The 243,793-nt window shown below is 46.3% G+C and overlaps 1 protein-coding gene across 8 annotated transcripts; it reads right to left on the bottom strand.

The window, feature by feature from the left end:
* Window positions 1-294: 294 nt before the first annotated feature.
* Window positions 295-197,035, bottom strand: LOC147459719 (uncharacterized). Of its 8 annotated transcripts, XM_086510944.1 has the most exons (16): window positions 196,896-196,931; window positions 196,736-196,809; window positions 162,544-163,463; window positions 162,299-162,374; window positions 162,093-162,210; window positions 161,352-161,445; window positions 161,128-161,190; window positions 160,790-161,001; window positions 129,549-129,684; window positions 127,431-127,510; window positions 127,043-127,283; window positions 93,108-93,170; window positions 92,248-92,295; window positions 50,968-51,021; window positions 50,813-50,870; window positions 295-628 (listed from the first exon to the last, which is right to left on the bottom strand). In XM_086510944.1, the coding sequence occupies exons 3-16, from the start codon at window positions 162,565-162,567 to the stop codon at window positions 600-602; spliced, it is 1,296 nt and encodes a 431-aa protein (XP_086367070.1). In that variant the 5' UTR covers window positions 162,568-163,463; window positions 196,736-196,809; window positions 196,896-196,931; the 3' UTR covers window positions 295-599. The 8 variants fall into 8 exon arrangements, 7 of the variants coding, with proteins under 7 accessions (XP_086367070.1, XP_086367065.1, XP_086367067.1 ...); XM_086510939.1 differs by lacking the exon at window positions 162,544-163,463 and having other exon boundaries at window positions 196,896-197,030; XM_086510941.1 differs by lacking the exons at window positions 50,813-50,870; window positions 162,544-163,463 and having other exon boundaries at window positions 196,896-197,030.
* Window positions 197,036-243,793: the final 46,758 nt, after the last annotated feature.

The raw sequence follows: 243,793 nt of genomic DNA, 5'->3' as shown, positions 1-243,793 counted from the left end.
CACTGAAAGACTCATTCAAGCTTCAAAACATGCAACACCCAAGTCCATCATGTGCACTTCAATGCTATCATTTGGATTGACGCCTTTAAATAGGTAGCGAGTAGCCTTATGTTTGACCAAACATAAAAATTGGTCTCAATGTGACTTGCAAAAAACCAACGGTCTCCATTTCATATCCATTCAAAAAAACACATAAATCTCATTGAACTTCACAAAATTAAAGTGATTTAACTAGCTTGTAATTGGGACAATCACAATTTATGCACAAATCTTTTCAAAACTTTGGCCAAGTAGTTGAATCCGCTTTGACACAAATACCTTGCTTAACCGAAAACGTTTTTATACATTTTGCAAAAGTCCAAAGGCCATATGGCAAAGAACAATTGACTTGGGGCTCAAGTAGCCACCAAAAGCATCCAAACAATTGCAAACCTTTAAGTTGACGATCGTTACTAGAGCATGGATGATTGGTTGTATTCTCTCTCTCTCTCTCTCTCTCTCTCTCTCTCTCTCTCTCTCTGTGCATCAAGGTTGTTGCTGCAAAACTTTTAGGACAAGTGGATAACAACAAGTGTTCCTCACTTCATGAAAATTTGCAATCAAGTGTTGATACAGCGATTGAAAAGGCCTGTCATGCATGCAAAAAACACACTCTCTCTCTCTCTCTCTCTCTCTCTCTCTCACGTACCACTTACACACAAACATTATTAAAACAAGAAATCATTTATATCATTTGATGATGTAGGCCACTAGTGCAACCTATGTGATATTCTCATTTACATAGAAATATAGCCCTTTTTTGTGTCTTATGAGAGAGAGAGAGAGAGAGAGAGAGAGAGAGAGAGAGAGAGAGAGAGAGAGAGACCAAAAGTAGCATGACACATGAAGGTTATCAATGTAATAAGTAGATGTGTGTGTGTGTGTGTGTGAGAGAGAGAGAGAGAGAGAGAGAGAGAGAGAGAGAGAGAGAGAGAGAGAGAGAGAGAGAGAGAGAGAGAAGAAGAAGAAGAAGAAGAAGAAAAGAAGCAAAAGATAAGTTTTAACAATGTAGAAACAATCCCAAGAGTGTAGAGCAAAGGAAAGGGAGCATGCACTTGATGCTCCTCCTCCACCCTTCAAACCTCAATCCTAGAAGTAGGGATAGCCTTATTTCTCGACTTGTCGATCCATATATAATATGCCTTCTTGCAGCTACCCTATGGCTCCTAGCCTCCTAGGCATATGACCTTTTTCCTTAATACCCTTGTCCAATTACTCCCTCTTAATAAAGAGTTTTCTTCTTTGAAAACAAAATTAGGGTACTTTTTTGTAAAAACACTAATGTTTTCACAAGTGCACCCCCTCTCTCTCTCCCTCTGCAATCAGCAAAACGATGTTCAAGAGATTATGAACGCTTTGGAATTGTTTGCGATTGCAGTTGGTCTTAAAGTCAATTTCTGTAAATCAAAGCTTCTGCCGCTTCGTTCTTGTGATTGGCATGCTCTGTTGTGGCTAGGAGAGATTGTTCTTCCAAATGTAATCACTAGGCATTTGGGTTATGAATCACTTGAATGTTAAATTGCATTACTGGAATCTTTCTACATGGCCGCTACATGTTCGCCTACAAATTGTTCAGAGTATCCTCATGGCATATGTTCAGTTCTTTTTGCCATTGTTGCATTGGCCCCGTCATTGTCTTGACTCTCTCACGTTGGCCATTTTGTCTCATTTGTGGCGAACGCGTGCTCACAAAAAAGGTTTGCGCTTGATATCCATGGCAAAACTTTGTACACCAAAGCGCTTGGGTGGTTTGAATATTTTGGACCTGCGTAGGCATGTCATTGCTAGGAAGGCTATGCTTTTGCCTGCACTTGTGCAACAATCTCAGCCTTGGACTCTTATGTTTGCACACTTGAGTCAGCATGTGGTTACATCCTCATTTGGTCATTGGCAATTATCCATGTGGGAGGCAGTATTTGGTAAGATGGATGGTTATATTCCTGGATGCCCACTTTCTTCCACCTTGCTTTCTGCATGGAAACAGGTTACGATTCATCTCTCATGGAATGCTCAGAGGGAAGGAAACTCACTTCATGCGGAGAGCCTTCATTGGAGTCGGGCTTTTTCTCTTACTTTGGTCGACTGCTCGCCTCGCCAAGCGTATTTCCTCTCTTGCCGTGGCATTCGAGTGGTTGAGGATGTGGCGGATGTAGCTGGTTTCACTTTCGAGTTTCCATTTTCCGCTCACCGATTTGGAATGGGCATGCACTATCGCCAGTTTTGGAGAGAATTACAGCAAATGTTGACAGGTTTCTTGCCCGTTTCACCTTTGGCTGATGGTGATCGCATGTCTAACTGGAAGCTTGGGGAAATGCCATTTCAAGATATTTCTGCCGACCGGGCATATGCTCTTCTTTTGCCTCGTCCATGGATTGCTGATCATTGCAACGCTATTTGGCACATGCATAAATCAGATATTTGGTGGCGCAGGATTATATCTGCAATATGGGAAAGTCATTTGCCGTTGAAAGAGCGTTTGTTTCTTTGGCGGTGTCAGTGGGTACCTTTCTTAGGATGCGACGTATCCGTCCTTCATCATGTGTCCGTTGCTTATCTGCCGAGGAGGATGTTTGTCACCTCTTGTGGGATTGCTGTGTCAATCGAGACTTTCTTCGTCGGGTATCTGCGTGTATGCGGCTACGTTTTCCCACGACGGTCTTTCATAAGCGGTTTTGGGTTTTTGGTATCTTCTCGCCGGCGTTGCAGTGCTTTGCAGCCTTCTTCATGTGGGTCAGGTTTTGGGCGTACTGGAGCCTGTGGCGACAACGTAATGGCTATATGTTCCATCGCATTCATACAGGTCCCCTACCTTTCTTCAAGATTTCCCTTCGGCAGTCTTTGCGGTTCGCTTTGGAAGTTGGTGATATCACGGCAGAGATACATCAGCTTTCTTACGAATGCTTTTAGATATTTTGTACAAGCCGAACACTGTTGTGTTCCTTTCCTTGTAAATCTTTTTGGTGGGTTTTCCTCTCTTTGAGGCTTCCCACAGATAGATAAATCAAATTGATTTACAAAAAAAAGTTGTAGCCGGGCTACAGTGTCACTTCACAGGACATACAGTTGGACAGTGGGTTACACTGGGACTGGTTCACACTGGACGGACCTTGGTCTGGGAGTGACACGTGGTAGGGTACCTACCTACGACCGATGGTGGTCTAGTGGACCTCGTGGCCAGGTCACCACATGGCTGACATTTATGAGCCGTTGGTGGCTCTTTACGGTGGTACATATGAGTAGTAGCGGTTGGTGATCATCATCTTCTTCTTCACCTTTGGTCCAGCATCGTGGGGGAGGTAGCGAGTCTTACACAGAGCACTGCTTTACCATCCCTGCACATCTGAGCCTCGACACCCCCATTTGTACCTGTGAGTCCTGGGCTGGAGCTGAGTGTGCTACCACGCCAGAGTCTGTACATGGTTCTTTGAGCTAGTCGAGTCCACATGTTCTGGTCCATTGTTGTGTCTCTGTTGTTATCCATTGTTTCTGTGTTTCATTCTGTTTGAGAGAGTTTTCATTTGTTTGAGTGAGATTGTCACACACATTGCACTGAGGGGCACCCACACTATAGAGAGCACGACACATTATCCGCGCTACAGGTGCTCTCATTTTGGCGATCACGGTGGGACCTCAACTGAAGTCTCACTCTGTGGAGTAGCTGGGTTCTTCGCTTCGCCTATGCAACCTGTTGGTCTGGGCCAGTTTCACCCTTGACAACTTAATCTAGCTGGTCTAGTCTCTCGCCTTGTTGGTCTGGTCCTCTCTTGCCCTGGGCCACCCAGTGCTCGTCCTGGTCTAGTCCTTCCTCGTCCTGGTCTAGGCTAGGTGGTCTAGTCACTCGCCCTAGAGTCTAGACCAATGTTCAGCCAAGTGAAGGTTGTCTTGCCCAAGTGAAGGTATTCTTGCCCAAAGCTTGGTGGGGTTGGCAGTTACTGCATGACACATACAAGGAGGTCTTTGGAGTGTCAAAGTGCACTACTGAGTCCTCTGAAGTACTACCACAGACAGCGTCAACCCTTGGTGCCCAGTAGAAGCATATTAACCCCATCACCCATACCTACTCATACGGCTACCTCCATTCCTTCGACCGGTTCTACATCCTCCAGGTCACCTTCTCTTGTAAGGCTCTCCCCCATTTTGTTACAGCAAGCTAGTGAGCAACAGACTCAGGAGCAAGAGGCCATGGAGGAGCTCACAAGTGTTCTGGCAAAGGTGAACATCAAGTTCCCTACCTTTAAAGGTCTCTCCGCAGAAGATGCAGACGACCATGCTCGGAGGTTTGTCTCTCTCTGCAGAGGTCGTGGCCTCAACAGAGAAGACGCATACCTCGTGCTCTTCCCGTCCACCTTGGATGGTCTTGCAGATAAATGGTACAGTCAGTTTGCTGAAAACCACTTTACTACTTGGACCATGTTAAGACAGCAGTTCTGTGAAGCTTTCCGACCAGGGGATTATCAAGAGAAGATTCTAGATGAGTTGGCCAACCTGTTGCTCCAGCCCAAGGAGACATTTGCAGAGCTCATGACCAGAACAAAGTCCCTGGTCGCCAAGCTGCCTCAGCAACCAGGGAAATTCATGGTGAAGAAATGGGTAGAGAAGGCTTTGCCTAAAACGTCTCAACAAAAGCTCAGAGAAAGTCTCCGTCTTGAAGCCAGTCCGGAGGACTTTGTTGCTACTGCTACTAGAATAGAGGGAGCAAGAAGGCAGTTCACTAACTCTCCTCAGTTAGATACTGCCCCTGTACTCGTGGACAGTCCATCAGATCCTTTAACTTCTTTACGCAGGGAGCTCTTCAAGAGGAGAGGTCCTTCTCTCTTAAACACGAGAAGCCTCCACATCACGAGGCATTGGAACAGATTAAGCGCGAGCTAGAAGAGCTCAAGTGTTAGCAAGAGACTAAGGCTACGGTTTGGTGTAGCTCTTGCCGCTCTCTAGGGCACCCTCCGCAGGAATGCCCCCTTCGGGTTTACTGCCACTTCTGTGAAAAATCTGGACATGAGGACAAGGATTGTTACTACCTAAAGGGATTGCACAAAATACAGCAAAGTCTTGGTCCTCTCCAACAAGGGTTAGCACCATCATCCAACATGGTTTCCCACTACGGCCATCCCAATTACATGCCACCTTTACTCAATAACCCTGCTATCCAAGGTATGTCAAGTACTTTCCCGACTCAAAGTTTTTATAATGCTAATGCCACCTCAACCCCTCAAAGCTTCTACACTTCAGCCTCCAACTCCATGCAACAACCAACTCGTCCCCCGTTACGTCCTCCCAATCGGCCCATACTCTGCTACAGATGCGGAGAATATGGGCATTATCAAAGCAAATGCCCTCTGCCAGAAGGCTCTTCTCCGTGCCAACTTTGCCCTGAGGCTCAGGATCACTACACTAAGGATTGTCCACAACAACGCGCCTCTACCTCTGCGAGCCCAAGTCAGAGCCAACCTGAATTCACCTTTCCCAAGATCAATTTGATAGCAGTTAGTACCAACCCCAAGCCACCACTTTCTGCCCATATGATTGCCTCTCAAGACAAGTTGCAGCTGGTAGAGGAGCCAGCTGGTGTCCTCACACGAGCTCAGAGGGCAACCCTCGGCCTCAATCTTCCAGCAGGTACAGCCCTTTCCTCCCCAATGCCTACACCTCCTCCAACAGCTGACATGCCATCCCCTAGTGCTAAGAAAGGATCTTTTACTATGCTCTCCGATATTGATGGGGCTTTCTTAGAAGCAGTTGCTGGCTTACAAAAGATCAAGGAAACTGAGAAGACACTGATCCCAAGAGAAAAACCTACAGCAGAGACTATATTGAAGAATACCTTTTACCAAGTGTCATTGTATGACATGCTTCGACTGGATGCGAGTTTCAGAAGTGACACCCTTGCAGTTATTCAGTCACTTTACCCTGGAGCAGGTCCTAGTGGTGGGCACCTCCCAGTGCGACAGTCAGAGTCCTATATGATATCCAATCCTGCTGCCCCACTCACTGATTATAGAAGCCCTCGCCTGACAGTGTCCGTTTTGGGTCGACAATTCTCAGGAGTGATAGTGGATGGTGGATCTAGCATCAACCTGATGCCCGAGTTCACTATGTTAGCTCTAGGTCTACAACCTACTCGCCCTGCCCCCTTCACAGTTACATTGGCCGACCAGCGGACAGTCTACCCAGTGGGTATAGTGGACAATGTGCCTCTGCAGGTACAGGACTTTACTTTTAACTTGGATTTTGTTGTGGTTCGTCTTCCACAGGTGGAGGGTGGATTTCCCTTGCTCATCGGAAGGCCATGGCTGCGACACACTAAAGCACTTCATGATTGGGGCAACGATGCCATGTGGATACATACTCCTGGCTCCCCGATGCAACCAATTCGCCTAGAAGGAGGAATGGATCCCGTCGTGCAACATAGTTCCTTGTCTTTAGCAACCAGCCTTGAGTTGGAACAGCCTACTCCACCTGATGGGTCAGATGAGGATCTGTTGGAATGGTTGGATGCTACCAAATCTATGCCCTGTTTTGGAGTTTCAATTCACTCTTTGCTTGAAGGTACAACCTCTTCCAATGTTTCCAAGGTAACTAAACCTTATGAGCCACATGAGCCAGCTCAAGAGTTGAAGGTCACAGAAGATACTCCTGATGCGCTCTCGGTGAAAGCCCTCTTGATAAAAGCCGTTGAATTTGGAAAGCCGAGGAAAAAGTATATAAGCAAAAAGAAATCTCCCCTACAGGAGTTCAACCCCCTTCAAACATCAGCCCCATTGGTGTCTGCTTCTCCAACCAGAACGAAGCTAACCTTTGTGTCTAGCCAACTCCCTTCACAGAGCAGGTCCTACTTGATGTGCTGGATGAATTCCCTACTCCTGCTCGTTGTCTTGCTGAGAATAGTTGGTTCTGTCCTCAACTTGCACTTTCATAATGCTCTGACCTTCCTCGCCCTTACCAACACACCCTCGCCCCTACCCACCCCCTCACACACTCTTGCCCCTACCCTCCCCTACTCGCCCCTACCCTATCCCTACTCGCCCCTACCCACCCTCCCCCTCTCGCCCCTACCCACCCCCTCACCCCCTCTCACCCCTATCTAGCCCTTATCCTCGCCCCTACCCACCCCCTTCACCCTCGCCCCTACCCACCCCCTCCTTCACCCTCGCCTCTACCCTCCACACCCTAGCCCCTACCCACCCTTCCCCCTCGCCCCTACCCCCTCCCCACCCCCTCCCCCTCTCGCCCCTACCCTCTCCTATACTCGCCCCTATCTAGCCCTTCCCACCCTCGCCCCTATCTAGCCCTCAACACCCTTGCCCCTACCCACCCTTCCCACCCACTCCCCCTCCCTCTCGCCCCTATCTAGCCCTCCGCACCCCTCTCAAGTTCAGCAAGTGAAGGCCCTTTCATTCTGCATTCATCATGGAGCTTAACACTATTTGCGGTGTTACTAGAGTTTATGGTTATCCCTCTTTTCGAGAAGAGTGTTGTTGCAAAAAGAGTGGCAAGGGTCATCTGCAACTACAAGCATGGCCCAGGCTATGCAATCATACATACTGGGGTTCTTGCCTAGTTAGAGGCTTAAGGCGATTGCAAGCAGTGCAGTGTTTTTAACTCCACTTTTGAGGTATGTAAGGTCATGGGCCTAACACCTGCTTCAGAAAGATGTATGGATGCAGTACCTAGTGGTTTTTCTTCACAGTTTTTTCAGTATTCCTCACCGAGACGGTGAGCGGTCTTGTGGCGGGCAACCTGTAGCCGGGCTACAGTGTCACTTCACAGGACATACAGTTGGACAGTGGGTTACACTGGGACTGGTTCACACTGGACGGACCTTGTTCTGGGAGTGACACGTGGTAGGGTACCTACCTACGACCGACGGTGGTCTAGTGGACCTCGTGGCTAGGTCACCACATGGCTGACATTTATGAGCCGTGCGTGGCTCTTTACGGTGGTACATATGAGTAGTAGTGGTTGGTGATCATCATCTTCTTCTTCACCTTTGGTCCAGCAACGTGGGGGAGGTAGCGAGTCTTACACAGAGCACTGCTTTACCATCCCTGCACATCTGAGCCTCGACACCCCCATTTGTACCTGTGAGTCCTGGGCTGGAGGTGAGTGTGCTGCCACGCCAGAGTCTGTACATGGTTCTTTGAGCTAGTCGAGTCCACATGTTCTGGTCCACTGTTGTGTCTCTGTTGTTATCCATTGTTTCTGTGTTTCATTCTGTTTGAGAGAGTTTTCATTTGTTTGAGTGAGATTGTCACGCACATTGCACTGAGGGGCACCCACATTGTAGAGAGCACGACACATTATCCGCGCTACAAAAGTGTGTGTGTGTGTGTGTGTGTGTGTGTTTAAACATTCAAGACTTGGAAGTTGTTTTCACTGAATCGGAATTGTATGCCAGCTTGCTTGATTTAGGTCGATGGAGAGCTCCTGGTTGGGATGGTCTCTCTGTGGAATTCTTCTTGTCTTTCTGGGATTATTTGAAGTTGCCTCTATTATTCATGATGAATACACCTTGGGAACAACAGGAATTACCCTCCTCTTGGAAAGAAGGTTTGCTCAAGCTGATCCCTAAGCATGCATTGTGTGAAGAATTTTCACATTGGCGGCCTATCACACTTATGCCTGTGGTATATAAATTAATGGCAAAAATGCTTGCTAACCGACTCAAATGCTTTCAGCGTGAAGGCTTTCATCAATCTCAATACGGCTTCATTCCGCGACGTCAAATTACTGATAACCTCGCAAATGTCATTATTGGTATGGAATATGCAAAATATACTAGACAGGATGTATTAGTCATGCAGGTTGACATTGAAAAGGCATTTGACACTGTTCTTTGGGATTACATTGCGGATACCATGCAACATTTGGGCTTTGGGCCTAGGCTATCCCGTGTCGTGCTTTTCTTGTATGCAAATAGTACTTCTGCATGCTTGCTGGATGGTTCTCTCACAGAATCTTGGCCTTTGGGACGGTCGGTACAACAGGGCTGCCCTCTGAGTGCTTTGCTTTATGCGATCGCTACTCATCCCTTGTTTATGTATTTGGATTCCTTGACCTCCACTGGTAGGCTACATGGCCTTACTTTACCTTCTGGTCGACAGTCTGCTGGTCAAGCTTATGCGGATGACTCTTTGTTCATGCCTCGTAATAACTATGATGATGTACAACAGATTATGCATACTCTTCACTTGTTTGGATTGGCAGCAGGTCTCAAAGTTAACTTTTGCAAATCCAAGCTATTGCCTCTGAAAGAGTGTGACTGGCATAAGATATTGTGGCCTGGAGAGATTGTTCCTCCCCATGTTCTGGTTCGCCATTTAGGTTATCCGTTGGGTTGGATGTATCGGCTATCAAGAAAATGGATTGGGTGCTCCAACGTCTACATTCCAAGTTGAATTATTGGAAATTGTCCACGTGGCCACTTCATGTGCGTCTCAGGATTGTCCAATGCATCCTTGTGGCTTATGTGCAGTTTTACTTGCCTTTGTTATCCTGGCCTCGGTTGCGCAGTCTCTCATGTCCAATATTTTAGAACATTTTTGGCGGACCTCGTCTACCAAGAGGGGCATTCGGCTTCTATCTATGGACAAGCTGTGTTCTCCCAAGCGGCTTGGAGGGTTGAATATTTTGGACTTGAGACGTCATATTCTGGCTCGGAAAGCTATGTTGTTGCCAGTTTTGGTGGAGCAGCAGCAACCTTGGGCTCTCATGGTCACACATTTATGTGCGCACATTGTCACCCCTTCTTTTGGTCATTGGCAACTGACTTATTGGGATGTTGTTTTTGGGAAGCTTGAAGGACACATTCCTGGATGTCCCTTTACTTCTTCTCTCATTGTTGATTGGAAGGTTGTCACTTCGCATTTGGCTTGGGATGGTCGACAATCCTCTGGGGGTAACTCTCTTCGCTTGGAGAGTTTGCATTGGAGCAAGGTTTTTGCTTCGACTTTGGTTCAACGGTCTCCTCGCCAAACGTATTTTCTTTCCCAAAAAGGAATCTGTCAGGTGCATCAGGTGGTTGATGACTCGGGTTATGTTCTTTCTTTCGCTGATGCCGTCTCCCGTTTTCAGTTGGGTCTTCACTATTCTCCTCTCTGGCGGGAGATTGAAAATATGCTTGCTGCTCATTCGCCCGTTCCTCCTCTGAATGAAGACTCTCGCTTCTCTGATTGGAATTTGGCTACTACTAGATTGGACTGCATCTCAGCTGCCAGTGTCTATGCCATTCTTAAGTCTGATGTATGGATTGTGCATCGGGGTAATCAGCTGTGGTCGCTTTCTGAGTCATCCTTGTGGTGGCAACACGCATTGTCTCGCATTTGGCAGAGTCATCTACCTTTGAAGGAACGTGTTTCCTTGTGGCGGTGCTTGGTGGGAGCCCTACTTGTTGGCAATGTGTTGTATGCTCGGCATATTGCGCCTTCCCGCTGCCCCAAATGCCTTGAAGCTGAGGAGACCGTGCCACACTTGCTGTGGTGTTGTCGTCACTCCAGAGCCTTCATTCGGCAAGTGTCGACTGCTCTTCGACTACGTTTTCCTTCCGGCTCTTTTCACAGACGATTTTGGCTTTTTGGGGTGCTTCGGTCGCCACAATCTCAATTTGCGGTCTTCTTCACCTGGGTCAGATTTTGGACTATGTGGGCCATTTGGCATCATAGGAACTCCTTAATGTTCCAAGGCACTTTTGTTGACCCCTTTCCCTATTTCAAATTATCTCTTGGTCAAGCGCTGCATTTTGCCTATGAAGCTGGAGACATCACTCTTGATGCCTACAGGATTTACTTTGACTGTTTTTAGCCTTCGGAGCCTCGTAGTGCTCCGTATTTTGTATCCCTTTCTTTTTGTGGGTTTTCCTCGCTTTGAGGTTTCCCACTTGTAAATTAATCAAAGCAGATTTACAAAAAAAGTGTGTGTTTAAACATAGCCAATGGGTGCACTTTCCTCTTCTATTTGAGTTTAGACCGAGCAGGAATGGACATGTGGTCTCTACCAATGTGTGTGAGTGGAGGTTCCTTGGCTGAAAATGTCCATTCCTAGGATAAAAAGCCCACCCCCCAAAAGGAGGATAGATCATTCCCCAGTATAAGAACACTTTGGAACTAATAGTATGCATCAAGCTTCAAGGTCTAACGGTTAGATTGTTTGAAATAAAGCCATTCCATTCGTCAGAGTGAGGGTTGGAGCCTTGTTGGCAGCACAATCCTTCTTTTGGCCCAAGTGCATCTTCCTTCTCCCCCCATTTTTGTTACGCGTGATTGCATTAATGCTGCCACAGTTTTCGATCACCAATTACAATGCAAATAAATTCAATTCTTTTTGCAAACTCTTGATAAGGCGCTTCAAATGAGCTATTGATCAATAAAAAATGACCTTTGAGGCAAAAGATCCAAGTTCATTTCCTTAGGTGGCACACTATTGGGTGTTTTATCCTACTTGTAGATGAGTCGCCCAGTTAAAGTGTGGTTGCCTGTATACTTGCCATGCATGTCTGTGGCCACCTCCCATACATGAACTGGCCAAGTGTCCACCTGCCTTGCATGAGCCACCAGTTGCCATGCATGAACTCTAGTTAACTTGCATGGACGGCTACCTACCACGCATGAATTCCAGTTGTCTTGCGTGGAGCACCATTTTCCATGCATGAACTGTAGTTGCATTGCATGGGCTACCACGTGTCATGCATGAGCTCCAATTGCATTGCATGAACCACCAAATATCCTGCTTTCCTATATACATTTCCAGATTGATAGTTGACATGCATGCTTTGCTCGATGGGGTTCATTTTCTCAAGCCCTTCTCTCTCTTACAGACACCTTGTAAAATTCAACAACCATGATTAAAAGTTTAACAATCCTCACAATCATGTATGCAAAGCAGCCATCCATGCAATATAACCTACACATGCAATAGAGCATTCAATAACAGAGAACCATAAAAAATGGCATGCCAATCCAACATTTCACATTGGACTTTGCATGGTGACCCAAACTTTCACATGAACTTCACTTCATAGTTCAAGATAGAGATCCAATAATTGAGGATAATCTACCAAATCACCTTTTCCAAACACTTGGCATTTGAAGCAGGATAATCCTGTTGTCCTGGAACTTGGTCAAGTATTTTGATGGATATTACCTTTTATGTTCTTTTCTTTTTGTGCAAGAACTTGTTTTGGTTGAAGGAGGATTTCTTCAACTTCTTGTTGTTGATCATCAATCATATCCACTAGTACCTTCCCTTGAAAAGGGTGCAAGAGGCTCACATGAGAAGTGTTATGGATTCTCCAATGAGGAGGCAACTGTAAATGGTGATGGAAACCATAATGCTAGCCTCTCTTAAGCTCTTTACCCTCTTCTACAACTTCTACTAGGAGCCTATGTACAATGTATAGCATAGTTACAAAGAATGGCCATTTTCAGGCCTCCGTTCCCCGTTCCCATCCCAATTTCCCGTTCCGTGTTTCAGACGTGAGTATCTGAAATAGGGAATGACATTTCATGCATGTTGCTGTTCCCCGTTCCCCGTTCCCCGTTCCCCGTTCCGATTTCCCGTCCGGGTAACTATGATGTATAGGCCTTGAGTGTGGAATCTTAAGGGTAGTTTCTTGTATGAACGGCAAGTGTGCTTTATGCTTTTTATGGAGGATGGTGATTGCATATTTTACTCGAAGAAGATTTATAACTTCCAAGGTTTATCTGGTGCCTAGTGGGAGTTTCAACTCTTAAAAGGTTCGAGTTTTATGCTCGATCCCGGTGGTCACCTTTGTGGAGAGGGGCAAAGGATTCTAAGTAAAAGAATTTATCAAGATGAGGCTTCAATCCTGTTTTAAAAGACATAAGTGAACACTTCAAAGGTTCTTATCAAAGGCTTTGTTATTATCAAAAGGAATCAAGGTGTGGGTAATTGAAAGGCTCATAAAAGGAAAAAGTCAAAAGGATGAGGTGGCCATCTCTAGACTCTCACCCATGTTAACCATGAGGCATGAGGTGGCAAGTTGCAACCATAGGCCGCTGGGTATTTCCCGGAGCTATCGGCAATGAATGCAGAGCCCTTCTCGAGTGTACCCTATGTGGGCAACAAGTAGAGCCTCCCATGAACACGAACAAAGCCATCAGGGTATCTGCGCCCCCTCCTCTCCTCGACAAGGAGCGCAGTGCGTGGGCATTGCCCCATGTCACTAATTGACACCTCCTTTTGGGAGGTGGGATCAACGGCTCATGATCGCCGGTTGCTCTTGACCGTTGGATTGCCTAGGGAATGCAAAAGATTCCCATGTTTTTAGGTCCGGGGCTTGAACCCGTTCCCCCTCTCTACCTTGAGATTGACTCTAACCGCTAATCTATCGCGTGCTCGTTGAAAGGTGTGTATGTGTGTTAAGTTTATAGATCATGTCTTCGGGGATAAGTTCATACCTAGTTAACATTAAGTTCACATTGAGTTCACACCAAATTTGCTGTGGTGTACGTACCCTCCCAAGTTCACACCAAGCTCACACATAGTTCACATCAAGTTCACACCAAATTTTGTGTGGCGCACATACCTCCCGAGTTCACACTTAGTTCACACCTACTTCAAAAACTGATCAGAAGGCTCGGATTGCACCCGCCTCGTGACGCCTAACGTGGGCCATTGATCCCACCTCCGTAGGGAGGTGGGAATTAGTGACGAGGGGCATTGCCCTCTCCTTGTAAGATTAAGACGCAGCTCGTGGGCTTTGATCGGCTAGCGCTCCGTCAATGCATCGCCATCAAGCAAATTTGAAAGCATTAAATTATTAGCAAACCCTTTGGGCTCAGAAAAGCAGCTCTTAGCTCCCAGCTCCCGTCCAAAAGGTCGTTTAGTATTAGAAGAGACACACTTAGTTCACATCGAGTTCACACCAAATTTTGCGTGGCGCACATACCTTTCGAGTTCACACTTAGTTCACACCTAGTTCAAAAACTGATCGGACGGCTCGGATTGCACCCACCTCGCGACGCCTAACGTGGGCCATTGATCCCACCTCCCTAGGGAGGTGTCAATTAGTGAGGAGGGGCATTGCCCTCTCCTTGTGAGAGCAAAACGCAGCTAGTGGGCTTTGATCGGCTAGCGCTCCAAGTCAACGCATCGCCATCAAGCAAATTTAAAAGCACTTAAATGATTAGCAAACCCTTTAGGCTCAGAAAAGCAGCTCTCAGCTCCCAACTCCCGGCCAAAAGGTCGTTTAGTATTAGAAGAGACACACTTAGTTCACATCGAGTTCACACCAAATTTTGTGTGGTGCAGATACCTTTCGAGTTCACACTTAGTTCACACCTAGTTCAAAAACTGATCGGATGGCTCGGATTGCACCCACCTCGTGACACCTAACGTGGGCCGTTGATCCCACCTCCCTAGGGAGGTGTCAATTAGTGAGGAGGGGCATTGCCCTCTCCTTGTGAGAGCAAAACGCAGCTCGTGGGCTTTGATCGGCTAGCGCTCCAAGTCAATGCATCGCCATCAGGCAAATTTGAAAGCATTTAAATTATTAGCAAACCCTTTAGGCTCAGAAAAGCAGCTCTCAGCTCCCAGCTCCCCGTCCAAAAGGATGTTTAGTATTAGAAGAGACACACAGTTTCGTTTATGTAGATAAGCTCTCTTTTTTGGGTATAATTAAGGAGTCTTAAGCTTCTTATGGAGAGTTATATAACCAAAAGAGTAGTGTGTGTTTTATGTTAATGAGTTTTATTGAGCTTTTAAAAGTTTATTGAGAGAGAGAAATGAAATGAAATGTTATATTAACGTCTTCAAAAGGCCAAAGTGACCTATGAGACCAGAAAGTTACAATGCGGTGTATCTGATACCAAGTCAGATTAACAAAATAAATTGAACTAGGATAACAGAATATAAATACTGCAGAATCCTAAACTAAGCTGATCGGTGTGAAAGGTGAAAGGAGTGAAATGTGTGAACTAAGCAGTACAATGTGTAGACAATATGGGAGGGAAGTAGAGATCCATCTTCAGAGAGAGAGAGTAATTTTGTAACCTATTGTTGTTCAAGATTAAGCAAGGTTTCTCGATAATTAGGCGATTACAGGATTGGAAATAAGCTTTTCATAGAATATTTTGAGGTGAAGGTAGGCGATTAAATAGAGGGCAATAGCATTTTATCATAGCACATTATATCCCATAGACTAAATGAGTATCCATATAGGTCGGTCTGATCGCATATCCATCCTCTGTTAGTTGAAGAAGATGCTCTCTATAGCAAGCCATCTTCGTGCAACTCCTATGTCGGCTGTATCCATGTGCTCCTGGTATCAAGCTGAATCAAATCCTGACGTATGAGTCTAGTGATCTCTGTCCATAGCATGTATAAAATGCTTTGCTACTAGGCCATCGTGATCATATGCTCTCCTAGTCCTCATCCTGTCAATAGCCTTCTTTACCATCTTGACAGTAAGGAAAGCACGTGTGTGGGCATGGCTCTGGCGGAGATGGAAGAGGTGGCTGCGCCGAGACTGTGTAGAGAGATGATGCATACTGACCTGACCCTATACCTCCATAGGAGTGATGACTGATGGGGGAGAATTCCCATGGAAGAATTGCCATGCCTCGCCTGAATCCTGGCTCAAAAACAGTTGGTATAAATCCTGTTCTAATCGAGCTAGGAACGCCTTTTCTTCGGTTGCACCAAACACCGAGAAGCAATCTGTGACTGCCTATGACTCCTAGAAGTACCTCCCTCTGAAGTCAGCCTCTAGTCTCTCTACACTTCTCATCATACCAGCTATTCTAGGGTATGCGCCCAAAACGTCGTCACTACCCAGGCTCAGTGTGTGTGTATGCCTCTGCTACTGCATCCTGCAATGTCTCTGTCAATATATAAGTGAGCTCCTCTAGAGGTCTCCCCGAATACTTTGTGCATAAGCGTCTGTAAATACCATCTATGTAGACACAATCAGTCTCCGAAGTAAAAGTGTATCGGGTATGCGTAGATGTCTGTATGAAACTGGGTTGAGTCAAACCATAATCCACTATGCTAGCCCCATGTCTATGAGGAAAACAAGTGAACTCACTCGACACTGGAAATATGTGGAGGCCATTCAAGATAGCCAGTCCATGTGCAGTCCCCATAGCTGTCAAATATCCCCCATATCCAATGTGCTCATCCTATGAACTCATTGACATCCAATTCTCTCAACATTTCCTTTGATGTATCGTAGAAAGATGTTTGAGACTAGCCGTCCTGGCATTAAAGTCTCCCAAAAGAATGAGATCTCCATCCCTAGAGAACTCCCATATGTCCTCATCCAATATCATGTAGGGTGACTGCCCCTTGGGCGATGCATAATGAGGTGTGCTGGGAGAAAAATAGCATATTGCAATGTACAGTGGCCTCCCCATCTCCGCTCTCTCTAACCCACATATTTCTGGCTTGCTCATCTCTCTCAACAATACGGATGAGGGGCTGGAGCTCCTCCCTAAATAGGACCGCCACACCTCTTGACCCATGTCCTCTATGCGTTGATCTCACATCCTGCCTACAAGTAGTCTCCCAATGATACCCTGTCACTCTAGGTAATGTGCCGCCAGGAATCTAATGCGTCTTCGAGTTAAAAATAATGTCTCTTCCCTTAAAGCTATCCTCAAATGCACCTACATCTAGCCTCATCGATCCATTACAATTTCATGTTGCCATTTTAAGGCCAATCCCATTGGTCTCGCACAATCATGCGGTGCGTTTTTCCAACACCACTACTCTCCCTCCCTTGCAAAAAGCAATTTTCCCTTTCTCCCTTGTAGCTAGGCTACAATGTCACTCTACACGAGAAGACAAGACAATTACAGTTGGTCGTGGGTTCACACTTGGTGGACTTGACATGTGGTAGGAGTGGTGGTTTAGAGGACACCGTGGCCAATTCTTCTCCGCCATAGTTTGGGGATAGGTGCAACTGGTCAGTCAGATATATTTGAGTTATTCGTTGGTTGCCCCTTTTGGGTTGTGAATATGCTCACATTTGCTTTAATTTGGGGACACTATCTAGATGGTTTTATGAGTCTGGAGTCTAGTGTTGTGTTGAGTCTACACCACACACCTGCACATATTGAGCCTCGACACCCCCATTGTACCTGTGAGTTTTGGGCTTGGAGCAGAGTGTGCTGCCATGCCAGAGTTTGTACTCGTTCATCTGAGTTAGTCGAGTCCCATGCTCTTCAGGTTCTACTGTTGAGTCGCTTGCTGCTCTGTTGTTCATTGTCTACAGTGTTTTCATTCTGTTAGAGTAAGATTTCACGCACATTGCACTAACGAGCACCCATAGTAAAGAGCACGACACATTATTCCGGCTACAGGTGCTCTCATTTTCTAGCATGCAAAGTGGGACCTCAATTGAAGTTTCACTCCGTTGCGCCTATAGGTCGAGGAGCTAGCTCGTTTAAGCTCTCGCCTGTGTTGTACTCCAGCATGGTTTGTCCAGCTTAGTCGTAGACCAGCTAATTCTACTAATGTTGATGTTGTGGCACTCTAAGCAAATGCTTCGAAAGATCATTCGGTGGATTCCCAGGGGGCTGAACAGCCGGGGTCGGCTTCCTCACAGTTTGGAAGACCCTCCGTGGGCTCACTCTCCAAGCCTCTTGCATCCCATCATGCTCCCTCTTACAACGGATTTCCTAGCTTTCTAATATCAACTGCTCCACCTTCTCACCCTACCCAGTCTGTTGCTCATGGGATTGGTGCTCCCTATCTAGTGTACCCTTCTCAAGCATATGGCCATTACCCTCTTCCATACACCTGGCCTCCATCTCCTTACCCACCATTCTACCCGCCTCCACCTCCATCGGTCCGACCACCAATAGCTAGCAGCGCCGCCTGGGTGTCTTCACCTCCAGTGTACATACCATAGTTGCAGATCTTTCAGTATAACACTGTCCGGGACGGTGAGTGATCTTGTGGCGGGCAATCTATAATTGGGCTACAGTGTCACTCTACAAGGAAAGACAAGATAGTTACAATTGGTCGTGGGTTCACACTTGGTGGACTTGACACGTGGTAGGAGTGGTGGTTTAGAGGACACCGTGACCAATTCTTCATGCTCTCTATTGTGGGTGCTCCTCAGTGCAATATGCGTGAAATCTCACTTCAATATAATGAAAACACTGTAGACAATAAACAACAAAGCAACAAGCGACTTAACAGTAAATCTGAACAGCATGGGACTCGACTAACTCAGATGAACCAGTACAGACTCTGGTATGGCAGCACACTCTGCTCGAAGCCCAGAACTCACGGGTACAATGGGGGTGTCGAGGCTCAAGATGTGCAGAGAGGGTGCATGTGTGTGGTGTAGACTCGACACGACGCTAGACTGCAGACTCATAAAACCATCTAGAACAGTGTCCCCAGACTAAAGCAAATATGAGCATATATACAACCCAAAAGGAGCAACCAACGAATAACTCAAATATATATGACTGACCTGTTGTACCTATCCCCACTCTTGCTACATCACTCGTTGCCTTGATCTCTACCTTCAGCTCTTGCATGTGTGCTACTTGTGTTAGAGTGAGGTCATCACCCAAAAATATCCCAATTTGCTTGAGTGTTGGTCTCTTCTTCAGGAATTCCTTCCTAGCTTCCAGCATAGGGAAACATATAATGAGTGCTCTTTCCTTGGGACTTTCTTTCTCATCACTTACCTTCTTGCCTACTCTCCAAGCACATGTGTGTGTGGGTTCAGAAATAGCCATGCGCTTCAAGAGCTCTTGCACTTCTTCGTCTACTTTTCTAGTGTCTTTAAGACCTGTAACACGCACATGAAAGGCTCTAGTCTTCCTCTATTGCTCCTCCTCAATTGTCATATTGATGATAGTGGATGTCAGCATGGCTTCATGCATCTTATCTATTTCTTTCTTTGCGTTTCGATACACTTTTCAGCTTTATCAACCTTCTCTTGTGTTTTGAATAGGGGCTCCGCCCATGAAGATGTTGTTCGTGCCTTCTGCTCTTCCTCTTCCCGTAGAGTTTTCGCATGCTCCTTAATGCTTTCGAGCTCCTATATCATTGTGGGTTGATTTTCTCCCTCCTTTGCGGGGTATTTTTGCAAGATGGGAGTTCTCCCTTTAATGCTTCGATCAATGCATCATTTTCATTCATGGTTTCTTCCATTTTTGATTTCCAGGATTCTAAAGCAACGAGTGCATCTTCTAATCTTTTTTGCAGCACGCATTCCATTACATTCACTTCTGCCCTCACTATAGCCTACATTTCCCCCTTTGATGATGTGTACATCTCATCATGCTTACCAAGCATCTCTTTGTTCAATTCTTTCCTCATATCTGCATACATAGCTTTTTTGTAAGTCTCCACATTTGCATAAATCTCTTTTTCAATGTCACCCCTCAAAAGGCTGAGCTCTGCCTTAATCATCACGTGTACCTTCTCATACACTAAGTCATCTTTGACTCTAGAAATTTTCTCTGCTCTCACAGAACCTGGCGACGGTGTGCTCTCTTGAATCCTCTGCCTAAATGTCACTTTCGGCACTTCGCTTTGTGCGCGCACGCGCGTGCGCGCGCGCGCGCGCGAGAGAGAGAGAGAGAGAGAGAGAGAGAGAGAGAGAGAGAGAGAGAGAGAGAGAGAGAGAGAGAGAGAGAGAGAGAGAGACCTCCTTTGGTGATGGATACTTGTTGTTCACACACCCTCGGGCTGAAACTGTACAGTGGCTATATGTGTTGACTGTGAGTTGGTCTACATACAGCCCAAGCCAGATCACTCACTGTTTGTAGAGGAGACAGTAAGGGGGATTGGTCGCAGCCAAAAACTGCCGAGGAGACCTCTGTTGCACTGATTAGACCCTAGACCTCCTGTCGCCTTTCACGCTACCTACTGGGTGCTTTGCACATGCTGCTACTGTTTGTTGTACTTGTAGCATGTGCGTACCTGCTGCATTTGCTTGCGTGCACCTGCTACATATATGAACTGCTTGTGTGCACCTGCTGCAAAGGTGGTGCGTCACCTACAAGCTGCCTCAAGGCAAGGGGTGCGCGAAGGCAGCTTCATCATGCGTTCATCACGGAGAGAGAAATCCCCCCCCCCCCCCCCATCAACCGTTGCCCAAAATCTGATCGTAGATTTTCCCTACCCTGCTATGCCCGCCACCTCAACCTCCACGTTTCTCCATCTTTTGATCCAATTACGGGATTTTTTGGACATTCCACTCAATTTGTCTTAAAAAAAAAAAAAATTGAAACACCCCCACCTGTCAACCGCCGCCCGGAATCTCATCGCAGATTTTCCCTGCCCCTTCTATGCCCGCCACCTCAACCTCACGTTTTTCCATCTTTTGACCCAAGCACGAAATCTTATGGACATTCCACTCAATTTGTCTTTATATTCAAAATTGACCCACATACTTGGCCTACTTTTTAAAAAATAGTATGCATTACTTACCTGCACACACCCCCCCCCCCCTCCCCCCCACCCCCCCTCTTGCGCCCATCCTGTTCGGCATCCCCGGCCGCTGCCCTACCTACCCGTAGGCGTAGTCTTTGTATGGAAGACATCTCTGATCCTGGTATCTCATGACTCTAGAAAGTGGTCCAAAACCCTCTTTGAATAGACAGTGAAAGCGGCCTTGTATCTCATAGTATACTGGGCAGTGAAATATGTAATGTAGCTCTGTCTCGGGCTCTATCTGGCACACTTGACAAATCCTGGACTCAGCGGGTACTCTAAATCTGCATGTCTCGATGTCTAGCCGATGTGAGGATGTGGGTATCTGACCAATAGCACATCGTATCCCATTGATCACAAAACCATCCTCCGTCAGCTGGAGAAGATGCTCTCTATAGAAAGCCATCTTCGTACCCAACTCATAGGCCGTATCCATGTTCTTTTCGTATCCAGCTGAATCAAGTCTTGTCTGATGAGCCTGGTAATCTTTGCCCTAGTGAGGGAGATGGAGGGTACATCCAGAGAGTACTAAAATGGGGGTAGCCGATCTATACTGAAGCCATGTAGCTGAAACCAAGATGCCATCTCTGCATACCAGCATGATTTGTCTCCCTGCAATGCCAGTTGTCGCGAAGACTCTAGTGCTAATCGAGCTCTAGGGAGAGCCCAGGTGCTAGGCATAAATGAAACTGATCGAGTGACTGCCTCCACTACCAATGGAGGAGCAGCAAGCTCCGCCCTAACAATGTCATGTGGTACTGAGGCCTTGGCCCTAATCATCCAAGAAATCATAGACACCAAGGGTCTCTCCATACATCTCCATCCATCACTACTGCAAGCTTTGCTATGATGATCAACTGAGGGGCCCCATATCTCTACTCCGTACAGCATGGCCGAAGTGACCAAAGTGTTAGAGAGACAAATCTTTGTCCGAGGTTCCTGGAGTTGAACCTGCGCACATATCCTCTCAAGTCTCCCCAATGCTGCATAGGCTCTCGTCAATCGCGTGTCTGCTGCACGCCTCAAGGAAAATACTAGACCACTGAAAACCGCCCCAAGATAAGTGTATGTATCTGCAGACTCCACAGTCTCTCGACCATATGTAAAAGTGAGGGCGGACCTCCTTACCCACTGCGCCGTAGTGTTAAACACGATTACCTTGGTCTTACCAAGGTTCACAGACAATCCACTGCCCTGTACAAACACATGCAATGCATCCAAATGACGTTGCATCCCCTCTGGAGAATATAAGATCAGCACAATATCATCAGCACATAATTACGGAATCCATGTCCCTGCAAGCTGAGCACCTCTATCACGCTCTGTCTGTACATAATCTGAAAACTCATCTACATATATCCCAAAGAGAGTTGCATATAGGGGACAACCCTACTTCACCCCAATGGTGGTGAACCATGTCGGACATGCCCTGAGTAGTGCGTACCCGTCCTACCGCTGTCCTGTATAAAGCTAAGATCCCCCAAATCAGCTCTGTGGGCACCCCCATGTCCTGCAATCTGCGTATAAGTCTCGCTCGTGACACTGTATCAAAGGCTTTGCGGAAATCCACAAAGCTACAATGGATCCTCCTACCATGGTGTCTACCCTCCTCGATAATGGCTCTGAGTGTCAAAATCTAGTAAAGAGTGGAGAAACCTCTCCTGAACCCTGCCTGTCCTGCTGCCCGTATGCCCTCTCTCTCTGCCCATCCACTCAACTCATGCTCAAGAATTGATGCATATAGCCTAGCCACAGTGTGACCAACCATGATGGTGCGGTAATTCCTGGGAAGCATAGGATCTCCCGACTTGAAGATAGGCACAATCGTGGACATACTCCAAGTCTCAGGAAAACCCTCATACATGGCTCTATTAAACATCATAGCAAGAGGCTCTGCAAGCATATCTCTGGCATAGATGAAGTGCTCTGCTACCAGACCATCATGATCCTGTGCTCTTCTAGTCTTCATCCTCTCAATGGCTTTCCTTACCCTCTCAAGAATAAAGAAAGTACATGTTTCTCAGTATGCCTCTGGAGGGTCAGACAACGGTGGCTGCCCCGATGCTGTATAGAGAGATGTAGCATATTCCCCCCCATGTCTCTGTGGAAGTGATGGTTGGCTGTAGAGAGAGAGAGAGAGAGAGAGAGAGAGAGAGAGAGAGAGAGAGAGAGAGAGAGAGAGAGAGAGAGACCACCCTTTCCCTTGCTGCTCTTCCAAAGGCAAACAGATTCGCCTGTGCGCATCGTCTCTCCTTTGAAAGTTGCCCATGCACTCGGTAGGTGGTGGACAAGTCGCTTTTTGTCTCTCTCTCTCTCTCTCTCTCTCTCTCTCTCTCTCTCTCTCTCTCTCTCTCTCTCTCTCTCTCTCTCTCTTTGTGTGTGTGTGTGTGCGCGCACGCGCGCTCACGCAGAGCCTCAGGCTGGCATGGCTGCAGCTTGCGAGTCGGAGAAGCGCGGCGAGAGAATAGAGGGCGGTAGAGGTTGCACTATGTTGTTGAGGGTGATGGAGTCCTCAGCCGAGCAAGACTCTCTCTCTCTCTCTCTCTCTCTTTGTGGCATCGTTTTGGTTCGTAGAGGGAAGAGTGGAGTCTTGAGTGCAGGGTTGGAGGCATGCGAGGTAGGTCAGACGAGGGCGAAAAGGATGGGGAGCAAGGGAAGTAGAGCCGCCACAGAGAAGCCGGGGAAGGGCGAGAAAGGCGTGCAGGAGGAGACACGTGGGGGGAGGGGGTAAAGAAAAAGAGTATTTTAACGTCGTAGGAAACTATTCCAAGAGAATATCCAAGAGAATCCTTCTAGATAATAGTATTTATATTTAGTAGAGTCAGTATGTAGAATGAGGAGTAAGTAGCGCGGTGTATAAGAAAAAGAGTTTTTAGAAGAAAAGAGACAGAGTTTCTCTTATGTAGATAAGTTCTCTTTTGTGTAAACCTTGGGAGTTTTTGGGTAGTTAAGGCTTCTTATGGAGAGATATATAACATTTGTACTCAAAAGAGATCTGCGGATAGTGAAATCATGTTAATGAGGTTTACTGAGCTTTGTAAAGGTTATTAAGGGTAAGAGAGAGAGAGAGAGAGAGAGAGAGAGAGAGAGAGAGAGAGAGTAAGTATAATTTTGTAACCTTGTCCACCTTTTGGTGTTCGAGATTAAGCAAGGTTTCTCGCTATTAGGTGATAAGAGGGTTGGGAGGATTGGAACTTTTCCTTGAGTATTTTTGAGACGAAGATAGGCGATTAATAGAGGGCAAGAGCATTTTATCATAGGGTTTCATCAACAACAAGAGACTTCATTAATCTTTTTGGAATTCTGAAAAGGTCCATAATACCTTATGCTAAGCTTTGGTTAAGCTTTTCTTTGCGGCGAATCTTACGCAATCTAGCCTTCTCAAAATGGAGCCCAATCACCCTTTCTAAACACCAATGTCCTCCGATGTTTATTTGTGTCGTCTTGTGCTTCTTCTAAGAGCGTTGAAGAGCGATTTTGACTTTAGTATAGGAAGCTAAATCATCCACAAATGATCAGCCTACAATATTTTATCCTTTATGCAGAGAATAGGTGGAATTTTCTTCCCTCCTTGACAATTTCAAAGGGAGTTTGCCTGTGTCGTAAGTGAATTCCACCAATGGAAGTTGCTTTTCTCACTTGCTTTTATGAACAGATACATAGCATCATAGCAAATCCAAAACTATGGATTTGGTGATTTTCGAGTGACTATCTCCTTGTAGATGAAAAGAAGAAGAGAACTTTAGAGTTGTTCCCATATATACAAATAAAGCTCTCTAGAATAAACTAGTTATCATGGGATCCTTGTCAGAAACAATGGATGTAGGCAGCCCATGATACTTGAAGATATAAATCAAGAAAAGCTTCACCATATGATAAGCTTTGATAGAATTCTTGAGTGGTACAAATTGAGCTAGTTTGCTAAAGCGGTCCACAATGGTTTAAATACCATCATTACCACTCTTTGTCCTTAATAGATCAAAAATCTAATCCATGGTGATGCAATTGTCGAAAGTCTGAGGGGTTTTGACGCTTTTTTATCATATACTCAACCCTCTCCACGCCCATAACCTCAATTGGAAGAGATTCCAACTCAAGAAGTAGGAGCATATATGGTGTTTGCGTCTTAACTTGAAGAAAGTTTGTAACAAAGCGCTTTCGAACATTCTCATACTCTTTCCAAGTAGACTTTGAGATGCTCCTACCTCACACTTCGAGTCCATAAAGAAGAACCGGTGTGTCAAAAGGGAACTTCTTGAGAGCCCAACATTTGACATCGTCCGTGCTCTTAAATGCACACTATGCTCTCTTCCTAGCCTCCAAACGACACATAGAAAATTCATATCAATGCATGGATTCTTGTTATGGTTGGTTTTCACAAGCATAACCTTTGTTTTGGATCATTCACAATCACAATCATAGCTTTTGTGCATCCTCTAAACTATATGCTAGAAGCACTACATCATCCATATGCAACAAAAGCATGATAACCGCATTGTAAATAGTAGCCTTTACAATGTCTTCTTGTTGCATAAACTCAATTAACATTTGTTCCAATTGATCAATGCATAGCCCAAAGAGAGTTGGGAACAATGGGCATCCTAATTTAACCCCAATAAAAACTATGAAATTGCTCTTTTCATGCGCAATTGACATATCACCTTCTCATAGATGCGAGAAACTGCATGCATAAAATCACTTGGTACTTGTATTTCTTCCATTCTTCTCCACAGATTGATACATGAAATTATATTAAAAGCCTTTCTTGAAGTCCACAAAGAAACAATACAATCGCTTACCTCTGAAGCGGATTTCCTTCATAAGAGCACGATTAGTGATAAGATAATCAATTATGCTATGATGTTGAATGAATGTTGCTTGTCTTTTTACACGCTTGCCATTCTTTTCAGCCCATTCACTCAATTTTATCTCTATTATGCACTTAAATAACTTTGTCATAAGAGACCCAATCACTATAGTTCGATAAAGGTTAAACATAGCACATATCCAACAATGTGATACCTCTTCTATATATTTTTTGATTTCCGGCTTGATACCTTGAAGATCTCCCACTTTGCAAATGGCCAACTTTTTAAGACCACAATATATTGCTCGTTGCTGCTGCCGCTCGCTTCCCCTTTCTCCTGCACTTGTCACAAACCCCCCCCCCCCCCCCCCCCCCCCCGGGCTCATTTCGTTCTCTACCATGCTCTCCCCGAAGGTTTCTTTCGTTCAGGCTCTGGCAGTGCTGGTTTCTAGACAGTGCTTGTCGGGGTCTTTCTACAAAGAAATTTCTTTATCCACTCCTCCGCCACAGCAGCAGCAAACATAGATGGAGGCTCAAGCTTTGCCATAGAGGGACTCTGATGAAGTCCCCTCGCCCGACCCCGCTGAGCCCACCATTCGACTTGCTCTCACTCCGACAGAGCAAGCGAGCCTAGCGGCAGAGGTGGAACGCCTACAGGTGACTTCCGTCATCTGCAAGATTCTCGGCACCAGACCCAGCAGAGGAGAGCTGCGTGACCTTCTCCAAGCCCGCCTTCTTGCAGAGGTGGGCAAGATCTTGGACGTTTAGTTCCTCAGACGCGGCTACTATCAGATAGAGTTTGAGACCTCCGAGATGGCGTCCAAGGTCATCGCAATGAGCCCCCTGACCATCCGGACAGTTCGACCTCACTTTCGACAGTGGAGACACGGTTTTGACCCAGCTTCGGATGTTTTGGTAGAGGAGGCAGACCTTCCCATCTCTGTCTACTTCCCTGGTTTGAGGAGGGAATACCTACCACTTTTGTCCAGGATAGGCTGAGAGATTGGGACTGTCCTGGAGACACCTCGCACGGCAGCCTCAGTAGTTGCCAAGGCGGCCGGCATTCCCTCAGTTCGAGTTTTGGTTAGGGACACCCACACTCTCTCGAAGGTCATACTACTTCCTCGGGTGAGTGGGTGTTGGTAAGACACAGAGCGTGGAGTATTCGGGCCTCCCAAATCAATGTTTCATTTATCGACGGATGGGCCATCTTGCGAAGGCCTGTCCACCGAGGAGACCCCGACTTACTCCACAAGCCCAAGCCCAAGCCCCAACCCTCAAGGGCTTGCCAGCAGTAGCAGGCAGAGCACGCACACAGAGCCACCCTCCGAGCCTAGGGCTCAAGCGGAGGACTGACAGCAGGTTCGTGGTCAACGTCTGCAGAAGCCACCGCGCCACCCTGGCGGTTAGAGTGGTCCTCAGGCTCCTGCACAACATCAGTGGGTTCCCATTGGGAACACATTCGACCCTTTACAGCAGGATGAGGTCCCTGCTCTAGCCTCCAATCAGCCTCACCTTCGATAGGCCCCCCTCCCCTCCCCGAGTTCCCCCCCTCTTCCGCCTTGCCCCCTCCTCCTCCTCCCTCTGCCTCTCCATCTCGCCCTTCCACCTTTGCCGATCCCCCTCGCCCCCCCTCCCCCCTTTCTCCCCCTGCTCCCGCACCTCTCCCGCAGCCCTTCTTGGCTGCTAGGAGATCTCTTGGCAGCGCCTTTGCCACGAGTCGCTTGGCGAGAGAGGGACAACCTTTCTTGCGACCCCTCTTCAGGTACAGACATCTGCCTTTGCAGCAGTTCCTCGTGGTCTGATGAGCCTCGACATTCATCTTCGTTGGGATTTCTTTGCCTATGACTTTACACGGTTTCTCGGCGACCCTCCACCAGACCTTGAGGCAGCCTGCTTCAGAGTTCATGTGCTATTCCTTGCAGCTAGGGAGAAAGAGGCCTTTTAACTTTAAAATCAGGTTAGGCTTCTTTTACTTGAAAATCAAAGCAAATTAAAACTCTTCAATGCTTTCTTTAATCTTAAAATTAGACCAGCCTTCTCTAACTTGAAAATCACAGCAGGTCATCCTCAACAAATTAGCCAAAACAGTATCTAGAATTTGCATTGATTCTATCATAGTTGTCTTCAACTTTTTAAAAAAAAAAACTACACAACAACATATCCATTTAATTGAACAATCCGACATGACATTGAAAGATCAAATTTGTGTGTTTGTGTGTGTGTGTGTGTGTGTGTGTGTGTGTGTGTGTGAGAGAGAGAGAGAGAGAGAGAGAGAGAGAGAGAGAGAGAGAGAGTTATGGTGTAGGAAAGGACGCCTACTGTCCTTTCCTAGTAACCGATGTAACTGATGGAGACGAGAGCACTAATTTTCTTGCATGTCAAGCTTCAGGGGGGAGAGGAGCCATGCAAGGCAAAGATTTGTCAAAGATATATCTACAAATCATTAGAGTAAAAAGTTTGTCACAACTGTGACACCAATCTTTGCTACACAAAGTACATGCTTGTAGAGATTTTGTGTGCATGAGCCATATCTTCACCTTGCATTCTGCATGTTGGTGTGTCTGCTTCTAGTGAGAGTAGCTTTTTTGCTATGCAGATGCATCAAATTCTCTATGACTCGAGATAGGCGTGACTGCATAGAGTGTCTAGCCCAAGCCCAAGTAGACTGAGCCATGCGTAAAGCAACCTCTTCTGTCCAAGATTCCTCATGTATGTGTACATAGGATGGGGGGCTCTGCGTGTCAGCAAAAAAGTAAACCACAATGTGTCTACATCATGCTACGTTTGGAGGTGTCACAAAAAACTTGGCCAATGGCCACCAAAGAGTCTGTACCAAGTTTGTAACCCCTAGGTCTCCCATGTGATGAGAGAACTCTAGACCTGTGTCTGGAGCCACTCCAACACTGAGTCTATAGTCCACTCAGCCTAGTCCCTGCCGCATAGGGGAAAAGAGAAGCCAATTGTTGAGTCGCTTGGATGCGGATTACTCACCATCCAAGTCTGCCTTGAAGATAGCACGGTTAGTTGTTGCAGTATCATCAGTTCTCTCTCGCTCCCCATGAGGATAGTATCATGAAATGTACAGGAACTAGGTGTGCCCCAGTTTCAGCGTCAGAGGGGCCGGCTTTGTTAGGATCTTCAGCAATGTCTTGTGGGAGGAGAGATTGACCTTCTTATGCTACAAGAGCATCATCTGTGTGAGAGCCACATTAGACGTTGTGGTTAGCTTTTGCGTGGACGATATGAGACTTTTTGTCAGCTGCATTTGGACCTGGAGGCATCCAGAGCAGGGTATGTATGACTATTGCGGATTCTTTGCAGCAGGCCATTGTGGGCAGAGGGATTATTGTGCCAGGCAGGGCTCAGTGAATCACTATGCAGGTTCAAGTTTGTCTTGTGGGCTTCTTGAACATCTATGCGCCCAATGTGGCGTGAGTGCACGTGCAGAGTTTTGGTCTCAGATTGTTGAGTCTTTGCCGCAGGCAGAGCAATGGTGCATAGGGGGTGACTTCAACATGTTGAAGGAACCCTCTGACAGGATTGGTGGCAGCCATACTACTGTGCAGGAGTTGAGTTGGCAACTTGGGAGAGGTTTTGTATGATTGCGGGTTTCAGATGTGTGGTAGGATTCTAGCTTTGTGAGGTCCCCAGACAGCCTGGCCTTCTCTCGTTCGGACCATAGAATGGGAGGCGTGAATCTATCTCGGATAGATCGCTTCTACACTAGTGACCACTTCAGTGACTTGGGTGGGACTATTGGCAGAGGAGGGGGAGCACGATGCACGCATCCTTGAGAGGGTCTTGATGGACTCAGTGCTCAGAGAGCGAGTGGAGGCTCTTTGGACAGAGAGCTTAGACATGCAGGATTCTCCTGCTGACAGAGTGGCCTCAACACTTGCTCAGCTTAGTCGTTTCTTTCTTCAGGAGTCTTCGGCCCACCTGGCTGCAGCGAGAGAGGAGGAGCAGCGTCTCCGACGGGGCATTGCTTCCTTGCAGAGTATGCAGGAGCAACATCTAGACAGTCCTTGGTTGGAGGAGCATTTACAGCAGGCTCGCCAGGAGCTCGTCAACACAGAGGAGAGGCGCTATGATTTTGCTTTTCATCGACAGGCATCTCAGTGGACCCAGGTGGCTGACAGAGTCACAGGCGCTTTCTTTGAGGTAGTGGGACCTCGGCATACGCATGCCAAGGTCAGTTAGTTGAGGAGGCCCGACGGATCATGGCTTCAGAGCCAAAGGACATGCGTGCAGTTGCTATTGACTTTTACCATGAGCTACTGTCTGCAGAGCCCTAGTCAGAGCGTCAGGATGCATGCAGAGAGCAGGTGTGGGCACAGATGCCTTGTCTAGTGACTGAGGAGATGTGTCAGAGGCTTGAGCTGCCTCTACAGCTAGAGGAGCTGCACACGGCTCTTAGTGCACTCCCCCATGGTAGCTGTCCAGGTGAGGATGGCTTGACTCCCAGCTTTTCCTTGGAGTACTGGACTTAATTAGCTCAGATCTCTGTAGAGCTTTTCAATACATCCTGCACATAGGTGAGATGCCTGACAGCATGAGTGAGGGCCTGTTCTACCTCATTCCCAAGGAGGGTGGCTCCTTGGATGAGATTTGACAGCGGTGCCCCATCACCATCCCCAACTCAGCCTGCAAAATTCTTGCCAAGGCTCTGAGTTTGAGGATTCAGCCACTTCTAGAGAGCCTTATACATGGGACTCAGACAGGTTTTGTCAAGGAGCGAAGTATCCTTGACAACATCTTTACTTTTTGGGAGGCTTCTGCCCTCGCGCGGCTCCGTGGTGAGGATTTGGTGATTCTTCTTCTCGATTTTGAGAAGGCCTACGACAGAGTTGACTGGGATTTTTTGCAGGGCACTCCACGCAGGATGGGCTTCTCAGATGCTTGGATCAGAGGGGTGTCAGCTTTGTACAGACGGGCACACAGTCAGGTGCTTTGGTCAGGAGGTAGAGGTGATTGTTTCATGCTCACACATTCGGTCAGACAGGGCTGCCCTCTTGCCCCCTTCCTCTTTTGGTTCTATGCTGATGTGATGAGCAGGTTTTTGGTTTCACAGAAGGTGTTTTTGGTTTCACAGCAAGTTGGTTTACGTGGCTTAGCGCTTCCTATTTGGGGAGATGAGCTACTGGATGCTGAGTTTGCAGATGACTCAGCCTTGTACTTGCATGGCCAGGAGGCCAACCTACACAGGTTTAAGCAGGTTCTTGAGACTTTCTGTTGTGCATCTGGTGCACTGATCAACTGGAAAAAAAGTGTGGCTTTCTCGGTTGGTAGTGCTCCTACGCTCGATTGGATGCCAGGTGAGGGTTTCAGGTCGATTCCCCCAGGGACTGCAATTCGGTACTGGGCTGTCAGATTGGTTTGGACGAGCAGCAGATTGCTCCCCTCCTCCTGTCTATCAGAAGGAAGTTGTTACATTGGAGCTCGAATGACTTTCTTTGGCAGACAGAGTTGTAGTGGCCAACCAGGTGTTGTTGGCTACTATGTGGTACATCACTTCTTGTTGGATCTTCTCGAGTACTTGTATCAACCAGGTAGAGAGGCTGATCAAGGAGGGTTGGGAATCATAGACCCAGCACAACAAAGCAGAGCCCATCTTGGGAAGTTCATCGTCAGAGGACTTCTTCCAGGTGAGGAGCCTTGGAGGGAGTTCTTGCTTCAGCGGCTTAGTGCTAGGGTGCCTCACGCTGGAGGCCCCTGGCGACCATCGACTCGATGGATTTTCACAAAGATGCGCAAAGTTGGCCTGAGCAAGAGACTGGAGGATCGCTTCGCTGTGAGCCTGCTCCGATCTTGGGAGCAGCTGCGGTGAGGCCTGGATCAACGTCAGCCTACTTGCACAGAGGAGCGCCTGAGACAGCCCCTGGTTTGGAACCACATGGTTAGCACTCAGAGAGGCCACTTGGTTGGTAGTCGGCCTCATGTTTCCTGGGGTCCCATGGCAGAGGGTCCAGCACGCTCTCTAGGTGACTGGTTACAGTTTTCAGGCTTGTCAGAGGAGCTTCAGAGCATTCAGCTACAGGGCATGAGACATGTGTCAGGACATCTTAGAGACAGTACCAGCTGAGTGGCTCATACCTCTCAAGTCAGCAGCGCCCAGATGCATGGGAGCCTTCACGCGACTGGAGGTTCTCATCTCAGTTCAGGCTTTGCTCAGAGACTATACCCTCCCTGTTTTTTGAGCTACAGGGTGAGGGACGCTTACACCGAGTTGCAGTAGAGGCCCCGCAGGTGGCAGAGTGCTGTTTTCAGAGGATCTGCGTGGTGGGCATCTGTGGGAGGACTTGTGTGATAGATCCCGACCCAGCAGCTCTTGAGATTGGCCACTGGAGACTGTGGGCTTGGGAGAGCTGTCCATTGGCACGAGTACAGTGGGATCCTGGAGAGTGGCTTTGGAGGGACCCTTTCTCCTCTACAGACCATCCAGGTGTCCCTTTCTTTCAGTACATTGTTCGACTGGAAGTTCACATATTGGCAGCGCAGAGAGAGGCTCGTCCTGCTGCAACACCTCATTGGCAGGAAGAGGGTCTCACAGCTGAGTTCTTGGCATCTTTTTGGGAGAGGTTGTGAAACTAGCCCTTGGTGGGGCGGTAGGCATTGGCTTTCACCCAAAATTCTTTACTTCAGACACACACACAGAGCACTTTGCAAAGTTAACCTGCGACGGGAATTAACACTTAAGCACACACACGGCTCAGAAGCTAGAATGCTCCGAGCAGACGTCGACAACCTGTAGGCCCCAAAATTGGCGCCCCTTTCAGTATTTCTTTATTCTTTAGGAGGGTAAATTACAAACAAGAGTCCTGGGAATCCTTATCTATATCGAGCTAGATACCGCCAGTTTTGGCCAAATTTCAGCAGCATAACAACCCCAAAACTTGCGCGAAACCAATTCCCCTTATGGAACTCTCTTTCACCCTCTGATTCTTGCCCAAAAACAGTAAATTCAGCACGCTGTATTTACTGGTTTTTGCCCTGTTTTCAGCCCCAAACAGTCCCCTAACTGTCCTCTGCCAGTGGGGCACTATTCCCAATGGTTCTAGTGTCCGTATGGCTGAAAAACAGTCAATTTACAGCACATACACAGCGCTGAAAACACACCTGTACAGTGAGGTTATGACCCTCACCGGTGCCTCCTTTGGAGTAGCAGTTAGCTACCCCTGTTCCTCCTCAAGGAGGCTCTTGCCTCAGCACAAAAGCATGAAACCACACAATTGTACATCAGTCAAATGAAGAGCCCTCTTGTGGGGCATCACATAATTGCATGTAGGGGAGTGAAACGAACGAGGAGATAGGATCTCCTGGCTACACAGACCGCCTACAGATACGCGTTGGACGAACCACCCGACCATAGCTCCCCCGTGCTGGGGCCAGCATCGGAGGACGTAGGCGTGCACCTGTAAAACCGAGCGTCCCATACCACCTGGCCTCACCTCCTCGAGGTGACCTCGCGCACTCCTAGCCTCGTGGGCTAACCACTGGCACTCTGCCAGTGGGGTCGATAACTGTAAATGAGGCCTTGGCCTCCCTTTTATAATAATGGCCGGCCACACTAGCCGTGTTCACACTACGTCCGCCCGAACACTGGACGCCCATCCCGACGGCATCTGGGCTAGATCCCCTGTCCTGAGCGGGACATAACATACTTCCCCCCTTAAGAACCATTGATGTCCTCATCAATGAAGTGGGGATACTGAGCCTTCAAAGCTCTAACATGTTCCCAAGTAGCAAACCTTTCAGATTGACCCTTCCACTTAATTAAGTACTCGTCATAAGCCTTTTGGCGAGAATGACGGGTACGATGATCCAAAATTGCTTCTGGTTCTCGAGGAATATACTCAGTTTGCATATCTTGCCATACATTTTCCTCGATAGGCACGACAACATCAGCTTCGCCCAATTTCACTTTAAGGCGGCTGGCATGAAACACTGGATGTACACTAACATCCGAAGGAAGAGCCAGTTTGTAGGCAACTTGGCCAATTTTCTTTGTGATCAAGAACGAACCACAATATCTAGCTGAAAGCTTATAATGCTTTCCTGTTCGCATAGTCTTGGAATCCTTGGGTATCTTCAGATAGACCCATTGTCCCACATCCAGAGTCCTTGGAGATCTCTTTTGATTAGCATAAGTAGTGACTCGATCACGAGCCGTCCTTATACTATCCTTAGCCAATTCGAGCATTTCCTGCATGTCATACAGGAAATCACGAGCTTGGCGTTCCTTGACTTTCTCTAAGCCAATAGCAATCGGAGATTTAGGCTCAAATCCATACACCAGCATGAACGGGCTAAATCCAGTAGCAGAATGCTTGCTACTATTATAGGCAAATTCTAACTGTGGAAGATACCTTTCCCAATCAGATTGCCTGTGAGAGACATAAGCTCTCAACATGTCCTCTAACGTCTGATTCATCCTCTCAGTTTGTCCGTCGGACTCAGGATGGTCAGAAGACGACATACTCAACTTCCTCTGAAGGTGAGCAAATCGCCAAAATCGGCCAGTGAACTTAGTATCTCGATCACTGACAATATCTTCTAGGAGACCATACAGCTTATAAAGCTGATCGATAAATAAAACCGCCAACTCATGGCTTTTTACTGTCAACTTCGTTGGTATAAACTTCGCCATTTTTGTGAGTCTATCGACCACAACCCAAATAGCGTCATTGCCCCGACTAGTATTTGGCAAACCAACGATCAAGTCCATGGAAATACTCTACCACTAGGCATCTGGGATTTCCAATGGATGTAACAGGCCAGCTTTCCTAAGACGCTCTGCCTTATTGACCTGACACTGAGCGCATCTCTTCACATAGCTCTCTATGTAAGAGCGCATTCTTGGCCAATAGAAATATCGTTCGACCAAAGCCAAAGTTCTCTGGATGCCTAGGTGCCCAGCGCTAGGAACATCGTGGCATTCGCACAAAATCTTTTGTCAAATCTCATCGATTTCCGGCACGCAGACTTTACCATTTCTAAACAATAGTCCACCTCTAATGGAATATTGCCACTGTCTCGTCTCTCCAGCACGACTCACTTGGGTCTCCGGACCACCCAAGCCTGTATGCCAGTGCCCTGCTTTGACCTCGTTCCATATCTTGCCAAAATGGCCATCGGAATGACAAAGCCCTCCGAGAGAGAGATAGAAATCCGTCGAGATTTCAGCCATAGACAAGGCATTGACCTCAGGAATCCTGCTGAGCGCATTGGCAACTCGATTGCTGGATCCCTTTCTATAACGGATCTCAAAGTCAAACTCTTGCATAAGCTCAACCCATCTAGCCTTCCGGCCTCTAAGATCACCCTGATCACAGATATAGCGCAAGGAATGATGATCTGTCCATGCAACAAACGTAGAGCCATACAAGTAGTGCCGCCATTTCCTTAGGACGTGGACTACGGCGTAAAGCTTCTTCTTGTACGTTGGATAACGCATCTCAGCGTCAGAAAGCTTCTTACTTTCAAATGCAACAGGACGTCCATCCTGGTATAACGCCGCACCAATAGCATAATCGCTAGCATCCGTTTCAACCACAAACGGATGCTAGGATCCACAATGTGCAATATTGGCGCAGTAGTCACCAAGTGCTTTAATGTCCGAAAGCTCTCGTCGACACGCTCATTCCAGACAACAGGGGGATTACCTTTACGATGAGGACCCGAGGTCTTCGGCCCTTTCATCCCTCCTTTTAAAAGTTGCGTAAGCGGAGCAGCAACTTTAGAGTAATCCTTGATGAACTTGCGAAAGAATCCGGTAAAGCCTAGAAAGGACTTTACTTGGCGCACATTCTTCAGAATGGGCCAATTTCGCACTTCATCATATTTTTCAGGGTCGACGCGAATTCCATCGCGAGTAATGATGTGACCCAAGTACAGAAGCTCTTTCTTAAAGAATTCACACTTAGAAGCCTTAGCATAAAGCTTCTCAGTTCTCAGTACTTCGAGAATAGTGCGTATATGCACTAGGTGCTCAGACAAACTTCGGCTGTAGATCAAGATATCATCGAGAAATACAACAATGAAGTTGCCTAAAAATGGTCTTAGCAGATCATTCATCATCTGCTGAAACGTAGTTGGAGCATTGGTCAAACCAAAAGGCAAGACCAAAAGCTCGTAGTGACCATAACGTGTATGGAAGCCTGTTTTAGGAATATCTTCCAGTTTGATCCGTATCTGATGATAGCCTGATCGCAGGTCTATCTTCGTAAAATACAACGCTCCATGGAGCCGATCTATTAGATCGTCCATGCGTGGGAGCGGATACTTGTTCTTGACAGTGAGCTTATTCAACCCCTTGTAATCCACACAGAAGCGCATAGTATCCTTCTTTCGAGAAAGTAGCACTGGCGCTCCCCACGGGGATTTGCTAGGCCGAACAAAACCCCTGTCGAGATAATCTTTCAGCTGTCGCTGAATCTCGTCCTCCTCGGTTTTACTAAACCGATAGGGTTGCTTTGAGAAGGGCTGACTACCAGTCACCAACTCAATGCCATGATCTACTCCTCTCGAAGGCGGCAAGCTAGGAGGTAGATCATCAGGAAAAACATCCTTGAAATCAGTCATGATTTCTCGAATAAGATTGGATTCATCGGAATCCCCAAGTTCAATCGAAGAACATGAAACATTTTTACGAAATTCAGTGACAGAAGTACCAAGCACTAATGAATCAAACCAAGCAGATGGTACACATTGATAAAAGTCAACATCAGAAAACTTTATTTCTTTATACATTTCCAAAGCAGTAACAACTGATATTGCAAAACCATTATTTACAGACTTCTGATTACAAAGCGACACAGATACATGAGGCATGTTCTGCTTAACAAAAACAAGAGAGTGATGTACATAGTCTATATACAATGAGTCTTGTTTATCATAAAACCATGGAATTCCTAAAATAACTCTGCTCTGTCCAGGCGCATGATGTGGAAGTCCAGGTTCTCTTGTAATCAGCCAGCTCGAGCGACAAGTCTGGAACCATCCGATTCCATATATCCGTATCCACGCCACGAGCCATCTTCCCGCGATACTCATGGTCACTGTCCTGCGTCCGCAGGTTCAGTTTCTGCACCAATTTTGCATCCACAAAATTGTGTGAGCTTCCATTATCAAGGAGTACGGTCATGTCGTGACCATTGATCTTCCCGGGGAAACGGAGAAGATCCTGCTTACCAAACACTTTGGTGCTAAAAGTACAATTAGTGCATGAACTATGCGCTAAATGATGGATTTCAACTTGAACAACATCAGAGTTACCTAAGATCTCGTGAATCTGAACCGAAGGACAACCTTACGGTTCCGGTGTCTTTTTCTTCTTAGGGCAATCCTTGATTTGGTGACCCGTCTGGCCACATCCGAAGCAAGCCCCTTTCTTCACTGCATCAACGACTGGCTTTCTTCTTTTCCTGAGAAGATCTTGGCGGTGATTTGGACTTATGCTGGAATCGGGGTCACTTCCTCGAAGCACCCTCACCGGATTGATGGTCTCCAGTTCTTTTCTTCTTATAATTCGCTTCATTTATCAAATGGAACGTCCTGGCCTTCGCCACTACATCCTCGACGTCAGTCGGGGCTTTGTCCTTGATTAAGACCCAACCGTAATCTTCATGTAACCCCAGCAAGTACATGTGCACGGCGTGTGTGGAATCCACCTTGCAGAAGGTGAACACCTCTTTGAAAGCTGTAGTATATTTATCAAAAGACAGAGTTTTCATCGAAAGACTTTGCAGTTTGGCATACGCTTTCAAAGGGTCTCTGTAAGTGAGTTTTAATACAGTACAGGTTTCACATTGACCTTTAAAAAAAAAAAAAAAGTGTCCCCACTTAAGAAATGGCCTGGCCTTTTAATAAGTGAATTAAATCACTTGGAAGTTGGTAGGGTTAAAAAAAAACGCCCAGCGTTGGAAGAAAGAAATCGAACGCGCTGTCACAGCAGGCTGCCGCGTGGAGAAAAAAAAAAGCATCACATGCGTGTGCCTGGAAGGGGGCACCCTTGCGCACACCCGTGCCACACACATGCCCATGTTCCAGGTCAGTGCCCACGCTGGCAAAGAAAACGAGCACTGAGGGTGGCATGGCTCCTGTGCAAGGTTCTCTAACATGCTACAGCCCACCAGTAAAGCGCTCATAGATAGAGGTAATTTTCTCTCTCTCTCTCTCTCTCTCTCTCTCTCTCTCTCTCTCTATGCTTCGCACAGAGAGGAGGTTACAAAGAAGGTTTTTTATTAAAAAAGAACATATTGTATGCTGAATTTACTCCAAAATCAGAAAATTAATAAATAACATACTAATTTCCATCGAAAACCAGTAAATTCATCGGAAATCTTTCAATTTCCAGCATCCCCATTAGTTAATTTGCTGATTTTTTGTAAAAAATCAGCAGTCGAACTTTATTGTTTACCTACAAACATGCTTTCGAGAAGAAAAGTAAGTAGTTTCAGCAATTTAATCACTAAAAAAAATTACGCGAACTCGAGGTTCCCCGACTCGAACCGACCCTTAGGTGTGCACACGGTCTCTCATGCAGCCAAGCCGGCTCTGATACCATGAAATGATCGAGGAGATAGGATCTCCCGGCTACACAGACCGCCTACAGATCGCGTCGGACAAACCACCCGACCATAGCCACCATCCAGCAGCTCCCCCATGCTAAGGCCAGCATCCGAGGACGTAGGCGTGCACCTGTAAGACCGAGCGTCCCATACCACCCGGCCTCACCTCCTCGAGGTGACCTCGCGCACTCCTAGCCTTGCGGGCTAACCACTGGCACTCTGCCAGTGGGGTCGATAACTGTAAATGAGGCCTTGGCCTCCCTTTTATAATAATGGCCGGCCACACTGGCCGTGTTCACACTACGTCCGCTCGGACACTGGACGCCCATCCCGACGGCATCTGGGCTAGATCCCCTCTCCTATGAGTGGGACATAACAGGGAGAGAGAGAGAGAGTGTCTAGAGTGTAGGGCATCACACTCCTAGCACCACACTGTACATGGGAGGGAAAGAAAGCACTCCATAGCTCTTAACCTGTGACCAGTTCTCAATGAAGCATCCCCCCAGCATAAATCGAGCGCCCCTTCTTCTGCCCTTGACCTGTAATGCATCTGTGAACAAATAGATGCAAAAGGGGAAGATTTCCATGGCTGCCAAAACCTGCGTATCGCTGAAAACGCAGCAAAACAGCCCTATAAACACGCATCTGATGCCTTCCAATGCTAAAAGTGAGCTCCTTGGTCCTAGATAAAGTCATGGGAAGCTCAAAAATCGAGAGAAATGGCTGAAAATCAAAGTTATCAACCTCCAAAACTGCTCCAAAAAGTCAGTTACGAGTTCTGTTCTCCCACACTTGGTCAATTGACCAAAAAGTGCCACTTAGCACTCATACATGCAATTTCCCCGCATTGGGTTTCCTGCTTAAAAATCTCTCAACTAGTGAATCAGTTGACTTTGCAGTAGAGTAATAAAATGTTCCCCTTGTCATACCCGAGGTAATGACGCGAATAGATTTCGTGGCCCAAAATAGCAGTCCCCTAATTTTTAGGAGATGCTTCCGTTGGGCTTCCACTGGTCTTCTGACCATCTATCCTCATTGGGACCGCATCCAAAAGTGCAATGTGGCCCAATTGTCGGATACTTTCTGTTGGTGATCCCACCTTGACTTTATGCCTTATTGAGTTCACTTCCTAGTATCCACCAACTTGCTAAGTGCGAGGGGGGTGTAGTGCGGATAATGTGTCGTGCTCTCTACAGTGGGTGGTCCTCAGTACAATGTGCGTGACAATCTCCCTCAAACAAACTGAACAGAAAGAAACAATAGACGTCAACAGAGCTCGCAAAGACAAAGACACAATAGCAGACCAGAACATATGACTCGACTATCTCAAAGACTGATACAGACTCTGGTGTGGTAGCACACTCAGCTCCAGCCCAGGACTCACAGGTACAATGGGGGTGTCGAGGCTCAGATGTGCCGGGATGGTGAAGATGTGCTCTATGTAAAGACCCACTTTAGACGACTACGTACAAGATAATCTGACCAAACACTACTACTCATATATATCACCATAAAGAGCCACCAACGGCTCATAAATGTCAGCCATGTGGTGACCTAGCCACGAGGTCCACTAGACCACCGTCGATAGGTACACTGCCACGTGTCACTCCCGAGACCAGAGGGTCCGTTCAGTGTGAACCAGACAAGTGTAACCAACTGTCTGTCCTGTGAAATGACACTGTAGCCCTGCTACAGGTTGCGCACCACAAGACCGCTCACCGTCTCGGTGAGAGGAATACTGAAAAAACTGTGAAGGAAAACCACTAGGTACTACATCCGTAGATTTTTCTTGAAGTAGGTGTTAGGCCCATGACCATACATACCTCAAAAGTGGAGTTAAAAACACTACACTGCTTGCAATCGCCTTAAGCCTCTAACTAGGCAGGAACCCAGTATGTATGATTGCATAGCCTAAGAATTCCAATTGGCAAAATATGAGGCTCTACAGCAAAGAGATAAGCTCAGTTTGATTCCAACGCATCTTTATCTTCCCTAACCATAGTGATAGGAAAATGACCTGGTTGCAGATTAACCTTGCCACACTTTTTGCAACAACACTCTTCTCGAAAAGAGCTATGACCATAAGCCCGAGTAACACTGCAAATAGGGTTAAGCTCCATCATGATGGCAGAACGAAAAAGCCCTCACAGCAGCAACATGATGGCAGCCAAGTGAAATCTTGAGAGCCAGTTGATCATGCGGGGGGGGGGGGAGGGGGGGGGGGGGGGAGGGGGGAAACTTGAGGGGTGGGGGGTAAAAACTAGCTGAGCCTGAGAGGGGTGGGGAGGGCTAGATAGGGGTAAGTGGAAGGAGGGGGTGGGTAGGGGCGAGGGGGGGCTAGGTAGGGGCGAGAGGGGGTGGGTAGGAGGATAGTGGCGAAAGGCGATGGAATAGGGGACAAGGGGAGGCAAGGGCGAGGGCGAGGGGGAAGGGTAGGGTTAGGGCTAGGGGCGAGGGACTAGGGAGTCGGGACTAGGGGTGAGGGACTAGGGACTATGGGCTAGGGGCTAGGGGCGAGGGGTGAGGGGCGAGGGGCTAGGGACTAGGGGCATGGGGCGAGGGGCGAGGGAATAGGGGACAAGGGGAGGCAAGGGCAAGGGCGAGGGGGAAGGGTAGGGTTAGGGCTAGGGGCGAGGGACTAGGGACTATGGGCTAGGGGCGAGGGGCTAGGGGGTAGGGGCTAGGGACGAGGGGCTAGGGGCTAGGGACTAGGGACTAGGGGCATGGGGCGAGGGAATAGGGGACAAGGGGAGGCAAGGGCGAGGGCGAGGGGGAAGGGTAGGGTTAGGGCTAGGGGCGAGGGAAAGCGGATGGGCGAGGGGCGAGGGGCTAGGGAAAGCAAGGGTTAGGGCTAGGGGCGAGGGGATAGGGGCGAGAGGGGGAGGGTAGGGGCGAGAGGGCGAGAGGGGGTGGGTAGGGGCGAGGGGAAGGTGAGGGGTTGGGCAAGGGAGGGTAGGGTCGAGAGGAAGCGAGGGGGTGGGTAGGGGCGAGGGGGAGTGAGGGGGTGGGTAGGGGCGAGAGGGTGAGGGGGAAGGACTAGGGCGAGGGCGAGGGCGAGGGGAAAAAATGTAGGACTAATTGAAAATTGATAGGCTACACAGCGCGGCAGTTGATGGAGAGCAAGAGGATGTACCATGAGCAAGACAACTATCAAGAGGAGGGAATTCTTCAAGCAGGCCAAGCCCGACACCACTGATGTTTGAAAAGGGGTGAACTCTTGTAGCGGTAATTTCTTCCCACTTCTATGAATCTTCATAGGTGTACCCAATTCAAAGGTGTGCACCAAGGAAACATTGGAAGAGGGTGTACCTTCCGGCAAAGAGTGAATAGAGACTCCATAACAAGGCATAGATTTGGTAGCATCCAACCACTCTAACAAATCCTCATCAGACCCTTCAGGTGTAGTAAGCTGTTCTTGTTCAGGGTTGGTTTCCATTGACAAAGAACTATGATGCACGACGGGATCCATGCCTCCTTCTAGGCGAATTGGTTGCATTGGGGAGCCAGGAGTACGTATCCACATGGCATCGTTTCCCCAATCATGAAGTGCTTTAGTGTGTCGCAGCCATGGTCTTCCGATGAGCAAGGGAAATCCGAACTCCACCTGTGGAGGACGAATCACAACAAAATCCAAACTAAAAGTGAAATCTTGTACCTGTAGAGGCACTTTTTCCACTATGCCCACAGGGTATACTGTCCTCTGGTCGGCCAATGTTACTGTGAAGGGGGCAGGTTGAGTAGGCTGCAGGCCTAAAGCCATCATACTGAACTCAGGCATCATATTGATGCAAGATCCACCATCCACAATTACTCCTGAAGATTGCTGCCCCAAGACGGACACTGTCAGGCGAGGGCTTCTATAATCAGTGAGGGGAGCAGCGGGATTGGATATCATACAGGACTCTGATGGTCGCATTGGGAGGTGCCCGCCACTAGGACTTGCTCCGGGGTAAAGTGATTGAATAACAGCAAGGGTGTCACTTCTAAAACTCGCATCTAGTCGCAGCATGTCATAGAGGGACACTTGTTGGAAGGTGTTCTTCAAGACTGTCTCTGCTGTAAGCTTTTCCTGTTCTACCATTGGTTTCTCGGGTACCTTGATCTTTTGTAGATCAGAAACTGCTTCCAAGAAAGCTTCGTCAATATCGGAGAGCAAGGATTTGGATTCTTTCATGGCACTGGGGGATGACTTGTTAACAGCTGCAGGCAGGGTATCCATTGGTGTGAGACTGTGTGCGGGAGTTGAACTTGTTGGAATGCTAAGACCGAGAGCGGCTCTCTGGGCCCGGGTGAGGACGCCCGATGGCTCCTCTACCAACTGCGGCGGCTTATTTTTAGGGGTAACCACGTCGGTAGAAGGGGGCGGCTGAGAAACAGTGTTAACTGCTATCAAATTGAGCTTGGGAAAGGCAAACTCAATCTGTCTTTGACTTGGGTTCGAAGCCGTGGATGCCCGAATTTTAGGGCAATCCTTACTGTAGTGATCCTTCATATCAGGGCAATGATGGCAGGGAGGGGACCCTTTAGGCAGAGGGCATTTGCTTTGGTAATGACCATATTCTCCGCTTCTGTAGCACAAAATGGGCCGATTCAATGGACGAGTCGAAGGACGAGGTGGTCCTTGCTCCATGGAGTTAGAGGTGGAGGCATAGAAGCTTTGAGGTGATGAGGGAGCATGGGTATGATAAAAGCTCTGAGAGGGAAAAGTGCCCTGCATACCTTGCATAGGAGGGGCTGTCAGCAAAGGTGGCATATGGTGTGGATGGTCACAGGGAGAAACCATGTTGGATGCAAATGCTGGCCCTTGCTGAAGAGAAGGACCAAGACTTTGCTGTATTTGTCGTAGTCCCTTGAGGTAGTAACAATCCTTGTCCTCATGTCTAGATTTTTCACAGAAGTGGCAGTAAACGCGAAGGGGGCATTCCTGTGGCGGGTGCCCTGTAGAGCGGCATGAGCTACACCAAACCGTAGCCTTAGTCTCTTGCTGACACTTGAGCTCTTCTAGCTCACGCTTAATCTGTTCCAATGCCTCATGATGTGGAGGCTTCTCTTGTCTAAGAGAGAAGGACCTCTCCTCTTGAAGAGCTCGCTGTAACTTTAGGGCTTCCAGTTCCCTGCGTAAAGAAGTTAAAGGATCGGAAGGATTTTCCAAAAACACAGAGGGGGTCTCTATGTGAGGGGGGTTGGTGAACAGCTTCCTAGCCCCCTCTATCCTCGTAGCAGCTGCGATGAACTCCTCTAGAGTGGCGTCGGGTCGGAGACTCTCTCGTAGTTTTTGCTGAGAAGTTTTGGGAAGCGCCTTCTCCACCCACTTCTTAACCATGAATTCACCGGGTTGCTGAGGAAGCTTGGCAACCAGAGACTTGGTCTTAGTCATAAGCTCTGCAAAAGTCTCCTCTGGCTGGAGCACCATGTTGGCTAACTCATCCAACATCTTCTCCTGATAGTCACCAGGCCTGAAAGCTGCACAGAACTGTTGCCTTAAGGCTGCCCAGGTTGCAAAATGGTTCTCTGCAAACTGGCTGTACCATTTGTCTGCTAAGCCATCCAAGGTGGATGGAAAGAGTACCAAATAAGCATCTTCCCTGTTAAGACCACGACCCCTACAGAGAGATACAAACCTCCTTGCATGGTCGCTAGCATCTTCTGAAGAGAGTCCTTTGAATGTAGGGAATTTGATGTTTACCTTAGCCAAAACGCTAGCCAACAGCTCCATGGCGCCTTGCTGAGCCTGTTGCCCAGTAGCCTACTGTAGCAGAATAGGAGAGAGCTTTACTGGAGAAGGTGATCTGGAAGATATGGAACCAGATGAAGGAATGGGTGATGTATGTGGAGGTATAGGTGATGAGGTTGATGGACTTCTACTAGGTACCAAAGGTCGTCTTCTGTTATAGTACTTCAGAGGGCTCAGAAGTGCGCTTTCACGCTCGACTGACCGCCTTTTATGTGTCATGCAGTGACCACCAATCCAACCAACCTTTGGGCAAGAAGACCTTGAACTGGCTGAAGACTGGTCTAGACTCTACTAGACCAGGCGTGACTAGACCAGGCTGGACCAGGGACGAGGAGGACTAGACGAGGGTCCAGGAGGTCTAGACCAGGGACGAGGACAGGTTGGACCAGGGCGAGAGAACAGTTAGACCAGGCGAAGTGCAAGGCAAGGTCGGCGAAGCTAGGCAAGGTAGGCGCGAAGCTAGATAGACCCAACTAGCTTCAAGATTTGCACCTCATGGAGTGAGATTTCAGTTAAGGTCCCACCGTGATCGCCAAAATGAGAGCACCTGTAGCATGGATAATGTGTCGTGCTCTCTACAGTGGGTGGTCCTCAGTGCAATGTGCGTGACAATCTCACTCAAACAGACTGAATCTCCCTCAAACAGACTGAACAGAAAGGAACAATAGACGTCAACAGAGCTCGCAAAGACAAAGACACAACAATAGACTAGAACATATGACTCGACTATCTCAAAGACTGATACAGACTCTGGCGTGGCAGCACACTCAGCTCCAGCCCAGGACTCACAGGTACAATGGGGGTGTCGAGGCTTAGATGTGCCGGGATGGTGAAGACGTGCTCTGTGTAAAGACCCACTTTAGACGACTACGTACAAGATAATCTGACCAAACGCTACTACTCATATATATCACCATAAAGAGCCACCAACGGCTCATAAATGTCAGCCATGTGGTGACCTGGCCACGAGGTCCACTAGACCACCGTCGGTAGGTACCCTGCCACGTGTCACTCCCGAGACCAGAGGGTCCGTCCAGTGTGAACCAGACCAAGTGTAACCAACTGTCCAACTGTCTGTCCTGTGAAATGACACTGTAGCCCTGCTACAGGGGGACCTACATGATCTTGCTCTGAGTCTAGACATCCTCTTACTATACGAAGTCCAGTGCCGACCACTATCCATCTGCGGGTGAAACTACCGTTCACATTAGCCATACAATGTTAGACCATTTACAACTTCAAAAAGAGCGTCTCAAAAATTAAACAAAAATCATTGGAAAGAAACCAACAACTAAGGTTAGCAGTTGCCACGTCCTCGTGACAGGTTGTGGGACTTCAGACAGCCGAGACGCGTCACTTTGTTCCAGTGGCTGGTTGCACACAGAGCTACAGCAGTTGGGAGCTGGCTTGTACATAGTGGTCTCTCGGTCGCATGTCAGCTTGTGACCATCTTGTGGAGAGTCAACGTCACTGTCTTTGGGATTGTCCTTTGGCACAACAGGTGTGGCTTCGTGTCCTTCGACTGATGCCAGCTCTTTCCACAGGTCGGCAATACACTTGGGGGACAGTTGCTTGGTCCATCTCACGGACCCAGCACTTCAGTTTGAGCTATCTTCCACCAGTAGGATGATAGTGATGCAGGGCGGTCGACCTACACTCCAACCTGCTACTACAGAGCTTACTCCACAGGAGTGTTGGGAGCTCATCGGTGGCCTGACACTCTGGTTCATCAGGCAGGCCCGCTGCTTCCGCATCTTCGAGGCTCGCCCTGTACCACCTGCAGAGACTATTCGGGATCTTTAGCTAGAGCTGATCCCTACTCTCAGAGGACAGTTTGAGAGACTCCAAGGCAGTTCCGACCGGGGCGGGAGCGCAGAGAGTCTTTCCTTCAACTCTGGCATCCTGGGCCTTTTTTCACCATGGTCCAAGGTGTGCTCCGATAGCACCACCGTCCACCTGTGTGACTTTTCCCTCCTCCCATCTCTTGATTTAGCCTCATTATACATATGCTGTTTTTTCATTAAGAGAGTCTCCCCATCATGATTGTTGTAGTCCTCTCTTGTAGAGGTGGTTGTAGCCCTATGGGCAGTTTCATTAACTAATAGAAGGACCTTTTTCTCGGGAAAAAAAAAAGACCACAATATACATCTCCAATTCTAAAAAAAGAGGGAAGGAAGTGAACCATAACATGGCATCTTTTCAGCATTTGATTGCTCATATAGTTACCTACATTACGTATATATATCTATAAGACTTAAGGTACCATGACTCTCAACCCACTTTTCCTTTAGGTTTATACAAAATCTTCCACATGTACATGCCTTTCCTTGGGCTCGAAAAATTGCCAAGTGACTTTCCATCTTCTCGTCTTTTAAATTAGTGTCTTGTATGCATGCAAGTCACTTTAGCTATCTTTGTCCTTAGTTGCATCTAGCTTTACCAATCACTTTCGAGGATCTTAAAACTCTTTATCAAACCACCTCTTGTATGATCGACCTTTGTTGACAACATTGGCACCCATTATGGCAAAGCATTCCTCCAAACAAGAACAAATAACTTTCTTAAAAGCTTTCCATTTAGTTTCCAATGGTGCATCATATTTGAGCTTTGTTATCCATAACTTTTGCTCAACCATTTCAATCTACATAAGTGCTCGTTTGAAATCTATACAAAGAGACAACTTTTCTTCACTGTGGGTGAAATTTTCATTCTTAGTTCTCTCTGTACATATAAGGTCAATACATAAGGTCCCATGGTCTGATTCTGAGCTCCATTGGCCAAGTGTAAAACTCTTTATGCGATACATGATTGCTTCAGAGAGTAGCATATAGTTAATCACACTATATGAGAGAGAGAGAAATGAAATGAAAATGAAATGATATATTAACGTCTACAAGAGGCCAAAATGACCTATGAGACCAACTGATTACAATGATGAGTCTAGTACCAAGTCTGGGTACAAACAAGAAAACTACAAACAAAGAAATGATAGGAGTGCTACCGACTCCTATGGGTGGCTGGTAGGCTGAGCAATGGTATCATGCCATAAAGGTACAAAGTGGGGATAAGTGTCACCATGATACAATATAGCAGTAGCATGAAGTCTATCCCGATCGACATTCTGGGTGTCGTGCTAGAATCCTGTGGATCCTTTGCCGCAATCTCCGCCGGTGCTGCGTGGCCCCCCTCCTCAGTCGCGGTCGTCTCGATCTCCCTAACTCTATAGCTCGATCAATGAGAGTACCGCTGATGTGTGTATGGGTGGGAACCGAGCTCTCTGGTGGTGGTGTCCCCTCTGACTCTGTGGTACTCAGACTAAAGAAATCTGAGATGCGTCTCTGGGACTGTCTCTGTCTTTGCCCATTCAATAGAGCGTCTCTATGTCTCTGAATCTCAAGTAGGAATAATCCGAGACATCTTTGATCCTGATATCTCATGACTCTGTCTAACGAGTCAAAACCATCTCTGAATAGACAATGAAAGCGTCCCCGTATCTCATAGTAGACTGTGCAGCGACATATGTAGTGAAACTTTGTCTCTGGCTCTGCATGGCATAACTTACATATCCTACTGTCTGCTGGTATGCCTCTGAATCTACCTGTCTCAATCCCAAGCTGGTGTGAAGATGTGCGAATCTGGCCAATAGCACATCGTAACCTATGAGATAGATGTGTGTCCATGTAACTGGGCCGTGTGACAAATCCGTCTGTTGTGAGTTGAAGAAGATGTTCTCTATAGAAAACCCTCTTCGTACCCAACTCCCGTGATGGTTCTATCCATGTCCTCTTGCTATCAAGCTGGATAAGATCCTGCCGAATGAGTCTAGTAGTCTCCATCCGTGTAAGAGCCAAGGATGGTGCATCAAGAGAATACTGGAAAGGGGGCAGCCTGTCCATGCTGAAACCATGCCTCTGAAACCATGAGCTCATCTGTGCATACCAACATGATGTATCTCCCTGTAATGCCAGCTGTCTGGATGACTCGAGAGCAAGCCTGGCATACCTGTCCCTGGTGGTGTCCCATAAGCTGTGTACAAATGATACTGATCTGGTGAGTGCCTCAACCTCCATAGGTGGGGCAGCCAGCTCCGCTCGTATGATGTCATGTGGGACTGAGGCCTTGGCTCTAATCAGCCTAGAAATCATAGATATCAGGGTAAAGAAGGTGCTCGTAGCCGGACATGGCTGTGGTGGGTCTGGTAATGGTGGTTGTCCAGGTACAGTGTATAAAGATGTTGCATACTGCCCCCATATCTCTGTAGAAGTAATCACTGGTGGGGGAGACTTTTCATGGAATAGACGCCAAGCCTCTCCTGAATCTCTACTAAGGAAGAGCTGATATAAATCTTGCTCCATCTGGACCAAGAAAGCTCGCTTCTTCCGTCGCACTAGTCGTCGTGTAGCAATGCGAGACTGTCTATAGGTGATCACTCCCAATGTAAGGTCCCGCTGTATCTGAGCTCTCCTCTGTCGACACTCCTCATCATACCAGTTGTTCTGAGGCATGTGCCCAGAACGACGTCTCTGCCCAGGCTGAGTGTGTGGATATGCCTTTGTCGCTGCCCCATGTAATGTCACTGTCAGCATAGATGTGATCTCCTCCACTGTGTATACTGGCTCTGATGTGCATAAAAGCCTACGTATCTCCTCTACATATACTGAGTCAGTCTCTGGTGTAAAAGTATAGCGTGTATGTCCACCACCCCGTGAGGCCTGAGATGTATTGTACTCAAAGGAGACTGATAATGTTAAAAGTGCATGATCTACTGCTATCCCAACTGGCCTGGGCCCCACTGTGAAATCCTGAATGTGAGAGATAAAGCTCGGATGTGTCAGAACATAGTCTACAGTGCTGGACCCATGTCTATGTGGAAAACAAGTAAAACCTGTAGACAATGGGAAAGTCGTTAAGCCATTCAGTATGGCTAAACTACTCCTCTGGCTCTAGCTCTCTAAGCATCTCCTGTGATGTGTCATAGAAGACTGTCTGTGAGCTGCCTGTACGGGCATTGAAATCCCCCAAGAGTATGATGTCTCCATCTCTGGAGAACTCCCAGATATCATCATCAAGTACAGAGTAAGGAGACTGTCCTCTGGGTGAAGCATATACTGAAGTGCTGGGAGGAAAATAGCATATGGCGATGTACAAGAAACGTCCAGTCTCTGCCCTCAGCCTCACCCACAAGTATCTGGCCTGATCATCTCTCCGAACTATGTGCAATAGTGGTTGGAGCTCCTCTCTGAAAAGAACTGCTACACCTCCTGATCCTCTAGTCCCATGCGCAGTTCTGGTGCATGTCCTACAAGCTGTCTCCCATCTGTATCCTGATATGTGCGGCATCAACTGTCCTGGAGCCTGATGAGTCTCTGAGTAGAAAACAATGTCTCTGTCTCTGAAGCTATCCTCAAAGGCCCCCACATCAAGTCTATACGAACCATTACAGTTCCAAACTGCCATCCTGAGAGTGGTCCCATAGGTCTCGCACCGTCATGTAGAGCGGTGCTCTGTAATCACTACTCGTCCATTTCTGTAGAAAGCTAACTTCCCCTTCTCCCTTGCTGCTATAATCTCTGGCATGACCTCTCTCATATGTGCAAGCTGTGAGAGCGTAAGATCATCTCCTAAAAAGATACCTGTTTTCTTGAGGGTTGGCCTCTTCTTTAAAAAGTCTTTCTTTTCTTCCATGGAGGGAAAGTGCAAAATGAGAGCCCGTCCTTTTGAACTCTCCCCATTACCTTCACTCTTCTTGCCCACTCTCCAAGCTTGTGTGTGCGAGGGCTTCTCCACCCCCATCATGGACATGAGGCTCTTCACCTCTTGGTCCACCTTATCTGAATCTTTTAGGCCGGTCACTCTCACGTGTAGAGCGCGTACCCTTCTTCGTTGTTCCTCTTCTAGTGTTTTGTTGATGATGTCGGGTGTAGTCGGAATTTCCTTGCCCTTTCCCTTCTTGACAACTTCAATCCATTTTTCAGCCTCGTCCATTTTCTTTTGCGTTTTGGAGAGAACCTCCACCCATGAGGTCTTCATTTCTCCTTCCTCCTTTATTTCTTTGACTTGTGCTCGTATACTATTCAGCTCGTCAATCATTGATGGCTGAATTTCCCCATCTTCAAGGCGTCTTCCCTCTTTGGTTTCGTCTAGTTCCTCCCGAAGGGCTGAGATGCTACTTTTTAAAGCTTGAATTTCATCCCGGAACTCCTTGCGTTCTAGTTCCCTCGCCTGTTCCTCCCTCTTTTTCCATTCGAGAATTAAATTCTTCTCTTTCTTCCACTCATCCATGTGGGCTTTGCATTCTTTCAACTCCTTTTCAATGGCTGTCATCCTCTTGCTTGTGACCATGTAGTGCGTCGCCATTTGTCTTGCCTTATTTGTTTCACTTTCTGAGAGAGAGGAGAGAGCAACCTATACGCACCGCATTATGCATACATATGTTTCCCCATTCAGCCTACATGGCATATGTTTGCTTTCTGTATGTGTCAATTTGCAATTTCTGTGAGCTCTGCAGTTTCCAAATTCCTTGCAAATAAATCCCTGCAGGTCTGAAAATACAAGATTTTGAGAATGCGAAAACTCGGAAAATCCGGAAAGGCCGAGATTGAAAGTTCCTGTGGGAATTCCTCCTGTGTTTTGAACTTTTGCAATTTGCTGTATGTACCTGCGGGCAGCAAATGTAGAAAACTGGTGAAAGAACAGGTCGCTGCAGCAAAATGAAGGTTCGCGTGCTGAGGCACCTGCTGTTGCTGTTGCACCTGCTCGCCCTTCTGCTGTTGCACCCTACACGCCCCCCTGCTGCTGTGCCTGCGTGCTCTCCTACAGTTGTACCTGCTGCCGCTACACTCCCCCCTGCTGCTGCGCCTGTGCGTTCTCTTGCAGTTGCACCTGCGCGAGTCTGTCAGCTGGGAGAGAGAGCCCCTTGCAATTGCACCTGCTGCTGCACGCCCCCCTACTGCTGTGCCTGTGCGTTCTCTTGCAATTGCACCTGGACTGTTTTCCTGGCAGTCTGCAATCCACGTCGCCAGGCTATTTTCCTGGCAGTCTGCAATCCACTGCAACTACTTTTGGATAAGATGCTTAAAGCTTGTCTGTGTGAGTCTGCGTGAGAGAGAGAGAGATGGCTGCGTGATGGGGAGCGAGGAGGGGCTGCGTGAGAGAGAGAGAGAGAGAGAGAGAGAGAGAGAGAGAGAGAGAGAGAGAGAGAGAGAGAGAGAGAGAGAGAGAGAGAGAGAGAGAGATTTTACTAACCCTTTCGAAAGGCCAAAGTCGGTCTCTGAGATAAATTAATGTACATGTGTGGTATATCCTTTGTCATTTCAAAAAATAAAAAGTTGAGAGAGAGAGAGAGAGAGAGAGAGAGAGAGAGAGAGAGAGAGAGAGAGAGAGAGAGAGAGAGAGAGAACCTGCAATGCTGACAATGGATAGCAATAATCCAATGTGAAGACGTTTTTACCCACCTGCACAAACAAATGCTATTGAAAAAGCATCTTCCATATCCGCTTGCAAAGTTAAACATGTAGCAGGAAAAGTGTGTCGTGCTCTCTACATTGGGTGCTCCTCAATGCAATATGCGTGAAAACCTCACTCAAGCAAAACATAGCACAGCAATGAAACGAACAACTCATAGACACAACAATAGACTAAGAACACCATGGAACTCGACTAACTCACGAAACCAGTACAAACTCTGGCTAGCATCACACTCATCTCCACGCCTAGGACTCACAAGTACAATGGGGGTGTCGAGGCTCCAATGTGCAGGGAGAGTGCAGATGTGCACTGTTGAACACAGGACACGAGACTCAAGGCGTTGACCGTAGAAAGTAGATGATGCCTCGACGACTAGAACCAATCACATATATACAATCATAAAGAGCTACCGAAGGCTAGCAAAATATCCCAGTCCAAATAAGTCTATCTCCAAATTGTGGTGGTGGTGGTTGTGATCTAACCATGATGTCCACTAGACCACCACCCGTATCCCTACCACATGTCACTGTCCAAGCGAGAGTCCATCCACTGTGAACTTTAAACCAACTCTAACTAATTGCCTCTCCTATGCCAGTGACATTGTGGCCCTCCTATAGGTTGCCCGCTACAAGACCACTCACAGTCTCAATGAGAGAAAACACTAAAAACTACTATGTAGACCAAGAGAGTTGAAACCAACGACATATCCCCAATAAATGCTCAGCCAAACCCGCCAAATAATGGTGAGGAGAGAGGGAAAGTACACGTTTATCATTCAGAAGCAAAAGAAGATACAACTGCCATACATGTCACGCAAGGTGGTCATCACCACTCAAAAGCAAAAGAAGATACAGCTGCCATTCCTGTCAAGCAAGGTGGTCATCACCACTGAAACACTGTTAAAAAGAAGAGGGAATATATGCACCGCAGGGGTGGGTAGAAACGAGGTAGGATAGTAGGGGTGGTTAGGGGCGAGGGGGAAGAGAGGAGGTGGGTAGGGACGAGGGGAGATAGGGGCGAGGGGGAGAGGATAGGGGCAAGATAGGGTGGGTAGGGAGTTGGGGGGTGGAGGTGAGTAGGGACGGGGGTGGGCATAACCAGCCAATACACAGTAAAGGGCATTACCAAATCTACAACCTGTTAATTACACAGAGTACTGATGGAAAAGAGAGAGATTCAACACTTGCGTCCAACGGCTAGAATGCCCTACGCATTGATGACCGACACCCTGTTGGGCCACAAAATAGGGGCCCCTTGCCATATTTCTTTATTTGATTGAGATGGGAAATCCCCGAGCAACTTCACAAGCTGTCCAAACCTGTCTAGGGCTGTAATTTCGGAATTCGGCCCAATTTCGGTAGCATAACGGCTTATAACCTGTATAGACCAAAAGTACAAGTCAGGGGTGACTTCCCATGCAATTATGGAGCTTTTCTGTGGGCTGGTGAGAAAAAGCAGAGCGCTGTTTTTCACTGCTACAGCCTCTAAAAAGTACCCGAACTCCTGTACAACCACACTCTAGCTTCCCCGAAGCTTCTGGTGCACTTTAGGAGCAAAACCCTAAACCTGCAATTTTACACAGTCGGCTGTATTTCTTTGTTTTGGGTCATTTCGGACGGAGCTAACGCATCAACACGTTCCCCAAGACCTCTCGCTGCAATGGGACAATTGCCCTATGATTTGGAGGAGTTTTCTCGCGAGAAAACTCTCCAAATTCACGTTCCTTCGCAATGGGGCTGTGCGTACCTGCAGGTGATTAGCAATTAGCTAATCCGGTTCCTGTTTAGAAGTCTCTTGCCTTAGCAAACACGCATAAAACCCACATAACTGTACATGATCATCTGAATAGCCCAACTAGTGGGACATTACGATATATGCAAAGGGGCGAGAGAGATGTATGAGAGCATATCATCACGCTACATGAGGCAAAGGAGAAGGCAAGCTTTCCATTAAAGCTGTAGACCTGCACCCACTACTCACACACAGACACACTGTAGGTCACTCAGTTGCAAAAATCAGCCTCAACTCTCAAATTGGGCGCCCCCTCTTGCTGATGGAAGTGGAAAATCCACCTGGAGCTGCCATGTGTCCACTTTTCCCCTTTTGAGTTGTTTCTCTAGTTCCCACTAACTTATAAAGGGTTTGCTGCAGATAAGGTGCGATATCATCATAATATGTGATCTCCCAATCTGTGTCCACTAGAAGGGTGTAAGTCCAAGTGCCCAAAATACTGCTACATACATAATGTTGAGAGTGATTAGTGTCAAAAAGCCACCTTCTCGTGCGTGGGCACTGTGCTGGGTGGTAGTGTCCCTCTAGCATCGCCAATGCATCACACCCTCTAGCGAGCCTATCTCTGGCTGCACTAGCGATGTGAAGCAGCCTGTGGTGTTTGTAAAAGTTATCCCAAGCTTGGTATACATATAAGTCGACCACCTCCGCTCGCCCTCTAACTAATGTAAATGGGGCTCTACTACTTATATGCCTCGATGTATGAAAGAGAAAATGAAAGAAAATAAAATGTTATATTAACATCTTCTAAAGGCCAAAATAACCTATGAGACCAAAGAGTTTCCTCATGATGAATTTGATACAAGGTCTGAATAAAAGAATGAAACTAACTAAATAAAAACACTACTACAGCTCTAAAAGGTGGGTATCAAGAGCCTAAGGGGTACATATACAAAAGGTGGGTGTGCATCTCGGAGAACAAATCATAGAAATAGGGGAGGGGGGAACGCAGCCCTTAACTACAGGGACGAGGCGGGGGACGCTGGGACGGGGTGCCAAATTGGAACGGAGCCGTGTCATCACACAGGGCAGGGGCGGGGGCGGGGGTGGGACGTGTCCTAAGACGCACGTCCCCGGTGACAAGTCTGGATGGGACGCGGGAAGGGGCCACGTGGGCAGCGGCGCGACGTTTCAAATTTGAATTTCAAATTTTCATGAGGCCGTTTAGGCTCTAGGGGCATTTCACTTTGGGGGGAGGCTTTCTATTTAAGAGCACCCAAGGCTCAAGACTCAAGTGGCTCAACTTCAAGCCTCATTGTAGCGCGGATAATGTGTCGTGCTCTCTACAGTGTGGGTGTCCCTCAGGGCAATGTGCATGACAATCTCACTCAAACAAATGGAAACTCTCTCAAACAGAATGAAACACAAAAACAATGGATAACAACAGAGACACAACAGTGGACCAGAACATGTGGACTCGACTAGCTCAAAGAACCATGTACATACTCTGGCGTGGCAGCACACTCAGCTCCAGCCTAGGACTCACAGGTACAAATGGGGTGTCGAGGCTCAGATGTGCTGGGATGGTGAAGCAGTGCTCTGTGTAAGACTCGCTCTAGACGACTACGTACAAGATAATAGAACTGGCCCAAAACGACTACTCATATGTACAACCATAAAGAGCCACCAACGGCTCATAAATGTCTAGTCAGCTAAGTCTATCTCCAAACTGAGTGGTGGTGGTGACCTGGCCACGATGTCCACTAGACCACCGTAGGTACCCTGCCACGTGTCACTCCCAGCCCAAAGGGTCCGTCTAGTGCGAACCAGACCAACTGTAGGTAACTGTCCAACTGTCTGCCTGTCCTGTGAAGTGACACTGTAGCCCTACTACTACAGGTTACCCGCCACAAGACCGCTCACCGTCTCCGTGAGATAAAGACTGAAACTGTGAAAGAAAACTACTAGTATGTACAATGGTGAGCTCTTGAATCTGTCATCCAAGAGATAGAGTGGTGGCCACTGTTGCCTCCGAAGTATCAGCCTCTGGAGGTGGAGCCATCAAATCGATTGTGGGGCCTTGCTGTATGTGAGCTCTCCTGTCAATAAGTGTGTTTCCTGAGAAATGACCAGCCACCTGCTGCTGAGCAGATGGTAGCACCTGTCCTGTAGTGTACTGAGGACGTCGAGTAACACAGCCATGGCGATTTGCTCCAGCAACTCCATCACAACAAGTCATATTTTGCATCTGAGGCAATGGTGAAGACTGAAACCCCTGAGGAGGAGGATACTGTTGTTGTTGTTGATTGTAGTACTGAACGGGAACTGGAGTCTGTAAGTAAAGTCCCATAAACTGCTGAGAAGGACCCGTTGCTGCACGTTGCTGCATGTTGCACTGGTGTACCTGCTCCAGTCCACCCATATCCCATACCCATCATCGTAGGCTGCGTTGCCCTATTTTCATGTAACAACAATTCTCTTAATCCTTGTAGTTGATTCTGAAGGTCACTAATCACTTGAGACTTTAACATCAGGGCCTGTTGGAGTGCGAAAATAGTGGCATCCCTATCAGCGATGGCGCTCTCAGCAACCTTCAGAGCTCCCTCCATAGCTGCGTGACGCTGGTGTGTGGCCGCTAAACGCTCTGCTCCCAGCTCAATGGTGGCAAGGGCTTGCCTAGACTCTTGCAATATATCCTCAGATAGCCTAAAAAATAATGTAGAGTCCGACCCTGTGGAAGGTCCTGTAACAGTGTCAGGGTGAAGAGATCTGGCAAGTGGCACTGCTCGTAGTGGACTAGGCGCATGCCTCTCTGTCGACGTAGAGATGGTGGGTGAGGAACGTCGAACTGGTTGCTTCACTCGAAGCTGTTGGCTTTCCGAAACTGGCAGGGATACCAAAGATTCTATTGTGTCCTTCACTACCTTTGCTCTCTTTTTCTTTGGCTTTTCAGATAGATCCATTGTTTGTTCAATATCTTTCCCTTTTCCCTTAGAGCTTTTACGCCGCATCGCCGAATCCACATCCATAGGACTAACAGGTATATTAATGACCCATGCCAACATCGGAGCTGCGAAGCATTGAAAGCTAGATTGCACAGATTGCACCTGAGCTCTGAATCGTTTTGCCCGCGACTGTAAAGAGGTAAATAAAATTTGATGAAAGCCACATGGGATGGTGTGGATGAGGCAGTATAGGCCTTCGCAGTGAGAGAATATAGTAGGCACGTCACATCTGTCCTTGCCCTTGCCCTTGATCTTGCCGTTGCTGACTTTAGGATCTCTGACCAAAAAATAATACTTGAAAATGGCCCAGAGCTTTTTATTCTTTGCATAATCAACATGACTCGTACTAAGTAGCTCTTTGAAGTTTGCATGCCTCGATTGTCGCATCTTTCGAAAGTTGTGAATAGGTTCTCGTAGCTGGTTTGACTGCCGGAAAGGTTGTCATCCCCAAAGCGTTACCAATTCGTGTAGCAGTCAGTGGGTGTCCTTTGACTTTGGGAAAAAACTTGAGGAGTGCATGCACCACATCCATGGGAATATCTGAAGGCAGATCGGTGTCTGCTAATGTTGACAGACCTAGCTTGTGTAGCTGGTCTTTTGATAAGACTTCTCTAAGAGACGGATGAGGCTGCTGCAGATGGAAGTTTAGTGTGAACTTGGTTTGGGTCTTGGAAGAAGGAGGCCGAGGAATTTGATGACTCAATACCTGCATGATGGCTTTCCTCTTCTTTTGGTTCTTTATAGCTTCTTCTTCTTCATCATCCTCTTCCTCTTCCTCTTTGCTAGAAGATTCTGAGTCGGAAGCAGAGCTCGAGTCGGACGCCTTGTAATTTTCATCACTGTGATCAGTGGAAGAAACATCGGTGAGGCCATGGCTGGAGGTATCCACATCCTCTTCCTCTGCAGAACTTTGGGATGTCTGAGTTGGCCTCTCTGGAGAGAGAGCTTTCTTCTTCCTTACTTGTTTGCTTGTACCAGCCATCGTAAAGCTAGCTCCCTGGCTTGGTCAATGTGTAGTGTGCAGGGCGAACTCTGGAACGCCCAGATTCAGAGATGAGAGGTGTAGCGTTGTAGTTGGAGTATACTATTTCCCAAAAGCTATACCCGAAAAGCTTATTACTTGGAAAAGCTTGATTAAGCAAGAGGCGAGTACTAGCCTGTACTTTCAAAAAGCGATGGAAAAAGCGATGGATGCAGCTGACGATGCTTTCAACAAAGCGCTTGATACAGGCGAACGATGCAGGAAGAGGAGTTTGGGCGAGGGGACTAGTGAGGACGAGGGATTTGGGTAGGGTAAGGGCGAGGGAAGTAAGGCGGGGGTTGGGTTGGGGTAGGGGCGAGGAGGAGGGTAGGGGTGAGGGTAGAGATTGGATAGGGGCAAGTGAAGAGGGAGGGTAGGGACGAGGGTAGAAAGGGAGTGGGTAGGGGCGAGGGGGGTGAGGGTGGGTAGGGGCGAGGGGGTGAGGGTGGATAGGGGCGAGGGGATTGAGAGTGGGTAGGGCGAGGGTAGGGGCGAGGGGGTTGAAGGTGGGTAGGGGCGAGGGGGTGAGGGTGGATAGGGGCGAGGGGGGTGGTTAGAGGGTAGGGGCGAGAGGGGGTGGGGTAGGGTAGGGGCGAGGGGTTGAGGGTGGGTAGGGGCGAGGGGGTGGTTAGAGGGTAGGGGCGAGAGGGGGTGGGGTAGGGTAGGGGCGAGGGTAGATAAAGTGGGTAGGGCGAGGGGATTGAGGGAGGGTAGGGGCGAGGGGTGTTAGGTAGGGTAGGGGCGAGGGAAGTAAGGGGAGGGTAGGGTCGAGAATTTAAGGGGAGGGCGTTAGGGTAAGTTAGAGTCGAGGGGGTGAGGGAGAGTAGGGCAGATAACCGAGAAGAGAAGGATGCAGTGGTCAGATGCAAAGTCCAGAACTCTAATGGCCGATTCCTGCAGCTAGTATTGCTAGTGGGACCAAAATATTTTTGACATACTCCACCATATTCTTCACATAGAGAGTTTTGCATTGTGAGCCTCATCAAGTCCAAGTCCTTGATTACATGTTATCCCTGTCTCAATCGCCATCTAAGCAATTACACTTGTTCAATCTGAACAAAACCACGACTTTTGGAGACTCTCGAACTGGAAAGATCTTAGCACTTAACAGCAATTAACACTGAGGATAGAAATGATTAGAGGAGGAGTGATTGGGCTGTAGAAGTTCACGACAATACCCAATTACCAAGACTTAGTGGAGAAAAGATATCTTAGAGGAAAGGCGGAAACTTACAGACATAGCAGAAACTGAGACAGTAACAGAACACCCGTTCTGATGGAAAGATAGTGGGGAGGAGAGAGATGGGACCTAGAACCTACAGATGGCGGAATAGTTTGTGGAATAGTTGCACACTTTACTCAAAGGAGTAATAGCATTTGATCCGGGAGCCATTTACCAGTGGCAAAGGAACGCCTTCCAAAGTGACTAACTGGACAGTCCCCTGTGGCAAAATTTCCTCTACTCTGAAGGGCCCTTGCCAAGCTGGAACCAGCTTCTTTGCTTTTTTTAAATATTTTGCCTGATAGAGTAGCACTAGTGTGCCTTGCGTTATTTTCGGCTTTCTGAGGTGGCGATCATGCCACGCTTTGCGACGAAGTTGCTCCGCTTGCAGATCATGTGAAGCTAAACGGCGGCTTTCATCCAATAAGGTGAGACGGGATATAGAAGTAGATTCCATACCCCAACTTGCACGCAGACTGCCCACCCTAGGGGATCCGGAGTTGAACTCAAATGGAGCTATGGCTTCCAAGCCGAAAGCGAGTTGAAAAGGCGTGTGATTCGTTGTTGCTTTGAAAGATGTGCGGTATGCCCAAAGAGTGCCGTGCACAGCCTAAGCCCACGATGCTGGATGGAGATGACATGCTTTCCGCAGGAGGGCGACCAGAACCTTGTTGGTGCTCTCGGCTTGCCCATTGGCTCTAAGGTAATAAGAGCACAACTTGCGATGAAACATCTTGTAATTGGCCAGCAAAGTTGAGATCATGTCATTGACAAAATGACTGTCCCTATCACTGGTGATCTCTAAGGGACATCCAAATCTGCATAAAATATTTTCATATAAAAATTTGGCTATTGTATTGCCAGTGCAATCTACTGTCGCCAGTACCTCTGCCCACTTTGTTGCATAGTCTGTAGCCACTAGCAGATATTTGCGATTACCTGGTTGAGCTGGGGGATATATTGGACCTACAAAGTCCAAGCCCCATCTCTCAAAAGATAGCCACGCCATCGAGACCTACAGAGGACGGTTGGATTGCTTACTTGGCTTCGGCCCACAGTGCTGGCACACATCACAAACCTTAGAATATGCTATTGCATCCTTAAAAACGTAGGGCCACCATAGACCACTCTATAGAATCTTCTGGGCGGTGATGTGACCAGGGTAATGGCCACCAGTGGGACCATTGTGGGCATCCTCCAGAATATGTTCCACCTCATGAGGCGAGACACAACGCTTCAGAACACCATCTGGTCCCGATTTGTAGAGCTGGCCCCCAATTAGAGTAAAAGGCCTGGACTTCAACAACAATCTCCCCTCTTCTACAGTGGAGATGCCTTCTCTGGGTACAGCCCAGTAGATAGAAAATGTAAGACCTCGCCATACCATTCCGGTGTTGTATCTATTTTAAAAAGACTGCTATCTAGAAAGTCATCCGCAATCCTTGTAGCTTCTTCACTTGTGTGAATGCGAGAGAGGTGGTCAGCCATTACATGATGCTTACCAGGACGGAGAACCACTTCAAATCAAACTCTTAGAATAGGAGGAGCCATCGCCATACTCGACCTGCGACCTGTGGCTTATTAAGCAGATAGCGCAAGGCATGGTGATCAGTAATAATTGTGAAGTGGACCCCTAGCAAATAGTGACGAAATTTTTGTAGAGCATACACTATGGCCAAACCTTCCCTCTCTGTGGTGCTATAGTTGCGCTCTGCTTTGGTGAGCAGGCGACTTGCATAATGAACAGGGCGATCCAAGTTGAACTCTTTGCTAGGCTGAGTCAGCACAACACCCACAGCTAGCAGACTAGCATCTGTATGCACATGAAAAGGTAGGGCCCAATCCGGGGCAACTAGAATAGGCGCTTCAGTGAGGCGTTTTTTGAGGTATGCAAATGCTTCAACCTCGGGTGTTGACCACTGGAAGGGAACAGCAACACTGGTGAGCCAGGTCAATGGTTGAGCCACCTGTGCATACATACGTATAAACCTGCGATGATAGCCAGTGTGGCCCACAAAGCTCTGAACACCCTTGGGATTTATGGGAGGAGGTAACTTCAAGATGGCCACTATCTTCTCTGGGTCAGGTGCTAAACCTTGAGCAGACACCACATGGCCCAACAATGTGTCCTCGGTGACCAAAAAATGACACTTGTTCGGATTGAGCTTCAAACGTGCCTCTTTGCACCTCAGGAAGATTGCAGAGAGCTAAGCAAGATGCTCCTTTAGATTTTCTACTGGGGTCGAACATTGAGCTCCCGAGAAGGTGGAAAAGTCGTCCATGAATATGCGAAGGTGATCAGTAAGCAGAGGACAAAAGATGAGATATACTAAAGAAGGCGGTGCATTTTTAAGCCCAAAAGACATTCTAGTGTAGATGAAAATACCCCAGGGAGTCACAAAAGCTGTTTTGACTTGGTCGTCAAGATGTATTCCTAACTGATTGTAGCCGCTGAACCCATCCATAAAACTATACAGTACATGACCGACGACATCTTCGAGGACTCTCTCAGTGAAAGGGGTCAGAAATCCATCCGGGATTGTGACCCGATAGTCGACGCAAACTCGAATTTTGTTGGACTGCTTCTTTGGGGCAATAACCATAGGGGACAACCATTCTGAGTGCTCTACTGGTACAATAATACCTGCTTCTTGCATTTTTTCCAACTCGATTATGACTGCTTCTGCATACTTGGGATTCAGTTTGTAAGCCCGTCCTCTGACCAGCTTAGCCCCCTCAACCAGAGGAATTGTGTGGACTCCTAGCTCTGCTAGGATTCCTTCCAAATCGTGGTAAGACCAGGCAAACACATCCTTGAAAGAGCGCATGAAAGAGATTACCAAGTCGAGTAGAGCGGGGTGATCCCATAACCAAGCGGCTAACAAGATGGGCTGATGGTTGTCAGGGCCGCCTAGGTTGACCTCTCTGACTGGGTCAGGCGGTGCCGTGGGCGAGGCTGCGTCAGGGAGAGAAGACCGTGCCGCCTCTGTGAGCTTCTGGACATTATGAGCTGGCGTCTGATCAATGTTGAAATCAGCATACTCTTCCTGCAACCATCCTGATGGAAGCTCTGCGAATGGTAAATCCTTAGATACCTCAAAGTGCTCCAGCATGGGTGGAGAGTCAGATGGAGTAGAGGCTACGGAAGGAGCTGGGGTGTTGGCCAACTCTTGCAAGGGAGACTTTTTCCCCCTTCTATGGTGGGTTATAGGCTCACCCAGCCCGACGGTTTCCACCAAGGGACCCTCTGAAGGATGGTCACCAGAGACCGGTCCACTTGGTTCTGGCGCATTTGGCTGACTGGGATTACTGGCTTCAGGTGTAGCTTCAGGTGTAGGATCAGGAGGAGAGGGTGAATCTGTTGGCAAAGGTTGAAGAGAGACTACATAGCATGGCATCGAAGAGGTAGCTTCTAACCACTGCAATAAGTCTTCATCGGACCCATCAGGAGGGACTGGCTGCTCCAAGTCAGGGTTGGACTCTACTGACAAAGACCTATGCTGAACGACCGGATCCATACCTCCTTCGAGACGAATTTGTTGCATTGGAGAGCCAGGAGTATGTATCCACATGGTGTCGTTTCCCCAGTCGTGAAGTGCTTCCATATGTCGCAACCATGGCCTACCAATCAGCAAGGGATAACCTCCCTCTACTTGGGGAAGATTAACTACCACAAAATCCAATTTAAAAGTGAAATCTTGTACCTTCAGAGGCACCTTGTCGACTATGCCCACTGGGTAGACTGTTCTCTGATCGGTCAATGTAACAGTGAAAGTAGCAGGTCGGGTAGGCTTTAGACCTAAGGCCATCATAGTGAATTTGGGCATCAAATTGATTCCAGATCCACCATCAACGATGACGCCGGATAGCTGGTGCCCAAAAATAGATACAGTGAAACGAGGACTTTTATAATCGGTGAGGGGAGCAGTTGGATAGGAAATCAAATAAGACTCTGAGGGCTGTACAGGGAGGTGCCCGCCACTAGGCCCAGCCCCCGGGTACAGAGACTGAATGACTGACAGAGTGTCACTTCTAAGTGTTGCGTCGAGCCTTAGCATGTCGTATAGTGACACCTGCTGAAAAGTATTTTTCAAGATGGCTTCTGCTATGGGCTTGTCGCCTTCGAACTGGGCTCCCTTTGGGACCTTAATCTGTTCCAAGTCAGCCACTGCTTCCAAGAAGGCTCCATCAATGTCAGATAACAAGGAAGTTGGTTTGCTCTGAGCAATTTTGAAGGACTCGTCCTTTGGGTCAGGTAGACCAGATTGAGGAAGCGGGAACTAGCGAGGTGGACCTGTGGGCAGACTGAGACCAAGAGCTGCTCTTTGTGCCCGAGTAAGGACACCAGCAGGCTCCTCCACTTGCAGTGGCTTAACCACATGAGTAGCAGGTGATGGTTGAGGCACGGTGTTCACAGTAATCAAATTTATCTTCGGGAAGGTGAAATCTTGCTGGTTCTGAGTCGAGCCTGAAGACGTGGATGCCCTTTGTGTGGGACAATCCTTACTGTAGTGATCCTTCGAATCAAGGCAATGACGACGAGGAGGGGACCCCTCAGGTAAAGGACACTTGCTCTGATAATGCCCATATTCTCCACATCTGTAGCAGAGTATGGGCCGATTGGAAGGACGAAACGAGGGACGAGGTGGTTGCTGCATGGAGTTGGAGGCTGAAGTGTAGAAGCTCTGAGGGGTTGAGGTGGCATTAGCATTATAAAAACTCAGTCGGGAAAGTACTTGATATACCTTGGATAGCAGGGGTATTGAGCAAAGGTGGCATGTAGTTGGGATGGCCGTAGTGGGAAACCATGTTGGATGCTGGTGCTAACCCCTGTTGGAGAGTAGGACCAAGACTTTGCTGTATTTTGTGCAATCCCTTTATATAGTAGCAATCCTTATCTTCGTGACCCGATTTTCCGCAGAAGTGACAATAACAGCGAAGGGGACAGTCTTGTGGAGGGTGTCCTGGAGAGCGGCATGAACTACACCATACCATAGCCTTAGTCTCCTACTAAGACCTGAGCTCTTCTAACTCTCTTTTAAGTTGATCATAAGCCTCTTGATGTGGAGGCTTCTCCTATCTAAGAGAGAAGGATCTCTCTTCTTGAAGGGCCTGCTGTAACTTTAGGGCTTCCAGTTCCCTTCGTAAAGAAGTCAAGGGGTCTGATGGACTGTCCACGAGTACAAGGGCAGTATCTAACTGAGCAGAGTGAGTGAACTTCCTTCTTGCTCTCTCTATTCTAGTAGCAGTAGCAACAAAGTCCTCCAGACTGGCTTCAGGACGGAGACTTTCTCTGAGATTTTGTTGAGAAGTCTTGGGCAGATCCTTCTCTACCCACTTCTTCACAATGAATTCCCCTGGTTGCTGAGGCAGCTTGGCGACCAGGGACTTTGTTCTGGTCATGAGCTCTGCAAATGTCTCCTTGGGCTGGAGCAACAGGTTGGCCAACTCATCTAGAATCTTCTCTTGATAATCCCTTGGTCGGAAAGCTTCACAGAACTGCTGTCTTAACATGGTCCAAGCAGTAAAGTGGTTTTCAGCAAACTGACTGTACCATTTATCTGCCCCCCCCCCCCTGTTGCGCCATCACTGCCCCTCACCCCCCTCCCCCCCCCCTCTCTCTCGCCCTCGTGCTGCCTCCAGCCCCCGCGCTGCCCCCTCGCCCTCGCATTGCCTCCCTTGCCCTCTCGCTGCCCCCCTCGCTCTAGCGTTGCCTCCCTCGCCCAGCCCAGCCGGCCACCCTTGCCCTCTGCTGCCCGCCACCCTCGCCCCTTGCTGCCCCCAAGCCCGTCCGCTGCCCCCCCTTCCCTGGCCGCTTCTCCCTCCTCCCCCCCGCAGCTTCTTGAACTCTCGCTCGCCGCTTTATCCGCCCCCCCATCCCCCCCCCCCCCCCCCCCCCCCCCCCCCCCTTTCCTCATCGTTCCCGAAGGTCTTCTGCACCTGGCTCTACAACACTTATTTTTCGGACAAGTGCTCGGCGTACTCGGTTGCAGAATTTCTTCACCGTCCGCTTCTTCGACTCAGCAGTAGACAGATGGAGACTCCAGCTCCGCCACAGAGGGAATCGCCTGAAGCCGCCTCGCCCGACCCCGCTGAGCCCACCGTTCGACTTGCTCTTTCGCCGACAGAGCAAGCGAGCCTTGCCGCAGAGGTAGAGCGCTTGCAAGCGACTTCTGTCATCTGCAAGGTTCTTGGCACCCGTCCTAGCAGAGGAGAGCTGCGAGACCCTCTCTAAGCCTGCCTTCTCGCAGAGGTGGGCAAGATCTTGGATGTGCAGATTCTCGGACGGGGGTACTACCAGATCGAGTTCGAGACTTCCGAGATGCCCTCTAAGGTCATAGCTATGAGTCCACTGGCCATCCGAGCATCACGCGCCCACTTTCGACAGTGGAGACATGGTTTTGACCTGACTTCGGATGTGCTAGTAGAGGAGGCAGACATCCCCATCTCAGTCTGCTTTCCGGGTTTACGGAGGGAATACCTTCCACTTCTCTCCAGGATTGGCTCCGTCATCGGGACTGTCCTGGAGACACCTCGTACGGCAGCATCAGTAGCTGCCAAGGCGGCTGGCATCCCTTCAGCTCGAGTTTTGGTCAGAGATACCCACACGCTCCCGAAGGTCATCCTTCTGCCTCGGGTGAGTGGGGGTTGGTTTAGACAGAGTGTGGAGTACTCGGGTCTCCCGAACCAGTGCTTCATTTGCAGACAGATGGGCCACCTAGCGAAGGCTTGTCCACGGAGGAGGCCACGACCTGCACCTCAGCCTCAACCCCAACCTGCCAAGGTTGGGGCCGCAGCCACAGTCAGCGGCACAGCGCACAGAGTCAGAGCCACCCTCCGAGCCTGGGGCTCCAGCGGAGGAGGGGTGGCAGCAGGCCCGTGGCCGTCGACGCAAGGGGCCACAGCGACAGCGTGGGACTCAGAGTGGCCCTCAGGTGCCTACTCAGTAGCAATGGGTTTCCACGAGGAACCGCTTTGGTCCTCTTGAGCAGGAGGAGCCCCCTACGCCAACCTCCACCTCCACTTCACCCTCGCCAGCTGCCCCACCTTCAGATTTCCCCTCCTCCTCATCCCCTCCCCCGCCCTCTGCTCCCGCCCACTCCCCACCTAGACCCCCTGTCTCTGTCGCCCCACCCCGCTTCTCTTCCCCCCCCCCCCCCCCCTCCTCCTGCTTCAGTACCACAATCGACTCAGGAGACTCGTCCCTCGCCGACGGATAGGAGATCTCTTGGCAGCGCCTTTGCCACGAGTCGCCTAGCGAGAGAGGGTCAGCCCTTCTTGCGGCCCCCTCTGCAGATTCAGACATCTTCCCTTGCAGCTATCCCTCGTGGTCTGACGAGCATTGACCTTCGACGCCGCTAGGATTTCTTCGATTACGGGTTCACTCGCTTTCTCGGCGATTCCGCAGCAGACCACGAGGCAGCCTGCTTCAGGGTCCACGCTTTGTTCCTCGCCGCTAGGGGGACAGAGGCCTTAAACTCAGCAGTTGGTTTCTCCTTCCCCCTCTGTGGTAGGACCGAGACAGAGTGGTCCCTCGACTCAGTGGTTGGATGGTTGCATACACAGGTTCTCGAGTTCTCTCAGCACATGGGAGAACTTGGAGTTACAGCTTTGCTGCAGACATTGTGGCCACTGGCCAAGTTTGCAGTGACACCCCCAGACTCAGCAGGATGTAGGCACATTGTGGTGTACTTTTTTGCTGATACGCAATGCTATGTATACATTCATGAGGACTTCTAGACAGAGGAGGTTGCTTTACGCACGGCTCACTCTGCTTGGGCTTGGGCCAGGCACTCACTACAGTCTCGCCTATCTAGAGGACGCTCGGATGCGGATTACTCCCCATCCAAGCGGATTACTCCCCATCCAAGCCAGCCTCGAAGATAGCCCGTCTTGCTGTTGCGGCAGCATCTATTCTCTCTCGCTCCCCATGAGGATCGTCTCGTGGAACGTGCAGGGACTAGGTGGGCCCCAATTTCAGCGACAGCGGAACTGATTGCGTCAGGAGCTTCAGTGTTGCCTTGTGGGAGGAGAGATTGATCTCCTTATGCTTCAGGAGCACCATTTGTCTGAGAGCCGCATTCGGCGATGTGGTCAAATTTTGCGTGGACGTTATGATACCTTTTGGTCAGCTGCTTTTGGACCTGGAGGCATCCAGGGTGGGGTATGTATGACTATTGCAGACTCATTGCAGCAGGCCATTGTGGGCAGAGGGATTATTGTGCCAGGCAGGGCTCAGTGGATTACTATGCAGGTTCAGGGTGGCCTTGTGGGCTTCCTGAACATCTATGCGCCCAATGTGGCGAGTGCTCGTGCAGAGTTTTGGTCACAGATTGTTGAGTCTTTGCCACAGGTGGACCATTGGTGTGTAGGAGGGGACTTCAACATGTTGGAGGACCCTTCTGACACGATCGGAGGCAGCCATGCTACTGTGCATGGAGTCGAGTTAGCAGCTTGGGAGAGGTTGTGTATGACTTTGAGGGTCTCGGATACATGGCAGCATTCTGGCTTTTTGAGGCCTCCAGAGAGTCTTGCCTTCTCTAGATCGGACCGTAGAGTGGGAGGAGTGAATCTATCGCGGATAGATCACTTCTACACTAGTGACCACTTCAGTGACTTGGGGGGATCAGTGGGCATCCTGGCACGGACATCCTTCTCGGACCATGCACCAGTGATCCTCACAGTGGCAGACAGGCAGAGGAGTGGGAGCACGATGCTTCGCATCCCAGAGCCGGTCTTGTTGGACTCAGCACTCAGAGAGAGGGTAGAGGCTCTCTGGACAGAGGGCATGGACAGCCAAGCTCTACCTGCAGACAGAGTGGCCTTAGGCCTAGCTCAACTTAGCCACTTTTTTCTCCAGGAGTCTCTGGCTCGACGGGCTGCAGCGAGAGAGGAGGAGGAGCGTCTCAGACAAGGCATTGCTTCACTACAGAGGATGCAGGAGCAGCATCAAGACAGTCCATGGTTGGAGGACCAGTTACAGCAGGCTCGACAAGAGCTTGCTTGCACAGAGGAGAGGCGCCATGAGTTTGCCTTTCATCGACAGGCATCTCAGTGGACTCAGGTGGGTGACAGAGTGACAGGTGCTTTTTTTGAGACAGTGGGATCTCGGCACTCGCATGCCAAGGTCAATCAGTTGAGGAGACCCGATGGGTCAGTTGTTTGTGAGCCCGAGGATATGCGTGCAGTTGCTACTGACTTTTACCGTGAGTTACTGTCGGCTGAGTCCCAGACAGAGAGACAGGATGCATGCAGGGAGCAGGTTTGGGCACAGATGCCTTGTCTAGTGACTGAGTAGATGCGCTAGAGGCTAGAAATACCTCTTCAGCTTGAGGAGTTGCACACGGCTCTTAGGGCCCTCCCTCGTGGTAGCTGTCCAGGTGAGGATGGGCTGACTCCGAGCTTCTTCTTGGAGTACTGGGACCTGCTTGGCCCAGATCTTTGTAGTGCCTTTCAGTACATTCTGCACACAGGAGTGATGCCGGATAGCATGAGTGAGGGCTTGATTTACCTCATTCCAAAGGAGGGTGGCTCCTTGGATGAGATTCAACAGTGGCGCCCCATCACCATCCTCAACTCAGCCTACAAAATTCTTGCCAAGGCTCTGAGTTTGAGGATTCAGCCACTTTTGGAGAGCCTTATACATGGGACTCAGACAGGTTTTGTCAAGGAACGCAGTATCCTTGACAACATCTTCACTTTCTGGGAGGCTTCTGCCCTGGCACGACTCCGTGGGGAGGACCTTGTGATTCTTCTTCTCGATTTTGAGAAGGCATACGACAGAGTTGACTGGGACTTTCTAGAGGGCACGTTACGCAGGATGGGCTTCTCACATGCTTGGATCAGAGGGGTGTCAGCTTTGTACAGACAGGCTCACAGTCAGGTGCTTTTGGCAGGAGGTAGAGGTGAGCGCTTCATGCTCACACGATCGGTCAGACAGGGTTGTCCTCTTGCCCCCTTTCTCTTTCTGTTCTATGCGGAGGCGATGAGCAGATTTTTGGTGTCACAGCAGGTTGGTCTGAGGGGCTTAGCACTCCCTATATGGGGAGATGAGCTTTTGGACGTTGAGTTTGCCGACGACTCGGCCTTGTACTTAGAGGGCCAAGAGGCCAATTTACACAGATGTGAGCAGGCTTTGGAGACCTTCTGCTGTGCATCGGACGCACTGATCAACTGGAGAAAGACAGTGGCTTTCTCGGTTGGCAGTGCTCCTGTGCCAGATTGGATGCCACGAGAGGGTTTCAGGTGGATTCCTCCAGGGACTACAGTTCGGTACTTGAGTTGTCAGGTTGGTTTGGACTTGTCCCCCGAGCAGCAGATTGCTCCTCTTCTCCTGTCCATCAGGAGAAAGCTGTTACATTGGAGCTCAACACGACTTTCTCAGGCTGGTAGAGTAGTAGTTGCCAACCAGGTGTTGTTGGCAACTATGTGGTACATCACTTCTTGCTGGATCTTCTCGAGTTCTTGTATTAGCCAGGTAGAGAGGCTGATCAGGAACTTCCTTTCGTCAGGTCGCGACACTCAGATTGCCCGAGCCAAGGTGGCTTGGTCGGTCATCACACTTCCTTGTTCCGGGGAGGGCTTGGGATCATTGATCCAACACAGCAGAGCAGAGCCTTCTTGGGTAGTTCGTCGTCAGAGGACTTCTTCTAGGCGAGGAGCCCTGGAAGGAGTTCTTGCTGAGGCTTCGTGCCAGGGTGCCTTAGTCAGGAGGCCCTTGGCAACCTTCGACCAAATGGATCTTTACAGAGTTGAGCCGAGTTGGTTTGAGCAGGAGACTGGAAGACCGATTCGCTGTGAGTTTGCTTCGATCTTGGGAGCTCTTACGGCGTGGCCTAGAGCAGGGCCTAGAGCAGAGACAGCCGACGTGCACGGAGGAGCGCATACAGCAGCCCCTCGTCTGGAACCCCATGGTTAGCACCTCAAAGAGGCCACTTGGTTGGGAGTTGGCCTCATGTTTCTTGGGGTCCCATGGCAACAGGTCCAGCACGCTCTCTAGGTGACTGGCTAGAGTTCACAGGTTTGTCAGAGGAGGTGCAGGCTATCCAGCTACTACAGGGCATGAGAGGGTTGTAGAGCATGTGTCAGGACATCTCAGAGTCAGTTCCAGCTGAGTGGCTCACACCTCTCGAGCCAGTAGCACCCCGGTGGATGGGAGCCTTCACACGACTGGAGGTTCTCATTTCAGTCAGAGACTGTCCCAGCCCTGTTCTTCGAGCTTAAGGGTGGGGGACGTTTACAGCGAGTTGCAGTAGAGGCCCCGCAGGTAGCAGAGTGCTGTTTCCAGAGGATCCAAGTTGTGGGCATCTGTGGGAGGACTTGCGTCATAGACCCTGACCCTGCAGCTCTTGAGGCACGACACTGGAGGCTATGGGCTTGGGAGTGCTGTCCACTGGCACGAGTACAGTGGGATCCTGGTGAGTGGCTATGGAGGGACCCCTTCTCTTCTGCAGACTGCCCAGGAGTCCCCTTCTTTCAGTACACTGTTCGGCTTGGATGTCATATACTTGCAGCACATAGAGAGGCCCGCCCCGCTGTAGCACGTCATTGGTAGGAGGAGGGCCTCACAGTCGAGTTCTTGGCAGCTTTTTGGCAGAGGCTGTGGGACTCCAGACAGCCGAGGCGCGTCACTTTGTTCCAGTGGCTGGTTGCACACAGAGCCACAGCAGTAGGGAGCTGGCTTGTGCATAGTGGTCTCTCGGCCGCATGTGCAGCCTGTGACCAGTTGGTGGAGAGTCAGTGTCACTGTCTTTGGGACTGTCCCTCGGCCCAACAGGTGTGGCTACGAGTTCTTCGGCTGATGCCTGCCCTCGCCACGGCTCGACAGTACACTTGGGGGGCAACCGCTTGGTTCACCCTCACGGGCCCGGCACTTCAGTTTGAGCTATCCTCCACCAACAGGATGATAGTGATGCAGGGGGGGCGACTTACACTCCAGCCTGCTTCAGATCTTACTCCATAGGAGTGGTGCAGTGAGAGAGAGGAGTGTTGGGAGCTCATTAGCGGCCTAGCTCTCTGGTTCATCTGGCGGGCCCGCTGTTTCCGCATCTTTGAGGCTCGCCTTGTGCCACCAGCAGAGACTGTTCGTGACTTTTGGCTAGAGCTGATCCATACTCTCAGAGGACAGCTTGAGGGACTACAGGGCAGCTCCAACCGCATGCGGGAGCGCCGCGAGGCTTTCCTTCGACTCTAGCGCCCTGGGCCTTTCTACACCATTGTCCACGGGGTGCTCAAATGGCACTACTGTTCACCAGTGTGGCTCTTCCCTCCCCCCATCTCTTGATTTAGCCTCATTGTATATATGCTGTTTTCTTTTTTTTTTGAGAAAAAGATCCTTCTATTAGTTAATGAAAACTGCCCATAGGGCTACATCCACCTCTGCAAGAGAGGGCTACAACAAGCATGGTGGGGAGACTCTCCCAATGAAAAAACAGCATATGTACAATGGGGCTAAATCAAGAGATGGGAGGAGGGAAAAGCCACACAGGTGGACAGTAGTGCCATCTGAGCACCCCCTGGACCATGGAGTAGAACGGCCCAGGGGGCCAGAGTCGAAGGAAAGCCTCGCGGCGCTCCCGCATGCGGTCGGAGCTGCCCTGTAGTCCCTCAAGCTGTCCTCTGAGAGTATGGATCAGCTCTAGCCAAAAGTCACGAACAGTCTCTGCTGTGGGTACAAGGCGAGCCACAAAGATGCGGAAACAACGGGCCCGCCAGATGAACCAGAGAGCTAGGCCGCTGATGAGCTCCCAACACTCCGCTCTCTCACTGCTCCACTCCTGTGGAGTAAGGTCTGTAGCAGGCTGGAGTGTAGGTCGACCCCCCTGTATCACTATCATCCTGCTGGTGGAAGATAGCTCAAACTAAAGTGCCGGGCCCGTGAGGGTGGACCAAGCAGCTGCCCCCCAAGTGTACTGTCGAGCCGTGGAGAGGGCAGGCATCAGCCGAAGAACTCGTAGCCACACCTGCTGGGCCGAGGGACAGTCCCAAAGACAGTGACGCTGACTCTCCACCAACTGGTCACAGGCTGTACATGCGGCCGAGAGACCACTATGTACAAGCCAGCTCCCTACTGCTGTGGCTCTGTGTGCAACCAACCATTGGAACAAGGTGACGCGCCTCGGCTGTCTGGAGTCCCACAGCCTCTGCCAAAAAGCTGCCAAGAACTCCACTGTGAGACCCTCCTCCTGCCAATGACGTGCTGCAGCGGGGCGGGCCTCACTCTGTGCTGCAAGTATATGACGTCCAAGCCGAACAGTGTACTGAAAGAAAGGGACTCCTGGGCGGTCTGCAGAAGAGAATGGGTCCCTCCATAGCCACTCACCAGGATCCCACTGTACTCGTGCCAGTGGACAGCACTCCCAAGCCCATAGCCTCCAGTGTCCTGTCTCAAGAGCTGCTGGGTCAGGGTCTATGACGCAAGTCCTCCCACAGATGCCCACAACTCGGATCCTCTGGAAACAACACTCTGCTACCTGCGGGGCCTCTACTGCAACTCTCTGTAGTCGTCCCCCACCCTGAAGCTCGAAGAACAGGGCTGGGACAGTCTCTGAGTAAGCCCTGAATGAAATGAGAACCTCGAGTCGTGTGAAGGCTCCCATCCACCGGGGTGCTACTGGCTCGAGAGGCGTGAGCCAGTCAGCTGGAACTGACTCTGAGATGTCCTGACACATGCTCTGAACCCCTCTCATGCCCTGTAGCTGGACAACCTGCACCTCCTCTGACAAACCTGTGAACTCTAGCCAATCACCTAGAGAGCGCGCTGGACCTGCGGCCATGGGACCCCAAGAAACATGAGGCCTACTCCCAACCAAGTGGCCTCGCTGAGTGCTAACCATGGGGTTCCAGACGAGGGGCTGCCGTAGGCGCTCCTCCGTGCACGTCGGCTGTCTCTGCTCTAGGCCACGCCGTAATAGCTCCCAAGAATGAAGCAGACTCACAGCGAATCGGTCCTCCAGTCTCTTGCTCAAACCAACTCGACGCAACTCTGTAAAGATCCATCTGGTCGAAGGTTGCCAAGGGCCTCCTGATCGAGGCACCTTGGCACGAAGCCTCTGCAACAAGAACTCCTTCCAGGGCTCCTCGCCTGGAAGAAGTCCTCTGACGACGAACTTCCCAAGAAGGGCTCTGCTCTGCTGTGCTGGATCAATGATCCCAAGCCCTCCCTGAGAACAAGGAAGTGTGAAGACCGACCAAGCCACCTTGGCTCGGGCAATCTGGGTGTCGCGACCTGACCAAAGGAAGTTCCTGATCAGCCTCTGTACCTGGCTGATGCAAGAAACCGAGAAGATCCAGCAAGAACTGATGTACCAAATAGTCGCCAACAACACCTGGTTGGCAACTACTACTCTACCAACCAGCGAAAGTCGGGCTGAGCTCCAATGTAACAGCTTTCTCCTGATGGACAGGAGAAGAGGAGCAATCTGCTGCTCGGGGGACAAATCCAAACCAACCTGACAACCCAAGTACCGAACTGCAGTCCTTGGAGGAATCCACCTGAAACCCTCTCCTGGTATCTAATCTGGCACAGGAGCACTACCAACCAAGAAAGCCACTGTCTTTCTCCAGTTGATCAGTGCGCCCGATGCACAGCAGAAGGTCTGCAACGCCTGCCCACATCTGTGTAAATTGGCCTCCTGGCCCTCTAAGTACAAGGCTGAGTCGTCGGCAAACTCAGCGTCCAGAAGCTCATCTCCCCGTAGAGGGAGTGCTAAGACCCTCAAACCAACCTGCTGTGACACCAAAAATCTGCTCATCGCCTCCGCATAGAACAGAAAGAGAAAGGGGGCAAGAGGACAACCCTGTCTGACCGATCGTGTGAGCATGAAGCGCTCACCTCTACCTCTTGCCAAAAGCACCTGACTGTGAGCCTGTCTGTACAAAGCTGACACCCCTCTGATCCAAGCCTCTGAGAAGCCCATCCTGCGTAGCGTGCCCTCTAGAAACTCCCAGTCGACTTTGTCGTATGCCTTCTCAAAATCGAGAAGAAGAATCACAAGGTCCTCCCCACGGAGCCGTGCAAGGGCAGAAGCCTCCCAAAAAGTGAAGATGTTGTCAAGGATACTGCGTTCCTTGACAAAACCTGTCTGAGTCCCATGTATAAGGCTCTCCAAGAGTGGCTGAATCCTCAAACTCAGAGCCTTGGCAAGAATTTTGTAGGCTGAGTTGAGAATGGTGATGGGGCGCCACTGTTGAATCTCATCCAAGGAGCCACCCTCCTTTGGAATGAGGTAAATCAGGCCCTCACTCATGCTATCCGGCATCACTCCTGTGTGCAGAATGTACTGAAAGGCACTACAAAGATCTGGGCCAAGCAGGTCCCAGTACTCCAAGAAGAAGCTCGGAGTCAGCCCATCCTCACCTGGACAGCTACCACGAGGGAGGGCCCTAAGAGCCGTGTGCAGCTCCTCAAGCTGAAGAGGTAACTCAAGCCTCTGCCGCATCTCCTTAGTCACAAGACAGGGCTGTGCCCAAACCTGCTCCCTGCATGCATCCTGTCTCTCTGACTCGGGCTTAGCCGACAGTAGCTCACGGTAAAAGTCAGTAGCGACTGCACGCATATCCTCAGGCTCACAAACAACTGACCCATCGGGTCTCCTCAACTGATTGACCTTGGCATGCGAGTGCCGAGGTCCCACAGTCTCAACAAAACCACCTGTCACCTTGTCACCCACCTGAGTCCACTGAGATGCCTGTCGATGAAAGGCAAACTCATGGCGCCTCTCCTCTGTGCAAGCAAGCTCCTATCGAGCCTGCTGTAACTGCTCCTCCAACCATGGACTGTCTGGATGTTGCTCCTGCATCCTCTGTAGTGAAGCAATGCCTCGTCTGAGACGCTGCTCCTCCTCTCTCGCTGCAGCCCGTCGAGCCAGAGACTCCTGGAGAAAGAAGTGGCTAAGCTGAGCTAGGCCTGAGGCCACTCTGTCTGCAGGTGGAGCCTGGCTGTCCATGCCGTCTGTCCATAGAGCCTCGACCCTCTCTCTGAGTGCTGAGTCCAACAAGACCCGCTCTGGGATGCGAAGCATCGTGCTCCCACTCCTCTGCCTATCTGCCACTGTGAGAATCACTGGTGCATGGTCCGAGAAGGATGTCCCTGCCAGGATGCCCACTGATGCCCCCAAGTCACTGAAGTGGTCACTAGTGTAGAAGTAATCTATGCGCGATAGATTCACTCCTCCCACTCTGCGGTCAGATCTAGAGAAGGCAAGACTCTCTGGAGGCCTCACAAAGCCAGAATGCTGCCATGGATCCGAGACCCTCAGCGTCATACAAAACCTCTCCCAAGCTGCTAACTCAACTCCATGCACAGTAGCATGGCTGCCTCCGATCCTGTTAGAAGGGTCCTCCAACATGTTGAAGTCCCCTCCTACACACCACTGGTCAACCTGTGGTAAAGACTCAACAATCTGTGACCAAAACTCTGCACGAGCACTCGCCACATTGGGCGCATAGATGTTCAGGAAACCCACAAGGCTACCCTGAACCTGCATAGTAATCCACTGAGCCCTGCCTGGTACAATAATCCCTCTGCCCAGAATGGCCTGCTGTAGTGAGTCCGCAATAGTCATACATACCCCACCCTGGATGCCTCCAGGTCCAAAAGCAGCTGACCAAAAGGTATCATAGCGTCCACGCAAAATCTGACCACATCGCCGAATGCGGCTCTCAGACAAATGGTGCTCCTGAAGCATAAGGAGATCAATCTCTCCTCCCACAAGGCAACGCTGAAGCTCCTGACGCAATTGGCCCCGCTGTCGCTGAAACTGGGGCCCAGCTAGTCCCTGCACGTTCCACGAGACGATCCTCATGGGGAGCGAGAGAGAACAGATGTTGCCGCAACAGCAAGACGAGCTATCTTCGAAGCAGGCTTGGATATGGGGAGTAATCCGCATCCGAGCGTCCTCTAGATAGGCGAGACTGCAGTGAGTGCCTAGTCCAAGCCCAAGCAGAGCGAGCCGTGCGTAAAGCAACCTCCTCTGTCCAGGAGTCCTCATGAATGAATACATAGCAAGGCAAACACTGCGTATCAGCAAAAAAGTACACCACAATGTGTCTACATCCTGCTGAGTCTGGGGGTGTCACCGCAAACTTGGCCAGTGGCCACAACGTCTGTAGCAAATCTGTAACGCCAAGTTCTCCCATGTGGTGAGAGAACTCGAGAACCTGTGTATGCAACCATCCCACCACTGAGTCGAGGGACCACTCTGTCTCAGTCCTGCCACAGAGGGGGAAGGAGAAATCAACTACTGAGTCCAAGGCCTCTGTCCCCCTAGCGGCGAGGAACAAAGCGTGGACTCTGAAGCAGGCTGCCTCGTGGTCTGCTGCGGAGTCGCCAAGAAAACGAGTAAACCCGTAATCGAAGAAATCCCAGCGGCGTCGGAGGTCAATGCTCGTCAAACCACGCGGGATAGCTGCAAGAGAAGATGTCTGAATCTGCAGAGGGGGCCGCATGAAGGGCTGACCCTCTCTCGCTAGGCAACTCGTTGCAAAGGCGCTGCCAAGAGATCTCCTAGCCGCCGGCGAGGGTCCAGTCTCCTGAGCCGACTGAGGTACTGAAGCAGGAGGAGGGGGAGAAGGGGCTGGGGGGGGCGGGGGAGAGGAGAAGCGCGGTGGGGCGGCAGAGACATGGGGGGGGCGAGGTGGGGGGTGAAGGGTAGCAGAGGGCGGGGGAGGGCATGAGGAGGAGGAGGGGAGATCGGAAGGCGGAGCGGCTGGCGAGGGTGAAGCGGAGGTGGAGGCTGGCGAAGGAGGCTCCTCCTGCTCATGAGGCCCAAAGCGGTTCCCCATGGGAACCCACTGCTGCTGAGTAGGCACCTGGGGGCCACTCTGAGTGCCAGGCTGTCGCTGTGGCCCCTGGCGTCGACGGCCACGGGCCTGCTGCCACCCCTCCTCTGTTGGAGCCCCAGGCTCGGAGGGTGGCGCTGAATCTGTGCTCTGTGTCTCTGGCTGTGGCTGCGGCCCAGCCTTGGAAGGTTGGGGCTGAGGCTGGGGTGCGGGTCGTGGTCTCCTCCGTGGACAGGCCTTCGCTAGGTGGCCCATCTGTCTGCAAATGAAGCACTGGTTCGGGAGACCCGAGTACTCCACACTCTGTCGAAACCAACCCCCACTCACCCGAGGCAAAAGGATGACCTTCGGGAGCGTGTGGGTATCTCTGACCAAAACTCGAACTGAAGGGATGCCAGCCGCCTTGGCAGCTACTGATGCTCCCGTACGAGGTGTCTCCAGGACTGTCCCGATGGCGGAGCCAATCCTGGAGAGAAGTGGAAGGTACTCCCTCCGTAAACCCGGAAAGCAGACTGAGATGGGGATGTCTACCTCCTCTACTAGCACATCCGAAGTTGGGTCAAAACCATGTCGCCACTGTCGAAAGTGGGCGCGTGATGCTCGGATGGCCAGTGGACTCATAGCAATGACCTTGGAGGCCATCTCGGAAGTCTCGAACTCAATCTGGTAGTACCCCCGTCCGAGAATCTGGACATCCAAGATCTTGCCCACCTCTGCGAGAAGGCGGGCCTGGAGAAGGTCTCGCAGCTCTCCTCTGCTAGGTCGAGTGCCGAGAAGCTTGCAGATAACGGAAGTCGCCTGCAAGCGCTCTACCTCTGCGGCAAGGCTCGCTTGCTCTGTCGGCGAAAGAGCAAGTCGAATGGTGGGCTCAGCGGGGTCAGGCGAGGGGGCTTCAGGCGAGTCCCTCTATGGCGAAGCTGTAGCCTCCATTTGTGTCTACTGCTATGGCGTAAGAAGAGGACGACGGGAGGATGCTGCAGAAGGGCGCGCAAACACTGCTCCAAGGAGTTGGAACAGATACCAAGAGTGCCGAAACTGCAGGGAGCAACCGAGGCGGGGGGCCCAAACTGATGGGTGAACGGGCCGAGACGGGGGGGGATAAAGCGGGTTTGGGCTAAGGGATGAGGGCGTGAGGCGGCAGCATGGGATGAGGCTGAGGGCGGGTGGCAGTAGCAGGGGGCTGAGGGCGGGCAGAAAGGCTGGAACAGGGCAGCGCGAGGGGTGGGGGGCAGCGGGGGCAGAGGGCAGGTGGGAGGGACAGCAGGCGGGGGGCAGCGGGGGCTGAGGGCAGCACGAGGAGGACAACGGGCAGCACGTGAGGGAGGGAGGGAGGGGGGGGGGGGGGGGGGGGGGGGGGGGGGGGATGGCGCAGCGGGAGAGTACAGCAGCAGCGAGCTCGTCCTTGACTACGTTAGCAGATATTTACGCTATTTTTTATATATGCTGTTTTTTCATTGGGAGAGTCTCCCCATCATGCTTGTTGTAGCCCTCTCCTACAGAGGTGGATGTAGCCCTATGGGCAGTTCTCATTAACTAATAGAAGGATCTTTTTCTCGGAAAAAAAAAAACTGGACCAGACCAACAGGCTGCACAGGCGAAGCGAAGAACCCAGCTACTCAACAGAGTGAGACTTCAGTTGAGGTCCCATCGTGATTGCCAAAATGAGAGCACCTGTAGCGCGGATAATGTGTCGTGCTCTCTACAGTGTGGGTGCCCCTCAGTGCAATGTGCATGACAATCTCACTCAAACAAATGGAAACTCTCTCAAACAGAATGAAACACAGAAACAATGGATAACAACAGAGACACAACAGTGGACCAGAACATGTGGACTCGACTAGCTCAAAGAACCATGTACAGACTCTGGCGTGGCAGCACACTCAGCTCCAGCCCAGGACTCACAGGTACAAATGGGGTGTCGAGGCTCAGATGTGCTGGGATGGTGAAGCAGTGCTCTGTGTAAGACTCGCTCTAGACGACTACGTACAAGATAATAGAACTGGCCCAAAACGACTACTCATATGTACAACCATAAAGAGCAACCAACGGCTCATAAATGTCTAGTCAGCTAAGTCTATCTCCAAACTGAGTGGTGGTGGTGACCTGGCCACGATGTCCACTAGACCACCGTAGGTACCCTGCCACGTGTCACTCCCAGCCCAAAGGGTCCGTCCAGTGTGAACTAGACCAACTGTAGCTAACTGTCCAACTGTCTGCCTATCCTGCGAAGTGACAATGTAGCCCTGCTACACTCATACCCAAGGAAACTTCCCAAGCCTTGCAAGTTGCCCTCCCCTCTTGAGTCTCTTCTCCTCTCTCTCTCTCTCTCTCTCTCTCTCTCTCTCTCTCTCTCTCTCTCTCTCCAAGTCGAAACTTTGGATCCTTAAGGCTTGATTCCTTGAAGGTTTGAGCCTTGAAGCCTACCCCTCTCTCCTTCTCTTCGAGCTTTCTCAAATATCTATCATCTATGGCATCTCAAGATGGATCCGAAGCTTCTCTAAGCCCTCCCCTCCTTCCTCCGCCAACTTCACATAGACATGGTGGAATGAGGTGATTGCTCCCAAGTCTGGTGTTGGAGGTGGAAGCAAGCCATGGCAGTGCCGCCATTGTGGCTACGAACGCAATGGTTCTGTGAGGAAGGTGCACGCCCACTTCCTTCACGAAAAAAGGGCATCAAGTTCAATTTTGCTCGCAAACCGTCTTGGAAGAGGAGAAGCAAAAGCTCCTACACCTAGAGAAGACTCTCGAGGATGTCAAAGAGGCCAAGAAGAATTGCACCAAGCGTCGCACGGTGAATCCGAGGGAGATGGCCACAGCGGCTTTCATCCGAGCATCGGCATCCCTTCTTCAGCATCATTTTGTGCATTGACCAGCAACGATGGCGACCTCCCACCTCCACTCTCTACCAACCCTTCATCGTCATCTTTCCCTCATTGTCGTCCACCCAAGCGGCAAGCAACTCTTGGAGAGAGTTGGAAACCGGCCTTGAGAGAGGAGGTAGATGTGGCCATGGCAAGATTTTTCTACCACGACCATATTGCTTTCAATGCAGCACGGTAAGTTCTATAGACTATAACTTATAAGACTTAAGATTTAATCTTTAGTTTGTACAATGTATATCACTAATGTACACTTTTTTTTTGACAAAAGGTCTCCATATTTTAAAGAAATGGCACGGAAGATCGGAGAGTTTGGACCCACATTCAACAAATACAAAATGGTGGATATTTGTATATCAGATTCCAGAGATGGATCGCATCGGTCGGTGCAAGATCGTGTCGATATCGTCCACAGTGAGAGTCTACACAAGGCGTCTCCCATGTCCTGCCAATATAGATATGATCCTTTGTTGCAACCTCCTCCGACAATGGGAGCATCCCTCATCTTGGGCCTCCTAGATCTCTCTAGCTCTGCTACTGGATCACTCAGTATACCTCTGCTAATGATATGCCCTGTATCCCTCCTCTCTGACTGCTTGCATCTCTTCTCAGTCTCTTGATCGAAGAACTCTGTGATCTGTCTTTGGGTGTGTCTTGTCACAATCTGCTGACGGGTCAAGCCACTGAAGAACAGAGCCAACTTGCAAATTCCCACCTAGGGGCCTCAATGCTAAGAAGAAGCAGTAGAAGAAGGAGAAGCAGCAAAAGATGTTTTTACCAACTTATAAAGTCTTGCCCAATGGCCTATTTTTAAAGAAGAGTTCCCACCAAGTTCCGACCAATGGAATAGATCCCGACCAAGGGGCCTAAAACCTAAAGAAGAAGAAGAAACATAAGGAATCCCATACCAAATCACAGATCAGCGGCCAAGGGGCCTAAAAACCCTAAGAGTCAAAGAAAACTTGTTTAAAGCGCCCAAAAGTGGCCGAAACGAAGGCAGACAAGTTTAAAACATCAAAATATGATGATGTGGCATCAATACGGACATCCTCGAATTCGCGGCGGATTTTTTAAAAAAATCCCAAAATTTTAGAAAAGTGTTTTTTTGGGGTCATCTTTTCATATTTGATGCCTTTAGGCTTTGGGCCTTTAAATATGAGCCTTGGAGGCCCTCTCTGGCACTCTTCAGCGCGCAGATTGCAGAGGAGGTGCTCCCTACCTGTTGTACTTTGCAAATCAGCAATAATAAAGAAAAACCGAAAGGGGCACCAGCGTTTGAGGCCAGTGCTCTCTTGAGGTGGAGCTCCGCCACTCCCCGTCTCTTGTTGTGCATCTCTTTCAGTTCACTTGTTATTTGAAGTGCATAAAGTTATTCAGTCTGTTCTTTTCCGTTGGCACGTGGTGCCCATCTCCGTGACATGTCTCCGGATCTGTGACCCTCTCTCTCTCTCTCTCTCTCTCTCTCTCTCTCTCTCTCTCTCTCTCTCTCTCTCTCTCAGTAGCCCTGCTTGATGTCATTGAATCTCCAGTAGACAGAGCCCAAGACATCTCAGATCCTGATATCTTATAACTCTAGATAGAGGCTTCAAACCCTCTCTAGAGAATTAGTGAAAGCGGCCACGTATCTCATAGTATGTTGTGCAGTATGTGAGCTAGAGAAAATGCTCTTTGTATGTAGTCATCTTCATGCCCAGCTCCTGTTTAGGTTGTATCCATGTTCTCTGTGTCTCCACCTCCATCCATGTCAAAGAGAGAGAGGGTGCATCTAGCGAATACTAGAAGGGGAGAGCTTGTCCATAGAAAAACTATGTAGCTCAAACCATGCGGCCATCTCTGCATACCAACATGATGTATCTCCCTATGGTGTCAAGTGTCGTGAGGACTATCAAAAATCCATAGCTTGGTGCGAGGCTCTTGGAGTTGAACTCGTGAACACATCCTTTCCAAACCTCCCAAATCTGCGCATGCTCTAGTCAGTCTAGTCTGTGCCGCTCTCTTGGAGCTGAACTTGTCAACACATCCTCTCCAAACCTTCTAAAGTTGCGTATGCTCTAGTTAGTCTAGCCTGTGCCGCTCTCCTCATGGAGAAAATTGGGACACTAAAAAACCACCCCAAGGTAAGTATACATATCTGTATACTCCACTGGGTCCTGTCCATAAGTAAACCTAGGTCCTGATCGCCTAACCCATTGCGTTGTAGTATTGAATATCATAACCTTGGTCTTCACAAGAATAGCAGACATACAAATATCCTGCGCAAATGTGTGTAAAGCATCAAGATGGTACTACATCCCCTCCGGTGAATCTGAAATAAGCACAATATCATCTGCATACAAGAATAGGGGTATCCATGTCCCTGCCAATCGTGCCCTCCCTATGTAGTTTGTATCCTCATCCACATACATGTCAAAAAGAGTGGGGGATAGTGGGCAGCATTGTTTCACCCCCATCTCTAATAGCCCTTGGGGTGTACGCACTCATCCTATAATTGTCATGTAAAAGGCCATGATCCCCCATTTGAGCTCTACAGCTACTCACTGCTCCTGGAGTCTTGCCTATCAATCTGCTCCCCCCCCTCCCCCCCAACCATATCAAAAGCTTTGAGGAAATCCACAAAGGTATAATAAATTCTCCTCCCATGAAATCTGTCTTCCTCAATGATAGCTCGTAGTGTGAGAATGTGATTTATATATATATATATATATATATATATATATATATATATATAGAGAGAGAGAGAGAGAGAGAGAGAGAGAGAGAGAGAGAGAGAGAAATGAAATGATATATTGACGTCTTCAAAAGGCCAAAATGAAATATGAGACCAACCCGATACAAATTGTTGAATCTGATACCATGTCTGGGTACAAGAAGGAGATACTAAAATGAATCTAGACGTGCTACTAGCTGGAACTGTGGGGGGTATGTGTGATCATTGATACAATGGTGCCCAATTCAAGAGGGTGATATAATGGGTGATGAATCCATCCTCATCAGTACTCTCGATGTTGAGATACTATGGCTGGAATCCTCAATCATAGTCTCCCTCGAGATGCTCTACAGTGGTGATGCTCCTCAATTTGTCCAATGTCTGGTGTGAACAAATTAGTAATCTGTCTCTGGAATTGTCTCTCTCTATATATCCTCAATAAACTATCTCTGTGTCTGTGTAACTTAAGTAGAAACACTCCAAGACATCTCTGCTTCTGATAGATCATGACTCTTGAGAAGGGTCCAAAGCCTTCTTTGAATAGACACTGGCCTCGAAGCTACGCCATGTAGCTATGCATTTCCAAAAATCAGCTCATCAATGGTGGGCTAGCCTTCGTGGCAACGGCAAAGCCCCAAAAACATGGAAAACTCTACGAGTTTCCATCATGAAGCAGCTCCTTGCAAGCGATGAAAGGACAAAATGCTTACCAAATGGCGCAGCTTGAAGCTTCTCTCTAATGAGTCTATCCACAAGTATGTAGACAAGTTTTGGGATTTACATCTCAAGGCTATTGTCTTTCAAAAGATAGACTTTGCTGAGCAAAAGCAGCAATTCTGTGCGGGATGACCTGAAAAGATGGCCGAATACATCAACTCTCAACGGCTTGGTTCTATCACCGAACTATCCACAAGCGACCCCGTAGCTTGTAATACACTATGCACTCACATATATAATGCATCTCCATCTCTCGCTCTGTATGGCATAGGCAGCATACCCTGCTAGTTGTTGGTAATCCCTCTGAATCTACAAATCTCACTCTCAAGCTCGTGTGAAGATGTTTGTATCAGACCAATGGCACACCATAATCCATGAGATAGATGTGTATCCATATAGCTGGGTCGCATCACAAACCCATCCCTTGTGAGTTGGAGAAGATGCTCTCTATAGAAACCCATCTTTGTGCCCGATTCATGTGTTGGCTCTATCCATGTCCTCCTAGTCTCCAACTGGGTCCTGGCAAATGAGTCTAGTAATCTCCACCCATGTAAGAGACAACGATGGTGCATCAAGGGAGTACTGGAAGGGAGGCAAGCTGTCCATGTTAAGCCATGTATCTAGAACCATGATGACATTTGTGCATACCAACATGATGCGTCCTCTTGTAAAGCTAATTGTCTAGAGGACTCAAGGGCCAATCTGGCATATTTGTCTCTGGTAGTATCCCTTAAGCTGTGCATAAAGGAGACTGATATGGTAAGCGCCTCTATCTCCTTGGGGGGGGGTTGCTAACTCCGCTCTGACGATCTCGTGTGGCACAAACTTCAAAGGCCTTGGTTCCAATCAACCGAGAGATCATAGATACCAAGGGCCTCTCCATACCTCTCCACCGATATTGACCCACAGAGCATCCCCAAACCTAAACCCCATAAGACCATAGCTGAAGCTACCAAGGTATCCAAGAACTAGAGCTTTGTTCAAGGTTCTTGGAACTGAACCCGTGAACACATCCTCTCCAATCCTCCCAAGGCCGCATACGCTCTGCTCAGTCTAGTCTTTGCTGCTCTCTTCAAAGAAAACCTTTGCCCAGTGAAGACTACCCCAAGATAAGTGTATGCATTTGTGTACTCCACAGTCTCCTGACCATAAGTGAATGTAGGTGATGATCTCCTGATCCACTGTGGTGTGGTGTTAAACACCAAAACCTTGGTTTTAACAAGGTTTACAGACAATCCACTATCCTCCACAAAGCTATGTAATGCATTCAAATGTCGTTGCATACCCTCCAATGAGTCAGAGGTCAACACAATATCACCAGAATATAACAACAATGGAATTGATGTCCCTGCCATCTGCGCACCTTTGTCACCCTCTATCAATGTAATCAGAAACCTCATCTTTATACTTACCAAATATATATATATATATATTATAGAGAGAGAGAGAGAGAGAAATGAAATGTTATATTAACGTCTTCAAAAGGCCAAAGCGACCTATGAGACCAGAATGTTACAATGTGGTGGATCTGATACAAAGTCAGAGCAACAAAAGTAGCAAAATGACAAAATGAAAATACTATGCTATGGAATCCTAAACTGCTAGGTGTGAACTAAGCAGCTGCCTGGGATAGCTAAATCACAAGAGAGATCACAAGAGATCCAGCATCGGTCGCTGGCGGATCTCATCAATCTCCTCCATGGTCAGTGGTCTGAACGGGCGTCGTGCATGTTGGGCCAAAGTGATCCGGATTCTGATGCAGCCTCCGTCGATGTTGTGTAGTCCTCCGCAGTCGTGGGCGTCTGGATCTCCCCATCTCGGTCACTTGATTGATCAGTGTGCCTCTGTTGTAAGGCGACAAACTCTGTTGTGGTGGTAGCTCCTCCGGGTGTCCAGTGTCTACTCTAAAGAAGTTTGTGATCTGTCTCTGAGACTACCTAGCCTGTCCTCTCGTCAGGCTCTCTCTGTGTCTGCGCAGCTCAAGAAAAAACAAACCCAGGCATCTCTGATCCTCGTACCGCATGACTCTGAAGAGTGGTCCAAATCCCTCTTTGAACAAGCAATGGAAGCGACCTTGTATCTCGAAGTAGACAAAGCAATGGCATGTGTAGTGCAACTCTATCTCAAGCTCTATGTCACACATGGGGCATGTCCTAGCCTCTGCTGGTACTCAGCTGTATCTCCTAGTCTCGATCCGGTGTGAAGATATGCGTATCTGGCCAATAGCACATCGTATCCCATGAGACAAGTGTGTGTCCATGTATCTGGGCCTCATCACAAAATTGTCCTCTGTAAGCTAGAGAAGATGCTCTCTGTAGAAAGCCATCTTTGTGCCCAGCTCTTGTACTGGCTGTATTCATGTTCTTCTGGTGTCTAGCTGAGTCAAGTCCTGGCGGATGAGCCTGGTGATCTCGGACTGTGTAAGAGTCAGAGAGGGTGCATCCAATGAATACTGGAAGGGGGGTAATCTGTCTATGCTGAACCCATGCGCCTGAAACCATGATTTCATCTCCCCATACCAGCATGTTGTATCTCCCTGCATGGCTAACTGTTGAAACTTGAGAGGACTCAAGTGCAAGGCGGGCATATCTGTCTCTAGGAAGTTCCCACATGCGGTGTATGAAGGAGACAGATCTGGTGAGTGCCTCAACCACTAGTGGGGGGGCAGCTAGCTCTGCTCGGATAATGGCACGTGGTACTGAAGCCTTGGCTCTGATGAGCCGCGAGATCATAGAGACCAAAGGCTTCTCCATGTCTCCCCATCCATCAGTGCGACCCGTCCTCCCGTGATGATTGAATGAAGGTCCCCATATCTCAGCTCCATAGAGCAATGCAGAAGCCACCAACGTGTTAAAGAGCCAGAGCTTCATCCGAGCTTCCTGAAACTAAACCTGTGAACACATCCTCTCTAGTCTACCCAATGCTGCATGGGCTCTGGTCAGTCTAGTCTCTGCTGCTCTCCTCAATGAAAATGCTGGTCCACTAAACCACTTCAAGGTAAGTGTAAGCATCTGTATACTCCACTGTCTCCTGGCCGTATGTGAATGCTGGTGCTGACCTCCTGATGCACTGTGGGGTGGTATTAAATACCATGACCTTGGTTTTACCAAGATTGACAAACAAACCACTTTCATGGGCAAACCTATGCAAAGCATCCAAGTGACGTTGCATCCCCTCTGGAGAGTCAGAGATCAACACAATATCATCAACATATAACAATAGTGGAATCCATGTCCCTGCCAGTTGTGCACCTCCATCACCATCTCTCTGAATGTAGTCAGAAACCTCATCCACATACATACCAAATAGAGTAGGAAAGAGCGGGCAGCCCTGGTTCACCCCAATAGTGGAGTAAACCGGTGTAGAGAGACCCTCCGAGGTGCGTACATGCCCCACTACTGACCTGTATAATGCCATGACTCCCCAAATGAGCTCTGTGGGTACTCCAATCTCCTGTAATCTGCGCATTACTCTAGCTCTGAGTACTGTGTCAAATGCTTTGCGGAAGTCCACAAAGCTACAATAGAACCGTCTCCCATGTGATCTGCCCTCCTCAATGATGGCTCTGAGTGTCAAGATATGGTCAAGAGTAGAAAAACCTCTCCTGAACCGTGCTTGTCCGGCTGCGCGTATCCCCTCCCCCTCTGCCCATCTACTCAGTTGCTGCTCATGAATGGATGCGTATAACCGTGCCAATGTGTGTCCAATCATGATAGTGCGATAATTCCCAAGCTCCATAGGGTCTCCTGACTTGAAGATAGGTACAATAGTAGATAGGATCCAAGTATCAGGCAAGCCCTCACACATGGCACGGTTAAACATAACTGCTAGAAGCTCTACTAGTAGATGCATGAAATGCTCAGCCACTAAGCCATCATGATCATATGCTCTCCCAATCCTCATCCTGTCAATGGCCTTCTTCACCATCTCAGTGGTGAAAAAAGCACATGTGTGTGGCATGGATCAGGGGGGTCGGGAAGGGACGGCTGTCCAGGAACTGTGTATAGAGATGCTGCGTACTAACCCCAGGTCTCTGTAGAGGTAATGGCAGGGGGGGGTGGGGGGGGGGGGAGTGCTCATGAAAAAGCTGCCATGCCTCACGTGAATCCTGACTCAGAAATAGCTGGTATAGATCTTGTTCTAGGTGAGCCAAAAATGCCCTCTTCTTCCGCCGCACTAGGCGTCGGAAGTCAATCTGTGACTGTCTGTGAGTGATGTCCCCCAAAAGCACTTCTCTCTCAAGTCTAGCTCTAGTCTCGCGCCATTCCTCATCATACCAACTGTTCTGAGGCATGCTCCCAGAACGGCATCTCTGCTTAGGCTGGGTGTGTGGATATGCCTCTGCTACTGCATCATGTAATGTCTGTGTCAGTATAGTAGTAAGCTCCTCCAGAGGTCGCCCTGGCTCCTCTTTGCACAGGCATCTGTAGATCCCATCTATGTATACAGCGTCCGTCTTCCGCGTGAAGGTGTAACGAGTAGGGGCTGCTGCCCGTAGCCTGTGTGCTACACTAAACTAGAAAGAGATGGTCAACGACACAAGAGCATGATCCACTGCCACACCAACAGGTCTGGGTCCAACCGTGAGATCCTGGATACTAGAGATGAGGCTCGGCTGTGTCATGACATAATCCACTGTGCTGGCTCCATGTCTGTGTGAAAAGCATGTAAAACCACCCGTAGCGGGAAATCTCTGTAGGCCATTCAAGATGGCCAATCCATGTGCAGTCCCCATGTCTATCAAGTGTCATCCATCCTCAGTACATTCCCCATCCTGTGATAGTCTGGACAGGCCCGTCTCTGCAACATCTAGCTCTCTTAGCATCTCCTCTGAAGTATCATAAACTACTGTCTGATGATGGGCAGTCCTAGCATTGAAGTCCCCTAGAATGATGATGTCACTATCTCTAGAGAACTCCCATATGTCATCATCCAAAATAGAAAAGGGGGACTGTCCTCTGGGTGGTGCATATATTGACGTACTCGGGGGGAAGTAGCAAATAGCGATGTAAAGATATCTGCATGTCTCTGCTCTCAATCTCACCCACATGTACCTAGCTTGCTCATCCCTGCGGGCTATATGTATCAATGGCTGCAACTCCTCGCTGAATAACACTACCACTCCCCCTGAGCCCGCCCTCTCTGTGCTCTGAACGTGTCTCCTTTCTACAAGCAGTCTCCCATCTGTATCCACTAATGTGAGGCATAGACTACCCAGGGGCCTGATCTGTCTCAGAGTAGAAGACGATGTCTCTTCCTGTAAAATTATCCTCAAAAGCACCCACATCAAGGCACATAGATCCATTACAATTCCAGGTGGCAACTTTGAGTGTGGTCCCATAGGTCTCACACCGTCATGTGGAGCGCCGCTCGACAATCACCACCTGACCATCTCTGTAGAAGGCCGTCTTTCCCTTCTCCCTTGCCGCTTGAATCTCTAGCATTACCTCTCTCATATGCGCAAGCTGTGTGAGAGTGAGGTCATCTCCAAGGAATATGCCTGTTTTCTTTAGTGTAGGACGCCTCTTCAAGAAGACCTTCTTTGCCTCCATAAATGAAAAACGCATGATTAAAGCTCTCTCCTTTGAAGTCTCCCCATTTCCTTGTGTCTTCTTCCCTACCCTCCATACCTTTGTATGAGTAGCCTCACTACCCATCGTGTGGAGAAGTTCTTTGACTTCCCCTTCCACATCATCTCGGTCTTTTAGACAGGTTACTCGTATGTGCAAAGCTCTAGTTTTCCTTCGTTGCTCTTCTTCTAGAGTCATGTTGATGATTGTAGGAGTGGGGACAGATGTGATTTCTTTCCCTTTCCCTTTCTTAGCGACTTCTATCCATTTCTCGGCCTCATCCGCCTTCTTCTGTGTCTTCGTGATCACATCCATCCACGAAGACGTCTTTACCACATTCTGTTTCTCCTCCTTTTTTATCATCCGTACCTGCTCCTTGATGACCTTGATTTCCTCTATCACCGAGGGCTGGAATTCCCCTTCCTCTAGTCCACTGCTTGCTCTATCAACCAGCTCTCGCTTGAGGGCTGAGACCTCTTCTTTGAATGCTTGTGAATCTGCCTTAAGTGCTTGTAGCTCTGCCTGTAGGTCTTCTTTCTCCTTCTTCCATTGCGCGCCCTTGTTGAGGAACATTTGAACAAGGTTGGCCTTCTCTTCCCACCATCCTTCCGTATCTGCTTTCCATTCTTTCATCTCCCTTTCCATTTGTGTTATCCGCTTGTTTGTACGCATGGAGGTTGCCTTTGTAAGGGGCTTGCAATCTGGTGAAGCACTTATGACCTCCATTTGTATTCGAGTTATGCATACAAAGTTGTCCTCTGATTACGCATACGTAGCTCAGTTATGCATACATGGACATCCTCAGTTATGCATACATGGACACCCTCATGTGCATACATATCACAGAAAACCACATAAAATATCAAGACTTCTGCAATTTCAAAATTCTACCAATTTTTGCAATTTCAAATTCTTTCTGCAATCTGTAATTTGCTTGCTGTTTTCCTGAATTTTCTGTAAATTTTGATATTTTTTTCCCCCTGATTCCTGCAGGTCTGATTCTGATTTCTGCAGGTCTGAAATTTCTGGTTCCTGCAGGTTTGAAATTCTGCAGATGAAAAGATTCTGATTCTGAAAACTGAAAATTGAAAATCTTCTACAAGACGCCCCTTCGGGAGGGGGAGGAGGAGGGAGGAGCGGGGGGGACTGAGGGTGGGGCGGGAAGGGCTTAGGGGTGGGGCGCGCTGTCACAAGAGCAGACCAGCGTGAGGGTGTAGAGAGAGAGAGAGAGAGAGAGAGAGAGAGAGAGGTACGATTCTATCAGCTAAGTTTCCATCAATCTAGGCCTATTCAAAGGTTCTTGGGACCTTTCACTCATTGTACATTCAGGGTGTTCCCTTCAGTTCACTTTTCCACAGGTCGTCCTCTGTCTCACACCCGTGCATCACGTTTAGGGTACCACTTTAGTTGCCTCTCCAACATCAACCTAGCGCTATGTTCTGAGTTCTCACACTGTAGGAGTCGGCTCTGGTTCCAAACACCATTCGCTCTCCATGGCTGCAAGCTCATTGGACGGTTCCCACTTTGGTCCACCATCGTAAATTTCCTACGATCCACCCTATCCATTCTATAGGACCGGATTTTGAAGCTGTCATTTTTGGGCCCAGGTTACTTTATAATTTATCTATCTGATTATCAGACAACTTAGTCATTACGGCAAGCGATCTCTCATTGTCTAAGGCTCTCGTTTGTTGGTGTAGCAGGGCTACAGTGTCGCATGCACTTGGCAGACAATTAGTTGCAGTTGGGCTGAGTCCACACTGGACGGACTTTTGCCTGGGCAGTGACACGTGGTGGTGGTGGTCTAGCGGTCGCGGGGCCAGACCACCATGACCATAGCTTTGAGATAGTCTTAGCTAGATTAGATATTGGTCAGCCATTGGTGGCTCTTTAGGGTTGTATATATCCGTAGCTGTTTGGGTTTTATTGGATCATTTACTTTTGTGTGGTCAGTCGTCTAAAGTCTATCTTCTTGAGTTGTACAAGGAACGTCTGCACCATCCCTGCAGAGTTGAGCCTCGACACCCCCACTGCCTATGAGATCTGGGCTAGAGCTGAGTGTGCTGCCATGCCAGAGTCTGTATTGGTTTCTTTGAGTTTGTCGATGTTCATGCTGTTCATGTTCAGGTTCTGCTGAGTCGTACTGTTGTTGCTTTGTTGTTCATTGTCATCTGTGTTTGCATTCTGTGGGGTGAGATCTCACGCACATTGCACAGAGGAGCACCCACTATAGAGGGCACGACAGGTTATTTCCGCTACAGTTGGTTCTCACTCCTTGGTATTCAGGTGTAACAGTCGATGAGTTTGAGAGCCACCATGAGATCCCATGGTTTCCGATTATTTTCTCTTTCCCTTTCATACGGCTTGAGCATCGTCCTTTGGCCACAAGATTTGCACGACTACGAGGCTCGGTCCTTCTAGGCTCTACTACTTATGAATCAGGCATCACGCGTGTCCAGGTCTACTCCCAGGCTCCCCACGGTTCCCAGACCTTTGATATTGTGTCAGACAGACAGGTTACTACAGTGAGATTACAAGTAACCAGTCAAGCATCTCAAGTGTCACCAGTTTGGACACATGGCATGGAAGTATCCCACTTCACCTCATCTTCACTAGTAGCCACAGTGTTCTGGTCCTCAGTCGGCACCCCCTCCCCTGCAGTGCCCGACTGCTGGCTAGCAGCCTGTTCAGCACCGCCATAATTTTAACTGCCAGCAGTCTACTCAGCAGGGAAGTGTCCAACCTAAAATCTCTGCACACAGAGATTCGCTAACTCCTTCACAGGTTTCATCCACTCCATCTAGAGGTCTGAGTGCTCGCCTACCACCAGGCAGGAGCCTGCCATGGCCATTTTTGCCCCCCTTCCTCTGCACCTATAGCCCAGCTACAGTGCTGGTAGTTTCTACAGTTAAAGTGGAGTGTCAGCATGGGATGGTAGACCACAGTGCCTAATCTAGACCATTGGACTTGTTAAAAATGCTAAGGATACTGACATGGCTACTTTTGGAGGAGCACTTTGGCAGGAGGTGGAAGAGTAAAAGCCAGGCCATCAGCGTGGCCTAGTGCCTACCTGGTCTATCCTCAGCCACAACCTACAGGTCCTACCTCAGCTACTCACCCAATGAGAGATAATTCATCATTGTATGTATATCAGTTTGGGGATACTAGTGGGATTATCATCATAGTGTCTATCACTGTCTGCCATCGAGTCTGAAGTCTATTGCAGTATCAAGCCTTGACACCTTCTTGTATCCAAGACTCGAGTAGCAAAGTCTATGGTCCGGAGCTGAGTGCACTGCCAGCCAGTGTCTTGTACTTGATCTTTGCAATATATTGAGGCTGGATTGTGCAGTTCCTATGCCTCTTGTGTCAACTTTATCTCTGGTCTGTATGTTATTATTTCAATTCTGTTCTTTTGTACAGTTTGAGTTATCTTATTGCATTACACCCCAGTGAGCACTTGAGTGAGACTCTCAGCATACTGCGACGAGGCTACCCACTGCACACACTTAGCACCAGAATAGATTTCTCTATTACAGATGCTCTCGTTTTTGGCACACCCAATGGGACCTCAAAGTGAAGTCCCACTCGCCTTGCTCACTCAAGGATCACTTGGTCAACTACTCTAGGCAGGTCAAGAGGTCTAGCGGCCAAATAGTTGGCCCTAGCAGGTTGACTGCCTACTTGAATATTCTAGGTCGAGCTGGACAGTCTATAATGCGCTCATGTATGACCCATACAAGGTAGTGTAAGGACCGTCTCAGTCCCCTGAAGGTTCCTCTGCATATTATCACACGAAAAACAACACTTCTTGCCTAGTAGAAGCCCTGCACCCCCATTTTTACTACCTCCCGAGGCCTCTAGCTCTATTTGCAAATTGCAATAAGTGTACAAAAAGGATTTGGAGATCATTTGTAGATCTCTATCCTCATCCAAGAGACTTCTAGGGGTGCAAAATGGAGCAGCACTGTTGCGGCCAACGGCATATGATGGCTTGTTGCCACCCACTCATGATGTCCAGCCTGCATCTCATCAGTCTGTCCTTGTGTTCAGGACGCTGTCTCTATCCAGGTAACTTTGAGCATTGATCTTCTAGCTCTCAAGACTGTCTCTCGATGAGTCCCATGAGGTCATCTTATCTATATAACCATGATACAGCCTACAGGAAGCTCATGTGGCTGACCTCAATATTTCTGTTTAATCTTCATGGAAGTTTGTACATAACTCTGGATAGACCAGGCAACTTTGGTCTAGGTACTCCATCACCATCCACAAAGAAACAAGTTCCTCTCTTCATTCACTTGGACGTTTTATTGGTTTCCCCAACACAGTCATAGGTCCAAACCTCCTACGCTCTGAGCATATGCTCATTGCTGCTCTTGGATGTTCTTTGCTTCCAATATCTGATGCTTACCCTTGAGAAAACCAAACAAAGTAGCAGCCAAGTGTCCTTTTTGTGCTGTTTACTTTGTGCTATGTCACTCATTTGATGGGCGTACTTGATTTTAAAAATTTGTTTATTAAAAGGCAACTTCTGCTTCATAGAAATAAATAGAATTCAATACACCGAAATTTTGTACCTTTCCAAGCTGTAACAGTATGTGCTCATTATCAAACTCTGTCACAAGCTGTACAAAATGAAATAGAAATGTCAGAGATGATCCGAAAGCCTCAGAACACCCTAAAATTTTACAGATAAAAAATAGGATAATCATAAGCATAGAATGATCTAGAATTCTTATTTTCGAAAGCTTTGACTCGTTACAAAAGTCAACTCTCTTTTTCATTTCAAAAATAATTATTTTCACCTCTCCTTACATAGGCAAGATTAGATTCAGCTCCACTCTGAGATCTCATGAAGTTCTGGAAGGTAAGGAATTATCTTGTCGTAGCTTTCAGATATGTGACAAATTTTTCGCACATACAGCATTTTACTATAGCAATATTGGACAGAATCTGAAGGGCAAAAGAGGTTAACTATTTTCAGTATTTGTTATCCTTGTAGTAAAGCGGCCTTTTATTCTTATGTGAATGGATCTACGGATCATATAGTTCTTGCTCTTTTCTTTTTTTTCGATTCCCTAAACGCGTGTTTTCCCAGATATAGGCTCCTTTTTTCAAATGATTTGTGTCTGCTCACACCCCACTGCCCTACAAAAATATATCCACTATTGATACTACTGATGTAAGAGTGGGTATATTCCTGGGCCGCATTGAAATTTATGATTGTCAAATCCCATCAAGCTTAGCCATGAATAGCCAAAGTGTGCAGACAAAACGGAAATTTTAGGCCCCCAGCACAACGCAAGGCCTCAACCAAATGTTCAGACCCTCACGTGTCGATCCCTTATGTAAAGTATTCACCAAAGTATGCCAACCAAAATCATATGAACAAGCACGTCTTTTCAAAATCAAGAATAGGCTGAACAAACTTTCCAACCTGAAAATTCTTTACAGAGGAATGTGTAGCCCGGCCATGAAAGTTTAAGCAGTACGATCTAAGCTGAGACCAACAAAAGCAAAGACAATCTGAATCAGCACAAATAATAAGGGAGGCCAAAATTTTCACATAATTTTCCCTAAAGCCATTCTTTCATTTTTCAAATGATAAGACTCGCTATGTTGCCCCTTGCATCATTAATAAATAAATATAACCTAAGAATTCTTGTCAGAATTATAAGGCATAGTGATGAGTATTATGTGGCTTGCATTGCCATTTGGAAGCCAAGGATGATCTTGTTGATATATAGTATGCGAATGGCACAGGATCAGTTCTTTAAGACGATTAGGAGACTTTTGAGGTTGTTTGATTTGCCTTGGCCACAGGCTAAAGATTTTCTTATAAACTCAGCATCATCCATCTGGCCAGCGGTCGGGTGGGGTGCAGGGTGCGGGGAGAAAGAGCAGTTAGGGTGCGGGGAGAAAGAGAAGTTATATTAGAGTCTTTAAAAGCCAAAATGACCTATAAAACAAATTCAGATACAACTTTGCCTTGTCTCTAAAAAAAGCAAACGGGCACAAACTAAAAATGATTACAGTGTTATTTAGAGAGGAGTGGCACTGTTATTTAGAGAGGATCTGCAGCCACTGATACATATAGCCCGCAGGGATGAGCTGGCTAGATACATGTGGGTGAGATTGAAAGCAAAGACACGCAGATATCTCTACCTAGCTATTTGCTACTTTCCCCCGAGTACATCAGTTTATGCATCACCAAGAGGACAATCCCCATTCTCTATTTTGGATGATGACATATGGGAGTTCTCTAGGGATGGTGACATTATCATCCTAGGGGACTTCAATGCTAGGACTGCCCATCACCAGGCAGTGTTTTATGATACTTCAGAGGAGATGCTAAGAGAGCTAGATGTTGTAGAGACGGGCCTGTCTAGACTATCACACCATGTGGAATATACTGAGTATGGGCGACACCTGATAGACATGGGCACCGCACATGGATTGGCCATCTTGAACGGCCTACAGAGAGTTCCCACTACGGGAGTTTTTACATGCTTCCCACACAGACATGGAGCCAGCACAGTGGACTATGTAATGGCACAGCCGAATATCATCTCTAGTATCCAGGATCTCACAATTGGGCCCAGACCGGTCGGGGTGGCAGTGGATCATGCTCTGGTGTCAATGACCATCTCCTTCAAGTTCAGTGTAGCACACAGACCACGGGTAGCACCCCCCACAGCCAATACTAGCCCCTAAGCAGGACTCTTGGGTCCATCAAATTGTTTATAAAGCAGCATGAGGGAGCAAGCAACATGTAAAGCAACCAAGCTTTTGAAAGCTTTTGTGCTAGCAATGGCATTCGGAGGCAAAGGACAACCCCAAGGACGCCTCAAAAAAATGGGATTTCGGAAAGGATGAACAGGACAATCATGGAACGAGCACGAAGCATGCGCCTACATGCAGGCCTACCACTTGAGCTTTGGGCGGAAGCTGTAAGTAAGTCTGTGTACTTAATCAATCGGTCACCCTCAACGGCATTGGATGGGGGAGTTCCAGAAGAGGCATGGACAGGTAAACGCTGAAAACGCTAACTGGCTGGAAACCCTAAATTTCTAGCGGGGAATGCCACGTGGCAGCAGGTACAGATTTCTGGGGATTGCGGGCACATGATGATGTGGCATTGTACGGTCATTTCCGCTTTTTGCGGCGTGAAAGACGGCAGCCATGAATGCTTTTTCTCTTGCGCAATTTGAGCTAGAGAGATAGAGAGAGTTCCATTGCTTTATTTTAAGAAAAAGCCCTATAGAGGGTTTCGGAGGGAGCCACCTCAGTCCAAGATTTCGTTGAGCTGTGTGCGTCGCCCCTCGGCCCCCCCTTCCCCTCCGCGGTGCGGGGAGGGGGAGGGGCAGAAAGGTTGATCGAGCAGCCCCGTGCCTCGCGGCACGGAGGAGGGGGGCCGCCCGCGCGGCGAGGCGAAGGGAAAGCGTCCTTGCCCGGCGCCCCGCCGCGCGGCCGACGGACGGCCTATCCACAGCGGTTCACTCCACTATTGGGGTGAAGCAAGGTTGCCCGCTCTCTCCTACTCTATTTGGTATGTATGTGGATGAGGTTTCTGACTACATTGAGAGAGATGGTGATAGAGGTGCACAGCTGGCAGGGACATGGATTCCACTATTGTTATATGTTGATGATATTGTGTTGATCTCTGACTCTCCGGAGGGGATGCAACATCACGTGGATGCTTTGCATAGGTTCGCCCATGAAAGTGGTTTGTCTATCAACCTTGGTAAAACCAAGGTCATGGTATTTAATACCACCCCACAGTGGATCGCGAGGTCAGCGCCCGCATTCACATACGGCCAGGAGATAGTGGAGTATACAGATGCTTACACTTACCTTGGAGTGGTTTCAGTGCACCAGCATTTTCATTGAGGAGAGCAACGGAGACTAGACTGACCAGAGCCCATGCAGCATTGGGTAGACTGGAGAGGACGTGTCCACATGTTCAGTTTCAGAAGCCTCGGACGAAGCTCTGGCTCTGTGACACTTTGGTGGCTTCTGCATTACTTTAGGGAGCTGAGATTTGGGGACCTTCATTGACCTTCACGAGAGGACAGGTCGCACTGATGGATGGGGGGACATGGAGAAGCCACTAGTCTCTATGGTCTCGCGGCTCATTAGAGCCAAGCTTCGGTGCCACGTGCCATTATCAGGGCAGAGCTAGCTGCCCCCCCACTAGTGGTGGAAGCGCTCACCAGATCTGTCTTCTTCATACACCGCATGTGGGAACTTCCCAGAGACAAATATGCCTGCCTTGCACTTGAGTCCTCTCTACAGTTAGCCATACAGGGAGATAAAGCATGCTGGTATGCAGAGATGATATCATGGTTCCAGGCGCATGGGTTCAGCATAGACAAATTGCCCCCCTTCCAATACTCACTGGATGCACCCTCTCTGACTCTTACACAGTCCGAGATCACCAGGCTCATCCGCCAGGACCTGACTGATGCCCGAACCTGAGAATTGCCCTGCGTGCTACCTCTTGCTGCCCTGCACGCCTTGCATCTACCGCGAGACAGAACCTTACGCGAGAGAGAGAAAGAGAATTCAACTCACCTGTTGCATCACCTGTAGAGAGAGAGAATCTCCTTGCGTGCTGCCTCCTGATGCCCGAGAGAACCTTACGTGAGAGAGCCTTGAGTCATTGTAGCCTGAGAGAGAGAGAGAGAGAGAGAGAGAGAGAGAGAGAGAGAGAGAGAGAGAGAGAGAGAGAGAGAGAGAGAGAAATGAAATGAAATGTTATATTAACGTCTTCAAAAGGCCAAAATGACCTATGAGACCAATCAGTTACAAAATAGTGAATCTAATACCATGTCTGGGTACAAAAGAACTAGAAAAGAACTAGAAGTGGAACAAAATACTACTACTACTACTACAATCTAAAACTACGTGGGTGTAGCAGCTGATACAATAGGTACCCGGTAAACTGGATGTAACAGTGTGTGAAACAAAGATGGAAGAAATGGTGAGGATCCATCCTCATCTGCACTCTGGATGTCGAGAGAGTATGGCTCGAATCTTCTGTTGTAGTCTCCGTCGATGCTGTGTAGCTCCTCTCCTCAGTCGCGGTCGTCTGTATCTCTGTAGCTCCAATGCTCGGTCGATGAGAGTGCCAGTAGTGGTCGAATGAGTGTGGGACGAGCTCTGCAGTGGTGGCTGCTCCTCTAGCTGTCCCATATCTAGTGAAAAGAAATTTGTAATGTGTCTCTGGGACTGCCTCTCTCTAGCTCTCCCCAGTAAAGTGTCTCTATACCTGTGTAACTCAAGTAGATATAGTCCAAGACATCTCTGATCCTCATAACTCATGACCCTAGATAGAGGACCAAAACCCTCTCTGAATAAGCAGTGGAAACGCCCCCGTATCTCATAGAACACTGTGCAATGACATATGTAGTGCAACTCTGTCTCTGGCTCTCTCTGGCATAATCGGCATATCCTGCTGTCTGCTGGTATCCCTCTGAATCTACCGGTCTCAATCTCGAGCTGATGTGAGGATGTGCGTATCTGACCAATGGCACAACGCAAACCATGAGACATATGTGTGTCCATGTAGCTGGGTCGAATCACAAACCCATCTCCTGTGAGGTGGAGAAGATGCTCTCTATAGAAAGCCATCTTTGTGCTCAACTCCTGAGGCGGCTCTATCCATGTCCTCCTGGTGTCGAGCTGGATCAGGTCCTGACGAATGAGTCTAGTGATCTCCACCCGTGTAAGAGACAGCGAGGGTGCCTGAAGAGAATACTGGAAAGGGGGCAACCTGTCCATGGTGAAGCCATGCGTCTGAAACCATGAAGTCATCTGTGCATACCAGCATGAAGTGTCCCCCTGTAGAGCTAACTGTCTGGAAGACTCAAGGGCCAATCTAGCATATCTGTCTCTAGTAGTATCCCATAGGCTGTGCACAAAGGACACTGATCTGGTAAGCGCCTCAATCTCCATGGGGGGGGCAGCTAGCTCTGCTCGAATGATCGCGTGAGGTACGGAGGCCTTGGCTCTAATCAATCGGGAGATCATAGATACCAAGGGCCTCTCCATACCTCTCCAACCATCCTGGCCTACAGAAGGTCCCCATACCTGTACCCCATACATCATAGCTGAGGCTACTAAAGTATCAAAGAGCCATAACTTTGTCCGAGGTTCCTGGAACTGAACCTGCGAACACATCCTCTCCAAGCCTCCCAAGGCCGCATAAGCTCTGGTCAGTCTAGTCTTTGCTGCTCTCCCCAAAGAAAACCTCGGCCCAGTGAAGACTATCCCAAGGTAAGTGTATGCATCTGTATACTCCACAATCTCTTGACCATACGTGAAGGTCGGTGCCGATCTCCTGATCCACTGCGGTGTGGTGTTAAACACCATGACCTTGGTTTTACCAAGGTTTACAGACAATCCACTATCCTCTGCAAAACTGTCTAATGCATCCAACTGTCGCTGCATACCCTCTGGTGAGTCAGAGATCAAGACAATATCATCAGCATATAACAACAATGGGATCCACGTCCCTGCCAGCTGGGCACCTCTATCACCCTCTCTGTCAATGTAATCAGACACCTCATCAACATACATACCAAATAGAGTAGGAGACAATGGGCAACCCTGTTTCACCCCGATAGTGGAGTGAACTAAGTCAGATATCCCCTCTGGGGTGCGTACATGTCCCATCACTGATTTGTATAAAGCCATAATCCCCCAAATCAGCACTGTGGGCACCCCCATCTCCTGCAGTCTGCGCATCAGTCGAGCTCTCGGTACCATGTCAAATGCTTTGCGGAAATCCACAAAGCTACAATAAATCCGTCTCCCATGTGACCTGCCCTCCTCAATGATAGCTCTGAGTGTCAGAATATGGTCAAGAGTGGAGAAACCCCTCCTGAAACCTGCCTGTCCCTTTGCCCGTACACCCTCACCCTCTGCCCAGTTACTCAACTGCTGCTCAATAATGGATGCATACAATCGTGCCAGTGTGTGTCCAACCATAATAGTGCGGTAATTTCCAGGCTCTGTAGGATCACCTGCCTTGAATATAGGCACAATAGTAGACAACCTCCAAGTCTCAGGTAATCCCTCACACATGGCACGATTGAACAACACTGCAAGAGAGAGAGATGAAATGAAATGAAATGTTATATTAACGTCTTCAAAAGGCCATAGTGACCTATGAGACCAGAAAGTTACAAGGTGGTGGATCTGATACAAAGTCAGAGTAACAAAATAACAAAGACACAGTACAAAACGAAGATATATACTATGGGATCCTAGATTGGTTGATGTGAACTAAGCAAAAAGGAATCTCATTAATTTCCTCCATGGTTAGTAGTCTGACTGGGCGTAGTGCATGCCTGGCCAGCGTGCTCCGAATCTTCTGACGTAGCCTCCGTCGATGCTGTGTAGTCCTCCGCAGTCGTGGGCGCCTGGATTTCCCCAATGCAATCGCTCGGTCGATTAGTGTGCCTCTGGTGTGGGACGAGGGGGAGCTCTGCTGTGGGAGTGGTTCTTGTGGCTGTCCCATGTCTGCTCTGAAGAAGTCTGTGATCCGTCTTTGAGACTGGCTAGCCTCGCCATTCATCAGGCTATCTCTGTGTCTGCGCAGCTCGAGCAAGAACAAACCCAGGCATCTCTGATCTTTGTATCCCATGACTCTTGAGAGTGGTCCAAAACCCTCTCTGAACAAGCAATGGAAGCGGCCTCGTATCTCGTAGTAGACGGGGCAACGGCATGTATAATGCAGCTCTATCTCAGGTTCCATGTGACACAAGGGGCATGTCCTGGCCTTTGCTGGTACTCCGCTGTATCTCCCAGTCTCAATCCGCAGCTGGTGAGAAGATGTGCGTAACTGGCCAATAGCACATCATATCCCATGAGACAAGTGGGTATCCATGTATCTGGGTCTTGTCACAAAACCATCTTCCGTAAGCTGGAGAAGGTGGTCTCTGTAGAAAGCCATCTTCGTGCCCAATTCGTGTGTTGGTTGTATCCATGTCCTCCTGGTGTCTAGCTGGGTCAGGTCTTGGCAGATGAGCTTAGTGATCTCTGACTGTGTAAGAGTGAGAGATGGTGCATCCAAATGAGTACTGGAATGGTGGCGGCCTGTCTATGCTGAACCCATGTGCTTGAAACCATGATGTCATCTCCCCATACCAGCATGTTGTATCTCCTTGTATGGCTAATTGTCGAGAGGACTCAAGTGTTATGCGAGCATATCTGTTTCTAGGAAGTTCCCATGTGCGGTTTATGAAGGAGACTGATCTGGTGAGCGCCTCCACCACTAGTGGGGGGGCCGCTAGCTCTGCTCGGATAATGGCCCGTGGTACTGATGCCTTGGCTCTAATGAGCCACGAGATCATAGAGATGAAAGGTTTCTCCATGTTCCCCCATCCGTCTGTGCGACCCGGCCTCCCGCGGTGATCCAATGAAGGTCCCCATATCTCAGCTCCATAGAGCAATGCTGAAGCCACCAAAGTGTCAAAGAGCCAGAGCTTCGTCCGGGGCTCCTGAAATTGAACCTGCGAACACATCTTCTCCAATCTACCCAATGCTGCGTGGGCTCTAGTCAGTCTGGTCTCTGCTGCTCTTCTGAGTGCGAAGGCAAGTCCGCTAAAAACCACTCCAAGGTAAGTGTAAGCGTCTGTGTACTCCACAGTCTCTTGGCCGTATGTGAATGTAGGTCCTGACCTCCTGATCCACTGTGGGGTGGTATTAAACACCATAACCTTGGTTTTACCAAGGTTGACAAACAAACCACTTTCGTGGGCAAACATATGAAAAGCATCCAATTGACGTTGCATTCCCTCTGGGGATTCGGAGATCAACACTATATCATCAGCATATAACAAAAGTGGAATCCATGTCCCTGCCAACTGTGCACCTATCTCCCCATCGCTCTCAATGTAGTCGGAGACCTCATCCACATACATACCGAAAAGAGTAGGAGAGAACGGGCAGCCTTGCTTCACCCCAATAGTGGAGTGGACCGGTGTAGAAAGTCCCTCCGGGGTGCCTACATGCCCTACTACTGATCTGTACAATGCCATGATCCCCAAATGAGCTCTGTGGGTACTCCCATTTCCTGTAATCAGCTAGACACCAGGAGAACATGGATACAACCAGCACAGGAGTTGGGCACGAAGATGGCTTTCTACAGAGAGCATCTTCTCCATCTTACGGAGGACGGTTTTGTGACGAGGCCCAGATACATGGACACCCACTTGTCTCATGGGATATGATGTGCTATTGGCCAAATGCGCACATCTTCACCCAGCTACGGATCGAGATTGGGAGATACAGTGGAGTACCAACAGAGGCCAGGACATGTCTCTTGTATGACATGGAGCCTGAGACAGAGTTGCACTACACATGCCACTACCCCGTCTACTACGAGAGACGTGGCCGCTTGCACTCCTTGTTCAGAGAGGGCTTCGGAACACTCTCCATAGTCATGCGGTACAAGGATCAGAGATGCTTGGGTCTGTTTTTGCTCGAGCTACGTAGACACAGAGAGAGCTTGATGAGGGGAGAGGCTAGGCAGTCTCAAAGAAGGATCACAAACTTCTTTAGAGCAGACACTGGGCACGCGGAGGAGCTACTACCACAGGAGAGCTCGTCCCCTAACACCAGAGGCACACTGATCGACCGAGCGACCGAGCTAGGAAGATCCAGACGCCCACGACTGCGGAGGACTACACACTATCGACGGAGGCTGCATCAGAGGATTCGGATCACTTTGGCCCGACATGCACGACGCCCGGTCAGGCTATTGACCATGGAGGAGATTGATGAGATCCGCCATCCACCGATGCTGGATCTTTTGTGATTTAGCCATCCCACATAGCTGCTTAGCTCACACCTAGCGGTTTAGGATTCCATAGTATTTTATTTTGTCATTTTTGGTACTCTGACTTTGTATTAGATCCACCACATTGTAACTTTCTGGTCTCATAGGTCACTTTGGCCTTTTGAAGACGTTAATATAACATTTTATTTCATCTCTCTCTCTCTCTCTCTCTCTCTCTCTCTCTCTCTCTCTCTCTCTCTCTCTCTCTCTTCAGGAGGGGGTTACCCTTCAGCGAGCTGAGGACCTCCGAGCCACACGGAGACCGAGAGCATCTGGTTACCAGACACCTGTACTACATGAGAGGGAGATTACAGAGATTCGGGCTCGTCATCAGCGCCGTATCCAGGAGCAGATCGCTCATTTACATCTACATCCAGAGATCATGCTACAGGGGATTTTTACTTTGCCATCTCCTATGTATCACATATTACATCCTCATTATGGGACTGGATGGAGCTAGCTAGTTTGCATTGCATTCTTGTACACCCCTACGCATATATTTCACATACCCTTAGTGTTAGTGCTCCATCTCCCACCCCACCCCACTCCACTCATCACTCCTATCCTACTAGTTCAGTTTTATTTTATTTAATTTCATGTTATATTTTGTCCTTTTTCTGGTCACCCAGAGGGCATTGATAGTTGTACATAGATTTTGTCTCATAGGTCGAGTTCGGCCTCTAGTAGACGTTAATAAAACTCTCTCTCTCTCTCTCTCTCTCTCTCTCTCTCTCTCTCTCTCTCTCTCTCTCTCTCTCTCTCTCTCTCTCTCTCTCTCTCTCTCTCTCTCTCTCTCTCTCTGTGTGTGTGTGTGTGTGTGTGTGTGTGTGTGTGTGTGTGTGTGTGTGGGTGTGTGTGTGTGTGTGTGTGTGTGTGTGTGTGGAGCAACACTTGAGTAATTGGGCAGAGGGCGAGGGTGTACGAGCAAAGGGTCAGGCCGGCTTCAGGAGGGGTTTCTCCACTCTTGATCATGTTCTGACACTCAGGGCCATCATTGAGGAGGGCAGAGCACATGGGAGACGGATCTATTGTAGCTTTGTGGATTTCCGCAAAGCATTGACATGGTACCAAGAGCTCGATTGATGCGCAGACTACAGGAGATGGGGGTGCCCATAGAGGTGATTTGGGGGATTATGGCTTTGTACAAATCAATGATGGGACATGTACGCACTCCGGAAGGGGTATCTGATTTAGTTCACTCTACTATTGGAGTGAAACAGGGCTGCCCATTGTCTCCTACTCTATTTGGTATGTATACTCTATTTGGTATGTATGTTGATGAGGTGTCTGATTACATTGACAGAGAGGGTGACAGGGGTGCCCAGCTGGCAGGGACGTGGATCCCATTGTTGCTATATGTTGATGATATTGTGCTGATATCTGACTCACCAGAAGGTATGCAACAACATTTGGATGCACAGCGCAGTTTTGCAGAGGATAGTGGATTGTGTGTAAACCTAGGTAAAACCAAGGTTATGGTGTTTAACACCACACTGCAATGGGTCAGGAGATCAGTACCTACTTTCAAATATGGTCAGGAGATTGTGGAGTATACAGATGCATACACTTACCTGGGGGTAGTCTTTACTGGGCCGAGATTTTCTTTGAGAAGAGCAGCGGAGACTAGACTAACTAGAGCTGGTGCGGCTCTGGGAGGAATGGAGAGGATGTGTTCGCAAGTTCAGTTCCAGGAACCTAGGACAAAGTTATGGCTCTTTGAGACTTTGGTTGCCTCTACTATGTTATATGGGGTGCAGGTTTGGGGACCTTCTGCAGGCCAGGATGGTTGGAGGCGTATGGAGTAGCCCTGCTATCTATGATCTCTCGACTGATTAGAGCCAAGGCTTCCGTACCGCATGATATCATTCGAGGGGAATTAGCTGCCCCCCCTATGGAGATTGAGGCGCTTACCAGATCAGTCTCCTTTGTACACAGTCTGTCGGATATTACTGGAGACAGATATGCCAGGGTGGCTCTAGAGTCCTCCAGACAATTAGCTCTTAATGGGGATACATCATGCTGGTATGCACAAATGGCATCATGGTTTCAGACACATGGTTTCACCATGGACAGGTTGCCTCCTTTTCAATACTCTCTACAGGCACCCTTGAGGTCTCTGACGCGGGTAGAGATTAATAGACTCATTCGTCAGGATCTGATCCGGCTGGACACGAGGAGGACATGGATAGAGCCATACAGGAGCTAGGCACAAAGATGGCTTTCTATAGAGAGCATTGAGGAAATCAGATGAGGATCAAGAAAAAATCAATGTAGAACACATCTTACTTGAAACCCTTCGGCACTCTTTCTCTTTGGACTGGACCACTCGATCAAGTTTAACGTGGAAGTCGATGATCCAAAGACGTTGCAAGAGGCGATACGCTTGCTCAACTTCAAGAGACGAAGCACAAGAAGGGTAAGCTCAAAACGGCCAACAGTAATGGTACCTCTTCCTCTCAATCTCCTCTAAAGATAAGGACAAAAATTCTAATGGGAATGGTAACAACAAAAAAACTCTGTCAGTTCTTCTTCTCAATCTAATTCTCCATATCTAAATCTCAATCTAAGGGAGATAAATCTAAGGATAAGGGTAAAGGAAAATTTGATAAACGTCAAGTCAAACCTGCTGAAAAGATTGCTCAAGGAGTTTTAGGTGGTCAATTAAGTAGACAAGAACAGGCATTGTATGCAAAGGAATGTAGGTGCTTCCATTGTCATGTAGTAGGTCACATGAATGCAAGGAACGTTCCTTTGCATTGTATGCAAAGGAACATAGGTGCTTCCATTGTCACGTAGTAGGCCACATGAAGCAAGATCGTCCAACAAAAGAGTTTTAAAAGAAACCTCTATTGCGTCAACTTCTGACTCTAATCCTAAGGTGAATGCTATAAGTGTGGTCGAGCAAGAAGCTAAGCAGGAGAGGGCTTTTGAAGAGGATGAACTCATAAAATGTTATGGACATGTTAATGGTCAAAGGGTCATTGTGTTGTTCGATTCTGGAAGTTCTCGTGAGGCCATAAGCGAATCTCTTGTGAAACATGCACGTCTTCTAACTCCACCCTCTCGGTGTTGGGGCTCTTTGAAGGCATGGACGCTTCGATCTTTAAAGAATGTGATGATGTCAAAATGGTCATTCAACAAACCCAATTCACTCGTCTTTTTGTAGTCTCTAAACTTGCAGGGTGTGATATCATTTTGAGCATTAAGTGGTTTTGCATGTTCAAGCCCATTATCGATTTGGAAGGAGCTTACATTTCTCATCAAAGATAATGTGTCGCAACCCGTCCTCATTCGAGGAGAGAGTGGTATTCTCTCTCATCTCTCACGTCTAGGAAAACAGAGAGCTACGCCGAGAAGCCCAAGCGGCGGTCATCTATGCCAACCCTTGTCCCATGCACATGGCTCTGTGTGCCACGTGGACATGCTTCATCAACTTCCAGAGCCAATTTTCCACTTCTTCCTAGAAAGGAGTGTCTAGAATCCTAGGAGGATTAGTACCAGCAATTTTGTGAGCCTGTTCGCAGGACCAACATGTCCGGACGAGTCCATTAGATTAGGTTTTCCAGTTTTGGAACTCTCTTGCATAAATGGTTTGTACACGCGTTTTAACAGATGTTATTACACTACGGTGGGCATCTGGCATGACGTGCATATAGTTTCAGGTTACAGGAATCCAATGAGCCATTCCCCGCGTTGATCGGATTCCCAGATCGACAGATGTGCGACAGTTTCACCAGAAACTTAGCCCTGATCAAAAACTTATAAATAAAATCGTTAAATGATTTCCTTTGTTGGGTTGGTGGACGGTTTGCCCTAACTCAACCTAGAAAAGTTTATAACCAATATCTTGCCCTATAAAGGGAGTTGTAGAGCCAACGTTTTGGATCAAACGAGCCAGCACCAGAGATCGGCCTATCGTTTTTGCAGATCAGCCCCTTGGCGTTTTGGACCTTCATCGCGAGCATCCGCGCCGAATCAGTCATAGCAGCCAGCATTTTCAATTTTTAGCCCTTTTTCCTTGCCAAAAGAGCCACGAATCTACGAACGCTACTCTCTCTGCTGCAGCCTGGAGCTTTTGGCAGCACATCAAGCCTCTCTCATGGCCATTCCCTCGCCGCATCAAGTACTAACATTGTTGTCCATCATCTGCTCCATCATCAGCTACGTTTTCAGCATTGATTCCCGCGACAGATCTGCTACATTTCGCGCTTCAGATCTGCGTTTTTGCAACTAGTTTTCCGCCCTTCATTCCTCTCACATCGGGAGCACAATTCAGCCCCAAATCGGCCCTTGGTGGCCATCCACAATTCCACATCGAGATGGATCCAAAGGTGCATCAGATCAGCCCCAGTCTCCAAAGGTGCCTCATCTTGAGGAGCTACCCCGACAACAATCATCATTCAAGTCAATAGAGTCTGCACTTGAGGTATTGCATGTGTACATTCCATTTACGCAAACTAAAGCAAATACCAATCGGCAACGGTGTGGGTGGCCCTTGAAGGGTTGGTTGCAACCCCATCGGGTGTCATTCTCCTCCTCTCTCTTTCTCTCTCTCCCTACACATCTCTACTACACTCTCTCATTCCCTCTCTCTAGGGAAAAGTAAAAGGAACCATAATTCAAGCTAAAAGGGATCACTAACGAAGGAAAGAAAGAAAAGGACTTGTAGAAGTGCAAAACCTAAATCTTTACCATAATCAATTCCGCTACACCTGGCATTGGCATCTGAGCTTTGAAGATTTTGCACTAATCCGGTTATCTTTGAATTTTTGTTTTTGTTTGAGTGTGTTGTAGCATTTCGCCCAAGGACGCTTCTCTCACTCAAGGAGCTGCAAGACCTACCATTGTGCGTAGGACCGTGCGCCTTAAATGTAGGAAATGCAAACACTGTATACCGGGGGTTATAGTTGTGGTGCGCCTGCAAGAGGGTAGTTGACTTGGTAAGCACGCTCGACCACCTCGCCATAAAGAAATCTTAGCATTGATATTTGCGGGTAACCTTCGTGGACATCGGCGTTTGTATATCCACCCATTCGCTCTACGAGCATTCATTCGATTTGGAGTTTGGTTCACACCATCCGAGTTGAGGTTATTGTTGGTCGCTAACCAAGAAGCACATCGTTGATCCAAGAGGCAGTCCACTATTTGCGAGTACATCCATCATCACCATCATTGTGTTTTGGACATTTCCCCATCACCCAGGGGAGCCTCTCTCTCAAAAGTCATCGTGGAGAACATCATCTACAAGGAACTTCATCCGAGACCACCCTATGGAGGTGCATGGAGTTCATTTGCAGTATCTCACCTTAAGCAAGAGGGGATGTCACGTGCACATGGCTCTGTGTGCCATGTGGACATGCTTCATCAACTTCTAGGGCCAACTTTCCACTTCTTCCTAGATGGGAGTGTCTAGAATCCTAGGAGGATTAGTACCAGTAATTTTGTGAGCCTGTTTGCAGGACCTACACGTCCGGACAAGTCCATTAGATTAGCTTTTCCAGTTTTGGAACCCTCTTGCATAAATGGTTTGTGCACGTGTTTTCATGGCTGTTATTACCCTGCGGTGGGCATTTGGCATGACGTGCATATAGTTTTCGGTTACAAGAATCCAACGAGACATTCCTCGCGTCGATCGGATTCCCAGAATCCATATGTGCGACAGTTTCACCAGAAACTTAGCCCTGGTCAAAAAACTTATAAATTAAAACATTCAATGATTTAATTTGTTGGGTTGGTGGACAGTTTGCCCTACCTCAACCTAAAAAGTTTATAACCAATATTTTGCCCTATAAAGGGAGCAATAGAGACATCGTTTTGGATGAAATGAGCCAGCGCCAGAGATCAGCCCATCGTTTCGCAGATCAGCCCCTTGGTGTTTTGGACCTTCATTGCGAGCATCCGCACCGGATCAGCCATAGCAGCCAGAGTTTTCAATTTTCAGCCCTTTCCCTCGCCGGAAGAGCCATGAATCTGCAAATGCTAGTCTCTCTGCTGTTGAATCAACCTTTCGGCAGGACATCAAATCTCTCTCCCGGCCATTTCCTCACCACATCGCTGTCCATCATCAGCTGTGTTTTAAGCCCTGGTTCCCGCAACAGATCTGCTGCATTTTGTGCACCAGATCTGCGTTTTTGCAATCAGTTTTCAGCCCTTCATTCCTCTCACATCGGGAACCCAATTCAGCCCCACATCAGCCCTTGGTGGCGCCTTATCTTGAGGACCGCATTAACAGTCATCATTCGAGTCGGTAGAGTTTGCACTTGAGGTATTATACAAACTAAAGCAAATACCACATTGGCAACGGTGTGGGGGGCCCTTGAGAGGGTTGGTTGCGACCCCATCGGGTATCATTCTCCTCCTCTCTTTCTCTCTCTCCCTCTTGCACAAGGCACACGGAGGATGGGTAGAACCTTACAACATGTCCACGCCAAAATTTAGCCGACATTAGATGGCTGGATTGAATAGCCGCTCCTTAAACATCAAGCAAAGGGTGTGCTTGCAACAAGTAAGCACAGGGCCTACTTGATTAGCAGAGTCTCTCTCTCTCTCTCTCTCTCTCTCTCTCTCTCTCTCTCTCTTTTACTATTTTAAGGATTTCGAAACTATTTTTTGACTATTTTTAGGGGTTTTTTTATGTTTTGAGGGCTTCGAAACTGTCTTATTGCTGTTTTTAAGGGTTTTGAAACTTTTTTTTTTGTTTTTTAGGGTTTTTCCTTTTTTTTTCTAGGGTTTCAAATTTGTGTTTTGCTGTTTTTTAAAGTTTTGACGCTGATTTTCTCTGTTTTTTAGGGTTTCACAAGCGTTTCTTGTTTTTTTTTTTTGTTTTTTTTTTTTAGAGTCTCTCCCCCCCCCCCCCCCCCTCTCTCTCTCTCTCTCTCTCTCTCTCTCTCTCTCTCTCTCTCTCATGGGAAGCATTGGAGAAGTGCCAACAGCTTCCCTCACGTGTAAGAAGATGCATCCCTCGCCGACCGCCCACAAAGCCTCTTTCATGCAGACATGGAAGAGGATGTCGGAAATAGAGAAGGAAATGAGAGAATGGAGAAACGAAGTGGAAGAGTAGAACAAGGAGAGGAGCACTATTCTTCAAAGATGGACCGAAGAAAGAGATGGCATGCATAGGAGGATCGCTTTGCTCGAGGAGAAAGTGGTCATCCAAGAATCCATCATCCGAAATCTACAAGGTGAGCTTCTTGAAGCCAAATGTGAGCGACTCGAAGAAGGGGAATTTTAGCCTTCCATGATGGAGGAGTTGAACACAATTAAAAAACAAGTGAGGGTCATCAAGGAGGAGGAGAAAAAGAAGTCATCTTGGGTCGAGGGGCATCACCAAGACACAAAAGAAAGTGGAGGCGGCCGAGAAATGGATCAAGATCACCAAGAAAGGGAAAGCTAAAGAGGCTTCTTCTACACCTGCCATCATTAACATGACCTTCGAAGCGAAGAAGAGCAAATAAGGTGGCTACGTGCCTTACATGTGAGGGTCACCGGCCTCAAGGATGTCAAAAATGTTGAAAAGAAGGTCACAAGCCTCATGTCCATGATGGGAATGGAGAAGCCTTTACACACAAAGGCATGGAGGGTGGGCAAGAGGAGTGAAGGCCCGGGAGAGTCCTCAACTCACAGAGCACTCATACTACATTTCCCCTCCTTGGAGGAGGATGTAGCAGGGCTAAGTGTCGCAGGCACTGGATAGACAGTTAGTTGCAGTTGGGCTGGGCTGAGTCCACACTGGACGGACTTTTGTCTGGTCAGTGAAACGTGGCAAGCATAAGGGTGGTGCTCTATCGGACGCGAGGCAAACCACCACGACCACATTTTTGAGATAGTCTTAGCTGGATTAGACATTTGTGAGCAGTTGGTGGCTCTTTATGGTTGTAAATATCCGTAGTTGTTTGGGGTTTTGATTATCCACTTTGTATGGTCTAGCGTCTAGTCTCGAGTCCGGAGTCTATAGAGTTCTGCTCGACACTCGCACTCTCCCTGCACATTGGAGCCTCTACACTCCCATTGTACCTTCAGTCCTGCGCTTGGAGCTGTGTGTGATGCGAGCCAGAGTTGTATGGTTCTTTGAGCTTGTCGAGTTCCATTGAGTTGAGTCTGCAGTTGTGTTTTGAGTCGTGTCGTGTCTTGAGTCATATTCCACTTCTGTGTTTGAGTCGTGTTCCTATGTGATGTTCCTTCTGTTGGAGTGAGGTTTCATGCATACTACACTGAGCAGCACCCACTCTAGAGAGCACGACACCTTTTCCTTGCCCTACAGGTGCTCTCGTTTTTGCCACGCCCGGTGGGACGTTAATTGAAGTCTCACTCTGTTGCGCCTACAAATCGAGGAGCTAGCTGATTAAGATTAAGCTCTCGTCTGTGTTTGTCTGGGATCTCTGATCTAGTTTGATCTCATCCAGCTTCCCTCGACCAGCTTGGTCTAGTCTCTCGTCCATGTCTAGCCTGGTCTCGTCCAAGTCTAGCTAGGGGTCTAGTCACTCGTCCTGGTCTAGCTGTCTCTCGTCCAGGTCTAGCTAGGTCTCGTCCAAGTCTAGGGGAGCCTAGTCCAGTGTTCATTCAGGACTCAGTTCATGCCGTGAAGCTTGGGTAGACTCTTAGTTACTGTATGACATATACAAGGCAGTCAAAGTAGCGACAAAGTCCATTACTAAGTCCTCTGAAGTACTACCACAGAAAGCGTCAACCATTTGTGCCAAGTAGAAGTCCACCAGCCCCATTACCCCTACCCTCTTCTCACACGACTGCCTCCATTTCCTCAACCAATTCTACACACCTCCCCGCTCACCTTCTTCAGCAAAGTGCTCGACCAGTGTGTTATAGCAAGCCCTTGAGCACCATGCTCTTGAGCAGACAGCCATGGAGGAGCTCACAAGTGTCCTAGCTAAGGTAAATATAAAGTTTCCAACTTTCAAAGGACTCTCCACAGAGGATGCAGATGACCATGCCAAGAGATTTGTCTCCCTCTGCAAGGGTCGTGGGCTCAATAGAGAAGAAGCTTACCTAGTGCTCTTCCCATCAACATTGGATGGCTTGCCCGATAAATGGTATAGTCAGTTTGCAGGCAACCATTTTGCGACTTGGGCTACATTAAGATGGGAGTTCTGTGAAGCCTTCAAACCGTGGGACTTCCAAGAAAAAGTTCTGGATGAGCTGGCCAACCTAATGCTCCATCCCAATGAGACTTTTGCAAAACTCATGACCAGAACAAAGTGTCTGGTCGCTAAGCTTCCCCAGCAACCAGGTGAATTTATGGTGAAGAAATGGGTAGAGAAGGCTCTTTTTAAGTCTTCTCAACAAAAACTCAAAGAAAGTCTCCGACCTAAAGCCACTCTCGAGGAGTTTGTTGGAGTTTGTTGTTGCTGCTACTAGAATAAAGGGGGCACGAAGGCTGTTCAACGACTCTCCTCGGGTAGAGTCTGCCTCTGTACTCTTAAAAAGTCCATCTGACCCCTTAACTTCTTTACGCAGGGAACTAGAAGCCCTAAAGCTACAACGGGCTCTTCAAGAGGAGAGGTCCTTCTCTCTTAGACAGGAGAAGCCTCCACATCACGAGGCGTTGGAATAGATCAAGTTCGGGCTTATTGCTATTTCTGTGAAAAGGCGGGACATGAGGATAAGGATTGCTACTACCTCAAAGGATTGAGACAAATACAGCAAAGTCTTGGTCCTACTCTTCAACAAGGGCCTGCATCCAACATGCTCTCTCCCTATGGCCATCCAAACCACATGCCACCATTGTTGAATACACCTCCTATGCAAGGTATGACAAGCACTTTTTCGCCTCATAGTTTTTATCATGCCAATGCTCCCTTAGCTCCTCAGAGCTTCTAAACCTCAGCGTACCATTTCCTTCTTCTTCTTCATCCCATCATTTTCTGAGTGTGGATATTGGGTCACTCTATAACCCTTCTCTTTATACCAGCTCTCTTGGTAAAATTCATACCCACTCTCTCTGCTCTCTCTGTGTAGTACTTCAGATTGCCATTTATGAACTGCGTTTTGCCCTCTCTCCTGAGTCACCCCTTTCCCTACAACTCTCAACCCCTTGCGCGTACCCACTAACGTTCGCCTCTACCTACCCACTAACCCTCGCCCCTCTCTACCTTCCCTCGCCCATCTCTACCTTCACTCGCCCCTACCCACTAACCCTCGCTCCTACCTAACTTCACTCGCCCCTGCCCACTACCCCTCGCCCCTCTCTACCCTCCCTCGCCCCTACCCACTAGACTTCGCACCTACCCACTGCCTCTCGCCCTCTCTCCCCTACCTCGCCCATACCTACCTGTCTCTCACCTTGCGCACCCCCTCCTCCTCTTTGTCCTCTGTGCCCCTATCTACCCACTCTGTACTCCTCGCCCTATCTAACCCCTCTCCCTTTTCCTTTTCAATTAAGGCCCTACAAGAACACCCTCGTCACTCCCCTTCCTCTCAGCTATCGCAAAAGCAGATATAGCGCCAGCACGTTCCTACACGTTTGTTCTCCAACAGACATTGCAACCCCTGACAATCTACTTCCTTTCAGTCTGTACAATCTGCACACTCACGCAGTGTAATATATCATCTGCTCTCATCATGATCTGCAAGGTTCTGTATGTATGCTTCTGTGGGATTGCGCTTGGAATGTAAGCTCTTGTGGTACAGAACAGTATAAGCTTGCTGAGTGTAATTTTCCTGCGTCCATCAGAGAGTGGTTACTGAATAAATATGGCAAGTAATAGTCAGCAAATACGGCGAGAAGTTTTGCGCAAAAAGCCTACGCGTAGGGAAAGACAAAGTAGTTCTGCAGAGGAAGCGGAATCTGATCACACCAGCCATGGGGTTACTGAGATGACTTCCAGTGCAGCAAGTGACGAGAGTTACAGAGTACCCTCTCACATGGTGGATCGGGATTCCAGCTCAGAATCAAAATCAGGGCCTTCTAGCAGCCAAGAGGTGGATCCCAAAAACATAAGAAAGGGGGCAAGTCATGTGTTACGTCATGCAATCAGCAGACCTCCTAAGTCCAAAAGTGAAGCACCTTTCACATTAAACTTTCACATGCAGCTACCTCATCCTTCTCTGAAGGATATCCTTTCTCAACAGCAACTAGGTCTGACTGCATTAGCAACTGTAGAATTACCCACTGATGTGCCTGGAGATATGGTACACGAGCTTTTGAACCGTTTTCCAAAAGTGCGGGGCCACAACCTTACCCCTACCAGGATTGGTCATGCACTGGGAGTGACCACCTTCCCATCTTTGAAACCCGCCCACGCACATACTCCAAGCTTTCCAAAGATGCCACAGTTCAGGCGTGTTAGGAGTTGCTACACTCTGACCACCCAAACTATGCGCGGAATAAAGAGTTATGTAATGTCATTAAGTATTACTTTTCACTTAGAGATGCTAGAGAATCAAACAAAAGTTTGCCCACAATGTTTTCCCATTGTGAAGGACTCTACTGTCTGATCCACACAAAACCTTGTGGATTTCACCAAATTCCTTACACATCTTTGCAATCCCGGGCTAAGAGGTTTGGAGCCCAGGTGCAGTCGATACAGTCTAGCTTTCAGTGCTTTGCAACTCTTATGTTGGCTTTGGTTATTATCATACATATAAGCCCTGTGGATGTGGATGTGGATGTCGAGATGCAGAGTACGCACTCCAAAGAAAAAGGGAAATCTATTGCCCATACAACAGGTCTACTTGAGAAGAAAACAAAGAAAAGGGCTAGAGTGGTGAAGGATACAACGAAATCCCTAATATCGTTGCCAATATCAGAGAGTCAGGAGCTTCGAATTAAGCACCCTGTCTGACGCTCATCATCTACTCTTGCTACTTATCCTGTGGTATGCCCGGGTGTAGTTGTGGCTTCTACACTGTGTGTCCCATTCTCTACTTCTTCCATTTTTACTCCTACACAATGACTAGCTCCCGCGCCCCGCTTGCAGTTGCTTCTTCTCCTATACCTATCCCTATTGCAGCCACTCCACCCGTCTCTACTCCACCAGAGATGCATGCTCCCAGTTCATCACTAGCAGGGCCACTTACCTGACACTCCCACCTGACACTGCTACAGGTTATTCCACAGTTTCGGACTCTACATCACTTTTTCGGCTATCTGAGGACATACTGCAGGAGTCCAGGCAGGCCATTGCTACCATTGAGCTTGGGGCAGAGCGGTTGGCTACTACTCACCAGTGCCACTCCACTACATATGCAGCTATTGAGGGCTCTCTGCGTGTCGCAGAGAGCGCGATTGCAGATAGAGACGCTACTATTTTTGCTTTGCGACACACATTGCAAGAAAAATCTAAAATCATTGACGACCTCTGAGCTCAAATGCAGGGACTTCGGGAAGTTCTACTCCACAGTGATATGGGAATTCAGGCTCCAGTGAGTAGGGGATATGGCTGGACAGGGTAGGGGATATTGGTATAGGCTCCTGTTGGGTATGTACCGCCAGGTAGCTCTGCCCATTACATGGGACCTGCTACACACACTTCGGTCGGAAACGGCCAGCCTCAGCAATTTACCTACTATCCTCGGGGGGCTTCAGCCATCGGCTTCCTTACCACAGATGCAGTCGACACAGAGTATTCCTTGCAACAGCCTTGCAGGTGCACACCGACATGGTTGTGTTAGTCGACACCCTAAGTACACTTCAGGCCAGATGCTCCCATCAGTTGCGCAGCAGGTGGTAGCTCTAGTCACCGAGAGCCAGTTCGTCCAGAGCAGCAGAGCTCATAAAGCAGCAGCCTCCCATGTCACGTGCACATCTAACCCTATGTGCATGTGGACAAGCTACTTTAGGTCTAGGGTTCAGGTCAGCTTAGGAAGTGTTCTAGCACCTTTGTGAGCCTGTGCACCTACATGTCCAGGCACTTAAAGTAGTTGCATATCCTCTGGTTGCACACAGCATGATCATCATCATGACAGTCAGTACCCATCATGAGCATTTTACAGTGCACAGAACCCATTTTCCCTATTTATCCATTTTTCACTTATTATTTAATAAGTGACTTTTGTTGAAAAACTGGGTAGGGCAAATTTGCTAAGTTCTATAAAAGAAACCTAGCACTAGCACTTCTGGCAGAAGAGGCGGCATAAGTTCCAGGAACTTGCAGTGCATCTTCTCAGCAAGACCGGCAGGTGCCCCCAAAAAAAATCTCTCTCGATAGATCACTCGCTGCTGTTGTACACTGCCTCCCCTCGCCATCGTTGAACCCCCCCCCCCCCCCCCCCCCCCCCCCCCCCCTCCCTTCCCCCAGCTTTGTTCGTGTTGCCCCTGCCCAGCATTGCGTGCTGGTGCTCCAGGCCTCGCGTGCAGCCTGCTCGCCCTCTGCCTATTCGCACCAGCCCCCCTCCTCCACCTCTCCCACTGCTGCCACTGCCTCAGCCTGCCTTCCGCCACCCATCCCCCCTTTTCTGCGCACCTTTAGCCCCCCCACCAAGGCCTCGCTCTGTTTAGCCCTGCAGTGGAGTTCTCTCTGGGACATTCCTCGCTGGGTTTCACAGGGATTTGGCTTCACGCGCCCTCTTTCCATCACAACAGTAGACACTGATGGAGGCTCATGCTCCGCCCCAAAGGGACACCTCAGAAGCCCCCTCGCCCGACCCTACAGAGCCCACCATCTGACTTGCTCTCTCGCCAACAGAGCAAGCGAGTCTTGCCGCAGAGGTGGAGCGCCTTCACACGACCTCCATCATCTACAAGATCATCGGCACCCGACCTAACAAAGGGAAGGTGCATGATCTCCTCCAGGTCCGCATTTTAGCAGAGGTAGGCAAGATTCTCGATGTTCAGTTTCTCAGGCGTGGCTACTACCAGATAGAGTTTGAGACACCCGAGATGGCGTCCAAGGTCATTGCGATGAGCCCCCTCGCCATCCGAGCAGTTCGAGCACACTTTCGACAGTGGCACCACGGTTTCGACCCAGCTACCGACGTTCTTGTTGAGGAGGCAGACCTGCCCATCTTAGTCTGCTTCCCCGGCTTGCGAAGGGAGTACCTTCCACTCCTTTCCAGGATAAGCTCAGCGATTGGGACTGTCCTGGAGACACCTCGCACGATAGCCTCTGTAGCTACCAAGGCGGCCGGCATCCCCACAATACGTGTTTTGGTCTGGGACACCCACACTCTCCCGAAGGTTATCCTAATACCTCCGGGGAGTGGAGATTAGTTTCGTCAAAGCATGGAGTATTCAGGCCTCCAGAATCAGTGTTTCATTTGCAAACAGATGGACCATTTGGCAAAGGCCTATCTTCGCAGGAGACCTCGACCCACAGCGCATGCGCAGCCTTCCAAGGCTGACCATGTCCAATAGCCAGATACCCAGGATGGTACCTCGACTGAGACCAACGATCAGACAACTAACGGTTGGCAGCAGGTGCCTGGCCGCCGCCGACAGGGGCGGGCTCGTCCCATTGCTCCCCCTGGTGGCCGACCTTCTGCAGCTCAATAGCACTCGGTTCCGACTCGGAACCGTTTTGACCCCCTTCAGCAGGACCCGCTTGAGGAGGCCCAGTCCACTTCAGTTTCTCCACCTCCTCCTCCCTCAAACGCTGCCGCTCCACCTCCTCCCCCTCCCCCACCTCCACCTCCGCCTCCCGTCCCTCCTCTCTCCCTAGTGGGACCCACACCCTCTTCTCCCGACCCCTCCTCCTCTCCTCCTCAGACGCACGGGATTGGACACGCGTCTGCCGCGAGGCAATCTCTTGGTAGTGCTTTCGTTACCAGCCGTGTGGCTCGAGAGGGACAACCCCACCTGAGGCCGCCTTTTTTGGTACAGACTCCTCCTATTGTAGCAGTCCCTAAAGGTTTGACTAGCTTTGACATTCGCAGCGCTGGGACTTCTTCGAGTACAGCTTCACATGGTTCCTGGGTGACTCTTCTCCTGACCTGGAGGAGGCTTGCTTTCAAGTCCACGTCCTCTTTCTTGCAGCTAGAGGCATTGAGGCTTTGGACACAGCGGTGGGCTTCTCCTTTCCGCTGTGCGGTAGGGATTCCACAAAGTGGACCCAGCACACAGTTCTTAATTGGCTCCAGACTCAGGCTACTGAGTTCTCACACCACACAGGGGACTTAGGGGTGACAGATCTGGTGCAGACGCTTTGGCCTCTTGCCAAGTTCAGTGTAACGCCTCCAGATGCAACGAGCTGCAGGCACATTGTGGTGCATTTGTTTGCTGACACTCAGAGCCCTCCTTGTTATGTATTTGTATATGAGGATTCTTGGACAGAGGATGGGCTACACGCTCGGCTTGGGCCAGGGCGGGATAGTCACTCTTTTTGCGCTTGTCTAGAGGTGGTTCGGATGCGGATTACTTCCCATCCAAACCAGCCTCAAAGATAGCCAGGTTGGCTCTTGTGGCAGCATCTGTTTTCTCTCACCAAATCCATGAGGATCATCTCATGGAATGTGCAGGGATTAGGAGGGTCCCAATTTCAGTGTCAGAGGGATCGGCTGCATCAAGAGCTTCATAGATGCCTAGTGGGTGGTGAGATTGACATTCTTATGCTTCAGGATCATCATATTTGTGAGAGCCGCATTAGACGGTGTGGTCAGATTTTTCGTGGTCGCTGAGACGTTTTGGTCAGGTGCATTTGGACCTGGAGGCATCCAGGGTGGGGTATGTATGACTATTGCGGATTCTTTGCAGTAGGCCATTGTGGGCAGATGGATTATTGTGCTAGGCATGGCTCAGTGGATTACTATGCAGGTTCAAGGTTGCCTCATAGGCTTCCTGAACATCTACGCGCCCAATGTGGCGAGTGCACGTGCAGAGATTTGGTCCCATATTGTAGAGTCTCTGCCGCAGGCAGAGCAATGGTGCATTGGGGGTGACTTCAACATGTTGGAGAACCCCTCTGGCAGGATTGGAGATAGCCATACTACTATGCATGGGGTTGAGCTGGCAGCTTGGGAAAGGTTATGTATGACTACGGGTTTCAGATGTGTGGCTGCATTCTAGCTTTGTGAGGCCCCCAAACAGCCTGGCCTTCTCTCGTTCGGCGGACCGCAGAGTGGGAGGAGCGAATCTATCTCGGATAGATCGTTTCTACACTAGTGCCCACTTCTGTGACTTGGGTGGGATAGTTTGCATTCTGGCTGGGACTTTTCGGACCATGCACCACTGATTCTCACAGTGACAAACAGACAGAGGAGGGGGAGCACGATGCCGTATCCCTCAGAAGGTTTTGTTGGACTCTCCGCTCAGAGAGCGAGTGGTGGCTCTTTGGACAGACATGCAGGACTCTCCTGCTCACAGAGTGGCCTCTGGACTTTCTCAGTTTAGTCTGATTTTTCTTCAGGAGTCCATGGCCCGTCTGGCTGCAGCGAGAGATGAGGAGCAGCATCTTCGATGGGGCGTTGCTACCTTGCAGAGGACGCAGGAGCAGCATCCAGACAGTCCTTGGTTGGAGGAGCAGTTACAACAGGCTCGGCAGGAGCTTGCCCGCACAGAGGAGAGGCCCCTTGAGTTAGCTTTCCATCGACAGGCATCTCAGTGGACCAAGGTGGGTGACAAACTGACAAGGGCCTTCTTTGAGACTATGGGACCGAGGAGGCCTGACCGGTCAGTTGCTTCAAAGCCAGAGGACATGCGAGCAGTTGCTACTGACTTTTACCGTGACCTGCTGTCAGCAGAGCCTTAGTCAGAGCGTCAAGATGCATGCAGAGAGAAGGTTTGGGCACACATGCCTTGTCTTGTGAATGAGGAGATGCACTAGAGGCTTGAGCTGCCTCTTCAGCTAGAGGAGCTCCACGTGGCCCTCGGTGCACTTCCCCGTGGTAGCTGTCCAAGTGAGGATGGTTTCACTCCCAGCTTTTTCTTAGAGTACTGGGACTTGCTTGGCTCAGATCTCTGCAGCACTTTTCAGTACATCCTGCACACAGGAGAGATGCCTGACAGCATGAGTGAGGGCCTAATTTACCTCATTCCCAAGGAGGGTGGCTCCTTGGATGAGATTCGACAGTGGCGGCCCATCACCATCCTCAACTCAGCCTACAAAATTCTTACCAAGGCTCTGAGTTTGAGGATTTAGCCACTTCTAGAGAGCATCACATGGGACACAGACAGGTTTTGTCAAGGAGCGTAGTATCCTTGACAACATCTTTACGTTTTGGGAGGCTTCTGAAACAAGAGAGATGCCTGACAGCATGAGTGAGGGTCTGATTTACCTCATTCCCAAGGAGGGTGGCTCCTTGGATGAGATTCGACACTGGTGGCCCATCACCATCCTCAACTCAAGTCTACAAAATTCTTGCCAAGGCTCGAGTTTGAGAATTCAGCCACTTCTAGAGAGCATTATACATGGGACACAGAAAGGTTTTGTCAAGGAGCGTAGTATCCTTGACAACATCTTTACGTTTTGGGAGGCTTCTGCCCTTGCTGGCCTCCGTGGTGAGGATCTGGTGATACTTCTTCTCGATTTTGAGAAGGCCTATGATAGAGTTGAATGGGACTTTTTTGGAGGGCACTCTACGCAGGATGGGCTTCTTAGATGCATGGATCAGAGGTGTGTTAGCTCTCTACAAACGGGCACATAGTCAGGTACTTTTGGCACGTGGTAGCGGTGATCGTTTCATACTCACAAGTTCGGTCAGACAGGGCTGCCCTCTTGCCCCCTTCCTCTTTCTGTTCTATGCTGAGGGGATGAGCAGATTTTTGGCTTCACAACAGGTTGGTCTACGTGGCTTAGCGCTCCCTATTACACGTTCGGCCAGACAGGGCTGTCCCCTTCCTCTTTCTGTTCTATGCTGAGGCGATGAGCAGATTTTTGGCTTCACAACAGGTTGGTCTACGTGGCTTAGCGCTCCCTATTCGGGGCGACGAGCTACTGGATGCAGAGTTTGCAGACGACTCAGCTTTGTACTTGGAGGGCCAGGAGGCCAACCTTCACAGCAAGGGAGAAGGGAAAGACTGCCTTCTACAGAGATGGTCGGGTGGTGATTGTAGAGCGACGCTCTACATGACAGTGTGAGACCTATAACCATACTGAAGATGGCAGCATGGAATTGTAATGGATCTTATAGGTTGGATGTGGGTGCCTTTGAGAATAGCTTTCGGGACAGGGACATTATATTCTCCTCAAAGACTCATCAAGCCCTTGGACAGATGATGCCACATGTGACAAGATATAGATGGGAGACAGTTTGTCGGACTAACACAAGATCTGAGCATGGGAGCAAAGGATCGGGGAGAGTAGCAGTATTATTCAGAGAGGAGCTACAGCCACTTCTACACATTGTCGAAGAGACGATCATGCTAGATACATGTGGGTGAGGCTGAGAGCCGACATAGGCCGATTTCATACATTGCCATATGCTACTTTCTCCCGAGTACATCAATCTATGCTAATCCTAGAGGCTAGTCACCTTTCTCAATCCTAGACAACGACATATGGGAGTTTTCCAAGGATGGTGATATCATTCTCCTAGGGGACTTCAATGCCCGGACGGGCAATGCTCAGACAATCTTCTATGACACTTTAGAGGTGATGCTTAGAGAGTTGGATGTAGGAAATTTGGGGCTTGATAGACATTCGCAAGATAGAGAGCAAACAAAGTATGGGAGACATCTCACAGAGATGGCGACTACACATGGTCTGGCTGGCCTACAACATTTTCCTAGAGCAGCCAGTTTCATATGCTTTCCACACAGGCATGGGGCTAGCACAGTGGACTATGTCATGGCACACCTGAGCTTCATCCCCTGCATTCAGGATTTCCACAGTAGGACCAAGACCAAAGAGTGTAGAGGTGGATCATGCTATCTTGACACTTTCCGTCTCCTTTCACTACAGTACATGTAGGCCAGGTATCAAGACGGAGGACACATACCCGCTATACATTTACACCAGAGACTAACTGTGTTTATATAGATGAGATCTATAGTCGTCTATGTACAGCAGTCAAGCCAGGACTCTCAGTGGAGGAGATCACCACTTTACTGCTAGTTCTCCATCATTAGATACTATTAGAGCTAGGATTTGTGATTGTATTGTGGGCTCTCCAAATCAAATGGTTCGTTGTCTGTAGGCACAAATGACACTATTTGTCAGCTTATTGGTGAAAATTTGTCTAAGACACTAGGGTTTCATATAAGAAAAGGATAAATTATGTGAATATCAAAGCAATCCTGTTACCATATACATGTGGTAGTGATGTGACCGCCGGGCATTTTTCCCTCAGTAGGAGGTTTTTCCCCTCATGCATTGTATATACGCCCATCACTCTAGGGCTACCTTATCTTTCATTGTGCACTAAGCAATACATACTCTCTATTGTGTGCCTTGAGCTTCTTCATCTTCTCCAAGCAGTGTGTGCTTCACTGCAACCCTATTTCCAACAATTGGTATCAGAGCAGGTTGCGTTCTCCTTGGCTTAGTCGCGAGCATCGCCAACACACGCCTGATCACTTTCTCCGATTTTGGTGAGCTTTGATGAGCGTCAGCAGGTCTACAAATATTTCAAGCAAGCTCGTAGAGCTTGGTTTGCTCAGAATTTCCATTCAAGCTCATTTCAGCCTACATGCAACACTGCGCAAGTAATTTTGTCCTTTTGTTCATATTTTTTGTCAGTGTGGGCTTACATGATGCAACATGCTCGTGTCAAAGGGTGTCTGGAATGTTGTGCAGGGCATTGATGTACGTCCTGGTTCTGTGGATACAGACGATGTTGAGGATGTTGCAGGTTTTGGTGGCAAGGTTACTACTGCTAGAGCTGTTTTACCCACTGCCGAGCAAGCTCGTTTGAATGTTAGAGATGCACAGGCTCATGCATTGATTGCGTTATCTGTGAAGGGGACTATTACTCCTCACATTCGTTCATCTAAATCAACTAAACAGACTTGGGATATTCTGGCTGGTCTTTATGCAAGTTACAATGAGGCTAAAATTGCATTGATACGTAAAGAGCTGGAATCAAAGATTATGCATGAGGACTCTTTCCCATGCTTCTGTTGGCAACACCTCATCTGAGAATTCTCGTAAAAATTAGTACTTGAATACTTATGACCCAAGGAAATCCTGAAGTTGTCAAGTTTGATGCATTATGCACATTGCTGTTGCAAGAGTTACTTTCCAGAAAAAACAGGTCTAAACAGCGTGCAATTAAACATGCTTTTATTGTTGCTCAAAGAAAAGGTGGTAAGAGCAATATAACCACTTCTCATGGTTCTTCTGGAAGTGGAAAATCTTCTGTCTCTAATGCCACAGAAATTGGATGATAAGGCTGTCAAATGCATTTTTGTTGGTTTTAGTGCTAAAAGCAAAGGTTACAAGTTGTATCATCCGCAAACAAAGCGTACCTTGGTCTCACGAGATATTGTGTTTGTGGAAGAATTTGTTCAGCCCTTGCTACCATGTACTAGAGACAATAATGTAAGCTCACATGACATTTATGACACTTTGTTGCCTCTATTCAGTGGTGGAAGTTCGCATGTAAATTCCAACGAGGCAAATATACAGCCTATGGGCGTTTCTTAAAATGTTACAGATCAGCCTATTACTGATGGAGATGTAAATGTACTTGATGAGAAAAGGGTTGAGAATGAGCAAGCTAGAGGTATGCCAAAATGGCTAGAGCATACTTTGCGTGACAATAAATTGGATGCACCTTTGTCTAGTCCTACTCGTTCAGGTTCTTGCCATGCATCACATTGTTATGCTTTGGCTGTGTCTAGATTATGTGATGTTGAGGAACCTCTGTCTTTTGATGAAGCACAAAATTCAGAAAATTGGATGGCTGCCATGCAATCAGAATATGATGCACTTATAGAAAATGACACATGGACTTTATATGATTTGCCTCCTGGCAAAAAGGCCATTGGTACGAAATGGGTTTACAAGTTGAAACGCAAGCCAGATGGTCAGTTTGATCGCTATAAGGCTCGACTTGTTGCAAAGTGTTATGCACAGCAAAAAGGCATAGATTATGAACATACTTTTTCTCCCATTTGTCATATGACTACTGTGCGTTTTCTATGTGCATTGGCAACTCATTTTGGTTGGGATGTACATCACTCAGACAATGTTACTGCTTTCTTGAATGGTGACATATTTGAGGAAGTTTATGTAACGTAGCCTCACGGTTTTGTCAAGAAAGGACGAGAGGATAAAATGTGCAAATGTAAGAAATCTTTGTATTGGTTGAAGCAATCTCCAAGCTGATACTCATCTGGTCAAACAAGGCTTTTGTAACATTCCAACAGAAAGCACATTGTATGTAAAGCGTGAGGATGATGTACTTCTCATTGTTGTTCTCTATGTGGATGATTTGTTGATCATTGGACCAATGAGAGACATATTGTTGAATTTAAGGCTGATTTGAATGCTACTTTCAAGATGAAAGATTTGGGGTTGCTGCATCATTACTTGGGCATACAGTTTAAACAGTGTGATGGGGGTATTGTCTTGTGTCACACAAGTTACATAGAGACATTGCTATGTAAGTTTGTACTTGAGGATTGCAAACCTATTGCCGCTCCCATAATAACATGTTTGAAATTGAGCCTTCATGATGCTCGTGACCCTGCCGATGTCACTCTTTACCAAACTGTTGTTGGATGCCTCATTTATGTACGCAACACGAGGCCGGATATTCAGTTTGCAGTCTCACTGGTCAGCACATTTATGCATAGCCCAAGGTCTAAGCATTGGTAGGCTGTCAAGTGGATCTTTCGCTACTTGAGTGGCTCTTTACATCTTGGGTTGTTTTATCCCAAGGCGGGATCATTGCCGCCAGATTTTCATGCTTTTTCATGCATATCATGGTTGAGCAAGAAGCAACCTACTGTGGCCACTTCCAGTTGTGAGACTGAGTACAAGGCAGTCTTCACAAGTACGGTTGAGTGTGTATGGCTCATACGCCTTATGGCTTATTTGGGTGTTGGACAAGACACTGCCAACACTATCTACACTGACAGCCAAAGCGCATCGGCAGTTGCGAGGAACCCAGTTTTTCATGCTCGCACAAAGCACATTGAGGTGCATTACCACTATGTAAAGGAGAGACTCTTAGCATGACAGATCAGCTTGGCTTATGTGCCAACACAAGACAACCTTGCAAATCTATTCACAAAGGCATTGCCTCGTGAGAAGTTCGAAGCTTTCCGCAAAGCTTTGGGCTTACTCCCCTTTGTGGATTGATCATGCACTCAGAGCATGGCACTTCCCTATACACTATGTGCCATCTCTTCTTCACCGCATCACTCCCAAGGGGGAATTGTTACCATATACATGTGGTAGTGATGTGTGTGAACACACTTAGGACGGCCGGGGCATTTTTTCCTTCACTAGGAGGTTTTTTCCCCTGTGCATTGTATATACGCCCATCACTCTAGGGCTATTTTATCTTTCATTGTGCACTAAGCAATACATACTCTCTATTGTGTGCCTTGAGCTTCTTAGTCCTCTCCAAGCTGTGTTTTTCCCTGCAACCCTATTTCCAACAAATCCATCAAAAAATTGGCACAACGGTAACTTGGGACTTTGCACAAAATACGAGGGTATTTTGGTAATTTTTCCTAATATGTATTTCAGCTGCTTAGCACATTTTTTGAGCTAATCAAATAGCTTTTCTCCAAATAATTAGGGAATTTTGCTAATATATGAGGTCGAGGACCAGATTCTGGTTTTTCCAAAACATATGATCATCTTGGTTATTTTAGGAAATCTCACTCATCATAGCCAATCAGCTTGTCAACTAGTTTTCCATTAGGTCTCCTCCAGCTATCAACCTATTCTTAAACGTATTGAAAGTTCTGACCCTTTTCCTTCATGAGATGAAGAAAAGATGGTAAAAGCATGTCCAAGACACATGAAGGTGCCGCATATGTTGAGATGGATCATGTTCTTACAAGATCAAATAAGAAAAAAAACCCTCCCATCCATTGTGGCTTCTATCTAGCCTTCCTCCTCTCTCACCATTAATCTCTGGTGGATGTTTTTCTTTTTCATCGTGCTTCCTTACACATGATTTTAGATAAACAGATGTAGCAGTTTCTATGCAGGATACAAAAGACAAGTTTGTACAACTTACAATAGTTTCTCCATATAATCCATATCATCGGCCATATTTACCTAGACTAATTATTCCAAGATTTCTTTACAGTATTAGAACCTCTTCTTTAAATATACCTCTCGCATCCACAAACAAAGACACTCATTACTGGGGCAAGAGATAAGATTTGAATCTCAGTAACTGGGCCCAAGAGAGGCCGGATCCATCCTTGGCTGAAACTTGTGAAAGGATATGGCAATTTTGACGCTTCTATAGGATAAGTCGCCAGCCACAACTCATATTTTACAGTAGCTTGTAGATCTCATGAGGTAGAAGCTGTTGGCAGCTGGTTGAATCAACAGCTCACCCTCCAATACGTACATGTTGTGATCATTCCATGGAGTCTCGACGGCATGGCCTTCGGGACTACCCTCAACAACAGCAGATTTGCCTCAGGTTTCACAGAATATTCCAGCTCTTATATCAGACATGAACTTAACGCAGGGTACTCTCAGGTCTGCGCTCTGTTCTGAGTCCAAGAAGAACAATACAAGATCTAGGTACTGGGTGGCCAAGGGGATGATTTGCGGGGTGGGGGGGATAGGTATATTGTGGGGTTTCCTTATCTGGTATCCCATCCGTGATTTCTCCTTGACGCATTTCATAGAGAAAGGAAGAAATAAAGAACATATTAACCTGTCCAAGAGGTTAATGTGGCCAACAAAACCAAAACAGTACAGACAATGAAAAATGCATCTCTCATCTATGGAAACTAGAAAAACAAGCCTAAAGCTAGCGGCTGTTATCTCTCAATCTAAAAGTACATCCATAATCCACAATGTACATAAATCATTGAAAAGTTCTCTCTCAGAACATCTTTCTCAAGAGAAGATGTATCTGCATGATTGAGATGCCTTGGCATGTTCCTCCTGCGGCATTCAACAATAGCTCTCATATGTATATGATACGGGTGTCTGGGTCTCTAGGCGTGGATGCCTAGCCCGGCTGAGCGCCTGCTCTATTGACCATGACACCTCTAGTATAATCATGGGTACTATGGCTGATAGTATTCTACCTAAGGATTTCTAAGAGAAGAATTGATGCAACATTCTGTCTCAAGAGATTCTATTGTATCAAGAGTTCTGTGCAAAGGCCGGTGAGGCCTAGATAAGATGAATAGACAGATTGTTAGCATCTGAAGTCCAGTGAAGACCAAGATGTGACTCTGATTGTTATCCAAAATCCAATCTGAATTAGGATATGAGTATTCAGTGGGAACTATGTAATTGTAGACTATTGTCCGAAATCAGGTTAGGGTTGGGATATGTGCAGATGCATGCTTTGGAAATGTACTACCTCGAGGAAATGGTCATTGGCATGTCTGCATCAAGTCCGAGTCTACGGAAGTAATGGTATTACGTCTGTTTTGCAAGTGTGATCGAGAGCAATTACTGTTCTAGCGATGTCACAAAGTGATGATGTCGCATGCTTGCGTCAGGCTGGAAGTGAGCCAAGGAGAATCGAGCCGTGCCATGCCGGATCCGAACTAGAATATTCAAAGTACTGCATAGCAGCCCGCAAATCGTGCCACGATTCACGGGCGATGACATGGCACACTTTACAGCTGTGACTGATGATGTGGCAGATGTACGGATCATGCTGACATGACTAATTTGGCACTAGACATGCTTTTGGGGCATCAGCTAATTAAAATCAGTTGATTTTTGGTTTTCTTTTTAAATAGTTAGAGTTATCACATGGTTTTGGTACTAGTACTTGTTAAAACAAATTGTGATTTTCAACTCGTTTTTGCGCTTTTTGGACCAGTGCCTATAAAACAGAGCGGTACTAGAAGCCATCAGACTACAACTTTGTGGATCACTCAGAGGGAGTGTGTGTGTGTGTGCTCCAACAGTTGCAAGCTCGACTTTGGTCAATGAAATTAAGAAATACCGCCGGGGGCACCTAGCTGAGGAGCCAGTGCTTTTGAGAGTAACACTCCGTCACAAGTTCAAATCTGATGTTTCCCATTCAATTTTGGTATTGTTGCAATGATTTACAGCCTTGTTAGGGTGACTCACCGGTTACAACGATAAAGCGCAGCTCTTTTCATGGGCACTACAATCCACATGCTTGGTACTTCCTTCCTCCCATTGAATTATATAGTCCTTTGAATTGCATTATCTTATTGGGAGAGTCTCCCCGTTGTATTCTAGCATTTGAATCGGGGTCATTGGAGCCTTTTGGTAAGCTCTTTTAACTGATAAAAGATCTGTTTTGTGGGGAAGGAAAACAAGCCAAATCTTCAAGGGCTATGAGCTTGTGATTCCCTTCTCCCTTCGTTCTAAGGTATGGTGATACCTTTTGATAGATGCTTCTATTATAATACATTTTTGGTAGTTTGTGTGCTCTCTAGGTGTGTGTTGATAAAATGATTTCTGTTCCTTGTTATAATAGTATCTTCACATACACCCATTGGATAAATTCTGTCAGTTGTATATAATATCCTTTTTAAAGGGAAACAATTAGACACTACCAACCTCCTTGTTCCATTGTGGAAGTTTGGATTTCATAATAACCATCTTGTCATGATCATAACCACTTTTGTATCTATGAAGGATACTAGGCGAGCTTTGCAGTTGAGGATCAAAAATATAAGGCTTGTCATCTGAGTCGAAAGCTGGAATAATTGCTGTGATTTTGCGGGGGCCTTTGATGCCAAAAACGCTTGGCTCAAACATAGCAGCGCCAAGCTCTACTCTGTCTGTCGGTCTTCGAAGACTGCTTCATGCAGGTAGGAACTTTAGACATACATAAGTGCTTCTTTCTCGGGTGAACAGTACTACTCCTGTTTTTGGTGCAACAATGTGAAGCCTTCTAAAGCAAAGCAAGTTTCCAATGTTGAAACCAGTTACATAAATCAATTACCATGACTTGTCCCTGCTGATCCTGGGGCGCTCTCCCTTATCATAGAACCAGAACTGAGTACCAACAAAATTAGATCGAACCTGTCAAAATTGTCCACGTATTACAAGAAATCTAATTCCGTCTGTGTCTGAGTTATTCAGTAACATCACAAACAGCATTTTAGTCTTAAAAATATGCATAGAATTAAGCTCGATCAGGTGTAAAAGACTTGAAAGGGTATTCCAAAGTGCACAGTAGTCTTCAAATCACCCAGAGCTACCCAGATAGAAGAGAACTCATGTCACACAGTTTTCAATGTGTCATCGTGGCAAAAACTGAGCTATAGCAATTATATGACATACAAATACATATCATATATGTAGAGCCATTTAGAGCCAGAGACAAAAGAATATTAAATATGCCACTGCTCAACATATGGAACCTAGAAAACAAGTGACAAAGCAATGAAGCATCAATAGTCAAAGGTGCTCAGGGTGGTTCCAAGTCAAAATTTGAAAGCAAATGAGTCTCTTGCAAAGGGACAAACATAGAATCTTACTCCATCAATTTCTTTGAAGGGATCTCTCACATTGCTTAGGAACTTTTGTATGTACACATTCCATTCCCGTATAACCCTTCAAGTCACTATCAAGCTCAATCATACTGTGCGCTATGCCTGATGTCTACACTACAATTAGACATTAAGGAGCAACTCACAGATGGGCCCCCAACACTCAGACACTGTCTTATCATTTTCTCGAAATGGGCATGAGGCTATACCTCAGCAACTTAGGAGAAAGCTCATCCACCAGGAATTCATTGAGCACACCACATTTTTGCATGTACATTTGAGACCCATTATTCTTCCTTTGTCATAGTTGCTTCTTTTCCATGACTCGCGGATTGTACCTAGTTGTATACCTTAGCTCAATCCACACCAAGAGGTGGAACTCTAGCCTGTACTACTGAAACAAGCTTCTAAGGCCTGGCGAACAATGATAGTGATTCTGCACACTTGGTTGCCATTGGTGGACCTGCGGTTCTCTATAGAGAGGTGGCTTATTGGACTTGCAGATTCCGTCTTCACTCTCGGAGGCCCCAAATCCATGGTCTTGTTGTGTACCAAGGATCTGAGAGGGGTGTTAAGAGTTTTATAGATCACGTCTTAGGTTTCCCCGTCACCATCTAGTGAGTAAGGGCTTCTTTGTGGCTGTACCCGCATGCCTAGAATATGGAAAGCCTCACAAGGCTGCGAGGAGATTCCAAATTTTGTCTGTGTTGGCCACTTGCCTTTATGTTGGGCACCCTATTTGTTGACCTGTTCCTTCATTTTCCCACATTTTAGGGCCATGGGTATTTAAAGGCGGGTCGGGCATTTTAGGTAGGGGAAAGGAGGAGTTGTTGGTTTGGGTTGGGGGGAGGGGGGGGGGGGGCGCACTGGCACTTTAGGCTGCCTTGTGTCTCTCTTGTGATAGCAGAGTCGCCCCTTCAAGGCTTGTGGAATTTCTCTCTCTAGTGCTTTTATCTCTCCTCTCTCTCTCTCTTTCTCCCGTGTGTTCCCTTGTCACCACACCTTACGCACTCTGACATCCCGAGCGCCCCACCGTGACAGTGCATGCTTTCTGGCTAGAGCAGATTTACGCTCTCAAAGGATACTACGATAACATACAAGGTAGCTCCCACAGGGCTGAGAGACAATGCTAGGCATTCATTCAGTTGTGGCGGCCAACGCCTTTCTTCACGGTGGACCATGGTATTCATTGGCACTAAAGGCCGCCTAAATGGCTCTTCCACCCTCCCATTTTGTGATTTAGCCATTGTTCATGTGTTGTTGACTGTGGGAGTCTCCTTTTCTTGTGTATAGTGCACCCTCTCGATAGGGAAGATGTAGCCCACACCCTACAGGACATGAAAAAAGAGTAAAGTAGTTTAATTTATTATTATTTGGAAAAGTGTAAACTTCCTTTCAATTATATAATTGTAGGACATTTAACTTCAGATTCTACCCAAGTATATTATGATTGCATAGGCTAGCGTGTTAGTAAACTCTAAGATAGCTTATATATATTATCAAGTTTTCCAGAAGGAGATTGAGGGGAGAAAATTGGTTCAAACAATCATGGTAATCAGAAGTCTTACATTTCCAAAATAATTGCCTGTCCTATTTGAAATGTCCTCCTCATCAAGAGAAATGATATAATTACTGCATTTACTCTTTTTACGTTTTCTCGACGATAGAAGGAAGATATTTCCTTTGGTTAAGAACAGTTTGTACCTATAACCAATGATCAAGTTCCAAATGTAGGTCGTTGGCAAACAGAAAACAACAACAAATATATACAGAACTCGTTGACCTTGTTTCTACATTTTGTGCCTTTCAAGCTAACAAGATAAGTGACAAAGCAACGTGCAGCTCTCACAAAAATATAACAATTCGAAGGAATCATTTGAAGACAACAAATCATAATGCACCAAGAATCATTTACAGTGAAAAGCTTGCCTCTGAATCCTTTCCCACAAAATATTCCTAAATGCTACATTGGGAGAGGAGAAAATCCTCCCATGTTTCTTTGATGTGTATATACATAGCTCATTTGCAAAAAAAAAGTTGAACAACTGTCCTGGAGAGGTAGAAAGAAAGAAAGAAAGAACAGAAGATTTTATTAACGTCTTCTAGAGGCTGGAACTCAGTCTGTGCCTAGGGAAACTAGGGTTCAATTTTGTAAAAATTCCCTTTTTGAGTGCTTTTCGGTGCTTTTCGGTGCAAAGCAAGTCTGTTTTCTAGTTCAAGTACGCTAGGTGAAGCCGTGGCTCAATTTTAGATTTTTTTTCTTTTCTTTTCATGCAATTTTTAGCTTTTCGTGCTTTTCGGGGTTTTCAAAAAGCAATGTGCTTTTTAAAATGGTCTAAACCCAAAAATATTATACTTGCTTACTATATTCTCTTTTCTTTTCACGGTGTACGCGCTCTGCATCAACTTCATGGGCAAGATCCTCTGTGTAGCTCTCATCACTACTCTCTGGCGGCAAAGAAAAAAGCCTTTAGATCATTGATAATCATTTCTTGATCATGGTAAGAAGCTCTAAACTCCATAGCTATCATCTCTTTCTCTCTCGACTTTCGTTTTCAAGAAACTACGCTCTTGATGATTGTTTTTTTGTGTACACGGGCATGTATGGGCTTACAGGATATATACGAGGATGCTCCAGTTTAGCACATTGATATATGCATACAGTGTGTTTATGATCACGTAGGTGCATAAAAAGCATTCTTGGCTTTCACGTCATGTAAGCTAGGGACACTGTTTTGGTCGTATCTCTTAAACCATTATGAATCAAGCCGAACTCTTCGAGTCAAAGATTAATCACATAATTTAGAGCGTTTTCTCTTTTATGTGTCATGTGAAAATTCCACCCAAGTAAAGAATTACGATTGAATTATAGTTTGTTGCCCACTGCACTTGACCAATATTTTGGAGTCTCGGCTCCTTGAAGAACCACTATATAAAGGAAACCAACTTAGCCAAATCAAAACCTTGATTATACCTGTTAATAAATGTATATAGATCACCGTTATCACTTAATGAGTGTAAGTTATTAACCATCCTTTGTACGGAATTACCTATACGTGTAGGGATACTACCAAAGAGGAGTATTATATAGAGTTGAGAGATGATGAGTGGTTTATATATGTTTATAGTTTGCCTTGGTGAGTTGATTTCATGTGTTTGATGTCCATAAACGTATGTGTGGATATATGGTTAGTTAACCCGAAGCGTATGGACACTTTTGCATAAAACCGTTTTCTTTTCGTGTCACGGTTGTTAGTGTGAGTCTCATATGGGTAAAGTGATGTGAGGATGTGTTAATCTATATTATAGGGCTGAGCTTGATGCATTGGTGTGAGATCAAACACTTTCTTTTGCATGTCGTGCACGCATCCGAAAATAGGAAAAAGTTGTTTTGCGCCTACTTGTGAAGTTATAGCATATGGTTGAGCAAAGTGGTGACACTGTTTTGCATCAAGATTGAATGGATGCACTGATGGTGTATAATGTATGAAACCTCAAAGATGGATGTGGATCGCTCATGTGCATGCGTGTACTACTTTCCATCCTTCTAAGTCAAAACTAACTCTATGCTCAAGGGGGGTAAGGTGCGGTCATAGTACATCTTTATGCAATGGTATTTTAAGATTATGTTCAGTCGCTAGTCGGACTTTTTCTTACATATAAAAAAACCATTCTTTAAGGGCCATAAGTGTTGGTTCAGTTTGACTGTAGCGTGTATAGTCGAAACTCCAAGTGTGAAAGTCGGTTCAGTAAGAATATGGCTTATGGTCAAGGGTTGAAGATCCTTTATGGTTTTGGTTGTGACTTTTTGGTGATGGAAGACGATGTGGCTCTTTAGATTATATTTTTGGTTATGGCTATGCTGTCGAAATTTTTGCAGCCGTGTTATGTGCTAAAGTTTGTTTTGCAGGATGCATGTACATTGTATACCACCTAAAGTAAGGTGGAGTGTTCACCCATGTGATGAGGATTGGATTAAGGTTTATGGCTTTGGATTGGCTTATAAAGTGGTTTTAATGGATTATGATAGACGTGTAAGGGTAGAGACCCTGTACAGTCTAATTGCTTGGGAGAGGATTGTTTGTGTATATGCAAGATGCTATTTTGATAAGACCCATTGTTATATTTCTCATGACAGCGTCAATACAAGATTAGGATCACCTACATCGCTTAGCCTTAAATGAAAGGGTCAATGACCTTATGGTTTGACTCTTTCATTTAGATTGGGCATTCAAAGATTCTCTTTTGTCATTCTCCCATGTCTTCTATGTACTCTATTTCACTCTCCACTTTTCTCTCTCTCTATTGCCGCAATGCTGTGTACACATATTCACCCTCCACTTGGTCATTTTCTTGAGTACGCTTTCATTTATACACATTCAAGGGTAGCATTAGTAGCTAGGTACCTCTAGATGTAGTCCGACTCATGGCTTAAACTTCATGCTAGGTTGGACGATGAGAACTCCCTCCCTATGTTATTGCTTTTGCAACTTTGATATAAATTGAAATTTTGTTGAAAGTGTAACTTGTATAATTCTCGCTTAGACCCTTGGGGAGGGGTATCTCTCATATGGAATACATAATCTAGCTAAATCCAATCCTAAAGTGGGGATGTAAATGGCATACATTAGTGAGAAGATTATAAAGAGCGCCGCCATGATAGAATGTGGATATCCAATAGCTTGGGGCTATCTATCTCCTACTGATTCCAAGGCCCTCAACTCCGAAGGCTGACTCTGCACTGTCTCGGCAAGGGTGCGGAGATAGACCTATGAAAAAAGAGGTGATCTGTAATTGATGTCCTCCACCCTATGTGGTCTGGGATGAAAGGAGAATAAAAATCTGGCATGATTGTGTTGGTCTGCTCACTCTAGTAGCTGGCAGAGAAAGTGTGGCTTCTCAAAAAGAGTAATGTATCTCTCTTTAATGGCAGTAAATGCTCTGCATTTGCACACATAGCTCACTACCTCCTCCCAGCACAGTCTACAAATCCTCTCTCTTGTGGGAATCCGAGCCATTCTACCTGCCTCTATCTCTAGGTGGTATGAAGATACACTAGCCTGGCCAACCACCACCCTAGCACCATGAGATTAAAATTCCTTCATATATTTGTGTCTCTATATAAATCCATCTCCCCAATGTAGCATCATCTGTGGTAGAGGCTGGTTGGGTGAGATCCATGTCTCTCGTGTTGTGCAGAGCTCTTAAAAGGTCCTATTCATGACTCTATTCCTCTCTCCATGTGAGGTGGATATGCAAGGTATCCTTGTCATACTGAAATGATGGTCAACGGTCCATGTATAGTCTATGTTGTACGAACCTTCGTGTCATATGTACATACCATGATCCTCTATCTCCTGTCTCAGAAAACATTCTTCTCTTTAACATTGTTTATGAGGGAGATGGTCTCGCCATGCTTACTTTGTGGACCATAAGCAGGTCAAGACCTAGGGAAGGAGAAGATCTACTTCCTAGGAGTGATTATCAACCTAGCCATTGCATGTGCGTCTCAGAATTGTCCAATGCATTATGATGGCTTATGTGCAATTCTATTTACCGCTTTTATCATGACCTCAACGGTGCCTTGGGTCCCTTATGTCTTGCATGTTGGAGCATTTCTAGCGCACATACTCCCACAAGAAGGGGTTGTAGTTTTTATCCATGGATAAGTTATGCATTCTAAGTGATTGGGAGGGCTTAATATTTTTGATCTACAACAACATGTTTTGGCCAAGAAAGCCATGCTTCTACCTATTTTGGTGGAACAACAATAGTCCTGGACACTTATGGTTTCACACTTATGTGGTGGTATTGTCACACCTTCTTTTGGTCACTGGCACCCCTTGTACTGGGATGTTATCTTTGAGTAGCTTGATGGCCATATTCCGGGATATCCCTTCACTTCGTCCCTTGTTGCTGATTGGAAGGCTGTTACCTCGCATTTATCCCTGCATGGTCGTCAGTCCCCTCAAGGTAACTCCCTTTGGTTGGAGAGCATTCACTAGAGTAAAGCGTACTCACTTTGGTTTAGCGCTCTCCTCTACAGGCATACTTTCTTTCGCAAAAAGGGGTATGCCAGGTTGATCAAGTGGTGGATGACTCAAGGCAGGTTCTCTCCTCTCCTATTGCCACTCTTTGTTATGAGTTGGGACCCCATTATCGGCATTTGTGACAGCAAATTCAGCAGTTGCTTGCTAATGTTTCCCAAGTGCCTCCATTACTTACAGGTTTCGGACTAGAAACTTGCCCATACTAGTTTGGGCTGCATATCGGCTGGGTCACTTTATGCTTTCCTGTAGTCCAATGCACGGATTGTGAACATCTCACGGAAATCAGCTGTGGTCACTCTCCAAGTCTTCAGTTGTGGTGGAAAAGAAAGGTTGTCTTGCATCTAGAAGAATCATCTACCTCTAAAAGCCGCTTTGGGATTTTGACTGCTCCAGGACTTTCATCAGGCAAGTGTCCATTGCTCTGCACCATCGCTTCTCCTCCTCTGGAATCTTTCACAAACGGTTCTGGATTTTTAGAGTCATCCAACTGCCACAATCTCCGTTTGAGGTCTTCTTCAGTTGGGTCAAATTTTGGGTTATGTGGACCATATGGCACAAACTAAACTCTCAGCAGAGCAGCTTCCTTGCGCATCGTTGCCTCTACTCCTGCGTGGGGTCGCCCTCTGCCTTTGTGACTCTTGCTCCTGCCTTTGGGCGCTAGTCTCCACCCCCTGTGGCCACTCTTTTGTTGGTCGCTGGTTCACTTCGCTGCTTTGTTTGTGTCGTAGCCTTATTTTCTGTGTCCCTTTTTCCTTCTATACAAAGTCTCGCTTTATTATTTTGTGTGCGTGTGGGTCTGTTTTGCTGTGTCTGCTCTGTAGCCCTTTTTTCTACACTCTTTTTCCTTCTATACAATGTCGCATATTCGTCCTTTACAGAGTTCTTTCTAGCTAGTGCAGAGACTTCTTGCAAGCCCCATTCGTAAGGACCTTCATCAAAACAGAAGCTTCCTACCTTTGTGTTGGAGTCTGGTCTGGTAAAAGACAATGCCAGAATTGTGCAAATAGATGGAAGGTGCTGTGTTGGTTGACTTATGGCAAAAGAAATTGTATACAAGCATAGAAAACAGATTGAAATCTTTCCTCAATGGATGCTGCAAACATCATCAAAGAGTGTTTGTTAGAGGACATTGCAGATGCTCGGAATGCTTAAGAAGGTCAGCAACCCACTACTGAAGTGGTTATTCCGGTTTAGCAGCTTATGGATCCGGTTGCACAATATGCATTGAATGCGGTTATCTTGTTTTTCCCTCGCAAGATGCCTTCGGCACAAGATACAGGTCAGTGGGCTGATTTTTTGTTGAAGAGACAAGCAGTCCGAGGGGTATATTTTGGTGCCAAAGCTTGTTATGAAGTATTATTGGCGGACATGGACGCTCGCTCCAACCGTTGGAAATGTCGCCTTTGTTTTTCAATATGCAAATGACACATGTATTGCTATGGGAGCTTACTAAAGACTATCAGAGTTTGATACAACATAGGCGTCAAGTTTGGGTGGAAATAGTCGGATTTCCACGGACTTGGAAGCATTTCTTACCTCTTTTAGCTGCTCAGCTAGGCAAAGTGATATGTCTCCCAAACTTGGACACCAATTCCAATAGATTCTGTGTGCTGTGGGATACAGATAAACTGACGCCTACAAGAATCATGGTTGACTCTGGTGATCAATGGTGGGCAAAAGGCCATTTAAACCCAAATGGGGAAAATTTGTAGGTGCAAGTTTTAGTTGTGGTAAATTTGGCCATATGCAGCCATAGTCGTGGAAACATGCATTCTCAACAGGATAAAGATAAAGTTAAGCATTTGGCTAATGTGCAGTCTAGTGCAAAGGCTGATACAAAGGTAAAGCCAAAATGGGTGATTCCACTGATGGTTGGCAGACTCTAAAGAAGGCGGCTAAACCTGGTGTTTCACCTGTCTCAAGAAATTATGTACCTGCTTCAGATGGGAGAAGTGATGGGTGCTCTACTTCTACCTCTCATGATCACGTCACTAGTTGAAGCGTTGGATAGCGTGGTTCACTCATATAAAGATGCACTGTTTGGTTCCACATCTGCATCATTGCCTATGTATCAAAATGCCTCGCAAGGAATGCAGGCGGAGTCTGCTTTATTGGTTGTTGGTATGGAGGCAGATGTGCAAATGGGCACATCTTCTAGATGATTGCGCCTTGTGGTTCTCCTGTAAATAGTGTACAAATGCATTCTCCCCTTAGATGTTTCGCGTATAATATGCGTGGGTTGTGCAACCATGACAAGTGGAAGCTAATCTGGCATTATGTACATACACATAAAGCAGACATGGTAGTATTATAGGAGCATAATCAACTTAAGTTCGTTGGTCAATCTTCATATTACACGGGATTTTGGATTGCTTATGCTGGCGTTGGTTCTTTTTCGGGTGTTTTGATGATGGTGCGACATGAATTGCAACTGGTCTTGGCCCACAATGACCCGGCGGGGCGATGGATGGTTGTTCAATGTCTTGTACAAGGGAATATTTTAGAATTTGCTAGTGTTTATGCTTATACTGCCTCGGCACAAAGAAATTCCTTTGACAAGAATTAGCCAAATACCCTTGGCGCTCGCATGCTTTTTCGTGTGGGGATTTTAATAATGCACCTACAAACACGGGCAATACATATGGTCATTCGCATATGTTGAGCTCTGAGCGTTCTTCTTGGGATACTATGGTCAATAATACAGGTATTTTGGATTTGTGGGCCATTGCTCATTCTTCAAAGCGAAGTTATACTTTTACTCATGATGCTCACCCCGAATATAGAGCACAATTGGATCGTTGGTATTTGTTGGCACTCCGCAATATGATATGTTTGTATGTGATATGAGGATTGTTCGTTCCTTTCCTTTATCTGATAATTTCCCTCTTTGGTTTTTGGCCCATTTTGAGGCACTGGCTGCAGATTCCCCTCCGCCCCGCAAGCGGTTACTGCATATCAATAATGCATATCTTTCACATCAAGCCTTTCAAATGTTGATCGAAGCGGTGATTCCTCCACTTGTCTCTCATATGTTTATTGATCTAGATGTGGCTTGGTATCGTTTTGTTATGCGGATCCAGGCAGTCATACAGGATTATGGATCATAGTACATCCATCAGCACAGAGACAAAGTGCAAGAAGATAACGCAACTTGCCAAGCCTTAGAATGTTTTGCTGATTGTAGACCGCTTACTGATTCAGAGAAAGAAAAGTTTTTTTTTTCCGAGAAAAAGATCCATCTATTAGTTAATGAAAACTGCCCATAGGGCTACAACCACCTCTGCAAGAGAGGGCTACAACAAACATGATGGGGAGACTCTCCCAATGAAAAAACAGCATATATACAATGAGGCTAAATCAAGAGATGGGAGGAGGGAAGAGCCACACAGGTGGACGGTAGTGCCATCTGAGCACACCCTGGACTATGGTGTAGAAAGGCCCAGGGCGCCAGAGTCGAAGGAAAGCCTCGCGGCACTCCCGCATGCGGTAGGAGCTGCCCTGTAGTCCCTCAAGCTGTCCTCTGAGAGTATGGATCAGCTCTAGCCAAAAGTCACGAACAGTCTCTGCTGGTGGCACAGGGCGAGCCTCAAAGATGCGGAAACAGCGAGCCCGCCAGATGAACCAAAGTGTTAGGCCACTGATGAGCTCCCAACACTCCTCTCTCTCACTGCACCACTCCTGTGGAGTAAGCTCTGTAGCACGCTGGAGTGTAGGTCGCCCCTCTTGCATCACTATCATCCTGCTGGTGGAAGATAGCTCAAACTGAAGTGCCAGGCCCGTGATGGTGGACCAAGCCGCTGCCCCCCAAGTGTACTCTCGAGCCGTGGAGAGAGCAGGCATCAGCCGAAGAACTCGTAGCCATACCTGCCGGGCCGAGGGACAGTCCCAAAGACAGTGACGCTGACTCTCCACCAAATGGTCACAAGCTGCACATGCGGCCGAGAGACCACTATGCACTAGCCAGCTCCATACTGTTGTAGCTCTGTGTGCGACCAACCACTGAAACAAGGTGACTCACCTCGGCTGTCTGGAGTCCCACAACCTCTCCCAAAATGTTATGTCCTGCTCACAGGAGAGGGGATGTAGCCCAGATGCCGTCGGGATGGGCGTCCAATGTCCGGATGGACGTAGTGTGAACCCGACCGGTGTGGCCGGCCATTATTATAAAAGAGAGGCCAAGCCCTCATTTGCAGTTATCGACCCCCACTGGCAGAGTGCCACTGGTTAGCCCGCGAGGCTAGGAGTGCGCGAGGTCACCTCGAGGAGGTGAGGCCGGGTGGTATGGGACGCTCGGTCTTACAGGTGAACGCCTACGTCCTCGGACGCTGGCCCCAGCACGGGGGAGCTGCCGGATGGTGGCTATGGTCGTTCATCTGACGCGCATCTGTAGGCGGTCTGTGTGGTCGGGAGATCCTATCTCCTCGTTCGTTTCATGGTATCAGAGCCGGCTTGGCTGCACGAAGGACCATGTGCACACCTACGGGTTGGTTCGAGTCGGATAATCATTGTTTTTATGTAATTTTTGATGAATTGACTATTTAGCTGATTATTTTCTTCTCATAAGCTCGTGTGCAGGTGAAATTTAAGGGGTTGCTGACTTTTTTATATAAAATTCAGCAGTCTGACACGCGGAAGTGCTGAAAATCGCTGAATTTTTACTGCTATGACTGATTTTGTGGTGGAAATCAGGGTCTCATTTATATATTTACTGATTTTCTGAATTCAGTGCTCTGTTAACTCTTTTATTGGGTTTTTTTTTAGAACCAGACCTTTCACAGAAAAAGAAAGCGTTACTCTCTGTCAACTTAGAGAGAGAGAGAGAGAGAGAGAGAGAGAGAGAGAGAGAGAGAGAGAGAGAGAGAGAGAAATACCTCTCTCTGTATGTATGCCTTGGCATCAAGTTGGGATGGAATTCTGCAAGGGACTTGGGCTCCAAGCTGGCGCTGCTGAGCGTGAGGGGCACGTGCATGCACGCTGAGTGCACGCACCCTTTTTTTTTCCACGCGTCCAATTCCGGCACTGGTGATATTTGCAGCATTCGTCAAATTTTTTTTTCTTTACGCTGGCCTTGAGTTGGATTTCAGCGCATGTTTAATAACTTGACCTTTTTTTTTAAGGGGTGCCCAGGGCACTTTGGGGTTTTTTTTTTTTAACAAGGTATGAAACCTGCAATTTATTAAAAGCCCACTTATACAACCCTGCAGAGTTTACAGAAACCTCAAACTTGGTTCTTCTGCTCGTCTCCAAAGCCTACTCTCTCTCACCTGCTCGCGCTCCCGCCATCACCTGCTCACCTTCAGGCGCTCACGCCGACCCGTGGAGCTCTTCACAACTTCAACTTTTCACAACCGAAAAGTGCAAAAAAGGCTCGGTTTCGCGTGAACTTTCCAGTTTTTTCACGCACTTCGCCATGGATTCCTCCAGCTCGGATGTGCAGCGTGATGACGCGTCAGGTAACATTCAAATTCCATTCACGCATGCTCTCTACACATGGATTACAAGCACTTTCCAGAGTTTCGACCAGCGTGTTACCACTATGGAAAACGCGAATGTTCAGACGAACCTTTGCTTGGCCTCGAAGGGGTCGTACAGGGGCTTAGTTCCCGACTTTCTACTCTCAAAAATATGGCTCAGTCGACGACTGCGCGTATTTTCGAGGGCGAAACCCATCTCCAGCATTTGCGGACGCAGATTGCTGCTTTTGGGCGTTCGCAGGGTGGTCCGACTGCCACAATTCCGTATAAAACTACAAATTTCTCATGTGAAGAGAAAGAGTGTACGGAATTGGCTGTGAATAATTGGCTGCACCAGTGGACCACATACTTTGATCTCCATGGGGAGCATGATGAACGGAGGATTCAAACGATTCCTCTTTATCTGCGCAGTAAGGCGCTTACTTGGTGGCATGATATGATAGAAAAGCCTACGACGTGGGCAGACTTTTGTGTGAAATTCAAGAAGGATTTTGCTAAAATGGACCCCTTGAAAGCGTATGCCAAACTGCAAAGTCTTTCGATGAAAACTCTGTCTTTTGATAAATATACGACAGCTTTCAAAGAGGCGCTCACCTTTTGCAAGGTGGATTCTACACACGCCGTGCACATGCATTTGCTGGGGTTACATGAAGATTGCCATTGGGCCTTAATCAAGGACAAAGCCCCAACTGATGTCGAGGATGCAGTGGCCAAGGCTAGGACGTTCCATTTGATAAACGGAGCGAATTATGAGAAGAAGAGAACTGCAGACCATCAATCCGGTGAGGGTGCTTCAAGGAAGCGACCCCGATTCCAGCATAAGTCCAAATCATCGCCGAGATCTTCTCAAGAAAAGAAGAAAGCCAGAAATGCTTCAGTTGCTGATGCAGTGAAGAAGGGGGCTTGCTTTGGATGTGGCCAGACGGGTCACCAAATCAAGGATTGCCCTAAAAAGAAGAAGACGCAGAAACCGCAAGGCCGTCCTTCGGTTCAAATTCACGAGATCTCAGGTAACTCTGATGTTATTCAAGTTGAAATCCATCATTTAGCGCACAGTTCATGCACAAATTGTACTTTTAACACCAAAGTGTTTGGTAAGCACGATCTTCTCCGTTTCCCCGGGAAGATCAATGGTCACGACGTGACCGTACTCCTTGATAATGAAAGCTCACACAATTTTGTGGATGCAAAATTGGTGCAGAAACTGAACCTGCGGACGCAGGACAGTGACCATGAGTATCGCCTGAAGATGGCTCGTGGCATGGATACAGATGTATGGAATCGGATGGCTCCACACTTGTTGCTCGAGCTGGCTGATCACAAAGAGAACCTGGATTTCCACATCATGCGCCTGGACAGAGCAGATGTTATTTTAGGAATTCCATGGTTTTATGATAAACAAGACTCATTGTATATAGACTATGTACATCACTCTCTTGTTTTTGTTAAGCAAAACATGCCTCATGTATCTGTGTGGCTTTAACACTATGCGCTTCTGCGTGGATTACAAGGGGTTGAATAAACCCACTGTCAAGAACAAGTATCCGCTCCCGCGTATGGACGATCTGATAGATCGGCTCCATGGAGCGTTGTATTTTACGAAGATAGACCTGCAATCAAGCTATCATCAGATACGAATCAAACTGGAAGATATTCCTAAGACAGGCTTCCATACGCGTTATGGTCACTACGAGTTTTTGGTCTTGCCTTTTGGTTTCACCAATGCTCCCGCTACGTTCCAGCAGATGATGAATGATCTGCTACGACCATTTTTAGGAAACTTCGTTGTTGTATTTCTCGATGATATCTTGATCTACAGCCGAAGTTTGTCTGAGCACCTAGTGCATATACGCACTGTTCTCGAAGTACTGAGAACTGAGAAGCTTTACGCTAAGGCTTCGAAGTGTGAATTCTTTAAGAAAGAGCTTCTGTACTTGGGTCACATCATTACTCGCGATGGAATTCGCGTTGACCCTGAAAAGTTAGATAAAGTGCAAAATTGGCCCATTCTGAAGAATATACGCCAAGTAAAGTCCTTCTTAGGCTTTACTGGATTCTTTCGCAAGTTTATCAAAGATTACTCTAGAGTTGCTGCTCCGCTTACGCATTTTTTAAAAGGAGGGGTGAAAGGGCCGAAGACTTCGGGTCCTCGTCGTAAAGGTAATCCCCCTGTTGTCTGGAATGAGCGTCTCGACGAGAGCTTTCGGACACTAAAGCACTTGGTGACTACTGCGCCAATATTGCACATTGTGGATCCTAGCAAACCGTTTGTGGTTGAAACGGATGCTAGCGATTATGCTATTGGTGCGGCGTTATACCAGGGTGGACGTCCTGTTGCGTTTGAAAGTAAGAAGCTTTCTGACGCTGAGATCCGTTATCCAACGTACGAGAAGGAGCTTTACGCCGTAGTCCACGCCCTGAGGAAATGGCGGCACTACTTGTATGGCTCTACGTTTGTTGCATGGACAGATCATCATTCCTTGCGCTATACTCCCATTCAGTCTTGGGTGGTCCGCAGACCCAAGTGAGTCGTGCTGGAGAGACGAGACAACGACAATATTCCATTAGAGGTGGACTATTGTTCAGAAATGGTAAAGTCTGCGTGCCGGAAATCGATGAGATTCGACAAAGGATTTTGTGCCGCCACGATGTTCCTAGCGCTGAGCACCCAGGCATCCAGAGAACTTTGGCTTTGGTCAAGCGATATTTCTATTGGCCAAGAATGCGCTCTTACATAGAGAGCTATGTGAAGAGATGCGCTCAGTGTCACGTCAATAAGGCAGAGCGCCTTAGGAAAGCTGGCCTGCTACACCCATTGGAAATCCCAGATGCCAAGTGGCAGAGTATTTCCATGGACTTCATCATTGGTTTGCCCAATACTAGTCGGGGCAATGACGCTATTTGGGTTGTGGTTGATAGACTCACAAAAATGGCGAAGTTTATACCAACGAAGTCGACAGTAAAAAGCCATGAGTTGGCGGTTTTATTTGTCGATCAGCTTTATAAGCTGTATGGTCTCCAAGAGGACATTGTCAGTGATCGAGATACTAAGTTCACTGGCCGGTTTTGGCGAGATGTATTCGCTCATCTTCAGACGAAGCTGAGTATGTCGTCTTCTGACCATCCTGAGTCCGACGGACAAATTGAGAGAATGAATCAGACGTTAGAAGACATGTTGAGAGCCTATGTCTCTCATAGGCAGTCTGACTAGGAAAGGGATCTTCCACAGTTAGAGTTTGCCTATAATAGTAGCAAGCATTCTGCTACTGGATTTAGCCCGTTCATGCTGATGTATGGATTTGAGCCTTAATCCCCAATAGCTATTGGCTTAGAGAAAGTCAAGGAACGCCAAGCTTATGATTTCCTGTATGACATGCAGGAAATGCTCGAATTGGCCAAGGATAGCATAAGAATGGCTCGTGATCAAGTCACTACTTATGCTAATCAAAAGAGGTCTCCAAGGACTCTAGATGTGGGACAATGGGTTTATCTGAAGATACCCAAGGATTCCAAGACTATGCGAACGGGAAAGCATTATAAGCTTTCAGCTAGATATTGTCGTCCGTTCTTGATCACAAAGAAAATTGGCCAGTTGCCTACAAACTAGTTGCCTACAAACTCGCTCTTCCTTCGGATGTTAGTGTACATCCAGTGTTTCATGTCAGCCGCCTTAAAGTGAAATTTGGCGAAGCTAATGTTGTCGTGCCTATCGAGGAAAATGTATGGCAAGATATGCAAACTGAGTATATTCCTCGAGAACCAGAAGCAGTTTTGGATCATCGTACTCGCCAAAAGGCTTAGACGAGTACTTAATTAAATGGAAGGGTCAATCTAAAAGGTTTGCTACTTGGGAACCTGTTAGAGCTTTAAAGGCTCACTACCCCCACTTCATTGATGAGGACATCAATGGTTCTTAAGGGGGGAAGTATGTTATGTCCCGCTCACACAGGAGAGGGGATCTAGCCCAGATGCCGTCGGGATGGGCGTCCAGTGTCCAGATGGACGTAGTGTGAACCCAGCCAATGTGGCCGGCCATTATTATAAAAGAGAGGCCAAGGCCTCATTTGCAGTTATCGACCCCCACTGGCAGAGTGCCAGTGGTTAGCCCGTGAGGCTAGGAGTGCGCGAGGTCACCTCGAGGAGGTGAGGCCGGGTGGTATGGGACGCTCGGTCTTACAGGTGCACGCCTACGTCCTCGGACGCTGGCCCCAGCACGGGGGAGCTGTCAGATGGTGGCTATGGTCGGGTGGTTCGTCCGACGCGCATTTGTAGGCGGTCTGTGTGGCCGGGAGATCCTATCTCCTCGTTCGTTTCACAAAAAGCTGCCAAGAACTCGACTGTGAGACCCTCCTCCTGCCAATGACGTGCTGCAGTGGGGCAGGCCTCTCTCTGTTCTGCTAATATATGACGTCCCAGTCGAACAGTGTACTGAAAGAACGAGACTCTTGGGTGGTCTGTAGAAGAGAAGGGGTCCCTCCATAGCCACTCACAAGGATCCCACTATACTCGTGCCGATGGACAACACTCCCAAGCACACAACCTCCAGTGTCCAGTCTCAAGAGCTGCAGGGTCAGGGTCTATGACGCAAGTCCTCCCACAGATGCCCACTATTCCGATCCTCTGAAAACAGCACTCTGCTACTTGCGGGGCCTCTACTACAACTCGCTGTAGTCGTCCCCCACCCTGAAGCTCGAAGAACAGGGCTGGGACAGTCTCTGAGCAGGCCCTGACTGAGATGAGAACCTCCAGTCGTGTGAAGGCTCCCATCCACCGCGGTGCTACTGGCTCGAGAGGCGTGAGCCACTCAGCTAGAACTGACTCTGAGATGTCCTGACACATGCTCTGCACCCCTCTCATGCCCTGTAGCTGGAGCCCCTGCACCTCCTCTGACAAACCTATGAACTCTAGCCAGTCACCTAGAGAGCGCGCTGGACCTGCTGCCATGGGACCCCAGGAAACATGAGGCCGACTACCAACCAAGTAGCCTCTCTGAGTGCTAACCATGGGGTTCCACACGAGGGGCTGTCGTAGGCGCTCCTCCGTGCACGTCGGGTGTCTCTGCTCAAGGCCACACCGTAAGAGCTCCCAAGATCGAAGCAAACTCACAACAATGCGGTCCTCCAGTCTCCTGCTCAAACCAACTCTGCGCATCTCTGTAAAGATCCATCTGGTCGAAGGTTGCCAAGGGCCTCGTGACTGAGGCACCCTGGCATGAAGCCGCTGTAGCAAGAACTCTTTCCAGGGCTCCTGACCTGGAAGAAGTCCTCTGACGATGAACTTCCCAAGAAGGGCTCTGCTCTGCTGTGCTGGATCAATGATCCCAAGCCCTCCCTGAGAACAAGGAAGCGTGATGACCTACCAAGCCACCTTGGCTCGGGCTATCTAAGTGTCACGTCCTGACCAAAGAAAGTTCCTGATCAGTCTCTCTACCTGGCTGATACAAGAACTCGAGAAGATCCAGCAGGAAGTGATGTATCACATAGTCGCCAACAACACCTGGTTGGCAACTACTACTCTGCCAGCTAGAGAAAGTCGTGCTGAGCTCCAATGTAACAACTTTCTCCTGATAGACAGGAGAAGGAGAGCAATCTGCTACTCGGGAGACAAGTCCAAACCAACCTGACAACCCAAGTACCGAACTGCAGTCCCTGGGGGAATCCACCTGAAACCCTCTCCTAGCATCCAATCTGGCACAGGAGCACTACCAACCGAGAAAGCCACTGTCTTTCTCCAGTTGATCAATGCGCCCAATGCACAACAGAAGGTCTCCAAAGCCTGCTCACATCTGTGAAGGTTGGCCTCCTGGCCATCTAAGTACAAGGCTGAGTCGTCGGCAAACTCAGCGTCCAGTAGCTCATCTCCCTGAATAGGGAGTGCTAAGCCCCGTAGACCAACCTGCTGTGACACCAAAAACCTGCTCATCGCCTCCGCATAGAACAGAAAGAAGAAGGGGGGCAAGAGGACAGCCCTGTCTGACAAAGCGTGTAAGCATGAAGCGATCACCTCTACCTCCTGCCAAAAGTACCTGACTCTAAGCCTGCCCGTACAAGGCTGACACCCCTCTGATCCAAGCATCTAAGAAGCCCATCCTACGTAGAGTGCCCTCTAGAAAGTCCCAGTCAACTCCGTCGTATGCCTTCTCAAAATCGAGAAGAAGAATCATGAGGTCCTCACCACGGAGCCGTGCCAGGGCAGAAGCCTCCCAAAAAGTAAAGATGTTGTCAAGGATACTGCGTTCCTTGACAAAACCTGTCTAGGTCCAATGTATAAGGCTCTCTAAAAGTGGCTGAATCCTCAAACTCAGAGCCTTGGCAAGAATTTTGTAGGCTGAGTTGAGGATGGTGATGGGGCGCCACTGTCAAATCTCATCCAAGGAGCCACCCTCCTTGGGAATGAGGTAGATCAGGCCTTCACTCATGCTGTCAGGCACCACTCCTGTGTGCAAAATGTACTCAAAAGCACTACAGAGATCTGGGTCAAGCAGGTCCCAGTACTCCAAGAAAAAGCTGGGAGTCAACCCATCCTCACCTGTACAGCTACCACGGGGGAGGTCCCTAAGAGCCATGTGCAGCTCCTCAAACTGAAGTGGCATCTCTAGCCTCTGACGTATCTCCTCAGTCACAAGACAAGGCATCTGTGCCCAAACCTGCTCCCTGCATGCATCCTGCCGCTCTGACTGGGGCTCTGCAGACAGTAACTCACGGTAGAAGTCAGTAGCAACTGCACGCATATCCTCGGGCTCACAAGCAACTGACCCGTCAGGCCTCCTCAACTGACTGACCTTGGCATGCGAGTACCGAGGTCCCACTATCTCAAAGAAAGCACCAGTCACTCTGTCGCCCACCTGAGTCCATTGAGATGCCTGTCGATGGAAAGCAAACTCATGTCGCCTCTCCTCTGTGCTAGCAAGCTCCTGTCGAGCCTGCTGTAAGTGCTCCTCCAACCAAGGACTATCTGGATGCTGCTCATGCATCCTCTGTAATGAAGCACTGCCCCGTCTGAGACGCTCCTCCGCCTCTCTTGCTGCAACCTGGCGAGCCAGAGACTCCTGAAGAAAAAAATGGCTAATCTGAGCTAGGCCTGAGGCTACTCTGTCAGAAGGAGAATCCTGTCTGTCCATGCCCTCTGTCCAGAGAGCCTCTATCCTCTCTCTTAGTGCTGAGTCCATCAAGACCCTCTCTGGGAAGCGAAGCATCGTGCTCCCACTCCTCTGCATGTTTGCCACTGTGAGGATCACTGGTGCATGGTCCGAGAAGGAGGTCCCTGCAAGGATGCCCACTCACCTCCCAAGTCACTAAAGTGGTCACTAGTGTAGAAGCGATCTATCCGCGATAGATTCACTCCTCCCACTAAACGGTCCCGCGAGAGAGTAAAGAAGACTCTCTCTCTTTCTCAAGGTTTAATGGAAAGCTTACCACCTACTCCAAGCTTATGAGAAGGGAGGCCTACACCAATAACTCTTGGCTTTGTGATGCAAACCCAACCAAGAGCCAAGCTTCAATGCATGCTCATCTCCTCTACCATGCTAATTACTAAGCTAAGCTATGCTAATATGAGTGATTATGTGAGGAGATGTACATCTTTCTCGTAAGAATACTCCTCCTTCCTCTCAATCTACTCTCATACCTCGCTAGCTCTCACCATCTTCGAAGGTGTGTGAGGTCTTGGGTCTGAGACCGGAGATAATTGATGTTGTGTTTGATAAGTGTTTTGCTTAGTGCATGAAGCTTTCATCTTCATTGCACTAGCTAGTCTTGAAGGAACACAAAGAATTGTATTGTACAATGTCTCTCTTGTTGGGAGAAACCATAATACAAAGCCTTTTGGAGCGGGGACCCGCTCCATGAAAATCCGGTCCTCAATTGTTGTCAATAGCTTAATTTCTCTCTCTTTTGAAAGTATTGTTCATGCTATCTAACTAGGTGTTATGCTTTTTGTTGCTCTCTCCACCCAAGCACTCTTGTAATTCTCATTAGGAATCTATTCTAATGAAATGCCCACTATGTTCATGCTAAACACACAAGTTTTTAGGCCATTAAATGTTACATTGGTATCAGAGCACAAGGTTTCTCTTTTCTTGCTCAAGAAGGGAGGTCCTCAAGCTAGCTGTAAATGGTTGGTATTATTAATTGCCTCTGAGTAAGTAGAATAGGGATTTTTCAGTCTTGCAGTGCGCCTGTCTTCGTGCAATTAACGGGGCATCACCGTCGAGAGCTATGGTCTTAATAGTAGAGTCCTATAGGGCTTGCCTACGGCTTAACCACTATTGAGCTATAAGAAGCTTGACAGGAGCCAGTGCTGTTTTGGTGTTGAACGACCCTCTCTTCTATTCCTTGCAATTAATGGTATTCGAGCCACGGGTACAGTAGCTTGAGTGCTTTTTCTAAAGGGGTAAAGAGGAGTAGCAACTAGGGCTTGAAGTGCCAAAGTACACCTAAAAGTTGTTAGAATGGCTGACAATAGTAAAGAGAGTGAAATTACTGTTGATAACTTTGATTTTGCTAATGAGCAAGTTACTAATGATGCCCCAATGCTTGTTAACTATCTTGTTTCTAAGCTTCAACAAGCCATGGGCAATCCATCTCTCCAAAGTGAAGTGCAACGGCAGCTCCGTACTCATGGGATTCTCCAAGCTCCCCACCATGACGAGAGAACACCTAGGAAGCCTCCTTGTGAGACTTCCAAAAGAGGTCTCTCTCCGATTCGGGAAGAAGAAGAGAATCCATACGAAGGGCTCAAGAATTTACTTCTTGATGATGCATCTCCTTCCCAAAGGAGAACTCGAGAGCCTCCACCAAAGGAACGAGAAAGAAGTGAGTCTCCCGCCACCTCGGCGGAGATGGCTCCACGAAGACGGTGGGCTAAACGCTCTCCATTACCTCCAAAACGGAGAAGACCATCGCACCCTTCTCCACACCATAATTCAAAGAGGGATGACAAAAAGCAAGAGAAGAAAAAGGCGAGAAAGAGGACACCCGCTTCTCCATCTTCTTCATCCTCTTCCTCTTACGAAAGTGATGGTGAAGACGATGAAGATCAAGACAAGAAAAAGGCGAGAAAGAGGTCACCCTCTTCTCCACCTTCCTCAAATTCTTCACCTTCTCAAGAAAGTGATGGTGTAACCTTTGAACCATCAAAAAGAAGAGGCCATAGGAAATCCTATGCCGCATGGAAGAGGTCATCCAAGCTGAATAAGTTCAAAGAGGGAGGGAAGAGCATCTACCTATGATGGCACCTTTGGTGCTACGGACAAAGTCTTGGCCTTTATCCAACAATTTGATGCGGCGTTCGGAGATAAGGGCTTCACGGAGTCCTCTAAGCTACGCCATGTAGCTATGCACTTTCAAAAGTACGCCAAGCAATGGTGGTCTAGCCTACGAGCCAACAGTGAAGCTCCACGAACCTGGAAAGCTTTAAGAGCTTCCATTATGAAGCAGTTTTTGGCCACCGATGCCAAAGACAAAGTACTCACCGAATGGCGAAGCTTAAAGCTCTCTCCCTATGAATCCATCCACAAATATGTAGACAAGTTTTGGGACCTACAACTCAAAGCCACTGTCTTCAAAAAGTTGGATTTTGGAGAGCAAAAGCAACAATTTAGTGTCAACTCCCACAGGCCACATACCATATCGGCGGTAATACACCATACTATGGTGGCCTCTCTAATCAATTTCCAAACGGGGGCTAAAAGAAATAATAAGCCCACGGAAAAAAAGGGTTCCAACGAGCCTAAGGAGAAGGACAATGTCCAAAAGTCTCCTAAGGACAACTCCAACAAAGCTAAAGAGAAGGGAGTTTACAAAGGTAAAAACAAACTCTCTCCTCAAGAGCTTGAGCGTTATCGCAAGGATAACCGGTGTTTCAAGTGCGGCGAACAAGGGCATGCGTACTGCGCTTGTCCCGAAAAGAACAACCGCCAAGATCCTCCTAGAGCTACCTTGGTTGAAATCCAAGAGGAGGAGACTCACCAAACTCACTACAAAGGATCTCCTCTATGCCATGCTTGGGGAAAGGTAAAAGAACATGATGCTTTTATTCTCTTTGACCTTGGTTCCACTCACAATTTTATATCTATAGAGTTGGCCACCAAGCTAGGCATACAAGCCTATGAGATGGGAGATGTTCTACCCGCAGACAGTGCTTTCAAGGGGCAAGAAGCTTTAGTCACTCCCTTAATCGGGAAATTGAGGCTCCATGTCCAAAGCTATGTGGACAAAGAGGACTTCTTTATCTCTCCTCTCAAGCCTGAGGATGTAATCCTAGGGGCACCATGGTTTGATCGCCTCGCTGCCAATGTTAAATTCCCTGAAAGAAGAATCTCCTTTAAGTTCAGGGAAAAAGACATGTATATAGATGCTAAGGAAATGGGTAACACTATCCCCATTGTACAGACACCGGCTTTCAACAAGTCAATAAAGAGCTCTATTTCCGTGTACATGATTTTTGTTAAAGATTCTCAAAATGAACCTAATGCTTTAGCAAAAGAAAATAAAAGCAACCAAAAGGAATTAGAGTTATCCAATTTTCTCAAGGGGTTTCAAGATGTTTTTATTCACGACATCCCTTGTGCGTTACCTCCTAAACGAGGTAATGATGACCATGCAATTGAACTTCTTCCAGGAAGTTCACCGCCTAACAAACCTCCTTATAGAGTTTTTCAAGCTCAACAAGAGGAGATTATGCAGCAAGTGCATGAGTTAGTTGAGAAGGGCATGGTTAGGCCTAGCTCATCTCCATTTTGCTCACCTGTGCTATTAGTGCAAAAGAAAGATGGCACATATCGTATGCGTGTCGACTATAGAGCACTAAATAGGATCACTATCAAGAATAGGTTTCCCGTTCAACGGATAGAAGACCTATTTGATAAGCTACAAGGATCGACCTACTTCAGTAGGATTGACCTAAAAAGTGGCTATCATCAAATAAGGATAGTTGATCAAGACATTGTAAAGACCGCATTTCGCACCACATTTGGTCTTTACGAATACATTGTCATGCCTTTTGGCTTGACCAATGCACCAGCCACATTCAACCGCTTGATGGAGAAGCTGTTCAGGTCTCATCGAACCTTCACTGGAGTGTTCTTTAATGATATTATCATCTACTGTAATTCATTAGACAAACACAAGCAACACCTCCAGGTAATATTTCAAGTTTTAAGAGAGAATAAACTTTATGTTAATCGAAAGAAAAGTGAATTTTTCTTGCAAGAGATTCAATATTTACGTCACATTATCTCTCAAGATGGCATCCAAAGGGATCCATCAAAGTTAAGAGGTAATAAAAGGATAGCCTAAACCAAAGAATCTTCATGAACTAAGAAGCTTTATAAGTATGTGTGCATACTATAGACGCTTCATAGAAAAGTTCTCACAAATTGCGGGACCATTACATGACCTAACAAAGAAGAGCGTTAGGTATACATGGTCTGCTAAGGAGAACAATGCTTTCGAAAAGCTTAAAGAAAAGCTTATCTCTCAACCTGTGCTTACATTACCGGATCTCTCAAAACCATTTGAGGTCCAATGTGATGCTTGTGGTGATTGCCTTGGAGCTGTTTTGCTTCAAGAAGGGCACGCCATAGGCTATGAAAGTCGAAGGCTCGACCCTGTTGAGTAAGCTCTAGGCATATACGAAAAGGAACTCCTTGCAGTTCTACATGCCTTAGACTCATGGAAGCACTATTTATTAGGGACTCCTTTCATTCTGCGAACGGATCACCAAAGTCTTAAGTACTTCATGACGCAGACCAAGCTCTCCGACAAACAAATGAGGTGGACAAAATTTCCTTTTGCAATTTCATTTTCATATTGCTCACATTGCTGGCAAGCATAATCAAGTAGCAGATGCACTCTCAAGACGGCCGAGAGCGAATGCGGTTTCCATAGCAACTGACAATGATCTATCTTCAATGATAGATGAGTATGCTATTAATCCCGATTTTAGAGATGTGATTTCAGCCCTTGCATTAGTGACGAAAGAAGAACCATTTACTTTACAAGATGGTTATCTTCTCTATGAAAATAGACTATGCGTTACTAACTCACTACGTGAGAAAGTAATGTATGAATCTCATGCTCCTCCTTATGCGGGGCATAGAGGGATTCAGTCTACCTTAAAGGGAATTGAAACATATTTCTATTGGCCTACCATGAAAGTGAACATACAAGAGTATGTTTCTAAATGTGTGGTATGCCAAAAGACAAAATTTGATAGAGGGAAGCAACCTAGATTGCTTCAACCCTTGCCAATCCCTAATTCACCATGGGAGAGCATTATCTTTGGATTGCCTAAGTCTATCCATGGGAATACGAGAATATGGACAATAGTAGACAGATTCAGTAAACAAGCTCATTTTATACCTGTCAAAAAGACTATCAAAGCCCATCAAATGGCAACCCTCTTCATTTCACAAATTTTCAAGTACCATGCCTTGCGAATGTCCATAGTGTAGCAAGGAGATCCTAGAATGACCAGTAATTTTTGAAAGGGTCTCTTTGAGAATTTAGGGACAAGGCTAAAACTTTTCTTCGGCCTATCATCCACAAACGGATGGCCAAAGTGAAATAGGTAACCTAACAATTCTCGATCTACTAAAAGCCTATGTAACGGAAGTAGATCAAAGATCCCAATGGGAGAAGTACTTACCCTTAGTGGAGTATGCTTACAATAACACTGTACATACTTCCACGGGAAAAGCACTTTCGAGGTAATTAAGGGAAGATCAGAAAGTCCCTTGCTACTTAAGGTACATGGGAAGATCTTCGTTGCAGAAGAGTATAGCCGAGACCTACAAGAATCTTTTCAAAAGATTAAGGATGCTATCTCTATCTCACAACAAAGGCAAAAGGCTGTTGCTGACAAGCACAGAAGAGCCAAAGCCTTTAAAGAAAATGATTGGGTCTTTTTAAAATTGCCCAAGGCTCGATTAAGGGACACGACGGGCAAGAATCCTACGGGACACCAAAAGTACTATGCTAAACTAGCAAAAAGATACAATGGTCCCTTCCAGATTCTTAGGCCAATCAATGAGATGGCTTATCAACTCAAGTTGCCCAATCATTGGCTCATACACAATGCCTTCCATGTGAGCCTATTAAAGCCTTACAAAGGAGAGCCACCTCAAGAATCAACTACTGAAGACCCACCGGAGATCGAGGACCAAGAGGAGGTGCTGTAGCCCGAGTCCATTCTCCGACATAAAGACAAGGTACTAAGAGCCGGTAAGACTATCAGACGATATCTTATTAAGTTTAAGAATTATCCTTTTGAAGATGCTAGATGGATGCAAGGCATACAATTAAAGGATAACCTAAACCTTGTCAATGCTTACAATGCTTCCCAAGAGTAAGCAAATGTACAAAATGTTAAAAATGAACAAAGTTTGTCTTATAAGACTCTCTTTTTCTTTATTGTGCACAAAAATGTAGTATGCATGCTTAGATCAAGTTTGCGGAGACGACGTCTCCCAAACACCAAGTAGAGCTTGTCACTCTACTATGGAAGATTGATAGGACTAATGTGCAAACATGCTTGCGGCAGCCTCAGGCTCTCAAACGCCAAATGGACTAGTCATCCATTGTGGAATGATGTCGTAGGGTAACATAGGGATCCTCTACCCGCTAAGAAAAGGACTCATAAATATGCTTTATATTCTCTACACCATAGTCGAGGATGACTATGATTTCAAGAGAGAGGTAATGTCATAATAATCAATATCTAATTCTCCTAAATGATTTTCTCATGTTAAACTGATCATTTAATACGGGGAAGTGCCAGGGGAGAAAAAGCTAGAATATTGGTTAAGCTAGAATATTGGTTAAGCTAGCAGACTGGCCACAGTAGGGATCCACAGGAGGGAAAATAGGGATCCAAAGGGGGGGGCATCTGCAAAAGAGCCATGTGCAACAATGGGCTAAAAAGACCCTAAGGTTCAGCCCAGTAAGACTTCCAAAATGCTAAGGTTCCAAAATTGAAAGGTTGTGTCCAAAGGTCAACCATGGGGGGAATTGGATGCTTTGTGTGTGTCCCAAAAGTCTTCATAAATCCCTACATAGGAGGGGGCCAGCCTTGCTTGTAGGGGATGAGAGAGAAAGTCACACACACACACAAGCTCCCTTTACACAAAGGGAATGAGGGACACATATCAGCTCCCTAGCCCAGATGCCCACAAGGTGTACCCAATTCCTGTTGGATGGCCTTGGAGGTGAACCAATGAAAATTAGGCTAGAGTAAATCTAGTTTAATTAATTTAAAAACACTTAATAAAAGAACCAATGAGAATTAATCTCTCTAGAAGACTATTGGACAGTCTCCCAAGGGGTCCAATGAGCATTCAGCAGCCCAATGGCTTGCCTGATTCTTATTGGCCAAGAGGCAAAGGGGTCCAATGAGAGTTTAGTTGCATTTATTAATTGCATAAAGCTCTCACAAAAGGGGAAAGGGGGACACATGTCAGAAGGCTATCACTTATACTGCTTAATTATCATTGGCTAACGCTAGGGAGGTCCAATGAGAGTGGAGCATGAGCAAATAGCAAGAGGGGTCGACCAAGAGAGAGAGGGGGCTGATTTTTGCAAGGCATTATCACACACACACTCACAAAATCTCATGTGTGAAGTAAAGAAGACTCTCTCTCCTTCTCAAGGTTTAATGGAAAGCTTACCACCTACTCCAAGCTTGTGAGAAGGGAGGCCTACACCAACAACTCTTCGCTTTGTGATGCAAATCCAACCAAGAGCCAAGCTTCAATGCATGCTCATCTCCTCTACCATGCTAATTACTAAGCTAAGCATGCTAATATGAGTGATTATGTGAGGAGATGTACATCTTTCTCGTAGGAATACTCCTTCTTCCTCTCAATCTACTCTCATACCCCGCTAGCTCTCACCATCTTCGAAGGTGTGTGAGGTCTTGGGTCTGAGACCGGATATAATTGATGTTGTGTTTGATAAGTGTTTTGCTTAGTGCATGAAGCTTTGATCTTCATTGCACTAGCTAGTCTTGAAGGAACACAAAGAATTGTATTGTACAATGTCTCTCTTGTTGGGAGAAACCATAATACAAAGCCTTTTGGAGGGGGGACCGGCTCCATGAAAATCCGGTCCTCAACTGTTGTCAATAGCTTAATTTCTCTCTCTTTTGAAAGTATTGTTCATGCTATCTAACTAGGTGTTGTGCTTTTTGTTGCTCTCTCCACCCAAGCACTCTTGTAATTCTCATTAGCAATCTACTCTAATGAAATGCCCACTATGTTCATGCTAATTTCCGCTACACACAAGTTTTTAGGCCATTAAATGTTACACCTCCAACATGTTGAAGTCCCCTCCTATGCACCAATGATTTGCCTGCGGCAGAGACTCAACAATCTGTGACCAAAACTCTACACGAGCACTCGCCACATTGGACGCATAGAGGTTCAGGAAACCCACTAGGCCACCCTGAACCTGCATAGTAATCCACTGAGCCCTGCTTGGCACAATAATCCCTCTGCTCACAATGGCCTGCTGCAATGAGTCCACAATAGTCATACATACCCCACCCTGGATGCCTCCAGGTCCAAAAGCAACTGACCAAAAAGTATCATATCGTCCACGCAAAAGCTAACCACATCGCCGAATGCGGCTCTCACACAGATGGTGCTCCTGAAGCATAAGGAGATCAATCTCTCCTCCCACAAGGCAACGCTGAAGCTCCTTACGCAATCAGCCCCGCTGACGCTGAAACTGGGGCCCACCTAGTCCCTGCACATTCCATGAGACGGTCCTCATGGGGAGCGAGAGAGAACAGATGTTGCCGCAGCAGCTAGACGGGCTATGTTCGAGGCTGGCTTGGATGGGGAGTAATCCGCATCCAAGCGTCCTCTAGATAGGCGTGACTGCAATGAGTGCCTAGCCAAAGCCCAAGCAGAGCGAGCCGTGCGTAAAGCAACCTCCTCTGTCCAGGAGTCCTCATGAATGTATACATAGCATGGCAAACACTATGTATCAGCAAAGAAGTAAACCACAATGTGCCTACATCATGCTGAGTCTAAGGGTGTCACCGCAAACTTGGCCAATGGCCACAAAGTCTGTAGCATGTCTGTAACTCCTAGTTCTCCCATGTGGTGAGAGAACTCTAGGACCTGTGTATGCAACCATCCCAACACTGAGCAAAGGGGGAAGGAGAAACCAACTGCTGAGTCCAAGGCCTCTGTCCCCCTAGCGGCAAGGAACAGAGCATGGACCCTATAGCAGCCTGCCTCATGGTCTGCTGAGGGATCGCCGAGAAAAGGAGTGAAGCCGTAGCCAAAGAAGTCCCAGCGGCGCCGGATGTCAATGCTCGTCAGACCACGAGGGATAGCTGCAAGGGAAGATGTTTGTACCTGCAGAGAAGGCCGTAAGAAAGGCTGACCCTCTCTCGCTAGGCGACTCGTAGCAAAGGCGCTGCCAAGAGATCTCCTAGCCGCCGGAGAAGGCCCTGGCCCCCTGGGTCGACTGTGGAACTGGAGTAGGAGGGGGGGGAGAAGGAGCTGGGGGAAGCGGTGGAGAAGAGGGGCGGGAGGGGGCGACAGAGGTAGAGGGGCGAGGTGAAGAGGCGGCGGGAGCAGAAGGCGGGGGGGAGGAAGAGGGGGGGAACTCTGGGGGGGGAGAGGCTGTCGAGGGTGAAGTTGGGGTGGGGGCTGGAGCAGAAACCTCCTCCTGCTCAAGAGGACCAAAGCGGTTCCCCGTGGGAACCCACTGCTGCTGAGTAGGCGCCTGAGGGCCACTCTGAGTGCCAGGCTGACACTGTGGCTCCTGTCGTCATCTACCACGGGCTTGCTGCCATCCCTCCTCCGCTGGAGCCCCAGGCTCTGAGGGTGGCTCTACATGTGTGCGCTGTGTCTCTGTCTATGGCTACGGGCCAGCCCTCGCAAGCTGGGGCTGAGGCTGTGGTGTAGGTCGAGGCCTCCTCCGTGGACAGGCCTTCGCTAGATGGCCCATCTGTCAACAAATGAAGCACTGGTTCGGGAGGCCCAAATACTCCACACTCTGTCTAAACCAACCCCCACTCACCCGAGGCAAAAGAATAACCTTCGGGAGCGTGTGAGTGTCTCTGACCAAAACTCGAACTGAGGGAATGCCAGCCGCCTTGGTAGCTACTGATGCTGCGTACGAGGTGTCTCCAGGACAGTCCCAATGGCTGAGCCGATCCTGGATAGAAGTGGTAAGTACTCCCTCCGCAAACCCGGAAAGCAGACCGAGATGGGGATGTCTGCCTCCTCTACTAGAACATCCGAAGCAGGGTCGAAACCATGTCTCCATTGTCGAAAGTGGGCACGTGCTGCTCGGATGGTCAGTGGACTCCTGGTGATGACCTTGGACGTCATCTCTGAGGTCTCAAACTCGATCTGGTAGTAGCCTCGTCCGAGTATCTGCACGTCCAGGATCTTGCCCACCTCTGCAAGAAGGCGGGCCTGGAGAAGGTCACGCAACTCTCCTCTGCTAGGTCGGGTGCCAAGAATCTTGCAGATGACATAAGTCGCCTGCAATCGCTCTACCTCTGCGCCAAGGCTCGCTTGCTTTGCCGGCGAAAGAGCAAGTCAGATAATGGGCTCAACGAGGTCGGGCGAGGGGGCTTCGGGCGAGTCCCTCTGGGGCGGAGCTGGAGCCTCCATCTGTGTCTACTGCTGTGGCGAAACGAACGAGCGGTGGAGAAGGTCTGCAGACGAGCGTCGAGCACTTGCCCAAAAGGACAAATGCTACACGAGCCAATATGCAGGAAAAAAAAGAAGGGGGGGGGGGGGGGGGGGGGAGGGGCTGTATATTGTGTGGGAGTGCAAGCGGGATGTGTGGGGGGGGGGGGGGAGAATGGCAACGCGCAGGCAGGCAGCAGGCGGCCCGCAAGGCAACGCGATACCAAGAGGGGGCAGCGGGTGGCTGTCGGGCAGCGCACAGGAGCGGCGGGAATGGGGGGCAGCGCGCTGGGGTAGGCGGGAGTGGAGGCAGCGCAGGGGCAGCAGGGGGGGGCCAACAACAGTAGCGAGCGGATGGAAAAAAACGCTTCCTCCTTGAACTCTTCAATCTTCCTTTTTCGAGAAAGAGAAGTTATGTGCAGCTAAAGTCTCTTTGATGCATAATAATAGGAGAAAACTTGAAAAATGGAAGATTAGATCGAGACAGTATACTTTCACGGATAAAGGTTGTTCGTCAAAACAATTTTTTAAGCATTTGCACCATTCGCACAATTTGTGGTCATTAAAAGAGTCAAGGATGATAATGGGCAATGGAATTCCAATAAAATTCAGTTAGCAAATTCCATGGTGAATCATTTTCAACAGGTTTTTGTGTCTCCTGAGGCTCCCTCGAGCGAGGTTTCGCAAGCCAAATAGTTACTGTTGTCATACGTACATCCTATTGACGATGGATGATGTAGCTACTCTTGAGGCCAACTTTATTGAAGCCGAACTGCACAATAGTTTGTTACATCTTGGTCATTGGAAATCACCTGGATAGGACGGTCTTACGGTTGAATTTTTCCTTCGCTTTTGGGAATCCCTTAAGCAGTCTCTACTTTTCATGATAAATCATGTTTGGACTACACAATATATGCCGCAATCATGGAAAGAATGACTGGTGAAATTGTTGCCCAAGCAAGAACTATGTAAATCCTTCTCACATTGGCGCCCTATTACGCTATGCCGGTCATTTGCAAATTGATGTTGAAAATGTTAGCTACATGCATGAAAGATCATTTGTTTTCCGGCATACATCCTGCTCAAAATGGATTCATTCCTCGCCGACACATTATGGATAATATTGTCAATGCTTCCATCGGCATTGAGTATGCAAAATATAGTAAGCAAGATGTACTTATCATGCAGGTTGATATAGAGAAAGCATTCGACACTGTTCATCGGGACTTCATTACACATAATGGCGGCCTTGGGCTTTGAGTCCAGAATACGTCGTGTAGTCTATTTTCCTTATGAGCATAGTCAATCTTTGGAAATAATTCATGGTGAGCTTATTTAGTTCTGGGATCTTGGTCGATCGGTTAGACAAGGATGCCCTTTCCGTGCTATGTTGTATGCTATTGCTACGCACCCTTTGTTGTTGTATTTGGACTCCTTGACGGTATTTGGCTAATTGCATGGATTGGAATTACCATCTTGTAATCATTTTGTGGCGCAAGCATATGCTGACGACTCCATGTTCTTGCTTAGAAATCAACCAGAGGATGTGTTTACATGTTTATGGGTTGGCTGTTGGTTTGCATGTTGACTTCCGAAAATCTAACTTTTGCTTGCACCAAAGGGATTGGCACTCTATATTATGGCCAGGTGAGATAGTGAAGCCTGATGAGATTGTTGTAACAGGGCTACAGTGTCACTGGTGTAGGACAGACGGTTAGTTCAGTTGGTCACAGTTGGTCAGGAGTTCACACTAGACGGACTCTCGCTAGGCAGTGACACGTGGCAAGTGATACGGATGGTGGTCTAGTGGACACCGAGGCCCGATCACCACCCCCTCAATTTGGAGATAGGCTTAGCTGGATTGGGATATCTACTAGCCGTTGGTGGCTTCTTAATATGAGTGGGTGGGTCCAAGGTCGGACATGCGATCGATATCATCTACTTTGTGTGGTCAGTCGTCTAGAATCTATTATCTTGACGTATACACGGCACGTCTGCACCATCCCTGCACAGTTGAGCCTCGACACCCCCACTGTACCCATGAGATATGGGTTGGAGTTTTGTGTGCTGCCATGCCAAAGTCTGTATTGGTTTCTTTGAGTTAGTCGATGTTCATGTTGTTCATGTTCAGGTTCACTATTGAGTCGTGTTGTTGTTGCTTGTTCATTGTCTTTTGTGTTTGGATTCTGTGCAATGAGATCTCACGCACGCTGCACTGAGGAGCACCCACTACAGAGGGCACGACACATTATCTCCGCTATAGGTGCTCTCATTTTGGCACGCCCGGTGGGACCTCAACTGAAGTCTCACTCCGTGAAAGTCGAGGAGCTACCTGGTTTCAGCTCCCTGTATCACTCGGTTTGTTTGCACAGGTCAGGGCCTGCCTCAGCTTGGTTCCGTCTAGTTTTCCCTCGACCTGCTCAGTTTTCAACCTGCTCGTCCAGTTGTCAACCTGCTCGTCCAGTTTTCAACCTGCTCGTCTAGACCTGCTTGTCTAGTCTCTTGTCTTGGTCTAGTACTCTCTAGGCTGTGTCTATTTCTCTCTCATCCAGGTCTATCAGGAGTAGGCTCGGTCTAGTCCTCTCTCGTCCAGGTTTGGCCAGGAGGTCTAGTCACTCGCTCTGGTCTAGTGGAGTCTCGACCAGTGTGCAATAAGTAAAGGTCTTCGTGCTCAAAGCTTGGGTGGGCTTTTGGTTACTGCATGACACATACAAGGCATTCAAAAGAGCGACAAAGCCCACTACTAAGTCCTTTGAAGTACTACCACAGGAAGAGTCAACCCTTCGTGCCAAACAGAAGTCCACCAGCCCCATTACCCCTACCTTCCCCCTCAACCAGTTCTACACCTCCCCAATTACCCCCATCAATAAACTTCTCATCCACTGTGTTACAGCAAGCGCCAGTGCAACAAGCTCCTGCACAGACTGCTACTTCCACTGTATGCATACTTTTTCGATTGGGTTAGATTTTGGATGCTTTGGACAGTTTGGAAAGCACGTAATTATCTCATGTTCCAGCAGGTTCAGATGGTTATGTATTCCTCTTCAAAACCTCCCTTCAACAGTCTCTTAAATTTGCTCGGGATTTGAATGAGCTCTCCCCTCTTCACTATGAGCTCTACTTTGACTGTTTTTTTTTTACCGCTTGTAATGCTTTCCATGGGTTTCTCCTCGTTTTGAGGTTTCCCATTAGTGAATCAAATGATATTACTATTATAAAAGAAAAGCTGTGTGTGTAGGCAGTCACTTGTACTCTGCGTGTGGAAATGTGGAAGTACAAATGACCACAAACTGCATAGCGCACCACTCTTGATGTCTGGCAGGCAAGCCTCCTACATCCTCTATTTTTGTGGTTCATGTGCCTTCTATTTGGTCGAGATAAACACAAGATACCAGTTTCCTACTCATCCCAAGCAGTGATCTACAAAGCTGAAACCTACCTCTGTTGGTGAGGAGTAGAATCTTGAGAAGAGAATCAATTAGGGGTGACTAAGTTACACAGAAGCCAGCAGGGACCTTTGCACCACACTAGCCTGCAAGAAGCTGGGAAACATGCACCATTTAATGCAAGCATTGATTCGGTGAAAATAAATAGTATTTTTCAATAAGTAGTAATAATTTTGAGCAACACACCTTGGGTACAGTTTGTAACTGCTAAAAACCCGTCTTATGTGGCATTGAATGTGACCACCACCCTTGGGACCAGCACAAACAAGAAAAACTCGTAAATCTGATACGTCCGGAATAAGAGGCAATAAGCTGCCTAGTTGCTCGCTTTCAGAGCATTTTGGCTCATACATTGGTGTCAAACCTTGCTCACTTAGCTTTTGCTCAAGAGGGCCCTTCTGAATTTGAAACATGGAAAGTTTTCATCGCAAGCATCGCAATGGTATTAATAATTCTTAACTGATCACAATATTTCAATGAAATGGAGAATAGATGAATATGAACACTTCCAGGCATTTTCCGACCTTGCTTTGCAATTGGGTACTCTCTAAAACAATGGAATCCTGGTTTTCTTTGGCAGATGTTTGCTGTGAAAGGCACATTCAATCCAAATTTAAAAACATGTTATATTGGAAAACGGAAATAAATGATACATTTAAACCTAGCTATTTGGGCATGCTTTCCATTCCCGTAGAACCCAGGTTACCACCATCACATAACTTCAAAGTGTCATCAAGCTCTTGCTTACCTTGCAAAAGCGACTCCGTAAACTGTCTTGCAAAGGGGGCCCAAGCGGCCTGCCCCTTAACTCCCTGCTTGAGTTAGGCAATGAGATAAAATCCCTGTTTGTATAACCACCATATCTCAGTTAGAACAGAATTTCACAGAAATACTGTGGGAGAAATGGGTGAAGATGAAAGCAGCTTGTTTGAGCAGTCCGTCAGAACAACCAGTAAAAGTAATCACACATGTTATTCATTAATATACCTAGACTAGAGGAAACGCAAAAAACAGATTCTAAAAATTTTACGTTGAAGTTGACAGCAGCAGAGGATCTGGTGTCAATTGGTGATCCAAGCAGTCAGACCTTTCAGCAGAAACACCTACCTAGACTTGGGTCTGGAAGGAGTGCAGGATAAGGAGATGAAATAAAGTGTTGCAGCTATTCAGGCTCAGGGTCTGGGCTCACCCAGTGCCAGAAAAATAGTCCCTGGCTGAGGAATTAATACCATGTTATAACAGTGGTAAAACGGCTACAACTTTGCATAAGTTAAACAGTTTCGCTTGAGATTTGCTTTTGCGTGGTGATGGCTAGACTGCGCATTTAATTCGAGAGAATTGCCAAACCGGCCGTACATTCAAGGTAAAATTATCATTGCATTAAATAAAAGTACCACCCAGTGTCAACCTGTACAACACAAGCTCAGTCTTGGACAAACAAGTACACACAACCAAGAAAAGTTTTCAAAATACATGTTTCATAGTATACCTTTCTGCCAATGCCTGAGCAGATCTAAGGTGAACACTCATGGAGGAAGCGCGTGCACTTGATAATGGCGTCAAACAGCCTGATCTTGGTGATAAAAAATCACTACTTTCGAAAAGCACTGGACATTAATTGAAAAAGACACAACAATCATCCACTTAACTCAAATTGTTTTGAATGTCAATGAGGTTAAATTTCAGACAGTTTACCCCCAGACAAAGCTCGGTCTTTCCGCTTTTGCAAAGAATGCAAACACTTCAACTCCAGCTCTGATATCTTGTCATCCTGTAAGAGTTGTTTTGAATCGTTTGGCTACATATCATGAATTCTATGCATAGTCCTAGAAAATGTGATTATTTGTTTTTGGGTAGTTTTCATCTATTTGTCACCTAGTGAACACTCATTATTGCAAGCGAACAAATCCATTTCAAGCATACAATAATGGATTGTTTACCATGGGATGCAAAGCCTTGCACATTCTACTGATCACAAATCACTCCACGTCTCTTTAACTTAAGCCGCAGCATTAGTCTCGTTGTAGCAAAAGCGTAGCTCTCTCTTCGCTCGGACGTGAGATGAGACTCGACGATGGGTTTGAATCAACAAAGCCACTTTATGCCCAAAATAGCATCACATTCAACAAATTTAAAAACTACAAAATGATGGGTAGATTGTGCTTGTTGAATGACCAAATTTACATCATAATTATCGTGAATAAGAAAGGCATCCATGCCTTTAAAAAACCCTTGCACTGGAAATGTGGAAATGGGGATAGTCTGAAGATGTGCGAGTTGAAAAACACATTCATCATTACATTGGACTTCCAAATTCAAAAAACACGACCAACTACTTCTGTGACCCACAATACCTCATCAGTTCCTCATCATCAAAAGTTTCCTCTTGCTTAGCTTCTTACTCACCACACTCAAGGTGTTAATCTAACGGGTTTTGCTAGAAAGTCAGATTTATTTTCGTTCTTAAGAAACTCTTTTTTCATGTTACCTTTATTGTGGCAATGGAAACACCCTTTTTCATCATAAGAGAGTTTAGGTTCATCAGAATATTTCCTCTACCCTTACCCAAAGTTGTTGATTCTTTGTATAAGAGGTAGTCAGGTAGAAGGAGAAGACAATTGAGAAGATTTCCTAGATTGACCGTTACCACTACCATTTAAAGACTTTTCCTTGAAAAAATCAAAAGAGAAAGAGTCCTTATTTACAGTCTTGAGCTTAGCTTTGTTGTTCTTCTTGAGCTGGCTAGATAGCCTCAGGCAACATCTTGGAGTCATTAGCCTCCATGCTGGACTCAATGCTATCATCCAACCCAGAAGAAAGGCCCCCATCCCTCATCCGTCTCCCTTGATGGTACATCTAGCTGTTAGCATAAGACACACAAGGTTTACCATTTGCATTAAAGCCCAAAATTTCTCTTTCAATCTATGCAGATATAGTGGAGGCAAGACGCAAGCCATTTGATTCTCTAAAAACTCATCCATTTGTAGGCTAGAGGAGTACCCAAGAAAGACTCATTGTTAGCGGCCTTATGTGCAACCTTCTTCTTTTTAGTCCATTTCTTCATATATGGGCTAGTTTAGCCATGTTGAGCACCTTGGCTCACCCAGCAATCTCACCAGCTCCTCACATGGCATCAACATCAGCCACACCGTCAGCTCCATATTTCTCTCAGTGAAGCCTCTCCATAGCGCCCTGGCAGCACCTTACTTGTGTTGATATCTTACATCACAGGCCTTTGACCTCTCACTACAAGCATCCTCTGGTCTCACGCAGCTTATGCAGGTCGTGCTCCAGATTTGATACACTGCCCAAGGCTTTCTTTTTATGATGTCCAAGAATGATATATACACAATGAGAAATGTGTGGCTGATGATAGACCACATAGACCTAGGCCACACTGATGGCCCAGCTATCACTCGTCCACCTCCCACCAAAGCGCTCGTCCAAAAGTAGCCACATCAGCATCATGGGTATGCCCACCTAGTCCAACTTTCTAGACGGATCCACCTAGTCCAACAGTCTAGGCATTATCATATATGGTCACTCCACTATAGCTGTAGAAACTGCCTGCACTGTACTTTGTTACCATTGACTTCAAGAAGCCCGAGGATGTGGTTGGTGCAGCTTTGTGGATCATATCAATGCTCCAATTCAGTCCTCCATCACTCTTATCAGTACTCCATTGGTGATCAATCATATCAAATTGGTGAACAATGCAAAGAAGATTTGGGACCATCTTGCTTCCAGATATAAGTGATTCTCTCCAATGAAGCATATGGCAACGGAGATGCAGTTGAGGACCCTAGATGAGACTAAGTATCCATGAGGGATCACATCAACAAGATGCAAGAGTTCCAGCAAGAGATACTTCATACTAGGAAATAAGTTCGGAGGACATGGCTATTCAGCTTTTGGCTCAGTTGACTCCATTGTATCCCAACTTCTACTCGGTTTTCATCACTACTGGGTGTCTCAACACCATCACTTTCCACTTCCCACTCATAACAGTTACCAAAAGTACCAAATGTAAAGCTGATGACTTTTCTCATGACCGACACACGTTGAACTTGCAATTAGCTAATTAAAGCTTGGATTAGTCGGCCATACTCTCAAGTCATTTGGCTACGTTTGGTACTGAAAAGTGCAAAACAATATGGATTTGACGAGCGAATGGCTTTCGTATAGTATCGTCTTGGACACTTCTATTGACCATGTCAATCACTACTTGGTGGGAGTAATTTTGTTTGGACTATTAGATCTTCTTTGATTTTAATAACAATAAAAATGTTGCATCACTTGATTGAAGGATGGCATTCCTAATTTACAATCTATCCTCTTTAAAATCTTTGTAATCTGTCATTCACTTCTCAATGGAAATAAGGTTTTGGCTGATACATCTTTCTCTGACTTGTACAATGGTATTCTTTTCTAGTCAAATCTCCGACGTAACCTCTGTGAAACCCCATCAATTGAACTTGCAAACCATAAATCCAAGAAAGCCTACACCTTTGGATGGGTAGGGCATTCCCTTCTCAAGAGCACGGCGGGTTTTGTTTCAGCATGGTGAGCAATAGGATACCTTCTAGTGTGACCTAGTTGGAAGGCCGAAGTAAGTCCCGTAGTACTTGGGTCTCACAAGAGGTGGTGTGAAAGTAGAGGTGGCCACAGTAGTAGTCATACGCACTGTTGGTGTTGCAATATGGACGTCAGAGATTGTGACCTGTGATTCGGAGAAGGGTAGTGTTGCTAGCTGCTCCGTCGAATCTTTTTGTACTTTTGCCCTCTTGCGCAAGGTGCCTTTCCCATTGGCCATTTTGGGACGGCCTTGTTCTTGTTCTTTGGCTTCATCTTGCAAGGTGAGAACAATTGTTGCATCTTCCTTTTGCTGCATAATTTGCACTACCCAATACATAATAGGGGCTGCATAGCAATTGAACCTCTCTGCTTTCCCTTTACGCTGAGTCTGAAAACGCTTTGCCCTGTCCTGTAGCGCTTTAAACAGCAGATGGTGAAACGGATACGGCAGGCAGTGGTAGAGACAAAAAAAAAGCATCGCATATTGTTGGAGAACCTGGAGAAGATAAAACCACTATTCTTTCCGATGCGCGCAGTAAAAAATAATACAGTTGCTGACTCCTGTGATAGTCTGCATGTGAGTCCAGCAACAGTTCCTAGCAAGCATTTGCAGTTTCTTCTGGTGAGAGATTCGAGAAGGTTTTGGTGGCGGGCAAAGGTGCCAGCGCATTCAATATTCCCATAGCCTGTTCGATATCCTCCACTGTAAGTGTAGTTCCATTTAGCTTTGGAAAAGTGAGCAAGAGGGAACTTAGCTTGGCACTAGAGATTGTGCAGGACAAATCGGCCTGAGCCAAACTTTGAAGACCCAAGTGTATCATTTGCTGCTGAGAGAACACATCCTTGAGTGCCAGGTTCGACGTATCTAAATGATAGATCGTTACTACAGGTACCTTCGAGATGGCACCAGAAGGACGAGGCACCTGGAGAGTGGTGACCTTGCCAACAGTGACTGATCGGGGTGAATCTTTCTCTGAAGATTCTTCTCAAAGCTGCTCTGAACTAGGAGTATAGTCTGATTTACCGTCAGAGCTATCCCCAGAGGCAGAGGACTCTTCCTCCGACTGGAGATGCTTCTCTCTATTCCGAGTACGAACCATCTTGACAAACTGTGCCCGAGAATCTTCAATTGATGAATGCTTACAAACCTGTATTGTTAAGTCTCACTATAGCAAGAGCAAGGTCGAGATCAAGCTAGAGAGAGAGAGAGGAATGTCGTAGAGAGAGAGGAACTGGCGATGGCTAGCGATGGAAGCTGACTGACTGAATGGAGAACCACAGCTTCAATTAATGACGCTATCTGCTTTTCGTTGGGAAGTGCTTTTCGCAGGGAAAAATAACGCCTTTGAAGTATGCTTTAGCGTTAAAGTAAGTGGCGGAAGCCACTGGTGAGCGAGGGCAGCGGGGAAAAGCTGGCGAGCGAGGGCGATTTGGAAAGAGGGCGAGGGCGAGGGGATGGGAGGTCGAGAGGTGAGGGCGATGGGAGGGTAAGGGCGAGGGCGAGGGGCGAGGGGAGGGCTAGGGCGAGGGGCGAGGGTATAAGGGTAGGACGAGAGGCGAGGGGCGAGGGGAGGGGCAAGGGCGAGGGCGCGGGGATAAGTGTAGGGCGAGGGGCGAGGGGATAAGGGTAAGGCGAGAGGCTAGGGCGAGAGTGATGGTAAGGGCGAGGGCGAGGGGAGGGATAAGGGCTAGGGCGAGGGTCGAGGGTGGGGGGAGGGAGAGAGGCGAGAAGATAGGGGGAGGGCTAGAGGCGAGGGCGAGGGCTAGGGGAGGGGGTTGAGAGGAGAGGCAAGGGCGACGGTGGAGGGCAGAGAGTTGAAGAAGAAGAAGAAGAGAGTTTTAACGTGTAGGAAACTATCCCAAGAGACCTTAAAGATCTAGCCACCGAGGAGTTGAAATCAAGACCTCAAGACCTGTTATTCAAGAGGGAAATGAGATGGCATAACCAATCTACCATACTTGGTGGATAGAAAGGGCAAGGGAGGGGTGAGGGGAGAGTCAGGGCAACAAGGCTTCAGGGTGAGGTGAGGTGAGATTGATATTTTAGAGGCACTCAGAACAGGGCTGAAAATTGCAACCCTTCCCGCCCTTCCTTTGCTGCTAGCCCTGCACACGCCGGGTAAATTTATGATAGCCCTTCCTAAGGAAGGACAGGTTGATCGACTGGCCCTGCCCCAAGGAAGGGCATATTTTTGCAAGGCCTTCCTAGGGAAGGGCAACCTTTCAAAATGCCCTGCGGAGATTAATCATGTCAATTCTTGGCATCGGGACTTTTGGACTTGTACCTAGAGGACGTTCTATGGACTTTGAGAGTCACCAATGAGTATAGAATCTGATTTTGAAGGGTGTTCAAGCATGCATTGCCATGCACCTTAAAAAAAGTTAGGGTAAAATACCTTTTAATATAGGGAATTCCAAGTATGCTTTTTAATATAGGGAATTTCAACACGTTGGGCAGACTGTAGAGGCAACAAAGTGCGAAGATTGAAGTTCGAAGCTTGAACTTGAGAATTGAACATTCAATTGCTTGTGAGTTTTCTAATGAAGGCATCAGGCTTGAGTGACGAGTCTCATCACTCGTCTCTCTCATCCACCAACTGCTGACACAGAGCTTCTATATCCAAGTTCCAACTGAGATGAGGAGGTTTGAGGGATTCCATGTAATCAAGACTAGTGGGTTGGGAAAAAAGAGACGGTAAGTACACTAGAGATTAACTCAAAGCATGTCTGAATAATGCCTTATTGAAAGAAATTACGGAGGGAATAAAGATTAAGCACTCTTGATGCTCCACAATTTGATTTGCTATGCAAAATCTTTTAAAGTTGTTCTCAGATATCGATTGATTCTTACAAGGGCTCAAACTCAGAATCAACTACAAGCTCTAGATTCCAGAATTTCCTAGAGCTCTCCCATCATCCATGGAACTGCAAGCTGCCCTCGAGAGTCCCTTGGGAACCTCTAGGTTGTGAGTCCAACGACTCCAGAGTCTAAGATTGCAAAGGTCCTTCAAGCCTCAAGGCTCCTTCACGAATCATGATTCACATAGTGCTAGCCTCCTGGTTTGTTAGGCATGCTCCCAAAGCCCATTTATATGAACCCGTACTTATCACTTCATCATGTTTAAGATGGCACCATGTCTGATGATTAGGATGCTACAATTTATGTTGTTATATAATATTATAAGAATCTTATTTTTTGCCATTGGTGATTCTTAGGGGACGAGAACGACTTAGAGGGAACTTGGAAGCTGGAAGTTTGAAGAGATGTCTACCCTAGCTTCACAAAGAGAATAGTGATAGAGGTAACTTCATGAGCTCAACAATGGAAGGTCTGTAACTCAAGAGGAGACTCTTCATGGTTACAATTCTAGCAAAGGGTACATCCTAACAAAAATCAAGATATATGATGTCGTCACGGCTGCATTGCAGGACATTTCAAGCTCCAAGTATTTGCATGTTCCATTTACAACTTATTTCTACTTCTCTTGCTCATTGTGTATCTTGTAGAAGATGATATTTAGTATTGCTACGCAATGTTTTCAAAGTGCACCCTTTCTCATTGTACTTCAGAATTTTCTTTACAAGTTACAATTGTTTGAAAACACATGTGAAAAAATTGGATTTTGGTAAAGATTTGATCGAAAGGGCATGGAAAATTTTGCCCTTCATTTTGAAGGTCGAAATGCCAAACAACCCTTCCCATGGGACGGGCACTCTTGAAAATTTCCCTTCCCTAGGATGGGTAAGGGTGCCCTGCAATTTTCAGGCCTGACTCAGAAGCAAAGAGAATGAGTGAGAGGACATCAGAAGCACCAAACAGGCAAATGGACTAGCAAGGCACGAGCAGGAAAGATTCCCAGAATCGGAGATCATCTAACCGCTCTGAAAGAATCCGTGGCAGATAAAACGCGAAGTAAAATTGCTAGTGAACAGGGTACCTTCATAAATACCCCACTCAAGAATACTAAGGCATTTATGCATAGCAAAAGAGCTTAGTTTTACTTGAGACGTTATAGATCAACAGAATTTTGTGCTTTGAAAAAGGCCATGAGTCAAAGTTGAGGAGGATAGGTTATGCCAAGACTAGAATCATTCCTACACACAACACAGAAGAGGGGTTACATAGGTAACAGACAGAGATTGAGGACAGAGAGTGAAGGGGAGGGTTTATCCAATTCTAGAATCAGGCTCATTGAACGCAACAGAGTCAGCAGAAGGAGGGCTGTATAAGGAGAGGGTGTATGAGATAGGATGAAAAAGAACAGCAGGGATGCCGAAGATAGTGATTCCGAAGTTATTTAAGGGTTCAGGAGTCGGCAAAGATCAACACTCGATTTTAGACCGTTGATCGTCAGCTTAAGCATGATAGCATTTGATCCTAGATCCATTGACTAAAGGCAGCCGAACTCCTTCGAGGGTGGCTAATAGTACAGCTCCGTGGGGTAAAATCTCCATCACCTTATATGGTCCTTGCCATGCTGGGACCAACTTCTTTGCTTTTCTCAGAAACTTAGCTTGATAAAGTACCACCAGTGCTCCTTGCGTTATTTGCGGCTTTCTGAGATGGCGGTCATGCCAGGCTTTACGATGAAGCTGCTCTGCTTCCAGAGCCAGAGAAGCCAAACTTCGGCTTTCATCCAGAAGGAAAAGACGAGATACAGATGCCGACCCCAAATCTCCATTTGCACGCAGACTACCGACTCGCGGAGATCCTGAGTTGAATTCAAAGGGTGCTATCGCTTCCAAACCGAAAGCTAATTGAAATGGGGTGTGATTGGTTGTGGCTTTGAAAGAAGTTCGATATGCCCAAAGGGTGCCGTGGATAGCTTGAGCCCAAGTTGAAGGATGAAGATGACATGCTTTCCGCAGGACTGCTATCAGAACCTTATTAGTGCTCTCTGCCTGCCTGTTTGCTCTAGGGTAATAGGAACAAGATTTTCGGTGAAAAATCTTGTAGTTGGCAAGCAAGGTTGAAATTGTTTCATTCACAAAGTGACTACCCCTGTCACTGGTGATTTCCAAGGGACATCCAAACCTGCACAAAATATTTTCGTAGAGAAACTTGGCTACTGTAGTGCCAGTGCAGTCCGTTGTCGCCAGTACCTCTGCCCACTTTGTTGCATAATCTGTAGCCACCAAGAGATACTTCCGATTGCCAGGTTGGGCGGAGGGAGTAATTGGACTGTAGCGCGGATAATGTGTCGTGCTCTCTACAGTGTGGGTGCCCCTCAGTGCAACGTGCGTGACAATCTCACTCAAACAAATGAAAACTCTCTCAAACAGAATGAAACACAGAAACAATGGTTAACAACAGAGACACAATAGTGGACCAAAACATGTGGACTCGACTAGCTTAAAGAACCATGTACAGACTTTGGCGTGGCAGCACACTCAGCTCCAACCCAGGACTCACAGGTACAAATGGGGGTGTCGAGGCTCAGATGTGCAAGGATGGTAAAGCAGTGCTCTGTGTAAGACTCGCTACCTCCCCCACGATGCTGGACCAAAGGTGAAGAGAGCACCTGTAGCGCGGATGATGTGTCGTGCTCTCTACAGTGTGGGTGCCCCTCAGTGCAATGTGCGTGACAATCTCACTCAAAAAAATGAAAACTCTCTCAAACAGAATGAAACACAGAAACAATGGATAACAACAGAGACACAACAGTGGACTAGAACATGTGGACTCGACTAGCTCAAAGAACCATGTATAGACTCTGGAGTGGCAACACACTCAGCTCCAGCCCAGGACTCACAGGTACAAATGGGGGTGTCGAGGCTCAGATGTGCAGGGATGGTAAAGCAGTGCTCTGTGTAAGACTCGCTACCTCCCCCACGATGTTGGACCAAAGGTGAAGAAGAAGATGATGATCACCAACCGCTACTACTCATATGTACCACCGTAAAGAGCCACCAACGGCTCATAAATGTCAGCCATGTGGTGACCTGGCCAGGAGGTCCACTAGAACACCGTCGGTCGTAGGTAGGTACCCTACCACGTGTCACTCCCACACCAAGGTGCGTCCAGTGTGAACCAGTCCCAGTGTAACCCACTGTCCAACTGTATGTCCTGTGAAGTGACTGTAGCCCAGCTACAGGTTGCCCACCACAAGACCGCTCACCGTCTCGGTGAGGAATACTGAAAAAACTGTGAAGGAAAACCACTAGGTACTGCATCCGTACATCTTTCTGAAGCAGGTGTTAGGCCCATGACCTTACATACCTCAAAAGTGGAGTTTAAAACACTGCACTGCTTGCAATCGCCTTAAGCCTCTAACTAGGCAGGAACCCCAGTATGTATGATTGCATAGCCTGGGCCATGCTCGTAGTTGCAGATGACCCTTGCCACTCTTTTTGCAACAACACTCTTCTCGAAAAGAGGGATAACGATAAACCCGAGTAACACGGCAAATAGTGTTAAGCTCCATGATGAATGCAGAATGAAAGGGCCTTCACTTGCTGAACTTGAGAGGGGTGGGGAGGGCTAGATAGGGGCGAGGGGGACGGGGAGTGGGTGGGAAGGGTGGGTAGGGGCGAGGGTGTTGAGGGCTAGATAGGGGCGAGGGTGGGAAGGGCTAGATAGGGGCGAGGGTAGGAGAGGGTAGGGGCGAGAGGGGGAGGGGGTGGGTAGGCGCGAGGGTGGGGAGGGGGTAGGGGCGAGGGGGAAGGGTGGGTAGGGGCTAGGGTGTGGAGGGTAGAGGCGAGGGTGAAGGAGGGGGTGGGTAGGGACGAGAGCGGGGAGGGGGAGGGGGAGGGTAGGGGCGAGGGTGAAGGGGGTGGGTAGGGGCGAGGATAAGAGCTAGATAGGGGCGAGAGGGGGTGAGGGGGTGGGTAGGGGCAAGAGGGGGAGGGTGGGTAGGGGCGAGGGTGTGTGAGGGGGTGGGTAGGGGCGAGTAGGGATAGGGTAGGGGCGAGTAGGGGAGGGTAGGGGCGAGAGTGTGTGAGGGGGTGGGTAGGGGCGAGGGTGTGTTGGTAAGGGCGAGGAAGGTCAGAGCATTATGAAAGTGCAGATTGAGGACAGAACCAACTATTCTCAGCAAGACAACGAGCAGGAGTAGGGAATTCATCCAGCACATCAAGCAGGACCTGCTCTGTGAAGGGAGTTGGCTAGACACAGAGGTTAGCTTCGTTCTGGTTGGAGAAGCAGACACCAATGGGGCTGATGTTTAAAGGGGGTTGAACTCCTGATGTTTGAAGGTACACCATTGGAAGAGGGTGTACTTTCAAGCAAAGAGTGAATTGAAACTCCAAAACAGGGCATAGATTTGGTAGCATCCAACCATTCCAACAGATCTTCATCTGACCCATCAAGTGGAGTAGGCTGTTCCAACTCGAGGCTGGTTGCTGAAGACAAGGAACTATGTTGCACGATGGGATCCATGCCTCCTTCTAGGCGAATTGGTTGCATCAGGGAGCCAGGAGTATGTATCCACATGGCATCGTTGCCCCAATCATGAAGTGCTTTAGTGTGTCGCAGCCATGGCCTTCCGATGAGCAAGGGAAATCCACCCTCCACCTGTGGAAGACGAACCACAACAAAATCCAAGTTAAAAGTAAAGTCCTGTACCTGTAGAGGCACATTGTCCACTATACCCACTGGGTAGACTGTCCGTTGGTCGGCCAATGTAACTGTGAAGGGGGCAGGGCGAGTAGGTTGTAGACCTAGAGCTAACATAGTGAACTCGGGCATCAGGTTGATGCCAGATCCACCATCCACTATCACTCCTGAGAATTGTCGACCCAAAACGGACACTGTCAGGCGAGGGCTTCTATAATCAGTGAGTGGGGCAGCAGGATTGGATATCATATAGGACTCTGACTGTCGCACTGGGAGGTGCCCGCCACTAGGACCTGCTCCAGGGTAAAGTGACTGAATAACTGCAAGGGTGTCACTTCTGAAACTCGCATCTAGTCGAAGCATGTCATACAATGACACTTGGTGAAAGGTATTCTTCAATATAGTCTCTGCTGTAGGTTTTTCTCTTGGGATCAGCGTCTTCTCAGTTTCCTTGATCTTTTGTAAGTCAGCAACTGCTTCTAAGAAAGCCCCATCAATATCGGAGAGCATAGTAAAAGATCCTTTCTTAGCACTAGGGGATGGCATGTCAGCTACTGGAGGAGGTGTAGGCATTGGGGAGGAAAGGGCTGTACCTGCTCGAAGATTGAGGCCGAGGGCTGCCCTCTGAGCTCGTGTGAGGACACCAGCTGGCTCCTCTACCAGCTGCAACTTGTCTTGAGAGGCAATCATATGGGCAGAAAGTGGTGGCTTGGGGTTGGTACTAACTGCTATCAAATTGATCTTGGGAAAGGTGAATTCAAGTTGGCTCTGACTTGGGCTCGCAGAGGTAGAGGCGCGTTGTTTTGGACAATCCTTAGTGTAGTGATCCTGAGCCTCAGGGCAAAGTTGGCACGGAGAAGAGCCTTCTGGCAGAGAGCATTTGCTCTGATAATGCCCATATTCTCCGCATCTGTAGCAGAGTATGGGCCGATTGGGAGGACGAAACGGGGGACGAGGTGGTTGCTGCATGGAGTTGGAGGCTGAAGTGTAGAAGCTTTGAGGGGTTGAGGTGGCATTAGCATTATAAAAACTTTGAGTCGGGAAAGTACTTGACATACCTTGGACAGCAGGGTTATTGAGCAAAGGTGGCATATAGTTGGGATGGCCGTAGTGGGAAACCATGTTGGATGATGGTGCTAACCCTTGTTGGAGAGAAGGACCAAGACTTTGCTGTATTTTGTGCAATCCCTTTAGGTAGTAGCAATCCTTGTCCTCATGTCCACATTTTTCACAGAAGTGGCAGTAAACCCGAAGGGGGCATTCCTGCAGAGGGTGCCCTGGAGAGCGGCATGAGCTACACCAAACCGTAGCCTTAGTCTCTTGCTCACACTTGAGCTCTTCTAGCTCGCGCTTAATCTGTTCCAATGCCTCGTGATGTGGAGGCTTCTCGTGTTTAAGAGAGAAGGACCTCTCCTCTTGAAGAGCTCGCTGTAACTTTAGGGCTTCCAGTTCCCTGCGTAAAGAAGTTAAAGGATCTGATGGACTGTCCACGAGTACAGGGGCAGTATCTAACTGAGGAGAGTTAGTGAACTTCCTTCTTGCTCCCTCTATTCTAGTAGCAGTAGCAACAAAGTCCTCCGGACTGGCTTCAGGACGGAGACTTTCTTTGAGCTTTTGTTGAGACGTTTTAGGCAAAGCCTTCTCTACCCATTTCTTCACCATGAATTCCCCTGGTTGCTGAGGCAGCTTGGCGACCAGGGACTTTGTTCTGGTCATGAGCTCTGCAAATGTCTCCTTGGGCTGGAGCAACAGGTTGGCCAACTCATCTAGAATCTTCTCTTGATAATCCCCTGGTCGGAAAGCTTCACAGAACTGCTGTCTTAACATGGTCCAAGTAGTAAAGTGGTTTTCAGCAAACTGACTGTACCATTTATCTGCAAGACCATCCAAGGTGGACGGGAAGAGCACCAGTTATGCGTCTTCTCTGTTGAGGCCACGACCTCTGCAGAGAGAGACAAACCTCCGAGCATGGTCGTCTGCATCTTCTGCGGAGAGACCTTTAAAGGTAGGGAACTTGATGTTCACCTTTGCCAGAACACTTGTGAGCTCCTCCATGGCCTCTTGCTCCTGAGTCTATTGCTCACTAGCTTGCTGTAACAAAATGGGGGAGAGCCTTACAGGAGAAGGTGACCTGGAGGATGTAGAACCGGTCGAAGGAATGGAGGTAGCCGTATGAGTAGGTATGGGTGATGGGGTTAATATGCTTCTACTGGGCACCAAGGGTTGACGCCGTCTGTGGTAGTACTTCAGAGGACTCAGTAGTGCACTTTGATGCTCCAAAGACCTCCTTGTATGTGTCATGCAGTAACTGCCAACCCCACCAAGCTTTGGGCAAGACAACCTTCACTTGGCTGAACATTGGTCTAGACTCTAGGGCGAGTGACTAGACCACCTGGCCTGGACCAAGACAAGGAAGGACTAGACCAGGGACGACAAGGACTAGACCAGGACGAGCACTGGGTGGCCCAGGGCTAGAGAGGACCAGACCAACAAGGCGAGAGACTAGACCAGCTAGATTAAGCTGTCAAGGGTGAAACTGGCCCAGACCAACAGGCTGCACAGGCGAAGCGAAGAACCCAGCTACTCCACAGAGTGAGACTTCAGTTGAGGTCCCCAGCATGATCGCCAAAATGAGAGCACCTGTAGCGCGGATAATGTGTCGTGCTCTCTACAGTGTGGGTGCCCCTCAGTGCAATGTGAGTGACAATCTCACTCAAACAAATGAAAACTCTCTCAAACAGAATGAAACACAGAAACAATGGATAACAACAGAGACACAACAGTGGACCAGAACATGTGGACTCGACTAGCTCAAAGAACCATGTACAGACTCTAGCGTGGCAGCACACTCAGCTATAGCCCAGGACTCACAGGTACAAATGGGGGTGTCGAGGCTCAGATGTGCAGGGATGGTAAAGCAGTGCTCTGTGTAAGACTCGCTACCTCCCCCACGATGCTGGACCAAAGGTGAAGAAGAAGATGATCACCAACCGCTACTACTCATATGTACCACCCGGCTCATAAATGTCAGCCATGTGGTGACCTGGCCAAGAGGTCCACTAGAACACCGTCGGTCGTAGGTAGGTACCCTACCACGTGTCACTCCCAGACCAAGGTGCGTCCAGTGTGAACCAGTCCCAGTGTAACCCACTGTCCAACTGTATGTCCTGTGAAGTGACACTGTAGCCCGGCTACATGCACCTACAAAATCAATGCCCCATCTCTCAAAGGGCTGCCATGCCATAGAGACCTGCACAGGACGGATTGACTGCTTGCTTGGTTTAGGGCCACAGCGCTGACATATATCACATACTTTTACATAGGCAATTGCATCGCAAAAAATATAGGGCCACCATAAGCCACACTAAAGAATCTTCTGGGCAGTAATATGACCAGGGTAATGGCCACCAGTGGGACCACTGTGGGCATCCTCCAAAATATACTCGACTTCATGAGGGGAGACACACCGCCTCAGAACACCATCCCGTCCTGACTTGTATAGCAGGCCCCCAATCAGAGTGAATGGCCTAGACTTTAGCAACAGTCGTCTCTTTTGCAGTGGAGAAGCGTTCTCTGGGTACAGGCCAGTAGAAAGCAGATGCAAAACATTGCCGTACCATTCCGGAGTGGTATCCACCTTAAAGAGACTGCTATCGGGAAAGTCGTCAGCAACCCCCGTTGCTTCTTCACCAATGTGAACGCGAGAAAGGTGGTCGGCAAGGACATGATGTTTGCCGGGCCTGAGTACCACTTCAAAATCAAACTCTTGAAATAAGAGTAGCCATCGCCATACTCTACCTGCAACTTGCGGCTTGTTGAGCAGATATTGCAAGGCATGGTGATCAGTAATAACTATGAAGTGGACCCCTAATAAATAATGCCGAAATTTTTGCAGAGCATACACAATAGCTAAACCTTCCCTTTCTGTGGTACTATAGTTGCGCTCTGCCTTGGTGAGTAGGCGACTCGCATAGTGAACAGGGCGATCCAGGTTGTACTCCTTACTAGGCTGAGTCAGCACCGCACCCACAGCCAGTTGATTGGCATCAGTATGCACATGAAAGGTTAGAGACCAGTCGAGAGCTATTAAGATAGGCGCTTCAGTGAGGCGTTTTTTGAGGTATGCAAAAGCTTCATCCTCTGCATTTGACCATTGAAAGGGAACAATAGCACCGGTTAGGCGGGTTAGGAGTTGAGCCACTTGTGCATACATGCGTATAAACCTGCGATGATAACCTGTGTGGCCTACAAAGCTTTGCACCCCTTTTGGGTTGATGGGAGGTGGTAACTTTAAGATTGTCACGATCTTCTCTGGGTCAGGCGCTAAACATTTGGCAGACACCACATGGCCTAGAAGTGTGCCCTTAGTAACCAAAAAATGACATTTGTTAGGATTTAGCTTTAGGCGTGCCTCTCTGCACCTGAGGAAGACAGCAGAGAGTTGAGCGAGGTGTTCCTCTAGATTTTCCACTGGGGTTGAACATTGAGCACCTGAGAAGGTCGAAAAATCGTCCATGAAGATGTGAAGATGATCCGTAAGCAGAGGACTAAAGATGAGATATACCGCCCTATTGAAAGAAGGTGAAGCATTTTTCAACCCAAAAGACATTCTAGTGTAGATAAAAATACCCCAGGGAGTCACAAAGGCCGTTTTCAGCTGATCACCTGGATGGATGCCCAACTGATTGTATCCACTAAACCCATCCATGAAACTGTACAATACATGCCCTGCTACATCTTCAAGCACACGCTCAGTGAAAGGTGTTGGGAAACCATCTGGGATAGTTACCTTATTCAGAGCGCGGTAATCTACGCACACTGTTGGACTGCTTCTTAGGCGCTATCACCATGGGTGATAACCACTCAAAGTGCTCCACAGGTACAATGATCCTGCCTCTTGCATTTTTTCTAACTCTGACTTGACCGCCTCAGCATACTTCGGGTTGAGCTTGTAAGCTCGGCCTCTTACAGGCTTAGCCCCTTCAACCAGAGGTATAGTGTGGACACCCAATTCTGGTGGGATCCTCTCCAAATCCTTGTAGGACCAAGCAAAAACATCTTTAAAAGAGTGTATGAAAGAGACTACCTGTTTGAGTAATGCAGGATGCTCCCATAACCAAGCTGCTAAGAGTACGTGTTGAGAGTTGTCAGGATCTCCCAGGTTGACCTCTTTGATCGGGTCAGGGGGTGTAGCTGGAGAGGGTGCTTCCGAAGATGAGAGGTGAGCTGCCTCCTGGAGCTTCGAGACATCATGTGCAGGTGTTTGATCGATTGGAAACTCCGTATACTCTTCTTGTAACCATCCTGGTGGAAGCTCCTCGAAGGGTAAATCTTCAGACCGAGACATAACAGAGTGCTTTTGAAGGGGCGGGGCGTCCGACCTGGGAGATGCAAAAGGAAGGGGGAGATCTTTGGCGAGTGCATGCAGAGGAGATTTCTTTCCCCTTTAGTAATGTGTTATAGGTTCCCCAAGAATGAGGGCTTCCATCGGCGGGTCATTCGAAGCATGATAATTTGGGGCTGACACGCTTACTTCTTCGACTGGTCTACTGTCTGCTTAAAGACTTTGGACACTTGTGTCCGCCTGAGGAGAGTTGAAAGAGAGAGTGTTACTGGCGGCACAGGTGAGTTTTGAATAGAGACCACATAGCATGGCATCGATGTGGTAGCTTCCAACCACTGTAGCAGATCCTCGTTAGACCCGTCAGGTGGGATGGGCTGCTCAGGGTCGGGATTGGACTGTACTGACAATGAGCTGTGATGAGCCACTGGATCCATCCCTCCTTCGAGTGCCGAATTGGTTGCATTTGGGAGCCAGGAGTATGTATCCACATGGCGTCGTTTCCCCAATCGCGAAGTGCCTTAGTATGCCGCAACCATGGTCTACCAATCAGTAAAGGAAATCCTCCCTCCACCTGAGGAAGACTGACCACCACAAAATCCAAGCTAAATGTGAAGTCTTGTACCCTCAAAGGCACCTTCTCTACTATGCCCACAGGGTAGACTGTCCTCTCGTCTGCCAATGTAACAGTAAATGGAGCAGGGCGGGTAGGCTGCAGACCTAAGGTTGACGCTTGACATGGTAAATTCTGGCATTAGATTGATTCCAAACCCACTATCCACTATGACGCATGAGAATTGATGCCCAAGAATAGATACAGTGAGACGGGGACTTTTGTAGTCGGTGAGGGGAGTAGCTGGATATGAAATCATGTAGGACTCCAAGGGCTGCACAGGTAGGTGCCCGCCACTAGGCCCTGTACCAGGGCATAGAGACTGAATATTTGAGAGGGTGTCACTTCTAAGGGTTGCATCTAGCTCGAGCATATCATAAAGAGACACTTGTTGAAAGGTGTTCTTCAAGATTGCTTCCGCTGTGGGCTTAGCTCCTACAATCTGGGCCTCCTCGGGAACTTTGACCTTTGCAAGTCAGTCACTGCTGCCAGGAAGGCTCCATCAATGTCCGAAAGCATAGAGATTGGCCTATTCTTTTCACCACTTACGGGTTCAACATTTTGATCAAGTCACGGAAGTGATGGACAAGATGGTCCTGTTGGCAAACTTAAACCCAGGGCTGCTCTTTGTGCCCGAGTGAGCACGGCAGCAGGCTCTACCGCTTGTTGTGACCGAACTGTATATGTAGCAAGTGCTGGCTGAGGGGTAGTGTTCACTGTGATTAGATTGATCTTTGGGAATGTAAACTCTTGTTGGTTTTGATTCGGGCCTGAAGATGAGGATGCCCTTTGTTTGACAAAGCCTTCGAAGCATCTGAGTATCCTGAAAAAGTATCAAACTTGATCGAGTGGCCACCTTCCTTAAACTCTCTGACTTTCTTGCTTTTATCTTCGAGAACGTCATACTGGTTGGCTTTGTAAAAATTCTTCTTGTTCGCATAAAAGTTTCCGTCATCCGAATCTGAGCTATCTGTAGATGAGTCCTCAGTAGAACTGTCAGTCTTTGGGCGAGATGTAGCCTTCTTTGTGTTGCTAATTGGAACTATTTTCTTATTTTTAATGATTAATCTCTTTTTTAGGATATTTTATTGTGTGCACTAAGAACTATTAAAAGATTGCAGCTACACGAACTGCCATCAAGAACGGACAACTCTGATGTGTCATTTGATGGGTGACGGTAAACATCGCGAAAGAGTTTCCGTAAGTTCGGTGGAAAGGGCCGGGTTACGAGTGCCCCTGATGCGTCACATGATGGGTGATGGGTGCATCAGTAAGGGGGCATCCCGTAGGCTAAGGAGGAAATCCGAACTGAGTAAGAAAATACGCGTAAGAACGCAAGCACAAGAATAAAGATGGGTTCATTGAAGCTTTTTACGAAAAGCAGGAACAGTCGCGGGAGGACGGATGTTTTCCCGCAAGGAGTCTGTGTCTGCATTGCATCTGTGTCGTGTCCTGCACCCGGGGACACCTGGAATGTGTCCGTGTAGCATTGTTTTCACTAACTGAGTGAGTTTTTAAAGTTTGAACAGGTTCACACTTTATTTTATAAAGTGATCGGTCACTTTTAAGTGACCGGCCCCTTTATTAATAAAATAAAGCAGGCAAGGCTCTTATAGAAAAAGCCAGCGCTAAAACCAACGCAGGGGGGGCTGAATTGCGATTTCTCTCTCTTCTCCCTCTAGAAAACGCGATTTTCTCTCTCCTCTCTCTAGAAAACGTGATTTTCTCTCTCCTCTCTCTAGGAGTGCCAAGCTCTGCTTTTGGACCCCTATTCCTGCCGAGTATCAAACCCTATAAAAGGGTAGCCAACGTTTCAGTTTGCAGACGCCGGAAGCAGCAGAGAGTGCTAGCGCTGGGATTCTGGAGTAGAGACCGGCGACAGAAATTGCACTTGTTCGCGTGACGACTGAGTACGGAGTTCGATTCTCCGAGCAAGGAGCGACAGGTATAAGGTGTTGATACGCTTTGAGAATTATTGCTTTGTGTGGTTTGTTTTGCAAGAATCTCCCGTCTTACAGGAAGGCCCTTAACGGGAAGTACGGTTTCACGCCTAAGTCCCTTACGGGAAAGTACGACTTCGCGCCTGAGTCCCTTACGGGAAGGAATGGCCTTGTGCCCAAGCCCTTTACGCGAAAGCACGACCTTCAGGTCTAAGACTACAGAACGGAGGGGTTTCCTCGGGTTCTGGTGCTTGTATAAGAATTCTCCCTCAATAAAAGAATACTCTTAACGGGGGGGACCAACCCATCTTCTGGTCCCCAATACTGTGTCGATCTTCTCCCTTCTCTCACCTTTTGCAAAGTATTTTATTTTATCAGATTTCTAAGTGCTCGTGTACGCTCCCGTTTTGTGACAGTGATATCAGAGCTCGGACTCCTCTCTTTCTCTGCAAAGAAGGACGATTCCGAGAAGAACGGGAAGAACCATGTCGAGCCAAGGGAGAAGCGTTGAAGAGGAGCTTCAACAAGTGCAAGCTCAGCTTGCGGAGTTGCAACAAATCTTACTATTGCCAAACGTCCAAAAGCTTTTGGGCGGAATGAAGAAAACGAATGGAACTGATGCAGCCAAGCATCCAGACAACACTGTTGGCGTGAGACCACAGGAGGCAAGAGAAGAAGAACGTGCCGAGGTGCACAAAGGATCTTCGGATCGGAATGAACGGCCTAGTTCAAGGAAAGGCCAGGAAAAAGCGCTCTCTTTGCTAGACGAGAGCAAGGACATCTCTATCTCATCTCCATCTTACTCTCCTGATTATACTTCTACTTCTCGATCATCTCGACAGAAGAAGGAAGCCGCTACTACTACTACCCTACATCAACCTAAAGATAAGCCTCGATTCAAGAAGCATGGTCGCAAGTCTCAACATCGCATGAAAGTCTTCAAATCGGGCGACAAGGACATTAAGTTCGAAACCTACAACGGACGGAGAGACATCTCCAAAGCACTGTCCTTCATCAGGCAGTTTGAAGTCGCCTTTACCAATGGGCACTTCACAGAAAGATCCAAATTACGCCATGTGGAGATGCATCTCAAGGAAACGGCAAGTAATTGGTGGTTAGCCAAGATTCTAGAAGGTTCTCAGGCCAAAACTTGGGAGAGCTTCAAATCTAAATTTTATGAACAATTTCTTCCGCCTGAGTTCGAGCAGGACATACGGAAGGAATGGGACTGGCTTGCCCAGAAGGAACATGAAAGAGTAACGACTTATGTGGACAAGTATTGGTCGGTTCTTCTGAAGGTCACTCCCTTCATGAAGATTGCCGACGAGGAAAAGAACAGAAAATTCGAAGCGGGTCTTCAACTGCAGCTTCGAAAGAGTATGAAGGTGTATCCGCATGATACTCTTCAAAGGATGATGGAGTCAACAATCATTGCTGAGGATTTGCACTCAACTAGGACGCCCAGAAAGATGGAGCATAGCACTTACCGTGCAAGGCAAAGAGGGGTCTACGATGACCATGGGGGCCAAGGAAGAAAACGTCCTCCATCTAGAGACGATGATCATTCTAAGAAGCCAGAGGGCACTGGCAAGCGAACTAAGTACCTTTCTCCTACTCAACTTCAAACTTTCAGAGAGGAAGAAAGATGCTTCTACTGTGGCGAGAAAGGACATATGAAACCGGACTGCCCGCTAAAGCAGCAATGGCAAGAGCAAGCCTCTATGAGGCAAGAGAAAGCAAGGAAGGAACCCGCACCACCGAGTTCGAACTCAATTCCAGATATTCAAGGAAACACAGAAACAGAGAAAGGGAAGCGCCAACTTCTGAAGGGCTGGGGGTCTTTGAATAACCAGCGAGTATTGATTCTTTATGATCCAGGATCCACGGATAACTTCATCTCCCTGGATACTGCAGAACGTTTGTGCCTTACACCGGCTCAGCTTGGCACACCGGTTACATCCGGATCGGCATTCGAGGGGTTGACAACCAATGCAACTCCCGTGCAAGGACAGCTCAATCTTCGGATTGGCGAGTACAAGGACCGCGAATCATTTTTGATGGCACCCATCGAGGGATGTGATATCATCTTGGGTAAGCCATGGCACTTTCACATGACACCTATTCCCGATTATGTGGAAAAGACCCTCACTTTTGATCATGGGGGTAAGAAAATAGAGATTCAAGCTGATGCAGGAGATTGGCAGTTCCCAATTGTAAGCCATATCTCCATTAAGAAAGAAATGAAGAAGTGTGTTTCTGCTTACTTGATTTTTGCACGTGAAAAGGATAAAACTAGTAGGGACTCTCTCTCTAGTCTGGAAATTAAGCGTCTTCAATTTATTGAAAAGTACCAAGATTGTTTCACGGAAACACTCCCTGATGAACTCCCTCCGGTACACCCGGAAGATCACCGCATAGATCTCATACCGGGTAGCTCGCCTCCCAATCAACCCCCTTATCAGGTAAGTCTTGCTCAGCAAGAGGAAATTTTGAAGCAAGTCAACGAGCTTCTAGAGAAAGGGTTAGTACGGCCAAGTGCTTCACCCTATTGCTCTCCAGTTCTACTGGTGCAAAAGAAAGATGTCACGTTTCGAATGTGCATAGACTATCGGTCTTTAAACAAGATCACACTCAAGAATCGCTTTCCGATCCCTCATATTTTTGATATACTTGATAAGTTGCAGGGTGCAAGTGTCTTTAGTCACATAGACTTAAAGAGTGGGTATCATCAGATACGGATCGCCCCTGAGGATGTCCATAAGACTGCTTTCCGCACAACCTTTGGACTATATGAATTCTTGGTAATGCCTTTCGGCTTGACCAATGCTCCTGCGACGTTCAATCGCATGATGGACCGCATTTTCAGCCCGTATCGAGCTTTTACGGGAGTATTCTTTGACGACATACTCATCTTCTCTAAGTCAGAAGAGGAACATCGGAAGCACTTGGACTTAGTGTTTCAAGAATTGCGAAAGCATGAGTTGCATGTGAATGCAAAGAAGAGCGAGTTCTTTCTCTCTGAGATACACTATCTCGGCCATATAGTCTCCCACAATAGAGTGAGTATGGATCCTGCCAAGATCCGAGTGGTAGAAGATTGGCCTATTCCCACTACGGTACATGATGTACGTAGCTTTCTGGGATTATGTTCATATTATCGAAGGTTTGTCCGAGGATTTGCTCATGTAGCAGGACCACTTCATGATTTGACAAAGAAGAAGATTCCTTTCAGATGGGGATCGAGACAACAAGGAGCTTTTGATCGGCTCAAGTACTTGCTAAGCCATGGACCTATTTTGATAGTGCCTGACTTAAGGAAACCATTTGAGGTTCACTGCGATGCTTCAAGCGATTGCATCGGAGCAGTGTTAAACCAAGAAGGCCATGCAGTGGCTTACGAAAGCAGACGGCTTAAGGATGCAGAGTTGCATGCATCAATCTATGAAAAGGAACTCACGGCTGTGATTCACGCCTTATCCAACTGGAAGCACTATCTTCTAGGAGCGGATTTTGTGATCAAGACTGATCACCAGAGTTTGCGGTATTTTCTTACGCAAAGGAAACTGTCTGAAAAGAAGATGAGATGGGCAAACTTTTTGTCTATGTTTCACTTCCAGATCCTTCACACGGCTGGGAGAAAGAATGTAGTTGCAGACGCATTGTCTAGGCGGCCAAGGGTGAACGCTATCACTTCGGTGTATCACCAAGAATTAGAAGCACTACCAGATTTGTATCCGAATGATCCAGACTTCTCCACCATTTGGGGAAAGCTACATCGTGGAGAGAATGAGTTTCCCTATTCCATCCGGGACGGTTATCTCTACCACCATCAGGCCATATGTGTGGCGGAACCATTAAGAAAGAAGATCATGGATGAAGCACACGCTTCGCCTTATGCGGGTCATCGGGGTATTCTCCCTACAACCTTAGCAATGGAAAGATATTTCTTTTGGCCTAGCCTTAAAGCAGACATTGATAAGTATGTCTGGGAATGTTTGGTTTGCCAAAAAGTGAAGTATGATCAGCATAAGACGCCTGGGTTGCTACAACCTTTGCCTGTGCCTAATGAACCTTGGGAAAGTATTGCCATGGACTTCATCATGGACCTCACTAGAACTCAGACTGGAAATGACGCGATCTGGACCATTGTGGACAGGTTTAGCAAGCAAGCACACTTTATACCAGTCAAGAAAACGATCAAAGCAGATCATATGGCTAGGGTCTTTCTAGCACAGATCTTTAAGCATCACGGAATGCCTAAGTCTATTGTGAGCGATCGAGATCCTCGCATGACAGGAAATTTTTGGCGTGCCTTGATGGATAATCTTGGTACAACGCTGAATTTTTCATCTGCCTACCATCCTCAAACGGACGGGCAAAGTGAGGCAGCCAATTCCACAGTATTGGATATGTTAAAAGCTTATGTGTCAGACCGGCAATCTGACTGGGAGAAATATTTGCCTCTTGTCAAGTATGCGTATAACAATACCATACACTCATCGATGGGGAAAGCACCTTTTGAGATTCTCTATGGTAAGCCTTTGCTTCCACCCATCCTTTTAACTAAGGATAAGATCTTTGCAGCGGATGAATTTGTCCGGGACTTGGACACAACCTACGGGCAAGTTAGGAGAGCTATTCTACGCTCTCAGGAAAAGCATAAGAAAGCTGCAGATAAGTACAGAAGGAATCTGGACTTAACAGTCGGACAGTTAGTCTTACTCAAGTTTGAGAAGGCAAGACTTAAGAAACAAGCGTCTCATAAGGGGAAAGTGGTAAAACTTTCTACCCATTATTATGGGCCGTTTAAGATCACTGAGCGAGTGAATGATGTCACTTTCCGATTAGAGCTACCGCCTAATTGGAAGATCCATAATGCTTTCCATGTCAGTTTACTCCGGCCGTATGTAGGACAGCCTCCAAGCCAGCCTAGCGTTGAGAAACCTTGTAACAGACTTGGCACACTCCAAGTCAAGAATCAACCGCGACAGCACCAAATAACCACTTCAAAACAAGTCACAGATCACAATAGATGTACACTGGCCCGGCGGAGTTCCGTGCCTAGAGATATTGGCCCCAAAGACTGGCGCCCCTTTCGGTATTTCTTTTTATATTAATCAATCATCAAAGTACAAGAGAGCGGTTAGGGTTTCACTCTCAGACTCTGTGTCCAGATGCTCTGAGAAGTGAGGCCCTCACCACTAATTTAAAGGTTACAAGGGATGCCCAAAAGCAGAGCCCCAAAAGCTTTTAAAATAAAAAGCATCGGTTCTCTCTCTCTTAGAGAGTCTTTTCTCTTTTTTTATTAAAAAAAAGAAAGCAAAATTTGCGTCGCTCATCATTTTCAAAAAAAAATTCTTTTTTTTTTTTTAGCCTCTGCAATTTCCGGAAATTAGGGTTTTTGGCAGAAATTAGGGTTTGCAGGAATTTTAGGGTTTCTGGCAGAAATTAGGGTTTCTATTGTCCGCCACGTCATCACTTTGTGACATACCCCCCTCTTGAAAGCATTGTAATCGACCGCGATTACGCCTGCAAAACCGACAAAAGCCATAAACCGTCTTAGCAGACACTGACTGTTAGTACCTACGTACTAGGAACACACATCTAGCACATGTACAAAATCGACAGTCACATCACACGACATCACATGACATTCAACATTCATTCGGATCTTAGACCATGATTTATCGGCAATGTAGCTAGCAATCACATCTAGGTCCAATCGGGACCTCATCGATGTCCGATTGACTAACCCCTATTGCAACCATGTCTATTCGAGATCAAGTAGACCAAAATGCTGCAGTCATTTCGTCTATCAGTTCCTGCACTCACAAGAAGTCAAGAACAAATCAGTATCATAATCAGGAATTCCATTTCATAAAGTCATCCAGCAGAATACTGTCAGCTCTCAGTATCCCTGAAGCTCAAAGAGACATCAGTGACTTTAGTATCAAAATCGAGGCATCTGTTGACAAAGGAGCGGAGTAACTCCCCTCTTGTGCATCCCACTACACCAGATCTTCGGCCAAGCTGAGTTTCTGTGTTCCGTTTGGAGTAGACTATGCTAAACCAAAACATCGAGGTAAAGTTTCACAATCCGAGGAGTATCTGCTAGGTCCTCCTCCTCCATCCACTTCGCATCAAATGCAGAAAAGTTCTTGAACTAAACCAAGAACCGCCTTCAGACTTTACCTTTCTTCGTATCGTTATGTGCCAAAATCTGTTCAGGAACAAGGATCTCCTCGTTTTCTTCCACTTTGGGTTGCTCATCAGGATCCCCATCATCAGGCACATCACCCTTAACAGGGTTCAAGAGACTCACATGCAATGCATTATGAATCCTCCAAGTATCTGGCAGGTTCAATCAGAAGGAGACATCATTTATCTTTTCAGTAATCTGGAAAGGTCCGTAGTATCGCATACTAAGCTTTGGAAAAAGCCTCTCCTTTCCCTTTTTCTTTCGTAAGCGTGCCTTCTCAAAAGTAAGAGCACCCAATCATCCTCCTTCAATTTCAAGTCGCGACGATGGCGATCCGCTGCCTTTTTCTGTCGTTCTTGAGACTTCTGCAAAGTCTCGCGAACCTTGGCAAAAGCCGTATCCAAATCTCGCGAATATTCATCCGCTTCAAATATCTAATCTTTCGTGCTCAGGAAGGATGGAACCTTCACAACACTTTCAACAATCTCACATGGCGCCTTTCCCGTCGAAGAGTGTATCGTGTTATTATAGGCAAATTCCACCAAAGGTAAGTTCTTTTCCCATTGAGTCTTCTGATCCAAGATACAAGACTTCAATAAATCCAAAATCACTGAATTGGCAATCTCAAATTGCCCGTCAGTCTGCAAGTGGAACGATGACGAGAACTGCAACTGCGTGCCAATGTTCTCCCAAATTGCCTTCCAAAACAAACTCATAAATCTGGGGTCTCTGTCGGAGACAATCATCTCAGACGTGCCATGTAATCGGAAAATCATCGTGATCATTCTGTGTTCTCGGGAGATCAAAAAAAATGAAATCCATTTCAATATTTTCCCAGGGGCGGGTGGGTATGGGTAAAGGTTGTAACAATCCCTGTGCCTTATGCCTGTCAAACTTGACCTTCTGGCATACCAAGCAACTGCGCACAAACTCTTCCACATCCTTCTTGAGTCTCCGCCAAAAGAAATATCTCTCCACCCCTTTCATGGTGGTAGCAATGCCACGGTGACCCGTAAAAGGTGGACAGTGGCATTCAGTCATAACCTTTTCCCTCAACGGCTGTGTAACGCACAACATAGTCTTTTTCATCAAGTAGCCTTCCCGAAGGGAGTATCTTGCTATTGTCTCCCCATCCCGTATCCGTGTGAAAATATCTGCAAAATCTGTATCTGTGGCATACTGATCGACCATATCCTCGAAGCTCCTATGATGTATCGCGGAAATAGCCAGAACCAACAGTTTCCGAGACAAAGCATCTGCCGCCACATTCTTCTGTCCCTGCACATGGACAATCTGGAAGTGGAACTGTGACAAGATGTTCGCCCACCGCATCTGCTTTTCCGAAAGCTGCTTCTGTGACAAGAAGTAGCGCAAACTCTGATGGTCTGTAAAGACAGTAAAATCCGCTCCGAGTAGGTAATGCCGCCACTGAGTAAGAGCATGGATAACCGCCAAAAGCTCTTTCTCATAGATCTGTGCTGTCATCTCCGGCCTAGAGAACAAACGGCTCTCGTAAGCTATGACATGGCCTTCTTGCATCAAGACCGCACCCAGACTACGACCACAAGCATCACAATATACTTCAAATGACTTCTGCAAGTCCGGCAAAGTCAAATCTGGTCCTGTAGTCAATTTCTCTTTCAATGTCCGAAAGGCAGTCACCTCTGTGGGTCCCCACGAAAAAGGTACTCCTTTCTGTGTCAAGGTATGCAAAGGGGAAGCAACCTCTGCAAACTTTCGTATGAACTGCCTGTAGTACGAACACAGTCCCAAGAAGCTTCTAACTTCATGGACATTCCTCAAATCGGGCCAATCACGGATAGTCTCTATCTTGGCCGGGTCCATTTGCACTCCTACTGCTGACACAATGTGTCCCAAAAAGTGTATCTCTGGTAGGAAAAATTCACTTTTCTTTGCATTAATCACTAACGTGTGATCTCGTAATGCCTGAAAGATTTGAAGCAGATGATCTCTGTGTTCTGCCTCATTCTTGGAGAAAACAATGATGTCATCAAAGAAAGTGCCAGCAAATAGCCTGTACTCTCGAAAAATCCTGTCCATCATCCGGTTAAATGTCGCAGGAGCATTGGTTAAGCCAAAAGGCATCACCAAAAACTCAAATAACCCAAAAGTCATCCGAAAAGCTGTCTTGTAGACATCTCCAGGCGCTATCCTGATCTGATGATATCCACTCTTCAAGTCAATCCTGCTAAAGCACGAGGATCCCTGTAACGTGTCAAGTATATCATCGATCTTAGGAATCGGAAATCTGTTCTTGATGGTGATTTTGTTGAGAGCGCTATAATCGATACACATTCTCCAAGATCCGTCTTTCTTCAAAACCAACAACACTGGAAAGCAATACGGTGAAGTACTAGGCTGGACAAGACCCTTTTCCAAGAGGTCTTTCACTTGGTTCATAATCTCTTCATTCTGTGCTCGGCTCACACGATAAGGTGGCCGATTCGGTGGTGTGCTTCCAGGTATCAAATCAATGGTTTGATCTTCAAGCCCTCTGAAAAGCAATCGGCATGAGTGTGGAGAAAAATCTTGGCGTTCTTTTGATCAGGTCAAAACATATTCAACCTTTATCCATCGTTCAGCTCTCCCAAAAGAATGAGTAAGAAAACTGAAGTTCATCAAGTACAATCTCTAAGCCCTGCATTTATCAAAGTCGCTTTCTCGGCCCGGTAGTCAACCACGGCATAGTTCTTGTGGTACCAAGGGATCCTGAGTAGAACGTCACTCGCGTGCCCTGAACACCCCTGTCATTGCAAACGAAGTTTGCCAATGCTCGGTGTAATGGCAACATCCCATCCAGGTGCCAGTCGAACTACCACCGCCTGTGGCGTCAGTCTGTTGGGCGTATTTCCAAATCGAGCCGCCAATTCCAAGTGAAAAGAAGTTGGCCTTGGCTCCTTCAAAAGAGCTTCCTGATCCTTCACTTTGCCCCAAAAGCGGCAAAGTTTGTACTTTCATTCATTTAATTCAGTTCAGGTCCCACGCCATGTGGCACCAGTTTTGCTTTTCTGTCTGCCTTTTCTGCCACATTCCTCAGCTGCTCTCGAACTCTCAGACCTGTCGTCGTCTTTATCATTCTGTTCTTTCTGTGCCTTTTTAGGGCACTTCGCGGAGATATGTCCATGTTCCCCGCATCCAAAGCACTTACCCTCTCTGATGAAGCGAGCTCTCTCCTCAGGAGTAAGCTTGGGTTGTGCATCCTTTTTCTCTGGGTTGCTCTTTTTCTTTCTACTTTAATTCCCAGAAGTCTGTTCGGCTCGTTGTGTCATGGCCTTATCTGTGGGGTAGGTCAAACTGCTAGAGTGAATGGCAAAGCCCCGCTTCGCATGACTCATCAACTCCTGAATAGAAGCTGACTTCTGTTCCAAGCAGTGATCTCGGATCTCTGTAGGTAGACCCAAGGTAAACCGCTCAATCTGTTCTTTGAACGAGATCTTCTTGAATGAAGAGGCGAGTAGAAAAGAGCTCCAGAATCTTTCACAATAAGCATTGATTGTATCTTTCTTGGTCATCCGAAGATTGTTCCAAGCAGCTCGTACATCTCGTTCACATTCTTGCGTCAACCAAGAAGAAATAAAAAGCTTCTTAAATTTCAGCCATGTAACTGGCGCAGTCCTGTTTAAAAGAAGCGTGGACCATCAAGTACGAGCATTCCCCTTAAGGTAAGAGGTAGCTCTCCGAATCTTGGAGGCTCTGAAGAGCGTCCTCCCGCGAAAGCGATGTCAAACTGTTGTATAAAAGACAAAGCCTTCGAAGCATCTGAGTATCCTGAAAAGTATCAAACTTGATCGAGTGGCCACCTTCCTTAAACTCTCGGACTTTCTTGCTTTTATCTTCGAGAAAGTCATATTGGTTGGCTTTGTAAAAATTCTTCTTGTTCGCATAAAACTTTCCGTCATCGGAATCTGAGCTGTCTGTAGACGAGTCCATAGTAGAACTGTCAGTCTCTGGGCGAGATTTAGCCTTCTTTGCCTTTTTCTTGCCCTTTCCGAAGCTTTGTTTCTTGCTTCGCTTTTTTTTACCTTTTCTGTCTTCTTTACTCGAATCCGAGGAGCTAGAAGAACTATCAGAAGAAGAAGAAGAAGCTTTGTTTCTTGCTTCGCTTTTTTTACCTTTTCTGTCTTCTGTTTCTTTGCCTTGTCAAATGTCGACCGACGACCCAAATAACCTGGAAAGTCAGTGCTTTTCTTCTGCTTTTTGCCGTGCTTTTTGGCTTTCTTTTGCGCGTCAAAAAGCTGAGCAATCCGTGCATCAACCACGTTCTCCAGTTCCTTCTCCGTATATTTTCTTGGAGGCAGAAGGTTTCTTGAGAGCGGGTTTCGGGAGTGGTGTTGTGGTTCTCTGCCACTCCATCTGTACCTCTTCCAAAGAGGTCTGATTCATATATTTTGCCATCTTCGGATCCTTGGCAAAATTGAGCATCATCTTTGTTGCATCGCCGATCAACTGGCGATGCTCCATCTCTCGCCGCTCCGCCTGAGTAGGCCAAGGCGGGCCATACTCTCTGCCGGAATCTTCGTTGTGATCCCTACCCGCATCTCCAGATGCAGAGGGAGTCGACTGATCATTGCCTGAAGCCATAGGTGCCGCGGAAAAAAAATTCGGGGATCGGATTCCCCGTAGAAGAGAAATCGGTCGTGCTCTGATACCACTGTAACAGACTTGGCACACTCCAAGTCAAGAATCAACCGCGACAGCACCAAATAACCACTTCAAAACAAGTCACAGATCACAATAGATGTACACTGGCCCGGCGGAGTTCAGTGCCTAGAGATATTGGCCCCAAAGACTGCCGCCCCTTTCGGTATTTCTTTTTATATTAATCAATCATCAAAGTACAAGAGAGCGGTTAGGGTTTCACTCTCAGACTCTGCGTCCAGATGCTCTGAGAAGTGAGGTCCTCACCACTAATTTAAAGGTTACAAGGGATGCCCAAAAGCAGAGCCCCAAAAGCTTTTAAAATAAAAAGCATCAGTTCTCTCTCTCTCTTAGAGAGTCTTTTCTCTTTTTTTATTGAAAAAAAAAGCAAAATTCGCGTCGCTCATCATTTTCAAAAAAAAAAAATCATATATATATTTTTTTTTAGCCTCCGCGATTTCCGGAAATTAGGGTTTTTGGCAGAAATTAGGGTTTGCAGGAATTTTAGGGTTTCTGCTGTCCGCCACGTCATCACTTTGTGACAAACCTCCTAAGGTTGAGGAAACAGAAGAAATACTCCAACCGGAGCAAAAAGTAAGTCATCAGGAGCGGTCTCAAATCCGGAAAGATAACACGGAAGTATTTGGTTAAGTTTAAGAACTATTCGAATCTAGATGCTCAGTGGATGACGCAGGAGGAATTAGCAGCTTATCCTGAGATACTGGAGGTATATGTCCAAGCACTACAATTGAGGTAACTGTTTAGAAGCCAAAGGGATGTTGCTAATTGGAACTATTTTCTTATTTTTAATGATTAATCTCTTTTTTAGGATATTTTATTGTGTGCACTAAGAACTGTTAAAAGATTGTAGCTACAGGAACTGCCATCAAGAACGGACAACTCTGATGTGTCATTTGATGGGTGACGATAAACATCGCGAAGGAGTTTCCGTAAGTTCGGTGGAAAGGGCCGGGTTATGAGTGCCCCAGATGCGTCACATGATGGGTGACAGGTGCATCAGTAAGGGGGCATCCCGTAGGCTAAGGAGGAAATCCGAACTGAGTAAGAAAATACGCGTAAGAACGCAAGCACAAGAATAAAGATGGGTTCAATGAAGCTTTCTACGAAAAGCAGGAACAGTCGCGGGAGGACAGATGTTTTCCCGCGAGGAGTCTATGTCTACATTGCATCTGTGTCGTGTCCTGCACCCGGGGACGCCTGGAATGTGTCCGTGTAGCATTGTTTTCACTAACTGAGTGAGTTTTTAAAGTTTGAACAGGTTCACACTTTATTTTATAAAGTGACCGCACTTTTAAGTGACCGGCCCCTTTATTAATAAAATAAAGCAAGCAAGGCTCTTATAGAAAAAGCCAACGGTAAAACCAACGCAGGGGGGGCTGAATTGCGATTTCTCTCTCTCCTCTCTCTAGAAAACGCGATTTTCTCTCTCCTCTCTCTAGAAAACGTGATTTTCTCTCTCCTCTCTCTAGGAGCGCCAAGCTCTGCTTTTGGACCCCTATTCCTGCCGGGTGTTAGACCCTATAAAAGGATAGCCAACGTTTCAGTTTGCAGACGCCGGAAGCAGCAGAGAGTGCTAGCGCTGGGATTCTGGAGTAGAGACCGGCGACGGAAATTGCACATGTTCGCGTGACAACTGAGTACGGAGGTCGATTCTCCGAGCAAGGAGCAACAGGTATAAGGTGTTGATACGCTTTGAGAATTATTGCTTTGTGTGGTTTGTTTTGCGGTGATCTCCCGTCTTACGGGAAGGCCCTTAACGGGAAGTACGGTTTCACGCCTAAGTCCCTTACGGGAAAGTACGGCTTCGCGCGTAAGTCCCTTGCGGGAAGGAACGGCCTTGTGCCCAAGCCCTTTACGGGAAAGCACGACCTTCGGGTCTAAGACTACAGAACGGAGGGGTTTCCTCGGGTTCTCGTGCTTGTATAAGAATTCTCCCTGAATAAAAGAATACTCTTAACGGGGGGGGGACCAGAAGATGCGGGGGGGAACCAGCCCATCTTCTGGTCCCCAATACTGTGTCGATCTTCTCCCTTCTCTCACCTTTTGCAAAGTATTTTATTTTATCAGATTTCTAAGTGCTCGTGTACGCTCCCGTTTTGTGACACTTTGCCTTTTTCTTGCCCTTTCCGAAGCTTTGTTTCTTGCTTCGCTTTTTACCTTTTCTGTCTTCTTCGCTCGAATCTGAAGAGCTAGAAAAACTGTCAGAAGAAGAAGAAGAAGAAGAAGAAGAAGAACTGGGTACTCCTTCAAATCGAACACGCTTCTTCTGTTTCTTTGCCTTGTCAAATGTCGACTGACGACCCAAATATCCCGGGAAGTCAGTGCCTTTCTTCTGCTTTTTGCCGTGCTTTTTGGCTTCTTTTGCGCGTCAAAAAGTTGAACAATCCGTGCATCAACCACCTCTTGTAATTCCTTCTATGAATACTGTTTGTGATCAGAAGGTTTCTTGAGAGCGGGTTTCAAGGGTGGTGTAGTGGTTTTCTGCCACTGCGCATGCACTTCCTGAAAAGAAGTCTCGCTCATATATTTTGCCAATTTCGGATCCTTCGCAAAACTGAGCATCATCTTTGTTGCATCGCCGATCAATTGACGACGATTCATCTCTCTTTGCTCTGCCTGAGTAGGCCGAGGCAGGCCATACTCTCTACCGGAATCTTCGTTGTGATCCCTGCCCGCATCTCCAGATGCAGAGGGAGTCAACTGATCCTTGCGTGAAGCCATAGGTGCCGCCGGAAAAAAAATTGGGGATCGGATTTCCCGTAGAAGAGAAATCGGTCGTGCTCTGATACCACTGTAACAGACTTGGGTCACTCCAAGTCAAGAATCAATCGCGACAGCACCAAATAACCACTTCAAAACAATTCACAGATCACAATAGATTTAAACTGGCCCGGCCGAGTTCCGTGCCTAGAGATATTGGCCCCAAAGACTGGGACTGGCGCCCCTTTCGGTATTTCTTTATGTATTAATCAATCATCAAAGTACAAGAGAGCGGTTAGGGTTTCACTCTCAGACGCTGCGTCCAGATGCTCTGAGAAGTGAGGCCCTCACCGCATATTTAAATGTTACAAGGGATGCCCAAAAGCTTGAAAGCAAAAGCAGATTCTCTCTCTCTCTCAATGAGAGTAAAAATAAAGCAATTCAACTCTCTCTCTCTCTCATCCAATTCTTTTCGTAGCAAAAAGCCAAAAGCTGGGATTTTGCGTCGCTCAAAAATCATTTATTAAAAAAAAAAAATCCACCTCCGCGATTTCCGGAAATTAGGGTTTCTGGCAGAAATTGGGGTTTCTACTATCGGTAGGCACGTCATCACTTTGTGTCACTAGCAGACAAGCGCGCAAGACACAGGCTGGCACTTCGACAAAGGCCAACGACCAACCAGCTGATAGCTGGCAACAGGTGCATGGCCGCCATCAACAAGGAGGGCTCGCCACACCGCCCGATCGACCTCTTGCAGCGGAGTAGCACTGGGTTCCGACAGGGAACCGTTTCGACCCTTTGCAGCAAGAGTCCCCTGAGGAGTCTCCCTCAACTTCAACTTCACTGCCGCCACCCCTCTTGCTACGATTTCTCTACCCCGCCTCCACCTTACCCCCACCTCCCCTCCTCCATCCCCACCTCCCACTCCCCCTCTTTCCCCCGCCGGGCCCTCAGCCTCATCACCAGACCCATCCCACACTCCTCCAACACAGGGGACTAGACAGTCATCTGCAGCTCAACACTCCCTTGGTAGTGCTTTCGCTACGAGCCAAATGGCTCGAGAGGGACAGCCCTATTTGAGGACGCCACTTCTGGTACATGTCTCTCCTTTTGCGTCAGTCCCACGTAGGCTGACCAGTTTTGACATTGGCCGACGGTGGGATTTCTTTGACTACAACTTCACCCGATTCCTCAACGACCCATCTCCCGACCTTGAGGCAGCTTGCTTCCGAGTTCATGTCAAAGTCTGGGTAGGGCAATTTACTGAGGTTGGTATATATGCAACCGCTTGCCTCCATTGTATTATACATTCAATTATTCATTGCCAAGGTTGATTGGTTCAGGAGACAGACTCTCGTTCAACTCTCCTCGTCGGATAGATCTTTAAGGTCTCTTGGAGTAGTTTCCTATGACGTTAAAACAATCTTCTTCTTCTTCTTCTCTCTCTCTCTCTCTCTCTCTCTCTCTCTCTCTCTCTCTCTCTCTCTCTCTCTCTCTCTCTCTCCCCTTGGTCTCTACGCTTCCGCATCATTGACTTTGATACTCTATGGTACTAGAATCCCAAGAAACATCTCAAAACATAGTACACAAGAAGACAACCATTCCAAGGCTATGTAAAAGCTTTTAGGGGAGCATTGCCTTCACATAGAAATAGCCATAAGAACATAAAATGGCAAAGAACCCTTACACAAGGAGTCAATTCTCCTTTCCCCCTTAAAACAATCTTCTTCTTCTTCTTCTTCTTCTTCTTCTCTCTCTCTCTCTCTCTCTCTCTCTCTCTCTCTCTCTCTCTCTCTCTCTCTCTCTCTCTCTCTCTCTCTCTCTCTCTCTCTCTATATATATATATATATATATATATATATATATATATATATATATATACTTCCGCATCATCGACTTTGACACTCTATGGTACTAGAATTCCAAGAAACGTCTCAAAACATAATACACAAGAAGACAACCATTCAAAGGCTATGTAAAAGCTTTTAGGGGAGCATTGCCTTCACATAGACATAGCCAACACAAAATGACAAAGAACTCTTACAAGGAGTCAATTCTCCTTTCCACCTTGACCCAGAAAGCCGTTACTCGCCATGGCAATGGTTAAATATCGGCTTGCATGCCCGGTGTCGGTCCTACTAACCGGCTCAAGCAGTCATGGCACTTTTGAAGGGGGATTGCTTGCAGAGAACAAAACATCAAGGTTACACTTTCCTTCCAAGCACACACAGGCAGACGCAATGGTTAGGCCACCAGCATGGGTAAGCAGAGGTTTTCAGTTCGAACCATATGGTGTTGACCTTTTGGTCAATGGCTTCTAGCCTTGCAATCGGTTGGGCCTACCTCGCCACGATGGCAAGCAGGCCAAATTTTAACTAAAACCATATAACGGAGATGAGCATTGTTAATAACAGAAAATTGACTATGCACACCTTGAAAGCGTTTGTGGCAGGAAATAGCAGAAAAACAAAAAAAAGTATACTTGACAAAAGGAGCGCAACACCAGCAGCACGGAGGTAAACGTATTACCTTGGAAAGAGTTTCAAAATCGAGCTGATCCGCTTCTTCATTCCTCTTGAACAACTCGTTCTTGTATCGTGTTACTGCACAATGAGAACAAAATGTGTGTGTGTGTGTGTGTGTGTGTGTGTGTGTGTGTGTGAGAGAGAGAGAGAGAGAGAGAGAGTACTGGCTCCATGGATATCGAGTAGGGGTAGTCGTGGCGACCTGCGCTCTGGTACCATGCTCAAGGTGGTGGTCGCCATTTTTGCTCTCGCTGTTCGTTACTGTCTCGCACTTTTACGGGTGCTTTGTTACAGTAAAGTTTTAGTCGGCCTTGGTTTATATGTGACCGGTACTAATAATCAAGGGATACAAGGGTGGACTTCAAAATATTTAACTAGAGTGCATCGTTAGCATGCATGAGTGCAAGTGGATAACAAACTGGTGGAATAGTACAAGCCTTCAAGGCGATTGCAATTAGAGAGAGAGCTTCCCTTTGGTAGTTGCATGTGTATAGAAATGAATGGAGAGCAAGGGCACTATTGTAATTACTATTTTGTTCTCATCGAAGCATTGAATAAGAGCATATTTCGTCAGTGTACTCTGTGATGTACATCGCAAGGTCCTCATCTGTCAGTATCAAATTTCTAGGTTTGCACTCAAGATAGTATGACCTGGACGTGTTCTCAGGTGAGCGCAGCTAAGATTCATTTCTGACGGTGATGCTCTTTAGCAACACGTTGTAAAAAAAAGCCTCCGGATGATGCCCTGGGTGAAAGTCTGTGAAATGGACCAGTAGGCGTTGCTGTTGCAGGGATTGGCCGTATGTATTCTCCTTTGAAAGACCTTTTTTCCTTTCTTTTCCCTTCGTCACTATGTCATTCTTGTGGAAGTCGTAAAATGTAAGCTTCTCCAGAGTCTGTGGTCGTGCGCAATACAGATCAACAGGGTGCAGCACGACATTATTCTTGTGAGAAATGATTCGTTGTCGTAGTGCCGGGGGTGATGAGTCAACATAGTGGACGCTATCGCTCTTTGAAATGAATGGGATTTGCAAACAATCTATTGCCACTTCTGTTGCTGAGATAGATTTTGACAGTAAAGAGGCTGAGATCAGCTTCAATTTCACGGTGTCGAGGCCACCTAGGCCTAAGCGCTCTGCATCTTCTGAGCGGATGTTGAGATGGCCCATTGGTTTACTTTTAAGTGCATACTTCAAGAGGTAGTAGGACAACGATGAATTGGTGACCCGATGTATATTCATATGTGCACCCCATAGCAAAAGCATTGTAAGGTGGTAAGGTACGACATTTTTGTCTTCATGTCAGGGTCTGAAGTAGTGCCATCTGTGATTTTGTTCATTGAAGACTGGGTTTGGATTTGTCTACACATGAAATGGAAACCCGTGTTTACATACTCCATCTCTTTGACCGTGGTAACAACTGGTACGGCACTTGTGAAGTTGTTTCCTGAGTACGAGTTCTCGGAGCCGGCTTATCTCTGGTGAAACCACAGAGCCAATTTTTGCCGAGATGTATGCTGCTATTTTCGTAGATAGTTGTTCTTTGTCTTCTACATGCATCCACAGTAACACTCTCTGTTAAAAGCGCAAGCAGCTAGCACTGAAGACCCTGGCTTAATTACTTCAAGATAACATCCATCATAAGCTTAGCGTCAGCTTTTTGTGTATCCTTTGCTTCAATCGGTAGCATCAGCAAAACAATGTGTTGAACGGGCCAGCAAAGGCAATGAGTTTTGGTGATTCAACTACAGATCAGACCAACTGGTCATCGATTGAAATCTAATATCTTCTGCTTCAGTAGCACTAGTAGAACATACCTCTACCATGGGTTGATCGCACGAAATATCTGAGCTTTGGGAGTGCCCATCACGTAGGCAAGCATCCGAAGTACTCTCCAGCTTGATGATCTGCAAAATATTACTAGGGTTTGAAAGATCTTTGATACTCCTTTCTGGTTCTGTCCGGCTTACTGCTATGTGGGCATACTGCGCGGAAAATAACTGGTGTGAATTTTGAGAATTAGGCATGGGACCTGCTGTATATCATTTCCATTAACATTGAAGGATGGCCGAGGGCACAGGGTTGTTGAATCTGCATGAGCTATACTTGGAGCGGCATAATGCTGGTCATAACTAGTTGCGCCTGCAGAAACGAGCTGAGTAAGGTAGTTGAAGCTGGGCAAACTGTTCAACTAGCCACTGGGTCTTGTTGCACACAAAACTGCTATGATTGCTACGCAAGGAAGGCGCAGAGGCTTTACTGCAAAAGAAGGTTGATTCCAATATGCCGATGAGGCAAACAGTGACATTATCGACCTTCTACTGGTGGAATGAATAGGGAGGAACTTGGCCTACAGACTCTATGATATTGAAGAATGCTCTTGCCATGTCAACGAGGTAGGCTTTTCTTCATGGCTCTTTGCTTTCATGTGAACAGGTATAAGGTGCCAGTACAATAGGTAGCTGGGCGTTGCCACTTCCAACACCATAGATGGGTGTTGCCACTCCCAGCACTATAGATCAGAGGATCAGTCGAAGGCAGTAGGGTCCGCGTTTGATGATTCCATTAAAGCTCAGCGCGAACAAGTACTTCTAACTTTTGTCTCCATTGCTTTCTCTTATATAACTTCATATGTGAGTAGAAGCTGCTAATTAACCTCCTGATAAGTTGCTTAAGCGTAGGGTAAATGCGAGCTATTTTGGAGCACATAAGAAAAGCATGGAAAGAGAAGGGTAATCTGTAGACCCACATCCAGCAATGCTTGTTACTTCCTACAGTACTAGCTAGAAAGAAGTCGTAGCCTCCTGTAACAATTACTCCTATGAGTATGTGTGTGCGGAAATTATAACATGCTGCGATGATGGCTTTGGTTGAAAGGAGGAGCGTCAAATGATGCTACTAGCTTCATAGCCTTCTCTCTCTCTCTCTCTCTCTCTCTCTCTCTCTCTCTCTCTCTCTCTCTCTCTCTCTCTCTCTCTCTCTCTCTCTCTCTCTCTCTCTCTCTCTCTCTCTCTCTCTCTCTCTCAAACAGTGGCCAAAGACAAACCTATAGACAAAGCTTGCAGCTGCTTCTGGCAACGTGCAAACTGCTTGTGGGTGCTTCTGGGAACCTGCGAACTTCTTGTGGAGAAGATCGAATTGTTGCTGAGAGTAATGCAGAATGCTTTTTTTATTTTACTCAATTGGTAGCTTTTGACGACGTAGTTGCTAAGAGCAACGCAGAATGCTTTTTTTATTTTTTTCACTTGGTAGCTTTTGACGGCATAGTTTTTGTTAGCACTTTTCATCACTGGGTTTTTTTCTTAAAAGAGGAGGTTTTTTAAAAAAAAAGAGGAGCCACGTGGGTTAAGGAGAGGCCACGGATTTCAAATTGCCTCCTACGCTAACGAAGTAATGAGAATGCTAGGGATACAAGGGTGGACTTCAAAAGATTGAATAAGAATCCTAGATTTTTAAGGCACCGATTCAAAGTTACTCAAGGGATACAAGGGTGGACTTCAAATGATTGAATAAAAATCTTGGATTTTTAAGGCACCTACTTTTTAAAAATCTCAAAACACTCATAATTTTGACATCGTAATCACGACAAAATAGTTATTTTAAATGCAAATGATTGTGCTTTTTTTTGTGCATTAAAGTATTACTAAAAATTAGATACTAATCAGATATGGTCACTAAAATATGCTCACCATTACACTATTACTCAAATACTATTATGAAAATGAATATGCATGCAACAAAAAAGTGATCTCATCACAGAGAAAGTAATCTCGTCCCACAGGAAGAAACTCACACACACACACACACACATCCAAATAATCCTTCTCTCTCTACATTCACTCATCGATACCTTTTTCAATATATACACAACCATATGAAAATTTGGTGCAAGAAGATGTGTAAGGTGGTGACAGAGTACTTTGATGAGGAGTCGAGTGATACGCGTAGTGAAAGTGCTGATGAGAACTATGAAGCTTTCCATGAAGAAAATGATGTTCTTGGTGAAGGAGGGCTTTCTGACGATAATGTGGTTAAGGAATTTCTCTATCCATATATGCATATTTTCCATATATATTTTTCCTTTGAAAAGGAGGTACATAATTTTATAATAAAAGTGCTTTAAAGTGTCATGCCCATGACATTGGAGCCTCTAAAAACCTATGACTTTAAAGGTATGTTAGATTTGAAGAAGTGGCGCAAGATAAAGAATGTGTTTCATGATGAAGGTGATGATGATGGAGAGCTTTTTTTACGTTGGAAAGGCGAGACAACCATGGGAGTTACATGCATTGAGGATTGGGAGGACATTGTTAAAGCTTCTCATTTTGTTGAAGGATCAAAAAACCAAGGGATTAATGAAACGATTGATTAAATCAAGTCAAAATGGTGCATTGAAGTTCAAAAGCATAGCATATTCCGAGCATACATCAAAGAGTACATAAATGCTTGTGGATGCAGCAACACAAATAAGGCTTCTCATTCAAGTCATGGCATCAAAAAGTGAATCTGAATAAGGAGCTAGCCTCCAAATGTCATTACCTCGAATAAGTTTGATGTAGAGATGTACTCCAAGACCATCATGGTTGAGCACAAGGCAAGGCTTGTGATGTCATCTTGCGCCACTTCTTTGAATTCACATTCCTTTATAATCATACGTTTTCACAGACTTCAATGTTATGGGCATGCCACTTTGAAGCACACATATCATGGAGTTATATATCTCCTTTTTAAAGAGAAATATCTGTGGAAAATATGGAGATATGGATTTAAACATATCTTAACCGCATTATCACCAACAGGCCCTCCTTTACCAAAAACATCACCTTTTTCATGGAAAGCTCCGTAGTCCTCGCCAATACTTTCACTACTTGCATGACTCGACTTAGTGACCATATCTGATAAGTATCTAATTTTTAGTAATACTTTATTGCACAAAGAACAATGCATAGCCATCCATCTTCTGAAATAACTATCATGTCAAGATTATCGATTGTGCCGAGATTACTTTTTTTGCGGCGTAAAAAAAAATCCATGATTCTCATTCAATCTTAAACTCACTTTTGAAATCTACCCTTGATCCCTTGAGTACCACCCTATGTCACATATAAATGAGGGCTAGGCTAAAGGAGAAAGGAATGGACTATCCACATAGAAGTAGTGTACATAGAGTTGGGCATAGTGCTAAACGAGAGCTAGTGGTGGAATCCAACAGGGAGTTTCCACGTTGTGGATGTAATGGAAATGGCCTATGAACTTTGAGAATAACGGAATTAAGAAAACTATAGTGAGCATTTTTATGAGACTACTTTGAGAACATTGAGGGTGAACTTAATTAGAGATAGCAACACAACCATTATACTTAATTAACTTGGCATGAACAATACTTTTGCAAGAGAGAGAATTAGAGAACATGACATCAATTGAGGACTAGATTTATGTGGAGCCAGTCCCCCCTCCAATAGGCTTTTGTATTATAGATTCTCCCATGAAGAGAGACTTGGTACAATACAATCTTTGTGTTCCTTGTGACCTGGGTGATGCAATGAATATGGAAATCTTCATGCATCACGAGCATAACATGAACTTTGTAAAAGCATTAACCATCCCCAGCCTCAGTCCCAAGGCCTCAAACACCTTCAAAGGTGGAGAGAGCTAGCAGGGAATGAGGATAGGGAAGAGGAAGTAGAAGTAGCATAACAAAAAGAGATAGTTCCTCACTTATCATCACTCTTCTTGCATAACATAGCATAATAATGATGAAGAAGAAGATGACAAGCTTAAGCATTGGAGCATGGCTCTTGGTTGGATTTGCATTCCATAGCCAAGAGTGTTCGTGTAGGCTCTCAACTTCTCAACAAGCTTGGAGAAGGAGAAGGAGAAGGATAAGGAGATGGAGCTCTTGCACTTTGCACTTCACACAATGAGTGTATGTGTGTGTGTGTGTGTGGGGGGGGGGGGGGGGGGGGGGGGAGAGATGTTTGAAAATCTAAGATATGAAGAGAGTTTCCATTTGGTGTGCCTTAATAGTCTTTTTGACAGGAATAAAGTGTGCTTGCTTGCTAAACATATTGACTATTGTCCATTTCTTGTATTCCCATGGATAGACTTGGTACTCCAAAGATAAAATCTATGGATATACTCTCCCATGGTGAATTAGGGATTGACAATGGATGGAGTGGTCCAAGTTGCTTCCCTCTATCATACTTGGTCTTTTGGCATACCACACATTTTAAAACATACTCTTGTATGTCTACTTTCATGGTAGTCCAATAGAAGTACGTCTCTACTCCTTGAAGAGTAGGTTGAATGCCTCTATGCCCCGCATAAGGAGGAGCATGGGATTCATACATTACTTTCTCACGAAGGGAGTGGGCCTATTGCCACGGGGAAGATAACCATCCTGCAAGGTGAATGGTTCTTCTTTCTTCCCCAATGCAAGGGTTGAAATTATGTCTTTAAAGTTAGGGTCAGTAGCATACTTATCTATCACAGAAGATAGATCCTTGTGAGTTGATATAGACACTGCATTGATTCTTGGTCGTCGGGAAAGTGCATCAGCCACTTGATTGTGCTTACCACAACAATGTGAGCAATATGAAAATAAAATTGCAAAAAAACAATTTGCCCACCTCATTTGTTTGTCGGAAAGCTTGGTTTGCTGTGACTTTGGTGGTCCGTTTGCAAAATAAATGGAGTCCCCAATAGATATTGCTTCCAAGTGTCTAGGGCATGTAGAACATCTAAAATCTCTTTTTTGTATATGCGCAAGACCCGTTCATCGGCATTGAGGCTTCGGCTCTCATATGCTATGGAATGTCCTTCTTGAAGCAATACTATCCATGGCAATCACCACAAGCATCACATTGGACCTCAAATGGTTTTGAGAGATCTGGAAGCATGAGGACTGGTTGGGAGGTAAGCTTCTCTTTGAGCTTGTCAAAATCATTTTTCTCTTTAGCAGTCCATGAGTACTTAACGTTCTTCTTTGTTGTGTCATGTAATGGTCCTGCTATTTGAGAGAATTTTGCTATGAAGCATCTATAATATGCACACATACCAATAAATCTTCTTAGCTCATGCAGATTCCTTGGATTAGGCCATGATTTTATTACCTCCAACTTTGATGGATCCATACGGATACCATCTTGAGAGATAATATGACCTAAGTATTGAATCTCTTGAAGTAAAATTTCGCTTTTCTTTTGATTGATAAAAAGCTTTTTCTCCCTCAAAGCTTGAAAAATTACATGGAGATGTTTCTTAAGTTCCTCCAAGGACGTGGAGTAGATGATGATATCATCAAAGATCACTCCAATGAATTTGCGATAGGGTCTAAAGATTTTCTCCATTAAATGATTGAACGTGTCTGGAGCATTTGCCAAACCAAAAGGCATGACAAGATATTCATAAAGACCAAACGTTGTACGGAACACGGTCTTTACGATATCTTCATTCACTATCCTTATTTGATGATAGCCACTTTTAAGGTCAATCCTACTGAAGTATGTCGAACCTTGTAGCTTATCAAACAGATCTTCGACCGTGGTACGGGAAATCTGTTTTTGTTAGTGATATGGTTTAACGCTCGATTGTCCACACACATGCAGTATGTACCATATATCTTTTGCACTAAAAGGACTCGAGAACAAAAGGGAGAGGAGCTAGGCCTCACCATACCTTTGTTTACCAATTCTTGTACTTGCCTCATGATCTCCTCTTGTTGAGCTTGGGAAACTCGATAAGAAGGCTTGTTAGGTGGTGAGCTTCCTATTAGGAGCCCAATTTGATGGTCATCATCCCCTCATTTTGGAGGTAAGTCCATAGGGATATCATCAATAAAAACATCTTGGAATCCATTTAGAAAATTAGACAAGTCTAACTCGTCTTGATTCCTACCATTTTTATTTGATAAAACATTAGCGTCATTCAGAGACTCTTTGACAAAAATCATGTACACAGAAACTGAGCTTTTCATCGACTTATTAAAAGCAGGTGAATTTGCAAGTGGTATAGTACAACCGGACTCATTAGCATCTATATACATGCTCTTTTCCCTGTAGGCAAAGTAGTTTCTCCTTTCTGGGAACTTCATGTTGGCAACCCTGCATAACATCTCATGTTGGAGAGGAGAGATGAAAAAGTATTCTTTGTCGACGTAGCTTTGGACATGAAGCCTCAACTTTCCAATCAAGGGAGTAATGGAAGCTTGTTGTCCCTTGAAAGCTCCATTGACAATTACAGTATCTCCCATCTTGAAAGCTTGAATGCCCAACATAGTGGCCAACTTCATTGATATGAAGTTGTGAGTAGAGCCAGGGTCAAACATGACGAAGGCATCATGCTCCCTTACCTTTCTCCAAGTGTAGGAGAGAGATGATCCTTTGCAATGAGCTTCCTCTTTTGGAGCTTCGACCGTGGAAGCTCTAGGAGTTTCATTGCGGGCATTTCTTTTGGGACAAGAACGATAGCCATGTCCTTGCTCCCCACACTTAAAGAATTTGTGCTCCTTACAGAATGCTTCTAGCTCTTCAGGAGAGAGTTTATTTTTACCTTTGTAAACTCCCTTCTCCTTGGACCGATTGTTGTTGTTGTTGTTGTTGGAATTGCCTTGGGAAGAGTTTTGGGAATTGTTCTTCCCCTTTGTATCATTTCAATCTTTGTTTTCCATGGGCTTGGCATTCCTTTTAGCCCCTTGTTGGAAATTGATGCGCGAAGCAACCATAGTGTGGTGGATTACTTCGGTGATAGAACCAGGCCGTTGGGAGTTGACATACTCGGCTATTTCTTCAAGTAATCCCGCACACAATTGTTGCTTTTGCTCGGCAAAGTCTATCTTTTGAGAATGGCAGCCTTGAGATGTAAATCCCAAAAACTTGTCCACATATTTGTGGATAGACTCGTTGGAGAGCAGCTTCAAACTCCACCATTCGGTAAGCACTTTGTCCTTTGCATCGCTTGCAAGGAATTGTTCATGATGAAAACTCGTAGAGTTTTCCATGTCTTTGGGGCTTCGTCGTTGCCATGAAGGCTAGCCCAACATTGACGAGCAGATTTTTGGAAGTGCATAGCTACATGGCATAGCTTGGAGAACTCCGTGAAGCCCTCATCTCCAAAGGCCCCATCAAATTAATGGATGAAGGCCAATACTTTGTCGGTAGCACCAAAGGTGCCATCATAGGTGAGAAAAGAGATATTCTTTCCTCCCTCTTTGAACTTTTTGAGCTTTTGAACCTTCTGCATGCAGGGTCTCCTCTTGTATTCTCTAGGAGAATAGCTATTGCTTTTGTTGGAAGAGAAGGAAGGTGAAGAAGAAGGAGAAGAGGGTGACCTCTTTCTTGCCTTTTTCTTAATTTGTTTCCTCTCTTCCCTTTCAGAGTGATGAGGAGAAGAACTATGGGTTTGATCGGTTCCTCTTGGGAGGAGTTGGCGATTGTCTAGACTGCCGTCTACGTGGAGCCACATCTTTAGAGGAACTTAATGATTTGCGTCTTTCTTGTTCTTTGGATTCCTCCTCTCTTATGGGAGAGAGTCTTCTTCTGGGAGTCTCATCAAGAGGCCTCCTAAGCTCTCCCTCCTCTTGGAGAGGAACGAAAATCCCATAAGCACGAAGTTGCTGAGTAACTTTGGCTTGCAAAGCAGGGTTGCCCATAGCTTGTTGCAACCTAGTCACAAGATAATTGATAAACATGGGGACATCATCATTAACACCTTCATGTGCAAAATCAAAGTTGTCAATATTCATTCTACTCTCTTGGTTATTGTCAGCCATGCTAATTAAGCTTATGTATAAAATACTTTGTGCTTTGGTACCCTCAAAAACCTTAGTCGCTACTCTTCTTTACCTTTGAAAAATAGCTCTCAAGAAGCCACACCCGTGGTTTAGACACAGTTGATTGCAAAGACTAGTGGGAGAGGGTCTCGATTGATTATGGTTCCTGTTGAGCTTGCTAGTAGCTCAATAATGGTTAATCCAAAGACAAGCCCCAAGAGACTCTATTATTAAGACTATAGTTTAACCTTTCTCTCTCTTCCCTTGTCTCTCTCCCCCTCCACGTGCCACCTTCCCTCCCTTTTCCCTCAAAGCTATAAGAGTATCTCCTGAGATTCTTATGGAAAGAAATGGAAAATCGTTTGAAGGACATATTGGGGTTGTTTTTGTTTGTGGATTGTTTTTGTAAAATGCATTGGTAGATATGTGACGGGTTGAGCTTTCCTCATCAATTAACATAAGAGAGGCCAGTGATATCCATGCACCTTACAACTTAAGCAATCAAGGATGCAACTATGCATACATAGAAGTGACATGCATACATTGAGAAGGAAAATTAGGTTACCCCTTGTAGCACCTAATAAAATGATGCAAGAATACTTCCAACTTTGTCTTTAACTTAGTTTATTTTAGTAGAGTCCTCTTTATCCCCGCTTGATTGAAACTTTCATGCATTGTCCCAACCATGCAATTTAGGCTCAATTCAAACTGCTTGGAACAAGGCATTACCCAAGATAGGGTCCATGCATTGGCATAAAAGTATAGGTTCAAAAGGAAACAAGTAGTTTTCGGACCTATCACCAAAGCACCCCCCCCTGCCCCCCCCCCCCCTCTTCTGCACGGATGTCCACACCCTTTTCAACACTGATTGCGGAGAAGTGTTTGAGCAATCGACCTCACTCAAACACAGGCAATCATGTATCTCTAGCACCTCATTGATGGTGCACTTGCAGATTACTTATTGCTTTGGTGAGCTTCCTGTGGAAATGGGATGAAGGTGGAAAAGCCATGCAACAAGTGCTAGGGCACATCACTCTGAATGCACCCTTAGACCTCCCCAATAAGGCATCTAAAATAGTGGGCCTTTCATTGATTTGCAGGAAAAATTCATCGTGCCTCATACCTATCACAAACCTGTGTAGTCTGCGCCTGCTTAGAATTCTTCTACCAATCAGGGCTCGTTCTGTCTATCTAAGGCCATGCATCATACAACTATTAACATATTGACCTATTATTTTTGGTCGAGAAAGGTGCTTCACTAATGTAGAGAGTGGGGGAGCACTCCCTATAAAACAAGTGAAAGGGTCACAAGGGTGGCTTACTAAAACAATAAGAAAGTGATAAAATGATTAGGTCGAGTTCAACTAAAAATTTAGTGTTTGGGAAAGAAATGCCTCAACATAGCCTTGAGCCAATTGAAATTCGAGACTAACTAGCCAGTTGCAAAACATGGTAAAGGGAAGAAAAATCGATGAAATATGTGAGAAAATAGTTCAACAATCATACAAATTTTAAAATTTTGTTAGTATTTGTAGTTTGCTTCTTTGTGAGGAGGAAACTCAACCAACGACCGCTTTAAAAAGGGACTTCCCAAAATATTGAGTAGAATAAATTTATAGTATGCAAGAAAAATCAATCCATGTGAGGATATGAAATGAAATGTGAAATAAAAAGAACTCATTAAAAAATATATATATATATAAATAAATATAAATAAATAAATAAATAAATAAATATATATATATGCATGTATGTTTGTGTGTGAATATAAATATGTGTGTGTGTAGAATTTACTAGGATTATGCAAGGTGAAGCTTCACTTTAACATTCTAAAACAATAGAATGCAAGAAAAGTCAAAACATATCAATGCTAAATGAAAGGTGAAATAAAAAGATCCATTTACTATTTTATAACTGAAATAACATTTAAGGTAATTCCCAATCATCACTAAAAACATTGAAAGTATGCCTAACCCAACTCCCCTTGAGGCTACTTCTAGAAAGCCAAAAATGTAACAGTCACCTTTGACGATCGGCTCCCAAACGGTGCAAATAGTAAGTCTAAGGGACGTCTTTATCAACTTAAAGAACCCCCTTCTTGTGCCTTTAAAGGCCTTATGTGGAGCTCTTTAAGCTGCCCTACATTTGTGGAACCCGTAAATGGATATCATTTACAAGGTAACTTTTAAATGCATCTTCGCGTAAAGCCTTGTCCCACCTAATACATTGACAACAATTGAGAGAGCCGTCATGCGGCACTTTTGTTTATTTATTCATGCAAATAAAAAGGAGAGCTAGCATCGATTGCAATTGTGTAGACTAGGCTGGGTGGGTGTTTTTTTTTTGCCAAGAAAAAGATCCTCTATTAATAAAAACTTCCCAAAGGCTACAAACCACCTCTCCAAGAGAGGGCTATATAAAAAACATTGGGAGACTCTCCTAGTGAGAAAACAAAGTATGTACAATGAGGACTAGATCACGAGATGGGAGGAGGAAAGAGCCACACTAGTGGCCGGTAGTGCCATCTAGGCACACCTTGAACCACGACGAAGAAAGGCCCTGGGTGTCAAAGTTGCAAGAAAGGCTCTCATTGCTCTCGTATGCGGTCAGTGCTGTCGTGAAGTCTCTCAAACTAACCCCTGAGTGTATGAATCAGCTCCAACTAAATGTCACAGTTAGTCTCTGTCAGTGGGACAGGTCGAGCCTCAAAGATATAAAAGCAATGTGCCCGCCAGATGAACCGGAGTGTCAGGCCGCAGAAGATGAGCTCCCAACACCAGAGGCAGCGCAGGTGGGAGCGTGGAGGATGTGTAGCAATGCATAAGGGCGAGATGAGAGCATTTACGATGGGGAGGGGGCAGCGATCACAAGAGGGGGTGAGAGTGTTGGTGATGGCGAGCGAGAGGGCGGAGGGGTAGTGCTGTAACAACCAGTGTATTGGCACCAATCGGGTGGGTGTTTCTATGAGGCTTTGCATTGGAAGAAAGCACATTAGGGTCCCCTTAGTTGGAGGCTGGGCTCTGGAAAAGATAGGTTCGCTTTATCCAAAGCCTCTTCAAAATGAAAAATGGCTGGCTCAAATTTGGGCAAGAAGGTCAAGCCGATTCAAATTATGAAATTTTTAGCTATAATATGAGAAACATTTTTTGTAGACCCGGCTTTGGAACCTTTTCACACGCATATGAGCAGGATTTGAGAGGGATAATCACACTAAAAGTTCCTGAGCCCTGGGACTCAACTTCAACTTCAATTTGGAGGGGGTGTGTTGTGCCCTTGCATGTCTTTGTTGAAGGGGTTGAGGGTTGTCCAAAAACGAGGTGTGATGGGGTGCTTAGAGTGGCGTTAGAAGTCAACTTTGGAGGCGTGACTATGTCGTGATAACGATGGGTCCACATGACACAATTTTTATAAAGACGTCTTCCTTTCTTGAACTTCGGCAGCTCGGCTGTATGGTTTTCGTCATGGCCCTCTCCCGCAGAAGAGTTCCCGCTTTGGCTGCTCTTCTTCCTCTTCTTCTTCTTCTTGTACTACTGCTATCTCCCTCTTCGTCTTCCGCCTCTGCCTCCTCTTACAAGTCGGCCAAGTGCATCTGCAAGCTCCCATCGCCTGCCTGCGACAAGACTGTTGACGGCAGCTATCCGTCCATCTGCGACTGCTGCAGCCTCCTCGGCCAACGTTACTGCCCCTCCCTCTCCGAGCAGCTCTCTGAGATTAAGTCTCTTTGCGCTCGGATTCTTTGCGCTGCGCCTTGAAAGATCTATCCTCTCCTTGTAAATGCAAGCGGGGCAGGCTTCAGTGACTTTGTGTCATCGCCACACCCACCCACTATTTTTGTAAATTCAATGTGAGGAAGATCTTGGGATGATTAATTGCCTAAGAAAGCACTGTTATAATTCTTTCAATCTAGGATCTAATCTTTGCTTGGTCGAGATGGAGAGATGTAAACCAGAATTACATCTCATTCATTGTTATATATATTTCTTTCAATCTAGGATTGTATCTTGCTTGCTTGAGATAGTGTGGGAGACTTAATGTTTATCATCCCACACTTATGTTGGTTTCGCAATTATTTTTTAACACTCCATTCTAGAATAAGGAGAAGCCTTGCATATAAAAGTCTCTATCACAAGAAGATTTAGAAAATTTCTCATGTAGGAAACAGAGTCTTTTCTAGTATTTTTCATACAATGAATAACATCATGAGCTTCTGTTCGAGAGGCACCGCATACCTAGCTAGGTATGATTGGGGGCAGAGACCGTCGGCCCGATGCCTCCCATACCTAGCTAGGTACGATTGGGGGCAAGGGACTACCGGTCCCCCCATCGATCGGGCCTGCGGTCCCTGCCCCCAATCGTACCTAGCTAGGTATGCGGTGCCTCCCTCACAGAAGCTCATGATGTTAAGATAAGTCACAATGTGGGAATTTGTCCAAAACTTCTTGTGTATTTACATGTGTTTTTTCCTATGTATTTATGGAGTGCAAGCTAGAGTTTAAGCATTTTCCTTCTTTACCTCTTTCCACTAAAATATCTTTGTACATTACATGCAAAACTAGAAAAAGTACCACAATGTCTTTTGCTCTTGAGCTTCTTCCTCTCCAACTTTTGTGTCTATTCTTATGATACCGATTCCAAAAGGAATTGATATAGGGCAACAAAGAAAAGATAGGGGTTTGGCAATAGCTGCAATGCTCATCATTTATATAAAGGCTCAAGAACATGTTGTTCATGATACCTCTTAGAATAGGATTCGATTCCTCGATTTGTAGATATTGAATTGTATTTTTTATGATATTTCATCTTGAAAAGGGAAAACTGAAAATAAGCCCTTCCATACGGGGCACTAATTCTGAGTGCATGTCTTTGGAAAGAATAGGGCACCCTTCAAATCCTAACACTGCCAATGGGAGAAAGCTTTGTATTTATATATCTAAAAATGAAAGTGTATTCTAGCAGTATGTGTGGGATTATTGGGAGATACACTTCTAGCTGCATAGCATCTTATCATAGGTGCAGGATAATCAATCACATATGTGCCATGTGAAAATTTGCATGCAATAGAAAAATCTCTCATCTACACATATAAAGCTACGTTGCAGCAAGGGGGCAAATTTTTGATTCAAAATAATGTAGTTCCACTTCAAAAATGCTTTTTTAGCATACAATGGCCAATTCATTTAGGTAAAACTATTATGGTTGATACGAGAGAATCAACAATATAAAAAGAGTACAAAGCAGGTGTGGCTTGCATAAATAGAAAGTCATTGATATTGTATACAAAGGTTGCGCTTGAGTATTAGTGCATTCCAAGAGACGATATCCCAGATAGGAAGCTCCTCATGCATTTTTTGTGCTTTATAAAGTGCACATGCCACATTTGGCATACACAACCAAAGTAGTGCCAAGCACGACGTTTTCTTTTAACAACCCTCGACTAACAATATCATCTTGAATTCTTTAGCCCACATCACCATCTTGTGTAATTCCACATGCCTTCAAGGTGAAGGTGTATTAAGTGATTGTCGTCTCTTTGCATTTGTTGAAAATAGTCCCCCAAAGCTCCTTGACCTTGACCCTTGCCTTCAAGATGCAAGCATATGTGACTGCATCTAGAGAGACACCATCGCTTCGCACCTGCCGACAACAACCCATAGCTTCTTTGCCCTACCCAAATTGGGCATATCCCGCAATCAGTTGGTGTATTTCTTGGTGAGCTTGGAAGCTTGGAAGCTATGAAGTTTGTATCGACAAGGTGATCAACCAAGTATATGTGTACCATAGATTAGTGAAGGTTTTGTTGGATTATATTAGGGTGGATAATTTGATGGGAATTCAATGAAAAGATAACAAAGTAGACATCACTTCCATTATTGAGAAATGTGTACAAGAAGGCCTTTTGTATAAGAGAAGCCAAGCCTATAGGACTCACATCAAGGTGACCAAGAATAACTTGCATTGCTCTGCAAGTGACAAAAATCTACCTCCCTTTGTAGGAGATGATTTTGGACGGTGTCTAAAGCATAAATGCTACATAAGGCTATGCATGACTATGAATGAGATGTCACATGACTCCATGCCACATAGGCTTCAAGTAGACAAGAGAGGATACATGCTCCAAGGTAGGGTTCACATAAGGGTCATAGGCCATAATAGCCCATGCCCAAAAATCCTCCCTTGGGCTTTGAACTATGACATAAGAAAGAGACACTCTAACATCCTCATGAGATGACAATAAGAAAATAAGCCTCCTCCTATAGTCATGGCAAGACTAAGCTCTCCAATCTATCTAGAATGTCTCTAAGTTTCAGGCAAAGAAAATGTCACCATCGCTATAATTAGTGTCCAAGAATAGACATGGGTGCTACTCCTTGCTCCTATATTTCTTTTGTTAGAGTTATGACATCTCTATGGATTCATGCAGCCTGTCCTAGTTTCTCCTAGGGATGGGTGTCAAGGAGTGATGGTTGTTTTGTGGTTTTTCCCAGCTAGAGTGAGGTAGATTTCTCATGTTAGGATGTGTCTGGCCATGTTTAGCTCATGGTTTTAGTTTCTTTCCATGGGCATTAGGCTCCTGCATGCTAGAAGTATTTTTCCCAGTCTTGCCAATTTTTCCCCTATAGACCATAGGGATTTTGATAATTTCTTTCCTCTATTTTCCCCCATTTATGAGGTCGCAGGGTTGGTGGCCGACCAACACCTGAGGGGCTACTTATGCAGGCCCCCCTATTGGGCAACCCTAGGCCATGGTAGATCAGCATGTATGCCAACCATGTAGGGGGACAAACCTGTGTTTTTGTAGTTGTCTACCCTAGCATTTTTGGTGGGCAGAAGATCTACATTTTCTTGGTAGTAGTCAAGGGTTGAGGTACAAATTATCGACAGTCGAGAGGGGGGGGGGGGGGGGTCAGTATAATAAAAAAGTGCCTATCACGTGGGTTCAAAAGTAGGGATTATTTTATTCTATATTTTCTCACATTCTCACATGCAGTAGGAGGGTGTTGAAAAAATGATCTTGAAGTTTTTGGAAAAGGGTCCCTTTTATGGGTGAATATTGACGACCAATGGGTTTTATAAATAGTCACTGATTGCACGTGATATATAGGTTTTACATATAGTGACCCCCCCCCCCCGTCGTTGGCAGTGTTCATGGGCAATACGGATGCTCTCCTTGCATTTTCTTCTTAGGGAATCTACGAGGAGACAAGTTGATCATTTAGATATAGAGCACCACATGACGTGCAATCATGGAGTGGAGGTGTTCCATAGCCTCTAGATGGCACCCATGTGATGAGGCATGTCTCTCTCCCTCCAGATCCATCTTCTTGCCCACGAAATCCCACCAAAGCCTTGCTTTCTTAGACTAGGGTAGCCCATGTTGAGACCATATTAGTGGTCTCATGTGCAAGAGCAGTCGGCAGTGTCAGTAGCAATAGGAGTTGTGTGTACCTTGGGTCTATCCATTGGGCATATTAGATATATGCCTAGTTCGTTATGAGCATTGAGATCCTTTCCTAGATCTCTCTGTCTCTTCATTAGGGAAAGTTTGAACTCCAATTTAGTGGTTTTATCGCTAGAGAGAGAATGTTGTGCAACCAATAGATAGCTTGCTATCATAATGCTAGCTCGAATTTTCTTTATTTCTCCTTTAGTTGCTTAAAAAACCTTAATACTAATATATGTTGCATTTTGCTCAAATCTTTCTTTTTTGAGCACTGAATATAGGACGAATGTGTCAAAAATCACACTCAATAATGCAAATGCACTTTTTTATATGAGAGATTTCATGGTTCTCCTGCTCCTTCCCATTCGCTTGCACTCAACTAACTATTCTGTCCACATTTGACTTCATCCTCTTTGTGCTCAGCTACGCTACTAAACACACACTCTCTGTCTTCTATGCTATGCATCTTAAAGCCATAGAAGAAGCACTAATGGAGAGCATAAGACCTTGATGACCGTCCATAAGTATTAAGTTAGCAAAACTATTCAACATCTTAGATTTGGACAATGGTTGATGGTTTTCCACCAGCTTCACCATTGGAATCTAGTTCCTCCTGTCAACAAGGAAGAGAATTTGCACGAGAAATGAGTTTGTTAACAGTTATAATGGTAGGGTTTAAGACTTTTTCTTATCACAAAAGGGCAAGACAAACAAGAAGGTGCTCATTGAACACTCATATATGTACTTTGAGCTACGTCTATGAGAAACATTTGCTACCTTCACTTTACTTATCGACAGGATGGTCAAAATGCTTTCCATTTTCTTATCAAATATTGTCATTGGTGCAAGGGTCTTGTTGTACTTGGACCACAAGAGCCTTAGGAATTTGATATCCCAGAGCATCACAATAGCTCTATGGGCATGGGTTGTCAGGACATAGCTATCCTAAAAAAGCTCAATGAGAAAGTCTTCGATTGCCTCATACAAGAAACCCATTGTGCTTCTAACCCACCTGAAATTGAGGTTGGATCTTTCATAGGTTTTGTGCACAACTTTCTTAAAAGGGAGCATAGGGATATAAAAAGATATATAAGCCTTTGGAGTTTGAGAAGCTCAAGTAGAACAATTTGGTTGTGCTCAGACCTTCGGCTCTGTATAGTTGCACATAAATTTGGTAGACTTTTGTTTGCAACATGAGAAGAAGAAGGTTGGCCGGGTTGTGGATACACCTTCCTCGCTGTGTAATTCGTGTGAGCCATGAGAAGCCCAAAGTTTTGCAAACAATAAAAATGTAGAATGAAAAAGAGAAAGTTGACAATAAGAGACTAGGAGCACGAAAGATAGCTCTAAGAGTGGAGGAAAGAGGCCTAATACCAATGGACTCTATGGAAATAGAGATGTTGTATATGCAAGTAGACATTATCATCATTACAAATCATGGGATATTGACAAGGCGGAGATTGCATTTATCATCTTTGTTCATCGTGGGATATGTATTGTTTTGGGAAGTGTGCACCACCGCACATGGACACGTGGAAACATTCTCATGCATGGGTATATTGTGGCTCAACACAACTTGGGGGTGGGGCCAAAAAACCACAATCCCATTTGCATTGTGACACGATAACAATCAAGTGGTTGTCACTCTATAGCATGATATGGAGGTATCTCACCCAACTACTCTCCTTAATTTGCATTATGCCGTGACGTTTTTTTTTTTGCGACATAACATGAAACAAGGGAGAGCATTGGAACGCGCACCCCTTCTGTCATATTGTGTCACGGCAATAATTTTGTCATGCCACAACATAAGAGAAAGGAGGGGGTTCTGAGAGGGTACCCCTATTAGGGCAACACTTGTTTTGTATTGTGGTACGACAATTAATTTGTTGCACCACAATGTAAGAGGATGGCCACGGGGGCATCAAGCACACCTCCTTTTTGCATTGTCGCGTGACATTTTGTTGTTGTGCCACAATGTGACATGGAGGGTACTCCCCCTATTCACTACAGTTCTTTCATGCTATGGCATGACAAATATTTTGTTGCACCACAATGCAAGAGCAAGGATGGGGGTCTTGTACGAATATTTACTTCTCACATTGTGGTGCAACAAAGAGCAACGTGACATGGAGTGGACTCCCCCTAGTGCTCCACTTGTTTTGCATTGTGGCACAACATACCTTAACAAACGACTTTCACATCATGGCTCTACAAATGTTTAGGGTTGCACGTGTGTTGTTGCATGACAAAATAGGTGCTAAAAGATTGTTTGTGTATATGGAAGATGCTATTGTGATTGGACTCATGTGTTATGTTGCTCATGGCAGCATCGCTACAAGACTAAGATCACCTACATCTCTTAGTCTTAGCCCCAGGTCATTGATCTGGGGCTTTGTTGGATCGGAGGTGTTGCTTAGATCTTATTTTTTTCTATTAGGCTCATCTACAAGGTTAGTGCTTCGGGGGTTGAATGACCTACACGGCTAACGTGTCAGGGATCTTGCCTTGGCTTTGCCTAAACACCCAATGCCGGGCATCCCAAGAGGAGGCGTGGCGCCTAAATTGGTATGGTTGGTGTTGTTACCCTACCACCTGATGGTACTTGGGATCCTTTCAGAGCTCGGGTTCATGGAGGGAGGCAAAGCAGCCTCAATCTATGTCTAGCTCAGGTAAGTTGGAGGTGTTCTGGCTCACTCCCAGTGAAGTGAGATTCTATTTGTCTGTAGTAGAGCGGCAGTGAATGGCTGGACCGGTCAATCCCTACATAGGGTCTGGTGCTCTGCTAGTCATTTGTTATATTTTTGATGTTATGATATACCCAAATTTTGTTATTGGATTAATACATGGTTGTTTGTTTCATTTATGTGGGACATTTAAAGATTCTCTTTTGTCATTTTCTTGTGTCTCTGCGCACTCTATTTCACCCTCCACTATTCTCTCTCTTTTTCTATTCCGGCAATGTGATGTACACATATATTCACCCTCCACAATGTTATTTTCTTGAGTACGAAATTGTATAAAAGTGTAAATTGTGTATTTCGTGCATAGACCCCTTGGGAGGGGTATCTCTCAGGCAGCTCACTTTGGATGGGATGTACATCAATCACACATTCTCACTGGTTTCTTGAATGGAGACATATTTGAGGAAGTTTATGTAATGTAGCCTCACGGTTTTGTCAAGAAAGGACAAGAGAATAAAGTGTGCAAATGTAAAAGAGCTTTGTATGGGTTGAAGCAGTCTCCTCGTGCTTGGTATGAGAAAATTGACACTCATTTGGTTAAATGAGGCTTTTGTAATAGTCCAACAAAAAGCACTTAGAATATAAAGCATGAGGGTGATGTCTTTCTCATCGTTGTTCTATATGTAAATCATTTATTGATTACTGGTCCAAATGAGATTTTCATTACTGAATTCAAGGCTAATTTGAATGCTACTTTCAAGATGAAGGACTTGGGGTTACTTGGGCATACAAAGTAAAATAGCGTGATGGGGGTATTGCCTTGTGTCAAACAAGCTACACATAAACCTTACTATGTTAGTTTGGTGGACTTGAGGACTGCAAACCTATTGCTACACCCATGGAAATATATTTGAAATTAAGTCTTTATGATGCTGGTGATCCTGCTGATTTCACTCTTTATCAAACTTCTATTGGATGCCTTATTTATGTATGCAGTACGCGGCCAAATATTCACTTTGCAATCTCACAAGTTAGCAAATTTATGCATGGCCCAGGTTCTAAGCATTGGTAGGTTGTCAAGAGGATTTTTGCTACTTGAGTGGTACTTTACATCTTGGCTTGTTTTATCCCAAGGGGGATCATTGCTTGCAACCCTAATTCCAACATCATGCAGCACACGATTAAGGTCATCATATTGAGAAACAAAATTAATCCGTTTATCTTCTGGCATAAAAAGAGTGGACAAACAGTAACACAAATAAATATCCTTTATTTCTTTTGCTTCTAGAGTAACTTCAATTTAGTTGTTGTACATAGACTAGGAGAGGAAGGGACATCCTATTCATTAAAAAGTAACACGTGATTACCATCAGCCTCAAGATGTAAAGTATTGTGCTGATAACTATGCTTTAAAGTAGACCTTGCTGTATAACCATTCACGCCTAAGAACCACATCGTCTCTTGACATGTAAACAAACTAGAAGTTGATGCTCATAGGGTGGACTTGAACTTTCAAGGGCACATACCTTAACATAGTGTCCCATATATTTTCCCCTTGCCCTTGCATGAGATATCGTTACTCGAGTAACTGAGAGTGCTCTTTGTTTGTGGAAAATCAACTGCTTCACCAAAATATAATTGAGAAAGTCATGGGTTGTCCCATCATCACTGAGTATATGCACCTTGTGTCCATTAATATAGCCACGTAAACAAACCAGCTCTTGTGGACCCACTGGTTGTTACCACATTGAAGCTATTAGTAAGAACTCATGTGCTTTGGTGCAGTGAGAAACTTTAACATGAGTATACTTAGCTGATGGGTTTAACTATACTAAATGGACAATGTTTAAAGCCTTGTCCTTACCTTTTTTTACATCTTTGCCATTGTCCTTGGATTTATCCTTTTCATTACCCACATTAAACCTGCAACCATGCTTGTTGGTTTTTCTAGACAAGCATTTAAAACAAAAATTCTCCTCTGTGGTGTTGGCAAAATCTGTTTGCCGATAGAAGACCACAAGGTCTCTTAGCCTTTTTTGATGTTTTCAAATCATGAAAAGACAATTTGTGCTTATGGTGACGATTATTGTGAGAGGTAGATCGAGTATCTAACTATAGGTGGCAAGATCCTATCCCCTTTTCATTTGCATGATATACTAATGCTTTAGATGTGGCATCCTCCAAAGTTTTAGGATGCAAATGGGCGATCTTAGATTTTACATATGGGTGCAAACCTTGTAGGAAACCGCATACGTTTTGATATTTGTTGAGTGTTGTCATGCTTAAGGAGGACATCTTGATAGTGCTAGAAATGCAATTGGTGAGCAATGACAAATGCATGAAACATTCATCCTAGCCTGCCAATTTAAATCATCTTCGTTGCTGGGTAGAAACTTCTTTTGGAATATGACTTGGAAACGTTCCTAAGTGGTTGGTTTTTATCTAGTTTGAGGGACATCCACCACTTTTAGGCCTTGCCTTTAAGTGCTAAGTTGTTTTCTAGTGATCTGAAAACATATGGGGTGGCATGTAGGTGATGAACATTGGTCCATTTATGCAAAAATTTGTTTATAAAATCCTTATTTTGCTCTTTATCTTCACCCCTGTACACACAGGCAGCTTAAGATCCTTTATCCAAGAAGAGGTATTCAATCTTTTGGCCCCTGATGGAGTTGACCCTGAAGGTGGAATCCCACCATTTAGTGCCTTGAGTTTTTGTAAGATGGTTTTGCAATGTATCTTAAACCATTTTCATCATAAAATTACGATCTCCGTGAGCATAGCCAAATTTGCATTAATGGCTGCTTAATTACGCTCCATTTACTCTATGTGATAGAGAAGGGAATTGAATTCTTGAATGTCAACAAAGTCGTGGTCATCATTCAATTACTCCTTCTTTGGAGCCTGTATATCTTCCATAGTTTCTTCCACATTGTCAAGAGGCGAAGTGTCAATGCTCTGGTAAGCCTTAATCAGTGCGACATCATACTAGAAGCTATGGACAAACAAAATACAGAGGCAAAATTGTATGAAAAGATTGAAAATTTCTTATCGTGCATGTTTGTGATTCCAAATTGTATGAGAAGCCATGATCGTTTCAAAGACAAAACGAGTAGTAAGTGTTGTAAATTTTACAGAATCCGCCTATCAAGGACTCTCTAAAAATCCGTCTGATGGAAGATTTGTAGAAGTGATGGTGCATTGTAGAGTAACAAATTCCTTAAGCACTGTGCAAGAGAAGAGGAGCCGAGAGCACAACGGAAGAGGAAGATGAATACACACACACACACTCACACACACAGGTTGGAGCGGGAGAGCCGACACACACAGTGTGCCCCCTTTCATTTTTTCTATCTTATGGACTTAGGCACAATACACACTCTACTTTTGTGTTGGTGGCTCACACAAGTGTATAACTGTACACCATAGCCACACACACAGGTTGGAGGGGGAGAGCCGACACACACAGTGTGCCCCCTTTCTTTTTTTCTATCTTATGGACTTAGGCACAATACACACTCTACTTTTGTGTTAGTGGCTCACACAAGTGTATAACTATACACTTAGGGTTAGTAGTAGTTAGTGATGGGCGGTCGGCCGCATGGCCATTAAACCTAACATTCTCCCACTTGGTGGCCAATGTGGGAGACCATAAGAATGGAAGAGAACCATGATTCACCCAAAGCCCATCAACTCACGATAATGCTGAAATTGATGTCTGGAGAGACTTTTAGTGAGTGCATCCGCTGTGTTCTCTAATGTAGGAATCTTCAATAAATCAAGGCTCTTGTTTGCTAGGCATTCACGATTGAAGTGATAACGCACATCAATGTGTTTCATTTTGGATGAAACACTAGATTGTTAGCCAAGGCAATAGCACTTTGATTGTCACAATGAAGAGCTGGTGTACACTACTCCAATCTAAGATCTTTCACTAGGCGAGCAAGCCAAATAGCTTCTTTGCATGCCTCACTCAATGCAACATACTCTGCCTCCGTGGTAGAAATGTATGCACAGTCTTGAAGAGCAGATCTCCAAGCAGAACCAACAAATGCAACCTGTTATTGATTTATGACTGTCAACACAGCATGCATAATCACTGTCTACAAATCCCTGAATGGATGACTCTTCACGACCATAGCATAACTGTCTATCTGTAGTGCCACTCAAGTATTTGAGAATCAACTTGACAACATCCCAATGCTTTTTACCAGGGTTAGACATAAATCTGATGACAAATCCCTACATGTGCAATGTCAGGTCTTGTAGCCACCATGGCATACATGAGACTACCACAAGCTGAAGCATAAGGAACCTTAGCAATCGCAGCTTTTTCCTCTGCAAATTTGGGACAGTCGTTCTTGCTAAGTTTCAAATATGCAGGCAATGGAGTACTCAAAGCCTTCTCCTTCTGCGTGTTGAAACAATCAAGAACCTTGTGCATATACTCTTTTTTAAAAAGGTACAACAACCTCTTTTTATGGTCACGAGTAATGCGCATACCCAAAATGTGATTGGCTTCACCCAAATCTTTCAGGTCAAATTGACTTTTCAGCTTGGTTTTCAAGTCATCAATGTCCTTCTTGGAATGGCCAGGTCATCTACATAAAGGATAAGCATAATAAGCTGTGCATTGAGTTGTATTTTCACGTAAAGGCATGGATCCTCGTTACTACGCTTATAGCCCAGGGAATGCATAAATGCATCAAAATTTTGATACCATTGTCTAGATGATTGCTTCAAGCCATAGAGACTTTTTAGAAGCTTACAGACCAAATGTTCCTTGCCCTTTAGCACAAACCCTTCAGGTTGCTCCGTATAAATCTCTTTCTCGAGGTCACCATGTAAGAAAGTTGTAATGACATCCATGTGATCAAGCTCCATATCTTCAGTGGCAATCAAAGAAAGCAACATTCTCAGTGTGGTCATCTTGACCACTAGAGAAAAGATCTCCTGGAAATCGGCACCATATTCTTGCTTGAAACCTTTGGCCACTAAACGAGCTTTGTAATCGTCAATCTTCTTCTTGTAAACCCATTTACAAGGCAATGCTTTCCTATCTTTTGGCAACGGAACAAGTACCCATGTTTTGTCTTTGCAATACTGGACAACTTCCTCTTCATAACATGTTTCCACTGAACCTTATCATTGGCTAGCAAACCCTCTTTGTAACAAGAAGGCTCACCACTATCTGCCAACAAAACAAAATCCACGCCTAGAACAAAACTTTCTAGTGGATGTGAGACTCTTTGAGATCTTCGCGGCTGATCAGAACTTGTGCTAGCCTGTATAGTAAGTGGCTCGAGAGATGTCTGGACAGGAGGTGATACATCAAAAAACGTCACTTTTTGGAATTTAACCTCTTTCACCGGCTATCTATGGATCTTAGTCTCATTAAAGACAACATCACTGCTACGGATCATTGATCAACTTCCAGATCCCATATACAATAGCCAAATTGAGCATCTATACCATAGCCAATGAAGATGTGTTTCCTGGGACTTAGGATCCAGCTTAGCAATGCAACTCCTTGGGTACATGTGCATAAGCTTCATAGCCAAATGTGCAAAGTTTTTCATTAGGAAATTTATGTCCAGACCATAACTCCAAAGGTACACGTAACTATAATGAAGCATGTGGTGATCTATTGATCAAGTACACGATTGTGTATAATGCTTCAGCCCAAAAAGCTTGCGGTAAATTAGCTACTGATAGCATAGACATAATCCGCTCTAGGACGGTCCTAATCATTCGTTCCGCAACACCATTTTGTGAAGGGGTATAAGGAGCTGTAAACTCACGCTTAATTCCCCTACTTGAACAAAAGTCTTTAAACTCTTTGAAGACATACCACCATTATCTGTGTGCAAAGCTTTCAACTTATGTTCAAACCGAGTTTCAACACTAGATAAGACCTTCTTGAAGCAAAAAAAGGTCTCATCTTTAGACTTCATGGCGTAGACCCAAACATGCCGTGTTGCATCGTCAATGAGTGTAACATAATAGGACGCACCACCATGGGATTTAGAAGCCATAGGCCCACATAGATCACTGTGCACAAGCTTTGAGGGTTTTCTTTCTTTGTCAAAAGAATGTGTACGATGTGTCCGTGTTTGCTTTCCGTATTGACAGTGCTCACAAAAGGGAAAATAAAAAAATGACAAAGACGGTAAGTAGCCAAACGAGAGAGTGTCTCCATTCCCTTCTTTGACATATGTCCTAACCGGCTATGCCACAAAGCAACGATTGGCAGCTCGATTATAGAAAGAACACTGTTTTTATTAGATACATAAAGAGGATAAAGTGAACCAACTTTAGAACCATGGGCTATAATAAGATAAACCTTTGTAACAGGCCAAGACTGCTGATGAAAGTGACTTTGTAACCCAAGTCATCAAGACATCCAACCAAAATCAAATTGCGTGTCAAGGCTGGAACATGATGCACATTATGGATGATAAACTTCACCCAATTTGCCATAACCATGGCAATATCACCTATGCCAACAATGTCACAAGAGTAACTGTCACCAAGTGTAACAGAGCCAATGGTTTCCTCGTATGTAGTAAACCAATGCCTATGAGGTGTGACATGAAACGAAGCACCCGAATCAAGAATCCATGTATGGGATACTTCACCATGAACAAGGAGTTCAGCTGGCATAGAACTTTGCAAAGATAGAGTTTCCTGTGCATCATAAAAGACATCATTAGTCAACATATTAATGTCTTGCACATCACTGTCATTATGAACTATGTTCAGTTCTTCAATCTTAACTAAACTCTTTGGTCTCTCCTCTTTATCATCACGATCTTTGCCTTTACCTTTGCCCTTCTCTTTGTCACGCTTCCAAGCATAAAAATCATTCTTTATGTGACCAAACTTATCACACAAAAATGGCATTGAACATTGCGGTGACCACGAGACTTTGATCTACCCTTTGATGCATCTTATTGTCCTCTTTCTTGAACTCACGTTGTGAAGAAGGGCCCTTACGTTGCTTATCATCCATTTGCACATAATGAGCTTCGCCATAATGCGAGCTATTCATGGTCTTTCGACGCATCTCCTTTGACAAAAGAGCATTAGTAACATTATCGTATTTTAGCATACCATTAGGAGCAAAGTTACTAACATCTATGCAAAAGATATCTTAAGAGGGTGGCAATGAACAAAGCAAAAAGTTTGCTTTCATCTCATCATCAATGGTCATGCATTGTGCATGAATCTCAGAAAAAAGAGAATCAAAATCATTGATATGGCTAGCAATACTAGTTGACTCCTTCATACAAAGGTTGAAAAGTTTTTGCATCATGAAAACCTTATTGCTAGCCGTATCCTTTTCGTAAGTGTTGCATAATTTCTGCCATAAAGCATGAGCAGTCTTGCATTCTAACACTGAAAAGTACATTGACTCACCAATGTGCAGTCTAATCATAGACCTGCATAGCTCATCAAGCTCCTCCCACTGAAACTGAGTCATGTGCATATCTTCAGTTCTAGCCGCATAGGCAATAGGCAACGTTTGCTTCTTTTGGACAAGCACATCATGCATTTGGTTCTTCCAAAGTTGAAAATTAGTGCCATCAAACTTATATGTCATAAATGTCACGGTCTTTGCAAGTAGACATGGTGACAAAACTACCAAAAGATTCTGAGAAAATTTTGGCAGAGTTTCCCTTGTATTTGGGACTATGTCAACCAAAATACAAGACAAAATGACCAAGCATGTCACTCACAAAGCATAAAAGAGGGCAATGCCTCTCAAAAGCACATTGTATAGAGACCAACTGAGGCGCATAAACTATCAAACTAACCATAGACCACCAAATCGGTGTCAAAAGCACCTATACCACTCTATACATGTCCTATGGCGGGGCCTCGTTAGGGATGCTCCAGCTACCTGTATCACCGAAGGTATCTCCACATTTGAGAATACCCTAGCTCAATGAAAACCTCTTGTTATCAACCCTCAACAACGTAGGTTATGCAGCAAAACGTATAGCCAAGTCTCAAAAATGGCTATCATCCGGACCAAGTCTCAGAAATGGCCGGGACTACCGTACTAGCCAAAAGATGGCTCCACAAAAGCGTACAATGGCAGTATCCACAAAGACATACAAGTCTTTCATGATGCGCAAATAGACACCAAAAGCATGTGCATGCAAAGAAATATTCCTACGGGGAGTCAAACTGCTCTCAAAAGAGCTCAAACTCTCTCAAAAGTGCCAACATATGCATGTACGCATAAAAAACTGCTCCCACTAGAACCAGAATATTGCAAACACTAAAACCTGTAGCCTGTGAGTCGTTGCCGATGCCGATGCCGTAGCCAAAGCCCAAATCGAGGCTGAGAAGCATAGAGGAAGCTAAACAAGCCGCTCTATGTACCTGTACCTGTATTTGTACCTGTAGTTGAATAAGACAATGCCGTCAAACTCCCACTCTTTGTGTGTGTATGAGGCCACTCCAAAAGAGGCTACACACTCCTGAATGAGCCGTGGGCTCTTGTAGATGGAAGAGACTGCAACAATGGTACCTGAAAAATGCAGCTCCTAAACTGTAGCTCGAATGAGATTTCTGATGACATGAATGGCTCCAAAAGGGGGGTAAAACTTCAAGACACTTAGTGGAAATGCTCTTGGAATGCTGAATTTGCCAATGCCGAAGTCAAAACCCTGTTTGCACTCTTGAACGTGCACACACGTGTGGAAGCGATTTTGAGAATGAAACAACTCTGATACCAGATGAAGGAGAGGAGCCGGGGGCACAGCGAAAGAGGAAGAGGAATACGCACACACACTCTCTCTCTCTCTCTCACACACACACACACACACACACACACACTAGCATAGCCACACACATAGGTTAGAGGGGAAGAGCCGACACACACTGTATGCCCCCTTTCTTTCTTCTCTATCTTATGCACTTAGGCACAATACACACTCTACTTCGTGTTAGTGGCTCACATTAGTGTAAAGCTGTACACTTAGGGTTAGTAGCAGTTAGTGGTGTGTGATTGCCACATGGCCGAAAAAGCTAACAGAAGCCCCTAAAGAATATGACCAAAGTGTAAAGGGATTTTAATGTGGCCCTTAAAAGGCCCAAAATGTGAATCCAAGGAGAGCAATGGAGTCTATAGCGCAACAGACAATGCTAGGAAGAAGAAATGCACACCGTGCACATTACAGAGCTTGGCAAGTTGTATCATAGAAGTGAAAAAACCTCTATTGAGGCTTGAACACACCTTTTGGAGACAATCAACTTGCCCAAAATGCAAGTTGCCTTGCCTCAATAATGCTTGAAAGCATGCATTTCGACCGCAAGATCTTTGTGTGAGAGAGAGTATGAAGGGGAAGTTGTTGCATCATGCAAACATGCAAGAACATGCCTTCCTCTCTCTTTCTCCTTAAGATCTGATATCGTCGAGAGGACAAGAGGGGAAAGAGCTTAACTTTCTCTTATCAATTGTCTCCTTATACAGGTATAGGCCGTGCCACCCATATTTAAGGAATCCCTAAACTAGCTCTTCCTAAAGGCCATGCCTCCCGCGTCTTACCCTTGTCCTCACAAAGGTGAGTCTTGAGTAAAAGTTGAGTATTGAGTTGGTGCAGCTTGGTTGCATCCTGGTGCAGCTTGTACTCATCTTGGGGCACCCATCACGTTAGGCTCATCCTCCTTTCTTTATAATGTGTTTTTCAACACCACACTTCCTATGAGATATTTTATCTTTCTCTTGAAAGTATTTGGAAAGTAGATGCATTGCCAAGTTCTTTAATTCTTTGAGAATATTTTCATTATGATGTAAACCTAGAGGGGGACAAATCGTGCAGATGTCATGAGTTGGCAGATGTTGCTTGTAGGATTGATGTAAATAAATTTCCAAAAGGGAAATCAATATTCACTATTGAAAACATTGATGTAGGCTTGTGCACATTAAATAACTGATCTTTCTTGTTTTTGGCTATTTGAAATTATAATTTTCAAATGATTATGGTAATGTGGGTCCCCCTTTTAGGGTTTGATAAGCTTTAGGTAATTGATAATGGTATGTTTCTTATCTTATAAAGTTGTCATGAGCACATGATATCCTAGGTGTTAGCATAGATAGACATAAGATGGTGAGAGACAATTGTTGAATTAGAGGACCTAAGAATTTCTTGGATGGATGACCAATGCACGAGACTTTATGTGAGCATAGAGGGTGTTGAGCTTCTAGTATGCAAATTCTTATGCCATGGATAAGTCATCACTTTCCTCAATGATATGAATACCTCTATGCTTGGTAGGATTCATTCTCTCTCTCTCTCTCTCTCTCTCTCATTGGAATTGTGTCTGTGAGATGAGATGTAGAGAGAATGATTAAACTATGGGGAATCGATTGAATTAATTGATTTAAAGCCCAACTTCAATGCTTGGGTACATCCAACTCATCTTTCGTGCTGCCTAGGACCATCTTGGGGTGCCTAGTGCCATAGACTCAGCTTGTTCTCTTCATCAAGTGTTTTTAAACACCACCCTTTGAATGAGATATGTTATCTTTCTCTCGAAAGTATTTGGAAAGTAGATGCATTTCCAAGTTCTCTAAATTTTTGAGAATATTTTCACTATGATGTAAACCTAGGCTCATTTTCATGCTACCTAGGTGCATGTTGGGGTGCCTAGCACCCTAGACTCTGCTTATTTGTAGCTTGGTGATCATGGCTCCCAACCCATTTATTCTCTTATACAAAATTTGTGCATACACATTTTGGAACATTGGGACCCAATGCATTTATTCTTTGATACAACATCCTTCTCAATTGATAAACCACAAGAGATTTGGGGCATCCTAGGGTGCCAACACTCTAGTGTTATCTTGATTACCCCTTTGTTCTTCTTGGGTTTCAAGCCATTTATTCTCACATAGAAGTTTCCTTGCCATACATGATTTGGAACATTAGGACCCAACCCATTTGTTCTCTTATACAAACTTGTACACTTTTTCATTTGATCATAATACGGGGCACCTAACACTTTCACAATCTTGTTCTGCTTGCACGCCTTGATTTTTTCTCTATAGAAGTTCTAAGAATTTAGAGATCTAAGCCAAGATTGAGATCATAAACAAGGCATCTTGAGGAACATTGGGTTTCCATGCACCCCATAATGATTCTGGTTGCCTAGTGCCCAAAATGGTCTAAACTACTCGCACAAAAAATTGGTCACCCTATTCGCATCCAATCACAGTGCCTTGTTGTCTGCCCTTCTCAAAATGAATAGAATCTACTCTACTAGAACCCAATCATAAATCTCGTACAAGAGAGCCTTTTCATTTGGCTTAAACAAGGAGTCAGATTGCATTAGAGTTTGGTCCAAGCACAAAGCTACAAGGAGCACGTCAAGCCTCTCTGAATAAAAGAGGCCACATGTTTATGGTTTTCAAGTTGTAGACTGGAAAAAGACCATCGAATAGGAGGAGTAGCAAAACAATACCAACCACCATTTAACATAAGATAATAAACTTTTTTTAACTATGAATTCAATAGTCAATTTTATTCTCTTGCAGGCAGATCTACAAAAGACATGGCTCCCATCAAAGCTAAGAAAGGTGTCCCATTATCAAAAGCCAAAAAAACTACGAGTGCTCTCGTTAAATTCTTGGATAATGGAGAGCCATTGGTCGATGAATAGTAACAAAGATTTATAATCTCAACATTTTGCTCGGGTCAAGAATGTAAAGTGGATGTTATGGAGTATTATTGTTGCAATTTTATGCTGGAAAGGATGTATCTTTGCGTCATCTCGATCCAATTGATGAAGACACTAAAACTTTGCACTCTATTGTGAATACCATTGTTGCTTGGTCCAAAGAAGAACTTTTAGGATTTCAAAATTTGATTGGTTTACTTTATTACTAATCCCTTGTAGAGTTTAAAATTGATTAATTTAATTTGTTTGCAATCATTTTAGAAAATGTTTTGAGACTAACAAAGACTCCTAGAGTCACAACTACACACACACACACACACACACACACACACACACACACACACACACACACACACACACAGAGAGAGAGAGAGAGAGAGAGAGAGAGAGAGAGAGAGAGAGAGAGAGAGAGAGAGAGAGAGAGAGAGAGAGAGAGAGAATTCGACACTAGTTGAGGGCGAGAACTTTTGAAGCCAACCCCCTCTATAAAAGAACTTTGTATTAATGTAATTTTTCCGCTTTAGAAGAGCTTTTGATCAATAAAACTTGCGGATCACACTTTTAACTAGCAACTGCACAAATTAAAGAGATGAAAGCTCTAAGATTCAATTGAGATTGCGATTAGGAGTTTCACTTATTAAAGCATCTCGTTGAACTCAATCCCATTTTTCTAAACACCTTGTGGGTGATAAGGTCTGTGAGGATTAAGCAAGAATCAGATTGGAAAGAAGATACATAAGCATTAAAGTAGTAACCTATTCTCTTGTTAATTAGCATAAGCAATATACTTAGCCATGAGACTAGAGAGAGAGAGACACACACAGAGAGAGAGAGAGAGAGAGAGAGAGAGAGAGAGAGAGAGAGAGAGAGAGAGAGAGAGAGAGAGGATGATGAACCTTGAGAAGAGCATGGATAACTTCCTTTAAATTGAGGATTGCATGGAGCTTCAAGAGCAAGGAAGACAGAAGTAACCGTGCTCTCTCTAGTGTAGTCGTATAGAAAAACAAAAAATATCTTCCTTTTGCGGTTCTCAAATAAAAAATCTTTGAACATAGAAAGTTGTTCATCTCACTATTTCTAGTAAGTCAAGTGGCCCAATTTTTAAGAAACTCCTTTTTTTGAGTTATTATAAAAATACTCACAATAGGTCCTTTAAAGACATTTTTTTGTTTTTAGAACTACTCCTCTTAGCTTCTCTCTAGCATGGGGGGCTTGTGAACCACATTCCTCATCTCTATAGAGATTTAGGTTGGCATGTGTGGATAATAACACCTTGGCTCCCATTCCCACCTTTTGGTCATCCATATTGCCCACTTTTGGAGGCTTTCAATATTTGTATCAGACTCTTTTGGACTCGCAAATATCTTGTTATCGTCCCATAAAATCTCGATTGAATTAGAATAAAGCTACACACACACACACACACACACACACACACACACACATATATACACACATACATACATACATACATACATACATACATACATACATACACACACACACATATATATATATATATATATATTTATATCCTCCTTTTGGTTGCCACTAGATCTAAAAGCTCACAAAAAACCTAGTTTATTTACATTCCTACACTACATCACCATAAGTTCTCTTTGCTCATTACAGCTTGCCCAAAAGCTTCAAAGAAAAGAAAAGAAATACACACACATATTTATTCATTTATATCAACGCTATTATTCAAGCCTTTTTCTCTGGTATCTTTAAAAGCCTTGCCAAAATCCCTCAACAGCCGTCATCATCAACCGACCACCATCGCAAGGACAAAGATATAAGTGTTTCCTACTTAAAGCAAAGGAAAGTTGATCACTCCTACCGAAGATCATCGAAAAACCAAGGGACGATTTTGAAAATTTAAAGAAAAATTGTGATCACCCACAACCATTGCATAACTCACAAATCTGCAGCAATCACTTACTTATGAGCTACACACCACCCACAATCACTAAACACCTTGCAAATCTGTGATAATCACTTGCATAGGAGTGCATGAGTAGACAAGAACTAAAGGAGAGGGTATTGCATATTTCACGTGTTGAATCTGCACCTAATCCAAAGAAATGATTATTTTCATGAATGAAGACTTCCTTGAATGTGAAATGGTTAAATGTGCATCAAGTCACCTCACCACTAGCATTGCACTATGGTGGAATGTCACCAAACAGCACGGATAACATCCATGGACTTGGCATGCATTCAAAAAGTTATTTTTACCTCAATTTTTACCCACATAATACAAAGCTAAAGTACGTTGTCAATGGGTTTTAATTCTTCAAGGTAGAAATGAAGATGTGGAAGCCTATATTACTAGTTGTTTCAGGAACTATCTCATTTAATTCCAACCATTGGATATGTTATACACACTCTCAACCCTATGGCAACAACATGAGCCACATGTAGCAACATGGCCACCATTTAAAACCATCAAGCAAATCAATGCCATGCTCAAATTCCTCATGGTAATAAAAAGGTGAAATGTTTTTTGTTTGGTCATTATGCAGACACGTGTCCAAATAATGGTGATAAGGACAATTGTCATCCCAACAACCAAACCATTGGAGCAAATCGCAACCACAACTAGAAATTGTTTAACAACAATCGCACAAATGGTACAATAGTCAACCTCATCAAACTTCATTGGCCACTTTGGATTTAATTGATAGCCAATCAATGGCCATGAGTCTTAATAGGCATCACTTTATTTAAGAGAAAGTGTTAATGCAAGGGAAAACTAGTGGAGCAATGAGGAGGAGGTAGAAAGTGAATGCACAAGTGATACTTAGGGAATTGACAAGATGCAGAGGCCATTTCGTGCCACGAGCAAGAAATCAAAAATCTTTGTGGAGCGTAGGTGACCATTTTAGTAGAGGTTTTACTCGGTTTGATGGAGGTAAACTATGAAACTTGCTTGAGTTTGATGGAGGTTGACATTGAAAGTTGCCTATGTGTACAAGTCTAACCATAGACTCTCCCAATCCTTCTCTTGCTTCATGCCTTCTATTATGGCTAGGCCTTCTACTATGGATAGGCTCTTCCTCAAAGGGATTAGTTGCTCTCTTGGAGATTGGTCCATTAAGGAGATTTGAGGAGGCATGTCTGCCATCTCTATGATCACTTCAACTCTCGTTATTGCTCTAGAAGGGAATCCAGGTGGCTCCCTTTTTGGAATTCTCAAAGGAATTCTCGTGTTTGGTGGAGGTATCTATGGTCCTTCATTCACCAAATATCCACCTATGTCTAATACAGTCCATGTATTTGTGCTTTCTACAGCTCTTGATCATACTTGTCAACAACTATAGACTTCCATTGATAGTTGAATCCATATGTATAGACATATAAGAGCTTGTAATTTGTTAGCTCTTCTGGGTATGTCTCTGAGCACCTATAAAGGTTGACCTCACTATCGTCAATATATATATACAGTCCTTCACTCTTATGGTCTGTTACCCAAACTCTTTCAACAAGCTTGGTCTTTATCAATTGCAAGTTTGGAAGATCCATTATGGACGAATGCTCCTTTATCGCTGGGATTCGGAAGCTTCTGTAAGTTGAGTTTGAATCTAAAGACAACATGATCTGTGGGCTTAACAACTTTAGCTTGATGTAAGAAGGCCAATTTCAAAGTGTTCAAGTGCTTTGGTTACGAAAAAGTCAAAACTATGTCCAAAACCACGACCATTTTCTCACAATTTTCTCAAATTGTCACTTTTAGACACTCCTAACTTCCGGATGAATTTTGAGGCCTTAAATGACGTTTTTTCGGATGATGACCAACAAAGAACGACTCATAGAATCTTTGATTGTTGTATAGGGTTGACACTGAATCTTATAGAGCTACTATGGAGCTTTATTTTGATAAAAAAAGTTTTTGAATCCGATATTGGAAGCTCAAATTATGGCCAAAAAAATCAATTTGTGCTTGGAGACTTCATACGTGTATGATGTCTTCTGTGCAAGATTGAAGTGACTTTTATCCTAGAGAATCCTTATCACTCAAGGAACTTTCCACAACTTTCAAAATTCAAATTGAACACTTTTTGTGCAAGCTATGGTCAATACAAGCAGAACCTTGCCCAATTTATGTCTTTTGGCACTTTTTAGCCCAAATGTGCTCCAAATTCAATGAAATTTTGGTTAGGGTCTTCTTTTATGCTATAGGACACTAGGGTATACTCACATGTCTGATTTGACCCAAATTTGGCCCCTAAGACATCATACGTGTATGATGCTTTTTGGCTCAAAATTCATCTATATTTCTACCCAAGGTACTCCTTGATGCATACAACAAGAATATGTGATCACAACAATTTTTGAATGCCAAAATTTCTCAAAATCACCACTTTTTCACCTTTACCTTCTTATATCTACAAAAATCTCTTTAAATGCAAAAGTATGTGTCAAAATGAGATGAAATTTTGCAAGCAAGCTTAACTCATTATTTCCCAACCCCCCATGTGGTCAAAAAGGCAATTGGACTGTCAGGTTTAGCCTTGAGACATCATATGCGTATGATGTCCATGTGCTCAGAATTGGATGAAATTTGGTATGTAGGCTTGTTTTGTTATGCTCAGCACCCTGGTAAGCTCAAATTTCAATTTTGGTCCCTAAAAGTGCCCTTTAGACATCATACACGTATGATATCTAACTGGTTAGAATTAGGCCAAACTCACTCCAGAGGTTCCTCACTACATTGACAACTCACAACAAGTTTTAGAATTAAATTTGACCACTTTTGGTGCAAGTTATGATCAATACAAGCCTTTACTTTTCCTAGATCTATCTTGTGGTCTTTGCAAGCCCAAAAATGCTTCAAATTTGATGAAATTTGTCCTATATGCTTCCTAAATGCTGTAGACCACAAGGGTGCACTCAGTTGTAACTTTTGACCTCAGATCTAGCCTCTAAGACATCATATGCGTATGATGTCTAGGTGGTCAGAATTCAGTTTTGTTTCTACGAGAGGTGCCCCTTGGTATGTACAACAAGAATGTGTGCTCACAATAAAATTTGGGTGTCAAAATTGGACAAAATCACCACTTTTTGACAAGGAAATCCCCGAAAGAGTAAAGTCCCTTCAAAACTCAATCTATAGGCCCAAATGAAATGGAAGTTGGTGTATGTGCTCAACACAACATGAAAAGGATGGGTATAATGTAACATTTAATGGCCTAAAAACTTGTGTGTAGTGGAAATTAGCATGAACATAGTGGGCATTTCATTAGAATAGATTCCTAATGAGAATTACAAGAGTGCTTGGGTGGAGAGAGCAACAAAAAGCATAACACCTAGTTAGATAGCATGAACAATACTTTCAAAAGAGAGAGAAATTAAGCTATTGACAATAGTTGAGGACCAGATTTGCATGGAGCCGGTCCCCCCTCCAAAAGGCTTTGTATTATGGTTTCTCCCATCGAGAGAGACATTGTACAATACAATTCTTTGTGTTCCTTCAAGACTAGCTAGTGCAATGAAGATGAAAGCTTCATGCACTAAGCAAAACACTTAGCAAACACAACATCAATTATCCCCGGTCTCAGACCCAAGACCTCACACACCTTTGAAGATGGTGAGAGCTAGCAGGGTATGAGAGTAGATTGAGAGGAAGAAGGAGTATCTTACGAGAAAGATGTACATCTACTCACATAATCACTCATATTAGCATAGCTTAGCTTAGTAATTAGCTTGGTAGAGGAGATGAGCATGCATTAAAGCTTGGCTCTTGGTTGGATTTGCATCCACATGCCAAGAGTGTGTCGATGTAGGCTTCTATCTCACAAGCTTGGAGTAGGTGATGAGCTCTCCATTACTTCACACATAGACTATGTGTGAGTGTGTGTGTGAAAATCCTTGCAAAAATCAGCCCCCTCTCTCTCTCTTGGGCGAGCCCTCTTGCTATTTGCTCTTCCTATACCCTCATTGGACCTCCCCAAGTCAAGCCAATGACAATCAAGCAGCATAAGTGATAGCCTTCTGACATGTGTCCCCCTTTCCCCTTTTGTGAGAGCTTTAGGTAATTTAATAATTCAACTAAACTCTCATTGGACCCCTTTGCCTCCTGACCAATAGGAATCAGGCAAGCCATTGGGCTGCTGAATGCTCATTGGTCCCCTTGGGAGACTGTCCAATAGTCATCTAGGAGACTTAATTCTCATTGGTTCTGTTATTAAGTGTTTTTAAATTAATTAAACTAGGTTTACTCTAGCCTAATTCTCATTGGTCCACCTCCAAGGCCATCCAATAGGAATTGGGTACACCTTGTGGGCATCTGGGCTAGGGAGCTGACATGTGTCCCTCATTCCCTTTGTGTAAAGGGAGCTTGTGTGTGTGTGTGTGAATTTCTCTCTCATCCCCTACAAGCAAGGCTGGCCCCCTCCTATGTAGGGATTTATGAAGACTTTTGGGACACACACAAAGCATCCAATTCCCCCCATGGTTGACCTTTGGACACAACCTTTGAATTTTGGAACCTTAGCATTTTGGAAGTCTTAATGGGCTGAACCTTAGGGTCTTTTTAGCCCATTGTTGCACATGGCTCTTTTGCAGATGGACCCCCTTTGGATCCCTATTTTACCTCCTTTGGATCCCTACTGTGGCCGGTCTGCTGGCTTAACCAATATTCTAGCTTTTTCTCCCGTGGCACTTCCGCATACTAAATGATCAGTTTAACATGAGAAAATCATTTAGGAGAATTAGATATTGATTATTATGACATTACCTCTCTCTTGAAATCATAGTTGTCCTCGACTATGGTGTAGAGAAGATAAAGCATATTCATGAGTCCTTTTCTTAGCGGGTAGAGGATCCCTATGTTACCCTACGACATCATTCCACAATGGATGACTAGTCCATTTGGCGCTTGAGAGCATGAGGCTACCACAAGCATGTCTGCACATTAGTCCTATGAATCTTCCATAGTAGATTGACAAGCTCTACTTGGTGTTTGGGAGACGTCGTCTCCGCAAACTTGATCTAAGCATGCATACTACTTCATTTTTGTGCACAATAAAGAAAAAGAGAGTCTTATAAGACAAAAACTTTGTTCATTTTTAACATTTTGTACATTTGCTTACTCTTGGGAAGCATTGTAAGCATTGACAAGGTTTAGGTTATCCTTTAATTGTATGCCTTGCATCCATCTAGCATCTTCAAAAGGATAATTCTTAAACTTAATAAGATATCATCGGATAGTCTTACCGCCTCTTAGTACCTTGTCTTCATGTCGGAGAATGGACTCGGGCTGCAACACCTCCTCTTGGTCCTCGATCTCCGGTGGGTCTTCAATAGTTGGTTCTTGAGGTGGCTCTCCTTTGTAAGGCTTTAATAGGCTCACATGGAAAGCATTGTGTATGAGCCAATGATTGGGCAACTTGAGTTGATAGGCCATCTCATTGATTGGGCTAAGAATCTGGAAGGGACCATAGTACCTTTTTGCTAGTTTAGCATAGTACTTTTGGTGTCCCGTAGGATTCTTGTCCGTCCTGTGCCTTAATCGAGCCTTGGGAAACTTTAATAAGACCCAATCATTTTCTTTAAAGGCTTGGGCTTGTCTGTGCTTGTCAGTAGCAGCCTTTTGCCTTTGCTGTGAGATTGAGATAGCATCCTTAATCTTTTGAAAAGATTCTTGTAGGTCTCGGCTATACTCATCTGCAGCGAAGATCTTCCCATGTACCTTAAGTAGCAAGGGACTTTTTGATCTTCCCTCAATTACCTCGAAAGGTGCTTTTCCCATGGAAGTATGTACAGTGTTATTGTAAGCATACTCCACTAAGGGTAAGTACTTCTCCCATTGGGATCTTTGATCTACTTCCGTTACATAGGCTTTTAGTAGATCAAGAATAGTTAGGTTAGCTATTTCACTTTGGCCATCCGTTTGTGGATGATAGGCCGAAGAGAAGTTTAGCCCTGTCCCTAAATTCTCAAAGAGACCCTTGCAAAAACTACTGGTCATTCTAGGATATCTATTCGACACTATGGACATTGGCAAGCCATGGTACTTGAAAATTTGTGAAATGAAGAGGGTTGCCATTTGATCGGCTTTGATAGTCTTTTTGACAGGTATAAAATGAGCTTGTTTAATGAACCTGTCTACTATCGTCCATATTCCCGTATTCCCATGGATAGACTTAGGCAATCCAAAGATAAAATCCATGGATATGCTCTCCCATGGTGAATTAGGGATTGGCAAGGGTTGAAGCAATCCAAGTTGCTTCCCTCTATCAAATTTTGTCTTTTGGCATACCACACATTTAGAAACATACTCTTGTATGTTCACTTTCATGGTAGGCCAATAGAAATATGTTTCAATTCCCTTTAAGGTAGACTGAATCCCTCTATGCCCCGCATAAGGTGGAGCATGAGATTCATACATTACCTTCTCACGTAGTGAGTTAGTAACACATAGTCTATTGCCGTAGAGAAGATAACCATCTTGTAAAGTAAATGGTTCTTCTTTCTTCCCTAATGCAAGGGCTAAAATCACATCTCTAAAATCGGGATCAATAGCGTACTCATCTATCATTGAAGATAGATCATTGTGAGTTGCTATGGAAACCTCATTCACTCTCGGCCGTCTTGAGAGTGCATTAGCTACTTGAATATTCTTGCCAGCAATGTGAGCAATATGAAAATGAAATTGCGAAAGGAAATTTGCCCAACTCATTTGTTTGTCGGAGAGCTTGGTCTGCGTCATGAAGTACTTAAGACTTTGGTGATCCGTTCGCAGAATGAAAGGAGTCCCCAATAAATAGTGCTTCCATGAGTCTAAGGCATGTAGAACTGCAAGGAGTTCTTTTTCATATATGCCTAGAGCTTGCTCAATAGGGTTGAGCCTTCGACTCTCATAGCCTATGGCGTGCCCTTCTTGGAGAAAAACACCTCCAAGGCAATCACCACAAGCATCACATTGGACCTCAAATGGTTTTGAGAGATTCCGTAGTGTAAGCACAGGTTGAGAGATAAGCTTTTCTTTAAGCTTTTCAAAAGCATTGTTCTCCTTAGCAGTCCATGTATACCTAACTCTTTTCTTTGTTAGGTCATGTAATGGTCCCGCAATTTGTGAGAACTTTTCTATGAAGCGTCTATAGTATGCACACATACATATAAAGCTTCTTAGTTCATGACGATTCCTTGGTTTAGGCCATCCTTTTATTACCTCTAACTTTGATGGATCCATTTGGATGCCATCTTGAAAGATAATGTGATCTAAATATTGAATCTCTTGCAAGAAAAATTCACTTTTCTTTCGATTAACATAAAGTTTATTCTCTCTTAAAACTTGAAATATTACCTGGAGGTGTTGCTTGTGTTCGTCTAATGAATTAGAGTAGATGATAATATCATCAAAGAACACTCCAGTGAAGGTTCGATGAGGCCTGAACAGCTTCTCCATCAAGTGGTTGAATGTGGCTGCTGCATTGGTCAAGCCAAAAGGCATGACAATGTATTCGTAAAGACCAAATGTGGTGCGAAAATGCGGTCTTTACAATGTCTTGATCAACTATCCTTATTTGATGATAGCCACTTTTTAGGTCAATCCTACTGAATTAGGTCGATCCTTGTAGCTTATCAAATAGGTCTTCTACCCGTGGAACGTGAAACCTATTCTTGATAGTGATCCTATTTAGTGCTCTATAGTCGACACACATACGATATGTGCCGTCTTTCTTTTGCACTAATAGCACCGGTGAGCAAAATGGAGCTGAGCTAGGCCTAACCATGCCCTTCTCAACTAACTCATGCACTTGCCGCATAATCTCCTCTTGTTGAGCTTGAGAAACTCTATAAAGAGGTTTGTTAGGCGGTGAACTTCCTGGAAGAAGTTCAATTGCATGGTCATCATTACCTCGTTTAGGAGGTAGCTCACAAGGGATGTCGTCAATAAAAACATCTTGAAACCCCTTGAGAAAATTGGATAACTCTAATTCCTTTTGGTTGCCTTTATTTTCTTTTGCTAAAGCATTAGGTTCATTTTGAGAATTTTTAACAAAAATCATGTACACGGAAATAGAGCTCTTTATTGACTTGTTGAAAGCTGGTGTATGTACAATGGGGATAGTGTTACCCATTTACTTAGCATCTATATACATGTCTTTTTCCTGAACTTAAAGGAGATTCTCCTTTCAGGAAATTTAACATTGGCAGCCAGGCAATCAAACCATGGTGCCCCTAGGATTACATCCTCATGCTTGAGAGGAGAGATAAAGAAGTCCTCTTTGTCCACATAGCTTTGGACATGAAGCCTCAATTTCCCGATTAAGGGAGTGACTGAAGCTTCTTGCCCCTTGAAAGCACTGTCTACGGGTAGGACATCTCCCATCTCATAGGCTTGTATTCCTAGCTTGGTGGCCAACTCCATAGATATAAAATTGTGAGTAGAACCAGGGTCAAAGAGAATAAAAGCATCATGTTCTCTTACCTTTCCCCAAGCATGGCATAGAGGAGATCCTTTGTGATGAGTTTGGTGAGTCTCCTCCTCTTGGATTTCAACCAAGAAAGCTCTAGGAGGATCTTGGCGGTTGTTCTTTTGGGGAGAAGTGCGGTACGCATGTCCTTGTTCGCCGCACTTGAAACACCGGTTATCCTTGCGATAACGCTCAAGTTCTTGAGGAGAGAGTTTGTTTTTACCTTTGTAAACTCCCTTCTCTTTGGCTTTGTTGGATTTGCCCTTAGGAGACTTTTGGACATTGTCCTTCCCCTTAGGCTGGTTGGAACCCTTGTTTTCCGTGGGCTTATTATTTCTTTTAGCTCCCGTTTGGAAATTGATTCGAGAGGCCACCATAGTATGGTTTATTACTGTTGATATGGTACGTGGCCTTTGGGAGTTGACATACTCCGCCATTTCTTCGATTAAGCCCGCACAAAATTGTTGCTTTTGCTCTCTAAAATCCAACTTTTTGAAGACAGTGGCTTTGAGTTGTAGGTCCCAAAACTTGTCTACATATTTGTGGATGGATTCATAGAGAGAGAGCTTTAAGCTTCGCCACTCGGTGATTACTTTGTCTTTGGCATCGGTGGCCAAAAACTGCTTCATAATGGAAGCTCTTAAAGCTTTCCATGTTCGTGGAGCTTCACCGTTGGCTCGTAGGCTAGACCACCATTGCCTGGCGGACTTTTGAAAGTGCGTAGCTACATGGCGTAGCTTGGAGGACTCCGTGAAGCCCTCATCTCGAAACGCCGCATCGAACTGTTGGATAAAGGCCAAGACTTCGTCCGTAGCACCAAAGGTACCATCATAGGTAAGGAAAGAGATGATCTTCCCTCCCTCTTTGAATTTCATAAGCTTGGACGACCTCTTCCATGCGGAATAGGATTTCCTATGGCCTCTTCTTTTTGATGGTTCAAAGGTTGCACCATCACTGTCTTCAGAAGGTGAAGAATTTGAAGAAGGTGGAGAAGAGGGTGATCTCTTTCTCGCATTTTTCTTGTCTTGATCTTCGTCGTCTTCACCATCACTTTCATAAGAGGAAGAGGATGAAGAAGATGGAGAAGAGGGTGTCCTCTTTCTCGCCTTTTTCTTCTCTTGCTTTTTATCATCCCTCTTTGAATTATGGTGTGGAGAAGAGTGTGATGGTCTTCTCCGCTTTGGTGGTGATGGAGAGCGTTTAGCCCGCCGTCTTCGTGGAGCCATCTCCGCCGAGGTGGCGGGAGACTCGCTTCTTTCTCGTTCCTTTGGTGGAGGCTCTTGAGTTCTCCTTTGGGAAGGAGATGCATCATCAAGAAGTAAATTCTTGAGCCCTTCATATGGATTCTCTTCTTCTTCCCGAATCGGAGAGAGACCTCTTTTGGGAGTCTCACAAGGAGGCTTCCTAAGTGTTCTCTCGTCATGGTGATGAGCTTGGACAATCCCGTGATCACGGAGCTGCCGTTGCACTTCACTTTGGAGAGATGGATTTCCCATGGCTTGTTGAAGCCTAGAAACAAGATAGTTAACAAGCATCGGAGCATCATTAGTAGCTTGCTCATTAGCAAAATCAAAGTTATCAACATTAATTTCACTCTCTTTACTATTGTCAGCCATTCTAACAACTTTTAGGTGTAAACTTTTTAGGTGTACTTTGGCACTTCAAGCCCTAGTTGCTACTCCTCTTTACCCTTTTAGAAAAATCACTCAAGCTACTGTACCCGTGGCTCGAATACCATTAATTGCAAGGAATAGAAGAGAGGGTCTTTCAACACCAAAACAACACCGGCTCCTGTCAAGCTTCTAATAGCTCAATAGTGGTTAAGCCATAGGAAAGCCTTGTAGGACTCCACTATTAAGACTATAGCTCTCGACGGTGATGCCCCGTTAACTGCACGAAGGCAGGCGCACTGCAAGGCTGAAAAATCCCTATTCTACTTACTCACAGGCAATTAATAATACCAACCATTTATAGCTAGCTTGAGGACCTCCCTTCTTGAGCAAGAAAAGAGAAACCTCGGGCTCTGATACCAATGTAACATTTAATGGCCTAAAAACTTGTGTGTTGCGGAAATTAGCATGAACATAGTGGGCATTTCATTAGAATAGATTCCTAATGAGAATTACAAGAGTGCTTGGGTGGAGAGAGCAACAAAAAGCATAACACCTAGTTAGATAGCATGAACAATACTTTCAAAAGAGAGAGAAATTAAGCTATTGACAACAGTTGAGGACCGGATTTGCATGGAGCCGGTCCCTCCTCCAAAAGGCTTTGTATTATGGTTTCTCCCATCAAGAGAGACATTGTACAATACAATTCTTTGTGTTCCTTCAAGACTAGCTAGTGCAATGAAGATGAAAGCTTCATGCACTAAGAAAAACACTTAGCAAACACAACATCAATTATCCCCGGTCTCAGACCCAAGACCTCACACACCTTCGAAGATGGTGAGAGCTAGCAGGGTATGAGAGTAGATTGAGAGGAAGAAGGAGTATCTTACAAGAAACATGTACATCTCCTCACATAATCACTCATATTAGCATAGCTTAGCTTAGTAATTAGCTTGGTAGAGGAGATGAGCATGCATTGAAGCTTGGCTCTTGGTTGGATTTTCATCCACATGCCAAGAGTGTGTTGATGTAGGCTTCTATCTCACAAGCTTGGAGTAGGTGATGAGCTCTTCATTAAAGCTTGGGAAGAGATAGTCTTCTTTACTTCACACATAGACCGTGTGTGAGTGTGTGTGTGTGATAATCCTTGCAAAAATCAGCCCCCTCTCTCTCTTGGGCGAGCCCTCTTGCTATTTGCTCTTCCTATACCCTCATTGGACCTCCCCAAGTCAAGCCAATGACAATTAAGCAGCATAAGTGATAGCCTTCTGACACGTGTCCCCCTTTCCCCTTTTGTGAGAGCTTTAGGTAATTTAATAATTCAACTAAACTCTCATTGGACCCCTTTGCCTCCTGGCCAATAGGAATCAGGCAAGCCATTGGGCTGCCGAATGCTCATTGGACCCCTTGGGAGACTGTCCAATAGTCATCTAGGAGACTTAATTCTCATTGGTTCTGTTATTAAGTGTTTTTAAATTAATTAAACTAGGTTTACTCTAGCCTAATTCTCATTGGTCCACCTCCAAGGCCATCCAATAGGAATTGGGTACACCTTGTGGGCATTTGGGCTAGGGAGCTGACATGTGTCCCTCATTCCCTTTGTGTAAAGGGAGCTTGTGTGTGTGTGGCTTTCTCTCTCATCCCCTACATGCTAGGCTCGCCCTCCTATGTAGGGATGTGCAAAGACTTTTTTGGACACACACAAAGCATCCAATTCCCCTATGGTTGACATTTGGACACAACCTTTGAATTTTGGAACCTTAGCATTTTGGAAGTCTTAATGGGCTGAAACTTAGGGTCTTTTTAGCCCATTGTTGCACATGGCTCTTTTGCAGATGGCCCCCCCTTTGGATCCCTATTTTACCTCCTTTGGATCCCTACTGTGGCCGGTCTGCTAGCTTAACCAATATTCTAGCTTTTTCTCCCCTGGCACTTCCCCATATTAAATGATCAGTTTAACATGAGAAAATCATTTAGGAGAATTAGATATTGATTATTATGACATATAATGTCAAAATTTCAAATTTGCTACCAGAATCACCCTTGAGAGATCATACATGTATGATGTCTGTTGATCAAATTTTGGATAGAATTCATTCACAAGTATCCCTAAGTCTCTAGCATAGGTTTTCAAGCACCCCTACGAATTTTCATGCAAACATATGATCAGAATCACAAGTTTCTCTTTTCTTTCTCGTTTTCAACACTTCGTCTTTTGTCTTTTGGGTGTCATGAGTTGGTCAAAACTCTAGTTTCAATGTGTACTTAGGGTAAAAACCCCCTTCTGATGAGCAATCTAGTGCAGTTAAATTTTTTAGATTTGGTCTCCAAATGCCTCTTGAGACATCATACGCGTATAATGTCCAAGTTTATAGAATTGCAGATTTTCTTCACAGAACCCTTGCACATGCCCTCTTATATGTACATCACCAATCAGTCATGAAAAAATGTCAACTGAAAGCTATTTACATCATTTTTTCCTAAAAAACAGACTTTCCAAAGATTCTAAATGCAAACAAGCACTTTAGCAAATAAATCAGTGATGAATAGCTCTAGATCAAAATCAGATCACTTATGGGTTTTGCATTGATGAGTAGGAAAATGCTTTTATCACCTCACAAATCACTCGGCCACCAACAACTACTCTAATCTATCACTAACTAAATCTACCTATGTAGATCATCGGCAAGACACATGCTTCTTGGCTATCCACTTGATCTCGAAATAACCTCTTCCGGATCCACTTAAGAAAAATGCATTCTTTAGTCTAAACTAAAGCAAGAAACCATCACACGAGTGTTAATAGGATTACATACTCAAGTCCTTGTGTCCTCAGCAATGGTGCAATGTTGCGGGAGCGAATCACACCCCCCATACAGTGCATGCAGCACAACCTAGATCAACATAATGTCAATCGAGGACATGATAGGTGCACGGAGGCAATATCTTTAGCTTGTCAGGCTGAGACCATCCCACGCATACAATACTCTAGAAGGCGAACAAAACCTCAATCTAGAATCTCACTACTCTCTACCACACCACCCAACCCGCATACACACAAACGGAAGGAAACTCGCTAAACCATACCAAAATCGTACAAAAATTAAGGAATACCATCCCCTCACTAGGATACACCTGTCCCAAAGCCTTTACACTCAAAATCCTAGCTCTAAACCCATCTGCGGAAAATGCGTATGAAGACAGAGCCAAATTTATGAAGTGCTCAAAACTAAAATCTATGAGTACCTATGTGTAGCTTATGTCGCCACAATTCTAATGACTACTTGCAAGCAAAAGATAAACATCATTTGATATACTTACGGCCACAAATAGCTCGTAGATGTGTGAGTGCGTTCGCTCCATTGTGTGAGGAATGCTTGGCGTTATCGAGCAGCTCTCACCGAGCCTAGCACAATGGTGTTGTCGGTTCTCCAATGTGATGAG

This window comes from Adiantum capillus-veneris, chromosome 4 (assembly GCF_014529385.1).
Source record: "Adiantum capillus-veneris isolate H3 chromosome 4, ASM1452938v2, whole genome shotgun sequence".
Lineage (NCBI taxonomy): Eukaryota > Viridiplantae > Streptophyta > Polypodiopsida > Polypodiales > Pteridaceae > Adiantum > Adiantum capillus-veneris.
The sequence above is the reverse complement of the archived record's forward strand: the minus strand, read 5'-3'. Positions and strand labels throughout refer to the sequence as shown.

Bases quoted from the DNA above. Each gene is read 5' to 3' on its own strand.
- LOC147459719 (XM_086510939.1), bottom strand. From the start codon at position 196,971: ATGGCGACCACCACCTTGAGCATGGTACCAGAGCGCAGGTCGCCACGA. The intron at 162,211-162,298 runs GTAAACTGTCTG...ATTAATGTCCAG, and splicing joins AGACCGAGCTTTGTCTGGGG to TGCTTTTCGAAAGTAGTGAT. The intron at 50,871-50,967 runs GTTCTCTCTCTC...GAAATGACAAAG, and splicing joins ATCCATTGTCAGCATTGCAG to GATATACCACACATGTACAT.